This window comes from Cupressus sempervirens, chromosome 10, assembly GCF_028749045.1.
Source record: "Cupressus sempervirens isolate cs-2001-9-10 chromosome 10, ASM2874904v1, whole genome shotgun sequence".
Taxonomy (NCBI): domain Eukaryota; kingdom Viridiplantae; phylum Streptophyta; class Pinopsida; order Cupressales; family Cupressaceae; genus Cupressus; species Cupressus sempervirens.
In genome coordinates this window covers 494,572,809-494,830,110 of record NC_143127.1, presented here as the reverse complement: position 1 = coordinate 494,830,110, position 257,302 = coordinate 494,572,809, and the positions used below count along the sequence as shown (strand labels likewise).

Sequence of the window (257,302 nt, the reverse complement as noted above, 5' to 3'; positions counted from 1 at the left end):
CTGCAAAACAACTACAGAATAACAAGAGACAAAACACTACTAAAACAAACAAAAAACAACTTGAAATCAGGGTGGTTAAAAAAAATTGACACGGCTTAAAAATGATTTGAAACAAAGGATAAGTACAATAACACTTTTAGTTTTGATGGATCCAAAAAGTCACGACATGTTCACAGGTCCAAAAGGAGGACACCACCATCTCACTAGGTCTCACAACAGAGGAAGAAGCTGTAAATTTTGCCGTACACTATTTGGAAGGATTGAATCAGGACTGACAGCATCGTGACCCTACTGCCCAAGGCACCCAACATTTAACCACATTTGATGAATTCACTTAAAAACTTATCAAAAGGACACCTTGACTAGCTAACTCAAAGAAGATAACATTGTACTATAGAAGAGTATGCCATAGATTCCAAAAACTTTCAATTATAGTACTAGAAGTATCTCAAAGTAGACTTGTGTAGCTATTTGTTGAGGAATAAAAGAAACTATCCATAGCTTGGCGAGTGCCCTTGATCCTATTTCTCTTGAGGATGCAATATGAAAGACCCTAAAACTAGACATGACACCTACAAATGATAAATCCCATACGAAGAGTCAACCTCCTAATTCTCATACCAAATATTTTTTTTAATAAAAATGATGAAGGGCAACGACTCTTTCTATTGTACAATAAAAATAATAAATATTTGAAAAAGGGATTATATTTCAAATGCCATAAAGAATGGAGGCCAAGACATGGTGTGGAAAGGAAATAGAAGCATACCATATGGAAGCATTATTCTAAATTTTTATCACAGCCATCGCTAATGGAATCTACGATTCAATGCACCAAGCAAAACCTCCAACTAGATACCACCTCGGGAGAACATCCAATCAAGAGGATCTCTATTTAGAAAATCTAGATAGAGGATCTCTATTTAGAAAATCTAGATGTTGATCTGATCCTCAGTACCCCTTGAGAGGGTTACTTGATGGGTCTCCAGTAGTATAAGTCAAATAGATGGAGACAATCTTTAGCATGAACAAGGGGAGTGGGTTGCACAAAGTTTTTTTCTTGACAAAACTTTCCCCCAAGGTAAGGCAGTACATATTGATATTCAGCCAAATTTAAATAAACACAAGAAGGTATTTGGTGATATTCATTCGTGGCTACCTCCAAATAGAGGATTTGAACAAACCATTGAATTAGGACCAAAACTCGCGATCACTACTCCTTACAAACACACTCAAAATTTCAAAGAAGAGATTAGGAATACAATTATTTCTGAGTTCTTGCCTAAGTAGAAGGGGCCACTCATAAAAGATGCTATATGGGAAGGAAAATAAGTCTTTAATCATCTAAATTTGAGGTGGCTCGAGTGTGAGAAATCTCTCATGCAGGGCAACCAATCATGCCCCCACTATGAAAGCAATATGCATAACAAACAAAAAACATTATGAAAAGTTGTGCTGAATATAAATAGCGATTACATTGAGGGAAAACACGATTAGATTACTTCAATAGAGTGACTTTAACAATATACCAGTCTTCAGTTAAGTATAGAAATAAACCATGAGATGTGATAGTAAACAATTATGATTACTCACAATTAATAAAGTGACAAACTCGTCCCTCAGAAAGGAGAAACCTATTCCAAAAGTTGCATCTTGAGGAAGATAATAAGATATAAAACCAAATTGAAAAGACAAGGGGTGCTAAAATAGAGATGAAAAATATTTGATCAATGGGAAGAATCATAGTCTCACATTTAATGGAACTAAGACGACAAATATATGTATACTATTAAAGCATTTGGTATGATGCAAATACTCAAAAATGTGATTTTGAAGACTTGTTATCTTTTCTACCATTTGATATGAATTCGGCATTGATGCAAATAACATATAATATATTGCTTCATATACGTATGCATGTGTATGGATGTATGGAAGTACATATATAGATGTATGTATGCATGCATTAATGTATGAATGCATGCATGCACACACTCAAAATTAAGATTCAATTAAACTTTCATCTAATATGTCATCCCATTATGGAGGGGAAATGCAAATACTATTGGCATGGTGATTATATCCCCGATGAGATCCCTCTCCACCACTATGTGCTTTTGGTGTGGAGGTAAAATTTACATGATATTTGAGTACGTGCCATCGGTTTGATTCTCTTAAGCCCTTTGACCCTTCATTTACATAGGCTTAGATTATCAATATGGTATTTGGTGAGTACAAATCCCACATGATACATGGTTGTAACTAAATCCATTGTGTGGGGGGTGTTGGCGAAGCGACTATATCCTTGATGAGATCCCCCTCCACCACTAGCACATGGTCTTGATGTGATGGAAAAATTTACATGGTATTAGAGCTTAGAAAGCTAGAAGAAGAACCAATTTTTTTGTAGGAGTTTTCAACCTTTTCTATTCCTATGTCATGCGATTATTTCAAATGGAAGCCACCAATTCTACTTAGGCCCATGAGTAGAGGTTTGCATTGAAAAATCATGGCATTAGAGGTTGGACCCGATTCTACAATAGAGAAAGACAAAGGTCATGCTCTTGTTGTGACACCCTTGCCATCTTTTTCTCTCTAGTGATGCAACTTTTTTGTGTTAGCGTTTATAATTCCAACCGTCAGTTTAGTTTAGTCTTGGTGGTGAATTGTTGTTTAAATTTTAGTTTTGACAGCAATGTTGTTAATTAGATAGTTCCCTGTTAATTTCTCATTCATGATTGGTGATAATTGAAACTTTTTACCATAATTTGCTCTTGTTAATGGTGGTTTCAATTTGTATAACTCATGCATAATGTAATCATGATCAATAAATGAAACAAAGCACAATGTAATCAATAATTATTTATTTTGAGCAACTCTATTTTTTCTTGTTCAACTTTGCAAGTATTGTTTTTATTCAATAGCTAGAGCATACAACTATAGAAAATTTTACACATACAAGGGGCGCAAGTGGTTTAAGGTTCATTCAAGTAGAGTAACCTTGAGTGTGGATAGGAGGTCAAATGGTGGGTACCTTTTCATGCTCTTGGGTTTAATAGATAGGCTCGAGGTGCCTTGTATGATTTCCCAAGTTGCTCCATAATGTGGAATGTTCGTTGGGAAAAACCTTAAAGAGAATCCCACATGTATATTATGTAAATTATAATTGTGATTGTGTGAGCACACACACAAACATAATTAAGATTCCATTAAAGCTTGCATCCAATCCGTTGTCCCATTATGGAGGAGATAACATACATAGAAGTGATGCAAGTGTGCAAGGTTCCAATCATGTACAGTAACCTTGAGTGTAGCTATGAGGTTGAATGGCATAAGACATCATTTGTGCTCTTGCACTTAGTAGATAGGATTGAGGTGGCTTGTATGATTTCCCAAGATGCTCCATAATGTGTATGGGTCGTTGGGAAAAGCCTCAAGAGAATCCCACATGTATATTATACAAATTATAATTGTGATTACTATTTTACTTATAACAGTCTCGTTGGTTGAGTAGGGGTGGAACCCTGTTAATGTAAAATACCGTAAGAAATGCTCTCCTCATTTCAATATGGATCTTTGTTCCCAGAAGAAGGGAGGTAAAGAAAAATCCTAGTGTTTCCTTGTTTCATTTGGTTAAGGATTTTTCTCCCTTATGGATGATTAAGACTTATTTTCCCTTTTGTAGTTGGTTTGTCTTTGACCTATCTTTCTTGGCTGTTGTTGTCAATTTGTGGTGGACTGCTACACCTTTGTTTGCTTACTTGGTGGTAGAGATAAATGTTGGTGGGGCTCTAGATCCCTTTAAAATCTATTTGTATGGGGTTTTGGGTCCCCTCAAAACCTACTTTTACCCTAAATCAAAAACATCGATAGTTATATGTTTTAGATATTAAATAACATGAAAACAAGGGTGCCTACCCTTACAAAGAAAATCAAAAGGCCATTTCCATAAGGTCAAGAATACCATTAACACCACACTAGTGGAACTACTAACCCATATTAGGAGTTGGTACACAACTCACACACAATGTCAGAAAGAGAATTAAAAAAAATGAGAATGATTTTTCCTATATTGATGAACAATAGTGCAAGAATTATAGTCATTAGGATCTCCACCACAAGGGGAGCAAGAGGGAAATCCTCTTCATGAGATTGTCAACACAATGGATAAGTGCTAACAAGTATCCAAATCATCAATCAAATCTTGGAGCAAAGTGGGAGCAACAAACCAAGAAGGGTCCATGTGACTAGAGGTCACATTAATAGAAAGAGATGGAGTAGGAACCATAGGGACATGGGAGGCCAAATCATTAGTAAGAGCATCATCATGGGATGAGTCATTATCAAGAAATGTCAAATTCAAAACAATCAAGTGGTTGTGTGCATATTAAATCTTTGAATTGTATTTTGTAACCTTTATCAACAAGTTAAATTTATTTCTCTTTGAATGGTTGAATACTAAGAAAATACAATATTTGCTGGTGCTTTATAATCTATTGGGGCTTCACCATCTACTGGGCTTTAGCTAGGATTTTGTTTTCCATTGGTGCTTTTCCAACTGCTAGAGCTTTAACTAGGATTTTTTTGTCTATTGCAACTTCATTTTCTATTGGGTTGTTGTAGACTTCAATTGAGGTTTTGTCATCTGTTGATGGGGTTTTGTTGTTTGTTGGATCTTCCACTAGGGTTTTGTTGTCTGTTGAAGCTTCATCATTTTCTAGGACTCTGTTGCCTTTTGGTAGGATTTTGTTTCCTACAGATAGGGGTTTTTCCATCTACTGGAACTTTGGCTAAGGTTTTTCCATTTGCTAGGGCTTTTTTGTCAGCTAGGATAGTGCGGGCTTCGGCTGGGGTTCTGTTTGGAGTTTCACCATTCACTAGTGCTTTGTTGTTCACTAGGTAGTCATGACCTTTAACTAGAGTGTTGCAATTTGATGGGATGTTGACTGGGGTTTTTTTGGCTGTGAGATTTCTATCATCTATTGGATCCTTTTCATTTGTTTTTTGGGCTTTGGTTAGGGCTTCACTTGCTAGGGATTCACCATCTTTGGGTTCCATACCATTTGCTAGTGGTTCTCTGGCTACGAGGACCTTTTCGTATGTTAGGAAGGTCTTGACTAAGTCTTTGATCACTCATGTTGTTGGGACTAGGAATGTTGGTGGCTTAGGTTTGAAAGTGAAGGGACCCTTCCCTATTTCAAACCCTATCTAGATAAATTTGGATGAGGAAGTGATGGAAGATATTAAGTTTGCCTCCTCTTAGTTTTCTTGTCAGGGGTTGATATGTCATTTCTTAGGTTTGTGGCCGAGCCTTCTTGATTTACATGGGTGGATCTCTTCTCATTGAAAACCTATTATTTTTGGTACTGTTTACAACTTCCCTATAGGCAATGGATTTTTTATTGCTAAATTTGATAATGTTGATGATAGAATGTTGATATTGTACAATCATTCTTTCACTTGAGAATATTGTTTTGTGTTGGTGGTGAAATTGTGGTACCTTGATTTTACCCCTCTTTCGAAATCTTTAACAATGTTGTGATTTTGGTTTGGTTCCTCTATATTTCTCTTCATCTTTGGGTTGACTCCCTTTTGGAAGTGGTGGGAAAAGATCTTGGAGATTTCTTGATAGTGGATGATGTGTCAACTAACATTATACACTCTACTTATGCAAAAATCCTGGTAGAGATGGACATCTCTAAGGGGTTACCATAAATGATTAAACATGGGTCAACGAGTTTGACTCAAAATCACACAGTTAAATCCCGATAGCAATATCACAATTTGACTTGCTATGGAAATTATCTCCTACTTATCAATTGATGAGCTTATGGGGCTTTCTAATGAATGGTTCATAAGGCACAATACCTCGTGAAGGTTTTGCAAGTGGGGTTGCAAGCTTTGGGTTTAACCATGGATGAAACTCTGTAGTTAAGTGCGCTTAGGCTGTAGTAGTATTGGGATGGGTGACCTCTTGGGAAGTCCCGGTGCTTCACCCCTGTGAGCATCACCTAGATCCAATGAGTGCTAAGTGTTCCATTTATTCTCATGAGAGATGGATTCATGTTGAATCACTACTCATGAAACATGAGTCAATGAGTTTGACTCAAAATCACACAGTTAAATCCTGATAGCAATATCACAATTTGACTTGCTGTGGAAATTATCTCCTACTTATCAATAAATGATTAAGTTAGAGCATTTTAATAGTTTTTGGATGAAAAATCTGAACCACGAAGGGATCCCCTTCAGATGTAGGAAGTTCTTTAAAATGGATTTCTTGGTGGCCTGGTGTGGATTACAAAGGGCTAAGGTGAAAAAACTTTTCTTCTTGGTGGAAGGGAGCTCCTTCTGAACAGTATATCATTGTTAAGAAAAGTTCTTCCCAAAGCAAGACACAAGAGTTTGTTGGTGTTATGCCTATTGGTTTTTTAAATCTCTCCTATTGGTTTTGTTGCTGTCGAGTCTTGGTATTGCTTTTGGTATTTTTGATGCTAGAAAGTTTGTATGTGTCTCTTTTGTTGAATCTATTCTTGCTAGCTCCACTAGTAAAACTTATGGTAGTTCTACTGCTACTACTAGTTTAAATTCTAGCAGTGCACTAGTCAGAGCATCTTTTGATTCTTCTTTGTGGATGAAGGTTTTTTTCCTTGTTGGTCTCTGTATTGTAGATGGTAAATCTGGGTCTAATGTTTCTCCTTTGCTTGAGGAGGTAGGAATTATTTGTGCTAAGAAATCTACTAATGCTAGCATTGTCAAGTAAGATGCCACTGAATCTGCTATTACTGGTTCTGATTTCATTCCTCCAATGGAGTGTCCCATTGTTGTTTTTCCCATAACTCTCGTATTGGTTATGTTGCGGTTGGTTCTTGTCCTACTTCTATCTTGCAGTCTCAAGCTTTGGCTTCTTAGGATTAATAGGAGAAGGCTTCTATGGTGGAGGGTTGGATCTTAGTTGTTGGAAAACACCATAATAAGTCCCCTCCTCATTTTGGAATGACACTATACGTAAAGGAAAGTTATAGTTTTTCCTTGTTTTGTGTAGGTTATGGGTTCCTGGTTTCAATCCATTGGGCAGATTGGGCTTTTTAATTATTTATTCTATTCTTTTGGTTTCTTTTGGTCTTGATTAGTGTTGCCCTTTTCACTATTCCTTTGGTTTGTTTTGGGTTGCTACTTTGTGGTTGTTGGCAACATTTTAACTTGGGGTTGTCATTGAATAACTTTATGCTCCAAAAATTTTATAGGGTTTTGGGTCCTTTCAAAAATATTTTTAATTTGATAAAATATAATCAAGTGGTCACCATTAGCATCCTTCCACCAAATGCAAACATTTTCATGACGGGAGAGAGAACAATTTGTGGGTAAGTGACCAATAGAAAAGTATTAATGACATTGGAAGGGGAGACACTCTTAATACAATGATTGGGTCCATGACTTATCCCCAACCACTAGAATTGGATCCTCAAAAGAGGTATGGAGATGTTAATATCAACCAATATGTGTGAAAAGGTAGAGAAACCCATGAAGGTAGTGGTACCATCCACCTTCAAGAAGAGGCCAACAAAGTTACCAATGGAATCAAAACAAGAATTCTCCTAAAAATGAATAGGAAGATTGGCAAAACAAACCCATATAAGTTTCTCACTTAGTGGTTCTATGTGAGGGTTAAAGGAGACTACCTAGAGTTTGATTGAAAGAGAGTGAATCTCTAAGCCCATAAATTGTTCAACACCATATATTGGTCATTAGAGTAGACAAAATTAGCAATAAAAAATAAGAGGTCGATATTTTCGCTTAGGAGAAAGAACAATAGATCTAGCAACATGAGAAGAGGTTCACGTATCAAAAAATGAAAGAAGCTTATTAATCCTTTATAACAATAACCAACCTAGTCGTAGGCTTAACTCTTTTGATGATGCTCTCACTCTCTACCTCTACCCACCCACCATTTTAAAATTCCACCCCTGCTTCTAAGATTCCCTACATCAATTGCGAGGGCGGCATTGCTATGTTTTCTAGTCCTTTGCCCACCTCTTGTTGTTGGCGGAGGTAATGCCTCATCCTTTACAATCTTGTCTGGGAGACATTTCTAAGATGGCTTTCACCTTCTTTATATCCACTTCAATGCCTCTACGAGATAAAATGTAACCTAACAATTTGCCTAATTATATGCCAAAGACACATTTGTTGGGAATAGGCCAAACCGTGTACTTATTCAATCTCTTAAAGATTGTGGTAAGGATAGAAATGTGTGATTCACGTGCCTTATATTTTTCTAGAATATCATCCATAGTATTCCATGATAACATGTAGAAGATCATAGAAGATCATAGTTGTTGCATGTTGATATTATTAACCTGCTTTTTAAAGACAAAAGGAATGACTTGAAATGTATCCTAAGGGCTAGTAAATGCAGTTTTATGTTTATCTTCTACTACTAATCTAATTTAATTTTACTTAGAAAAGCCATCCATGAGGGACAACATTTCAGGTCCAACTCTTAAGTCCACTATGATGTCAATGTTTGGTACCATGTTGAAGACCCATTCAAGATAATCAAAGGGTTCGATGAATTGGGCATTGGGAATCTTTTTGAGTTCTTTTTTAATAGACATGGCAACTTGTGGATGCATCTTGCATAATTTTTTCTTAATGGATCTAATCTTTGGATTGACAATTGGATGGAGTATGAATAGATCTATATCAAATTTGGGAATATCTTTGTAGGTCTAGGAAAAAATGATTTGTGTTTTCTCGAGCAACTCAATCATAGGCTTTCTTTGTTGTTCATTGAGTGAGGGTACAATATATGTGATCTTTGGATTGTCTTATGTACCAAAGTTGACTGCTATTACATCTTCTATTAGGATAGAAGATTTTTTCGGTGGTAAAGATATAAATGGTATGTCAACTTATCCCTACTCTAGAGCCTCAATGAGGTTTTCACCATAGGAAACATCCTTTACTTTATTTTTTTCATCATGTGAAGGTGCTTAAGAGAGGTTTTCACTAGGGGATTTTTTTTCATTTTGATGATTAAGAGCATTGACTTGGCTAGGAAACTAGGCCTTCACATTATAGTGGATTTGATTCTCATAGTCTCAAAGACCCTTTAGTTCAAAGATTGCTGATACTACCTCATCCAAATCACATATGTCTACGGTAGGTGATGAATCTTGTTGGTCCCAATCTACTGGTTCAAGATTTTTAAGAGGAAGATTGGGAGATGAAAGAACAATTTCTATGATGGAATGGACATGGCTATAGTCATCAAGGCTATATTCAATGTACTAGAAAGATACTTTTAAGAATTTATCTTAAGCGATTGAATCAGATTTAGGAAAACAATAATTTTTAGTGAAGTTCATATTAGTCTCCAGGGAGCCCAATCCTTTTCCATAGGAATATCCCTTTGATTTGGTAAGGCTTTCCTTCCTTTTTCATTTTTCTAAGGCCAACACTATGCCATCCCATCCTTTTAACAATGGGATTGACATTCACATACTCATCTTGAGGGAAAGTCACTAGCTATTTTTCTTCCTTATCCTTCTAGAGCCTATATAAGATATTAGATTCCATGTGTGTTTATCTGCTAAGGATCCCCAATGTTCAAAAGCAGTCTTGTTACATCTTATGGTGTCTTTATACCTAAGGGATTCAATTATGAAGATTTTCCATAAGATCTTGGGTATAAGGGGAGTTGTCCAATATACACAACATTCTCAAATTTATATTACTCCTATTGACATTTATAGGATCATTTTCTACAAATGCAATAACATTGTCATTTATTTTTGTGTGTTCCAAGTGCAGATTTGAATTCCTATAAATATGAGAAGAGGAGACATGTCTCTATATGGTAAATAATAAGTTAAATCATCATTAAACAATATATTAACAATAATATATATAAACATAATTATATATAACTCACACACACACATTATATATAATATATAGATATATAAGTATATATAGGAGAGTTTGTCTAATTGATGATTAACCTATGGCCATAGAAGGATTATCTCCAGGTCCATTCAATCCGACTGAAGCTACAACATTAACACTCCCTCTTAGCTAGGGAGGATTTTTATAGAACACATTATACTCTTAGGCATATAGAGAGATATCATCTCAATATGATATTCTTAGAATGACATATTTAAGGAAATCAACATATATCCATCAACTTAGATGTTATATTTCGATATCATTTGAAGTATGATTCAACAAAAAAAATCAATCATACTTGTATTCTCTTCGTATGTGCATTGTCATCATGTTCATGATGCCTACCAGAATAATATGTTATATCCTTGAAGGATATGAATTATCCAATTTTTGGCACACTCTGAGACTCCAATTGAATGTAGTCTATTAGTTAATGAGTAATCAAAATGTCATGTTCTCCACATGACAAGTGTCACGATTTATGACACTGCGAGACAACAACTTAATGCAGTCTATCATGATACGTTCGTTATCATGATATTTGACAATCCAAGACAACAAGTTAATGAAGTCTATCATGATAATTGATCAAGAACTCGAGAACAACAAATGCAGTACCATGATCTCCAAAACATTTTCGGACAACAACTTAATCAATTCTATCATGATACATTTTTTATCATGATCTCTGGTACATTTTGAGACAACAACTTAGTGTAGCCCGTCATGATAATAGGTCAAGCCATTGTTAAGATCACCACCTTACAATAGGGACCTCACAAATACATCAATGAAAGATCTTCACTTTCATGACACAATCCACATATGCAAAATAGTAAAATCCACCATGAACCAAGTCAGAGGGTTGATCCACCATAGTTGCTCCTAGAGGGTGGAACAAATGATTTCACCTCAAACTTCTCTCTCATAGAGAAGAATGCATTACAAGGAATTTCACCTCAAACTTCTTCATTAAGAAAACCTCAATCTGTTGATTTTTATCTCCAAGGTTTCTTGTTAGACTCCCTCAAAAACAAAATGCCTAAGATCCTCTAGTGTTAACTGAAGTAGATCTTCTAGTTACTCACTCTTGAACTACTATCATAAGATCACCTGAACAACCAATCTTGATCATAGAACAAAATTTCATCGTTGTGTACTCCCTCTTAATGGGAGAGCTCCTTGTCTTCTCTTTATTTCATAGTCCCACATGTTATCAGCCAACAACATTCCTAATGCGTCATTCTTCTTTGTATCATCCTTTTTGTGGATAAATATTCCCGTAGACCAAAGAATGGAATGAGAGTACATCAAGGAAAATGACTCTTATCATTCATATAAGCAAGAGACTAATATAAGAAAGTAATTATGATACTAAAAAAAAGAAAACTACTTATCCACACATCAACATCCTTATTACAAGTTGCTCCAATGAAGGCCCATATGCATCAAATCAAAGAATGATTCAGATTTGAAACTCTGATGGTGTGCCTTCCCTTACATCTCCCTTCTAAAGATAGTTCAAGCAAGAATGAAACATTGGTATGTTTTATTCTTTGATGTCGCCTTAACTTTGGTGATGTTTGATATCATGTCTTGTATTTTTAGGGTCTTGTTATTTAGTAAAGTATGATCCATTTCTTATATTTTTTATCAGATTTATATTTGTAGCTTGGCTTTGATATCATATTGACATTTATAGGATTGTTTGCAGTAAATGTAATAACACTACCATTTATCTCTGTGTGTTCCACGTGTAGATTTGAATTCATATAAATAAGAGAAGAGGAGACATGTATCATGAAGAAACATGTCTTTATATGATAGATTAATGATAGATTGCAAGTCAATTATCATTAGACAATATATTAACAATATTATATATAAACATAATTATATGTAACACACACACACACACACACAATATATATATATATATATATATATATATATATATATATATATATTTTACCTTCTAATCTTTTGCTACATTGAAAGAGCCCAAGATCTCTAGCAATAGTTACTTCTCTATCATGATGTAGGAATTCTAAGAATTGATGGGATGTAGAGGGTACATGCCTCTAATATCATTTACCCATGGTCATCCCAAGAGGATGCTATATGGAAGGTCAAGACCAAGAATCTGACAAGTTATTTCAATTAAGGTCAAACCCACTTGTAGAGGGAGTGTTATCAAACATTTTCTCTCCCTTTCTCTATCATCATATGGTTTTATTGTGATTCTTTTATTTACATCAAGGTCTTTAAAATGACTAGTGTTTTAGATCATCTTCAAAGTATATAAGTTTAGACCAGATTCACCATCTATAAGGACCATTTTGATCTTATTGGAATGGATTTTGGCTTTGATGTAGATTGGTTTATTATGGAGAGGATCAAGACCATAAAAATATTTTTTCAGTAAAGACCAAATGTTGTTGTATGGTTAGATTCCCAATCAGAGCTTGAAACTGGGAAGTATTGATATTCTCAAAAATGCATGACCTATTAAGAGATATTTCAAGTACTTCTTTATGGATAGGGCATGTATGGAGATTCTATATATATATATATATATATATATATATATATATATATATATGAGTACGAGTCTTCCTTATTTGAGCCAATAAAGAATAGTGTTAGGCAGGCCATGTAGATATAGATGGTGTAGCTAGTCAATTTACATAGGCTTGGATGATGACTCAAGCACTTCTAGTGGTAACATTGTAATCAACACCCCTAAATATTAAAGTCTCTACATCCTTGAGTTTCATAGTATATACATGGTTTTCAAATTCTTTACTTCATTAACAAAGTGAGCCAAAACCACTTATATTGTTCTCTTCTAGACTTCTACATGTATGGTCCTAGCCTATGATGATGTTTGTCCAATAGTCGTATGGAATGACATTAGATATCGAGTTGTTGTTTTGATTGTTTTTGGATAGGGTTTTGGAAGGGGTTCAATATATACTTTCCATATTGTATTTAATGATGATAAGGTTTGATCCTCAACCTCAATCCTTCCATTATCTACAAGTTCTTGGATGAAATGTCTCAATCTCATACATTTCTTGTTATCATGCTCTTTGTTGTGATAATATTTGTAGTATTTCATATCCTTATACCAAGTGAGCTTAGGTTGATTTTCTTTAGATAATCGAGTGTTAGGATATACCATCATCCCTTGATCATCTTATCATTAAATGACAACATTAGGTGCTTCAATGAGGGAAATAAATTGTCAACATTGTTGTGGACCAGAGTTTTTGTTATTATTACTATTCTACTACATGCATGCAAATGAGAAACCTTGATTGCAGGGTTGGTGTTGTTGACAATTGTTCTGATTCTGTTGATTTTTGTTGTGATTTTGATTATTTTTGTTTTGATTATGGTTATTGTTGTTGCAATTTCCTTTGTTATTTTGAAATGCTTGGACTTTCTAGACATGTCTATCATTTTTTGCCCTATCATTTACCACCCCTTTATTCTTTTTCTAGAAGTTTTTCTTATCATTGTTAGAGGAAGGGGCATAGTATTTGATGGTAAAATTTTGCAAGATACCATCTTCAATATTTTCCCATATCTTTGTAATTGATTCAAAGTCTCTAGGACAACCATTTTAATGTAAAATGACATTTTAGAGATACGATAATCAATGCATATATGAATGAGATAACCATCTAGTATTTTCTAAGACATCCAATTGGAAAGATGTCTCCACCTTTGCAGAAGGTTTCCAATATTTCCCCCCTTCAATTCTCTCTCTAGAGTTTAGGCTTATCATTTTTAGAGGAACAAATGTAGTGTTTAATGGTGTAGTTTTGTAAGATACCATCTTCAATGTTTTCCCCTATATCTATATTTGATTCAAAGTCTATAGGGGAACCATTTTCATGTAAAAGGACAATTCAAGGATCAAATTCTTAATGAATATATCAATGAGATAACTATCTTGTATTTCTTAGAAGGCATTCAATTGGAAAAGTGCTTGCATCTTTGAAGAAAGTTTCCCCATTCATTTTATTTGTGTTACACAAACCACTAAGTGAGGTTTGATGTTTTATGTTATATGAATCTTGTGCAACAAAATTCTCTTTCAAATCAGGGAATGTAATTATAGGTCTAGGTGGGAGATGTATTAGACATTCATGGGCAGGGTTGCCAAGAATCTTAAGGACGAGTCTTTTTAGATAGTGATCATTGTAGGCAACCTCTTGACATGCTACATAAAACACATAAAAAGTGCCATATTTGCAGTGATCTTGATAGATCAACATGATATTAGAGCTAAGATACAAATATATGAAAGCAAGCAAAGGAAGAGATTATTGGGGGGGAAGAAATAGGGATTGGACAAACATAACATAAGAGAACCATCATATTGAGAAAAGTTTATATTGGTTACTAGGGAAGTTTCATTTTCCTTGATGGTCATTGGAAAGATTAGAAAAGTAACATAGTCTATTCAACATGTAACAAAGTTTTTAGTGAGTTTGCAGAGAAAAATATGGTTCCAAATGACCACAACAACAAGTTCTGCGAATACTAGAGTGGCAAAATGTCTATTGATTCATTCATTGTTTTTGAAGGAACTATTTGACATAATGATGAACTCAAGGAGCCATTGGATTGAAAGAGGAAACATCAACATAAATATATTGGGCATGTAATAAATCCATAACTTACTCTTAGATATGCAAGTAAATAACAATGGAAAATTCACTATCCTTGCAGGCCATTGTAGTTAAAGTAGAGACAATATTCATCAATCTTTGCATCATTATCTCTCACATGGGTGATGCATGTTACTTGTTTGATGGAAGGCCTCAAGGAATTACATTATCATGACATGATTTCAGTAATGCTATTCACCATGAGTGTAAGCCACCAATTTATTGTATATTGTGAGAGGGAAGCATGAACAATAGACTTGTGAGTTGTTTAATCAAACACCCCTTAGGGATTTTGTGTAGTGCCTCCTGTGTTTGCATTATGTACCTTCTTATATTTTGGATTCGAGAGATACTTTGATACTCATGTTGGATGACATTTGAGATGACCTGATGGTCAGATACTATATTTTGATTTCCAGTATTGTAGATGTTAGATGCTATGCTGTTCAGTTTGATAAGATATGCATGATGATGCTTATTGATGTGACATGATGCTTTCTGATGATACGTGGTTATTTTATATTTAGACATATATTATGTTTATGATTATATGATGGATTTATTAGATTCTAGATACTTTGATTTGATGCTACGGTTATTTACTTTATTATTACTTTGAGATGTTTTATGATGTAGTGAGTGGTTTAAATAGATTATTTTAATGTGATTAAATAAATGATCATTTATGCAATTTAATGCATTTATCACCTTGGCTATATTATTATATGCAATTACACTTGATCATGTTGTTTAGCGTGTAATATTTATATCCCCGGTAGTGGCACATGGAGTTAGTGATTCAACTATTTATACCTAGCAAATGTTGTTCCTATATGGGCAACGTATCTTGTTTAATTGTTAATTAAACCCTTCGATGATTTAATAAATATGGACTCATTTGCATTATGTGATTAAACCTATGAGCGTGTCTATGCATGTAAAGGTCCACATTTGTTGCAAAATTTATTAAGGAGTATTGTGATTTAATAGTTTATGGGAATTTTATATTTGATTTAATTATTTTAAGTCCTGACAACTTTGTCGTAGTTGAATTCTATTTAATTAGAATTACCCAATTTTGTTTGGGTTGAGAAAGGGATTCTTTTAGTGGGCCAGTTAATTTCCTAATATTATATTTCACTTTTAAAAATGGACATATATTCAAAAAGGGAATTATTTCATTCACTTCTCACTTGTGGAATAGAAATTTGGAGAGCGAATTCCAAAATCCTCTTAGAAGGATTTTTTTTTAATTCGTTGTAGGAGCTACGAGCGTGGGATCATCGTGAAGTTGAGCTCATTGGATCAGGCTTGGGGAGACTTTCATTTTTTGAGATTTTTGGCGGTGACCGCGAGGCGATTATTTTATCGTATGTGTTCCTATTTCAACCCTTTTTGCTATGAGGTAGGGCTCTCCTGTTTTATTGCTTTCCCTCCATTTTGGAGTCTATTTCTAGTAGTGAACTATTTGGAGGCTGAGAACTAGTGTTCCCCTTTGTTTCTGCATGCTAGCTCTACCCAGTTGGATAGGCACGAGCGTTTGAAGATATTTTGACTGGGGGTTTTGGGATTTGGGCCGTTATGCTGGCCATTTTTGCATACAGACTCCGAACCCAAATTTTATTTCATATTTGTGACTTTTGCGCCCAATGGCATAATGAGTTTTAATTTTGAGGTTTTTGGGCATTTTAGTTTTTGCCTTGATTTGCATGCTGCCCGACTTTCTCAAGTTTTCTTGGCATGATAGTTAGTTGTGGATCCAAATTATCTGTGGGAATATCTATCTGACTCTAGATGTATTTTATTGCATTGGGATTCATGCCAAATCTATTATCCCAGCTACGTGCTCAGTTTAGTGATTTGATACTTGGTATTTTATTTGTTTCTCATTCAGCCCTTGTTGTTTATGATTATCGTGTAGTTGGTGTACCCACACACAAGCATGTGAGCATGCACTTGTCAGCTTCTTACGAGACTTGAACTCCGGGTTGGTTTTGGTTGAGTTATGTTCATTGGGGTTGGGTTGGGAAACTGCATTGCCTATGGGCACTCATCATGTCATGAGAAAGGGTATGTAAGGGAGACAAGTGAAGGGGCTTCTCTCATAACCACAAGTCATGTTCTTGACAAGGTATACGTGAAGAGGTTTCTAATAATAGATAACTAAATGAATTTATGGTTAATTAACTAAGATAAGAAAATACTATATACCTACACAACTCACCCGAAGGCATGTGCTCATTGGTTTATCTGAGGGCCTAATGTATTCATGGTTAATCATTTGGAGACATAGTGATACAAGTGTACAAGGATTCACAAATCACACAATCACAACTTCATAACTTATCACGACAATATTGCACATTTTGCAAACTTATAACCAAACCAACAAACTAGGACAAAATTTTCCACTTGAGAAGAGATGATCTTAACTTTCACAAATTAAAAGATAAAACTAATTAATTTTATGAGAGAGTATAAATATCAGTTAAACATTTTTTTCCAATGTTATGGCTCAAAATGATAAATGGAATAAAAGTTATTACACTTCTCCCAAAACTACTCAAGTAAAAATCAGGTTCAGACCCATTTGCACTCAAATGCTCATAATTTCATCAAATCACAATGAAATTTGACCAAACCAAAAAAATTAAAATATAACTCAAATACCTTTCTGAAAATATAAGTTTCAGGTTTATATATTTTCATATGAATTTATAACAATAGAAACAACAATCAGATTTTTGAAAAATTACACAAAAAATTAACATAAAACTTGTGAAACAAAACTCCTTTCATTTCTATTCTTCTCAAAAAGATTTCCCACCATTCCAATCTATAAATCATGACCATTGCATGATATTTTAATGTCTTTTCAATTCCTCTAACTATTGGATACCTCTTATGACTCTTGACCTTCCTCTTTACATCAAGTTTACATATTGTCAAATTTTTTGTGACAATATTTTATTACATATTTGGGATCTTTTTCATTTTCTCATAAATGGCCTTTCAACTTTATAAAACCCCTACTAATATATCAAAATAGATTATATATGATATTTTACTCTTTCATGGGTTTATTTACACAATTTGACCATACTAGACAACTTTGACAATCTATTACAAATTGATTCCAAGGCTTAACTTGGTCTTACATGTTGACTTGAATATATTGAGAAACATTAACTTGACATTTTAGAACAAACATTAATGAGATATGTATTCTTTATATCCATTTTTCTAGGTGCTCCTACACCATATTCCTGACTTTTAAATCTTTTCGAGTCCCTTGGAAAGAGTTAAAAAGAAAGCTTATCTTCATCTTTACTTTTGGTCTCTCAATCCTCTTGCTTAAGAATAAGACCTTGTCATGAAAATATCTATGCCCTTTGCAATTTGATTTCTCTATTACCTGCATTGAAAAGAACACGATGTAAAATTCATGGCTAAAATCATTGGGATTAGTATCAAAGTCAATCATAAATATTGCATCTTTTCTCTCAAGTCTTCTTGGGAACTCTTCACATTTTTCTTCACTTTCAACATACATTTGATCACTCTCTACTCTTTGTTCATCCACAACCTTGATTTCTTCTTTTTCAATAGAAATCTCATCATGAGATTCATCAGCAATGTTACCATGTTTTTGATCTTCAACCACAGCCATATTATCTACACTAGTATTTTCTTGTGTAGGTTCCAAAATGAGTAATAAAGTTTGTTCATCTTCCTTCACAATTTGGACAATAAGTTCATGATTTATCTCTTCCTCTTGAGCTGCAATATTTTCTCCCAAGGCCTGAGTTTTCTCTTCCATATTTTTTAACTTTACTTTCAAGTTCATTAATTCTTCCTTTATCTCCTTCATCTCTTCCTCTTTTCTCTTCCTTCTCTCTTCATGTTTCCTCTTCTTTTCTTCTTCTTCTTTCCTTTTATTTCCATCATCTTTCTTCTCCTTTTGAAAATCCTTACTTTGTATATACTTCCTAAAAAATCCTAACCCTCCAAGCAAGATTATATCTTCTTGCCCCATCTTTTCTTGCCTCACCTAGGTTTTCCTCTCTTTTCTACTACCTAGTTTCTTGGCATCCAGGTTCTCTCTTCAACCTGCAAAATGCAAACACCAACCCCACATAATTTCCTTTGTCTAGACCTTTTGGGCTTTGATACCAATTTCATGCAAGTGTAAAAGGATTCATTAATCACATAATCATAGCTTCATAACTTATCATGATAATATTGCACATTTTGCAAACTTATAACCGAATCAACAAACTAGGAAAATTTTTTCCACTTGAGAAGAGATGATCATAACTTTGAAAAATTAAGAGATAAAACTAATTCCTTTTATGAGAGAGTATAAATATCAGTTAAACATGTTTTTCCAAGGTTATAGCTCAAAATGATAACTGGAATAAAATTTATTATACTTCTCTCAAAACTATTCACATAAAAATAAGGTTTAGACCCATTTGCACTCAAATGCTCATAATTTCCTCAAATCACAATGAAATTCAACCAAAAAAAACCAAAATAAATATAATTCAAATACCTTCCAAAAATATAAGTTGCAGGTCTATATATTTTCATATGAATTTATACCAATAGAAACAACATTTGGATTTCTAGAGAATTACACTGAAAATTAACATAAAACCCTCAAAATATAACTCATTTCATTTCTATTCTTCTCAAGAAGATTTCCCAAAATTCCAATATTTAAATCAAAACCATTATATATTTTAATTTCTTTTCAATTTCTCTAACTATTGGATACCTCCTACAATTCTTGACCTTCCTCTTTATGTCAACTTTACATATTGTCAATTTTTTTGTGACAATATTTTATTACATATTTGAAAACTTTTACATTTTCTTGTAAATGACCTTTTAACTTTGTAAAACCCCTACTAGCATACCAAAATAGTCTACATATGACATTATATGACACTTTACCCTTCCATGGGTTTATTTACATAATTTGACCAAACTAGACAACTTTGGCAATCTATTACAAATTGATTCCAAGGCTTAACTTAGCCTTACATGTTGACTTTAATATATTGACAAACATTAAATCGACATATTATAACAAAAATTAATGAGATATGTATTCTTTATGTCCATTTTTCTAAGTGCTCTTGTACCACATAACACTATGGACTCCTGAGGAGTGATTCCATTGGGTGTTTAGCTTGGGCTCCGTGATGCCAAGCGATCTACTCTCCACTAGACTCCCTACATACTAGATCCATAGAGTGTCTGACCAGGACTTGTTGTATTGTATTGTCTCATGATCTTGGTTTTAGTCCTCTGTACTATTTAACATGAATGTTAACCATGGATGACTGTATTGTGTGTGTTTGAGGCTGGATCACAATCTCCATCAACACGTTGGGAGTGGGCCTATGGGTTCCATGTGGTTGGGAGGCATAGTGACCTTTACCACTATTGTTCCTCCATGTTTAGTACTTGAGATGGATGCTCACACGGTTCTCCATATCTGTTGGAGTATGTTTCCATGTGATTTATGTTATTGTAGTTCATTAAGATAGTTGATTTATGCACATGTATGTTCACTGCGATGTTGCTTTTTGCATGCTTACATTAGATGCCATGGATTAGATGTTATAGTTAGATGTTATAATTATTGATCTCCTTATGCTTTTGAGTGTTTACTCCTCGTCTATTGTGGATCTGGTACTCCCTAGTGTGGAGGTTCTAACTCTTTTCCCCTTCTAATTGTTCGTCAGGCTATTTTCTTACAAACTTAGGTGACATAAGTTCAACATTGGACAATACTAGAAAAGTATCACATGACTATAGAGATAAATATGGTATGATACTAGAAAATATCGCATGACAATAGTAAGTTCTATTGTGCAACACTGGTAAAGTATCACACTATAATAGTAAAATATATCATGTGATACTGGAAAGTAACACACGAGTAGTTGTAAGAAGTATCGAGCGATACTAGAAAAGTATCACCCGGTAGTATTGAACAATGTCGTACAATACTGGGAAAGTATCACTTGGTCTATGTTTAAAAACCTACTCGAGAAAATAGCTAGTAATTTTAGATGTGTTAGTTGAGTTTTGAAGGATGTTTTGGATTCCCTATTGGGTTGCACCTCTTCCTAGGTCTTGAAAGATTAGAAATTAATGGTTTCTTGTTTGCTTAAACTTTCTTAGTCAATTTGAATGTGTTGGTAAGTAGTGAAGCTTGGAGATTTTTGGTTTCTTGGTGTGCTTGTTTAAGTCTTCTATTGTGAACTTGTGCTCAGTTGCATATTTTTGTTGAATCCATGCTTGTTCTAAAAAATAAAATTGGTTTTTATTTATCCTTGTTCCAAGAATCTCTTGGTGGGGCATTACATCTAGTATCAGAGCTCATGTTCCAACATTGGGATCTCTATGTTATGCTTCTACTATGATATTTTTTTGGTTACATATAGTAGTACTTATTTTGACTTATGTTATGATACTTATGTTTGTTGTGTATGACTCTAACTCTTATCTTATTGCTTTCTTAGAGATGCCTCCTACACGTAGACTTGATGGTTGGAGGAATAAATAATATAATGATGAAGAAGAACACCATGAGGAGGAATATTAAGAAGGAGGGGAAGGATGGGGTAATAACAATAAGTTTGTCATTGAGGCATTGGTTCCTTTATTATAAGATCTTATAGCTTGGTTGGGGCCTCGAGTCAAGAAAAACTAACAAGACCATGGCAAGGAAGAGGGATCTCACCATGGAGACTCCCACATGTTAGAGCATGGAGGTGGAGAAGAGCATGGGCATGAATGTGAGTGCTCTCGCACACCACCTAGTGGTGGAGATTACTATAGGAGAGGTCGTAGTTGGGATGATGGAGATTCCATCTAAATGTATATGATGAGAGATCTTCAAAGGTCTAAGCCACCATTGCTTGATGGTTTGGGAGGTCATCTTAAGGCTGAGACATGGTTACTAGATATGGGGTGTTGCTTCTCCTTGCATCCATATGAAAGAAACGTAAAGGCCCATTGTACTATTACATAGTTGAGAGACCATGGATCTATTTGGTGGCATATGAAGAGCAAGAAGCTCCAGATCAATATAATGGATCTCACCTGGGAGATTTTGAGGAGAGGTTTAGGGAGAAATTCCTATCTCTAGAGTATCAAGAGGCTTGTGCTGACAAGTTTCATGAGCCCAAATAAGGGAACATTTCATTGGATTAGTATGAGAGGTGGTTCTTTGGGATGAGACAATACTCCAACTATTGTCATGATGAGGTACTCCTCACAATTTTTTTTGTCAAGGGTCTTAAGAAATCTATCATCGATTATGTCCATCTTCACCAACCTAGAACACTTAGAATGACCACTGAGAGAAATATGGCTAGGGGGCTTAGTGTTAGATTAGGCTCTCAGAGCCACAATACATGATCTATAGGACATAGTGTACCACCCCCTTAGACACAGGTCATAGGACAAGGCTAAGCCCAATCAACACCCTTGCAAGGTGGTCGCAGTTGTCATGATCAAAGATGCCAACATTATCATTAGAAGGGAGGACATAATTTAGGTACCATAGGAGGAAAGGGGCATGACCAGAGTTAAGGTTAGTAGTTCCATCATAGTTGTCCATCTTAGGGTAATCAAAAAAACTCTAGGAAAGGGAGTGCACCATATTCTAGTGCTTCCTAGGGTGGATGTGGATCTGGTTCCAATTTTGGAGGAGCATATTTTTCATGTGGTTAGCTTGGCCAAAAATTAGTGGAGTGTCATATAAAGACATCTTCATGACCTAGTAGAGGTGTGGCTATGTCTAAACCTACCATGAATGATGCAGACAAATCCCACAAAGTTTTTATGGTAGTTGAAAATTGTCAAGATGAGCACCAGGGTACTATAGTTGAGTCTATAGGTTTGTCACATGATAATTATTTTATAGTATTAATGGATTTAGGTGCATCAAATTCTTTTATTTCACCATCCCTTGTTCAAGGATGTGAGCTAGTGGCAACATGATAGGTTGATAGGTGGCAATTTGAGTTAACTATAGGTTCCAAGGTGATTGTAGATTCCATAGTCAGTGGTTGTGTGTGGGAATTGGGCACCTTCACCACCATAGTTGATCTTTGCATCCTATCCTTAGGGTCTTATGACATCATGTTGGGTATGGATTGGTTAGCCACCCATCAAGAGAATATTGATTGCTGATGTAAGTTGGTATAATGTGAGGATGACACAGGTGAGTAGGTGGAACTTGTAGGGGTCTAGAGGCCTGTCTCACTTTAGATGATCTTAGCTAAGAAGTTGAAGCAGAGTGTGTGACATGGATGTCAAATGTTTGCGATCATTGTTAGTGACCTTGAAGAGGCTGAGAGCCATGTGGTGATACTTGATGGTCAACCACTCCTTCATAAGTATGCAAACATATTCCTTGACAAGATACCAAGTATGCTGCTAGAACACGACATTGATTTTCATATTGATCTCATCCCAGGAGTGGAACTCATTTCACAAACCCCTTACCATATGACTACTCAAGAGTTGAGTGAGCTCAAATTGAAGTTGGAGGAATTATTGGCCAAGGGCCATATTTGTCCTAGTGTATCCCAATGGGGTGCACCAATCATCTTTGTGAAGAAGACGAATGGGTCATTATGTTTATGCATTGATTATCGAAAAATGAATAAGGTGACGGTGAAGAATCAATACTCCTTTCTGAGGATTGATGACTTGTTTGATTAGATGAAGGGAGAAAGTGTTCTCAAAGATTGATCTTAAGTTAGGATACCATCACCTTCAGATTCATGAGGCTGCCATTCATTAGACATCTTTTCGTACACACTATGGGCATTATGAGTTTATGGTTGTACTCTTTGGGTTAACCAATGCACCATCGATGTTTATGATTTTGATGAATGGAGTATTTCACACATACCTCAATCAATGTGTCCTCATTTTCTTAGAGACATACTGATCTATTCTAAGATTGTTGAAGAGCATGAGGTCTATTTACGCTAGGTGTTGTAGTGCTTATGAGACCATCTATTGTATGGAAACTTGGGTTAAATGTAGATTCTTCCAGTCTGAGGTGAAGCATTTGGGCCATATCATCATAAGTGATGGTATTGTAGTGGACCCAGAGAAAATTTGAGCTATCATTAATTGGATAGCACCCACTAATGTCTTTGAGGTTCATAGTTTCATGGGATTGGTGGGCTACTACTATTAGTTCATGAAGGACTTCTCACAAGTGGCTCATCCTATCACTTCTCTTCAATAGAAGGGGAAGAAGTATATTTGGTCAGACTAGTGCAAGTTAGTGTTTGAGGCACTAAAGGAGAGATTGACTAGTGCACTAATCCTTACAATGCCTAATCCTATAGGTGACATTATGGGTTACATAGATGCATCGTTGGCAGGAGTGGGTACATTGGTGATGCAGGATGGTCATGTGATTGCATATGAGTCTACAAAACTCAAGGACCATGAGCTTAACTACCCCACTCACAATTTGAAACTTGTGAGTTGTGCATGCATTCGTGTGTTGGAGACATTTTCTTTTGGGACACAAGTTTGAGCAACATAGCGATCATCATAGCTTGTAGTATATCTTTGCTCAACCAAACTTGAATGAACGACAATGTCACTAGATGGAGTTTTTGTGTGAATATGATTTTGATGCAACGTATCATTTTTGTCATTGGGAGTGGATTTATAGGGTCGTATCTTGGAGGTCTTACCTAGTGTTGCATGTTATCAAGAGGTGAGGTTAGAGATAGAAACTGGACACACCCTTGAGGGTAGGTTTTCAAGTTATTCCTCAGAGTTTGATGAACTATTGTGATACTTAAGGCACATTTATGTGCAGGTGTTGGGTGATCTTCATACCCTAATTTTTTCAAAAGCACATTCAGCACCATATCCATACATCTTGGCATCAAGAAGATACATGTTGACCTTAGACAATTGTACTTTTGGGTAGGGATGAGGTGTAATGTTTCTAATTTTGTTGCTCGATGTCTTGAGTGCCAGAGAGTGAAGGTAGAGCATCAACATATGGTGGGTTTTTTGTAGCAACATACAATTCTAGAGTGGAAGTGGGATACCATATCTATTGATTTTATTATAAGAATTCCTAAGTCATTATAATGACATGATTGTACAATCATGGTGACAATGGACAAGTTGTCTAAGGTAGCACATTTTTTTCCCATGAGAGCATCCTACACAACTTCTTCTGTAGCACATGTTTTCTTGGAGGACATTATTTGATTACATGAAATCCCTTGTTGGATTATATCAGATAGAGATCCAATGTCTACTTCATCACTGTGGACATCTCTCCAACATGCTTTGGGTACACAACTAAATTTTAGTTTGACATACCACCCAGAAACTGATGGTCAGATAGAGAGAGTGAACTAGCTTCTGGAAGACATGCTTCACATGTATGTGATGGACATGCAAGTGAAGTGGGAGGACTATCTGTACCTTATTGATTTTTCCTATAACAATAGGTATCATAATTCTCTTGGCATGTCACCTTTTCAAGCCTTGTATGTTAGACCATGCCGTATCCTTTTGAGTTGGGATTGTTTAGAGGACCGAGTGATTTTAGGTCCAAAGATACTTTAGGATATGGAGCGACATGTTGTTCATATTAGAGAGCATTTGGTTATTGCTAAGGACATGTAGAAGAAATATGTAGATGCCCATAGGTTGGATCATCACTTTTCAGTTGGTGACATGGTGTTTTTGAGAGCACATTTGAGGAAGAGTCCTATCTATTATGGGAAAGGCTCTATGTTGGTGCTACATTTTTTTGGACCATTTGAGATCCTTGAGAGGGTTGCTCCTATTGTTTATCGACTAGTGTTGCCACCTAGCCTATTGCACATCCATGATGTTTTCCATGTTTTTGTTTTGAGGCAGTATATTCCCAATGTGACCCATGTTCATGAATATAATGATTTGTAGGTGGAGGACAAACAAATTTCTTTGGAGCCCATCCATATCCTTTAGCATCAGAGGCTGACCCTCAAAGGTCGGGACATAGAGCAGGTAAGGGTCTAGTGGGAGCCGAATGATGAGGCTTTTGCTACTTGGGAAGATGCTACATGATTGAGAGATTTGTACCCTTATCTTTTTGCAGGATTCCAAGAATACACCTATACCTAGTGGGGGAGGATGTAGTGCCTCCTATGTTTTTATTTTGTACCTTGTTATATTTTGGATTCGAGAGATACTTTGATACTCATGTTGGATGACATTCGAGATGACCTGATTGTTAGATACTATATTTTGGTTTTTAGTATCATAGGTGTTAGATGCTATGCTATTCAGTTTGATCATATCTACATGATTCTTAGTTTGAGATGTTTTATGATGTAGTGAGAGATTTAATAAATTATTTAAATGTGATTAAATAAATAATTATTTATGTAATTTAATGCATTTATTGCCTCAACTATATTATTATATGCAATTGCACTTGATCGTGTTGTTTAGTGTACATGATATGTATCCTCGACAATGACACATGGAGTTAGTGATTCAACTATTTATACCTAGCAAATGTTGTTCCTGTATGGGTGACGTATCTTATTTAATTGTTAATTAAACCCTGTGATGATTTACTAAATTCAAACTCATTTGCATTATGTGATTAGACTTGTGAGCTTGTCTGTGCATTTACAGGTTCACATTTATTGCAAAATTTTTTAAGGAATACTGTGATTTAATAGTTTATGGGAATTTTATATTTGATTTAATCATTTTAATTCCTGCCCGCTTTGTCGTAGTTGAATTCCATTTAATTAGAATTATATGATTTTGTCTGGGCTGAGAAGGGATTGTTTTAGTGGGTCAGTTAATTTCCTAATATTATATTTTACTTTTAAAAGTGGATATATATTCAAAAAGGGAAACATTTTAGTCACTTCTCATTTTTGAAATATAAATTTGGAGAGAAAATTCCAAAATCTTCTTAGAAGGATTTATTGTTTATTCACTGTAGGAGCTATGGGTGTGGGATCATCGCAAGGTTGAGCTCATGGGATCCATCTTGTGGAGACCTTCATTTGCCAAGATTTTCGTCAGTAATCGTGGGGTGATTATTTTATCACATGAGTTCTTGTTTCATCGCTTTTGGTTGCAAGGTAGGGCTCTCCTATTTTATTGCATTTGCTCCGTTTTGGAGTTTGTTTCTAGTAGTGAACTATTTGGGGGCTGAGAACTAGTGTTCTCCTTCATTTCTGCATGCTAGCTCTACTCGGTTGGATGGGTACGAGTGTTTGAAGCTTTTCAAACTTGGGATTTTGGGATTTTGAGCTGTTATGCTAGCCATTTTTTCAAATAGACTCTGAACCCAAATTTTATTTGATATTTATGACTTTTGTGCCCAATAGCATAATGGGTTTTAATTTTGAGGTTTTTGGGCATTTTGGTTTTTGCCTCTGTTTGCGTACCACGTGGCATTCTTAGCTTTTCTTGGTAGTGTTGTTGGTCATGGATCCAGATTATTCATGAGGATATTTATTTGACCCTAGATGTATTTTATTTCATTGGGATTCATGTCAAACTCATACTCCTAGCTACATACTCGATTGAGTGATTTGATACTTGGTATTTTATTTGTTTCTCATCCAACCCTTATTTTTTATGACCATCGCGTAGTTGATGTGCCCACACATGAGCATGTAAGTGTTCACTTTTCAAGTTCTTGCAAGATTTGAACTCTTGGATGGTTTCGGTTGAGTTATGTTCATTGGGGTTAAGTTGGGAAAGTACATAATTGCCTATGAAAACTCATCATGTGATGAGCATGGATATGTAGGGTAGACAAGTGGAGGGGATTCTCTCATAACCTCGAGTCATGTTCCCAACAAAGTATACATGAATAAGTTTCTAATAAGAGATAACTAAATTGATTTATGGGTAATTAAATAAGATACGAAAATACTACATACCTATACAACTCACCTGAAGGTATGTGCTCGTCATTTTATTCGAGGGCCTAATGTCTATGTGATTCATCTTGGGACATAACACTATGGCCTCCTAAGGGATTGATTCCATTGGGTGTTTAGCTTGGGCTTCATGATTCCAAGTGATCTATGCTCCAATAGAGTCCCTACATAGTAGATCCATAGAGTATATGACTAGGACCTTTTGCAATGCATTGTCTCATGATCTTACTTTTAGTCCTCTCTACTATTTGACATGAATGTTAACCATGGATGATTTAATTATGTGTGTTTGAGCTCAGTTCACTATCTCCATCAACATGACAGGAGTGAGCCTACAAGTTCCATGTGGTTGGGAGGCGTAGCTACCATTACCACTAGTGGGGATTGGCGTATAAAGTTGTCCTTCCTCCATTTTTAGTTTTGGAGCTTAATGCTCACATTTTTTTCCATATCTACCAGAGTATGTTTCCATGTGGTTTATGTTATTTTAATTCATTGAGATAGTTGATTGATGTGCATGTATGTTCATTGTGATGTTTCTTTTTGTATGCTTACTTTAGATGCAATGGATTAGATGTTAGAATTATTGATCTTCTTATGCTTTCAAGTGTTTACTCATCAACTATTGTAGATCCGATACTCCCTAGTGTGGAGATTCTAGCTCTTTTCCCATTTTGATTGTTCGTTGGGCTATTTCTTGCAAACCTGGGCGACATAAGTTCAACATTGCGCAATATTGGAAATGTATCACACATCTATAGAGAGAAATGTCATACGCTACTTGAAAGTATCAAACAATAGTAGTAAGTTCTATCATGTGACACTAGTAAAGTATCTCATGGTAATAGTAAAATATATCATGCAATATTGGAAACTATCACACAATAGTTGTAAGAAGTATATCACGCAATAGATGTATGAAGTATCACGCGATAGTATTGAAAAGTGTCATATGATATTGAAAAAATATAGCCTAGTCTATGTGCAAAAACTTGGTCGGGTAAACAACCAATAATTTTGGACGTGTTAGTTGAGTTTTGAAGGGTGTTTTGGATACCCTATTGGATTGCATCCCTTTCTAGGTCTTGATAGATCATAAATTAAGGGTTTCTTGTTTTCTTAAACTTTCTTAGTCAGTTTGAATGCATTGGTAAGTAGTGACACTTGGAGATTGTTGATTTCTTAGTTTTCTCAGATAAGTCTTTCATTGTCGGCTTGTGATTGGTTGCATATTGTTGTTTTTGAATCTAGGCTTGGTCTAAGAAAATTTATATATTGGATTTTATTTATCCTTGTTCCGAGAATATTTTGGCGGGGCATTATTTCAAATTGGTGATGATTGATAGAAATGTGGGACAAAAAAAATATTTCCATGTTACATCATAGCACTGGATTAGCAATTTATGAAGAGTGAATGCGAACTCAAAGGCAACACAACTAAAATATTTGTCAAAATGCCTCCAGAGTGCCAAAGTGCTGACATCCAAGGGGATTTTAGTATGGAAGTCCACCATGCATAAGAAGTGTTGATGATTTTGACAATAATATATCATGTCAAAAGAGAACTAAAATGAAAGAAAGTTATAAAATAAATAACCACAAAAGTTACCATGTAAGAAGAAGATGGAATGGTTCTACCACAATGTGCCATTTCACACCCATTTTAATATTGAAAAATTGAAGGAGACCAATTATTTTATGCTTGAATGAACTCGAAGGATACACACAATTATTAAAATAAAATTTAATGATCAATGATGAATTATGTGTGTTTATGATGAAAGTTTGATATATGCTTTGAAAAATTAAAGAGTTGGGAGCCACACAATTTCTGAGGGGCCTAAATAAAAAATATTAAAATCAAACAATTAAGTGTTCAAACCATTTTTTGTTAATATTATATGAGTTACAAGTGTCCAAACATGTTGATTTGATGATTAAAAGTTTATATTAAGACTATTTTTTTTGGTGGTTTAGTTGTTTTGATGGCAGTGTCCATGATAGAGATAGTTGGTAGTTACAATGAAACAAAAGCATCTCAGTTTGCAATTCATCAATTAATTACCTTTGTAAATTCATTCATATTTATTCTATGAGAGATTTTGATATAGATGATTTGAAAAGAAATTCTAGAAGATAATATTATATAAGTGAAGACTAGTGAAAATATGACAATATGTACTATTGTACAAGAATTTGAATGGATTGGATGGACATCATCAAGGGACTATATTTGATCCAAAAGGGTGTTATTCAGATGACTATAGTAGACTAAGTTGGTTGATTAATATTTTCTAGGACAACCAAATGTTATATTGGTTAATACTGGAAGCTGAAAATAATATACGAGGACTAGAGGATGCTTACTAGATTTTAGATTTGATGAAAATTTTGCATGACAATAAAAATTGATGATACATGAAACTTACTAGATGAGATGTTAGACAAAGGTCTTAAGGCAGATGTTTTTAAGAGGTTTTGAATGACATGAAGGACATAGGTTTTTATATGTTTAAGTCCATATACATTGAGATCACAAATGGATTATATTCTCACTCCTAAAGAAAATTGGAAGAACTCATCTAATTCTATAAAATGGAATGAGTGGGAATTTTACATTGTGTAGGGGATAATAATAACCAAAGTTCCATTCCCACTTGAACTATACGTAGAGGGGAGATATTAGGGAAGTGACATCATTAGAGTTTTAAATTGAATCATCCTTTGATTTGATGCATATGGGCCTTCATTAGAGAAACTTGTATGAATGATGTTGATGTGTAGAGGAATATTCTTCTAGAAAATAAGAATAATGCATTAGGAATTCTATTGAGGTATATTTGTGGGGGATAAGATACATGACTATGAATTAGAGACAAGGGGCTCTTCCATTAAGGGGGAGTTTGACACTTCTTGAAAGGAAATATTGGATGAGGAGATCATAAGATTGATATTCAAAGGGAGTCTAAAAATACATGTGTGTGAGTGCATGATTTTTATGGGCCTATCCTTGTGTACATCATAAGGAAGTGGCAAATTTTTACCAAAAAGTTAGAGGATTGATTCTAGAGGGAGTCCGATAATTTATCTCAGGCTTGCTTAGAGGAAGAGTTCTTTTGAAGGAGAAGCTAAAGGTTTTGACTTTCCTAGATCTTTGTTTAGAGAGAATTTTGAGGTCCAATTCCTTGTTAATGAGTTCTTCTCTATGAAAGAAAAGTTCAAGGTGAAAATCTGTCATGCCCTAAAAAATTGGGGTAAAAACACAACATAAAAAAAAAAGAAGGTTAATAGCCACTATGTTTATCACATACTATATTGAATATGTTATAGGAAGTTGACAGAGAATAAGTGGGTTTCAAATATCATTTAATTAAGATGTAGAGTCGACATCTCAAATGTATTGCACTATTAAAAAACCTTAGGTTCTGGTGCTATAGGAACACTTAGGTCAGGATACATAATTTAGTTTGATAAAATTCTAGTTAATGCATGACATCCTATATTCGAGGAAGAATTAGGGTTCCATATTTTCTTAAAATTGGATCAATATGTTTGACTAATTACATAAGACACATTAGGTTTGATATGACTCCATATGTACATTTTGTATATCAAGCAATCTCCTTACATGATCTAATTCTGCACCTCTTAGGAAGTGATCCAAAACTTTAATACTTGATCTCATTTAGATTCCTACTTTAATTTAATTAATTAATTAATTAATATTCATTATTTAATTACCTTTGACATTAATCTTATTTTAAAACATAATCCAATTTACTAAATCGAAATGTCTAGTCAACTTAACTTACAATACTTTCAAACATTATAGACCTAATAACTCTTCCTAACCCAAACATTAATAAACATTAAAATTAAAACTAATTAGATATTTAATAGAATACTAAAATGTTTTGACTCATTTGTTGCATTAAATCTATTTATACCAATACCCATACATGAAAAAAAATAATAGTTCACCCCACTAAGACACTATCCCAATTTAATTCTAACATTACGCCTAAAGATTTATATCCTCTAATCATTTTACAAACTCTAAATAAACACCTCCCCCCCCCACACACACACACCAAAAAAAAAAACATATTTAAACACAAACATACTTACATCTAAATCATCCACTCCTAAATTTCTCCTAAGCTCACTTATCTACTAACCACTAACACATCAACCTATAAATCAGTGGTCAAATTAACTTATTTACTAATAACTATTCTTATTAAAATAATAATAAATACAAATAGATAAGTACTAAATACCATTTATATAATACTAACCTACTAACTAACCACTAATCCTAATTATTAAGCCTAACTATCACCTACTCTACTTCCCACCTCACATGGAAACTTGCCTAATTCTTTCACCAAAGACTTTGCATTCTATTCTAAACCTACAATTTGCAGCCCAAGGTAAAACATTGCCCTCCCTTGGTAAACACATGAGCACAGGGGAAAGTATTAGTGAGTTTGAAAACAAAGTTTTTCATTAATATTTGAAGTTCCTTGCCAACTTTTCACCAAAATCTATGTCCAACATGGGGAGAGGAGAGATGAGGTGTAGGATGACCTCTGCCTATAGGTATGTGGGGATTCTCAAGCAAATAAAGTGAATTCAAAAAGAGAGGGGACATTAGAATTTAAGGTGCAGTTTTAAAGCTTTAAAATTTGAACAAACCCCTATAATTTATTGCCTATGTTGACTTGTATTCCCCCCCTTCACCCCCCAAATCCATGTTTGCATACTTCTCTTTTAAGAGGATGCGATGGGTCAAGTGGGGGTGACATCAACATTTGTGAACGCATGGGAGAAGGGGAAAGTTATGAATAAAAAGTTTGTAGGTGGTGTTTGAGAGAAAAAGGTAAGTGTAGGAAAAGGTAGTTTTATTTTTGTTTTTGGTTTTGTTTAATAGAATATATTTAATATTCGAAAAGTGTCCATTAATGGTTTTATGGGGAATCTCAAAGAGAATATTCTCTATTACCAAAGGGAATTTAAATATTCTCAAACATTTTTCAGAGAGCATTTTGGCTCTCTCAAATAGATGAAAATTGTAAGTTTGATGAAAATTGTAAGTTTTCCCTTACTCCTTCAAAGTACTAGTTTTCTCTTTAGAAATTTTATAGTGACATAGTGCATCAATGTTTTGTTCATTTTATTAAATGAATTGTGGATATAATGTTGATGTTTAATTTTGTGTTCAAGTTAGGAATTTTTTTTTTTGTAGTTTACAACAATGCAATAGAAGGTAAAATTCATTGTTTTAATAAAAATTATACAAGATAAGGTTTTAAGATGCAAGAAAGATCATCATATCTAAATCAAACATTGATTTTATCACATGATTTTAAGGATGAACTATTGCATCTATCAATTAAATAAATCATATATCTATATTCTATAATAAGAACTTTCAAATACAATAAATTAAATTGAAGATTTCATGGAGAAAGGTAGAGAGTTTCAACTCAATCTTTTTGCAAAGAAATATAATTGAAAGTAAGGTTTGATTTACAATTTAATAACACTTGATCACCTAAATTTCTTATTTCATACAATAAATAAATGTTTGATTTATCAATATTGAAGTTACACCATTAAATCCATTTCTTTTATGATCATTCTCAACATGGAGATATAATACAATAGGTGGTATTTCAATGGAGACACCTCCAATAACATGACACCAAGAACACCATTAGTTCCACAAGAAAAAAATAGGTTGCTCCATCATGAGAACCTATCTAGGCAATCTGAAAGACATAAAAATCAACCATGGAGAGCTCACCTCCCATCCCAGGCCTCGAAAGACCACCCACTGAGCTAGGAGAACTAGTAACCGACCGGATGACACTCAGAAACCAATCACAATGACATAACTCTACATATAATTCTCATCAAAGGTATGCACAATAGGTTTCACAATGAACCTATGACTAGGGAGAAGGTGGATTTTTCTAGGTAGGAGATGTCAATGAAGAGAAAATATCACATGCCTTTTCCAAGGCTACCAAATCACATAAACTTCCATTTCTTTCTCCCCTTGTTTCCCCCAAAAAAAAATCAGTTTTGCATTGACAAGAAAGGGCCCATAACAGCTTACTTTCTCCCTCTTCTCAACAATAGAAGGGACTCTTCACTGACCTGGAGTCCAAGTAAAGCCCTTCTCCCGTACATGGCCACTTCTACCCTATCCGAGGGTGAGTAATTCCAACACACCCTTCACAAATTACCAAACAAAACAAAGAGAAGAAACATTAAAAAAGCAAGTAAAATCCCACAATACCCATCCCTCACATGATACAAACACACACATACTACAATATGCAAGAATTTTATACATACAAGCAATGAACAAAAGGGCATAACCATGGAAATGAAGAACCTACCTTCACAAAGGTTATGGCAAAGAATTTTAGATGAGATAAATCCTCTCCTTCCTCCAGTTCCAAACATGACTTCTCTAAATGTAGAGAATGAGTGAATAACCTTCAACTCCTCCAAGGGACTCTAAATAGCCTCTAAACTTATCTACCCAAAATAGCAATAACTCCAAACTTGACTTTAAGCCTCCTATAGTCCACTTGCCCCTATTATCAAGAAAACCTTTTGAAATAGTGAAAAATTGGGTAACCTCATGGAGATGATCCATTTTTGAAATGAAGGGAAATTGGGATATTTTAGGGTTCATAAATGTTGCTAGGAAGTTCTAGAAGGGTGGAAAAGGTTCCCAACCCATACACATACCACTTGGGTACTTGAATTACATTAAATTTGGCTTCTAGGGTCAATTTATGTATTAAGTAATGAAATTAAATAGTCAATTTCATGCACTTGTAGCTTAGGTACATATCCTTTGAATTCATTTATGCACATGTTGCTACATATCATGGTACATCCATGTAGATATATATTCATTGTTGTATTCTACATGAACATTTACTTCTTGTTGATTGGGATGTTACAAATTTATCGTGTTATATGAAGTCTAATTATTATTTGTAGTTGCAATCAAATATATCCGTTCTATGTGTGTTCTAAAGTCATTTTATGTGCCCTAAACATAGTTCTATGACTAAAGAATGAGTCCAATGAGAATTCAACATGGATTGTAATGTCCAATTTTTAGAATTTCAGTACATTGATCTTGTTTCATCATATCTAGTTTATTAATGGTGGATTTTTGTTTCAGAACTAGAAGTATGTACTTATAACTGATTCAACGAAATAAATAGTTTCTCAACTAAAAAGGTCCAACTAAGGGTTAATGGTAAATAAATGTCCCAACTGACTGATATGGTATATCAATAATATGTATTTGTATATCTAGTAAGAAACTTAATATCTTGTGTGATAAAAGTATTTATAATATGTTGTTCAAAATTTTGTTCATATCATCTATATCTATTTAATAATCCATGTCTTGTGTTTTTCTTGAGTCTCCATCATTGTCCAAATCAATTAGCTTCATCCTCATGTCTCTAACTTGTAAGTAATGTTGAATATATTTTCTTTCGTTATGTATACCAAATTGCATATTACAGTCTCATATTCTTTCATATGATATGGACTTATATTTGTTTATTGTCTCATTTAGTTCATTACGATTCTTCATCTTAGAAGTAATGAATATCTTACATCCTATTACATTTTCCACTATACGATGTTCTAATGATTTGCTCTTCCTTTTTCCCAAACACTTAAGATTAGTTGATATTTTATAATACACCCAATTTAGTGTATTCAATACCTACCACAAGACGAACACTATTCTAATGAATTGAGAGATGTTCTCTTTTAGTTATAACTAGTGTGCATCCTTTCTACCACTTCCTGTATAACGTTGCTTGCCTATTAAAACAAGTCAATTGATTTTTCTCATACATCCATGGTCCGTGATGGTAAAAAAGGGATCCTTTTTCAAGCCAAAAACATATATATTTCCTCCTTATAGAGTATCATCTATTTTATTATCAGATCAGAACTGGTTATTACATGTATGGTACTTACAATAGTTCATTGCATTTCCCTTAAAGACAGTTCATTACCTTTTGCAAAATCCTCTATGTAAAGTAACCTCTACATATAATGTAGTAGCTAGCTTCTTATAAAAGAATCTCTCTCTAATTAGACACTTTTTTCTTATTGGTCTTTAGTCCTATAATAGATTGTCTCCACCCATAAGCATTGATATATTTACCACCAATTGTATTGAAAATTTGCAAGCTTTGATACGTTTCTAGTAGTTATAAGCTCCCCCAAAAAATAAGCAAGACTTTTTTCACTAGATCATATGATCCTTATGATTGGAAGAAGAAAAACTCATGCACGTATGTTATTTTTTAATTCATTCCTTTCCCAAAGTATCAAGTATTAGATTCTTCTACACATATTTTGTATTTGGAACCTTATAAACAAATTTGCACCTATAATATAAAAAAATATTAATTATGTCTATTGAAATGCACTTATGTTTATTTCACTAGCTAGGCTATTTAGTGCTTAATATAGCACCAATCTATATCTATGAAGTTATCCATGAAGTTAAAAAAAAATAAGGAGGCAATTGCTAGATTGTGGTCTCAATTCAAAAGAAAAAGTGATGGAAAATGTTATTGTCCTTGCAAAAATTATAAGGGCTTAAAGAATCAAATACTTCTAATCACAACTGTTGAGAGACATTGTAGGAAACATGGTCACATTGAAGGGGAGAATTCTTTTCATCCATTAGTGAATTTGGATTTCCAAATGGGGGAACATGAAGGTGTGAATATCAAAGCAGAAGATAATGCTCCCACAGAAGAAGATGATCCTTAGATAGAGAACACAATTGAAGATGTTGGTATTCACACAATTGACCATGTGCCAAAGAACATGATTGAAGAAGATGGTACTGACATAGTTGATCATGATGATGAAGATGATGATAGTAGCACATTTGATGATGACGATGAAGATAACCTTGATATACCTATACTTGAAAAGGCTTATGAGACCTATACCAAGGCTCCCAAACAACTCTTCTCTCCAATTTACTGTTGTTGGTGAACTTCAAGGTTTTGAATGGTATATCCAATGTAGCAATCTCATGTATGCTAAGGTATATTATCATTTTTGTCATCTTCTATATTAGCATACCATTAATGGTCCTTATATTTTTTTAAAAAAATCTATAGGTTGATAGGCAAGTGTTTGTTACTAGCATCAAATATTCTACCTTGCTCTTATTGAAAATTATCAGCCATAATGAAAGACATTGGAATGGAGTCTTAAACAATACATGCATGTACCAATGATCATATTATTTATCATAAATAACATGAATTTGCAACAAGATTCCCTAAAAGTAAAATTAGTAGATGTCAATAAGATCAAATAATAATAAAAAGGTGCCTCCAAAGGTTCTTCAATACATTCTTATTATTCCATGTCTGCAATGATTATTCAGGTGTACTAGCTTGGAACAATTTATGGATTACCATGCACGCAATAGAAACCAAGATGAAATAATGTGAATGCATGTGGATGGTTTTGCATTTAAGGACATAGAAGATACATGGCCACGCTTTAAAGAAGAATCCCATAATCTAAAGATTTGATTGGCAACATATGGTGTCAATCCATTTGGAGAGATGAGATCTATTTACTTGGTCTGGCCTATTTTTGTAATCAACAATAAGATTCCTCCTTGGATGTCCATAAGAGGGAGCACATAATTTTGGCAATGATTGTACTACATATTTTTTCATTTAATAGTCATCTAAATTAATGTATAAACACCACATCAATCATTCAACTAGGTAAGTACCAAGTGAAACATATGAATGTATATATTGAGCACCTTATTGATGAGTTGTTGGAGTTATGGAATGGAGTCACTATATATGACATATCTAGACCAATAGAATAAAGACAATTTCAATTCCATGCAATACTTGTATGGAGAATACATGATGCCCCTAGGCTAACACATTTTTTGTGGTATGTAAAACTGTTAACACATATTTTTGGTATGTAATAGTGCTAATGCATGTTCATTGTATGTTTATGTTGCACATGGTAATTGTAAATATCAAAATTAACACATGTCATCCAATTATAGATGATCCAACATAAATTTTTTTTAATGTGATTGTTATGAGTTTATGATTCTTTTTCTATAAATCTATATTTTTTAAATAAGTTTTAATTAAACAACATTATTATGGATTATAAATTTAATAGCTTATTGTTTTAACAATGATTGGGTGCATTTTGTTCAATAGTAAGGTGTGTAAAATCATTCAATCAATAGGTCCAGGGTGTTCATGTGTAGGATATGTGTTAATTTTAGGATCTCTACAAATGTAATAACATTGTTGTAATTCTATGTGTTTCAATTGCAGATTTCCAAGATATATAAATATATCTTCAAGAGGCATGTCTTGTGAAGAGACATGTCTCTATGGTTATATATATTAATTAATCATTAATTAAAACATTATTAAGGATTAACTCTATAATTTAACTCTATAAGGATTAATTAATCTATATAACAATAACCATAGAAAGGATTAACTCTAAGACAGTTCAATCCGATAGAAGCTACAATTTAACACTCCCTCTTAGCTCAGGAGGATTGTAATAGAATACATTATCACAATAATCTTAGAATGTCATATTAAAGACCTTAATATATATATCACACTAGATGCATTATCCTTTGATAATATAAGTCTCAACAAGAAGTCTATATCATAGGTGAGATCTTTTTATAGTAGGCACTGCTTCACGAAATGTGTCAGAACAAACATGTCAACAATATCTAATTCTAACAATGATATGTATATCAATTATTTTCTACCATAGCTATGACTTAGATACAATTGAAGCTATCTCAACACTCCCTCTTTATTTGGCAAGATTGATATATAACATACTATGTTCTTGAGTATAAGGATATATCATCTCACTATGATATCCCTAAAATGGCATATCAATATGAATTCATCAACACACATATGTAAATTAACATATGGAATTTACTTCAACACACTAAGAGGCTAGAATCCTCAATACTCCCTCTTAAGCAAAAGGAAATTGAAATAAGTTTAACTTACACAATAAGGTGTAATCATCATTATGTTTTAAACTAAGAGAGAGAGAGAGAAAACATAATGGATTTTCATTGTGTCTGGTTATCGCCCAAAAGACCCATGAAGGTTATCAATGTGTCTGGCAAAATTCGGCCCAAAGAACAAAGATAACCCAAACTTTCAAAACAATGGCTTTTCATGGTGTCCGGCTATTGCCCAAAAGACCCATGAAGGTTATCAATGTGTTCGAAAAATTTTGGCCTGAAAGATAACACCAAATTCAACCATTGTTTGAAAACAGATCAACTAAAATAAAGTCGTCACTTTATAATAGGATCAGAACACACGAAAGGTCATCACCTTTCACAAGAAAAGTCATCACTTTTCACAATACAAGCTTGCAAGAAAAAATAATTTTATATTCATGAATATATAGTTTAATAAATGCATTTACAACAAGGTCATATCAATTTTACCTCTGAAGTACATAATTTCAACTTTGCAAGAGGCTGGGTAAAAATATCAACACTTTGCTCATCTGTAATAATATAACTCATCCTTGTGATAAATGCACCAATATCAAAAGGTCACATGACATTAGGTCATGGAGCATTTTCAATTAGAGTAGATTAATCACTATATGCATATAATCATCAACCATATGATGTTAGTTAATAAGTGCATAAGAAACAATAACCATTAATCATGTCAAGTTTACCTCTAAAGTGATATGATCTACTCCCTCTAAATAAAAAAATTGACAGAATCATGTTCTTATTTGCTCCCTCTTAATCTGAAGCAATGTCAAATTTCCTCTTCATAATCTTAATCATAAAAGATGTTCACTTCCAGAGCCTGCACAATAATCCTAGTAGCAAACATACCAACTTTCTTTTTCTGCAAGAACATCTATAGATATAAAGGAAAAGATCAATGCAATTTAACTCATATAGTACGTATAAGTTTATAACCAAGAAAGAGAGAGACTATAGTAAGTAGATAACTGTAATACTCAAGAGTACGAATTACTTATCTTTTTATGACAATCCACTAAATGTCAAATCATTAAATCTCATCTCTAAAGATGGTTTCGAGTAGGAATTCGAACATTGTTTATTAAATTTACCCCCCACAATGTGAAATTCCAACTTTTATATCATCGAACAATTTTACGTACTTAGTACTTAGTGTATGATCATGCAAGTTATTTAAGGATCTTTTCATTTTCTTGTGATGTTCACAAGGTGTGGCCCATTAAAATCATTTTGTTACTCATAACAACTTTTGAACTCCCTTTGAATATCTTAATCTTTTCAACCTTCAGTTGATAAGTCAATACTTCCTTATTATGTACATGGAGGTAGGCCCATCAAAATCATGAAGTCACACCCATGTATTTCTAGACTTCCTCTAATTTTAAATAATTTGAGCTCCAATGTTGTGTTATTCAACTTGCTCATCACAATACTAATGAATTCTAGATCACAATTTCTTTGGAGCTACTTCATAAGATTTAGTCTGCACAATATGCCTAATGTACCATTCTTCTTTTCCTGTAAGATCATCTTCAGATACAAAAGAAAAAATCAAGGAAAAAATAGTTCATATAGTACATATACAAATAAGAGAGAGACTATAATGAGTAGATAAATGTAAAAAAAAAATACTTATCTGCACATCGACATAGGTCCATATGCATAAAATCAAAAGATGGTTCATTACTTCATATCTCTTCTCTCCTCTGAAGAAGGTTCAAGATGAGAATGAAACATTGTTTATTATTTACTCCCCCTTCAATGTAAACTTTCCACTCATTCTTATATTGTTTGAAATTTTTTGAATTAAATATGACAATTCCTTTCCAACTTTCTCTTTTGATTATTTAAGGCTCAAACATTCATTTAGCTTAACATTAGAATCAAGCATGTCCTTCCATTTTCTCAAGCTTGTCTACAATATACCAATATCTTGATTTAGTATGGTTGTGCCACACGAATGAATATCTTATAGTCTATGTATTCCTATCATTTGTGAATCCAACACAATGTGGTTTGCTCCCTCTCTTTCAAGGTTGTCTCAAATGAGATGTCAGGCTCCTAGTGAATCTAATCTCCCTCTTTCTCCTGCAAGAACATTCTTGGAGGAAAAGATCAAGGTATATAATTCATATGGAAATATAAGTAAGAAGGAGACTAATATATTACACACGGATAATAGTTCTACACAATAAGATCATTCAATAAGATATAGATCTCACTTTAAACTATATTTTCATCTTATTATTTTATTAATGCTACATACTAATATATAACAACCAATTTCACTTATATTCAAATTATTTAAAATATATGACTTCATGTATTATATATATATATATATATATATATATATATATATATATATATATATTGAAAATCATATAAATTCATATAATATTATTACGATATTCAAATATTCTTATTTCCTCATATTTAAATATTATATTCAAATGTTTAGATTCACATTCAAATAATCATAACCAAATATTTACTATAGAAAATAATGCTTTATTAAGATATAATCAATTATTTCATCTTACCATACTTTTACCCAAGGCGTGGAGTCCACACTTCCTCTCTATTTGCTTTAGTTGAATAAACCTTCTACCAAATGTATTATTGTTGATCGCCTTCCAATTTAATGGATTTACCACATTTTCTGTGATGCCCTTTCCACGTGGCTACTTTCACCTTTTAACGATGTTTTCAAATGCAAGGGATTCTCTTTTTATTTTATCGATGATTTTACACACACTGCATTTACCACCAGTATTACACAGGACAACCATGATCCTCAATTGATTTGTCTGATAATGAAAGATGTATAGTGGGAGGAAAAGAATATCCATTAAATATAGGCAATGAAACAACTCCTGTCGTTCCCAATCTAACTGGGCTTTTTCATATGTAGCCAACACAGATCAGATTGTAATGGAAGAGAACATGTATTTTTCGTATTTATTATCAGATCCCTTTTCATAAAATAGCTAGATCAAGCTCACAAGCTACTTAGTCTACTTCCTAGGGAGTTTCCTACTCGAAAAAGTTCATCTCAAATAATAAGCAATTACACACATAATTATTTACATAATTGAATATTTAATTAATCATCATAATGATAATATAATTTACACAATATTTCCTCTATCTTTGATATAACATAATTGTTCTATTAGTAATATTAAACATGACATCCTTAATTATCATTAACTCTATTTAACATTATATCCAAGTTCATATATTTTTAGAAATAATATAATGATGTTAATGATCCCAAATTAATTTAAATCAATAATCCTTATATATATATATGCACCTTGTCTACTTTATTATTTACCTGTCCGCTAATGTCAGTGACTATGAGCGACTGTCAGCATTACCTATCATTGATTGTCACTTACATGTTCACCAATATAGTCATCGTTACTCATTCGATGTTTGATTATCACAATATTCTGATATGTCTAGGGTCCATCTGTCTCTGACCGCATGTATCTCATGTTTTGTATGAACATCACATTTTTGTCAGGTTGGAGTTTGGATTCATCGCAAGTCCATGTGATTCTAAAATATTTAAAGTGGCCTCCAAACATCTGTAGGAGTCATTATCATGCTCTCAATGATTCTCTTCAGGCATCTCCATGGTGCCATAATAGATTTCTCGATAGGCTTGTCTTCATAATCATGCAACGTTATTTTGTTCTAGAATCACCATTCTACATAGTCATCCGATCAAGTAACCTCTTAGAAAAATAGAGGTATCACGTATGTAGAGAATGAGCCATTGAGACGCTTCAAAATATATATGAAGAATCTCCTTTGGACTACCAAATTCACGACTATAGGTTTTGATATGTTTATTTAAATTGGGGTTGACTATGCAGTTCTAAAACTGAACCACAAATCATCATTCATTTCTTCTTCTTCTTCTTTGTGTAGATGCTTGTTAATTCCTTTATATTCCATCCCTTACTTTATATGTGAATGTTTCTTTCTTTCCACGTAATATTTGATTTAGGATATCTTCATCGTATGCGGGATTGTACTCCGCATAGTCTACAACACTTCCATGGTGGTGGTACTTTAATATTCATTGCTCGAACCATGAGGTTGTTCATTATCCTTAGGTTTAGGTCACGTCTTATAATAGCTAATGCATGTCCTTTGATTGATGTTCCTATTGTAGCTATGAACCAGTGACAACCAATTTTGAATAAAAGAATGCTTATCGTAAACCTTTGAATGCTTATTTCAAATAAGACAAAATTCATATTTGTTGTGTTCCTCATGAGTTGTCAGATGACTCAGTACTAATGCCCATCGATATTGATTAGTCTAGTTTGAATAGGAATGAATGAACTACTTGTGTTCATTATTTTCATTTCCCAAATAAATGGGCAATGATGGATATTTACATTCATTTGTGTCAGATATTGTGGCACCTATTCGTTCCACTTTTTCATCATGTCCTATGTACGAATCGATTTACATTTTCTCTCATTCGATGTCCTTTCCTCATACCAGGTCATTTACATCGTGGATTCAATGTAGGATGTAGGTTTGACATCTTTTCTTCCCTTAACATCCTCTTTGCAACCATTTGATCAGTCTATTTCTGAAACTTTATTCCTTTGCAACATGTGGCTCTGATACCATGTTAATTTTAGGATCTCTGCAAATGTAATAACATTGTTGTAATTCTATGTGTTTCAGTTGCAGATTTCCAAGATATATAAATATATCTTCAAGAGGCATGTCTTGTGAAGAGACATGTCTCTATGGTTATATATATTAATTAATCATTAATTATAACATATCTATATTATATAGAAATATATAATATATAATATATAATATATAGCATACAATATATATTATATATATATATAGATCTATTAGAGTATGTATAATTAATGATTAACAATAACCATAGAAAGGATTAACTCTAAGATAGTTCAATCCGAAAGAAGCTACAATTTAACAATATGGATGGGGTGTGGTGGGATGTACTAGAGTAGCTGGGAATTGAATGAGAAAATTAATTGATGGCCCATTTTGAAAATTGAATGATAGAGTATGACGAGGGTATCGCCATAGACCAACTTAGGCTTCACTCAAGGGAAACCCTCAACTCTGGTTGTGTCAATTTCTTGAAGCCCAACACAAATGTCTTGGTTGGGCTTCAAGAAATCAACACAAGCATAGTCAAGGGTTTCCCTTGACTGGAGCTTGAGTTGGTCAATGGTGATATCCTCATCCTACTTTGTTGTCTAATTTTCAAAATGGGTCATCAACTTCCTCATTTAATTCCTAGCTACTCCACATCCAACCATGCCCCATCCACATATGCGTCCAAGTCAACCCCTATCATAGCATCTCATTTTGTTTCATAGAAACAACCGAAAGGACCTAACTACAAGCATAATAATGCACATGATATTTCACTGCAACCTTCAAATCCTGTTGCAAAACTTGCACATGATGAAGGTCATGATGTGCATCACAATGATAGAGGTATTGATGAAATACTTGTAATAGTAAAAAAAAAAATGTTTTGAATTTAACCCATTTACTTGTTATTGCAATAGACCCTCATTTGCCTTTGCACTCCTACCATCATTGTTACAAATGTGCCTTGTTCACATCGTTCATTGCAATCTACATTTCAGAACTACATTCATACATACTTCAAGGTAATGGCTCTATGCATTTATCTGCAATTTTTTTTTCGTCATTGTTTATATGCAAACTTTATCTATCACCAATCCAATCTACACTTTCATTTTAAGATTTTTGCAAACTATTTGCACTGTATCTAATTTTCTAATCTATTTTGACAATAATGCTAGTTGTGCTAACACATCCCTCAATATTTATTTAACAAAGATTGTATTTTACTATCTAGACCTCTTATTATGAGACTAAGTCACTTATAAGAATTTAATACCCAACTTCTTATCAATTATGAGTTCCACATTCTCATTCCATAGTATGTTAACTTCACCATGGGCATAGATGACATCTCTTTAAGACATCCTGTAAATATGTTCAAGGTGCTATAAATCAACACTCTAAGCTGTATAATTCATAGGCACCAAACAAACATGTTCTCAAGATGCTCAATAGCATTAATCTAAGTTCACGAAGTATTCACAACCTTCATCTTTAGAAAAACTATGCTAACTTAACCATAATAGGCTTTATAATTAATTGTAGACAAATTCAACCACTACTATCTTTTACAAAACCCATCTCAAATAAAACCACCTCACCTTTCTAACCACAATTCTGAGTCAAAATCAATGTCTCTCATTTTAATGAAGAGATTAGAGAATCAATTTTCTCTTAGTCCCACATAATGTCATGGAGACTTTGATGGCGATGGTGATGTTCTACCAATGAATCCATCAATAGCTAGATCTGACACACAAGTCTTAGAAGGAATTGCTCTAATATTATGTTAAAGGAGGATCAAATTTGGTACCATTATTTTTTCCTTTCAATATGTATGCACAATGTAGATACTTATGGTTGACAAAATTGAATGATGCTACCTTGCAAGTTGGTACAAATATCTTGAACAACTTGTAAGTATGTTTGAATTCTCCTTCAATGTAATTTGCAAGTATGATAGTGGCTACTATGAATAGAAGGTAATGTAATGGTACTATATTTCAAATCTATATTGGAAATTTTATCCGTATTTTGAGCCCATGTTTATCAATGCAACTATACTTAAAAGATTTTGGATTTTTTTTAATTTCCTCATGCTACTACATTTTCCTTCACCACTTTTTATAAGTTTTATTAGAGTACAAACTATAAGGAAAATGAATAGCAACATCCAAAACCTCTAACTTTACATGTTAAGAACCAATAGCATCAGGAAAAATTCAATGAAATATCAATTAGCAAAATATATGTGTATGTGTGTGCATGCATATCAGTTATGATCCACTCTGTTATAAAACTCTATGATTTTCCTTCAAATAATTCAGATTGAACCAAGATTGAATATTCGATTATCTTTCTCTTAGAATTAGGTTGCAAAATCCTTATTATTTTGATCTTGAATGTATCGAGCAAATGATGTTATTTTCTCATTAGATCGAGGGGCTTAATGTATGTTTCACATTAACATGCACGTTAAACATAGGGATTGATGGTTAATCACACCCAATCATAATTGAGTTCTTAATTAGTTAACTTCAAACATTGTGTCTCTTTAATGAGACTCTTCACCAAAGTGTCATGTTTGTTCATACATAAGCCCTTTGAGTTCTATATTTATATTGACCAATTGAATGAGGAAAGACATTGAAATCAAATAAATGTTCTTTGCTTGTAGATTAACAATAGCAAAGCAGTCAATCTCTCAGACACTTGGATTGGAATATTAAATATTATAATTCCTTCAATACTTGATAGGTAGATCTGCATAAACAAATTATAACAAGAGTCAATAATTATGTTCTTCATATTTGTTCATATCGGTTTCATAGTTTGATCATAAGTTTGCAAACATAAACATGGTATCAGAGCCGGGTTAAGAAGATCCATGAGTTGGATTAGTTGCCACATTCTTGAGAGAAGTGACCATCCATATAATATTCATGATCATTTATTGCATCGCATGAAACTCAACAACAAAGTCAAGTAATAACATTAATATGATGGAAGACAAGATAGTTGTGAACTAATATCGAGACTTGCAACTGCAAAATACATCATCTAAGGATTGAGGTTTGAGGTTGAACAAATGGAATAATCTACACAAGCTTGTGGAAGGTATTGATATCATGAGTACACCATGAGTGTGTTCCTATTTGGTTGGGAATTTTTATTGGGATACTTTTCTCTACATCACATAAGGTTTGTGTTGAGAGGGAATTCAAATGTTCAATCTACTAATTTGAAAGGGAATGATTATTCACAACCAATAATGCATGAAGGCTTAAATATTTTGAAGAGGACATTAGTAGCTTTCATTATCAAAAAAATCTCACGAGCATTAAGAAGAGACCACAATAGTAAAAGTGAAGTGTGAGCTTTTCGTAAATAGATGATGATGGTCAAATAAAATCAGATTGCCATTAACTATATTAAGATGGAGATATTGAGAAAAAACAATGATAGTGTCATATGAAACTATGAAGTTGATAGTTGCAGTCATATGGGATGAAAATTAGTAGTTGACAAAAGTTGATGTGACAACAAGTTCAAAATGTAATAATAACAACTTTAAAGCGAAATGAAGAAAATGTATAGCAATTGCCTTGGCAAATTTGGTTAACAATACAACTATACGTAAATGACCATTATGTATTTTGTGACATAAGGTTTTGATATTAATGGACTATAAGATCTATAGATATTATGTAAGAGGTGATCTATGAGATGATTCAAGTTGCTCAAAACAAAACAAAAAAAAAGGCCCAATCAGATTGATGATTTCATTATATAGTTGCAAGGTGGTCATAATACATTGTTGGTGCTTGGATTATGGTTTGTGCATGACTTTGGAAGGAGTACCATAGTCACTCAAAACTTGAAGTACTAGGAAAATACTTCAAAAATATATATTTCTTAGTTGAATAAAGCTTAAGTAGATTACCCAAGAAGTATGAACATGAACTGTGACATTGTTGCATATGCAAGGATTGGGTTTCCATGATAGTATGAGATAATCATGCTGACCAAATTTAATTTCTTGTTGATTTTTTTGAAATTATTTTTCATTGGTCAAAATTTTGACCAACATTTGATGATAGTTTTGACCAAACTAGCGTTGAATGTATGGCATCCTTGTCGTAACTTATTTTGCATTGGTTGAAATTTTGACCAACATTTGACAATAGTTTGGGTGAAATTGGTGTCAAATGTTTGGCATTCTCATCAAAACTTAGTTTTTATTGGTCAAAATTTTGACCAACATTTAGCATCAAATATATGGCATCCTCGTCAAGCTTAATTTTACATTGGTTGAAATTCAACCAATATTTGATGCATATAAGACTATTTTTTTGGCTTCATTTTCCACCAAATGTCTGTTGAAATTTTGACCAACTTGGTCGGTTGTTTAAATTTTGACCAAAATAATTTGATGAGAGTTTTGGTTGAAGTTTCGACCAATATTTGTGGAAAATTCGAGCAACTAGCATTGAAAAATGACAACAATTTTACTAGTGGTTGCAACAGGTTTCACTCAAATTAAATCTTGAGGTAGATACAAACATTTATTTCAAGGTGGGTCAAAACTTACCTAGGGTATTTAGAAACAAATAAAAATACATAAAATATAATTCCACTGATGAAAAATCCTAAATATTTGTGTAATGCTCTTCACAAATATTTTCTTCAATATGCCAAAGTTGCAAGAGCGGGTTAACTGATGCCCTGGGTTTGATATCATCATGTATCATGCTAAAAGCGTTAGTTGAGAAGGACTATTGTGTATTTCACTAAACCAAGAGTCGATTGGACCATTACAAGATGTTGAAGGGATCGTGAGAACCTTGAGTAAGTCAAAATGATGCTTGAACACCATTTTGGAATCATTTGAAAATTAAGTCCAAGTTACCCATAACCCTCAATTTTAAAATAGGCCTAGTTCCAACAAGAGCAATAAAAGTTTAACCCAATCATTACAAAGTAACCATACCTACCTCATTTTTAGATATGTATGTAAAAAATAAAAGGGTATTTGAAAATATTTTACATTCTAGTTATCAAGTCTTCTCTAGAATTTGTGAAGGAAGAAACCTATTTGAAAGGCTACAAGGAATATGGTTGAATATGAAGGAAGACCATTGGGTAATGAATTCTAGGTTCCCCCAATTAGTTTTTGGCATATTTCCATCTCTACTCGTGCTCTACATTAGTTACTATTTTTTTTCTTCTAATGGTCTATTCTTAACCCTATCACAATAACCTTTTGTGGCCTATCTTTGTAAGGGCCAACATTCTTGTTTTGTTGTTTAATATCAAAATCTAGGAGGGTGGTTTTATATGAGTTGAAACCTAATGAACTGACATTATATTTATGAATTTGGAGTACTTAAAAATATATTTTGAAAATGCAAGTGATTGTATGTTCTACTTGTGTAAGTTGAATGGATATTTATCTTGTAAAGTAAAAGAATTATATCCACTACTTTAAAATTGTTTAGTTTTTTATTATTATAGAAATTAGAAGTTTGAAGAAATAAAATAAAATAATAGCAAAAAGGAAAAATAGTATTTGATTTTTATGAGTTAGATATATTGGTCATTGATATCCATTAGTGGTCACCACCATCATCAACAAAACAAATCCTAGGTATTGGCAACATATTTTTGTAGCAATCACCCTAACACCACTCAACACTCCATTCATATCAAGTTACTTAGTCACGCTATCATCCTATCATCAGAAATCAACCACATCACCACCATTGCACCCTTTACTCAATTGACCTAGTATTGTCCAAAAATTACTTAATCTACCATCTTTGAATACCATTTTACCACTTGTTTGCCACCTCTTCTATTGAATTTACACTTTGTCACCTAAGAATTTTCAACCATTCACTTAGGTAGATATCTCCCTCCATCTACACATCAACGTGAGAGACAAATTTTGGAGGGCTATGTCTTAGCATTATAGCCCTATTAAATGGTGAGTTTATCAAAGAAAAATGGTCAAAGACCTGCAAGGAGAATGGGTAGTGTGAGTAATCTTATTATAAATGGGGTAGAATTTTCTTCTTTTCATTTTTAAATGGATGATTTATATATGTGATTTTAAAACACTTTGTAATATTTTTTTGTTGCTTATTTTTATTTTGAAACCTTTGAACACCTATAACTTTCTAAAAAATTATTTTTTGTTCTTATATTAGAATTTCATTTTTTCACACCCTTTCTTTTATTTAATATTTTTAAAACTTGAAAATAAAGATATCAAAATTGAGCTTCTTAGAATGTTATTAATACAAACACGCCCAACATACATAGTGCAATGGCATATGAACTAAGTTAAAACTATATTTTGAGAGCTCCATAAACATATTATTTTGGAAATTGTATTGTGCTCTTATATATTCATCTTCAATAAATAAAATTATTCATATTGATTTAATCAAGCATGAATAATCACTACCTTGAGCTAGATATACCTTGAATTAGATATAATGATCTATCTTTATGGTCTTGCTTGTAATCCAATTAAAAATGAATAAAAATATTATTGGTTAACCAATAATGACAGAGTATGGACTCATATTTTTTTAAGTTTTAAGCACACCACACATCACACAAAGTGCACTAATTTGTGTGTCACTACCATGACCATAATCAAGTGCAATTGTATTGATATCTTGAATCTCCCCAAAATATGATGTTTTCTCAAGAATCTTGCACATTTTGCTGAAAGGAAAACAACAAATCATCTTAATGCCATATATATATAATAATAATAATAATAAATAATTACTTTGAAAAAACTATACAAGTATGAGATATATATTAGTAAAATTCAACAATACATATAAAATATTAGTCTTCATGTAAGTGGCTAGGTGGAGATAAACCCCAATATAATGACGAGGTTAAAAAATTTGTTTTGAGGATTTCAAATTAAAATATAAAGGGTGAATGGATACCCCTTAGTCCTTGGTTCTTAACCAAAGAGGCTAGGCAAAAAAGCTGATCTCCATCAAAAAAAAAATATAAAGGGTAATATTGAGCTTGTTGTGCATGGTTGTGAACAAAATAAAGAATAAAACAATTATAGGGGAGTGATATATGGTAAGTGGAAAAAGGTTTATTGTAGAGTTTGTATAGAATATTACGTTGATATATTAGATATTTTGTTTTGTACAAATAAGAATTTAGGTGGTGTATTTTATATTGTATTAAATTATATGATGTTTTGCAAAGATTCAATTTTGTAATGTTGGGTTAAGTTCTAATAATTTATATTTTATGAATAGTGAATAGTAAGAATTTATTTATTAGAAGAATAAATATTTTATTTAGGTCATGGTTGAATCTCTATTTGGCTGGCTTTATTCAAAAACATAATTCACTTTCATTTTTCTTTTTCTCTTTTCAATTGTACACAATCTTTTCTAAATAATTTGAACTTTTCTATTAAACTATTGAAGAAGAATATTTAATAGCTTCTTAACTATAAAAAATCACATTATGGGGACAAACTTTATACATTAGAAAGACAAACTCTCCAATATAAGATGAAGAATTTAACATTTGAACATCTAACTTTAACTTTGTTAATAAGAATATTTACAACTAACAAATGTTAGAGAACACTAATAATAATATGCAAGATGAACGAAAAAGATAAAAGATAAATAAAACCTTACCTTGAAGAATGACTTATTGTACTCCTATGTTCGTACAATTCAATCAATAACATGTCTGAAAATGTTTCCAAGGTGTAAAACGAGCTCATGACTCTCAATAGTGGAAGTTCATATACATTTTTTGTCTCACAACTCGATAAATGTCTTGCTCTATAATATGCTCAATAAATATAAAAACAAATGAAGAATGATCCAAATTCAATTTTTTACAATACATTTTCAACTTATTTTTATATTCCTCACACTCTTATTTTCTAATAAACAACCTTAGAGAAAGAGGAAATGCCACTATTTGCAATCATCACGTTGTCTCCATGAGAGAATGATAAAGCTAATGATTCTTATAGATATCAATAGACACACAATTATCTCAATGAAACAAAACTATGAAAATAGTTCTATAATTAGGTTCTAAATAAAAGGATAATTGTAAAAACAATTAAAAATTTACAAAATCAGCCTAATTTTAATGACCAATTGGAAAAACCTCTTTTGACTTTTTCAAATTTGAACATTGTAAACCCACAATCATAATAGGGAACAAATAAATCTTAAAACAACATAGAAACTTTAATTAAAAGTGTCCAAACATTTTTTTGGGCTCATACAACTACTTCACTTTTGAGGTTCTTAACTTCTATAGTGACAACTTTCCACAAGACATGTATCCAATTGGATTTCCTTGAGGGAGGTGCATATGGTTGTCTCATCAGTAGTCTATGAAAAGTGTGTTGCATGGAGGACCTTCATAAACTACCAATATAACTTGAGACTTTTCTTGCCTTCCCTAAGCCACCTAGCCAATGCTTTTGTTCAGCTCCAAGTGTCTTGCTTGGTTTGTTGAGTGAGTTGTAAATATGGTACAAGTGCAGACAAAACCAAAACTTTTCTTTCCATATGACAGATCTACAAATATTTGGAGAAATCTATTTCCCCTTTAAAAAGATCATCAAGAGAAGCCAATGAAACTTGAAATGTCAGTTCATAACTAAAATGTAAAGCTGAACTCGTGCATTAACATATGTTAAAGTATACAAATATATATGGTATTGTGGGCATGGCGTCTTTTAAGAGCACTTTAAAAAAGAAGGAACCCTCCATCCGACAAATCTTCCCTCGATTAAGCCGACCAGATCGACCTCCCCTATGATTCATTTCTAGGGAAAGAAGTTTACTAGTTGTCCATTCTTTCAATCAACTCTTTTACAATAATCAAAATGTAAGAATTCAAAGTATAACAAAGCATTGTACATATATTGGATATTAATTATGGAAGGATCGAGAAGGAAGTTATAAGAGGGTATATGAAAGGAGAAAGCATAGGTGAATGTGATGGGGGCTGATCCGCCATACACACTTCTCTTCTTCTCCGTGGTGGTGATATTTTTGGTGGTGCCATCATTTATGGCAGAAGAGAGAGGCGGGGTGGAGATGAATCCTGTGATGTTAATGGTGGCGCCACTGTCGTTGGTATTGCTGATTAGATGGCTGTCATCAGCCGGTATGAATAAGATTGCACAAGCTCCTGTTTGGAATCCTCATCCTCCACACCCAGGAGGATCCCCTGTAGGTGTGGTCATCGTGCTTCTCACTGTTTTGATCCTCATCTGGTTCCAGTCTTCTGCAGACTATGAATCAAGTGAATAAATCAATGAAATTACTGCTGTGGTTGCTTAGATCTGTTTAAATGGTGCTCTCTGTTTCCTTTTAGTCAGGTTGTATGGTATTTCTTTTTTTTCTTTTCTTTTTAAATATCCAAATGTTTTTGATTGGGGAGTGCAATCATCTTGTTTTCAACATAAACGTTTTCTGATTATGATGGCAAGAATCAGAGGATCACAATTTATAAAGAGTGGTAAACATTCCGAATGAGGTTACAAATGGAGGACTCTGTTTTCAATGAGATTTGAATCTTCAATCTTTATGAATTTTATAAATATTGTAAATTATTATTACTTTTCGATAATTTGATTGTTGTTTATGTTCTACCTTTTTTTTGAAAAATGTGTATGTTGAAGAAAATTATATTTGATTTTCAAATAGCAACAAATCTATTGAATATGAAGTAATTATTATTATTTATTTGTTTAGTTTTTTAAAAAGGATAAAATGTTTGTGTTGAGGTCACAATTGAGGGAACTAATCTGTATCATTACTATCAACAATACTACTATAATGAAGTTTGTATCTTGATTGTAAGAACAACACCAAATATTAACCGCTACACTATACCAATAAATCTTTTATACTAATCCCGTGCATCAAAAATACTTTTCAACAAACATTGGGTTACCATTCCACTAGCAATTGTATACGCTATAACCATGGTAAAAAGTAGAGGAGAGCATTGAATATGTTTGTGTTGTTAGATATTCCTTTAGCTACAATAGGTTTATAGTGGTGCCAAGTGTTGGGTGGATATTTTACAATTGATAGTTTTGTATAAATTGTGTTGCAAAATAGGAGTATCATCTACGTGTGAGACAAAGTCTCCCCAATCTTAAAGAGAAGGTTCCTCCTTCTCATTGGTCCTTGGATTAACTCAAGGTAAGAAAAAAGTTCAAAGATACTTTCAAAGGGTGTTACCGATATTATTTCCTCTTGTTTCAAGAAAGAATCCACTTATTCATGGAGTGGAAATGGGCAAGATGGATCTCTTTGTTAATCTCATGTCAAGATATGTTGTCAAATAGTGTCAAAACACTTAGTCATAATAAAAGACAATAGTAACCAAGTTACCAATCTGTAGTATTAACTGAGCTCATAAAGGAACCAAGTTATCAATGTTAACCTTGCAGAAAGTTTGCAGTGTTTTGCCGTGTCAACCAAGTTGACAGTTCCCACAAAGTTGTAGTGTCAACTGAGTTGACAATATCCGTTGAGCTCTAGTGCGAACCTAGTTGAGCAGAGTATTTGTGTTCCAATATAATGATCAAGTTGGAAAAGCAGTGTGAACTCAGTCAATAGTGTCTACCAAGTGATCAGTAGGAACCGAGCATCCAATATCAACCGAGTGCCAAAGTTACCCAAGGTGACAGTGTTGCTCGAGTAACTTCAACATCACTTGAGTAAGCCATTAGACTCAAGTTACACCACTAAGCCGACTTGGTAATTATTTTTGGAATTGTTTACATTGTAGCCAACCTATGAAGGAATTATTTAGATGGATATAAGTATGAAGTACTTTGTTTATCCAAATATGACATGTAAGAATTATAATTGAAGAACATTACCGAATATGGAAGAGAAGATTGTTTGAAGGCTACAAGCATTCCAATGAAAGGAAGAGACTTATCTATCACAATCAGGTGATCAGTTTACTTCAAAGGGTCTTTATCAGCAATTAGAGTTGCACATCAAAGATTGTAAGAATTTGGTATAGCTCTGATACCATGTAAGAATTTTCCTTAGGAAAAGATTCAACCAAGATCATAGAACTCAAACACAAGCACAACTGTAGACCAAAAATGGATATGATCTATTACTCAGAGTATGTCCAAATACATTGCTTTGTTCAGAATATGATGTGCAAACACACTAGGAGTGCCTATACATAAAGGCCTCTCAGGAAGCACCTAGATTGTCTCTAGAAAGAACCAGGAGATAAGATAAGCATCATGACAACTAAGCACATGCCTTATCCATCATTCTAGATGAGTGGATAAGAATTAGAAGGTTGTAGACACCATGTGCTTAATTAGTGCGCTAACTCCTGTGTTGTAGACAACATGTGCATAAAAGAGGTGCAGACCCTTGTGATGTCAACATGACAACTCACAAGAGTGCATGTACTCCTAGGTGACTAGCAAATAAATATTAAAATATGCATTAACCTAAGTAAACTTAAGTAAGTGTAAATAGTAAATACTTATTTACACCAACAACCCCCCTTAAGTGCAACTTAGGGGAATGCCCTTAAGCTTATGGAAAACTAGGATGCAATGCATAATGGGTCCCGACTACTAGGCCATTTTAGGTACCCATGTACAAAATGCAGATGCAAATCTCCCAAAAGTAGGGAAAGAGGGAAAGCCTCATGGGAAAAACCCTCCCTCAAAAAGAGAGATGAAAAGGGATGCATGGATGGATGGAGTAATCAAGATCCCCCCATTATGATATACATCTAGTATATACAAGTGAGAAAAAAGGAGTAGGACAAAACCCCTTAAGAGGAAAAAGTCCCCCCCCCCAAAAAAAAAATAGAGAAGAAGGAGACAAGGTAGTCCCCCTCCCCTAAAGGTAGTGTGTTGATCAGTGAGAAATGCTCCGATGTAGAAGTTGATCCATGACCTCTATATGATGTTCCTCCCCTTTGGAAGAAACAAAAGCAGGGGTACCTGTGAGATGCATCCCCTGTATGGAGAAGGAATCTCTATGATGACTGGTGTCTTTGAAACCTATCCAAATGTCCTTGTGTCGATACTGATGATGGCTTCCTCCAAAGCTGCTAAAGAGAAGTGCAAATCAAACAAGGAATGGTGTAGAACCTACTTTAGGAAACCAACAATCTTCTCAAATGTGAAAGAGACCTCCTGCAGATGTTGTAAATGAGAATCCACAATCATGCCAACCTGGAAAGATTGATCATGTAGAGAATGTGCAATAACTATAGAAGAGTCATCCTTAGCAAAAAGAAGTGAGAAATCAACATAAAAGTCTCCCGTATCCGCTGTATGTGACTCCAAGAATAGAGCTGAGATGTTTGGCAAAAGGTCATCACTTGGAAGACCATGTGTACCCTGCAGTGTTGAAGTACACGAATCTATCACTGTGGCAAAAGAAGTATCCATCTCAAAAAGAAGATGAATGTCATCAAGAATGTCTCCCACATCTTCAATGTAAAACTCCATGAATAGGCCTGCAAGGGTGGGAAGGAATTCATCACATGAAGGTAGAGTAGGAAGACATAAAGGGTCCTGCTACACTGAATCTGAAGCATTTGTAGCTGTAATAGGATTAGTAGGAGCAACAGAAGTTGGAGGTGTATTCTTATCTGATGTCGAAGAAACCATAGTTGGAGTGATTGGATGTAGAATGTTCTCTGGAGATGGAGGATAACATGGATCTCCATATGCTTCCCAAATAGACATCCAAATATCACAAGGAAAATGTGCCAATCTAAGAGGACCAAAAGATTCCTTACTCATACTTTACACAGAAATTGATTAAGGTTGATAATATATGTCCAATTAAAATGTGGTGGCATTGTATAGAGATAAGGAAGCAATTATGGATGTTCTCTTAGATGAGCAACTATCAAAGTACTCCATTTGTGATAGTTCCTTGTTGTCAACAATGGTCTAATACTAGACTGACAAATCTGACAAGACTCAATGGATCAATCAATGAACCCCCAAAGAATCAAAGAACCCCCCCTAATGAATGATTTAGGCACTTGATAGCCACTTGCTAATTTAGGGCCTACTTCTTGAAGGTAGTATTTCTATCTATAGAACCTATAATCTAATTTTAGATCTGGAAAATAGACCAAAAAAATGTACTTTCAAAAACAACGGAACTAATTTGGAGTTTAGATGAGCCCATACTAAGCATTTTAAGTGGAAAAAATCAAGATTTTGAAGTTACAAAAAAATTCAAAAACATAGATCTCAAACCACCTGCACCAATGTGTAGATCATGAAATCCTACCCCGAAACAAAAAAAATTGCTCACAAAAAGGAGTTCGTATGAGGAAGATATGGCTATTTGAAATTCGCTGCTCTTGTTTTTTTTTTTGAATCGCTACTGCCCCTCCAAAAATCAAATGGCTCTAGATTTTGCCTCAAATGTTTGATTTGGATGAAACAAAATCCGATTTGGGGGGTTTTGGACCTTCTAAATGTGATGCAAATATCTGATTTGCACCAGTAACTTCCAATCTTCACCTGCAGAAAATCTCTCTATGGCCCGATGGCCAAAACATTCTGAAAAATAATGCAGATCCAAAAAAAAAATAGTAGAGATGCAGATGAAAAAAATGTAGATCTGAAAATTAAATGTACAAATATGAAACAATCATACCAATGCTGCAAATCGATCCTTTAGGTGCCGGTTTGCAAAAAAAAATTTCTTCACAATCGACTTTGGCCTAGGGTAGGCAACTTTATAGCCAATTTTCACCAAATCGACATTCTGGATGCAATGGCTAGGTTAGATCTGGCTCTAGACACTCCCAAGTTTTGTGATACTCCAGAGTCAGGCTGCGATGTTGAAGCAATAGTGGTCTCGAATGGCTATGTGATGAGAAAATCTCCAAGAGCTTTGATACCATGTAAGAATTTGCTATAGCTCTGATACCATGTAAGAATTTGCCTTAGGACAATATTCAACCAAGATCATAGAACTCAAACACAAGCACAACTGTAGACCAAAAATGGATATGATCTATTACTCAGAGTATGTCCGAATACATTTCTCTGTTCAGAATATGATGTGCAAACACACTAAGAGTGCCTATATATGAAGGCCTCTCAGGAAGCACCTAGAATGTCTCTAGAAAGAACCAAGAGATAAGATAAGCATCATGACAACTAAGCACATGCCTTATCCATCATTCTAGATGAGTGGATAAGAATGAGAAGGTTGTAGACACCATGTGTTTAATTAGTGTGCTAACTCCTATGTTGTAGACAACATGTGCATAAAAGAGGTGCAAACCCCTGTGATGTCAATATGACAACTCACAAGAGTGCACGTACTCCTAGGTGACTAGTAAATAAATATTAAAATATGCATTAACCTAAGTAAACTTAAGTAAGTGTAAATAGTAAATACTTATTCACACCAACAGAGATCAATCCACTTATTCATCTTAACATGTGCATCAGTCCTAAATCCTTTAACTGTGTGGACCTAATAGTCCTTTGCAGAAACTCCTAATAGAGTACATACTTGATTGTATTGTATAAATCCTTTCTCAAGGTGGACTTAACAGTCCTTATTAATCTTAATCGAGTAAGATCACCAAAAGTGATCATTTGTAAGCCTTAACAGGCCAACTTTATTATTGCAATAGTTAAGCATTGTGGGTGTCATCCCCACCCCAGTTTTACCTTCTACTTGGAGGGTTTCTAGGTTACCAAATATTGTGTTATGGTGTTGTTACTTTACTGCTTTATGTTTCTTGCATGCAAGTAGATTAGACAACTTAACAAAGTGGGTTAAGTAGAAGAAGTTTAAGTGGTTCCTGATTCACCCCCACCCCCATCTAAATCACCTATCTTGCATTACATTTCCAACAATTGGTATCAAAGTAGGGTGAAGTTTGGCAACTTGAGAGCAAAGACCAAAAGACAATGGAAGTATACAAGCTAGAGGAAGCCATTGAAAATGAAAAGTTGGATATACATGTGGCCATGGAACAAATCAAGAAACTGAAGGATCAACTCTCTCAATCTCTAAAGAGAAGAAAAGAATTGGAAGAAAAGATGAATGACAATCTATACATAGAAGAAAGAATTGAGGATATTTGTAAAGAGAGAAGTTTAGATGAATAAGATGCAGCTATAGAAGATCTACTTGGAAGAAACCTTATTCTATAAGAAGAAGTCTAGAAAATTGAAAAGAGAACAAGAGATTCATTTAGTCAAGATATGTGAAGTTATGGAATAAAATAACCAAGCTAAAAATTACAAAAATATGGCAGAAGAAGGCAAAAGATTACTCAACAGTAGGATAGAAGAAAAATACAATGAAATCCACCAGCTCTCACTACATCAGGCAGATATGGCAAATCAGTTGAATAATGCAAATCAAGAATTCATCAATCTAAGGACAAAAAATGAACGACTCGTGAATGATCTTAGAGCAGAAAGAGAAACCAATGAAAGCATTATGAGATCACAAAAAAACATGGATCAGTTAGCCAAACTATCTTAGCATAGACACAAAAGAAAAGTAAGATTGGGCTACACTAAACAAGGAGAATCATCATAGCAGGTAGCTCAAAACAATAAAAGACCTGCATACAATCATTGTGGAAAGGCAAAACATACATAAAACAAATGTTGGAGCAATGGAAAGTCAAAATTTAATAGAAAATGTTATAGTTGTAACAAACTTGGACATAGAGCAAGTGAATGCACAGAGAAAACCAAATTTCAAGAAAAATTTCATAAATCTTCAGGGTGCAAAACCAAGAATTGGAATCCTACTGAACAAGTTGCTAAAAAAATCTTTGGTAGGGACTACAACACTTGGTACAAATGTTATCTATGTGGATAGTTTGGACACATAGGAGCTAACTGCGTCACGACTCACCTTAGAAAGAGAAATCCTTCCAAAAGATGTTATGTGTGCAAAATTGACATAGAGTAGGATAAGATAACTAGGGCCAAAGGCACACCCAACTATTCAAACCACCTATGAGAGTAAAGACAACAAAAACACAACAGAAATACAAATAACTCAAGAGATAGAGGAACGTAATGCTTTCATGTATTCATCAGATAATCAGTTACATGCTCAGTTGTAAGGCCTTCTGGGTTACAACTACATTAAAATCAATTGGAACTTCAAAGAATAAATTTGTATCACAATTTACTTTTGTTCCTACTACACTTCTATCTTCTAAAATTCTATCTTAAATCTCTACTAAAGACCTCTTTAAATAAATGTGTAGCCACAAGTTGGCCTATTGCAAATATAACCAAAATAAACTCTTATATTAAATGCTAGGATAAGCCACAAGTTGGCTTATAGCAAATACCTATCACTAAATTAAATGAAAAGGGCGGCTCCAACAATAAACCGCACATAGAAAACTTAGCCAATTAAGACCAAGAAAAAATGTTGCAACTCGGTGAACTCGGCAATGCTTGGTAATCAAAGGAACTCAACACCCAAGAAAACTCAGTGACCAAAGGATAACTCCACAACAAGGGAGAGCTCGACAACCAAAGAAAACTTGGTGACCAAAGGAATAACTTGGTAGCAACTATGAACTCGACAACCACCATAGATTTGACACTAACTAAGAAACTCAACAATGCAAGACATTGCAACTTGGCAACAATAAGAATGAAGGAAAATATGCAGGATAGTAATACAACTTAGGATGCTCTTGCATCAGACAACCAAGGTTGAAAGAAATGATTCTCCTAAATCATTGAGATGTCACAACCTGAGCTAAATCGAATTCAGATTGGGAAATCCATGTAGCATCTTCCATTGGTTTGTTCTTCCATTTTACCAAATACTCATAGTAATATTTTCCTCTTGTGCTCTTACCAACTCTTTCATCTAATTTCTATTCAACTTCTTCAATCTGCTTCTTAGGATAATTGTTTGCTACAACTTCATCATTTGACTCATGATATTTGTACAAATCAACAACATTCAATATAGGAGATACATCCATGTCATCAGGTAACTCAACTTTGTAAGCATTATCACTGTCAAACTTTTTCAAGATCTTACAAGGTCCAAACTTCTTCATTTTCAACGTACTGTATGTTCCCACAAGAAATCTTCCTTTTTTCAAATGAACCATCACCTCATCACCAACTTCAAAAACATGATGTCTTCTAGACTTATCAGCATTCTCCTTGTACTTATGATTATTTTGTTCCAACTTTAGCTTCACTTCCTTATGCAAGGACTCCATAAAATCAGCAAACTCTTCTCCTGCATCACTTCTCTTTTCTTCATCAACAATATCCCTTAAATTTGATACTCCTCTAGGCTACATTCTAGTAACAATCTCAAAAGTGTCTTCCTTGTACTTCTATTCACATAATTATTATATGCAAACTCATCTTGTGCTAGTACCATCTCCCAGTTATGTGATTCATTTCCAACTAAGCATCTCGACAAATTACAAAAGCTTTTTTTCGCAACCTCTATTTGTGGATGGAAAATAGAACTAAACTTCAACTCAATACCCATCTTCTTCCACAAAGTCCTCCAAAAATAACCAACAAACTTACTGTCTCTGTCAGAAATAATACTTTTTGGTTATTTCTCAGCAACATGCTCAACATCTGATGTCTTCTCACAAGGTATAAAATGAGCCATCTTAGAGAATCTATCCACAACAATAAATATAGAATCATACCCCTTCATTTTTTTAGGCAATCCAAGAACAAAATCCATATAGATGTCACTCCAAGGTTTCTTAGGAACAATAATAGGTGTATATAAACTAGTAATATGACTTACTCTTTTTGCAACTTGATAAAATCCACAACTCATTACAAACTTCTAAACATCCTTATACATCTAAGGATTGATTCCAAAATTTCTATCCAATCCACCACTATGCTTTTCTTTAATCAAATTCAATCTCATAGAACTCTTAGGAATACACAACTGAATACCCTTAAACAATATACCTTCTTGAATAAAATACTCATCAAAGTTACTTGATTGTTCTGTCAAACTGGGTGCTCTACACTCTCTCCACATCTTATAAAATCCAGATCAGTATCATACAACTCTTTCATCTCATCAAAATCAAGAAATTCAACTTTCATCTTAGTTAGCACAGAACGTCTTCTACTCAATGCATCAGAAACTCTATTAGTGACTCCACTATTGTACTTAATCACAACTGTAAAACTCTAAAAATACTCAACCCACTTCGTATGTCTCAGATTCAACTTATGTTGACTTCTCAAGTAGTATAAAGCTTTATGATTAGTATACAACACAAACTCTTTAGGAATCAAATAATGTCCCCATTTCTTCAATGCTTGAACAATAGCATAAAACTCTTTATCATACACATAATACTTCCTTTTAGCATCATTCAACTTCTCACTAAAGAAAGAAACAGGTTTACCTTCTTGACTCAATACAACTCCTATTGCACTACTACTTGCATCACATTCAACTTGAAATACCTTACTGAAATCAGGCAAAGATAATATAGGTAACTTAGTAACCTTTTGTTTTAAAGTTTCAAAATTGTTATCAGCTCCATGTGTCTATTTGAATTCATTTTTATCTCCTCTCATTGTCTCAGTCATAGCATTACAAATAGAATTGAAATTCCTTATAAATTTTTTGCAAAAAATAGCCAAACCATGAAATGACCTTACCTCACCCACATTCTCATGTGTAGGCCTCTCCAAAATCACTTTAACCTTCTTAGGATCCATCTTCAAACCATCAACCAAAATCACAAATCCCAAATACAAAATCTCTTCTTGCATAAAAGAACACTTCTTCAAATTAAACATCAACTTCTCATCTTTCAATCTCTACAATACTTGTCTAACATGCTCAAGATATTCTTTCTTAGTCTTACTAAATATCAAAATATCGTCCAAATAACCAATCACAAACTTACCCAAGAGTCTTTTTCAGAACTTCATTCATCAATCTCATGAGAGTACTAGGTGCATTAGTCAAACCGAAAGGCATTACCAACCATTCATACAAACCATTTTTTGTCTTAAAAGCAGTCTTCCATTCATCACCTTCTATGATTTTGATCTGATTATAGCTACTCTTCAAATCAATCTTGGTAAAGTATTTTTCTCCACTCAAAAAATTCATTATATCATCCATCTTTGACATAGGAAACCTATATTTCACTGTGATATTATTAATAGCTCTAGAATCAGTACACATTCTCCATTCTCTTTTTTTCTTAGGTGCTAATACAATAGGTACAACACATGGACTCAAAATTTCTTTGATCAAACCATTCTCCAACAACTCATGCACTTGCCTGGTTCTTCATTCTTAGTAGGTGTCAATCTATATGGTGCTTTATTCGAAAAACTAGCTCTAGGAATTAGATCCATACAATGAATTATACTTCTAACTGGTGGTAAACCATCAAGTATATCCTTTCCAACAATTTCCTTATATTTATTCAAAAATTATGCAATTTCCATTGGCACTCGATCAACACTATTTTGTAATACTTGGTTGCTACTAGCACAACTTGGTCTCCTAGGGATTATAGCAAAACAGATTTGATTCTTCTTCATTTCCTTTTCAAATTGCTTTCCATTAACCATGAAATTCTCATAGTAGTACACTTAACTTCATCTAGACTTTCAATCAAAGGCATCAATATTTGCTTCTTCCCATTAACCCAAAGAGTATATTGATTAAACTTTGAAATGTTTTCATTTCAATGTTGCATGCGTTTTAAAACTTGATATTGAGATTTTGTCATATTTAATTGTAATGGGTTGTAGCGTCTTGGCTAGTCATGGTCTAATTTTTGGAAAATGGTTTCTATGGAAATTGTTTTTAGTTAATTTTTCTCTACTGATTTTCTTGAGTATATAGCAGAGCTGTTTGAAAACTAAGTGGATATTAGATTGGTCCAGTTCAGAAAGGTAGAAACCAAGTAAGAGTGTTTTAGAACAAGATAGTGATTATGAGGAGGAGCAAAGAAAGTGTTTTGAGAAGAGAGGAACTTTGGGGAAGGTTTCAGGAAATAGGAGAAAGAATGCTGAAAGAGATTATATCCCCTCTAATGATGAACTCTTAATTAAGAGGGTTGAAAGAAAAAGAAAAAAGGAGCTTTCTTAGGATGCGGGTGATGAGAATGATATCAACGAGGTAGACCTGGATAGAAACAAATAGGGGGAGCATCCAAACTACTTTGAGCATAACAAGGATGAGGATGATTAGCGGTTCCTAAAGGGAATCATGGGTAACCCAAGAACAATGATGAAGGATATTGGTACCCTAAAACAAAAAATGTAGGATATTTCAAGGGACTTTGATTAGTTTAGCAAGATGACAAGGGGGGAGAGAACACTGGGTCAACACATTGATAGATTGTCTTAGGTTATTGGCAATGTGGAAGAGGTAAAGAACTTAATGAAGTGTGTGCCAACAATTGAAACCAAGAATAGGAATTTAGATCAGTTAGGCTAAGATCTTCAAAAAAGGATGGATGGTTTGGATTCTAGAGTGAGTAACATGGAGAAAATAGTTAAGAAATTGGCAGATCAAAACTGCATTATTTTGAAGACTGTAACTGACAACTTCAACACCTTGTTGAGCAAGATGGAACAGAGTAAAGGCCAAGACTCCCATGCTGTGAATGAGGACCAAGGCCCAAGCAAGCACACAAGGTCTAATTCCAAGAAGAATAAAGGCGTGGAAGAAAAAAAGCTGGATGACATGAAAGCTTCTACGTAAAATATGAACATCCTGGCAGACCAAGCAATGGACTTGTTGAAGACTCTGTATTTGTCCGGGGGCTGTGCTTTTGCTTTTCTTTTGCTGTCTTTTAGTGCATAGTTATTTTCTGGCCTCTTGTTTTTTGGTTTGTTTTGTTTGTTCTCCTCTGGCTTGGAGGCCTTCTGTTCTCTAAACTTTTTTGCTCTTGTTTCTCTGTTACTTTGTTAAAGGTTTCGAGTCCTTTAAAACCTATTTTTATGTAATAAAAACAATTAACTTATAAGTTAATGGTTTGAATTCTTTATTGAATTCTTTATTAAATTCTAAGTAATGAGTAGACAATTTATAGCCAAGTAGAGCCTTATGTTTTTTTTTAAAACTATGAGATAAATTTTGTAATCAAACTGTATGAAAAGGGGAAGATATCATTTAGTCAATAAAAACTTATTTTTCTCTCAACACATTTCTAGGTGTTATTATAATTTTCTTTATAAAATTAGAGGTGTGATGAATGTAGGTTTAAAGAGGAGAGTAATAAATGAAAAATCTGCATTGTTATTCCTTAGAAATTACCTACCAGTCTTTTACAATTATGTTGGTTCATAAAGCTTGGCCAAGCTCGGTAAAACAATTATGCATATGTTTGAAATGTGAGGTTAATTTTTATTTTTTTCCCTCTTCCACATCTGTGTGTATGCTTCTACTAGACATATGTGTAAGTAGATTAAATCACATGGCTGCACTAGATCCTTTCGATCCAATTGTGCCAAGTTACTAGCCTTCTTGTGCTAGGGTCGGGTAGTTCTTCTTAACTAGAGAACCTCAGGGAGCTAACCACTCCATGGTTGGGTGGTAAAAGCACTTGGACCACTCTTCCATCTTACGAAAGTAGATGGATAGCGTTCTAATGGCTTGGAGATAGGACTACATGCAGATGGACTCATAGGTCCAATGACATGTCATTTTATGTGTTTTTATGTTATTGTATGTTTATCTCATTTAACGTACTCATAATTCTTATGTTCCATGTGCAGGTCAGCATACTTTTGACACCTATTTGATTTGTAGACTTTATGACATTATTTATTTTGAAATCGACATGTGGTCGACAATGTAATATCAATTAAATGGAAAAATTATGGTGCTTATGAAATGTTGAAAAGTGATACCATTTTCAATTCGACTAAATATCGTTGTGTAACTTCCAACTTTAATTTAAATGGAATAAACTTGCAATACATCATTTGTCTTGACTTTTCAAACTTTAGTTTTTTGCAATTTGTGGTTGTTTTGCATATGTGGCAATATTGGTGGATTTTGGTTCTTACATGTGCTCTTCCTTCTGAAAAACCAAACATTGATTCAAATAAAGTAGCTAGAAATGATTTTCTAATTGATCAGGCTTCTGATGAGGAAGATATGTCACTTGAGGGTGGAGTAGTGGCATAAAATAAAATAAAAAGGAAATCCCCTCTCTTTAGTATGGCCTTTGATGAGGAAAATGATGTTGAGGGTGAACCATCAACTAAAAATGAAACAAAAAGAAAATCCCCATCCTCTACGATTCATAAAGGAATAAGAAGAAGGGGAGGAGATTGGGATTTTGTTTTGCATAGATTTGGGGATTTTCTCATGGAGATGGAGAAAAATATGAAGTAGGATTTGAGAGATTTTGGTGGGTAGGGAAATGAAAATGAGAAGGTGAAGTTAAAGTACAACAACATATATTTCTTTAGATTTATCTGTTGTCATGGGAAAATGAGATTGAGAGGTTAATCCTCATAAAGTCCATGCAATGCCACTTGAGGATTGTTGTGGCCAAGATTCTTATGCTGAAGAAGCTTAAGCCTAAGATTTGTGGCAATGCATTCCTTGTGGTTTCTTGCAGTAACCAGAGCTTCAATCTTCAAATGACCCTCTTTGAGGCTCTAATAAGCCTGAGCCATTGAAGATTTACGTTTTGTTTTGTTGTTTCTTTTCCTTTGGGTTCTTCCTTTTTTAGGATTTATCTTCTCAGGGCCATCTCGGCCCAATAATCTACATAGTATAAATTCTTTCTTATGACATGTATATTTTGAGAATACAATAGATTTTGTTTTGCTTAAATTAGAAGTTATTTTTGTTTTAACTTTTTTCAAGTACTAGGTGTTTAAAGAACAAAAATGGTAAGGAATTTTTCATTAATGGAGGCTCAAGAAATATGGAGAGGATTGGAAAAATGCAAGGCTTATATTTTTCTTAGATTGGGAGTTTATTTTGTTTCTATATTGGGTGTTGTGTTTATTATGTGTGTTTGAAGGAAAATTGTACTAAGGAGTTTTTATGCATTAGAGAAAGGATTTTTGGTTTATTCTGCTTCGATCGCCATTAGAAATTTGACATGTCATGAATGTTTCAAGAATAGAAGGTCTGTTTGTGGCATTTGCTTATTTCTTCGGTTGGGAGTTTTTGGCTTACAGTCTTAGGTGGTTAGTTTAAAGAAATATAGTACAAAGGACATTTCTTTCATTAATGGAGACAAATAAAATACTAACTGGATTTCTAGTTTTCTTTTAGCTTTGATCATCATAAATGATTTGGGATATCTTCCTTATCAAAAGCCTTTTTGGGTTTGTTTCTAATAGATAGAGATAGATTTTAATAATGTCTAGTTTTCCATAGTTTAGTATTTGCAAGAATGTCCTTTAAGATTACATTTGCAATTTTTTTCATTTTCCTCCTTTATAGCCCTAAAATGAGGAATGAGGCCCTCAAGAAGATGGACAATTGATTTTTTACTTATGACTGGGATTAATGCTTCTTAAGAATTCTTTTTGTTAGAGAAATTTCTTTCATTTTTTATATCGACAAGATTTTGACTTTCACAAATTCTATTAAACAATCCCATACTTAATACTCAGCGCAACATATTTGAACACAATCGACGACCCCACAAGAGTAATTTTTTCAATAAGAAATATGTGAATTTAATTCAATATGGGCATAACAATAGTGCATCCAATCCCTTCTTGTGATTGGCAGACTAAAGCGGGGTCAAAAAATGCAGTGTTCTGAATTCACACCCTTATTTTCACATTGAGATATACAAGTTAACAACAAAGGACCATGATCAAATGGTCACATTGTGACATCATAAACCTCCATGGTTTACTAGCCAAGTTTGAGACTCACATGCATGGACTTGAGCAAGGCATACATGTCCATGTGTTGTGCTAGCACCTAGAAAATTCAAAAAAATCTATATTGCTTTCGACACATGTCCCTTCATTGGACTTGTAAGAAATGATTATTTACATTTTCTTACAATGAAAAAAATTCTTTTGCGACTCTTTATCTCTCTCTAGCTCTTACATTTCTCACTCTTTTGAACTCTCTAAGCAATCTCTTATATCCCTTTTCTCTCAATCTTTCACAATGAAGATTTACTAAATTTCACACTCAACTTGGGGGAGATCTACACTCGCATATATCTCTCATTTGCATTTGTATATTAAACTTGATCATGTCCTATTCTTATCTTGCATATATATTATTGTACCTTGAAAAATATCTTATTAGGTAGTAAGGGCTTTCCTTCCTCAAGTGAGGTTCATTCTTATTGTCCATCTTTGTGTAGTAGGGGTTTTCCTCCATTAATCGAGGAGCTATTTATATTGCTTGTCTCCATTTCAATTGATCATATCTATCTATTTGGATGTATGTGGATGTAGGAACACCAAAGTAGGGGTTCAATTGAAATAAACCTTTATATGACCCCAATGCTTTCTCCCATTTCTATGTATGCAGGTGACAAACATGTATTTAGATCCAAGGTCCTGGCCTAATTAATGCACCCTATGGCTTCTCTATTCTCTTCTAAACAACACTACATTGGTTATGTCCTATTTTTGAAATTAGAATATCCGTATGTACCATAGTTTATGATTTATTAGAATACTTTTTATTTTGTCTTTTACAGTCATAGAATATTTGTATTAGTTCGATCCATTTCATTCTTGTTCTAATCCATCTAAAGTCAATTTGTTTCATTTATGTCAACTTGTAGTTAATTTGATTATATTAAGACTCTTCCCTTAGTTTCACATACCATAATACGTGACGTAGTGCAAGTAAGATTTTCTCTCGTCGAAGGCGATGAATCCCATACTCTACAAGTATAAATGCTATATTGTATAAGTAATAAATATCTTGTCTCCATATATATCTTATATATTGAAATTTAAAATGACAACATTCAAGTATTAGGACCTATTAAACCATTTATTAAGGTGGCAATTGACTATGATGGGTGGGGGTTTAATAAAATGGCAATTTGAACACTTTTTACCACAATGTATAAAACCCATATCAAATGGTGACAAGACGAAACTTTAGTTTTCAGCACTTAAATCATACAAAAGGATGTCAAGGTTTTTAGCCATTTTTATCAATTATGATGGACTTTAAGAAGTTTGAAATTAGTTTGCACGACTAGTGAATCCTCTGCCTTAGAAGTTCATTTGTTCTTATAGGAGGAAAGTCGAAAGGCAATATAGACCCTTGAATTTCAAAGATGATAACCAACCTAGCTTATTACCCTAACATAAATAAACAATACTAAATTAAGGTTGATTTAGACTAATGATGCATTGCAATTGTTAAAGTTCAAAGTGATATAATCGACCTAACATACTACCCTAACAAAAATAAGCAAATTAAACAAGACTTAATTGAGATACATTGAAAGTATAGAATTTTTAAGTCTCACAAAACCAAATAATCACATGATTCACTATAGCTAGATTTGGTATTGGCAATTTGTAACTAAGCCGATAGGCTTATTGTGGGAGCTTTCGAAAATTATATTTTTACAAGAAATGCTGTAAGACCTCTCAGTTTTGGATTTTTTGATGTAAAAAAAACCAATTTTAGAAACTTGTAAAAATAACTTTATTCTACTTCAATAGTCATACTTTCCTTTTACATTGTGAATCCTACAGGCATCTTTCTAATCTTTGTATATGGCAAGTTTCTAATTTTCCCCAAATTTCTAGCTTCTAGAGCTGTTCAAAATTTGAGATGTTAATTGGTAAGATTGGTAAATAGTCTATACTAACCTTTTTTCCACGTATTTTATTTAGTTTGGGTACAAGTTTCCTTTTGCATTTTTCCCATATTATTGTTAGTTTCAGAGATATTAGGTGTTTATAGATTTCTGCAAATTTTCTTTTTGAATGACAACGTTGAATGAGTTTTGAGGTGGGTGAAGGACTCAGAGTTGATCAAAGTCTTCACTACTAGTTCATATTTTCCATTTTCCATTTTCATTAATTTTCACCTCAATTATTTTGTCATTCATGAATTTTGTGTCATTGGTGTTCTCCAATTAATCTAATTTGTAGTTTAACTATTTTTAGTTTTACCCGAGGCTATGCAAGATAGAGAATATTAGTTTATCGTTACATCTTTCTTTGTAATCACTTTGAAATTTTTGGTTTCTTCCTATTGTAAGTGTGATATTTTTAACCGAGTTGAAGAATTTTTAGCCCCTGCGATGGGATTTTGTGTTGACCTGTAAAACTATCCAGACATATTATTACTCTTATTCATGTGCCCTAGATAGCTTTATATGAGTTATCTAATACGTTACTATAATCACATCAACATTGCCATACCATTTACAAGGATTTCTCTTTTACCCACATTTGTAGATCAATGTTTTTTTCTAATTCAATATTCATTAAATGTTCAATCTCAGAGTCTCAAGGAAAATTCGAGAATAACAATTTTTTTATGTATAATTATATAAGTTATTATTTTTAAATTTTATTTCATGTATTTCTGAATAGTAATGTTTTTACATAAATTTTTATAAAATAATTCAATATTTGAGCATTTTCAATTTTACTATTATGAATTTCTTGGCTTCCTAGCTATTCTTTTTTGTTGTAGTGTATGTTAGATGTTTTCTTAGATTATTTTAAATAATAGCATTTAAAAAACAGTTTACATAACATTTTATAATTTTCAAGATAGCCATTCATGTAAAATTCTTTGATATTAATATATTGACTAGGAAAGGATATATATATCAATCGAAACACAAGCACATGTTGAATTGACTAATGAAAATTTTGAACCATTGTCTATGGAGCAAATACAATGATAATTGTAATTTAAAAAAAAATCATAACATATTATATTCTAATTTTAAAATTAAATAATTAATTAATATAAATTTATTATTTGACTTCTTCTATGTATAAAAATATTAATTAATTAATAAATAATATTTAAAGTCAATGGTACGTAGATAATTGTTTATTTTTGTTTGTTAATTAATTCAAATAATAAAAATGAGTTTCTTTAATATGAATTTGTTTTAAATCAAACAATGAACACATAGATATTGATTAAAGCCCCCAACCCCCATCCTATCAAAAGAGCTTAAGCTCTATTTTTAATTTTTCATACCATTACATTCTCATTGATTTTTGAGTCTATATTAATAATCTAAACTTATTTTTATTAGTTAGATAGTTTTATTATTTTCTTAATTTATTTTTTAGAGCAATAAATTATCTAATGATAATGATGGATGCATGCTTGTTAATAGATTGAAAATGGTACTTGATTATAAGAGTACGGAGAACAAATTACTAGAGGCCTTATTTATTTCTCTCATAATATTGGATCAATGGTAGAGATTAATTAAAAATATTAGTAAATGAGAAAATTTGAGAGGGGTAGGATCTATAATTAGCACTTAGATGGATGAGAGGAAATGACATAGAGGATGTAAATGTCTAGAGGGAATAAACAAAATATTAAGTTTGTATATTTCAGGTGAATCAAAAAATATTAATTTCATTTATTTTAAGTAGCAATCTTTTTTAACTCATATCAATGTGCAACTCTGCTAGTAATACAAATGGTTGAATTGCAACACAATGTGTAGAAACAAGCTAATTGCTATGCAGTCATTATTCTTTTGGGATGTTTTATTGACTTTCACTCTTAAAATTGTCAAAAAAATAAAAATAAATGAACAATTTAGATTAGTGCAACTGCTATTATCTATAAATTGAAAATAAATATGTTAAGTACATTTAATTTTTATTTTTATTTTTAATGGAGGGTGTGAGCCATTCAACTTCACCAATAGACCAAATTTGAATACTTAAATATTTCTAAGAAAATCTAAAATTATGAAAACAAGAATAATTTAGAATTTCTCACTATTTTAATAGGACAACTGCTATTTAGGAATTGAAAAGAAATCAAAAGTTAAAAATAAATAGTGACTATATATTGTTAATCATGACTAAGCTAGGTATTAACATGAAAGCATTATGTTTACCAAACAAATTTATTTCCTTTTAATTTATTATTATTATTATTACTATTTTATCTTCACTTTAAAAATTGCTAAAAATAAAAAACACTTCAGAGTGCTAAATATGATTTCACAAATTTATTTCCTTCCTTTTTTAACATTTTCTTTCTAATTTTTCCTTTAAAATTATAAATTATTATTTCTATTATTAATAGAAATTTAATATGCTGTATGAAAACTAACAGAAGCCGCCAGCTCTACAGGCAATAAATCGAATAGCAGCGGCATGAACCTGCCTTTAGTCTCACTCTAATTATCAAAATAAGCTAAACAACTCCAGAGGAGCACAATCACCGAGAGATTCAAACTTATTGACTGAGAGCCGAATAGATGATGTTCATCATGGTTCAAGAGGAGGACGAGAAAGAAAGAAGTTACGGAGCAGCTTCAACAGGGTATATCACAAGGTCTGCGTTTTTCCTCGACTTGATAATAAGTTCAGCATTTTTTCGGTCACTGTACTCTACCTGTCATGCTCATTCAATATGCAAGTTAGGGGATTTTAAAATATATATGACTGGAGACAGAAAACACAATATTGGGCCTATAATGCAGCATAAACACTGCCGAATTGGAAAATCGTGGCAATCTATCAAATATATGAAAAAGAATCAATAACTTACTCGCCATTTAGCCTCTTCGGGCGACCTTTCTGAAAAACAATGACTCAACAATTAGACTGGAAAATTGAGTACATACATGCCTCGCTGAATAATCTTCAATAACATCTTTTTTGCAATGCTGATCTTTATTCTCTTACAGATTCTTTTAGTTGTATTTCGTGCAATCTGTTATAGAAATAACTTACCAGAAAGCATATGTGCCATTTCTACGTCTCTCATTACTATGTAAGGGCTCCTCTTGATTCAAAGAAAAATTATTAAGAAAACTCTTGGAGGTTTCTCTGAGAAGGCCTAAAGAACTGGCCACTATTCTGATTATTTAGGGAAAAAATCAACAAAATGTGCAAGAAATTGTACATTCAACTAAATATAAGAAAACTTAGGTTAATTCAGTAACTTTACGGCGTCCATAAATTGAAGGAATACAGACATATATGAGATGACTTTCATAGGTTGCTTGATCAACACGCTCTACTTTTAGAAAATAGCGACAGATAGCTGCTACCAAAAATAGAACATCTGCTGAACCCCGACCATGTTGGATTCTTTACATAAAACCCGTTCTCAAACACTGGCTGCTATAATTATTTGACATGAAGAGAAATTTTTTTGATACAACTTTAACAGGGTGAGTATTGAATGCATGTGTTTTAAGTCCAATCCAATTTGCGAATAGGTTGTTAGAAGTTTATCAACATATGATGAGTGTTGATTCATGTCGTAGTAGAATTATAATCGAAAAACTCACGATTAGTCCTGAGTAATCATGTCTTGCCGCATTTGCTGTTCCGTTTCCCAATTTTTATTATATCTTTCTTGGTTTATTTTTAAGCTTACAGACGAAGATATTTATAGCAAAAGGCAGACTGAACGTTTTTCAATTAGGGCTGCATTTTAAATTTTTCAACTTTTAACTCTGAATAGTTTTTTTAGAAGTTAAAATTAGAATCAGAATGAAGGTTTTCCTTTTATTTATACACTACTGGGAGCTGTTAAAAAAGTTATATGCCCACCCTCTTTCTTAAAGAAATAATTTTTTGAAAAAAGTTCTAGACAATTTTTTATTATGTTAATTTTAATGTAAATCAAATAATCTTTTTTCTTTAGGAACAGCTCTATATTTTTTTTTTGCCTTTTAGCTCTCGCGCACATGCCTGCCTACATGCGTATACAACATCACATTGCAACTTAATGTGTTGTTTCTTTTAACCTACTCTAGCACCCTTAAAATAGTTAAACATGACATCCAGTTTTTTATCGTTGTTTATTTCTTCTCTGGTTTCTAATTATGCTTGCACAATAATCTCAATAATTTCTTCGTGATATGTTGATACATAAAATCATATATATATTACCATGGATTTTAAATAAGAAAAGAGAAGTCTTTGTGACCAGTTATAATTTTTCACCATGCGATGCATGAAAAATGGGTTTATCACTTACCAACTTAGCATACACTAGTGATCACTAGATTGGGCCCCTCTGCAAAGAATGAATGACACAGTAATACATCCATATGCCTATGAATATTATCTTGATCTGTCTGTGACTATATATATCTTGATCTCCTTACAGTATTGATCTGCTGTAATGATCGATTTGCTTGTAATATGAGTATCGATCTATATATGTTTTTCATATACAGTGAACTGTATATATTCTTTCATCACCTTATGTTCTTATTCTCAAACAATGAAGTGAAAATTTATTCTCATTGAAGAGGATGGTGCCTCTTCCTAAAGACGCATCTCAACCAATGAAAGGCCACCATTAGTTATGAAACAGTTTTAATAGACATTCGAATTGATACTATTGAACATTGTTAATTATTGCCTCAAGTGATGCGATGCATCAATTGAGACGATATACTAATAATTTCTGCTTCATCTTGTTGTGAGGGAATTAATTTCCCAACGCTAACATCAACATATGTTATCTATGTTGGCTTGAAGGAATCTGACCATTTCTACAATAACATTAACAAAAACCACCTGATTGGATGAACTCAGTTCTCAAGAGATACTATTATATTTCTTAGCGTTGTCACTTACACCTTTTGTTTGGTCAAAACTACAGCCTTGTGTGAACTGTAGTTCCAGCAAGTCAAGTCTGGCTATAATATATTTAAAGCCTAAGCTGCTTTGTAGTACAAACCAGTCAGCCTATTCTTGTCTTCCATTTCTTTGAGAGTGTCGAAGACTTTGTAATGTCCCTACGGCAGCCTTGGCCATACAACTCCCTTTGAAGTGCACTTACAACAGTTTGGCTGCACACCTTTTCTTTTACAACTCATTGCACAACCTCACAACTTGCACTCACATGTATGGCTCTCTCTTGCTCACGTATGACCCACGATATGTATTGAGTTTTGAGCCCAGAAAACAATGTTAAACAGCAATAAAGAATAGAACTAAAACAGATGCAAGATAGATACAAGAGACATGAATTATCCTAGGAAAACCCTTCTATAATGAAGTGAAAAACCAGCCACACAACAACAAATCACTTATTGATAATAAAATATTCAATACAATACCTATCACTTGATGCGATATATATAACATAAAGAGAGACTCTTCACATTCCAACCAAAGGCCTCTTCAATTTCCAAAACATAACTCTTTATTTTCAAATACAACTCTTTGTATTTCCATGCCTCAACACATGTTTTACGAAACGTCTTTATATTTAATATTAGAATTTATCATAAATGTCCTCTTCAGCTTGAAGTGACCATAATAGTAATAGCGCCCATATTTCTAGAGATAAAGATCTCTATCACAGCTACAATCTCCAACACTCAATCTTAGTGAGAGAGATCTTTAGCTGAATAGTCACACAAGGCTGCAACCAAAATGTCAATGATAAAAATATAATTACATAGATCTATAAATTTCATGGAACCAGTCAGCATGAAAACATAACCAACTTTCATCACAGACTCTCTCAGCCTGATGTTGTCATGGAATCTCTCAACATGACACTAAGAGAACAATATACTCATTATTAATAATCATGAAATCACTCAACATGATAGATGAAAATATTTATTCATAAGTAATAATCATAGAATCACTCAACATGAAACATTGAACTTTCATTACGGACTCACTCAACGTGATGCTGTCATGGAATCTCTCAATATGACAAACCTACAAGAATCACAATCACTTTTCATCACAAACTCAATCAATGTGATGCTATCATGAAATCTCTCAACATGACAAGTTAGTAAGGTTTACAACCAACATTTTATCATAGACTCTCTCAATGTGATACATTCATGGACTCTCTCAACATGACTTCCAATTCCCATCACAGAATCTCTCAATGTGATGACATCATGGACTCTCTCTACATGATGCTCACTATGAATCTCTCATAAGTGAAAGAGTTATCAGGTTGACCTTATAACTATCATCAATTTCACATGAATAAAGACTCATAACCAACAAGAAAGGAAATCACAGCTAAGACTCTTTTCCAACAAGAGCCTCAAATTATATGTTACCAGACATTAACATGTATAAGATTGACAAGGATTCCGTAAAAACTCCCTTTTAACTATCACAAGAAGATAGTTGATGAAGCCTCCTCCTGAGGCTAAAACATCTCCCTCTTATGTGTCATTGTTGTTACATCCCTCAATCAATAGAGATTAATTCAACATTAACTTATTATGTAGATCAAGAACTACTTTGATCAATGCAATAAGATCGTGATAGTATCCTCCCTCTGAACATCAAAGCAACGAACCCATTTCATAATTTGTTGCATCCTTTTTTCTATAACAAAGAGAGATATTAAAGGTTGATAAAATCAACTATAAAAGAAATCAATGTTATAACCATACACTATAATCAATACTCAAAATAAAATGCCTATCTCTTTGTAGTGTAGTCTTCTTTATCATAAGCTTGGCATCCAAAAGCCCAGAGTAATATTAAATGTCAAAATACTACAAAATCATGCAAAAACTAAAACTTATTTCCAGATTCTCGTGAATTCTTCTGCAGGTGTGTTTAAAGTTTAAACCAATCAAATGATCTCTGCTCTTTTGCCATTAGGAGAATTTCTTGTGAGAATTCACTAAAAGGCTAAGAAATCCCAAAGCCATCCATAGCCAATGAATATAAATCTTGGTGGGACGGGTATGAATTGCATCAGGCTGAGGGATATTCTGTAGACAATTTCCTTGATAGGATTGGGACCTTTCAAAACAACATGGTCAGAAGCCAGATTGTGGGTAGGGATTTTTCTTTTTATTTCTTCACAAACTTTTGCTTCTGTGAAAAACGCTTGAATGCCAATATAGAAGACAAAATCTATAACAACATCCGATAATGACTAGAGAATGCCTGCAATAATCATGCCCACAAGAACACTCTGCTAATGGAGTTCACAAAACATAAACTCCTGCCTTTCGATAGAAACAGGTTCTTACACAAATCATAGCATTAGACATAGTGAATGAAAATATTTCTCATGCTGCTACCAAACAATCAAGACTAGGCTTAAGCATACTCCTTTATTGTTGTTATCAAACTGGGCTCTCATACCATGTTGAGTGTTGAGTTTTGAGCCTAGAAAACAATGATAAACAACAATAAAGAATAGAACTAAAACAAATGCAAGATAGATACAAGAGACACACAAATTATCTTGGGAAAATCCTTCTAGAATGAAGGAAAAACCTAGCCACACAACAAAAAATCATTTTATTGATAATAAAATATTCAAGTATACAATGCCTATCACTTGATGTGATACATATAACATAAAGAGAGACTATTCACATTCCAACCGAAGGTCTTTTCAATTTTCAAAACATAACTCTTTATTTTCAAATACAACTCTTCGTATTTTCATGCCTTAATGCAAGTTGTATGACACATCTTTATATTTAATATTACATTTTATCATAAATGTCCTCGTCAGCTAGAGGTGATCATAACGATAATAATGCCCATATTTTTAGAGATAAAAATCTCTTTTGCAGCTACAGTATCCAACAATATGTGCCCTCCACATGATCCTTGATGTACGATTCACACTTGTTGTACAATCCTGACTATACAATCAAAACTTTCACTTGATTATCCTTTGCTCTCCTATACGGTCTTAGTTAGTGTCATACAAAGATTTTGTTCTTCTTTACGATCTACTCTAGTTTATCATCGCACACTCCAACTGTGCAGTGTATGACATTGTCGATTAGAGAGTGATGAAGTATTATCAATATTTGGATAATGCGAATGAGGCTAGAGGAAAGTACTCCAATAAGGGCAGGAATTCCCTGGAGTAAAGACATGTGTTCAACAGGAAATATCATAAATTTGGACCAACAACTAGTATAGGGCGAGGAGTAACTCTCACCAAAATTACGAATATAGAATTAGGAAGATCTTGGATCTCCAAAACTGCAACAGGCTAAACTCCAAGTGGAATTTGCAAATACAAAGAAAATATAAAATTCATCATACCTACAACTATGCCAAACTCATTCTTATAAATGGGATCCAAGAAACTTCTCCAAGGGTTACAAATGGGTTGACACGACATAAAATCTGACTAATAAAATAAATAGGCCAAAAAGATATTATTAAATTTAGGGCCATCCAAACAAATAATATTTAATTATATTATTTACTTATGTTAGGGACATTATAGTCCTCCCAACCCAAGAATTCCTTGCCCCCAAGCAATTGTTGACTCAATGCTCCAAGATTTGTTTGCTTTCCTAGGTGGCATCTCCAACCGATAGATCTATCTAATGAACTAGATAGTCCTTGATGATGTACAATCTCATCTTTTTCTCTCTGACATTGATGATCTTTGTGGGCTTCAGAATAAGTTTTCCTTCTTCGTCCATAGGTGGAAGTACCTCAAAAAGTGTGACAAGTTGTTTGACTACCTTTTTTAAAGCATGAAACAAGAAAGACATTGTGAAGCCAACTTCCCTCAGGAAGCTCCTATTTGTAGGAAAATTCACCCACCCTACAAACCACTTTGTAGGGTCCATAGAAGCATGACCTCGACTTCTCAACACCCCTTTTCTTTAGGGAAGATTGTTTGTATGGTTGTAGACAAAGGTGAGCCAAATCTCCTACCTCAAAACTCTGCTCTAAATTGTGTCGGTCGACATATATCTTCTATTGTTTTGAGCCCTCTATAGATTGTTCTTGAGAGCCATTAGGATATCCAAACTTTCTTGTAGCCAGTATTTGGCTCTCAATGCAAGACTGTCGCCTAATGCCAGAACCACAAATGATGAAGGCTCATAACCATAGAGTGCCTTGAAGGGCAATATACCTATTGACATGTAATAGGTAGTGTTGTTACAATATTCTGCTAAGTACAACCAAAGAACCCATGCCTTCTGTTGTACTCAAATGTAGTTCTCGAGGAACCCTTGGGCCATTTTTTCACAATCTCCATCTGACCATCTGTCTGTAGGTGGTAGCTTATACTTGGTGACAACTCCATTTTTACCAATCGAAACAACTCCATCCAAAAAGTATTGAGGAAATGATTGTCCCTGTCAATGACTATGTTTCGTAGAATGCCATGTAAGTGGAACACATCCCAGGAAAACAACTTGACCACTTGAGCTGCGTAGCATCCTATGGGAATGACAAAAAAATGGGCATATTTGGTCAAATGGTGCACCTTACAATAAATCTAATCTCTCCTTTGCACTCTCAAAAGCCCAATGGTAAAATCCATCAAAATGCTCTCCTATTTTTGGTCAGGTATTTGCAAGGGTTGTAATAACTCTGTAGGCAAGGTATTCTCGTAGTTATTCTATTGGCAAGTGGAGCACACCTGTATGTACTATAAGACATTGTCCTTCAATCCCTTCCAAGTGAACCTCTCTTGAACTTGCCTATATGTCTTTAAGGTTTTTTGGGTGTCCTGCGAGAGGTGAGTAATGAACTTCCCTTGGAATGTTCTCTATCATTAATTCAGGTTCCAAATAAATTTTGTGCTTGTAGTAGATAATGTTGTCAACCACCTTGTACCTCCCATCCTGTATTTGCCCATCCTTCAGTTTGAAAGAATCCTTGGAGTACTCAACAATTAGGCATGCCTTCCAATTTGCCAAGATTTGTGATAGTGAACATATGGTAGGTCTTCTTGACAGAGTGTTGACTAACACCTTATTCTTTCCCTTCATGTACTCAATATCAAAATTATATGCTTGGATTTCGCTCACCCATTTTTTGTTGTCCCTTGTTTGAAACCTTCTTCTCCAAGAAATATCTCAGATTGTTGTGGTTTGCCCACACTACAAAGTTTGCTCCAATGAGGTACTGCTGAAACCTTACAAGCACATGCATGATGGAGAGCATCTCCTTGTCATAAATGGAGTGCACCCATCTGCTCTCGAGAGCTTCCGACTCTCAAACCCGATGGGGTGACAGTCTTGCAGTAACACTGCTCCAAGATTTTACACTTCAGGGCAAAGGGCCGAGTGAAGTCTAGTAACACCAGTACTAGTCACATACTCATGACTTCCTTCAACTTGCCGCATATGTGCTACACCTTCTCATCCCAATGGAAGGATCCCTTCATCAAATCCATTAGTGGTGCACCCAGTTGTGAAAATCGCTTCACAAACCTTTTGTAATAATTGCAAAATCCAAAGAACACACACAACTTTGAGAGGATCTTGGTGCAAGATTTTCTAGAATTGCATGAATCTTCTCCTGGTGAACCTATATGCCTTGGGCACTGATGATGTGACCCAAGTACAATATCCTTGTCATCCCAAACTTGCATTTGGACCTATTGGCAAACAATTATTGTGACTCCATGATCCCTAATACTTCATCCAAAAGGTTTAGATGTTCCTCCCAAGTATAATTGTAAAAGTGTATGTCATCGAAGAACACCAACAAAAACTTGCACAATTGCATATTGAAGATGTGGTTCACGCAAGACTAGAAAGTGGTTGGAGCATTGGTCAACCCAAACAACATGAATAAGAACTTGCAGTGACTGTAGTGGCAACAAAAAGTTGTCTTCTTGACATCTTGCACCCTCATGTACTTTGGTGGTAGTTGGAGTGAAGATCAACTTTGGAGAAATAGACTACAACATGCAATTCATCGAACAACTTATCGATACTAGGAACAATATATCAATTTTGATAGTCATCTTGTTCAATGCATGGTAGTTTACACACATCTTGAGAGACTCGTCCTTCTTCACCAATACCAAAGAAGATGTCAAGGGGCTAGAGTTGGGCCTGATCCATCTGTTATCAAGGAATTCTTGGATCATCTTCTCTATCTTTTCTTTGAACTTATTCCTATTGCGATAGGGTGTCGTGATATGAAGTTTGTCTTTTTCCTGCAACTTGATGGTGTGCTCAAAGCCTCGATGTGGGGTTACTGGGTGAAGTATCAATGAAGAGCAAACTGCACTTATCCAATACCACATGAAGCTCTTCATACTGGTAGTAAGTTTGTTGCCCCCTCACAAATTTCGTTGAGACCAAGTAGTGTGCCACCCAAATGACGTCATCGTGTCTAAAAATTGCTTTGATCCGTTTTGCTGAAATTTCCCTTGAGCCCCATTTGACATTCCTCTCAAAACCACCTTCTTGCCATCCACCTCAATTGAGAATTCCATCCTTTAAAGCTTTGTGTGTACAGTCTGAGGGTCTCCATCATTGAATGCCTAATATGGCATCCATGTCATCTAGAGCTACCACAAAGAAATCATCTATCACTATGTATTTTCCCATAGTGATGCTTAGTGGTGGAACCAAGTGAGTGCATGACAAAAGATTTCCTTTTGCCACCTTGACTTTGAACCTTTCATGTTCTTCTATACACAAACCCCTTTAGGTAACAAGTGATGAGTTGATGAAGATGAGTGAGGCCCTATTGTTGGGATGCCACCTAGTGTTGCAATGACCCTCTCCTCAACAATTCTCTCTGCTTGATTTATTTCTTTGGTAGCCCCCTCTTTTTGTTGCTCAAAATCCACATTCTTCTTATCGTCAGATGCTACCTTAATGTAGTGGATCTTTCCCTTGCCTAAGCATTGGTGCCTTGGTTCCCACGGCTCCATTGAGGTGTAGCAGAGTTTCCTCCTACCAAGCTCTTGTTTAATGGCCTCATCCAATTACGGTTTCTTCGAATATGGTTTGTTGTCTTTCTCCTTCGAATCAAGGGAAGGTTTGGCATGCTAGTAATTCCTAGAAGAACAAAATGCGATTTCTATGTGATGTGCCTTCTTGATCGCTGTCATGAGTGTGTTGAGGTTGAAACCTTTGAACTAACCCTTCAAGGGTAATATCAATCCATCCATGAACAACATGAACAATCTACTCTCCGAAATGTCTATAGACAACAAAGTCTGGAATTTTGTGACAATTGTCCACTGGTCCCATTTGCCTTAGTTGTGTGAACTGCTTGAAGTTGAGCTCTAGATCCTTTCTATCAAAGTGGTCTATAAGCCTCTCTGTGAAGTTGGCATATGAAGTGACTCAATCATGACCGAGGGTGACTATCCCATGGTGCCACCATCATGAGAAACGCCTTCCAGGTGAAGTGCTACAAAGTTGATTGCCTCTCCTTCAGGCTTTGGGTTGAGATGGAAGTAAGTATCTGCTTTCTGTACACGCGCTTGTGCTGATTTTTGCCTAGACCCATCAAAGGATGATAAATTTATCTTGCCAATCTTTCGCTTGATATCATCGTTGTAATGGCCATGTCTCTTAGAATGCCTCATTCGTAAGTCCACCTAATCTTTGAAGGGTATTTCCACTCCAAATCTAACATCAAACCAAATTTAGCTTGAATTGATCTTGCATTTCCAAGTATGTAGGCTCTTACTCGTCATGTTGTTCAACTCCTTGACAAAAGGTCGACATCATAGGGCGTGTGTGGGAATGCTCTATTTGAGGCCTCTCATTGACAAAATTATGACTGTGCCCATTATGTCCTCCATTCGTTTTTTCTACTGAAAAATGTAGAAGGGTTTTGCCAATTTGTTGTCCCTTTGCCTAGGTCTCACCAAGTTGTTATCTATAAACCAAAGTTTCTCCACTAAGTTGTTTTCTTGTTAGCTACCGTAGCAGTGTCATCATCTCGATGCTTGATTCCCCCATTATGTTTGTTGATTGGGATCTTGCTCGTATCCAATGTTACCTAACAGGCTGGCAAGACCACCAACTCTAATAGCACTGTAATGGCCCTACAATAGCCTTGGTCATATGACTCCCACTGAACTACGTTGTTTGTAGTTTGGCAATACACATTTGTTGTCCAACTCATCATGTAACCTCGCAACATGACCCACACGTATGGCTCAAATATGATCCACGATATGTATCCTCCATCTTGTCCTTGATGTACAATTCACACTTGGCGTATGGTCTTAACCATACCGTCAAGACCTCTATATGGTTGTCCCTCTCTCTTCCATACAATCGTGGTTTCTGTCATAGAAAGATATTGTTCTTCCCAACGGACTTGTGTACGACCTACTCTAGTCTATTGGCCCACACTTTAGTCATATAACCTCGCAACTTGCACCCACACATATGGCTCATGTATGATCCATGATATGTATCCTCCCTCTTGTCCTTGATGTACAATTCACACTTGGCATATGGTCTTGACGATATGGTCAAAACTTCTGCATGGTTGTCCCTCTCTCTCCCTTATAGTCGTGGTTTGTTTCATAGAAAGATATTCTTCTTCCCTATAGGCTTGTGTATGATCTACTCTGGTTTATCGGCCCACACTCTAGTCATGTAGTCTACAGTATTGTCAACATAGGTAAAGACGAAGTATCATTAATGTTTGGAGAATGTGAATATGATGCTAGATGCAAGAGTACTCCAATAGAGGAAGGCATGACCCATGACAAAGAATTGCATTCATATTATGGAGATATTATTCAAATTTCAAAGATGTGTCTTGAACTGGAAATATCATAAATTTGGATTGACATACAGAATAGGGTGAGGAGTGACTCCCACTAAAATTGTGAATATAGAATAGGGAGGATCTTGCACCTCCAAAACTGCAAAAGGCTAAACTTCATGTGGAATTCATTGGCCTTATAAATGGGCTCAAGGATACTTCTAAAAGGGTTACAAATGGGCCGACACGACAAAACATCTAACTAATAAAATAAGGAATAAAATTGGGGCCATACAGACAAATAATATTTAATTATGTTAGGGACATTACAAACTCGAAAACTTCCATGATATAGTCGTGAGCTTTCATATTCCAGCTCTTATTAAAATTTCAATCATAATAATATTGTCACCGTAAGGGAAATGAACAAAATAACAATAATCACAGCTTTCTAGAAATCATGAGAACACAAAAGAATGTTATGGTACCACGGGAAATCGTAAGATGTTTTGAGATTCTACTCTGTAGGGTTATAGTGAATAACGATCCTTGTTCACATCCATGTTTTTATATTCACTCAAATATTTTTGGGAATTGACATTCGTTTGACAGCTTTTGTTATGACTTCTTTTTCAGATTAAGGAAATTATTTAATAATTTAATTTCAATTGCTGGAAAATTAACTTCAATTTTATTAAAAAATAATTTTTATTATATTATTAAGTACCTTAAAGTGCTCTTAAACGAGAGCCTAATTTGATGTCACTAGGACAACAGGAAAAATTGTAATTAAAATGTTTTAAAACTATGTTATTGGGTTCGAGGGTTTTGTGGTTAGGTCTGGATCTTGTTCAAACTAGGCCTTCACTTGCAAGTAAATAGTAGACCAAAATTTGTGGTAACATTTTCAATCGGGAATAAATACAAAAAACCATCTTTTCCATGGGAGAATGGTCGTTGTGATGTCCCCGTTTCTTGATTAGGTTCGAAAGCTATAACTTGCAACCATTTGTTAGTACAATATTGAAAATTGTATGTAAAACATATAAACAACATTAGATTTAAGTAAATATTGATCTAAATGCTACCCAGGCTACCCTTCCTAATCCTTTGGGAGAGATCCTTTCTTCAATCACCTAACCCTCTGGTGAGAACTACGTCTCAATTAGGTAATTGTCATAGAAATAGCTTCTCCCTTAGGCCTCTTCGGGATCTTTGGTAACATTACTTGGTAGAGATCCCACCTCTACCAAGTCTCTTATCTTTGACATATGCATATGTTTGACCACTACACTATATTTTGTCTCTAGAGATTCTCTACAAATCTCTCTCTGCGTTCCAACTTGGGATCCCGACATTCAACTAAGAATGCCCTCTAGACTCTCAGTTCTCTTTATGAGAAACTTGACATTCATAATTGGATGCCCTCTACCAAGATTAACTTGGTCTCTATAAGGACTATAACATTCTCTTATGTATAATTGGTATACATTCTCCACACTTGATTTGTTATATATATAAAATTACATACTTCTAATTCCCCTCAAAGTCTGCAACTATGTATGCCTGTTCACTGTATACAGTCCTCTCTCTTTAGATATTAATTATCCACTATGTGGCTTACTACAACATATCTTGTAGGTGTGAATTTGGTCGTTGTAGTCCTCTTCTCATATATCTTTTGTCACTTAGTCGAAGTATATGTTTGGCTACCATTCAGATCTTACTACTTCTTAGACACTGCCTTAGTCCTTATCAATGTTCCTTCCTTCCTAAATTGGTGCTTGCTCCTCCAAATACCATGCAATGTTTGGAATAATTCTGATGCCAGGTCTTTTGTTGTTGCTTAACTTTATTTCACTTGCTCCTTAACACACACACACGCACACCCACACACACACACATATCTGTTCTGTGATCACCATTCTGTTTTATCTGAGTATGCTTTAATGGTAATAGTTGTATCTTATCTGTATATCTATATAGTTGTGCTCCATATCCTTCCCTTCTTGTCTTTCCTTTCCATGATTTTTGCCGTCATTTGGATCTGTTAACTGTATCAAGATGCTGCTCACTTCCACATTCCCTCGTCATCTTTTATCATGTTCAACGATGAATTCACATATTCAGATATGCTTCCTGTACCATGCAGCCCTATTTGTGATTTTCCAGATGTGTTTCGAATGGCAATTTGCAGCTATATTTGTAAGTGTTAATGCAATCATAGTGCAGTTTCAAAGCCATACTTGATTGTATGCCCTTTCTTGCATTAATGGGTCTTACACCACAGTAGAGTGAGAATCTACGTCGTCACATATGATACCCTTCTCGATGTTTCTACTTACTGTACTTGTCTTTCATGTGAGATGAATTGAGGATTGATATGGCTCCTGTGGGGTATAACTCTGCCACTTATGAATTTGTATTTTGACTACTTTCTGTTCTCCATTCATGCCTTCTACATTGGGCTCTATTGTTTTCCACGTTGGCAGCTACGCATTCTTGTCTCTTCTATGCTTTTAATGTTTGATCCTTATGATATTTGGTTGTTTGCCTTAGGTTTCCATCAATATCTTTCTATTCTCCCCCACTCTCTCCTCTTTTACCATCCTTGTTATATACATGGCCTGAACTTGTTCGTGTCCCTTCATCGAGGGGATATGACTCTTTGATTGTTATATTATATACTAAATGTTAGTTAAATTATATTGAGTATCTATGAAATGTAATATTATTATTCAATAATTCAATATTATCCATTATGCTTATTTCATGTCATATATATATATATAAAGTATCTTATAATTATCATAGTCTCTTACAAATAACTTTGTTATATTATAATTATTGTCTCTTATGATTTTGAAGTGTTTATATATTTTTATTCTGACTATTATGATTAAATTCCATCATTAGGGGGATATTACAGCCGTTTAATTGGACAAATACAAATAGGTATTGGGCCACTCACTTATAAGGGTTTGGATCAGGTTTTTCATAACTGCTTTCATGGAATCAACATATAAAACTAGGGATAATGCGAGAACACATTGTAGTTCAAAAGGTTGATCTCTATCTTGACTCTGCAATACCATGATTTCCAAACTGTATACAAGGGTCTCTTGTGTCTGTCGTGAAAGTGCTAACTTCCGAGTTTCCAATAGACAATGAAGTTTATAATCAAAATGTTAGTGAGTAATTATTAAGTTGAGATGCATTTTACTTTATTGGCAATATACTACATAAGCTAATTTACTTTATCGATTAAAATATATGCCATCTCAGTTTTAATTTTATAAATATATATAAATTTGAAATTATATACTATATTTTTTTATTAATAATAAATAATATATTTGACTATTGTTTTTATTAATATAATGTATTTTCAAAGTTATTAGGGGACTATATATATATATATATATATATATATATATAGGATTTTTAACGTTTTTGCACTAAAGAACCCAAATGAACCTAAACTCCATTACAAAATTTTGTTGTATTCTAGAACTGATTTCTCCAACCCATATTTGAACCTGAACCGACAACTTAGTTTTTCGAAGTAAATAAATTCTAGAAATTTCTTCTTGGAGGCTAAAAATAGAAAACAAACAATTACAAGAGAACCCATCATGAAAATCAGTCCATCATGAACCCATCACTCCATCATTTATTAAAAACCCTTTTATTACAGATTGAGCATCAGTATTCATATTTTGGCCAGAGGACAAAATCCCTCCTGGTAATGAAAGCAAAGGGTGAAAGCCCTCTTGGTCTCAAGTTTGGATTTGGGGACAAAATCCATAGAGGTCATTTCATTCAAAGATTGCAATTGTGTGAAAAATCAGATTCAAAATCTTCTTGAAGATTTACAAAGTTTTCCCAGAAATGTATAGGACATTCAAATTTCAATTGGTTTGTGGAAGTTTCTTAAGTTTGTAGGCTTTTCAATATTTTAATGTGAAGATCGGTTTTGTTATTTTCTAACTTATCTATTTAAGCTATAGTGAAAATTTTATTAATATTGATGAATACAATTTGAAGAAATTTATTATTCTAACTTGGTTGTACGACTTACGGTGTGACCATTTCATTTTTATTTGAATTAAAGTGTCATGACTCATAGCATTTATCATTGTTGTACTATAAAAATATATGATTTCTTTGTTCAAATATTTGAGCATCTAGTGTGAAAAATGAAGGCTGGTCAAAAGCTTCGATATATCTAATTCCTTACTTTTGGTTCCTTATGGATGCTAGAATGGTTTTATTATATTTAACTGACCCTATCGTGGAATATGAGCCTTTGCGATGTGTTGCATGCAAGAAATATAGCTTACTAAATCCACCCAAACACTATTCTAAGCATAAAACTTGATTTTATATTCAAATATCAAAGCACTTTTTCATTGCTTGAATGCTAGTTACGTAGTTGATCACTTCAAAGTTCATACCTGGCTGATCATTAATACCACGAGAAATTGGAATAACCAAAAAAGACGTTGATAAGTTTGGAACTATATGGAATGGAAAAGTAGTACGTTTAACTTGAGTTTTACATGTCATCGGGAAAATAGATGCATAATGGAATTGAGAATGAGTCCTTGCTCCAAAAACTGGCCTTCCTTCCCATTCATTTTGTGTCTATCATATAGCCTTCCAAAATTTTGCTAAGACTTATATACAGAAAAAAAAGTGATGTACTCCTTTTGTTTCTTCAAGTCTACCATGTCTTGCTGGTACACTAGAGGAGATGAGTTACTCTCATATATACCATTTTTATTGTGAAAGTTGTGCTATCTAAGTTATTAAGACACATGAAATTTCCACAGTCCACTTAAGTGAACGAGAGTGCTTATGGCAATTATTATTTGAATGATTTTGCATCAAAAACACCCAGATAGTTATTATCAGAAGCACTTATATTCACAAGGTTATTTGAATAAAGAGAGCTTATGGTAATAAGTTAATAACTATTTGGATGATTTGCATAGAAAATAAATCCAGATAGTTAGTATCAGAAGCACTTTCATTCACAGGATTTTTTGAATTCTTAATATATACCATTCATAATTAATTCACATGATGAATTCAATTACTATTCAATCAAGAATTACTGTCTAGTATGAGTGTATCATTAAAATTTGTTTCAAAACTTAATTCCTTCTTTTACTATGTAGTGTTGAGAAGAAAGAGAGTTGAATAATACTTATTTCTAATATATGCCTCTTCTCAACCCTCCTCATAGCTAGATCAATATCGATATCCAAAAACCTGTATCCATAAAATATGCATCAATAGTTATAAGCATGAAAACCTAAAAGATTATGTATTAATTGCCCAATTATGATAAATTAAGAAATACCATCGCTCGTCAAAGATGGAAGCTACTTCTCTCCAACACCCATCTTCTAAAAGCAAGTAATTTCCTTCCACTATCACTAATTTATGTCTGGCAACAAGAAAGAGACAATATCAAATTTTGTTCATTAAAATATTATACGATTGAATGCAAACAAAAGAGTCTATAATTAAACCCTTCTAAACTTTATTTGATGGATACTATATTGGATGAAAAGAGCTAGATATGGACGAGATTAGTTGCTGAAAAGCTATTGCATGTTCATGCTGCTTGTATGGCAACAACAAAGAAAAAAAGTTTAAATAGATTTTGAACCAGGCATTTCTCGAAATGTAGAAAATCTGGCTAAGATTACAAATCACAAATAATAATATTAACAAGGATCTAACATTATGAACTAATTCAAAATAAAATAAAATTATGAACTAATCACAAGTAACACTATTGATGTCATGATAAAAATATATTCCTTTGCTTAATAATCCTACACCTAATAAGATATCTTGGGATTACGAAATACTCTGAGAGAAAACGATATATAAATAATAATGATCAAGATAGGCAAGATGTTCATTCTTCAAGGTAATCTGTCATAGGTAGGTCATCTAGTGCCATTGTTGCAAACTATTCTTGAAGCATCCTAGAATATAAATCATACTAAAAAATATTGTATGAAACTAATCACTAAAATTACAATGTATAAAAAAACTAATAGTTGAAGTTTAATTAGCAATTGTTGAGACAAAATGGTATAGGTGTGCCGTAAAAACACTTCTTGTTACATCCCAATTTTTGACCTAATTTAAAATATAGCCGTTGAGGTTCACATGAAGTCAATTGGCAATTTAATTTGTTATAATCTTGCAAAATGGTAAGATGGTTAGTTGTTATAATTTCAAATGAAGATAACAAGTTAGTTGATCAATTATCATGAATTCATGGAAATTGAGAAGATGGTTAATTGTTATGATTATTTATGATTAAATAATTTATTATGATAATAGAATTCAATTACGGAGAATTTCCTTGCAGGAAACACATCGAAGGGGTGGAAGCATTGTCAAAAAAGAATTAGGCATAGGAGCATCACCATCACTGGGTAGATGGGTTGAGAACCTAGTGACTTGAAACAAGAATACATCTGTGGGACCCACATGAGCTATTTAAATAAATAAATTGAGAAATGTAAAATAATTGAGTTAAAATATAAAACATACTTCAAAGGATTTTTGATCTTTCATCATATTATTTTAATAAATATTTGTATACATGCATATAAATATAAATAATGATTTGGCACTATCATATTTTACTAATTTAATAAAGTGATGTTTACATGTACATATATAAATATAAGATTATAATAATATTCAAAATATAACAACATTTGAATTATAATCTTTCCAACTTTATCTTCCAACCTTGTATTTATTTTTCCCTCTTTTTTTTTAATCGAATTAAACACTTGGGAATTCAAATGGCTTATAATCTTTGAAAAAAAAAGGAGGGAGCCAAGAGTTTTCTTTAAACCTTTTTATATTATGAGTTGAGAGGGAGGCAAGGATATATATTATTTTCTGACTTCTTTTATTCACCGGAGATATATCTTCATGCATACCCGACTTCATTTATTAGTCACGAAAATAATCTTTCAACTGGTGGAAGCCAAGAAGGCACAGTTCTTCATTGTAGCCGAAGCCGAGGTTGAAGTCCGACACCTTTTTATTAACTCGTCTGCCTTGCCATGGATATATATTATTTTTTCCAATATAGCATAGCGTGAACTTTTCAATCTTTACTGCGTTTCCTTAATCTTTTTGTCATCTCCGGCACTCGTTTTCATGCAATCCAATGAGTCGAAGTCCCATTTTCTCTTCTAGTCTAAGCAACCATGTTTCAATAGTAACTCGGCCTTATGAACTCAGCTTTTTGAAGCAGTTGCATAGATACGTCTGCAACGTCTCTTTCATATTGTGGAAACCAAAACTCTTGTGCAAATCATATATTTTATTCTGACTATAGCATTGTTATGATGGTAACTTTCCTTGGTTCAAGTATTCATTTTGGTAAATGCTTGATACCCAAATAGAATGTTTAGCTATAATATTGTTTTCACTCGATATTTCGAAAAAATGGAATCGAAGCAAGGTAAAGAAAGACTGATTTTCTGAATTCAATCATTATGCCAAATCACCATATATAGGAATAATCACATACCTCAACAAATGTAGTACAAGCCAAAGATACTTGTTGGGTAATGTTTGAATATTAATGAGCTCTTACATGACATGGTATATGTTGACCCAACCTTTTCAGATGTTCACAATATGTTTGTAGGTTTATCGCTTACATTTGATATCTTATTTGATATTACAGATTTGGTCCTCTTTTAATTTTGCTTGTCATGGCAAGTGGAAGCCAAGAAAAACTTGGTATGGATCCATAATCATTATGCCAATGGATATTATATTTAAACAATCAATTCTGAAATCTTAAAAAGAACATAATCATGTAATCATAGACTGTGAAATAATGGATGTATGTAATCTTCTTGAATAATTGACAAAGCTGTCTGCTCTAAGATTCCGAACACTTGAGACTCACCTGACTGTGTGGCCAAAGAAAAGGGTGGAGAGGTGAGAGAAAGGAATCTGCAATAACATGAAACAGTATCAGTTATGACATAACAATGTTTATCATTTTTTTTAAAGGGAAACATATAATAACTCATATGATCCTATTATTGTAATCTCCTACTGTCAAGTCAAGAGGTGTGGTCAGATACCAAGATGTTCAGTGGATGACAAGATGATCCCTGTCTATTCCGGGTAGGGAGGGCCTTTCTTGTTAGAGATTGTGTGGGGATAAAGTTAAGGTCCGAGGTTGGGTGGTTAAGCCCCTGACAATATTTCACCTCTCCCCAAGTTGTTGGACGTACAACAAATAAAGATAAGTTATACATTCAATTGGTTACCAGAAACAGGTATTTTACTTTTATGATGTATATGCAAGAGTAAGGTAAAGATTAATTGAGTTTTTTCATCATTACAGTTATTTTACATTTAGTTGCAAGAGAAAGATTTATCTAATGGAATGTTATATCAATCTTTCATTTATATGAATAATAAATATAAGCATATCTTCTAATCTTATGTTATTGCCACAAGGAAAGGAATGATAGGATGGTATCTGAAGCCCTAAGTGATACAATGGTATCTGGAGCCTTAATTGATTCAGTGGTATTTGAAGCCTGAATTGATACAGTGGTATCTAATGACCTAAATGATCTAGTGGTCACTGAAGCCCTAAGTGTTACAGTGGTATCTGAAGCCCTAAATGATCCAATGGTAATCGATGCCCTAATTGATATAGTGGTATGTGATGCCCTAATTTTATATAGTGGTATTTAATGGTATTTGTGGACTAATCTGGGTGATTGCAAAAACATCCCTACAATGATTTCTCGATTCCAATTCCTTGGTATGTGGATTTAAATTTCTATAGTAAATTCTTTGATGGTATTTTTAATTTCTTAGTTAAAATTTTTTGTTTAACTAATTTTAACTGTCAATCTCTTTCATATGAACAAAACTGATATAACTGTCTTTCTATGAAATTGAAGTAATAACTGTAGTTTTTTGAATATGTTAGTTGTTAATTAAGACTAGGGAAAACTGGTTGTTACACTTCCAAATATAGTTGAAGCTCACTGTTATAAAGACAATAACCTAAAACTCTAAACTAAAGAATATTACTTGCAATTTGAATTGTTTGTCTTTCTAGGGTGGTCCAAGCATAGCAAAAAAACCTAAAGGTGTTTCTTTAAGCAAGCCATAGTTTGAAAAATCTGCTGACTCTCCGCAGACTTGAACAGATTCGCGAGTCCTTCATTGGTCCAAGTAACTTGTCAAGAACTTGCGAATCAAGTTCAAGAGAGTTGGTGGATCGGAATTAGGAGGTTTTGTGGAAGACTCAGACATGTACTCGAGATTTTGTGATGTCCCTTTTATAGCTCACTGTGGTTGGTGGTTCAAATTAGCCTATCAGTGGCCCTCGTAGGCTAAGTTGGTTGGAGGGTCTCAATTGGAAGAGCCAGAGGCCAATTCCCACACCAGAGGTCACAAGTGTTCAAGATTTACATTTGTTTGGATCAATTTGGCAGACTTATTATTTATAGTTAGCATCTAATTCAAGAAAACCAGGGGTTCTATCTGTAGTGGGGCACCTTAACAACTTGTGGCAGTGCTGAGATTCAGTATCGACAACTGGAGCAATTATTCAAATATTTACTATTTATGGTAAGTCAATTACACTCAATTGCTATACTTGGAAGGGCACTTGGATGTCTGGCCTTGGCAGAATATATCCGGATTTGAATGTTGACCACTTGCTGATTCCATGATTATTGAATTATTAATTAAGTTCTACTTAATTAATAATAATATTAAAAGCTTATTATAAAGCAAGGTGTAGTGCATTAAATGCTTTTATTATAAAGTGACTTTAGCACCTAAGTTTTGGAGGGATTATAATTAAATATTATAATTTGAATTCAACAAAAGCAAATAACACAAAAGCTAAGTGTTTTTTCAAGTTAATGAAGAGTGTAATTGAAGACTTGTGATCAATTTCACTTTGAGAAATATAAAAGCCAATGTAAGGGAAAATTGATTCATTTTCGGGGCAAATGCTTTTGATAAATTGGGTGAAGAGAATTGAGCAAGGGTTTGAAGTTTTCTCATTTTTGAGAATTGGAAATTCTACTGAGTATTTATAGCACTTTGAATTAGTTAAATGTCCAATGAATTGTGCCAGGCATTGGTCTTATCCAGAGGCCAAGATTGATTTTATTGTCTGCAGAAATTGGTGTTTTGAAGCTCCATAATATTCCAGAACTGATTGCAAAGGGAAAAGGACTTCATTATTGCAGGCCACTGCTAATTAAGAGACTGCCGCATCAGCTGAGCATTTTAGAGGCCACAACATTCATAGGAAGAGTGGTGTCTGGGTTTATAGAGGCATGCCTAGTGAAGAGGCTACCTCAGTTTTGTGTTTGTATGTCTAGGTGTCAAGAATATACACATTCGCAATATACTGCATTTCATATTTGATGATCAGCAGTACATGCAATCAGTTCCAGGTTTTCATTGATTGCAAATTAAGTTATATTTCAATGCATTGCTTATCACTGTATAAAATTCAATTTCTTCAATTGACATAATAAGATGAGATATTTATGCAGATCTTGCACAATAATTTGAATTTCATGCATTGGTATAAACTTTGGAATTGCAAAATCTTTCGACTACAGACAAAGAAAACACATACACACTAAAATATCATAACTTAGGCATTGCATGCCAACTGTTTGATGAAATGTCAGAAGGTCAAAACTGAGCCTTCAGGGGTAGAATCACAAGGGGTTCTTACAGTGGTATTAGATTGATTTCCTGCCATCCTGTGGTGAAGCTTCTTACATTCAGAATAGAGGGTTAGTTGTGGATCATGGGTAAAACAAGGTCTACACTGGATCTCATGCAGACTTTTCAAATAATGATAAGAATTTATCAAGGCTTCTACAACATCCAGAGATTTTTGATGCCTTGTTTACAAAGAAAAAGAAGCAAACACCAGTACCGAGGAAATAATGGAAAGGGAGGTGGGTTTTGAGAAGAATGTTGACATTATTAGCACTCAAGAAGTTATCAATCACAATAAAATTTCTAATTTTTTCACAACAGTCCCTTGCTTGAGCATAATGATGGTGTTGATGTCATGGCAAGTACATAGCATGTTGTGAGTGTCCCCTTGACTATTGACATGCAAGATGGGAGCGTCAAACACAAAGATTTCTTGGAAGATACAAACTATGACAGTTCAGATTTTCATGACAGCAGTGAGTTATGTTTGCATCAGTATGAGATAACAGATATTTCACATGTGGATGCAATTTATAACGGAGATTTATGCAACAATGAGTCTGATTTTACATATCAGACCTTAGAGAATGGATTAGAAAATTCATTTATTGGCAATGAGTCCCAGGATTGTTTTAGGATGGGCATACAATTATTATGGAAGAAGTGTGCAAAGATACTGTCCAAACATCGGCTTCTACAATGTCTTCTGAACCATTGCATGAGATACATAGCAGTGGTACCTTTGATGATATTGTGTGCAAAGGCAATAGCAGACATGATGTTTCTTATCAAATAGTGAGTGGTGATGATTCAACTTCATATCAAAGTGTAGTTTTTTATTCAGAGAGCTTGTATGGGAGTCATGAATTTCAGAGACATCATCTGTTTGGGCAATTTAAGGTTAATGATAGAATGATTGCCACAATCATAGAGAACTTTGATATTGGTCATCAAATGTTGGCTACCTATGGTTGGAGTACTCCTATGTTAGTTGAGTATGGTGATAGCAGCCTTCCCTTATAGAGTTTCATACACTTCAAAAAGCCATTGAAATAATGAAACAAAATTATTTATAGTTATCGGCTGACAGAGACTATCTTCTTGAGTGGGATTGCACTTGCTATGATGCGCTAAGGGGAAGGAAGAGGAGGTAGATGAGATCGCCCATGAAGTTATAGTGACTATGGATTGTTTGGAGAGAGCATAGTTATCCCTTTTATGAGTCTCAATCATAGATTGAGGAGCTTTTTATGGATTTGAGGTTGGCACAATCTTCACTAGCTACAAATACTATACAGCCGTCCACTGTGGAAGTTGGTGATGCCCTTCTATCCATAGGTTATGGTTGTGAGTAGGTTGAGGATGTGACCACACTTATCATAGTTATAGGTGTAGTTGATACAGTTGGGATGACTGCATCTATTGAGAGCAACAAAGATCTACATGTTGCATCAAGTTCTATTGTTACATCCACTATAGGTGTTGTTGTGGATGTTTTAGATGACATTAGTTATATTTAGAACAATGACAGACAATGCTTGAATGAGGTGGATTTTACCATGATTTCTTTGGGAGGAGTACTCATCACTTCTTTTTTGATCCACACGTGGAGGATTTGGTGGTGCATCAGTGTGGAATGGCTCTGAAGCTATAACACCCTTTGCAGGATGGCTATTTGCCATCTGCTATAAATGGGATCAATAATTGTAAGTTGGATTACTTGCAGAGTCAACACATTCATCCTCTATCAATCTTGGATGGAGATAGTGGTGGTGTTACATATGCTTTTGGATCTTCTTATCTCCATATTAGGAATGGATGTGATTTTAGTGTGCCTTGGGACCCGAGTAATGTCAGGGTTAGCACTGTAGTTTGAGTGGGTCTAATTGATTGGCCTCACCACTTTGGGCACGGTAAAGTTGAGTTTAGCGTTGAGTAGCAAAAGTCTAAGGATGTTCTTGGTAGGCTTGTGTGCAAAGTTTGGGATCCTTCTAGTGCATTGTGATTTCAAAGAGAGCTCACTAAGGAGTTTACATGGGTCTATACTGTGAGGAGTGTTTTCAGGTATTATTTTGATCCTCTTGTGCATGACCCCTTTCTAGTGCATAGTTTAATTGTGCATGTGTTGGGCAATGTGTATGATAGTCACCTTATGTAGTCTTGGGATGCAAGCTTTGTCAGTTGTATAAGTTTCTTTCATATGAAATGCTCACTCTAACATCTATAGTTGAATTCATTTCAGTTTGGCAGGTTGGGTCAGTTAGATTGGTGATGATGTTATCATGGGCTAGTTGGTGATCATAGGGACATTACACAGTTCTACCATTGCAATCTAGGTACTTGGTGTTTCTTTTTTGTAAGGGGCAAACTATAATGTCCCCTTTTCAGCTCACCATGGTTGGTGCTTCAGATTAGCCTATTAGTGGCCCTCATAGGCTAAGTTGGTTAGGGAGTCTCAGTTGGCAGAGCTAGAGGCCAATTCCCACTCCAGAGGTCAGGGGTGTTCAAGGTTACTCTTTGTTTGGATTAGTTTGACACAATTACTATTTATAGGAAGTGTCTAATTCAAGAAAGTCAGGATTTCTATGTTTAGCAGGGAACCTAAACAACTTGGTGATAGTGTTGAGATTTAGTAACAATGATTGGAGTAGTTTTTCAGAGACTTGCTAGGCTTACCATTTATAGTAAGTCAATTATGCCCAATTGCTATTCTTGGCAACCCACTTGTATTTCCTGCCTTGGCATGATATATTTGGATTCACAGTTTACCACTTGGAGGGATTTAGTGAGCTAATTCCATGATTATTTGATTATTAATTAAGTTCTACTTAATTAATAATAATGTTAAAAGCTTATTATAATGCAATGCCCAATGCATTAAATGTTTTTATTATAAAGTGACTTTGGCACCTAAGTTTTTGGGGAAATATAATTATATATTATAATTCGGATTTAACAAAAGCTAAGTGCTTTTTCAAGTCATGTGATGAGTGTCACTGAAGACTTGTGATCAACTTGTCTTGAAGAAATATAAACACCAATGTAAGAGATATTGATAATTTGAGCGAAGAGAATTGAGCAAGGGTTTGAAGTTTTCAGACTTGGAGAATTGATAATTCTACTGATTTTCTACAGCACTTTTAACTGGTTAAATGTGCAATGAATTGTGCCAAGCGTTGTTCTTATCTAGAGGCCAAGACATAATTGGTGCTTTGAAGTTCTATATTATTCCACAACTGATTGCAAAGTGCAGAGGGCTTCATTATTACAGATTGCTGCTAATTAAGAGACCTGTGTTTCAGATTAAAGGCAGCGGCTGGGCATTTTAGAGGCCATGATATTCATAGGAAGGGTGGCATCTGGGTTTATAGAGGCACATCTATTGAAGAGGCTGCCTCAATTTTGTGTTTGCATGTCTAGGTGTCAATAATATATACAATCTTAGTGGGCTGCATTTCATATTTGATGATAAGCAGTAAATGGGATCAGTTCCAGGTTCTTTTATAGATTGTAAATTAAGTCATATTTCAATGCATTGTTTATCATTGTATAAAATTTAATTTCTTGAATTGAAATAAGATGAGATATTTGTGCGGAGCTTGCAAGTTAATTTGAATTTCATGCATTGGCATATGTTTTGAAATTGCAAAATCTTTCAAATATAAACAAAGCAAACACATACACTCAGAAATCAGAGCATTGGCATTGCATGCCAACCATTTGACAAAATATCAAAAGGTCAATACATCTTCAGAGGTAGAATTACATGGGGTTCTTACAGAGTCATTGAATAAGATTCTCAAAGTTTGATGAGAACACCCAGCCAAGGCACAAACACTAAAAAAGTCACTTTTTGTCACTTCTATGATTTTTTATTGCTCAAAACAGGTTTGTAGGGTTTGAAGAAGGTTAGGAAACATCAAAGCGGCAAAAGAGATCTAGGTAATATTGTAAACATTTATGAACTTTTGTTGTAGTTATACATTTCGAATTTTAAAATAATGAGTATGAATGATGAAATTTCAAATCTTGAGTGTTTGAAGATTATAGGACGCATAATTTTTCAACAATGGTTTTTTTATTGTCTAAATGCATCAATCTTTTTTTAGAAATACAGTTTTCTTCTTTTGTTTAGTCCTTTCTTGAGTTTTTTCTAACTCCAATTTTTTGGCTGCCAAGTCCAAGGTGAGTCTGAGTTTTCCAACTATTCAGCAAGCAATACAAACAAAATTTAAAATAAAAACCTAATCTTTTTTCTTGGGCAAGGGAAAAAGATTGATACACACTTCTACTCAAAATGAAAGGTGTTTATGCCTTTTGATTGAATGCAAACCCTATAGGGTAAAACAACTATTGAACTTACACTATTCAACTAAAGTCAAAGATTGGGCAGTGGATGTACACAAATAACTAGGATTGGTATAAACAACAATAAAGAATTAGTCAATTAGAGAGAGGACTAACAAAACTAAAAGACCAAATGCACTATGATCTACAATGCAAAGCTTGCAAATACAATAACATCACTTCTATTTACTTCATCTACACATACATTAGATTTTATGAACTAAACAATAATTGTATTTGAAGCTACAATCACTATAGTTCATAAATCAATAAAATGAGTTGTTTTGCAATTAAAAAGTGAATAAGCTGTTTTTAATTAAGAAGTTAGTTCTTGACAGTATTTGTCAATTGGTAGTTACTGGTAGTTAACCAATGTTGGCCTTGCTATATATTTCTTATTATACTTATAGCCGAGGATCACATGGGTGAGTTCTATCTATTGCACATGTGATGAATGAATGAAATGACATAACTTTCTAGAACATTGTTGCTACTAATTATTATATTGTTTTATTCTATTATTTTGTTTTCTGTCTATTAAGCATTCAAGGAGAATTACAGAGTAAACATTTGGTGTTGTGGTTGATTTGAACCTTGGCAAAGTATAACTCACAAATGGGAATCATGACAATGTAATTGAGCAACTTGTAGACGAACCTGTACAAGACAACGAGGAATAACAAGACTAACTTACACAGGACTTGGTAAATTTGTGGGACATCTCACTGAACATGCATTCAGAGGGAAGCTCTCAAGCCAGAGGTACCTTGACATGCCATCTTAACTTGATTGCCAACAAATAGGCTGTTCATTTGTTGCACAGACTGCCAAGGCATCTTGCATAGCAATATATCTTCGTATAAGATCTTTGGGTTGAGACTTGAGAGTGATCAGGAATAACAAAGGCAATAAATATTTCATAGCACAAAGAAGGGAATTGATAAAAAGAGGAAAGTGATAACAGCAGGAGACACACTCGTAAGAAGTAATCCCCAAGCAACCTAACAAAGACAAGGAACATGTTCCAAGAAGTCATGAAGAAACATAATGAGGTAGTGAGTAGTGCCCTTCAACTAAGATAATGAGGAAGGCGATTGTGAAGAATTATCAAAGATTTTGGAGGACTTCTAAGAAAAAATCCAAACCTGCCAAGAAACAAAAGTCGAAGTCAACCAAAGTATAAGGACCACCACACTTTTAAAATAATAAACTTAAAATATTTCATCAGAATACAAATAATCAAGTATTGATGTATTCCTCTGTTTAAATACATCAAATCAAAAACTTGAAATTACATCAAACAAATAGATCTAGTACATAAGCCATTAACTAGGCACAGATTAGCAAACATGTATCTTTACAATATACCACTGGGTTAAATACAATGAATACAGAATATAAAAAATATGAAGACCATTTTGACAGGAACTTGTGACATGTGTCTCCCTCAAGCACATCTTGGGCAAGAACATCACCAGAGAGCATCCTCACTCTACCACGAAGTAGTAACATTTGAAAGATGCCAACCATATATTTGGAACAATTGCTGATGTTTGTTTGACCAAAAAGACTATGTTAATAAGGTGGGGTAATTTTGTTTTGGTAGATTTAGCAAGTTTCTGATTGTTTTTTGTGTTTTGTGTTTTTGATTTCGCATTCCAAGGAAAATTAGTATATACTAAATGTTGCAGTTCTAAAGAGAAGAGTTGGTAATGCGTTGACAAGTAATGAAGTGCTTCAATAACAAATGTTAAGAGTGAAAATAGAGCAAAGATTTTAATCTTCGTTAACCTAGTTTGCCTAAACACCCTTCAGACTAGACTTGGGTTCGAACTAGTACCTGCTCAGGGTATAGTTTGCCCAGTGGTCTGGTCATGGTTCAAAAATCCGGTCCCCAATTCAAACTTTTTCCTCTGTTGTTTGAACCTGGGTGAGTTTGGCTTGCCTAGATCAATCCATGTTTAAACTTGGTCGAACTAGGCCCCACAAACGACCAAAAAGTGCATTTGCTTTTGGAAATTTTATAATGTTTTGACTTCCTTAACCCTAAAAAGCTCAAATACCGATTCGTGCCAGTAGGGCCTGGCTTCCACATCCAATGCGGACGGATGCGGGAAGCCTCCGGATGCCTGCGGGTGGCTTCCGGGCAGCATCCGCAGGGAATCCGGGAGCATCCGGACGCATCCGCGGGAGTTAGGCGGAAAATTAATAAAATAAAGTATATTTTAACTTAAAACTATGAAACAACATGTGACTAAAAGCATTTTTTAAAGCATTTTTTCACAATAAAACCCTAAAACGACCCTAGAAGACAACATAGAAGCATTCACAAGAGTCATTTTAGAGTTTTGTTTGCACCTACAGCCACTTCTTCATTGTGAAGCTAAGTTCAGCATTTTCGAAGAGGATCGATTGAAGAGGGAGAGATAGCTTTCTCAAAGAAGTTTAAACCATTCAAGGTAAGTGATCAATCCTTTTCTTGAGTATTTAGATGAATTTTTTTGAGTTTTGGATGATGTTTTGAAGTTCTTGAAGATTTTTTTAAAAAAAAATTTCAAATTTTTTTTTTTGAAAGATATGTAGAAGCAACTTTGGGTATCTATTTTAGTAGTTTTTCTCACTTCTTTCCATTGTATTCATGATCATTGATGTTCATCGTTGTTAGGAACTAATTAAAATTTATTTATTTTCTTATAAAATAGGTTGCAAAAAACTAGACAAGAATGGATACCGGTGGTAGTGCTAGTCAAAGTTCAGTGGGGGGCCAAGGAGGGGAAGGGACTGATAATTTTAAAATTGATGTAGGTTCTCCTTTGTGGAGACATACAACACGGATATCACAGGTTTCAGGAGGTGGCTCATACTATTGGAAGTGCAATTATTGTCAAAGTAACAAAGGAAAACTTTTCAATAGCTCATATTCTCGAGTGAAGCTTCATTTTATGGGCCCTGCTGGCAAAGGATTTGGAATGTGCAAAGGCAAAAATGGTACTGGGATGACTAGCGCGGAAATACTTTCATTTGTAAGAGAACAAGAAGCTGCTGATGCATTGATCAATAGATCAAAAAAAAGCTACTATCAAGGTCCTTCCTCAACGAGCAAGCCAAAGACACCCACTGAACCAATGGCATCCTCCCAACACCCATTCTTGCAGGTACCTGTGCCAGAAGAGGATGAGGAAGAAGTGGAAATTTCAACTCGTAAAAGAGGCCCATTGGACATCGCATTTAAAATGGGGGCAAGAGACCGCGCTGATGAAGCTATTGCACGTTGCCTCTACGCGAATGGGCTTTCTTTCAACTTGGTGAGATCACCATATTGGAAGGAAATGGTGGCAGCAATCAAAGAATCACCAGCTAACTACACAAGCCTGGGCTATGAAAAGGTGCATACAACTTTATTGCAACAAGAGAGGGCACATATAGAGAGAGACCTTCAACCAATCAAAAAATCTTGGAAAACTTCGGGTCTAACTATTGTGTCAGATGGTTGGAAGGATACAAGAAACCGGCCACTGATTAATGTGATTGCAATTTCCCCCAAAGGGGCAATGTTTTTGAAGGCCATTGATTGTGAAGGGCAAGTGAAGGATTCGGAATTCATTTATAGAATTCTCATTGAGGCCATTGAGATGGTGGGTAGTGAGAATGTGGTACAGGTGGTCACTGACAATGCCAAAAATTGTAGGGGTGCGGGTGCTTTAGTTGAGAGTCGGTATGACCATATTTTTTGGACTCCATGCACTGTTCACTCCCTTAACTTGATCATGCAGAGGATTGGCACTGAACTAGATTGGGTGAAGAAAATATATGAAGAGGGGGAGGAAAATTGTAGGGGTGCGGGTGCTTTAGTTGAGAGTCAGTATGACCATATTTTTTGGACTCCATGCACTGTTCACTCCCTTAACTTGATCATGTAGAGGATTGGCACTGAAGTAGATTGGGTGAAGAAAATATATGAAGAGGGCACATATAGAGAGAGACCTTCAACCAATCAAAAAATCTTGGAAAACTTCGGGTCTAACTATTGTGTCAGATGGTTGGAAGGATACAAGAAACCGGCCACTAATTAATGTGATTGCAATTTCCCCCAAAGGGGCAATGTTTTTGAAGGCCATTGATTGTGAAGGGCAAGTGAAGGATTCGGAATTCATTTCTAGAATTCTCATTGAGGCCATTGAGATGGTGGGTAGTGAGAATGTGGTACAGGTGGTCACTAACAATGCCAAAAATTGTAGGGGTGCGGGTGCTTTAGTTGAGAGTCGGTATGACCATATTTTTTGGACTCCATGCACTGTTCACTCCCTTAACTTGATCATGCAATCAGATATGGCATAGTGGGGTCTTTCAAAAGAAACATGCAATCAGAAGAGTCTGTCCAGTCAGAAATGAATGCTAGGTGTCTCAAGAGTGATGATAGACATATATATGAGTTTAAAATTTTAATGGCAAGAGATGATTAAATCGAAGATGTTTTGCATCAGGAGAAGAGTTCTCATCTATGGTAGGAAATAGTGAGACATCAAACTTTCAAACTCACCTTCTGGCTACTCCATGGCGAGCAAAGAGGCATGTAGGAAGAGAGATATTGCCAAAGGTATTATATATGCCTGAGCGATGAATTGTACACGGCATGAGCCTCTTGCATATACTTAAAATGTTTTTGCTGAAGAGTTTGGTATTCCACGCATTTTTGGGTTGTCTCTCATCTACGATGATGGAGAATTGAGTGGCTTTGTCTTGTAGAACCGCCAGAGCCAGGGACGTTTTTAATCATAGATATCTAATGTCTTGCCGTATTTGTTGCAGGTCTGAAGATGGACGCCGGAATTGATAGGATGCACCCTACTCCATGGAGAAAAAGGCTCAGGTCATGCAGGTCGCCAGGCATACACCCAAATAGGTGGACGTAGAGGCAAGGAGTTTATAAGGGAGGCACATTGTGGAAGTTTTTGCAGCAGCTTCCCAACTTCTATAATGTTCAGGAATGAATTGTTCAGGAGCCAAAGATAAAATATTGTGCCAAAAACATGACCTCCGCGAGAGTCCCCATACTTTATGAAAAAATCAATGGTTTGATTATTTATGTTTTAGTTTGTTATATTAATCATAATGTTATGGGATTATCGGGCAGTTGCATTATGAACGGGTGCGATTTTTTAAGAGGGAACTGATACCCCTTTGCCTTTTATAAATAGGAGATGTAAAATAGCAAGAGGGACAATTTCCATATTGATATATACTCTTTAATTTTTATAATGCACCCATGATGTATTATATTTTCCGATTGGTAAATAAATGAAGTTTTGAACTAAGCCTGTGGATTCTGGATTACCGAGCAAATTTGTATGCGATTCTGGAATTGAAATGCATTGGGTGGATCATCCCTAAGAAGTGTCTCTAATGCAATTTGTTTTTGGTATAATCTGTAAGCGTATTTATTTTTATTTTGCATTAAAGTTTTAAGTTATTATTACGTTGTGTCCTTTATAAGTGTTTTTTATTAATTTCTATAAATATTTTAATATTCAGATAAGTAGAGTGGGTCATTATTGCATTTTAAATCTGATAAACATATATATTGTGAAATATTTAATTGTTTCCGTATGTATGTCTAGTTTGTCTCCTTAGGAGTTATAGTGCATTCTAGACTAGTTTAAAATTGCATTTAAATAATTGATCCATCGCATCTGAATTGTTAAAATTGTTTATAGTTTAAATATATTGAACTTTATAAAGTTGTACGTTTCAACTTATAATATTGACTTTGATTGCCCATTTAATTAAGCACCGGTCTTTTACTCTTGATTCATAATCCATATGCTGGCAACTGTGTCATTTCTTTCCTTTGAAGAAATAATATATTCATTTGTTGCAACCATCTATGATAAGCATTTTTATTTAAAACATTCCTATATTCTTTTATTATTCTTAATTTGTAATTCACACATTTGAAGTTTTCTATAATTCTTGCCATTAGGAAAACTTTCATTGTATTTGTGTTCTAGCCAATCTGCTTTAAGCATCTTGGATTTAAGGTTGTTGTCTAGGATCAGGTACATCCGTCTTGGTTTTGTAGAGCCGGAAGCGTAGGGGATTTGGATCACATCGATCAATCCCGTAAAGTTGGCCTTAACCGGTTGGATATCCTAGCATCGAGCAAGCAATGCTTGTAGGATTTCAATTTGTGGTTTTGGGAACCAAAACCTTGGAAGAGGAGTCAATAAATGTCTTGGAAAAAAATTGCACCTGTGCTAAATTCAATAGTATTAAAATATATTCAAGAGCACGAGGAAGAAGAAGAGAGAGAGAAGAACATAAGCAAAATAACATTGATGGTAGTATGAATAAAACTAGAAAAAAGTAAAGGGAATGAAATCTGCCACAAATGATGTGATAGAAGATCACCCCTTCTATAGTATCTCAACTTTCCCTAATCCTCAAAATGAAGCATTCATTACAAAAGAAAGGGACCACAAGAAATTGCAGTTCAAAATCAGAGTGCGGAAATTGCTAACATTGATGTGGCAAAATGCTTGTTTGCAAATGGGTTGTCTTTTAATCTTGTTTTCTTCCATATTTCAAGAGGATGTTGAGAAGTGCTAATGAAGCTATTGCGCGGTATTCAGGTCCTAGTTTTGAGAGAGTATGAACCACCTTGTTGGATCAAGAGGTTAAGTTGATTGATGAGCAGTTGCAGTCCATAAAGGATTCATGGATTGAGACAAGGGTAACAATTGTTTCAGAAGGGTGGAAAGATGCTAGAAATTGCCCTTTGATCTATGTTTTGGCGGTGTCCCCTAAAGGGGCAATGTTTTTTAAATCAGTGGATTGTGAGGGGCAAGTAAAGATGGGTTGTTTATTGCTACTATTCTCATCTCTACCATTGAAGAAGTGGGTGCTAGAAATTTTATCCAAGTTGTAATAAAAAATGCAAAGAATTGTACAGCTGCTGGTTTGTTAGTTGAAGAGAGATATGATCATTCTTTTTGGACACATCATGTGACTCATTCACTCAATCTTATGCTACAAAAGATTGGAAAAAGTATTGAGTGGATCAAGGAGATGTATGCAGAAGCTAAGGACATCCAGATGTCATCAAAAACCACCACATGACTCAAGGGATATTCAAAATGTTTTCATGTTTGGAGTTACTAAAGGTAAGTGAACTTGAACTCAAGTTAGTAGTTTAATTTAAAAAATATATAATCTCACAATTTCTAATTCTTTGATTGTGTAATATTTATTCTTTTTTGATGTATCTAATAGTTGTAAATTTTTTGCTCTATTTTATGTTACAAGTTGTTGAGACACATTTTGCATCAAATGTGATCATCTTGAGACGACTTATGCAAGTGAAAGAGGCACTTTCCAATATGATAATCAGCAACAATTGGACTATATGGAGGCAAAGCAACAGTGAGAGGCATCCAAAATAAAGCTTAGGATATTGGATGACTTATGGTGGGAATGTGTGGAATATCTCATCAAGTTCACCGAGCCCATTATGATCATGCTTAGGTATGTTGAGATGGATAGGCCTTGTCTTCGAGAGATCTATGATGGCATAGACTCAATGCTTGAGAAGATCAAGAAAATTTTGTCAATGAAAAAGAGCAAGATCCTCAAGAGATCTTCCTCAACCAATTGCCAAGCTTATATTGCCACAAAATTATCCATTGTATTACATTGTGGCATTGGAATTATAGTTATATATACACATTTTCCTTTTCATTATAAATTCATTGTGCATTTGTACATCGCATTGTGCTACTACATTATAATTCATTAGTGCATTGCCATTTTCATAGCATTTGGAATTACTAGCTATGTTACCCCAAGTTTTTGGGACGAGGAGACGAGGGGACGGGGAAGCAGGTTTTCCTAACAATTTTTTCCCCTTGAAGTAGCGGATGATTGGGGATGGCAGTGGGAATAGTTATATAAAAAATAAGAAAAATTTAATAATATGTAAAGAAATTTTAAATAGTCATATAAAAACATGGATAAAGCATGCTTATAAATTATAGAACCTTAACATTTAATGTTTGTGTTAAATAATTTAAATTTAGAGTTATTATGAGAGTGGAGATCAATCAAATAATCAAAACTGAAACATTAATTTCATGGGACAGCCAAGGGAAAGAAGTTATCAAATTTTGAGGATGTCCAAGAAATGGGGATGGGTCAAATTTTGCCAAAAATGCGTCCCTGGCTAATACTGATGACCAATCATATATATTAATCCTTATCACTGTAATTCATTGTGTTGCATTCATATCCATTGCATTAAGTAGGTAATTGAGAATAAATTTACTAATTCCCATAGTATCCTAATAATCATAAATAGGGGACATTACAATGTTTGTTTCTTGTTTTTGTAAATCATTTTCAGTTTTGTATAGGCTTTTGTCTTTGAAGTTTGAGTGTATTGTTTTCAAAACAATATAAATTCTTCCCCAAAATGATGCAAATACTCCACAAAGCAAGAGCTTCAAAATGCATGTTCTTCCCTACTTGCAATCAGATTTAAAAAACCCAATTGTGAGTCTACTGCGCCAAGAAAAAGCAAAGTTCTTCCACTACTTGCAGTCGGACTTAAAAAACTCGACTGCAAGTGTTTCCCAAGCATAAATGAAGATTCTTTCCTACTCATAGTCAGAGTTTAAAAACTTGAATGCAAGTAAAATACCTTCCCAAATGTACTTGTAATTGGATTTCAAAACCCCAATTAGAAGTAGAAGAGACTCTCCCTGGATATAGTCGTTGCTATTCTATCATTTGGACAACAGGTGTATATGTTCTATCTACTTGCATTGCCCACCAAAAATACCCAAAATTCCTCATTAGTCCTATTTTCCAAAACGATACAAAGCAGGAACAACCACATGATAGAGCCTACAATGAGGTGAAAAAGTGTAAAAATGATTGAGAGTATAGAATGCTATCAAGACTAATCCCATGCAGGGTAGAGAACCAATAAAAGGGATTCTGAGTTTTTTTCCATTCATGGACGAGAACAAAAAATCAGTGATTTATTGATGCCACCAGATGTAGAGGTCAAAGTGTTATTTTTTGCAAATGTTCCAACTCATGTCTAAATTTGAAGATTTCGAATACTTGGCAATCTAGTGACAAGAAGACCTCTTTGATAGAGGATGATAAAATAGGAGTCGTGTCTTGTCAAACACTTTTTACTTTCATCACACACTTTGCAATTTTGTTATTGACAAATTACATATAATTGGAAAATAAGTTGTAATTGCGAGTGACCTTTTCACCTGCATGTAATCAAATTGCAGGTCAAGTACATTAGGACTTTTAATTTTAATAAGTCAAAAACAAGGAATTAGTCAAAGTTGTTAGGGTCCCCCCACCCTTTTCTCCCGACTCCACACCTATATAAAGCAAGGACTTGATTTGAAAAGTATCTTTTGTACTACAAGTAGACGATGCAGAAATTGTTTGTGAAAGTGAATAATAAAGAATAGGTTTTCGCAAACTATGTGTTTTCAGGCTTGTGAGTGACTTATGTTTTCTTCTGTTTCATAGGTTATTCAATCTTTGATTCACTTGCTTACTTTCATAACCTTTTGAGCATTTGATTTGTGTCTTTTGGAGACCTTTTGCTACAAAAGAAATAGGTTAATATTGTTTAGAGTTGCTTTAGATACTTAAGGCTGAAAGACTTTGCACTTTAGTTTCAAATACTCTTCATAGAACTTAGATAGTGTCTGGTAAAAGACTTTGAGCTTTATCGTGTATTCAAGGTGTTAATTTGTCATTCATGATAAGTGTAAATGACTTTGGGTTTTTGCAACTGTTCCACTCTAGAAAGAAGATTGGTATCTTCTATGTTGTTCTTATGCTATGTTACCAGGTTCAGACCCTACTGCCTGGATTCGGGTCTAGGTTCGCACAGTTCCAGATTCGTGCCTAAGTTCATGACAGGTCCAGGCAGGGTCCGGATTTGGGACTATGGGTCTGTCCCGGACCGCTCTGAGAGTAAAAAGGAGCAAAATATCCATTTGTTTTGTTTTTTAGTCCGAGGTACTTATAACAGAAGTAAGAAATGATTGTAGCAGCATTTTGAATACGTCAGATTAATTTCTGAACATTATCAGATATTGGCTGCCACATGTTTATGGCGATTCTATGTGAAGTGACAGTATACAGATAGCTACAGTGGTCATATTTTGATTTCTGAGTGACCACATATTTGTAAAATTACGTGATTGGAAGTATTTAGTTTTTAACAAATTTCTTGTAAACTTCCAATGCTATAAAATACAATACTTTTGATTTAAAATCTGTGAGTTGTCCTATTTGTGAAATTCTTATGGTTGGTGCGTCAAGGATGCTAGGTTGCTTCTCAGGTTCTAGAAAATAATTTGCATGCTATGTTAGGTCATTCTATGAAATGACTTAGTTTTGCAATCATGCACGTTTTTTTTTTTTTTTGTGTGTATATATATAATCACACACATTTCTCTTATTTCTTTGTGTGTGTGTGTGTGTGTATATACTCACCAACCCACCCACAAACCCAAATGGGATTTTTTTTTTTTGCCCAAACCACGAACTTGAACTTGAATTCTTCCCTGAACCCGAATTGGTAACTTAGTTCTTATGTCAACTTAGAAGCTATCAATTTTATTGTAACAAGTCCTTTTTGTTTAAAATTTAGTGTTGTTCAGAAAGTGTTGTGAAATCATCCCTGAAAAAAGAGGGATAGATTGTGAAAACCGCCTTTGTTATAATTACCAGTTAAGTCCTTGTTGTAGCCAACTACGGTAAGAAGGGAGCCTCCCCTAATGCTGAGAGAAGACAATAATCTCACGTGATGTTGTCTAAAGTTACAATTTTGTAAGTTGTGGTCACAATGGCTTACAAAATTTTTAGCCAACATAATATTCAATTCAATTATTCAATGAAAAACGCAACACAACTACTAAAATTAACAATCTCACTGACAATGCATATCTAAGATCTTGAATAAACGTTTGGCTTATGTAAACAATGAGGAAAATCACAGTTGCAACTTGCAATATCTATCTAAAATTTAAATACAACTTTGACTAGTCTTTACTTCATATGTTGCATTCATATGTGAAAATAGATAGAAAAAATAATATTCAGGCAGTGAGTGAATTTCAACAACTACCAAATAGCATGTTTTCCGATTTCAAGAAGTTGAAACAGTGAAAGCACTAAGAACAGCATTTTGTACAAGTACAAAAAATACAAACTGTAGATTTAGGCTAGCCAGCTTACAAAGGGCTCACAAAAATATCATCCTCCACTGGATCTCCTAGTGCATGATCAAATGATGGCATATATACATATCCCTGAGATAGAACCATTTTAAATCTCGTAAGTAATTCTATAGTAGCAAAACTGCACTGTCATGTATTAGATGGTTTACATGATTTTTCTGCGTACATTCAGCCGCATTAATATTTTCCAAACGAAAGCTTCAGGCATAATCTCTTTTTTGTAGGGATATACTTTTTACTTCGAATATTACTCAGAAAAGAAAAACGAGACAATCACATTCACCGTCAAGGCATATAAAATTAATATATGCAAAAGGATTTTTGAATAAAAAATACCTGTCTTCGCAGGGTAGCAAGGTGTGACAGAAGACGATCTGGGTCAAATGTCCATGGAGCTGGAAATATTTTAAAATATCAAAATATTATTCAATGTCAGGTTTGTTGGGGTCAAAAGATCATAGCCTCTAGGACATCCATGCCAATGTTTTCACACTGAGTCGTGCTCTAATTTCTCCCATTACAATTCAATAGATATTTATTGAAATTTCCTCACCTCCTCTTCTTAGATGTGCTTCCTTTGGATCCTGCAATAACAAAGAAAACAAAGGGTCAAGTAAAAATAACAATCTTAGACTAGCCACTACTTGCCTCAATCTAAACCTTGTTTCAATTGATCTGAAACCTCTACAAAAAATTATATTGCTTAAATTCAAGTCTATTTTTCCCTATCTTATTTGCAAACATGAAGGATATAACTCACTTAAAACATCTGAACAAAATCTCAATAGTTTCTATGCAGTTCCTCAGGATATAAAACTTCCCAGAATGAAGATATTATAATAACAGACCTTCATCATGTCAAGTTGGGAACGATATAGATGGAATCCATCCATTGGAACAACCACAGCAATATCAACAGGCTCTATCGGAGAAGTCATTCCATCTGCCTTTTCAAGCCAGAGTGTATTCAAACGACGAACCACTTCATTTGATACCGTGGACTTGCCTGCGCCAGGAGGTCCAGCTAACCCAATAATGTATCTGTAAATGACCAAAATGAATTCCAACTAACAATTTCCACTAAAAATACAAATAATAAAGAAGACAAACAGAATCATGGTCTGGGATGGTAACGTTTTCCTCTTTAGTTCTTTGAAAAGAAAATCAGAAAATAACTAGCTGATTGGCAAACATGTCCCATAAAGTTTATCCTCATGTAATCATGTCCATGAGATTATACAGTCAATCAAGGAGCCCGTGTATGTATTGTATGGAGAAAAATGTATTAAAAAGATCCTAGTAATGCCATTGTAATATATCAGCCAAGCTGCTAGCAACTTTTTTCGTACCCTCTTCCAGTCAAATGAAGATTTGTCTTTCGAGCAGTTTGTTTTGCATGAATGTATAAAGTTCTTGTTGTTTTCTCTGAGATGCAATGTTTATGAACTTTCTTGTTTTGAGTTGCCGAAACATTGAATGGCATTTACAAAGATAAACAAGTATTGTTTTACAAGAAATATGTGCTTCAACTGCTTAATGAGTCAAAATTACACGAACAGATGTCATACATTTAAATGCATTTAAAATCTAATCTCACACAGTAGCACAGCTCAAATGAGGCAACAAAGGAAGCAACAGAAACAATGAATTATCAACAATTGTTGTGCAATGACCAGAACCTGGAATCAAGGTCTGAGTTGGCAATAGCTCAAATTGATTGCAAAGGTCTGTGATACAGGTATTATTTACCACCATGAACTCCTCGAAGAAGGATAATCACTTGACTCCATGCCAAAATTAAGCTTCCCAAGACAGTGAAAAGCAACTGAGTTCTCCAGCTACAGGACAGGACTTCAATAATGTTTTCAGATTGCACAGAAAAATGGACAGCAGTCTAAAGGCAGTCTGAAAATCACTCTTAACACTTGGAATTCTCCTTAAACTCTGTGGCAGCAGCTTATTGCAAAGGATGACTTAATTCACAACATAGCAACTCAAAGCTTTTTTAATTCATTCCATTCTCTCATATATGAGGTTCTTGAAGTGAATAAGCTGCCCAACCTGATTTTAATAATTAAATAACTTGCACATATACACCATGTGCCTGAGCTCCAAAATGGATGCCTTAAACATCCAAAAAATAACACTCCAAATCTGTTTTGATCGACCAGCAAACTCAAATATAACAGTCTACATAATATGGGTTTTAATCTTCAAACTTGATGTGAATATAAGCTGCCAGCTGGTGTATATCTCGCATAAGACAAAGGATTGCTCTGATCCTTTCAAATATCCACAATCCTGAAAGTCCACATCACCGCTGAAAGGATTCAATATTTCTCTTTTTTCAGAGTTCCATGATTCGAACTTGCCTTTGACTCGGCAAGGTCAGCTTGACCCACGCCTATCAATGAATCGGCAACAGCTCAGCTATGACTCAACAAAATAAAGAAACAAGGATTTTCACGTTTTAAAACTTGTTTCATGCACCCACTATTGAATAAAGCTTAAAAACACTATAACATCATCAAATAAAAGCTAATATTAACATGCATCCATCATGTAAGTACAAACGTAGATTGTAGCTGAAGGAAAATAAAAAACATAGATATGCAGAATTATAAATATTGTCAAATGTGTATAAAATCCATGACATCAAATGTTCCCAAACATGTGTAAACTATAAACAAAAAGAAGTCTATGGCTCAGGCTTTACTTCAGCCTCAACCTCAGAATAGTATGTCTGCCTTCTTAAGTTTAACATATATTTCTACTTGGTTGCAATTTTGTCTGAGAGTCTTTGCACACCTTTTGTGAAAATCACCCTTTGTTCATGATTATATGCATCTATCTGTTGCGTTAGTTACTGATGTGGCCCCCTGGAGCCTGGAGGCAGAAGCGGATGCAGGATGCATTTGGAAGCACACTGGATGCTGGCAGAATGTGTTTATTAAGAGTTAACTTTTGTTCACTAACCAAATCACTATCCAGAACTCTATCACAGATTCAGTCACTGCTCAGAGCTCAGCTATAGGCCTAGTATGAGCCTCAATCATCTTGTATGATACCCTTAATGAAGTATTTCAGACTTAAATGGGAATGCTGTAGCAGTCCCTAACATAGACAGCTCCCTTTGTGGTAGTACGACCCTCCACCAGGTATGTACATAAAGCCTTTGAATGTGTAAAGTCCTACTCCAACCTTGATGGCTCTCACAAAACTCCCAACATTGCCTAGTTTGGTATGGTCAGCTGATAGACAATTTGTAACAGCAGTAAGCACTCAATGAACTCCCAACAGATAGACAATTATATATTGCCCTTTGTGAGCAATGTTGGGTGTTTTGTGAGAGACAACAAATAGACATTTATATATATAATATTTAGCAATATTACACACACACACACACACACACAAAGGCATCCATATGCATCTGCATCCCTTGCAAAAAAAAAAATCACACTTCCTGCATCTGTTTCCGAGTTTGCATCAGAATCGGTAACTTAGTCTTGCATTGTAGATGCGCTAGTCATCTTTTGCATCACTGTATGTAGACCACTAAGAACCTCCTCATCTACCTTGAAGTTATCAAGGAAACAAAATGATGGATTGAGGAAATACATTGCTACATGGATAGGCCCGTGAAGTTGGTTTTGCCATCTCCTATCAATGATCTCCCAAATGGGGCTATACTTAACGTCAACTCCTACATACTTGGATCTAATGGGTTCCTTGGCCCTATCCATGCCCTCATATATGTAGCCTATAGAGGGCTTCTCCCCATCAACTCCTCATAGGAGAACTACGAGGGGCATAGTGACTTGCATATAATGTAAAAAAACACTAAAGTCACAAGTGCACATTACAAATTTTAGCTAAGAAAAATTACAAAGTTGCAAACAAAACAAAATTATGTAGGGGTCCAAAAACCTTGCTCATCAAACATACAATCTATCACATCTGTCCCTATAATGGTCGTAGCATGGGATGAGGCAATCCACACCTCACCAAGAAAAATGTGTCTCAAAGCTGCTTTTGATTTCAACAAGGATTTTAATGTAAGGAAATTCGAGGCAAATCTTGTGACACCAGGACAAGCCAACTCTTTTTGCTTCGTGTGTTATCCTGCATTTTGTCACTACAAAATGTAGGTAACAGTACGAAACTTTTCAACTTAGTTTTGCATTTCTCAGAGTTTAGTTCATTATTTAATTGGTTAGTAGTGATCAACCAATCAGTTCCAATTGATATAATGAATCTTTTTACTGAAGGCTTTCGTCAAGTCTTTTTCGTTTTTCTGTTTGTTGAGCCTATGCTTGATTTTGAAGCCTTCAATATCAATTTTCTCATTTTTGATTGTGCATTTGTTGGCTTTTGGTCATTTGGTTTTGCTCAAGTCATTGCTTTTGGTTTTCCATTCGATTCAATCTAACTTGGGGCTTAATCGGAGTTGGCAATCAAAAGATATGATCATTTTAGTATCCAAAAAGTGGACCTTTTAGGTGCAATTGCACGAATTAAAAATATCATGTTATATTTTTAAGTTGACATTCACTTTTTGAAAAATATAAACATAAATTTACTTTATGTTATGTTTTTAAGTTACTTCATCCTTTTAATTTTTACTTGAAGTAACTACAGTGCACTTTATGTTATATTTTTAAGTTGAGTTGCTTTTTATTTTTTCACTTAAGTGACTATATCAACTATATAGTCTAAATTAATTTTTGAGTTTTAAATTAAAACATCTTGATAAATATTATTTTTAAGATAATATTTGCACATATATATTAACTATAAATATTATTTATGAGTGTCATTTGAGTAACATTTCTTCAAAAATTAAATTGACATGTGCTTAATTCATCACTTAAATTGTGCAAACATGTCTACAAACATATTTTCATAAAAAATATGCAATTGCACCTAAAACGTGTGATTTTGAATGAAAATGTCATGTAAAAACACAAAAAACATATTATTACATGTGTTTTAAAATGTGCAATGACTCACAAAAGGTGAGACATGCATATTACATGTGTTTTTCAAAATATGCAACAGCACCCAAAAGGTGTGTTTTTGCCTAAAGGAGATTTTTGTGCAAAACTTAAAACATGCATACGCACCTAAAAGGTGTGTGTTTGCTTGTGACTTCAATTTAAAACATGCAATAGCACCCAAAAGGTGTGTTTTTGCCTATTGAGCCATTTTTGAAGATTTTAAAACATGTAATGGCATCCAAAAGGTACATTTTGTTTTCAAGAGCATGCATATGCCCTCCTAGAACCCGAGATTGAAGATTCAAGGGCAAAAAACTTGATGTTTTCCTCCTCCAAGAACACATTTTTCATAAAAAATACTTAGATTTGCCCATATAATGACTTGAAATCCATCACAAGAGAGGTGTATTTGAGTTCATGATTTTGCATATTCAAGAGCAAAATGACTAATATTTTTGCATTTTTGAGCCACGTTTTTGTTAAAAATGCCCAAATTTGGAGCAGTTTTGATCACTTTTTGGCTCAAAAAGAAGTCATTTTGAGGTTTCAATTCATATATATATTTTTGAAGAACACAGTTTTGCCTTTAGATGTCAAAAAAACTTCATTTCATGCCTTTTATGAATCATGTTTTTCCTAAAAATGCCCAGAAAATTTGGGTTTTTATCCATTTTTATGCATTTTGAAGTCACGTTTTTGGATTTGGATGCATATATATGCATTTGGGGAAGATGTTTTTGCATTCCCAAATAGAAAATAACTCAAAAACATGTATTTTTTGGCCACGTTTTTGCAAGAACGACCCAGATTTTAGCATGAAAAGGGCACGTTTTTGTTTAAAAAATTCAAAAAATGGCATTTCCAGCCCATACATTTGGATCAATAGAGGTCATTTGTGAGTTTTAATGCATGCTATTGCCTTTGGAGACCATGTATTTGACATTTTCATGTCAAATTCAATGCTTCATTGCTCGTTAATACTTGTTGAATGCAAGTACGAAAGAAGTCAAATTATTGTTTGAGAATCCGGATTTGGTGAAGAATTGGTCTTCAAAGTCTATGATTCTTGCTATTTGGGCTCTTTGATCTCCAAGTAAGTGGACATTTTCAAACTTGCTCATCAATTCATGCTTATCTTTCTGTTTCCATGCATATTATGGCTTGTTATTGCACATTTGTCCAAATGTATGCCATGTAACGTGCAAATTCTCTTTAAATAGGATGAAAACATTCATTTTTAAGTGTTTGGAATTTCCTCAAATTCCAATTTCAAATTTGCACATGAAAGCAACTTGCTTCTTGACATATTTGAGTCTGAAACCAAACGTATGTGAGTCTTTTGTGCTTGTTTTCATTGTTTGTTTGCTTGTTTTTTCATTTTTCTTCATTTGGAAGAAGTTGCAAGTTCTTTCCCAAGAATTTGAGCATGTTTCACTTCACTCCACCTTCCACCTCTTCATGCAAGCGCATTGTTTCATTCCATATTCGCCATTACATGCCAAGGCACATTGCATCCATTCCTTTCATATGCAATTACACTTCTACATGCGATTACTTGTAATCTCACCCTCCATCCGCGCTTACATGTAATCTCATTCTTCATCTACGATTACATGTAATCTCATCTTCCATCCACAATTATATGTGATTCCATCCTATTTTCCAAATCCGCTTACACACTTTTCCATCCTCCCAACCTAATTGCATGTTCGCATCAAGTCACAATTACATGTAATCTACTTTACGTGTAATGACATCTAGAGAACCCGTTTTTGACTAAAGGTCACACTTTTAAAGTCAAAAGTTATCATTTGCACACATTCCCATGCACCAAGCCTTTATTCCTCAAAATATCTTTATAAGAACTCATCCTTTTCCCATACGCATTTATATGCCATCCATTTTCCTAAGTCCCATTTTAGCCCTAAACATATACTGTTCCTTCGAGATCCATTTTGCCAATATTCTCATGGACTTAGAATCCATATCTTCCAATGATGGATTCAATCCCATTGAAACTTTCGTGTCGCAGCAAGTCGAGATATGCCAGGATTTCTATAAAGAATGAAGACATCTAGTAAAGAAGGCATGTTTCAAACCAAAGAAGTGGTAATTCATTTGGTCTCCATTTTCGCAATGGTTGTTCGAGAACCTGAGTTCGTGTGAGAATGCACCAAGCACTTTGCTTCAAAAAAACAAAAAAAATGTTAAAGGTGTTAATGAAAAGTTGTTCCTAAGACACCGTCAAGAAGGATTTCAAAGTGTCAATGATTCCAGAATGTGCCAATCTACAAAGGAGAATTTATGACAACTTGAGCGAGAAAAGCTTGATCACATCAAGTTTTCAAATGACAATAGAAAATTCATAAAAAATTGGCCCATGTTACATTGAACCAAAGCGGAGGATTTTTCTAAGGGTGTCAGGAGAGAAGGGAAGATACACATGGCATCCCTTTAATAGATACTCAGAACCGATATTTATTATCTTGGATAGTGGCTTCTTTTCAAACGGGTTTATTTCAAGCATTGGCAATATTGGCTCTAGATATCTACCAGAGATAGTGCCATTGTCACAAGGACAGAACAATCAGATAAGACACCACATATCATGAGCTCTATTAAAATTTGAAGACCAGTAGCAATTATGAGAAGAGTACAATCCATGTAGCGTTACATGGCTAATCAATAAGAGCTCGGTATTGTTACACCCCAAGTTTTGACTTGGTTTGAAATATAGTTGTTGAGGTTCACATGAAGTCAGTTGGCAGTTTAATTTGTTATAATATGGTGAAATGGTAAGATAGTTGTAATGTTCCGGTCATAAAATAGATGTATTTAATTAAACTTTTGTAACGGGCCGATTGATTTAATGTATCTCGGACCCATTTTCATTTTTATTTCAGTAGTTTGTGTCACTGTCGGCTATCTTTGTACACCCTTGGAAAGTTTCCCGATGGGTATTTAAGCACGGCTTGTAGGTAGTCTATATATATGCTTTGGATTATTTTTCTCTGTACTGCGAACTCCTATTTAGGGTTCTCTGTAATTTGCCATTTTGGAAGTGAAAGACCTTCTTTATTTGGCTCGTGCGGTCTCGGTGGGATTCAACTCACCCTATTCCATTGTTGCATTGTACTTCTTTGCTTAGATTTGGAAAGCCGAAGCACCATCATATTGCGAATAACTATTGGTTCGATCTATTCTTTGTTCTGTGCACTTCCATTTTAGTGTCTATTATTTTGTGGATTCCATCAGCATTCTGTGTATGAGCAACATTGTGTTTCCATCACCAACTATGTAATTCCGCACTGCTCATTCCTCACCCCATCCATCCTTCTGTGCCGTCCTTCACCTCCTTGTACGACTTGGGCAAGCCACCGTACAACCTATTATTCTCACTATACGGCCTGCTACAAACACCATACAGCTAACTTTCCTCCACCGTACAGCTTCACAACCTCCACCATATGGATTGATAGACTCCTACGTACGGCTAGCAATCTCCATGCTGTACGACTTTGCATTTTGCCCTCCAAATTTGGCTCGTACAACCTCTTAGTCTGTGCATTCATATTTTCGTATGGCTATTCTGGTTTCAGAGTTGGTCGGAACATTACAGTGGTATCAGAGCAAAAATCATTGGGAGCATCTCTGAAACCGTTCGAGAAAGTGGTCGCGCAACACGGGTAGTAGCCGCGTAGCATGGGCAATGGCCGCACAACACGGACAACTGAGGACGTGCAACACAGGTTGAGGTCACGCAGCACGGGAGCATGTCCGAAACTATTCGGGAAAGTGGCCATGCAGCATGGGCAGTAGCTGCGTAGCACAAGCAATTGAGGCCGCGCAACACGAGCTGTGACCGCGCAACACAGGAACCTCTCTGAAACCATTTGGGAACATTACAGTGGTATCAGAGCTTTTGATCTTGCCTGCCTGTGGAAGTGAATGCAAGTTTATTCTCGGAGGAGAAGACGAAATAACCCTATTGATAGAATGGCAAATCATCAGGATCCTACGACAGAACTCACGAATCTTTTGAGAGAGTTGAACAGAAATCAAATGCAAATCAACGAAACCCAAAGGCTTATGTAGGAAACTCTACAAAAATTGGCCGAGGGATAAACAACAGGAGAACAAAATGGACATAGCGATGATTCTGTTTTCGGAAAAACAAACTTTCAACCGTCTCCCTCTCGACCCTCGATACCCATCTTCCTTCCAAGGATGGAAGCACCACACAAAGGAAGAGAGCCTACTTTTGAGGAAATGCAAGAAAAACTTCGAGAAGATTGGCAAAATGCAAATATGGAAGGAGATATATCTTACAGAGACTATGTTGATCTAAGAATGAGATATTCTGGCGGAGGAAATGGCAGTTATTTTAATGACGATCTCAAGAGAAAGATCGAAAAGGTAAACTTATCGCCATTTGATGGATCTGGAGTCATTACCGCACAGTCGTGGGTCCTAAAGGTAGATACCTATGTCCAACTCAATCCAATGCCCAAAGAGGAAGCAATCAAGTTCATAGCACTTCATCTGGAAGGAGTGGCGCATGAGTGGTGGCATCATGGACTGGTCACTCTCGGACATGACCAAGTGACCTATTATGTTGAGTTTACTGAGAGACTCATTGATCGTTTCGATGGGAAGGATCCTGAGCTAAACTTCAAAGATCTAGCTCAGCTAAAGCAAACGGGCACGGTAGACAACTATGTCACCAAGTTCCAAAGGCTGTTTGTATTAGTCACAAACATCTCTGAAAGACGTTGAATTGTGTTATTCATGGATCGGTTGAGGGAGCCTTTCAAAGAGTTCAACCCGGGCACACTCAATGAAGCTATTAAGGAGGTGCATGACATGGCGGCATCTTACTCCAAAACTCACGCAGTTACACCAATACCCTCCCCACAAGAAGAGAAAGACAAGGAGCCAAGTCAAAAAAACCTCAGTTTGATGAAGATTCTTGGCAAAAACTCCAAAGGAAAAAGCTTTGTTTCATGTGCAAAGAACCATGGGGTCCTGGTCATCGTTGCCTCGGGAAGGGAAAGATTCATTACATTGAGGTGATGCCTAATGACGACGAAGAACAAATACCTGCAGCGATTGATGAAGAAATTACCCAACTAGAAAGAATAAATGCCTTGATACAAAAAGGGGATTCCATTGCTACCCTCACTACACCGACTGGAGGTGGTATCTTCAGAGTTTGCGGCACACTTCACGGAAAACGAGTCCCAATCATGATTGATAGTGGCACCACACTCAATTTCATCAATTCATTTTTGGTCACTAGTAAAGGCCTGCGCGCAGTTGAGCGCAGAGGATTTGAGGTTAAGGTTGCAGGAGGAACCTTGTTACCTTCCACTCATGTGACCCCACGGCTACAAATTTCCATGGGAAACTATACCCTGGCAGATGATTTCTTTGTCATAGATTTGGTTGATACGGATATCATTTTGGCCATCCAATGGTTGGAAACTCTTGACCAGTACACTCAAAGTTTCAAAAGGATGGACTTTTCATTCGAGACGGATGGCAAGGTGTTGGTAAGAGGAATGTCAAATAAAGGATCGAGGGAAGTCACAATGAAGAAGATGGAGGCAATTTTTAAACAGGATTTGTGCCAGACACTGCAAGTAAAAACAAGATAGTCAACACCTCACCGCATTCCTTGGATAATTGGCAGGCCCATCTATTGGCTGAGTATTCCAAGAACACTTTTGCCTGTGAGTTGATGGATGGTTATGTACGTGATGAAAGATACAAGGTTATTAACGACATCATTTACTTCGATAGGAAGATCTACTTAGTGCCTGACTTGAAACTGAAGGAGCTGATTACAGAAGGTTTCCTAGAACCGGATTTGCATTTTCTTGAGGACAAGCAAATTTTGGGACGGGAGGACTGTAATGTCCCCGTCATAAAATAAAGGTATTTAATTAAACTTTTGTAATGGGCCGATTGATTTAATGTATCTCGGACCCATTTTTATTTTTGTTTCCGTAGTTTGTGTCGTTGTCGGCTATCTTTGTACACCCTTGGAAAGTTTCTTGATGGGTATTTAAGCACGGCTTGTAAGTAGTTTGTAGGTATGCTTTGGATTATTTTTCTTTGTATTGCGAACTCTTGTTTAGGGTTCTCTGTAATTCGCCATTTCGGAAGTAAAAGACCTTCCCTATTTGGCTTGTGCGGTTTCGGTGGGATTCAACCCTCACCCTATTCCGTTGTTGCATTGTACTTCTTCGCTCGGATCTGGAAAGCCGAAGCACCATCATATTGCGAATAACTATTGGTTCGATCTATTCTTTGTTCTGTGCACTTCCATTTTGGTGTCTCTATTATTTTGTGGATTCTATTAGCATTCTATGTATGAGCAACATTGTGTTTCCATCGCCAACTGTGTGATTCCGCACTACTCATTCCTCACCCCATCCATCCTTCTATGCCGTCCTTCACCTCCTTGTACGACTTGGGCCTTCGAGTCATCCATTTGAGCCACTGTACAACCTATTATTCTCATTGTACGGCCTACTACAAACACCGTACGACTAACTATCCTCCACCGTACGACTTCACAACCTCCACCATATGGATTGATAGACTCCTGTGTACGGCTAGCAATCTCCACATCGTACGGCTCTACACTTTGCCCTCCAAATTTGGCTCGTACAACCTCTCAATTTGTGCATTCATATTTCCGTACGGCTATTTTGGTTTCAGAGTTAGTTGGAACATTACAATGGTATTAGAGCAGAAATCATTGGGAGCATCTTTGAAACTGTTTGGGAAAGTGGTCGCGCAGCATGGGCAACTAAAGCCGTGCAGGACGGGAGCATCTTCGAAACCGTTCAGGAAAGTGGTCGTGTAGCATGGGTAGTAGCCACGCAGCACAGGTAGTAGCCGCGTAGCATGGGCAATTGATGCCGCGCAACATGGGCAACTGAGGACGCACAACATGGGCTGAGGTCGCGTAGCACGAGTTGAGGTCGCACAGCACGAGAGCATCTCCAAAACTATCCGGGAAAGTGGCCGCGTAGCATGGGCAACTAAGGCCGCGCAGCACGGGAACATCTCCGAAACTGTTCGGGAACATTACAATAGTTAGTCGTTATGATTTCAAGTGAAGATAACATGCTAGTTGATCGTTAATCACAAATTCATGGAACTGAGATGATGGTTAACCATTGTGATTATTTATAATTAAATAATTTATTATGATAATATAATGTATTTGTGGAGAATTTCCTTGTAGGAAGCATGTCGAAGGGGTGGAAGCATTGTCAAAAAAGAATTAGGCAAGAGCATCACCATCATTGAGAAAATGAGTTGAGGACCTAGCAACTCGAAAACAGGATACATTTGTGGGACCCGCATGAGCTATTTAAATAAATAATTTAATCAAAATAATTGAATTATAAAACATACCTCAAAAGAAGTTAAATAATCATTCATCATATTATAATAGATATAATTATATACGTGCATATAAGTATAAAAATGAAATGGCATCATTTATTATAATAATTTAGTAAAGCGATGTCACCCTATTAATATATTTACATGTACATTTATAAATATAAGATTATAATAATATTTGAAATATAATAGCATTTGAATTATAATATTCGAATTACTATCTTCCAACACTATTCTTTCCATTCTATTATTCCTTGGTTTTTGCCAATTAACATTTGGTTTGGAATCAATTTAATATTTGACATTTCGAATGGTCTTTTAATCTTTCCAACTTCTCTTCCAACGTTTTTATTTTCTTTTCCCTCTCTTTTCCCAATCAATTTAATACTTAGAATTTGAATGGGCATATAATCTTTTGTAACCGAAGGGAGCCAAGAATGCACGTCTTTCTTTTTAATTTAGTTGTGCGAAGAGTCGGAGTGGGGAGTGGAGGCCAGTCACTCTGTCTTCTTCTGGCAAAAGTGCCAAGATCCTCAGAAAATATACGTCCATAGCTTTCATATTTCAAACCTTCTAAATTAATTTCTCGTAATTCGATTGGGTTGGGTTGGGCAATTCTACAATCGGACAAATGTCTAAATTGTATGGATTTAGCAAATTGGGCAAACCAGATCTAGAGAGTGGAGGAACTCTTTATCTAGGTCTCTCTCTAGATGATAATGAATTGTGATGGAGTTTCATAAGGAAAGTTTATTCAATCTTGAGCATGCAATTAATGCTTACTGTGGCAGATGCTGCAACTATGGTTCTCTATTCATTGCTCACTCTTTACATCACTGCAACTCCGAGACTTTTGATTGGCATTTCAATACTACCCTTAATTTGCGAATGCTAGACTTTATACCTGGTACACAAGAAATCTGCTGCATATGGAATAATAATCAGAGTTACATTATTTCGTGCAGTGTATATTTGGAGGTGCATGGAGACTATGTCATTGATAGGAACCGGTATTTCCTTTTCGAGTCTCTGTATGTTGAGAAGAGGCTAATATTTTGCTTAGAGGTCAATAATCTCACATTTCCCCTCTTTGATATATACTTGTGAATCTGGAATATCTATTTCTAATCTTGCAGTGATTTTGTGGTCAGCAATTATAAGATTTTGGTGGACTCTTTTATAGATGTATGTTAATCTGAATGCAGTCGGTACATAATGATAGGACTGTGAGGTGAACAAAATATGTTTTCAAACTCCTTTCTAATCTATATTGAATATCCATCCATAGCCATCTATGCATTGTTAGACTGAGATCAATTTATAATACTTTGTTATTGGTCCCCTGCATTACATAGAGATCATTGAAGATCTTCAATGAGTATCCTTGTGATTTACATCATATTTGAATTCAAAAGGTAGCTATAGAAAACCTAATTGATTGTGTGAATCAACATTAATGCCCATGCTATCATAATTTTCCGAACAAGACCAAAATACTATAGATTTTCTAACACCTAGGATTCACTGGCAAATATGCCATGAAATGGTGAAGTGGTGTAAACAATAACTCAATAATCATAATCTTACAGACTGAGGAATTCACCGGCAAAGAAGCCATGAAATGGTGAAGAGGTGTATTGAATCTACAAGAACGCAGAGGAGAAATCAAATATGATTAAATTAATTAATTAAACAATAAATTCTAAAATCTTCAAGAATATCCTTTTCAAATCACAAATTGTGAAAAGTTTGAACATATATGTTGGGAATCAACCAAAAGAGCAAGTTGTTCTGAGAATTCCAAACACTTGGGACTCACTTGGCTGTGTAGCCAAGGAAATGGGTGATGAGGTGAGATAAAAAAATCTGCAATAATATGAATCAATATCAATTATGACATAACAAGATTTAATATTTTTTAAAAGGAAACATTTAATAGTTCATGCAAGATCCTATTTAATATACCTCTTGCTGTCAAGTCAAGAGGTGTGGTTAATACCAGGATGCTTAGAGGAACTAGATGATCCCTATATATTCTGGGTAGGGAGGGCCTTTCTCGTTAGAAATCGTGTGGAGATAAAGTTATGGTCTGAGGTTGGGTGGATAAGCCCCTGACAATGTTTCACCTCTCCCCAATTTGTTAGACATACAATAGTCAAAAATAAGAAATGCATTCAATTGTTTGTCAGAAACAGGTATTATCACTTTTACGATGTACAAGCAAGAAGGAAAGATTAAGTGAGTTATTTCATCATTACAGTTATTTTACACTTAGAAATTATGGATTGTCTTTCATTTATATAAATATCATATATGAGCATATCTTTTAATTTTATGTTAATACCACAGTTAAGAAATCAGAAGGAAAGAAATGATACAATGATATTTGAAGCCCTAATTGATCCAAAGATAATTGATGCCCTAATGGAAACAGAGGTATTTGATGCCCTAAGTGAACTACTCATAATTGAAGCCCTAGGTGATATAGTGGTATTTGAATCCCTAAACGATCCAATGGTAATTGATGTCCTAATTAATATAGTGGTAAGTGATGCCCTAATTTTACTTAGTGGTATTTAAGGATAATCGTCACTTTGATTTTTGATATAGTGGTATTGGATGATAATCGTTATATGATATTGTTAAAATGGTTTTTGTGGACTAACCTGGATGGTTGTAGAAGCATCCCCAATTTGGTTTCGATCTCAAAATTTCATGGTATGTGGATTTCAATTTCTATAGTAAATTCACTGATGGGATTTTTAACTTCTTAGTTAAGAAATTTTGTTTAGCTATTTTTAATGGTAAATCTCTTTCACATGAACATGACTGATATAACTGTCTTCCTATGAAATGAAGAAATAACTGTATTTTCTTGAGTATGTTAGTTATTAATTGAGACTCGGGAAATTGGGATGTTATAGGTATCAATAAGAAGGGAAGAAGTTGAACTCAAAAGCACCACAACAAGCTGGCATGATAGTTAATAAGCAATCAACATTCAATTGAGATCCAACATCGTCAGGATAGATAAGAAAGGAGACAAATCCTATGTAGTGAGTACATGCAGATCAAAAACAATTTAGAGAATATATATCAGAATACTATCACACTTAGACTATCAATTAAGAAATTCAATAATTAAAAAATATTTAAATTCAATGAATCTGAGACCAACCACCAATGAATGGTCAATCAATTGCTAAAGACCAAGTCAATAGTTATGAACTTAATCAGTACACAATTCAAATCCAGTCAGCGGTGACTTACCAATAAGAGAGCTTTACACATCTTGGAATGTAAAGATCAGTATACATATATATATACAACATAGATTTATAAATCAATAAGGAATCCTACTATATAGTAGTGAACAAGTCAAAAGTGAAGATAAAGGAATAGATTTAAGATTAACATAACTAGATTAACATTTATATATCCATTCAGTAATAAGGGAGAAGGAAGAATTAAATTGTATGGAGAGAAAACCAAATAATGATATATCTAGTTTTGAACACAAGTTATCACTTATTCATTATGAAGGAGATAGGGTATTAATTACATATAATTTGTATAGAAACAAGGGGTTAACAAAATGGATAAAAAGAAAAAAAAGATTATTAGTTATTCATATTAGAAAGATTTATCTTGTTAAAAAGAAAAATCAATGTATTCAATTATATTTTGATCCATCTTACAATCCCTAGTCAATGGAATTTGTTATTCAAAGACAAAATTAAGGCAAATACACCAAGGGACATTACACAAAATGACACTCTTTCATAGAATGTGCAACATATGAGGATATTCATGCTTGGTATGAAATCATCTTCAAGGCTAACAACATACACCATTTATTTGATGAAGATAGATCAACCAAATTGCTAGGTTCCTAGTCAAGTTTCGTCGCAGAAGATTAAACATTGAAGGAACATGATGATAGTTTGAGGTTGTGATCTCTTGGTCCGTTAGATTGATCAATGTCATGGACACCATTAGAATCATTCACTCATTCATTCTCATTCATTTAGCTAGTATTCTTTGAGAGATATTTTGTCGTCATAAAGGTTGAAATGAACCAACTCCAAAAGCACAAAGGTTTTCTTCTCATGAGAAAAAATATCATAAATAATTATCTTCAACATCTTCCAAATGAGAGCCAAAACTCTATGATATGTAGTCTCAACTACAAACTAGGGCAACACCAGATTAGGGAAGCTCATAAAATAAAATAAAAATCTTTCCCCTTTAACTCATTAAATATCAGTTAAATTTGTTTATCTTTTTCTCCAATATCCACTTCATTTAACTTAAACGATAAAGTCACTTTATAAATTGTTTAAGTGAGATAATTGAACATATTTCTAGTATTAAGAAGTACAAAAAATCCTAAAATTGAAAACTCTACACTTTGAAGCTAAGGAGAGTCTTTTTGATGGGTGTTTTATGACCACATCAACATAGAAAAGTGTTAATAGACACTCTATCGTCTCTTGAAGATAGACACCTTGTATGCTAAGATTGCGAAGATTATGGAGGTGACTTCAGAGTTCCTACTATGGACATGCAACATTGTAATGTCCCCAATTTTGAGTTGCGACAATGTTGATGGATTCAATCCATCACTGGGTCGTTGTAGGCTGATACTGGTGTCTAGAGGACCTTGTTGTGGAGTTATTAGGTTCTGCAATGGCTAATGGTGTAATGTCCCCATTTTGGGACATTAAAAATATTAAAGGCATATTATACATAATATTAAAATTGACTTGGAGAGCGTGGACTCAAACTATAAAAGGTCAATTTAATATTATAAAGTGGGCAAAAAGGACATGGAGAGATAAGACGAAAAGCCAAGGGAAGTCAAAGAGTCATAGCTGTGAGGATAAAAGGAGAAGAGACTCTTACATTTGGGGAGGCTTTTGATTAATTATACAGATTTTAGTTTATCTTTGGTGAGGGTAATTAGGAAAGCTTCATCTTTCAGCTAGTATGAGGATGTAGCCCCTTGTGCCGGCAGACAATGGACGCAAACCCATTGTCTTCGGAGGTGTTACATCAGGTGCCTTGCATGTGCTTACAAGTTCTTTAATTCTAGTTTTCCAATCTAACTGTAAAGCTGTTTTTAGGATTGGATAATGGATGTTGGTTATTGTACTACTGTTGTATAATGCAATAACGTGTTTCTTTGAGGAGTTTAATGAGACTTTGATGGTTTCATTATGTTGATTTGTAATGCCTTTCCACATGTTTGAATACTGAATCTTATTTTGAGAAAGTATGGGTTTATATAAATTGGCAACTCTTCTGTTTTCTATGGTGTTTTGGGATACAAGAACCTATGTTAAGTTCTAAATATATTGTCGGAAAGGAAATTTAATAAATACCCCATTAAGGATACTTTAGTTGTATCAAAGCTGGTTTTCTTGCCAGCCTATGAAGTTATAACAGCGATAAGTTTCTATAAGGATATTGTTATCTCCAAAATCTGCACCCTAATTTGCTTTAATTTTTAAAACCCTCAGCGATTTTGGAAAAACATTGGATCAACCAGAAGTTGTGGGTAACCTATGACTTGGTTGAACCTCCAGATTCTAGGCCGGTTCCTATCTGATATATTCAATACCTTACTTATGCTAATGGAGACATGAAAACTTGCATGGAAAAGGGTAAAAAGACAAACTTGAACATGAAAAGCTAATATATAAAATAAGGTGATACACCAAAATTGATAACACAAAATGCTGTTATACTTGAAACACAATGAAAGTTTTGACAGATAATCACAAAACCTTAGCTTGGAAGAACTGCTATTTCATCTCGATAATTTAAGAGAAGGTTAGGATTTGAAAATATACGAAAGGAAACTAATCACAATCGAATATATCGATAATGAAAACACAACTCAAAACCTATTCAAACAGATACCAAATAAGGAAGATGCAAGACAAGACATAATTCTGAAGGTCTACCAACAAAACACAATTGAATAACGTCAAACACCTCAAAGCATACAACCAAATCCCTTCCTCCAAAGCTGGTTCCAATTAAAACTTTATTCCAATCAAAGACTAAAATAACAATATATTTGCATAATAGCTTAGAATAATGAAGAAAAAGATCCCAAGGACAAAATCACATAAGCATCCCTCTTCCCTCAAAATCTCAAACCTTTCTTGAAAAACAAGAGGGGTATATAACAATCTCCAAAAACAATACCACTTTCCATCAAATCAGGAAATCTAGGTCGAAATAATGAGTTAACTCCTTATCAAGAACCCCTAACAGCTCCAAAAATATGTCTCATATATCTCAAACTGAGCCTTGACCACTCATGCATATAAAGAGTCTAAAAAGACCCCAAAATTGCCACAAATAATTCCATAATGGACTCCAAACTCTTGAGTCTGAACTAGGCCTCCAAAAATAGCAACTGAAACTCCCCCTTGAAATTTGGCATTAAAAGCGTTTAACTCTCCTTCAACTATTTGATACTTCTAGTTGAACTTTAACATCACAATGCAAACTTCCTTTTAAAATCAAACTCTCTCCCTTTTTTTTTTTACTTTTATTAAATTGCAATTAAATTATTATTATCTAGTAGTTGATTTATAATTTATCAACTAAAAAAAAATAATAACATTTACAATTTGCATGAAATGCAATGCAATAATAATAAATTATTAAAATAATAACATAGACATTTAAGAGATAAAGTCTATATTACTATTTTAATAAAAAGTATAAAAAAAAACAATTCCTTACATCTTGCATGGACCCGAAATCCTCATGAAATGCAATTTAGGAATTAATAAAAGGAAGGGAGTTGAGAGTTTGATTTGTCATTTTATGGTTAAGAGCAAGCAAAGGCAAAAACTCGGCAAGGTTATTTTGAAACCCTAGCCGCCATGAATATCTCAAACCTGTGATTTTCTTTGCTGGAAGATGTCATTTTTGGTGTTGTATTGCTGTTTTATAACGCCTGGAGGATTCTCAAATTCGTAGCATGAAATATGGAATTTTTTTGAGGCTGCCGATTAGTTATTTGTTGTTGTTTGAAGCCAAATCTGCCCTTTTTTGTGGGTTTTCTCTTGCATTGCTGGGCTTTGCTATCTGTGAGCGCCATTTTGTTTTCTCTTTGGTTGCGGACTTGTGATAGCAAGCTGGAGTTTAAACGCGTAGAAATCTTGATTTTTTGGCTGAAAGATGTCATATCCTGGGTGCCATATTTATCTTTTATCATTTGCTACGGGTTCATGCTGTTTAAATCCCACCTCTGCCATATTTGGATGCTTGACACTCCAGATTTGTCTCATTTCATGGCATAAAATATATACAATGGTAAGTATTGCCTTTTTGACATAAATTGTTGTTATAATGCAAATGCCGAATTTTTTCCATGCTGAGTTCTGCTTGTTTGAATGCCATATCTCTTCTTGTCCTTAACCGCAGATTTATGATGTGTAAAAAAAAAAAATCATTCATACCATGTTTTATCATGAGGGTTTCTGCTTGTTACTCTTAAGTAAATTGACCAATCTGTGCAAGGACCTTCATAGGTAGGAATGTCTGATTGCAGGTGCATACTATTTGCGATGATTTGTTGGTTTGCCCATTAGGAAGCTCCTTAAATATTATCTCCCTGCCTTGAGAATAAAATGTATTCCAGATTGAATGTTTATAATGATTTTGCTAAGAGAGCACAACCATTGAATACCCAAAACCAAGTTAGTTTATCCAAACCAACGATATATAAGTCATTACACCTTATACTGCTCTCTGGATACACTAAGATGCATTGTAATCTGCCAGAAATTGTCACATCAAGTCCTTCAAAGTTGTCAGTTTGAAATCCTCTCTCAACTACCAAATTATTATCAATGTAGTTATGAATAATTTCTTTGCCAAGGAGTTCTGAAGTTCTGCTTCCACATAGAGTCTTCTGATATATGAAAGGATGGTATCTTGGGGCTTCTAAAAGAGAAGCAAGTGTTCCTCTATTATTTGAATGTGGCTTCGGTTCCCTTATTTCTTCCTCCTAATCAAAGGTGAACTCAATGTAATTAATTTTTTCCTTGCCCATAATTGCTGACTAGTTTCTCAAGGTTCTCTATAATTAAAACACAAGCTCTTCCTCCGCAGATAAATCTTGATCTCATCTTTTGTCCATGTTTCTGGTAGAATCTCTTCTGTAGATTTAATACCTCAACATTGGGGTACATCTAATATTACAGTATTCTAAACAGTTGTTTCACTTGTTTTTCTTAGTTTTCTTCTAAGTAAATTGAAGAAAACTACTTTTGGTAGAGGCTCTGCAACTTCAAGAAAAGAGAGAAGCGGAAGTAAACACTTGTATCTGTTATCTCTGGAATTGGGATTTTTCTTATTTCAAGAAATTTTTTAACAGTAAGCTGTAATAAAATTAAAGATTTCCTTGTATCAGCTTCGTACTGTTGTGATTTTATTGGTATATAATATCCTTTTGCTATCTCGAACTTGCTGCTCCATCTTTGCATATTCAGGAATCAATCTTGAAGCTCCATATAATGCTGTATTTTTTTAAATTTTTCCTGATACTGATGAGCATTATTTTGCTTCTGTCATTGCTGTGATTGGTACGTATTGCATCATAAAACATATTTGTTACTGGTTCTGGAAGGTTCATGAGTGATTTGCAGGCTGAAAATGATTATTTTTTGTGATAATCACTCCACCTTAGCTTTTCTTCTTACATATGCGAAACAAAAGGTTTCAAAACTTAAAGTTTGTCCCTTTGATATTTCATTTGTTGTTATTGCCATATTATTTGCCTCATTCTGCATATAGCCTACTCATTCAGTTCTGATGCTTTGTCATAAAACCAATTTGTTGCTCTGAAAGTTTTATTTGACTTTTTTCCTGATAAATATTGCTGAATCTGTCTTCTCACGCTGCATTATTCTGCCATTCTTTCACTGTAGCATTCATTATTTTTTGCATATGTGAAACAAAAAGTTCCAAAACTTTAAAGTTCGTCCCTTTGATGTTTCATTTTCCTGATCCTGGTATGCATACCAATCACACTTGCTAGGCTTATCCTGTTTTCTCCAGTTATTATAAGTAAAAGGTTTCAAATCAAAATGACTTGTCCCTTTAATGCTTTTATTTTCTGTGATTGGCTTCTCTATTTGTTGATGTATGTCTTTATTTTGCTGAGATGAATAGCGTGTAGGATGATGAATTTGAGATGAAGTGAGTTATCAGCATTGCTTAGATCCATTGGATCTAACCTATTCTCTTTTGTGGATGCAGGAATTGGAAGCATGGAAAATGCAAGATCCAGAACAGCAAAAAGATGGATGCGGATGGATGCCATTTCACCAGTCATTACAGGCAATGACTGGTGCCCATGACCTTTTTCTCCTTTTACTCCTCTTTCATGTTACTGATTTTAGTAGAGTACGGACGTATATCAGCACATAGGGACTACTCTCACAGTCAAATGTGTGAGAGAAATTTACTTTCAGCATCTTCTTTCCATCATGATTTGTTCCATCATACAAACATTGCATATTATTTCAAAATGAATAAAATGCTTTCCTTTAATGCATTTCTAAGTATTACTTGAAAGTGATAAGCATGTATGTTTTCCTCCATTTGAACATGTGTGAAAATTGAGTAACATTTTTGGCGACCTTTGCTGATTGTTTGCTTTCTAGACACTTGATTAGTTGCTTTTGACATCCATTGGGCATAGTTGTCTGAAAATTATGCATTCCTTGGACCTAGACCAGACCTAACACAACTTCTAAAGTTGTTGGTTGGGTTTAGGATGTATGCAAATGAGTCTAATTAGATCTAACAGGTTATTATTAGACTGATTTTCATGCATGATCAAACCTTGGTATCAACTTAGAAGTTGAAATTTAATAGTTATCCATCTTGAACATACATGAAAATGTATGAATTGGATGGATGCAGGTGGTTAGTAGATGTATGTGTATGCATATGGTTAGGGTTGACAGCTATGTATGAGAATGTGAAACTGATAGTGCAACATGAAAGACTACAATCCTAGGTGTATGCATATGCATGTGTGTACTAACCTATATGTATGCATTTAATCCATGCATTGATGTGTATGAGTGAGGTGGGTAGGTATGAAATGAAATTAAACAACTCAAACCAGCAACTTGACACAACTAAAACCTAAGGAACAAAAATAGGAAACTATTCTAGGAAAGAAAACGAAAACCTACATGTGCTTGGACAGAACTTAGGAAAAACTTAAACTATTATGCAGATGCATTTATTGAAAACATGAAACCTAACCTAGAAAAACAAGTAAAGAAAGATCATATCTCAAAGCAAGCCTTGAGGTGAATCCCGTTAACAGGGATCGGTAGAACATCTCTTTGACGAGTGGCAAGCTGAAATGTGTTGTGATCTTTGCATTCAATGATCTGAAAAGGGCCTTCCCAAAAATGATCAAATTTAGCATGCTGCCCTAGTCTTCTTTTAAGGACATCCCACTTCAGCACCATATCTCCTTCTTTAAAATGCCGATCCTTTGCTTTTTTATCAAATGTCTTTTTCATCTGTAGTTGCTGATATTCCATTTTCCATAATGCTTCTCTCCTTTCTTCTTCTAACTCCAGCAATTTAGCAAACCTTAACTTGAGAGGATCCTGTTCTACAAATAGTATCAGCTGATCAGCAAGCTGTAGGGAAGGAAATTTAGTAGTAATAGGTAATTTAGCCTCTTTCCCATATACTAAAACATAAGGAGAAGTTCCAACGATTCGTTTAGGGGTAATCCTATCCAACCATAAGGCAGATTTTAACTTTGAATGCCAATCTCTCTTGTTCTCCTCTAATGTTCTTTTGATGATCCTTAAAAGGTTTTTATTTGTGCTTTCCGCCAAACCATTACCTTGAGGGTAATAATTTGATGAGACATTCAGATATATACCTTTGTTTAATGCCCATTCAGTCACTCTAGCTCCCACAAAGGCTAATGCATTATCAGAAATGATTGAATCATGAACCCCGAACCTTGTAGTTAAATCATCATAGAAATTAAGTACAACTGATTCATTTGCCTCTCTTAGCACTACTGCTTTAATCCATCTTGTAAAGTAATCAGTAGCTGTAAGAATCCATTTGTGACCTGCAATAGAACTTGGATTGATGGGGCCTACAACATCAATTCCCCATTTCATGAATGGCTGCTCAACCAAGACTGGTTTCAAAGGTAAGGCTGCCAGCCTTTCCTTGCCAGCAAACAACGCACATTTTCTACATTTCCTTGACCAAGTATGGACATCTTTAAACAGATCAGGCCAATAGAATCCTGCCCTCAATACTTTATAAGCTGTTGTTTTTGGGGAAAAGTGACCCCCTTCATTGTGGAATTGTTCCAGGACCTTGCTGGTTTGATCAACACTTATACAACACAATAACATGCCACTATGATCTTTTCTGAACAAAACATCATTAACTAAAACATAAAGAATTGACTGAAGCCTGAAATACCTGCGTTTTGCTCTATCCAACCTCAAAGGACACTCTCCTATTTACAGATAATGATTCATTTCAGTCAACCAGCATGCTGGTTGATCATTTCTAGCTTGATTATTATTAACCAATAGTAAATTTTGACTGTTTTCCACCTCTTGAATGTTGTCATTTGCCAACTGTTCACATAATCCTTTACCTCTAACAAGTTTGGTGATATGGATATCAACGTCATATTCCATGACACGAGTTATCCAGCCTGCCCTTTTTTCATTTAAATCTTTGCTTAATAAAAACTCTTTCACACTTGGATGGGATACCATTAGATGAATCTTGCTATTAGAAACCAGGTGTTTGAACTTTTTTAGACTTTTAATGACAGCAAAAACATGCTTCTCAACAAAGTTGTACCTTTGTTCGTAATCTTGCAGACCTTTGCTAAAAAATGCAACAGGTTGCTCAAATCCTTCATCTTTTTGCACCAGCATTGTTGAAATGGTATCAAAACTACCATAAGCATACAATATAAAATCTTTGGTAAAATCTGGGTTAACCAAAGTAGGGGCAGCGCACAAGGCTTCTTTAATTGCTTCAAAACAACGCTTCCCCTCTTTGGTCCAACTGAAAACAATATTTTTCTTTAACATTGTTGTTAAAGGCTTTAAAAGATTTGCAATATTAGGTATGAAACGCCTCACAAAATTGATCCTAACAAGAAAACTTTGTAGACCCTTTTTATGGCTGGGCAATGGTAACTCTAGAATTGCTTGTACTCTCTCGGGATCTATAGTAGTACCATGTTTTGAAACAATATATCCGAGAAGTCTTCCTTCATGAATAGCAAATACATATTTTTTTTTGGATTAAGGGAAATACTGAATTCTCTGCATCTTTCTAGTACTTGAAAAATATGGTCTTTAGCCTCTTTGCTGAAAACAGTAATGTCATCTAAATATACCAGCACCATTTTATACATTAAATTTCCAAATGCTATATCCATAGCTTTTTGAAACGTAGCTCCAGCATTAGCGAATCTGAAAGGCATCCTTCTGTAGGCCATAGTTCCCCATTTTGTAGTGAATGTTGTTTTGAATTGATCCTCATCCTTTAACAAAACCTGATTATAACCAGAATATCCATCTAACAAAAAAAACCTTTTAGAACTTGAAACATACTGTAAAATTTGTTCCATGGATAGTAAGGGATGCCTATCTTTTAGTGAAGCTCTGTTTAAGTCTCTAAAATTGATACACAAGCGTATCTCTCCATTTTTCTTTCTTATAGGTACTAGGTTAGAGACCTAAGAAGTATGTTTCATAGGAAAAACAATCCCTCCTTTCAAAAACTTATTCAACTCTTTCAGCATTAAAGGTTTTAGCTTAGGATTCACAGGTCTCTATTTTTGTCTTATAGGCTTAGCGTTAGGCTCAAGCTCAATAGTGTGTTGGGCTAACTTAGGATCAAAACCTTTCAGATCAGAATAATCCCATGCAAAAACATCAATCAACTCTTGAAATAATTCAATAAAAGATTGTTTTTCTTGTGGTGAGTTTATATCTTTAGTCATTTTCCTTCAAAGATTTTGAGCTCTTCATAATATTCTTCCTTCACTAGCAAACTGATTTTATCTTTCTTCACCTGATCATCCAGATCAAAGATAGTCTCTAAAGTAACCAAACCTTTTGGTAACTTGTTTGTTTTCAGCTGTATAACCTAATCACCATACTACTGATTGGATATATCCTGATTAGCAACTGAAAACACATCTTCTTCTAATAAGAAGTTTAAAATCTGCTCATTTGAATCAAAAACTTGCCAATTTATGTTGTTATCTAGTATTGAAGGTCTAACTACCACCTTCACATGATGTTGTTCATTCTTTTTTGTGACATTTTCAATAATATCAAACTCTGCACCTACTGCTGCAAGTCTATCAACAAACTAGTTTTTTGCTCTAGGTATGAATATTATATTAAAAGCTTTGAATTCTTCAATAATATCCCATACCTTGTTTTTGTACAGCCTTAGAGTGTCATTCTTGAAAGAAATCAGACCTATAACTTGGTTCACAATAAGCTCGCTGTCCCCAAAAACCTGTAAGCACGTTATTTTCCTCTTTCTCACCCATTCCAAACCTTGTACCAGCCCTTCATACTCAGCCACATTATTATAACATGCAAACGAAAAATGAAAAGCAACAAAATATTTATCCTCCTAAGGTGATACTAGCATCACACCCCCACTAGCGCCATTCTTACTTCGTGACCCATCAAAATACATCTTCCACACCTATTTTTCCTGTTCGTTGATTTGATTTGTATCTTTGACTAGATTTGGAATTCCAGAACTTTGATCTAGCATCATATAATTACCAAAACCAACATCATGGATAACGCTGTTTGACTATTAAAAGCATTTTCAGCAGCCCATTCGTCAAGTAAAATATTCGAAATAACATTGAGAGATGTTTTAGAATCTATTGCATCAGATTCATAACTATCAAATGACATCAGATTTGCATTAATGGCAGCAAGGACATAAGGTTCTATATGGTCTTTAGCAAACTTTTCAGACTTAATCATGATTTTTGTACCATATCTTGACTTAAAGAGCATATGAGACCAATTTGATGAAAAATAGCCACCAATCTTTGCTATGAAATTTCTAGAGAAACATAAGGCAAAATATGGCAGAAGATCTATGACATAAACATCCTGAGGTATTGAGAAATTTGGACATGCATACAAGCTTAGACTAACATCTTTAATGACACCTATTGTGTTGATAGATAACCCATCCAATTGTACTACACCTTTCTTCAAAGGTTGATATTTCAGCCCTAGCTGGTTTGCTACTTTTTTAGGCATAACTGAGTTTGTAACTCCATTATCAATCATTCAATTTTGAACCAAATTATTACCTATAATGAATGACAAATAAAAAGGTGGAGGTTTGATAGTTGGAACTGCTGGTTTGCTGTTATTTTCTTCATTATTTGTGAAAACAGCACTTGGTATATTCTCACCAGCACTACCCCTTTTTGATAGTTTAGATTGCAACATGCCAACTTGACCAATAATTGTCAAAGAATTGATGTATGTACCTTAGGCTGCAATCTTGTAACAACAGGTTGTGCTTGTTGTTGTTATTCCCTGTTGGTATGTGGAAGAGTTGCTGATGGAACTTGCTGATTAGTTGGCTTAGATTGTCCGATAGTGGCTGTATTACTTGTATTGCTGTTATTATTGACATTTTGGTTGTCTAAAGCTCTCTTTTTGTTGCTGGAATAAACAGCAAGACCACAAAACTCATCCCCTTGCCAATTTAGGAATGAAGTGTCTACGGGAGGTATATCTTGTTGTTGCTCTATTTCAGCTTCAGGTGCATGCTGCATACTTGTAGCATTTTGTACCATCAAAGCTTGATTAATCACACCATTTGAACATGTAGCTTGACTATGAGGTTGATTGCATGGAAAACGCCAGTCGTATTCAATAGCCATATTATATTGCATTGGTATGGGTACTATATCTTTTACCGGATTTGCAACATTTAGGGGTGTTGGATTGTAAGACCTATATGGTCTCTGATTTATACTTTGTTTATTTCCAGCATTATACCCTTGAAAATTTTGCCTATTCTGAGATTGCCCTTGATTATGCTGCTAATAACCTTGATTATGTTGCTGGTAACCTTGATTTGCAGCAAAATTTTGTGTTGGTAAAGGTTGCCTTGGCTGAAACTATTGTTTCTTGAGATTAACCAATTCATTTCCGAATATTTGCATTAAATTTTCGATCTTTTGCTGACTTTGTTTAATCTCTTGCAGCTCCTGAGAAGGTCCAGCAACCACTATTTCTTGGTTTGAAACAGCTGGCAATGAATTGAATGATGGCATTTGTAAAGGCATATAAAGCTGTATATTCGGAGAAATGGGCATAGGAGGCCTAGGAGCGATTTTACCTACTTGTATGAGGCTATTTTTTGCCCTTACTGATATGGCAAATGATTGTGGCAGCGTAGTACCTCCCATAGACTGAATCATGACAGAAATATCATTGTTCAAGCTCTTAAGATAATACAAAAATGCGTGATCAGCACTTGGTCTAACAGCAACAAGTATCTTATCCCACGTCTTCTGAAAATGTGTATTAAAATCAGTCATCTATTTTTATGGAGCCCTTTTTATAGTTGTCAGTTGTTCCACCAGTGACAAGTGATCAGACTTATTTTCAAAAAACTTGGTGAATGCATCACCCAATTCATCGCCACCAGTAAACTTCTGAACCATTCCAACGCTTTCTCTTTGAATGAAGCTGCCAATAATCTAATTGCTACATTTTCTTGCATCGCATGATGAACATTGCATAGGGTTGCTACGTCTCTAACATGCTCAAAAGCTGTGGTTTAGCCTTCTCCAGTGAAGTACGACACTTCTTTCAAGGCTGCTGATTATAGATCATTGTAGTCATTGTAATCAACAAGTGCATACATGAATTAAGTACCTATTCTGAATTGAATCGTGTTATACATGTGTTGAACTTCTTACCCTGTACGGTAAATAGCTGCCAAAGGAATATCGTTGTGTTGTTGGAGATTTAAAGGACTCCCCTGATTAAAGGGAACAAAAGTAAAAGCTCTTGGTTGTGCTATTACTGGTGCCTGATAACTGATCTGCGGTTGATGTATTGAAACTACAGCTGGTTCTGAAAACAAATTTGCTGTTGAACTTGAGCTTGCTATTGTATTTGTAAAAGATGCAGAAATTTTTGATTCAAAAGGCATAGTTCTCCAATTGGGACTTGCTAAAAGTGTGTCACGACTTTTCCTTTGATAAACTCGAGTACTTTGTGCCGATTTCTGATTTCTCTTTGCCGGTTTTGTCCTAGCAAGAGTTCTCCCACGTCTTTTAGATGTTTCGAGCTGCAAGTATTCAAATTTATTTGAGCTTCTAGTTTGTACCTTTCTCATTAACAACACTGATCTGCACTTTTCTTTTCCACAGAGTTGCCAGATATGCAGAATTTCTTAAGAAAACACTAATTAAACCTTGTCGTTCACATATCAAAAACAACAGTAGCTTCCTTAAAATAGAAGGCAAGTGTCCCACTGGGTGTACCAAAAACTATTATCTCCAAAATCTGCACCCTAATTTGCTTTAAGTCTTAAAACCCTCATCGATTTTGGAAAAACATTGGATCAACCAGAAGTTGTGGGTAACCTATGACCTGGTTGAACCTCCAGATTCTAGGTTGGTTCCTATCTGATATATTTGATACCTTACTTATGCTAATGGAGACATGAAAACTTGCATGGAAAAGGGTAAAAAGACAAACTTGAACATGAAAAGCTAATATATAAAATAAGGTGATACACCAGAATTGATAACGCAAAATCTTGTTATACTTGAAACACAATGAAAATTTTGACAGATAATCACAAAGCCTTAGCTTGGAAGAACTGCTATTTCATATCAATAATTTAAGAGAAGGTTAGGATTTGAAAATATATGAAAGGAAACTAATCACAATCGAATATATCAATAATGAAAACGCAACTCAAAACCTATGAAAACAGATACCAAATAAGGAAGAGGCAAGACAAGACATAATTCAGAAGGTCTACCAACAAAACACAATTGAATAACGTCAATCACCTCAAAGCACACAACCAAATCCTTTGATCCAAAGTTAGTTTCAATGAAAACTTTATTCCAGTCAAAGGCCCAAATAACAATGTATTTGCATAGTAGCTCAGAATAATGAAGAAAAAGATCCCAAGGACAAAATCACATAAGCATCCTTCTTCCCTCAAAATCTCAACCCTTGAAAAACACGAGGGGTATATAACAATCTTCAAAAACAATACCTCTTTCCATCAAATCAGGAAGTTTGGGTCTAAATAATGAGTTAACTCCTTATCAAAAACCCCTAACAGCTCCAAAAATATCTCATATATCTCAAACTGAGCCTTGATCACCCATGCATATAAAAAGTCTAAAAAAGACCCCATAACTGCCACAAATAATTCCATAATGGACTCCAAACTCCTGAGTCTAAACTAGGCCTCCAAAAATAGCAACTGAAACTCCCCCTTGAAATTTGGCATTAAAAGCGTTAACTCTCCTTCAACTGTTTGATACTTCTAGTTGAACTTTAACATCACAATGCAAACTTCCTTTTAAAATCAAACTCTCCCCCTCTTTTTACTTATTATTAAATTGCATTTAAAATTATTATTATATAGTAGTTGATTTATAATTTATCAACTAAAGAAAAATAATGACATTTACAATTTGCATGAAATGCAATGCAATAATAATAAATTATTAAAATAATAACATAGACATTTAAGAGATAAAGTCTATATTACTATTTTAATAAAAAGTATAAAAAAAACAATTCCTTACATCTTGCATGGACCCGAAATCCTCATGAAATGCAATTAAGGAATTAATAAAAGGAAGGAGTTGAGAGTTTGATTTGTTATTTTATTTTTAAGAGCAAGCAAAGGCAAAAACTTGGCAAGGTTATTTTGAAACCCTAGCCGCCATGAATATCTCAGACCTGTGATTTTCTTTGCTGGAAGACGTCATTTTTGGTGTTGTATTGCTGTTTTATAACACCTGAAGGATTCTCATATTCGTAGCATGAAATATGGAAGGTTTTTTGAGGCTGCTGATTGGTTATTTGTTGCTGTTTGAAGCCAGATCTACCCTTTTTTGTGGGTTTTCTCTTGCATTGCATGGCTTTGCTATCTATGAGCGCCATTTTGTTTTCTCTTTGGTTGCGGACATGTGACAGCAGGCTGGAGTTTAAATGCATAGAGATCTTGTTTTTTTGGCTGAAAGATGTCATAACCTGGGAGCCATATTTATCTTTTATCATTTGCTACGGGTTCATGCTGTTTAAATCCCACCTCTGACATTTTGGACGCCTCACACTCCAGATTTGTCTTATTTTGTGGCATGAAATATATACTATGGTAAGTATTGCTTTTTTGACATAAATTGTTGTTATAATGCAGATGCCGAATTTTTTCCATGCTAGGTTCTGCTTGTTTGGATGGCATATCTCTTCTTGTCCTTAACCACAAATTTATGATGTGTAAAAAAAAAAATCATTCATACCATGTTTTATCATGAGGGTTTCTGCTTGTTACTCTTAAGTAAATTGACCAATCTGTGCAAGGACCTATCATAGGTAGGAATGTCTGATTGCAGGTGCATACTATTTGCAATGATTTGTTGGTTTGCCCATTAGGAAGCTCCTTAAAAATTATCTCCCTGCCTTGAGAATAAAATGTATTCCAGATTGAATGTTTATAACGATTTTGCTAAGGGAGCACAGCCATTGAATATCCAAAACCAAGTCAGTTTATCCAAACCAACGATATATAAGTCATTACACCTTATACTGCTCTCCGGATACACTAAGATGCGTTGTAATCTGCCATAAATTGTCACATCAAGTCCTTCAAAGTTGTTAGTTTGAAATCCTCTCTCAACCACCAAATTATCATCAATGTAGTTATGAATAATTTCTTTGCCAAGGAGTTCTGAAGTTCTACTTCCACATAGAGTCTTCTGATATATGAAAGGATGGTATCTTGGGGCTTCTGAAAGAGAAGCAAGTGTCCCTTTGTTATTTGAATGTGGCTCCGGTTCCCTTATTTCTTCCTCCTAATCAAAGGTGAACTCACTGTAATTAATTTTTTCCTTGCCCATAATTGCTGACTAGTTTCTCAAAGTTCTCTATAATTAAAACACAACCTCTTCGTCCGCAGATAAATCTTGATCTCATATTTTGTCCATGCTTCTGGTAGAATCTCTTTTGTAGATTTAATACCTCAACATTGGGGTACATCTAATATTACAGTATTCTAAATAGCTGTTTCACTTGTCTTTCTTAGTTTCCTTCTAAGTAAATTGAAGAAAACTACTTTTGGTAGAGGCTCTGCAACTTCAAGAAAAGAGAGAAGCGGAAGAAAACACTTGTAACTGTTATCTCTAGAATTGGGATTTTTCTTATTTCAAGAAATTTTTTAACAGTAAGCTGTCATAAAATTAAAGATTTTCTTGTATCAGCTTCATACTGTTGTGATCTTACTGATATTAAATATCCTTTTGCTATCTAGAACTTGCTGCTCCATCTTTGCATATTCAGGAATCAATCTTGAAGCTCCATATAATGCTGTATTTTAAAAAAAAATTCTGATACTGATGAGCATTATTTTGCTTGTCATTGCTATGATTGGTACTTGCTGCATCATAAAACATATTTTTTATTGGTTCTAGAAGGTTCATGAGTCATTTGCACGCTGAAAATGATTATTTTATGTGATAAATCACTCCATCTGTAGCTTTTCTTCTTACATATGCGGAACAAAAGGTTTCAAAACTTAAAGTTTGTCCCTTTGATGTTTCATTTGCTGTTATAGCTATATTATTTTCCTCATTCTGCATATAGCGTACTCATTCAGTTCTGATGCTTTGTCATAGAACCAGTCTGTTGCTCTGAAAGTTTTATTTGACTTTTTTCCTGATAACTATAGCTGAATCTGTCTTCTCGCGCTGCATTATTCTGCCATTCTTTCTGTAGCATTCATTATTTTTTGCATATGTGAAACAAAAGGTTTCAAAACTTTAAAGTTCGTCCCTTTGATGTTTCATTTTCTTGATCCTGGTATGCATACCAATCACACTTGCTACGCTTATCTTGTTTTCTCTAGTTATCATAAGTAAAAGGTTTCAAATCAAAATGACTTGTCCCTTTAATACTTTTATTTTTTGTGATTGGCTTCTCTATCTGTTGATGTATGTCTTTTTTTTGTTGAGATGAATAGCGTGTAAGATGATGAATGTGAGATGAAGTGAGTTATCAGCATTGCTTAGATCCATTCGATCTAACCTATTCTCTTTTGTGGATGCAGGAATTGGAAGCATGGAAAGGGCGAGATCCACAACAACAAAAAGATGGATGCGGATGGATGCCACTCCACCAATCATTACAGGCAATGACTGGTGCCCATGACCTTTTTCTCCTTTTACTCCTCTTTCATGTTATTGATTTCAGTAGAGTACGGATGTATATCAACACATAGGGACTACTCTCACAGTCAAATGTGTGGGAGAAATTTACTTTCGGCATCTTCTTTCCATCATGATTTGTTCCATCATACAAACATTGTATATTATTTCAAAATGAATAAAATGCTTTCCTTTAATGCATTTCTAAGTATTACTTGAAAGTGATAAGCATGAATGTTTTCCTCCATTTGAACATGTGTGAAAATTGAGTAACAGATATATCATAAACATTTTAAGCTGAGAGGAAATATTTGGAGTACAAGATTGAAATTTTGGGCATAGTTTTGGTTGGGTCTGTCTACTTAGAATATTGGAGAACCATTGCAAATGGTGCAGACGGAGATTTGTCATCAAGGTTGAAGGATTAGAATCTCAATGAAGTTGTTGGTTGCTACAGTTTGAAGATCCATCAATATTATAAAGAAGAGTTAGCCATCGCTTAATCTTAGGAGTGACTCGAATGAGTTTTGGGAACAGGACCAATCTTCCTTCAGACTATGGACAGGCGACTACAAGTCTTCTCTTTGCGTGAGTAGTTCTGGGCAGATGTTACACTTTGCTAACATTATTCTTTGTGCAGTTGCATGGAATCAATTACCATTTGGCACGATGGCAATTGTTACATGTTAGTAAGTTACATGGTGGTAACCTTGTGTTTTGTCATTACCGTGAGATGTTTCTGGTCTGAAGTGAGAAACACTCAAACCATTTGTCATTTCCGATAGTATAGACAAGGTGTGTGGGTTACTACAAATTGCGAACAATGGTGAAGGGAGGGCAATAATCTATCAAATCACTCATACTCCTAAGGTTTGCCGAAAACTCCTTGCAGCAGTCCGATATCCAATGACAATGAAATCTCACTTGTATGTACATCACGACAGTAGACATCAGTTGTGAGTCAAGGTTGGCACTTCCAAGTGTGAAGATCTTCAACGGCCGTAAGGGAGTGAGGAGATCACAGTTTTAGCTCAACCAACCATGATAACAATTAGCAGTGATCACGGGATAGCAAGAGTTTGGAGTCGGGTCGGGTAGCATTTCGGGTCACTCATACGAGCCCAGTTGGTAGTCGACAAATCATCTCCTCAATTTTAGTGTTCCAGAAGCAAGTAAGGGATTCCATGGCACAATTTAGCAAAAAAAGAAATTGTATTCACATTCGCATACCCCAAGCTATAAACCTAGAGAAGAATCATCATCTAATGCTACAATAAACTGTTTTGCTTTGAATTCCCTTGAAACAAAAAGCCACGTCTTTGAGTTGAAACAGAAAGGCTAATAACAACTTTCTTCTGCCTTAGATTCCGCACCACGATGGCTCCACTGAATAATAGAAAGTCGAAGATAATACAAACGCTTTCTTTTAGATAATAATGATGAATTTTAGTGGAAGATGAAACGTCGATTCTGGAGGTTATAATCTTAAAATTTTGTGCCGTTACATATCGGGAAGGGAATAGACAAATATAGACGCGTTGCTTGTAATGGAAGGACTGAAGAGGACACCTAGATGGTTGTCGTGGAGTTCACAATATCTGTAACACTGACACATGAAGAGCTCTAGAAGTTGTTATAAGGATGAATTTACACCTGGATTTATGATTTCATTACATATTTGTCGCAAATGGACTTCGAGCCAGTTTAGTTGTTGGATTTTGTTTTGTGTTTTTTTGCCAAGTGTCGTTACAAGGGCGACTCTTTATTTGGTATATAGGAACAAAGATTGGAGATATCATTAAGTTGGTTCCTTTAAAGTGGTAATGCAACATGTCGTACATGCATTAAGACATGGTTGATTAGAGGTTTTTTAGAATATTCAGTGCAGAAAATTACACGACTCGACACAAAAGGAGCTGTTTGTAATGTTTGAATCTATAGTAACCATGCGCCTCAGAATTGTAATGCCCCCATTTGTTGCCAACATCACAATTTCAAGGACTAGCCTAATATTGGATCCTCGTAGGCTAATAAGGATGGTTAGAGAGTCTTCTGAGGATTGATTTGTCTCCAACATTCAGGGATTTATGGATTTGCCCTTCGTTCGATATCTTTTTGACTCCATTTGCCATACTATGTATAGTAAATCAGGAGTAATAGAGATGGACCCTTTCTATTTTTAGAAAGTTATTTAGTCAAATGGGGAACTATGAGGAGAGATTCCTATTTGAGAAGGCATGGCAGACAAGTATTTCAAAAGATATTAAAGTTAAAGTGACTTAAGTGATTTATTTAAATATTTTAATGTTATTATAAAGTTATAAAGTCACTATATGACAAAATGACTTAAGTGACTAAAAAACGAAATAGTCTTTTTCCCACATTGCTAAGTTGTTCGTACCTCTCCTCTTTTCGAAGTTATAAAGCAAGGCATTTGCATTGGGATGGTTACAACGAATATATGTCATTTTACAAAAATCATAATGGTTGCTTAAATGTGACTGGATATTTTCTAAGGATAAAACCCCTTAAGGAACAATAGTGAGGTTGGACGCAAACTTGGCACTCACATTGCACTTTTAGAATTGGGAGTGGAAGTGATTCTTTTGATTTACAGGAAGACTATAGTCCCCATAATAGATAGACGTATCAGAGTTTCAAGAGTGCTTCTAGTTAGTAGTAACCTACAAGCAGCAAGTGCAGGCAGATTGGAAGGATAATAAGTCTATACTGCCGAGTGCAGGGATATCTCAGCACCAGCATTCAGAGGCCAATCGTTTTGGATGATTAGCAGACCACAATGTGATCAATTCAGCATCAAATCCAGTGGCAAGTTGGGAGTGAAAGTGAATGCAAAGGGAGGAAGTGAGTGTGTGATTTATAAGGTAGCATTGAGTTCTTCTCACAAAAATAGTGCAGACGTAGTATCCTCCAGCAATGAGCCCGTCCCACCACATAGCTTGCGTCCTTTCTAGTATAGCCAGTATCGAGGGTTTGAGAGTAATATGGTAGCCATCTGAAGAAGTGGCAACGGTGGTTGGGTGAATAGCAGGAAGTAAGGGTCTTTTGCAAATTGCAGTATTAGCATTTCAGGTCTGCATACACCTCTCCAGGCTTCTTCTGTTGTAACTCATTCAACATTCTAGAACTGTCATTTTATGATAAGTTAAGAAGTATCTCAGTAAAACTTGTATTTCAGTTGGATTTGCTATTAGCATTTTATGTAAGAAGTATACATTTCAATAAAATAGTATTGTTCCCCTTGTGCTGCCATTTGCATAAACTATCTTGGACATTTGCATACTATCTGTTTGTTTGCATATATCATCGGTTTTAATAACAATCCCAGCTGAAAAATCACAGTGAAAACATAATTCTCATTTGAGAGTTTACATGCAAACTGTTTGTAAAAATGTCACTAGATGAGTTCTAAATTTTCCGCTAGTTCTGAGGGTTGGGATATTACAGTGGTATTAGAACTGTGCATCTTGCCAGCCTATGAAACAAACTTTCTGCCAGTGAAACATATTTTCAAGGAATTTTAATGAGAACACCAAAACTACCACCCGATTGGGTTTGTCTTGCATTTGTGAACAAATCAGAAATCGTATAGTTTTTAGGAGTATATTATTGTTGTTATTGCAAAGGTGTTTTGGCAAAGTTGTAGACGACATTCAAATGAGTCAATTATAATAGTTAGTGAATTTTGTGGTTATTGGTGGTAGCATAGACACTCAATAAGATTCAATTGGCAGCCAATCTATTATTCATTAGAGTAGTGTATTCTACTAGCCTGTGTGGTTATCCAATATTGTTTATCAGAAATTCTAATCAGAGATTTCATTAGAAACATTTTACAAAAGGTTTAATCTGAATGGTTTTATTTTTTGCTAAATGTTTTGAAAATTGTATTCTATTGGAGGTTTGGAAGAGTATTTCTATGTGAGAAATAAGTGAATCTATTGGCAGAGTTATAACTCCTGTTATCCTATGGAGTAGGAAAGTTATTTTATTTTCAGATTTGCTATTACTTTTGGAGTAACCAACACTCTAGCTTTCTTTTTCTATGGATAGACATAGGAGGAATGGTAGTTCTAGAAGTCGGTGGAGTAATGAGGAAGTTAGCACAAAAATGAATGCTTTGCAGGAGAGTATGGAAAGACTTAAGCTTCATCAACAGAGGTTGGCAGAGAGCTTGTCGGATCCAAAGATAGTTGAGAGGAGAGCGAAGTATATAGTTTCTGCCTTTAGAAAGCCGACTTCAAGGTTGTAGGGAAGGAAGCTTCAGTTTTCTTCGACAGGTCTCCATGATGCAGATGTACTTGTATTTAGTACAAGACCTACTAGTCCTATCTGCAATGTTGATGATGGACCCATTTCATAGAGATTAGAAGATGTGTCAGTACCCTTGGTGGATAGCAGCACTAAGCTTTAACACGTTGAGGCCCCTAGAGTTGTTGCAGTTAGTGCAGAGACAGTTGATGCAGTTGTTACTACTGATACTTCAAGCTCTCTTGAGGAGGAAATTATTATTGGAGATTTGTATGTGAGTTGTCATAGTGTTGCTCCAGTGCAAGAGGCAGTTGCTTCCTCAGGTGGGACTGATGCATGTATATAGTCACCTAGCTATGATGTCGGTGATTTGGGTGTTACAATGGAGTCAGTAGATGTGGGTGTTTATAGACTGGCATAGAGTCATGTGTTCAGAGTCAGGTGACAACAGTTGAGGCTCTATTAGGTGATGGGGATCCAAACAGTGTGGACACCTCTGATGATTTGTTGGATGATGCTATGAGTTGCATCGGGTATGATACCCCTTGTCAAATATTGGGTGATGACTCTGAGAAAGTCTTGGATGAGTCTCAAGATCGATGTTTATAGGATCTTACTATTCAGGTGGAAGTTGAGTTATGTGGTGAGATTGATATTGCAAGGGCTTCTATTTCTTCGGAGGAGTTGTTTGAGGTACATGGTAGTTGTATCTTAGATGCAAAGTTGTGCAAGGATGATAGCACATGTATGAATGATATTGTGGTGGACAGTTCTGATTCAATTTCCTATCACAGTGCAATTAGTGAGGGGTTACAAAGGCGTCATGTGACTTATTAGCTGAAGGTGAGTGATAGTGACATTTCTTCATCTCTTGATCATTATGATGTTATTCGTCATATGCTAGCTACATCTGGTTGGGCTGTTCTTGTGTCAAATGAGTACTGTAGTAGTAGTCTTTCCCTAGTAGAGTTGCATGTGTTTCAAGAGGCTGTTAGGATCTTAAAGCATAGTTACTCTCAGCTAGTTGATGACAGAGATTCCCTTCTGGAGTGGGGTAGCACCGGCTATGAGACGTCGTTAGGGAAAGAGGAGGTGGTTGAACTCACTTGGGAGCTTGAGGTGATGGTGGACTCTCTTCGGTATACTCAGTTGGCTCTTCAGGAGTCATAGTCACAATTGAATGAGGTTATTGGGGAGTTAGAATGGGTATAGTCAACACCATATCCAAACCCTATTCAGTTACATATTGTGGTTGGTGGTGAGTTTGCTTCTACAGTTGAGGATGAGGGACATGATGATGTGGCAAACACATTCATCTAGGATATGAGTGTAGTATGTATAGAGGAGATGAGAGCATCAGTGGTGATGGGCTCTCATGGTGATGTGCTTCTTTCTAGTGGAAGTGAATTTATTTCTCCTTTTCATACAACTGGTAGCATTTGACAATTGGCATTGTCACATTTTCAGAGAGATCAGCTGTGGATTGCAGGGGAACAGATTGATGCTTCCACATATAATTTCTACTATACTGTGTCATTCATGGAGTATTTTCTTGAGAGCTCAAATTTGTCAGAGGTTTCATACAGTATATCTGAGGGTGTCCTCATTTGGGACTCTTGCACTATTCGACGATTGGTGAGGAAGATTGTAGAGACCTCAGCTACAATGCTTCCCAAAGGGATTTTGTGGTTGGGCTTGCTAAGAAGGTTCCCCAGGATCTTGCCCAACCAATAGTTCAGAGCCAGAGATTTTGATTTCCAGTTTGATGATGATGAGCCCTTGACAGAGATTGAGAGTTTTCATTGACATTACACTGTGAGGAGTGCTCCTCACGTTCCTTTTGACCCACAGGTAGAGGACTTGATTTTCAGCGTTATGGATGGTTACAGAAGTGTTGGTATTCATTACACCCGTAGAGGGCGTACTTCTCCACCGATGGAGGGAGATTATGAGATACAGGATATTGTGAAACAGTTGGATGTGCTAGTGAATGAGATGAATCAAAATCACAAACAGATGACCCAACTGATTTCAAAGTGGAGATTTGAGCAGAGAATGATATCACTTTTTCTAAGAGCGAAATGTGATGATACAGTTGCGACTTCAGATTTGCGGAACATTTCTTATGAGATATTGCATGAGTTGGGCACAATTGAGGTCGAATAAGATGAGGATTTATGTTAGGTTAAGTCAGATGATGCAGTTGTTGGTATGAGTTCCCTGGATCATGTATTTGATGGTGATGCAGCGATAGTAGGAGTAGGACAATGCGAGGATACTGCCATATCAGCAGCCACTTCTGTGTCAGTTGAGCCATCCAATGAGGAGTTTAGCAGTATGCAAGCATTTGCATTTGTGCACTCTGATGATGGTACACTTGTTACTATTGATGAGGTGAGCGATGTAATGATAGAGTCATGTTACACTATCAATCAACGAAGTGTTGATGTTCACTTCATGGATAATCCTACGTTTGACATGGATGCAACATTGTCTTATGATAATCTGTGTTTGAGTTTGAGGTTGATCACTCACTTGAGTGGAGTTAGGCTCAGTTTTCACCACTTGTAAAGATTCAGTTTTGTGTTGTGGTAGTTGGTCCCATAGATTTTGATGTGGCTACAACTATGGTTGATACAGTTGGCATGAGTGCATATGGTTCTCCTGTAGCTACATCTCTTCAAGGGATTGTTAACCAGGATTCCTGTCCAGTTTATGTTATATGGGTGGGGACCAAGATGAAGATATTTCTAGTGGGGTATTCTTCTGGTGATCTTCTAACTGCTACATCATTAGCACAAGTTTTGAGTGCTATACTGCAGGTTATGCTGTTGGTCCTGATAATGTTAGTGGTGTGTAGTTGGTTCAATGTTAACAGGAGTGTCACATACTACTTCATTTGGGATCCAGGTGGAGGTTCGAGTTCACTATGATTGTTGGATTGCTCGAGGGCAAACAATCTTGGGAAGGGAGGACTGTAATGTCCCCATTTGTTACCAGCATCAAAATTTCATGGATTAGCCTAATATTGGATCCTGGTAGGCTAATAAGGATGGTTAGAGGGTCTTCTGAGGATTGATTTGTCTCCAACATTCAGGGATTTATGGATTTGGCCTTTGTTCGATATCTTTTGGACTCCATTTACCATACTTACTATGTGTAGTAAGTCAAGAGTTGTTTACCGCATAGGTTAATTAAGAATTGCACACAGATAATGGACACGAACACGAACAACAAAACTCTTCTTATTATTATTCGCATATGCCAGGACATTACATTATGCTTGAATGATAAGATGAATACAATGCTTCCCGAAGGGTTTATAAATACTTTCCGAAGAACTTTTCCAAAGGAGTCCATCGGCCACATACAACATGTCGCTACATAACAAAAATCTTCCCGAAGGGACCCGTCAGCTACATAACAGGAACCTTTCCGAAGGGACCCTTCGGCTGATACACAATTTCCTTTCCGAAGGGACCCATCGGCTGATACACAATTTCTACCGACGACATCATCCCCCCCAAAAAGAAAAGTCGTCTCCTGGCGACTACAGAACAAAACTCAAACAACTAATACAACAATATTGATCTGCCACATCACTTTCACATTCATCCCGTTGGATCTATAGCCTTTGCTAACACAATACTGACTCCTCAAGCTGACCTTGATAGCCACCTGTGCTGCTTTCTCTGCTTCCAACTCCTCGGTACCTTGAGCCAAGTGTCGCTGCATTGCCTCCAACTGGATGATCAGCTCCTCTCGAGCTCTCTACGCATCCACCAAGACAGCCTCACGACCAACACCTACTCTCAGTGCGTCTAGTAGACAGACACTCTTGCGCTGCCAATGCACATCTACACCATGATGTTGTACTGTGTTTGCTAAACCACCATCCGGAAGATCGTACGCTGAAAGTAGAAGAAAATCCGCATGAAATAGGTTCTCCAGATCAATGTTTTCACAACTTCGTATCGTGCACATTGCATCAATCTCAAAAACTCCGTATGCTAATCTTCAGAATCTAGAATCCATACGATACAGCCTCCAAAATCCGTATGCTGGAACCTTAAGAAAATCCGTACTTTTTGATATGTGGAAAATCCGTACAGTGACCTGGCTCCAAAAATCCATATTGTAATTACAGGAAAGAATCCGTACACTCTTGCTAAAACCTGTGTGCTGACTACTTTTAAAATCTGTACAATGCATCCAATATTGAAATTTTCATATGCTATCTTCACTGTGCATCCAAACGCCCTCCAAAAATCCGTACGTCGTACAGTAATTAGATTTTATAAAACTTGTGATGAATTTAGAAAACCGTACGGTGGCTGGAACCTGGAATCTGTACGCTGTTAAATCATTAAAAATCCATACGCTGTCTCCACAAATCCGTACAACTCTGTGAAAATATCCGTACGGGAACTGTCTTAAAAGTCCGTACGACAACCTTGCTGCTAAGAACCGTACGGTATCTGCCAGTTAAAAAAACCATACTCCACTTTCTTATTATAAAATCTGTACGGTGAACCAATAAATTCCATACACTGACTTTGGAAAAGCTGTACGATGACTTATTTCATCATTTTTAAATTTTTTTTTTAATTTTTACATATATACAGTACTTACAATCTTCTCTCAGTTGTTCATCCACGGAGGGGCGTTATCATGGTAGACATTCAACTTCGATCTCTTCACTACATCGGCGACTTCCTTTCCGTCTAGCATCCATAGTTTTATTGCTCCATTATCACCCACTTCTCGAAGCTGATACGGCTCGACCCATTTCATTTGAAACTTGCCTGTTGCCTGGGTTGATCTTGTTCCGTCCATCATACCTCAACGCCCACTGTCCCGGTTGGAACTTGTTCAATTTCAAGTGTTTATCGTGCCATGGTTTGCGCCTGTTTTGTGTCACCTCCATGACCCTTGGTGCCTGTAATTGTCGCTCCTCAAGTTTATTTAAGGTACCCAATCTCTCCACCCGATTTTCTATGTCGCCCAATTTGTTCCCGAAGCTCGGTACCATGTACTCCGTCAACTGGCCCTTCAGGTCATCAATAACACCTACAACTTTTATTGAACCCTTCCTCTTTGTTGCCTATGCAGACTGTATCGTGTCTTCCTTGCTGCCGGTACCTTTTTGCTATATCTATGGTTCGACGTAATACTTTCTTTTTGCGCAGTCGTACAGTAGAATCTTTCCTTCTTTCGGGTTCGTACTATATGTTCTTTCCTTCAGCTTCAGTCATACCCGCGTTTCCTTCTTCGGCTTCGCTGTGTTGCTTCGAACATTCATTTCCTCCTTCGGCTTCTCCATGTTCCTTCAGACATTCATTTCCTCTGTCGGCTTCTCTGTGTTCCTTCGGACATTCATTTCCTCCTTTGGCTTCTCTGTGTTCCTTTGGACATTCATTTCCGTCTTCTTTTTTACCTTCGTCGATCCTTAGCATATTACAACTTGGAAAGAGCTCGTAATCCTCTATCTGCCAGTGGTAAAGACGATTTATTGAATCCAGATTGTCATCTCCTTCCAATCGTAGGACTCCCTCTTGATCGGGTTCCATACTCTGCCTCCTCTCATCGTCTTCTCCTTTAGAATCCGACAATAGAGCTTCTTCTCCAACCATCTGAGTGTGTAGATCGATGACATACTTCCGGCCTTTGTTTTCAAGTGATAAAGTATTTTTCTTCCAATCGTGTTTTTCCTTGGCTTGTATCAGCCACCCTCGACCCAGAATAGCATCGTACCCTTTCCGCCTCAGTGGGATCATGACAAAGTCCAACAGGAACAGTTGTGTTCCAATCGTCACTGGTTGTGCTGTGAGTACTCCCAATGGCTTGATTCCATGTTGATCGGCAGTTAACAACTGGAAGGTAGGTGGCCATAATGTCAGCTGTCCCAACTTTTCCCAAGTATCCTTTGGTAGCACATTGACACCGGATCCTCCGTCCACGATCATGTCCGTTAGCACAATCCCGAGAATGCCCATTTCAACAACTGCCGGATAGCGTCCGGATGAAAGAGCTAACAGCATCGGGTCTTCTGCACTTGCACCCCCCTGTTTCTCCTTTTCCTGCTCTACTGGTTGCTTAGCAATCGGGACTATATTTGTGAGGGCCGTACGGAGTTGAGGCATAGTGAGCAACAGATCATTTATCCTGACGGGTATCTTAGCTTGCAATATTTGCCATACAATGTTCTGTTTTGCGCATTTTCGTACAGAGGTACTCGCCGTTTCCTTCAGGTGTGCCGTTTCTATCTGCGTTACTTTCTAGATTTTTGCCCGTGCTTCCTCCAGTCTCTTCTTTTCCTCGGTCGAATTGGGGTATAGCCTTGCTTGCTTCCGAGTGATTGCCAGAATTTCTTCCTTGTCCGTCCCGACAGTAATCAAGTTTACTCCAGACTTTGGGCACTTAGCATCGTCATGATTGCCGGGTCCACACCATCGGCATAGCAACTTCGGTGTGTTTTCCGTTGTGCACTCTCGGGCGAAGTGACCCCACAAATTGCATGCGTGACATTGAACTATTGGCCGACCATTGGCATCATATTGAATTAGACTCCTTCCACCATTATTGTTGTTGCCGGTATTGTTATTGTTGTTGTTGCGCCGGTTGTTTTTGTATCTGCCCGATGTGGCACCTTCCGTACTGGTGTTCCCGTTCCCTCCTGATGGGGATGCCTCTTGTGCGAGGAACACTTGCTGTGGTGTTTTTGATTTTAGGTTGAAAGGACATTCCTTTACCTAGTGTCCCAGAATCTGGCAGATCTCACAAAATTGCTCTTTCGGGCAGGATCCCTTCGTATGGCCTTCTTTCTTGTACTCCGTGCACCATAGGTCATTGCCCTTAGTCTCCTTGTTCATGTTCTTGAGCTCCTTCATCATCCGAATCATGTCCTTCTGGAGGGCACGAACCTTCTTGTTGCTTCCCTCGTCATCACTGCTGTCTTCTCCTGAGGATGCATCATCATCTGAATCGGACGAGCTATTCTTCTTCTTCTTCTTTGTCTTCTAGTCACTTTTGAGGTTCATTGTCCGATTGTACGCTTCAATGTATGTTGATGGTGGCACGATCTTCATCTTCTTTCGCAGCTTCGGGTGAAGGCCTTCCATGAACCATCTTTTCTGGAGCCCATCTGCCGGCTTATTCTCCATTTTACTGATTAAGTCCTTCAACCTCTTGGCGAAGACCCGTACTGTTTCATTCTTCTTTTGTTTGGTATTGAATATCTCCGCTACAATTTCATCATCGTCGCGCAGGAGTTGAAATTCTGTGATGAACTCCTTCTTAATGTTATCCCAACTATTTAACTTTTGTGGATCAGTATCAGTAAACCAATCAATCGCAACACCCCGTAGGGTAGCGGGAAATTGTCGGATCCATTCGTTTGTATTTGTTATGCCATTTGCCCTCCAGATTGTTTCACATGTTTTACAATGTCGAATGGGATCAGTTGCTTCATCACCATCAAATTTAGGCAACTTTTCCTTCAGACCTACCATTATCACTGTATGTTGAGGGTTTTGTTGTGTACCTGCGTTGTTTTGGACACTCGCGTTGTTCTGAGCACCCGTGCTCTTCTGAGCTCCCGCGCTATTTTGAACACCCGCGCTGTTCTACACACCCGCGCTGTTCTGGACACCCGCGTTGTTCTGCACACCCGCGTTGTTTCACACACCCGCGTTGTTTCACACACCCGCGCTGTTTGGTGAAGAAGAGGGTTCGTCAACCGAAGCTGTTCGTTCCGGAAGTATATCTCGAACGAAGAGGTCACTCCATGCTCGTGCTCCTTCGGCACTTCGAGCCGTGCGAGTCGATCTCCTTCCATTAGGGTTCTCTTCCCGTGGCGTATGCAGGTTCAGAAACTCCTCCCTTGCTTCTTCCACCAAATCGAGCCGCTGTCGAGTCTCTTCCAACAATTTTTTAGTGCTTTTGTGTCCGTCGGTAACTTGCTGAAATCTCCGTCTACGTTCAGCTTGTTGTGCCAAAATTAAATTTTCCTGTGCTACGTGTAATTCATCCTTTTCCTTCAACTTATTCTTATTCTTGTTCAACTGATTCGGCATTTAATCTTCATTTGTCTGTCACTGTACCAGGTCCATTGGGCAACGACGCCAAATGTTTACCACATAGGTTAATTAAGAATTGCACACAGATAATGGACACGAACACGAACAGTAGAACTCTTCTTATTATTATTCGCAAATGCCAGAACATTATATTATGCTTGAATGATAAGATGAATACAATGCTTCCCAAAGGGGTTATAAATACTTTCCGAAGAACTTTCCCGAAGGAGTCCGTCAGCCACATACATGTCTCTACATAACAAAAATCTTTCCGAAGGGACCCATCGGCTACATAACAAGAACCTTTCCGAAGGGACCCGTCAGCTGATACACAATTTCCTTTCCGAAGGGACCCGTCGGCTGATACACAATTTCTACCGACGACAAGAGTAATAGAGATGGACTCTTTCTATTTTTAGAAGGTGTATTTGGTCACATGGGGAATTATGAGAGAGATTCCTATTTCAGACGGCATGGCAATCAAACAAGTATTTCAAGAGATATTAAAGTTCAAGTGACTTAAGTGATTTATTTAAATATTTTAATGTTATTATAAAGTTATAAAGTCACTTTAAGACAAAATGACTTAAGTGACTGAAAGACGAAATAGTCTTTTATCCCACATTGCTAAGTTGTTCGTACCTCTCCTCATTTCAAAGTTATAAAGGAAGGCATTTGCATTGGGATGGTTATAACGAATATGTCATTTTACAAAAGTCATAATGGTTGCTTAAATGTAACTGAATATTTTCTAAGGACGAAATCCATTAAGGAACAATAGTGAGGCTGGATGCAAACCTGGCACTCACGTTGCATTTTCAGAATTGGGAGTGGAAGTGATTCTTTTGATTTACAGGAAGACTGTAGTCCCCATAATAGATAGACGTATCAGAGTTTCAAGAGTGCTTCCAGTTAGTGGTAACATACAGGCAGCAAGTGCAGGCAGATTGGAAGGTAAACGACAAAAGGATAATAAGTCTATACTGACGAGTGCAGCGATATCTCAGCATCAGCATTCAAAGGCCAGTCGTTTTGGTTGATTAGCAAACCACAACATGATCAATTCAGCATCAAATCAGATGGCAAGTTGGGAGTGAAAGTGAACTCAAATAAGGAGGAAATGAGTGTGTGATTTATAAGGTAGCATTGAGTTCTTCTCACAGCAACAGTGCAGACATAGTATCCTCCAGCAGTGAGCCCGTCCCACCACATAGCCTGTGTCCTCTTTGGTATAGCCAGTATTGGGGGTTTGAGAGTAATATGGTAGCCATTTGAAGAAGTGGCACCAGTGGTTGGGTGAACAATAGGAAGCAAGGGTCTTTTGCAAACTGCAGTATCAGCATTCCGGGTCTGCATACATCTTTCCAGCTTTCTTCTATTGTAACTCATTCAACATTCTAGAACTGTCATTTTATGATAAGAAGTATCTCAGTAAAACTTGTATTTCAGTTGGATTTGCTATCAGCATTTTATGTAAGAAGTATACATTTCAATAAAATAGTATTATTCCCCTTATGCCGCCATTTGGATAAACTATCTTGGATGTTTGCATACTATCTGTTTGTTTGCATATATCATCAGTTTTAATAACAATCCCAGCTGAAAAATCACAGTGGAAGTAGAATTCTCATTCGAGGGTTTACAAGCAAACTGTTTGTAAAAATATCACTAGATGAGTTCTGAATTTTCCGGCAGTTCTGAGGTTTGGGATATTACAAGAATTAACATTTCCGATAGAAGCTAAATTATTGGGAAGTGTTGAGTTATTAGTCAGGACTATTATCAAGTCTTCATTGACAGGAGCGCGATTCACATATCATCAGGGGATCGAAGTAACAACACTTACAATGTAAAAGAAACATTATCTGCCACTACTGTATGATAGGGTATGGCATCTAGAAAAGATTGGAAAAGTGGGTGCTTTTCATAAGCATTTGAGGATTCATACTATACAAGATTTTTGAAGGCGTAGTCCTTGCTATGTGAATGCCTCTAACACAGAGCACAAGGAAGTCACCATATTCTAGATTTTTTGCTAACGCGAGGTAGAGATGAAATATTTCGGGAGCCCTATGGAGCAAAGACAACAGGTTTGAAATAAATCATCCTAAACCATATGCAGGGAGTGTGCAACATTGAACAAGCTGTATTGCAAATTGAAAGCACCCCTGACATGAATGCCTGAGGAAGAAAATATAGCAATTTATGCAGGAATTTCTTAGAATATGAAGACTATGTGATGTTATTATTCATGGTGTCTACTCTTGCTCAAGTCTTTTAATGTCTGTCGGCAGTGACAAAATGAGAGATTCATGTGTTTAATTCCATATGCTGAGGTAAAAAGATCTTCATTCACATAAAAGCTTTTGCACTATACATTGTTTGCATTGCACATTGTCATTCAGGCAAAACCAGTAGTCAGCTTGCAAGCAAACTGTCTAACAGAATTATGGTGATTGCCAAAGTCATAAAATATCAAATCAAAGGGGCAGCTTACAATTAAAGAGAGCAACAAGTTACAAGTACAGTATCAAGAAATTCTACTGAAGTACTACCCACTTCAGGCAGCATGCTAAATTATCAACATAATGAAGGTGCAAATAGAACATTCGAGAAGCATGATTTTTTGTAGTAGCAACCTTTTCTACTATTTTTGTATGACCTAAAACAAGAGAAGCCAATAATAGAGATAGCAATCCAACTATCCATGGAACCACATTGGAAGACAGTCTAAGGATATGATGAAATCAAAACTAAATCCATTACAGAGCAGCCTGTGATTTACAACCAAAGCATCTATTGATTTTTTTAACACTGAGACACTTATTGAACATATAGTTTTGGAGAAGTACATCTAATGTTGATGAGGGAACAAAGGTCTTGCAACAACAGGAGTTGGCATCCACCCAAATTAAGTCTGGTTCTTGAAACAATGGAATCCGCTCTTCTGTCTCTATGAGTAATTACAAAAGGGATGAAATACGAGTCAATAAGCAACCCTTCATGGGTTATAGCAATCTTGAGGAAAGAGTTAAAAATTCCAGACCGTGGGTATTCCAATCAGCAGATATAAGAACTGAAATACTCAACATTTACGAGTATCAAAGACTTCCTACCCGAATTCAGAATGATTTATCATTCAGTGAATACGTGGATTTTTATCTAGAGCAGCAAAATAAGACTGATGTGGTAAAAAGAAAGTATTTGGATTCGTTCTAGGATCTCCTTGCAAAAGACCAGCACAATGGTGATTATGAAGAATTTCCGGCAGACCAAAATCATTGAATAGAAGGTATTGAAGAAGAAGAATAGTTAACTATCTTTGATTTGCAGCCTTCTCGTGATCATGTAGAAGATGTTATACAGGGTGCAAGTTTCTTTGTTGGTGATTTGGAGGTTAGCTTTGACAAGTAGGTTGATGAGGTCTGTTGCACACAAGGTTATAGCAAGATGGAATCTTGGTATGATGAACCATATCTCTCTGATGCCCATGACATGAATGTAGAGGAACAATCAAAGATAACACTGCAAGATGATGAACTGCTTCAACAGGATAATAATGAAATGCATACCTTAAAGAATCAATTGAAGGTTAGTAATGACACAGTTGTGGCTTTGTTGGTTCGTTATGACAGTACTCACAAAATGGTGGAAGATCTCTATAGGAAGGTTCAAAAGGGAGTGGAAGCAGATTGGCTTATTTTTGATTTGCAAGTGATCAAAACAGTTGCTGAAATACATGTTGATCAGCTGAAAAAAGAAATGAATGAGATTATGGAACTCAATAGGGAGCTTAAGTCTACTCAGGATGCATTGGACGAAACTCGATTTTCTCTTCAGGTAGCAAAAAATCAGATTAGGATAACAAATCACTCTCAAGAACATGAGGGTAAGGTGAGGCAAGAGTTTTTCAAAGAAGTCATTGTTGAGCTTGATAGCATTTAGCAAACTTATGACTTGGAGAGTAGTCCAAAAAGACCCAGTACCAAAGTTTCAGATTACATTCAACTAGTCGACAACCCCGTGTTTGAAGTAGATGCTGATCGGGTTTTCGATAATCCCCTTTTTTAGATAAACAAGGACTCTCCTTTTGATTATCATGAAGAAGATGATTCTGATTTTAGGATATGGAACCCTATGTGATTCCTAGCAATGAATATGGGTCATAGGATGGAAGTGGCGAATTGACTACGGTTGATCGTCATTGGATTAGTTCTAGTAGGGTTTTCGATTTGACATCATACAGGAGTTGGTTAGATTACATATACCAGCCTTTGGATAGATTTTGGTATAGTATTGGTGGAAGTTATGTTCCAATATCAAAGAACATGTTTTTAGCTTCATTCTTATTCATAGTACCTATGTATCCGGAGTTTCTCTAGTTTGATGATGACAGTATGGTAATTGATGCACCCAAGGTGTTATTTTCAATTTTTGAGAGCTTGTTTATTACGTCATCTATTTAGGTCGGGTTGTCACCATCTACTGGGTTATGCATAGTGCATTGATACATTTCTACCTTATCATATCGGTTGTTTATGACAACAGGGTTTGGGATCTAGGTGTTGATCATATGTATTTATGGTTTGTTGAGGACCTTGTAATTATATTTAGTTGGAGGTTGGATGCAATGATGATCAGAGTTGTATAGTTTATAGGTGCAACATTGTTTCATAGTGTTATATGGGATCCAGGGATCCCATTGATGGATGGATTGCAGAGTGACACATTGCTTCACAGGTGGGTCGGATTTGTTTTCAGTTTGGGTTGTAGAGCTACTTGTAGATTTGTATGGGATCTTGGTACTAATTGCTTGAGGACAAGCAATTTCAAGGAGGGGAGATAGAAATATTAAAGGCATATTATACAAAATATTAAAATTGACTTGGAGAGCATGGACTAAAAATATAAAAGGTCAATTTAATATTATAAAGTGGGCAAAACAGACACAAAGAGATAAAACAAAAAGTCAGGAGGGAAGTCAAAGAGTCACAACTGTGAGGATAAAAGGAGAAGAGACTCTTACATTTGGGGAGGGTTTTGATTAATTATTCAGATTTCAGTTTCTCTCTGGTGAGGATAATCGGAAAAGCTTTAGCTTTCAACCAGTATGAGGACGTAGCCCCTCGTGTTGGTAGACAGTGGACGCAAACCCTTTGTCCTTGGAGGTATCATATCAGATGCCTTGCATGTGCTTACAAGTTCTTTAATTATAGTTTTCCAATCTAACTGTAAAGCTGTTTTTAGGATTGGATTATGGATGTTGGTTATTGTATTGATGTTGTATAATGCAATAATGTGTTTCTTTGAGGAGTTTAATGAGACTTTGATGGTTTCATTGTGTTGATTTGTAATGCCTTTCCACATGTTTGAATACTGATTCTTATTTTGAGAAAGTACGGGTTTATATAAATTGGTAACTCTTTTGTTTTCTATGGTGTTTCGGGATACAAGAACATATGTTAAGTTCTAAATATATTGTCAGAAAGGAAATTTAGTAAATACCGGGTTAGGGATATTTCAAATGGTGAGTTTTCGCTCCTTTTTGAGGGACTTACCATAAATAGTAAGTCAACAGATGGTTCAGATGAGCTTAGATGAGTTAGAGGAATTGATTGATGCTCTTAGTTTTTATTTATGGCCTCTAGTTTGGGTTCCAAGAATCTTGGAAGGAGTATCTAATTTTAGTAAGTCACCCCGTTAGGTTCATTCATTGTCTTTCTTCATCAGGATCACTCATGTGTTGTCATATTTCAATTTTGCTACTTCTTCAATCATTCTTGCAAGATGGATGAATTATAATTATTATTTAACTAAATATGTAGAGGTTGTTAGTATTGTCAGTATCGTACATTGGCCACCTCAATGCCATAGCTCATTGGAACTGGGTTGAAAAGTTTTAAATCTTGGGCACAAGAAACAATGACCTTGTGTGTAATAATATCATAATATGGTTGAAAAGTTCATTTTTGGAGCCAAAGAAATTAATAAATAGTATTATTCAATTATGTGCCCAAGTATAAAGCAAAGAGACTTTTAGGTGAAAGGTGTCTTGAAGAAGTCATCTTTATTTATTATAAAAGCAATGCTTTGTGAGAAAGGAAATCTTTCTCTTGCTTGCTGACTTTTTTATTTCGTGAATTTGCTGAAAGGGTTTAAACAAGGGTTTTGAGGATTGATCTCTCTCTGTCGGCACTTTAAATCACTGAAATATTGTGGTGAATTGTGCTCTGATTATTTGGTGATTAATTCTGATTGTATTGATGGTAATTTTGGTGCTGTTGGATGCCAAAATTACTATGTTTTGCTGAAGATTAATTTGGGGTTTGTACGCCAACCATTTCTTCTTCTTGTGTGAGTTTGTAGCTGATTGGGAATGCCATTGCTAGAGATTTTTTGGTGACTAAGATGAGCTACGATTCATATCATATTTGGCGTGCTTTTGGCTTGCCTTCATTACTGTTTCATGCTGTGACTTTGAAGGTGATTTGCTCCTGCATATTGGTGTTTCAGCCTGCAAACACAGACATTATAAGTGCCCAGAATTTAGGGAATGGTTAAGGCGATTGGCTGCTGCTATTAGACACCACTGTTAGGTGTTCTTGAGGTTGTGGTTATCTGATTTATATAGCAACGTTTGGATGTAAGAAGTTGCATTGGAAATTGTGGTATTTATTGACTTGTAAGGTGGCCAAATAGTGCTGAAAAATAATGTCACCTCCTTAATCTTTTCTACACCAAGTTTTGCATTGCAACTCCTTGGGTATTCGGCAACTAATTTGGATGCCATTCATATCCAGGTTCCTATTTTATTGCATGAATTATAAGAGGATTATTTGAAATAACATTACTATTAATAAGATTGCAATTTCCTAGTATGCTGTTGGCATTATAGGTAGTTGTCTCTAATTGTTTATTTCAGCATCTTATATGTATTTGAAATTACCAAAAATTTGTACATTTCAAAAAAACAAAACAAATTGCAATAACCAAAATACTCTGTCCAACATTGTAGAAGTTAGGGCCCTTTTGGATATGAGCTTGTTTTGCTTGATGTTAGGGCCCTTTTGGCTACGGGAATAGGAATAGCTATTCTGGAATAGAAAATGGGGGTACGTATTCCTATTGTCTGTTTGGTTCAGCCAGAATCTGATGGGGAATTTGCAGACCCAAAAATTTATGTTTCCTAAAATAAATAAAACTGGAATAGGAAGACGTATTCCAATTCCATTTATTTGGGTGGAATTGCAAAACTCCATTTTTGGGCCAAAATTGGAATACGTATTCCTATTTTACTTCATATTCCAATTCCGATTTGCTGCATTCAAACGAAGAATTCAAAATTTTAAGAATTTACATATGCCTATTCTGCTTATATTCCCATTGCCAAACGGGCCCTTAATGGTAATCCAATGGGGACTTATGTGATTCTTTCAAGAATACTTTGATGGTTTTAGCTTTAAGAACTAGAATGATTTGTCAATGGAAAGTACTTTGACATGTTTCAACAAAATTCGTTGAAAGTAAAATGGCTAAGGGTTAAGATATTCTATTTTACTCACAAGAACTTGAAAGACAATGGTTTTTTAGGTTAAACCTACCACACTTTGCTTCAACAAAGCAGCTACACAAAGGAGGTACAATCTTCAAAGATTGTGCTAAGAATTTCCACAGCACAAATAAACATCTTAAGAACAAGGCATATTCTATGATTGAAGTTAAAAGTGTCCACATAAAAGGCTCAGACTAATCTTACATTGTGCATAGAAATTGTCTAACGTAAGATTTAACTATATTATCAATCGTATTCATCTACTAACTTGAAAGAAATTCTAAAATACTTGAGGAACAAGAAATCATGCAAGCTCCGAAAACAATGCAAGTAATCACCAAACTAAGTTACTCTTTAATTTTGGTAGCTTTTAGCAACAATTTCTCAAAGTTCACTCTTGTTACAAATGAGAGGTGTGAGCCCATTTTACAATGGATGGGCAAGATCAACAAAGATCAAGGGCCAAGATTTTGAAACATTAGCCTTAATTAGGGTTTAGGCATTGAGAGATTTCATGTCATAAAGTAGTGGGGCCCATGTGGACCTAGTGGATGAATTGTCCACTATCAAGAGAATGGATCAAATCAACTATTAATGAGACAAGATTCCCACTAAGCATTTAATGGCTCATTGCCCATAATAGGCTATTCTTGATTCCTTTCCTTTAATATAGAGAATTTGGATGTTACTCTTTCTAACTCATTCACACAATTACTTGGCCCAGTCTAATGCTTGACTCCTTAATAACTATTCCTTTTCACAGTTCTTGAAGTTCCCTCATTCTATCACTAATTCTTGAATTGTGTGCATAATGTTTGAGAATATGGAAATATTCTCTAAGTCATCTTCTAAGAAGGAATTTACGCCAAAGAATTCCTCTAGCCTATTCCTCAAGCCATCTATTGTCATCTCTTCATGAGTCAACCTCTTTATGAATAGTGCTTCAACTATGTTGAGGACTCCTTGGATGATCCCAATCATTTTCCTCGACTGAGTTGACTCTTCATTTGATTTACTAAATGTTCCTTCCCTGTGACTACTGTACCATACCACCAAAGAAAGTCCTATGCCTCAATTTCTTTATCACTCTACTATCAAGGCCTATCTGGGAATGAATAGTTTTGTTTTTGCTAATACGTGTATCATCCCATTCCTAATCTACTCATTGTATCTGGGAAAGGATAGGTAGAGTTCAACCATAAATTTGACCTCAATCTCCAGCAAACTTACACGCAATATTGTAAATATTCTCCACTCAATTTCTAGAGCCCTGGGCAATTTTTCTCATTTTCACATCACAAAAAGACTGCACTAAGAATTTTCACATCACAAATGAACAACATCATAAGAACAAGGCACATTCTATGGTTGAAGTTAAAGAGTCCACATAAAAGGCTCAAACTAATCTTACATTGTGCATAGAAATCATCTAACAAAAGATTAAACAATACTATCAATCGTATTCATCTAATAACTTGAAATAAAATCTAAAATACTTGAGGAACAAGAAATCGTGCAAACTTGGAAAACAATGCAAGTAATCACCAAACTTAGTTACTCTTTTACTTTGGTAGCTTATAGCAACAATTTCCCAAAGTTCACTCTTGTTACAAATGAGAGATGTGAGAATCAAGGGCCAAGATTTTGCCACATCAACCATAATTAGGGTTCAAGCATTGAGAGATTCCATGTCATAAAGTAGTGGGGCCCACGTGGACCAATGAGAGGATCAATTGTCCACTATCAAGAGAGTGGGTCAAATCAACTATTAATGAGACAAGATTCCCACTAAGCATTTAATGGCTCATTGCCTAGAATAGGCTATTCTTGATTCCTTTCCTTCAATGTAGAGAATCTAGATGTTACTACCTCTGACTCATTCACACAATTACTTGGCACAGTCTAATTATTGAACTCCTTAATGACTATTTCTTTTCACAATTCTTGAAGTTCCCTTATTCTAGCAATAATTCTTGAATTGTGTGCATAATGTTTGAGAATATGGAAATATTTTTAAGTCATCTTCTGAGAAGGAATTTACACCAAAGAATTCCTCTAGCCTATTCCTCAAGCCTTCTTTTATGTCATCTCTTCATGAGTCAACCTCTTCATGAATAGTGTTTCAACTGTGTCGAGGATTCCTTCCTGGATGATCCCAATCATTTTGCTCAATCGAGTTGACTCTTCATTTGATTTACTAAACCCTTCCTTCCCTGTGACCACTGTACCATACCACCAAAGAAATTCCTATGCCTCAACTTCTCTATCACTCTACCATCAAGGCCTACCTGGGAATGAATAGTTTTGCATTTGCTAATATGTTTATCATCCCATTACTAATCTACTCATTGTATCTGGGAAAGGATAGCTAGAGTTCAACCATAAATTTGAGCTAAATCTCCAACAAACTTATGCGCAATATTGTAAATATTCTCCACTCCATTTCTAGAGCCTTGGGCAATTTTCCTTATTTTTCCAATGCCATTCACTGATTCCTTTGGAAGAAAATGCTTGATCTATCTGCCCAATTAGATTTATTAGGCACTATAGATATCTACATAAAGCCTTGTTTCTCACTTTTCAATTTTTTATACTTCTCTTCCATCTTTATCTATTCTTTTACTGCCTAGGTGGAAGCAACAAATTCTTCCATCACTTGTGCCTTGGTTGCATGTCCCAAGTTATCTATTGTCACATTATACTCTTCTGGAGTAATCTTATCTTTGGCCTTATCAATCCTTGGCACTGCTACATGTAACTATTTGGATCCTACTCATTCCTAGTGATTTTGGAGATTTACTTTGCCTTTCCTTTCTCTTCTAGCTCGTTTATTTTTCTTAGAAATTTTTTAGCACAAGGTTAATTTCTTCCACAGGATCCTTCCTCATTCTTTCTTTCAACCATTCTAGAGTGGTCAAGTGTTGATCATAAACTTGTAATTGTTCCCAGTCTTGCATTATTTCCTTGTGTACTTCATCAAGAATGGGAGCTTCTGGATTTCCCAAATCTTCAAGTAGCATTGTGTCAAGGCACTTTTGGATATGAAGATTTTGTTGGCAATGGGCTAACATCCCTCGCAGGGTTTGCAACATGGTTAACTGACTACTATGGTTCTATAAGACTATTGGTTGTATCAGGCATTGATAGGTCGATCTTTTGGTGCAACAACTCTAAACATTCTAACAAGTGGTATCAGAGCTTGGTCACAGGTTCAAATCCACGTAGGCCATGATGAGTGACGCTAGGAGGGGGATTGTTGGCAGTGGGTTAGCATCCCTCATAAGGTTTGCGAATGGTTTAACTGCTTTCTATAGTTCTATAATACTATTGGTTGTATCAGTTGATGAGTCTTAATTGTGTCTTATTTTCATTAGCCTTTTTCCCTTATTTGTTTTTCATCTTTATATCATGAGGTCCCTTTTTGCTAGTTTATTGATAGTGAAATAAGATATTTAGTACTTCTTTAAAAGATACGAGAATAATTCTCAAGGTGATCAATTGTTCTAAAAATGATTTGAACTTGAATTTGCTAAAGGAACTGCATAATGAATGAGAAGGCTCATAGCGCAAATGGATTGGGTATTGAAGAACCGCAGCCTTGTTTTGATTACTATCAGTTAGCTAGATTATTTTGAGTTCATAGATTGAAGTTACAAATGAATCGCAAAAAAACTTTGGGATTATCTATTTTATGGTTTAAAACTAATGGCCAGTGACCAAAATAGAATGTGTTTAATTTAGATTATGCCCTACGGCCATAGTCTCTTGAACAAACTCTATTTTAGTATTTTTGTGAGTATATAAACTCATGTCTATTTAGAAGACCTTAAGTTTTTGGTATAAATATAAAAGCTTTATTATAAACTATTATGTGGATGATATATTGATTGAAAGTTGGATCAAGTACCGTACTTGCATGATTAATTCTTCTACTCACGTCGAGAACCAGAGGCAGGCCTCCTCTCAGGAATCTTGGTGAGTCTATGTATTATATGTACAATTTAGCTGTGTGATCTCATTTGTTTTCTGTTTTCATAAAGGTGTGATTTGTGTGGTTCCATTTATTTGATTCAATTTCTCTGGTTCAAACAATGATTTCATTTCAATGCATAGGAGAATAAAGGATGGATATTAAGAATACAATCAATATCATGTTTGTGAAAGGAAGGAAATATGTTTGTGATATAGTTAGTTGAATTCTAACCTTTGAATTCCGATCAAGCCTGATCATTTCATTATATTGCTGCTGCCACATGCCATTCCTCTTTGACTGCATTCTGAACTTCCTGTCGCTCATACTACCTTATTCACCAGTTGTCACCAAAGACTTCCCGTCACAGCTAACCTTCCTATCGCTAATAGAGTCTATCCTAGTTCTCATTGTTGATAAACATATCAGAGTATTTAATGTATGATTTTTCAGTATTTATATTCAACTGATTGAATGTGATTATCAATGATGATTTTTAGCATTAATACTCAATTGAGTTGGTGTGATCATTGATTGTAAGTTTCATTATTACTATTTGATAAATTGGTGTAATGATATTATTAATATAATTAGATTGGATATAAGGTACATTTCATTTTGCAAGTTTGAGTTCTTTTAAGAGAGTTTTATTCCTTTGAGTGTGCATTTTGATTCATTAGTTAAAAAGCTCTTTGATTTGATTCCTTAGTGTGTGAATTAGATTGCATCCATAGCCACTCGACTTATTATCTTCATCCCTTGAAAAAATAGCCACTATATCTCTCATCAAATTACAAGTCCCGGATCATCAAATTACAAGTCCCGGATTGACACTCTTAGGGTATTCCAATCCAAATTATATTCCAAAATAACTCAATGAAATAGATTTCAACTTTACTCTACATGTTTGGCTACAAAGAGATATTAAAGGTGTGAAATCATAGTAAGTCAAGTTAGGAACAATGCGTCTTTGGGAGTGTCTAATCAAGTGTCGACCTTGCCCAGGCTGATACCTTAGGTTTGTGCTGCATAAATCATTTAGGTGTATGAATAGACCTAGAGATAGTCAAGGAAGGTTTGTTAAGGAGTTAGGAGGTAGTTCAAAACTCTGAAAACACAAAAAGAAAAAAGACTACTGAACACAGAGATGCAAACCAAGACAAAAACCGGTAGTCCAAGCCCAACTCAGCTAGCTTCAATTACTATTTCTCTTGAGATATCTCAACAATTTAAAGAATCTTTGAAACTAGGTGTAGTAAATCTTCAAACCCTCCAGAAAGACCATTTAAAACTTATGATACATCTTAGGAAACAAAAATCTTGGAGAAAATCACAGCTGGTAACAAAGGAAATGAAGGAGAAGGTAATAACGGTGGAAACAATGGCAATGCATTGGCCGAACACAATAATAATCTTACGACCTTTGAGTCTCCTATCCAACCTCCCGAGGATAATGCCCCTATGAAGAATATACCTCATTCAACACTCCCCATATTTAAAGGGTCATTTACTAAAGACTATGAGATGTTCCTAGTTGAGTTTGATGTCCTATGTAATAGCTATGATTATCAAAGTGATGCACAAAAACTGAAACTATTCCTAGCTACATTAAAAGATGTCGCATTACGATGGTTCATGAGCTTTAGGGACACTAGGACATGGGATCAAATGAAAGAAGCTCTTTTTGGCGAAATATCAAGAATATTACAAAACCAAGGAAGTATTGGATGAAATCTTTCACATGACTCAACAAGAAGAAGAGTATGTAGAAGATTTCCTAGAACTATTCGCCTTCAAATTGCAACGTTTGAGATGCCTAGATTTAACCATTGATACTATAAAAATGCTCTTCCTTAGGGGAATTCTAGATGAGACCATGGATGCCTTGAACCTAATTGGAAAAGGAGACATTTCTAAATTACCTTTTGATGGCATTTGTGATATTTGCAAGAACTATTCTAGATCCCAGTGGTTAGTACAAGGATATCCAAGTAAGTATACTTCTTTGGGCAATGCATTAGGTATAACAAAAAGAGAAATTGGTAATTTATTAGATGATCTTAAAACTGATCTTTTAAATCATATGCGCAAACAAATTGATACACTTTATTCTTGCAGGAAACAAGAAGAGGCAGAGTGTTCTTTGGCAGTATTTTGTCCCACATGTAGAAAGAAGCATGGTAGAGAGGAATGTCCCTATATTGGACCAACATCTCCTTTAAGGAAGCTAGTAAAAACTCTAGCCTAAAAGCTTTTTCTATAGGGACCCCGGATACTAAGTATTCTGAAGAACTTGTGTACTTCATGGCACTGAGACATCCTTTTTCTCGACCTTCACATCCCAATATGAAAAATGACTACTCCATGGGACAACAACAATCAATGCCATTTTTCAACCAATTTGGGGGATATGGGGGTTGGCAACAATCCTCACAACCAGCACAATGGCAGTCATTCCCTCAATAAGCCACAAACCCCAGTTGCACAACAACCATGGCAATGGGCATGGAGGCCACAACTGCCACAATCATTTTATCCACCTCAACAACCATATTCATTTCCATAATGCCAGTTAGCTCTAGTGATAACCCCGTATTATCCACCACAACAACTACTACCATCAATTCCGCCACATCCCAATCAACAATCTAGTTCTTCTCAACCACCTAAATTGACACCTATGCCGGCACAACTAGCACCAAATCCTAATAATAAGGTAAACCAACCTGTATACAATAATAAGGTGGCTGGTTATCCAACATATCCAATAAATTCCCTTGCAATCGATGGAGTTCAACTTTGGTCTAGTAAGGCCCTTCAAGGCCCAACTGTTATAGAGATTGAAGATTCGCCTAATGATATTGTTGAACCCGACAATCATAAACAAGAACCTAAAGAACCACCTTTTCCCAAAAGACTGAAAGAACCACAAAAGCCTTCAAAGCCAATGTCTGCATTTGATTTCATGTAAGAATTAAAGAATATTAATATTTACATTCCTTTGTTGCAGACAATTCAGGATGTACCAATCTATGTGAAAGCTATCAAAGAACTATGTGGGAAGAAACAAATGAAGAAAGAGGACCCTAAACCTTTCCAAGTCACAGGACAACTCGTAGATCTAATGTTAGGGAAGTTTTCTATTCCAAAATATGTAGATTCAGGGAGTCCAATGATTAAGGTACATATTGCTGATTTGATTATTCATAATACGCTTGTGGATCTTGGGGCAGCAATAAATGTAATGACTAATGAAACCAAGGAGAAATTAGATTTACAAGGTCTGCGACTTACTCCCATAGTCTTGCAAATGGCTGATTGTTCTTTGGTAAAACCAAAAGGTATGATTAAAGATGTCATTTCTATTGAATCTTGGGAGTATCCAACGGATTTCATGATATTACATCCTAAAATTAAGTTGGGGGGATACCCCCTCATTTTAGGAAGACCTTGGTTAGCTGCTGCTAATGCTTTTATTAATTGCAGGTCTTGAAACATGGTAATCTCAAATAGAGAACACACAAAGGAGCTAATCTTTATCCTCCAACACAACATCTCGCAGCAACAGAAGAACCCTTGAGGGTTGACATTTATTTGGAAGATTCCTTGCCTATTTTGACCATCGAACAAAGTAGGGAGTTGGAAGGTACTTTCTAAGGATACTATCATTAACCATATATTGCAAAATTGCTATGAGGTTGATGATGTTTTTGAGTCAATGCTTTTTATTAATAATGCCAATAATACTTGCCCATTTGGGGACTTTCCATTGGTAGGTGATTCATCATCAATTCAACATTTTATTACTCTACATCAGTTGTTACCACATACTTGTCAATATAGTCCATTCTTGATGTCCAGCCCTAGAATGCAACTTCATGCTATAAAATCCCCTACAAAGTCTTGTCCTACCAAAGTTCTTCTTGGGAAGACACTTAACCTTGACCCAAATCTAAGTGAATCCCAAACTAAGGAGTTAACTGAAAGGTTATGCAAATATAAAGAAGCCTTTGTGTGGGATTATCAAGACATGCGTGGTATATATCCTTCCACCTGCACTCATCATATCTATATCGATGAAGTAGACTAGTAAGACAACCACAAAGAAGATTAAATCCAGTTCTTTGGGAAATTGTAAAAGAAGAACTGCAAAAACTCTACAATGTTGGATTCATTTATCCAAATCTGATAGTCAATGGGTATCTCCTCTTGTAATTGTACCTAAGAAGATTGTTAAATGGCGAATATGTGTCAATTATAGAGCCCTTAATAAAGCAACTAAAAAGGATCATTTTCCACTACCTTTTATAGATAAAGTTTTGGATACTTTAGCTGGTAAAAAGTTCTGTTATTTTCTTGATGTCTTTAGTGGATATAAAGAGATTCAAATTGCCACTAAAGACCAAGACAAAACTACTTTCACATGTCCTTGGGTTACATTCGCCCATAATGTTTTACCATTTGGTTTGTGTAATGCCCCAACAACCTTTCAAAGAGTGGTATTGACTATTTTTTATGATATGATTCATAATTGTGTAGAAGTATATATGGATGATTTTACTGTGTATGGTGACACTGATGAGGAAGCTAAGATAAATCTTGAAAAGGTGCTTAAATGATGTATTCACACTAACCTTTCTCTCTAAGTCACAAAAAATGCCATATGTTAATGATTGAAGGTATTCTTTTGGGTCACCATATCTCTTCTCGAGGAATTGAAGTGGACCCTAAAAAGATTCAAATCATTCAAAATCTTCCTATGCCTACTTGTCAAAAAGATGTATGTAGTTTCTTAGGGCATACTGGTTATTAGCGACGGTTTATTCAAAACTTTAGTAAGATAGCCTCACCACTCTTTAAGTAATTAGGTAAAGATGTGAATTTTTCATGGACACCCAAATGCCAGCAAGCTTTTGAAGAAATTAAAGGTACGCTCATCTCTACCCTTGTAATGTGAGGACCAAATTGGGAATTACCTTTTCATATTCATATAGATGCATCTAACACTTTAATGGGAGTTGTCCTTGGACAAAAAGAAGATAATCTCTTATATTCCATTTATTACATCAGTAAGAATTTTACTGGAGCTGAGGTAAATTACACAGTTATTGAAAAGGAATTCTTGGCTGTTGTATACACAATTAATAAGTTTCATCATTATATCAGTGGTTATAAAAAATTTGTACATATTGATCATTTTGCTATTTGATTTTTAATGAATAAACTAGTGGTTAGTAGGCAAGTAATTCAATGGCTACTGCTTTTGCATGAATTTGACATCACCATATAAAAATTTGACATCAGCATACTTGATAAACTAGGATGTGAAAATGTGGTGGTTGACTTCCTATCATGATTACAAAATGCAGATGAACCTTACCCAATTGATGATATTTTTACAGATGAACACCTGTTTGCGATTTCAATTAAAGTTTCATGGTTATATTGCCAATTATCTAGTAGCTTGTAAATTTCCATCTCATTTTTCCCCACGAGAAAGACAAAAACTCATTGGGCTTAGTAATCAATATACTTGGATTAATGGTTTACTTTTTCCTATAGGCATTGATAATGTTATACGTTATTGTGTTGTAGATGTTTTTGATATTCTCCATGCTTGTCACTCCAAACCTTTTGGTCACTTTGCAGCCCAACGTACCGCTAACAAAGTTTTGACTGCAGGATATTATTGGCCTACATTGCATAAGGATTGTAAGAAGTTTGTTAAACATTGTGACAAATGTCAATGGATGGGTCGCCCTACTCATTCTGATGAAATGCCTTTACATCCTCAATTGTTTATTGAACCATTCAAAAAATGGGGGTTAGATTCTGTAGGACCTATTAATCCTCCTCAAAATAAAGAATATATCTTAGCATGCATAGATTATGTTACAAAATGGGTCGAAGTAGTGGCTTTAAAACATGCTAGAGACACAAAAGTTGCTAACTTCTTGTACTCAAATTTTTGTACTAGGTATGGTGTTCCATGCGAGATTGTCACTGATCAAGGGGCACAGTTCACTTCCAATTTCTTCAATGCCTTGGTCCATGAATATGAACTCAAGCATTGCAAGTCCTCTCCTTACCATACACAACCCAATGGGCAAGTGGAAGTGACCAATAGAGAGTTGGAGAATATTTTGACAAAGACATTGCCTTGCATAAAAAAGCCTAGGTTAATCGTCTTCCTGAAGTTGTCTGGGCCTACCGTACCACTTGGAAGACTACAACAGGGCTCACTCCATATGAGCTTGTTTATGGCAAGAAACCTGTTCTACCTATCGAATTTGAGATCAAGACTCTTTGTACTGCTCTTGAACTTGGGATGAGTCTTAGTGAAGCACAAAAAGACCAAATGGCTCAACTTCATTCCCTAGATGAATTATGTCAAGAAGCTTTTCGCCATGCAGAATTGGTTTAGCAACAACGGAAGCAATGGCATGATTGTTTCATCCGGCCTCGCACTTTCCAACTGGTTGATTGGGCATTTCTCTGACTCCCAATTCTAGAATTTCCGAGGAAGTTCCACACCCGATGGTTTGGTCCCTATTAGATTGAGACAATCTTTGATAATAGTCATTCACCTTTGTACAGTGGACTCTAAACATTGAGCTCTTCTTGTGAATGGCCATCGTTTGAAGCAATATAGGCGTCCTCTTTCTAAAGAGACCTTTGTTGATATAGCTCGGGAACTCACTATTGTTCCTTTTGGCCTACTACGTAATTAAGAGCTCAAAAATAAATAAATAAACTGTAAGAATTTGTCTTAGGGCAAAATTCACCCAAGATCAAGGAACTCAAACACAAGCACAACAGTAGACTAACAAGATATGATCAGAATAACAATATCCACAATTGACTTATTGCTATTCAATTCAATGTGAAAGTACACTAGGAGTGCCTGTATATAAAGTCCTCTAGAATGCTTCTAGAATGCATAAGAATCAACAACATGATAAATCATACAACCAAGCACATGTCCACTAGGTGTGGATTATCCTCCATTAAGTACAGGAGTAAGTGCGATGATGAGAGGATAAGCCTACAAAGGTGTAGCATGCAAATTTATGTTGTAGACACCATGTGCTAAATTAGGAGTGCAAATAATTGTGTTGTCTACATGACAACTTAGTTAATTATGCAAACTCCTGTGCTGTAGACACCATGTGCTGAATTAGAGTTGCTTACTTCTATTTTGTCAACATGACAACTCATAAAAGTACGTAAACTCCTAAGTGTCAACCTAATAAATAATAAAATAATGCAATATAATAAAATAATGCATTAACCTAAGTAAACTTAAGTAAAGTGTAATAAGTAAATACTTATTTACACCAACATAAATGATCCAATAATGAAAACCATATTTCTCGCATTATTGGCCTAACTATGAGTTGAAAATTGGTTTGCCAATGGCTCTTCATTGCAATAAATCCTGATTGTGAAAACTGGTCCCAGCGCAATCAGGGGATACTTGACACAATTTAGCAGGTATTTGAATTTCCTTTCATGTTTCATTCAAGTTCAGCTAGATATGTATTTACTTATGTTTGTAGTTGTATTTATTCCTTTTGGTTATATGATAAATAAATGTATCAGTTAGTTAATAATCTCTCTCTTCCATGCAATTTAATCTTTATTGTAATTAGATAAAGGGAATAAATTTCCATTTATTAGTTAACACAATTCATGAGAATAAGTTAATCTATTATAACAATTAATCCCATGCTCATGAATATGTAGTTAGCCTATTTTGTTTATTAAAATATAATGAAGACTAGGGGTAGGAAATTTGGTTGTTACAAATGTACCTTACTCTTGAGCAACCATTTGTGACCGCTCTTCATACTCAACATTAGTGGAACAATATTTGCTGAGTCAATTGATAAAATTCAAAGAAACTTCTTATGGTCTGGCTCAAAGGATAAAAGGAGAATGCCTTTAATTGCTTGGGATCAAGTTTGTAAACCTCGCAGTGAAGGGGGATTAGGAATTCGGAAAACCAGTAGTTTGAATAAAGCCCTTCTTGCCAAACAGGGGTGGAGAGTGTACCATGACAATAAAGAGTGGAGTTCCATTTGGAAACATAAGTATCTCTTCAATGCTTACTCCCTTCCTGATTTCCTTGAATCTCCTGATGGTATTCACTCTTCCTCCATATGGGCAGCTGTTCAGGGGACCAAGTATTCTTTAAAAAAAGGATGTGCCTAGAAAGTTGGTAATGGATTTAACGTGAATTTTTAGGAAGATATTTGGCTTATGGATCACTCTTTGACTGAAGATTTTAATGACAAGGCCTTAATTGAACGATGCAAGCAGAGATTTGGCCTTCTTGTTTGTCATTATTGGCAGAATGATTCATGGGTGAATTTAACTGATGTAAGTCATGGATTCAGTAATATCCAATTATCCCTTAATGTTGTTTCTCTTTACCCTTGTCTAGAGGATGAGATTATATGGTTTGCTAACCCTAGTGGGAAATTCAAAGTCTCTTCTATCTTTGCTCCTAAGGATAAGAATAATCAACCTCTTTGGACTCAAGCTTGGATTAAGGGTCTCACTCCCAAAATTAACATTTTCTTTTGAACTCTGCTCCAAGACAAAATTCTGACTCTTGATAACTTGCAAAAAAGAGGTATAAATTTAGTTAACAGGTGTTCTTTAGGCAGAAAGGGATATGAAGATAGAGATCATATGTTTTCGAGTTGTTCTTTTACCCAGGTAGTCTGGACTGAGATTTTGAATTTTTGGGGCATGACATGGGTACATCAAAACAATGTGGATCTTGCTTTCAAGAGTTGGAGATGCCCCTCAAAGGATCCTGATGCTCGATTTCTTTGGAAACTAACCCTCCCCCATCTCTGGTGGGGCATATGGAAAGAAAGAAATAACAGGATATTTAGAAATAAAGATCTTCCAAGTTGGGTGCTTGGTCAGAATATTATCAGAGCCTTCAAGGAGAATTTTTTGTCCCTGAGGGAGCCTGCTCAGACCTTCCAACTTGATCACCCTTTAAGATCTCAAGGATCTAAGTTGAAAATTGATAACCCTAGATCGATTATAAAATGGCTTGTTCCTCCTAATGGATGGATCAAAGGAAATTTTGACGGAGCAGCCAAGGGTAACTCGGGAAGAGCAGGATGTGGAGGTGTTCTTAGAGATCATATGGGAAATGTTATTGATGCTATTGCTATCCCTATTGGTCACTCGAATAGTCATATTGCTGAAGCTACTGCTACCCTTTATACTACTATTTTAGCTGTTGATTTGGGGTACTCCAAATTATGGTTGGAAGGTGATTCTCTGAATATTATAAATATTCTTAATAATAAAAATACTACCTCTTGGTCTATAGAGGCAATGGTTATGAAAATCAAAACCCTATTTCAAAATTTTGAGAAGGTGGTCATTTCCCATACTTATAGAGAAGCCAACGGGGTTGCTGATTGGATTGCTAATCACGCAGTACAAATGGGGCAAAAGATGAGGTGGCTCAATGACTTACACAATCATGTGGATCTTAAAGCGATTATTAATTATGATGTTATTCATTCCAGAATGGGAAAGATTTGCTCGGATTAGAAATTTAATGATTTGCGGGAGTGGCCTTACGATTGTCAGTTTAGCATTCCCAAGGAGGTACATTCATGTGAAGGCTATGTGCTCTTTGCACGTATCCTCAAAAAGGCATCCTCGATATCGTGTCACAAAAAACTGGTCTCACTTCTACCTCTCTGCTATTGATAACTGGGTGTCTCTGGTTTTTTGTTTGCTTTGCAATATGGGAGGTGAACCGAGGACGCAGGAACCCAAAAAATGTGATGATTGGAAGGCTAGGTAGGACGTTTGGAAGATTCTCCAGAAAGGGAAGGTGGTCAGCTACCTGAAGCAGTTGCATGGATTCAAACCCATGTCACCACTGCCTTCTTCAAAAACTGGGTGGACGACAAAGTTACTCTACATGGTGTGTCCGTTAAGCTAACTGAGGAATTCATTGCTGAAGTCACTGGTCTTCCCATGAAAGGTATCAAGTTTTCGAAGCAGACCAATATTTACAATGCAGCCTACAAAAAATTTCCGAAGATGGAAGAAGAGGAGCTGCAATTGGAAAAGAATGGCGACTTCTTTAATGTGCAACAGATAAAAGGTATTTGGCATGATGTGCTTGGTTGTATTTACGAATATTTCATCCTTGATGGAAGAAATAAAAGGGTGCACAAATTCCACTTTGTCTTCCTTAACCATTTCAGGTACAAAGACAGAATTTCCTTCCCTTTTTATTTGCAGTTTTCTTTGCTCCAAAGTTTGACTGCCCATAAAAAGAAACAGTCTTGACCCATATTACATGAAGGTCTGATTTTACTCATTGAGGGTTTTTGTAAAAATAAGTCCATTGCTTCGTCCCCGTCCACTAGCAAGCATAAGAGTCCTAATCCTGTTAAAGGAAAAACGGATGAGAGTGTTAAAAAGAAAATAAAGGCTAAACTGAATCCCTCCAGTTCTCGAAGACAAATTGAGGAAGAGGAAACTGAGGTGGAGAGCACTGATGGCTCAGATAAGGATGCCCTTGAGGAAGAGGAGGAGACAGATGCTGGGGAGTTTAGCTCTAACCTAGATGGTTACCCAGATTCGAAAGACAATAATGAGGATGGGAGAGAGGAAGATACTACGAAGGTGAATTCGGAACAGAGCAAGTCTAAAAATGAGGACACTCATATTGTGTTTGGGGGAGGTGATAAAGAGAAAGAAAATGATGATTTAGCCCTTTTGAGTGAGGAGGAAAACATGGGGAAAGCTTCCACTCCTCTTAAGGAGACTAAGGGACATGATAAGGAGGGCCAGAGCCACCATATTCATGCGGAGCCTGGTGAGGTGGAGCCGTTGGATGGGGGGATTCATATTGATAAAGATGGCCCTGTTCCACACACCACTGTTGATGATGCGGGTGACTCCCCGGTGAGGGAAACCAAACTCTCCTTCGTTCACTCTGCTAAAAAAAAAGCTCACTCCTTCCTTCAGGTCAATTCCTGGTTATATAATGAAATAATGGAGCTGAAGAAGAAAAAGGATACCTTGCAACATAACTAGGAGGCTGACCAGGCTACTATTCAACACATGGAGGTGCAAATGGGAGATATCCCAAAAAAACTAAAGGATTATGAGCTGAATCTTAGACTGCTCATCAAGGAAAGTGGAACAAAAATGGAGCAAGTTACCTCTAGCATCTGTGCAGCTGCGGCGACTTTGGGTAAAAGAGTTAATGAAGGAACCATATCTTCGGAGGGCCCAAGCAAGAGGACAAGACAGAGTTCGAGGAAAAAAGCTTTGATTGCTGCTGCTTCTTCGGCTACTAACTCCATCCAGGACACGGCTAAGATTGGTAAGGAGGTTGTGAAGATGATTAGGGAATTGCAATAGTTTCCTGGGTCTTCTTCTCTGGTCGGGTTCCTGTGCGGGTCCTGTTTGCTGGCTGGTTCTTCTAGTTCTTGTGTTTGGTCCTGTTTTCTAGATTTTAGTTTTTAACTTGTACTGTCAGTTCCAGGTCCTTATAAAACCTGGGTATTTTATCTGGACTTTTTTAGTGGTTTCAGGTCCCTGCAAAACCTGATTTTGATGCTACTTTTCAGTAGGTTTTTGGGCTCTTTCTTGTTGGATGGCTCGTTTTTTCCTTTTTTGAGGATGTGAAAGGGTTTCTGGGTCCCTTCAAAACCTGTTTTTACCGTAATCTAAAACATTAGTGGACCAATCAAAATCCATCACTTCATCAAATTTCCTTCTGTATGGGATGCACTTGACAGCACATTGATTTACTTCTTTTTCAAAATTATCGAAAAACAACCCCATAGTGATGATCTTATCCATACCATCTTTGAATGTACCTTTGTCCAAATCATCACAAATTTCCTCCACCATAGCCTCAAGGTTTTCTTTAGCTTCATCTTTCCATACCTGTAAAGACTTCACCTTACCTTCTTTGTCCATGACACTAGGTAGGAGAGTTTCCTTAATATCATTGAAATTCTTCATTAATTCCCTCATTCTACCTTCTATATGCTTTGGAAGCATCTAAAAATCTTGTAGGGTTTTGACAAAGAGGTAAGAAGGTTGAATCTCCTATGGCCTCTCCTTGTGGTGTTTGGATCCCAAATTAATCAATCTCAAGGTCTTTGTACAATGGCTTGGCAACTTGTTTGTCCTTATCAAAATTGCTTACTACTTCAAGAAACAATAAATAACAAGAATGAACACTTACTCGTTTCTCCTCAACTTTGTCATTCAAATGGTAAATCACTAACTATACAAGGTTTCCTTTCTTCTTCTCAATGGTCTCTTGATCTTTGATTGATGCCTCCTCCAGTTCTTTAATCCTCTGATGTAATTCAGCTTTTGTGGCATCAACAGAGTATTCGACTTCTGAAAACTTAGGCACAGGAGAGGAAGCAAAAATAACCCCTTCAACTATAAGTAGCACAATTTCAAGTTGTCTTGGTGGCATTGGTCCAATAGAGGAAGATGGAACTAAAAACCCTGTAGGAAGAACTGCCTCCAAATCTTTGATTCTTTGTTGCAATAATGCAATTTGGGCCTCTAGTTCTATACATCTTTTAAAAAGCTTTATCATACTTTCTAAAAAGATTTTGGTTCCACAATCCTAACTCCTCGAGCTTCCTCTTTTCCTTGTGAGCAACATTGTGAGCCCATCTATTTAACTCCATGGCAAGCTTAGTGACATCTACTCCTTCAGTAACCCCTATCCTCTGCAAAATCACACTACCTCACATCTTTTTAATGCAAATCTTTTGTGTTGCAAGAGATAATTACCATATGGCTAGGGTGGCATGATCCTTACTATAATAAGCCCCTTTCATAACCATGTTAACTTGCTTTGCCTCTGTACCATGGATGCTCGTGCTCTTCCTTGCCGCGTCAAAATCTATTACATCTACAATGTCCCATTCAAGCAATATCAATACAACTTCATGTGTGATCCTTCCTCCCTCATCAAATGTAATTGCTTCAAACTCCTTGTGTATTTCCAATTGCACCTCATTGACAATTTCTCGCTCAGTCATCTTAGGATTTTTTGCCTTTCTTCTTATCTCTACTGGTACTCCTCATTTTGCTTCCATATATATTTCTGGGAGGACGAGGACATTATGAAACTTTCATCGTATAGAAATTCTGAGCAGGCCTCCTTCCTTAAATCTCTATGGACCCTTCCCTACACCTTCAAGGATGTAAAATCTGGTGATGGGGCAATTCGAAATGGAGGAATCCTGACTTGCAAGTCTTTCTCAAGGATGACAATGGCATCCTCCTCATCTATATCATTGGTATCACCCTCATCTAATGAAGCAGCAATACGGTGAGATTTATCTGATTTTCTCTTTCCTTTTCATTTTTCTAACTTTAATTTTAACCATTTTCGTTGTTACCTTTTCACTAGGAGGAGTTAGGGTGTTGGTAAGTTGGCAGATATGAATGCATGGATGTTGTCACTCATGGCAACGCTATCATGTAGGTATGGTCACATGAACTTAAGAACAATTTTGTTTTCTGTTGAATGAGAAAATTGCCTAAGTATAATATAGGATTATTGACAACAAAGGTACATTTTTAGTTAGCGAGCTTCACAGAGTTAATATAAATAGCCAAACTTTTGTATTACGATAGAATGGAGTATGTATATGATATACTTATGTTCGCTAGCGTTGATATATTAGTTGGCATATGTTTTGGATTGAAAATATAAAGACGGGTCATTGCAGAGTAGAGTATAAGGCAGAGATTGGGCATTTTTGGCCTAAGGAATTAAATTTCCTAGTCAATTCAATTACTTGGCAATGTAGGAACACCATCCTAGACATTAACCCTCAGCTAGTGAGTTTTGATAATAAATTTTGGATAAGTGTTTACACGTTTTATCTTCAAGACCGACTAAACAGGATAATCAAAAAGGTATAAAAGAAGGGTATTTTGGTAATGTGAATAACAACTATGAATGGCTTTGTTATGCACACGATATGGAAGCTTTATGTATGATGGTATATTGATGTTTTGATGGTTAGACGTGATCAGTTGTTGCATGGGCACAATCATATGCGAGATACACAAAGGACTAATTAGATATTGAAGATACTAGTACAATCAGTTCTGGTATAGTATCTATAACTCATTGTATAGATTATATATCATTGTATGAGGTGTGAGCTCCATTGTAATACAACTCCTAACATGGTTGAGACCTCTAACAAGGTCTAATCCTCTAACAAGGACTAATGTACTAAATGTATGTAATAAACTCCTAACATTGTCAACACTCCTAATTGAGTATTTTCAGATTAGTGCATATCTTATGGAAACCATCGCCACTAAAGTTTTTCCTTGGTGAGGATTTCCCTAGTTAACAAATCATTGTGTTATGAGTTTCATCGTGTTGTGTACTTTACTTTTCAGTTTATTCATGTGTGCATCTATATGGTTAAGTACTGAAATATTTAATTGGGCAAAAAGTGTTGGAATATTGATTCACCTCCCCTTCTCAGTACTCTCTATTTCTAACAAGGGGCCTATGTGATGGTGGAGAAGGCTCTCTCCTTGGTGGGTCCTCAGGGTCAATTATACAAATACCTTTCAGAGGCCTAGGAGGGGGCATCACCAGCTTACTACTAATCATGATTTTCTTTCCCTTCCTCTTCTCTTCTTCATCATCAATATCACTGACCTACTCCCCTCTTGCCCTATTTGCAACCTTCTCATAAAGTGGTGACATTAGACAAGGTATTTCTTCTACTCTCCCACTTGCACTCAGTTTAACTGGAGCCTGCACTTATGATGGTGTTGTAACAATTACCTTCAACCAATTATGCTTTTGACTTAACGTGGTAAAGACATCCTCAAAGAAATTGAAAAGAATACTCATCTTGGTAGAAAAGGGAGTGAGGGTATGCAATGGATCATAAGAAGGAACCATCATTCTGACCTTATCCAAGTCTTTCTTGAATGCAAGCCACTTCTTATTTTCGTCCTGTATTTCCTCATCATAAATATTTCTTATGCAATCCTCTAGGTACTTGCATTCATGAGACATCTCCTCCATTTTAATTCTCTTCAAAAAAAGGTTGTAAAAATCTTTTGGGTCACCATGTTTGGGGACACTAACCCTCTATTATGTTGTTTCAATACTTTTAGGAGGTGTACCCATCCTCCTTTGTAGACAGAGAAATGTGGAAAGAATGTCTAATCAAGAAACAAAGTGCCCTTACCCCTTCTTGTCAAAGTTCCTTCTCTTGGATCCAACCAATTTGCCTGATAACTACCACACAACCAAACCTCAAAGTTATGTGGTGAGGGAACACAAATGGCCGACCACCATATTCGTAAACTTTGATAATAGTGTTGGCCTAATATGTGATGACATCTCCCCAATTATTGTCTACGTCCAACTCTTGTACTCTTTCCTTCGATCTCAAAAACATAGCTCGATCCCTCCCAATCCTTTGAGATAATAGTAGACCAAGTTTGGATTGACATTAGTTCACCATCCAACTCCCTCTCCAAAGGCATGAACTGGGAAAAGTAGTTTTCCTTCTTGAATAAGAACATGTGGATCAGGAAGGAATACCAAGAAAGATTCTTAGTTCCTCCCTTCTTCAAGTCCGCCATCCCCTCATGATTTTTTTTTGCAGCAAATGGGGCAAAGTCATAAATTGTAGTGAAGCCTAGGTGTTGGATCTAGATAGCCATGTACATATACTCAATAGGAAAGGTGGATCCTAGAGGCCCACCCAATAATTAAAACAACGGATAGTATGTATCCTTTGAATGCCTGGAAAAAGATTCAAGCGAAATAGGCTCCTTAGTGACAAAGTACCCTGTCCTAGCCAAATGTGCAGGTAGAAGTCTTCCCCTAATCATTTCCTTGGTCTTTGTATATCAAGCTGCAAAACCCTCAAGATCAACCTCTTCAATAAAATTTGCCGGCTTGTAGGTATCAAATACCTCTTGAATTTCTTCTTTGTTGATTCTTAGCAACACCTCACCATTATTGTCCCTTACAATCTTTGCAACTAGATAACATCTTTTAGCAACATATATCAACAATTCTACATCCAAAAACACAACCGACACCACTAATTTACCCAAATTGTATTGTCACGCATTAAACTCTTGGTTTGCAAGGTTAGCCCGCCTATACCATTGTCTGAACAATCCAAACCCTTTACTAATATTAGTAAACAGATTTGTCCTTTCAAAATTAAATACAAAGAATGACTCAAAATGCCTGAATAGAAGAATAACTGCCACTAACAATTGGAAATACTGTCATGAGATTGATAGCTTTCCTCTGAATTGAGAGGTACAACTCCCTCTTAGAAAGATATTCAAAGAATTTAAATAGCTGGTTATGTCTTTTACCAGAAGACACAAAGGCTTTCTAACATTTACCCACCACTATGGGAGAAATGTGATTACAATATTTATAAACTGGACAATGAGGAAAGAAAAAAAACAAACAGCCACATGACCATTTATCCAGTCTTTCATATCACAGGGGAAGTGCATAGAAACATTATTTTATTCTGCTGACTATGATGATAATGCAAAACTACACCTAAAACATGAAAGAAATGACTATAACCATTTTCAATCCAAGAAAATTGTATTCAGACTTTAGAATCTAATATATGAAACTATTTATATTTCAGATGCATAACAAAATAATAACAATATTATTTTATCTCTATCATTATAGTCAAGTTGTAGAAAAATAAAAATAAAACTTTTATTCCTCCTCTCTGTTACAATCATTTGCCCATAAAAATGTATTCTCTCACTCCTTGTAGCTGCAAAACTCGTGGTGAAGAGAAGAACCCTCATTGTGTAGAAATCTTCACAATATATAACAGCTTTCACTTGCATTTTGGTTCTGGTAACCATTTCTTGAAAAACATTTTAATCATTTTCATGAATAATCTTCTTCTAAAAACTTTAGAATATTTAATAGTTGAGCCATTTGAAAGTTTCATAGATTATAACAAATATATTTACCAAATTTAAAATGAATCCCATATGCATTCTTGGACAAGTGGCATATGCTAGTAACAAATTGTTGTCATGATCTTCATAAGAACTTAACACTCGCAAAGGTAGAAAGGGCCATTAAACACCAAGCACTTTTATCATCTAGTTAAAACATCGTCGTCGATTTCCGCCATGTGGTCAAAGATTAGGCAATTAGTTGCTCAAAATTTACCCTTAATACAAATTGGCAGTGGCAAAGTGAAGAAAATCAAATCCAATTATCATATTGCACTTGAAACCCTCCTCGGTCCCATTTCATAGTGGCCTGTTGGCCCAGGATATGTAGCAATGTCTCATGATCCTATGTAAAACAAAGCTCGATCACTTTGGATTGCAAGAGTTGTCAACTCCTTCATACATTTAATTATTGGGAAACGCTGAGATGAAGTAACTATCGAGCATCTTTATTGACATATTAAAAGATCTCCTTTCATTTTTGCTTAGTGTCGAAAGATGGGGGCTTTAGCAAACTGATCTTTAACTATGAATAATGAAGAATATAACATAAGGTTTTATTGACAATGTCGACCAACAAGGAGATGATGGATGGTAGGACCTTGCTATTTTGCGACCATAATGGGCCATAGGGTGACATCATCCTAGGATCACTACTTGAATAGGAGAACAACATGTAGCCCATTGCTGGAAAAGGTAATGAGGCCCCACTTTACCATTTGGAACAAAGGCAAGACTTTTATAAAATAAAATGATGCTGCAGTCGGGAAATAAAATAAGGTGTGGGATGAAATATTAAATGGGTCTCGGCCTAGAATATGTAAACCATCAGTATTTTAAAAGGGGCGGCCCCATTCGACAATTGAGAGACCTATCGCTTAAGTGGATTATGGTAATGCGGAATTGGAACACACTAGGGTTTAATAAGGCTTTGCTAAAATTTGAAACAAAAACCCTAGTAACTTGGACACAAAGAACCCTAAAGAACAAGTAAATGTAATGTTCCCGTTATAAAATAAATAATTAATCAAACCATTGTTTATGGGCAGATTGATTTAGTATATCTTAAACATATTTTTATGTAATTGTTCCCATAGGTGTGGCCATCGTCTATCTTTGTAAACTCTCGGGAAGTTCCTCTAAAGGGTATTTTAGCACGGGATGTAGGTAGTAGTTGGTATGTGATTTGGATTATTTCTTTGTACTGCAAATTCCTGTTGGAGTTCAATATTGTTCGCCATTTTGGAAGTGAAAAATCTTCCCTACTTGGCTATACCGGTTTCGGTGGGATTTAACCCTTTTATCTGTATGGTTTGGTTCAGATCTGGCAAATTGGAGCACTATCATTATTTGCAACTATAATAGTCTTGGTTCCAAATTGATGTTTGTGTGTATTCAATCTTATTGTGTCTCTTACATGGTAGACCGAAGGCTATTAACATCCCTACATCCATTTGTACATGCTCTGCTCACCATTCGCAATTCCACCATCCACCACCGTACATCCCCTTGATTGCACTCCGTAGGGTTGCCTCCTGCACCGTACAACCATCCTCCCCAATCGTACGATCTTCCAACTGCACTGTACAACCATCCTCCCCAACTGTACACTCCTCCCCATTATATTGTACAACCTTCCTTTTCTAGTCGCACGGCTTCACACTCCTGCACCGTAGGACATCCAAAGGACCATACAGACATCTGGAACAGCATATGACTCCCCACCTTTTGCACCATATGGCATCTGAAGCAGCCTACCACCCTCCATACAACCACCTGCTACATTGACAGTAAGATCATAGCAAAGTAAGACAAGAACATTAGAGTGGTATCAATGTTGTAGATTATGCTAGCCTGTGGACAATGAATGAATGTTTACAACCAAAAAAGGAGATCCCATTCACTTGATAGAATGGTAGATCAGGAACCCACTCTTGTCGAACTCATGACACTACTAAGGGATCTTTCAAGGAATCAAGCTCAAATCAATGATACTCAGTGACTTATGGAAGAAACTCTTTGGCAGACAATAAGATATCTGGTGAACAAAATGGTCACAGTGCGGACTCGGTGTCTGGTAAGGAAAACCTTCATCCAACACGCTCTCGACCTTCCATGTCGACTTTCCCTCAACAGACGGGGTTGCCACAAAGAGAAAGGGAACCAACTTTCGTGCAAATACAAGAAAACTAAGAGAAGACTGGAGGAATGCAAATTCAGAAGGAGACATTTCATATAAAGATTATGCAGAATTAAGAATGTGTTATTCTAGAACTAGAAATAGAGGATATTTTAATGATGAACTCAAAAGGAAGTTGAGTAAAGTGAACCTATTGTCATTTGATGGATTGGGATTTATGAGTGCACAAGCTTGGGTAATGAAAGCAAACACTTACTTCCAACTCAATCCGATGCCAAAAGAAAAAGCAATTAAATTTGTCACTCTTCATTTAGAAGGAATAGCGCACGAATGGCGGCAACATAGTAGAATCACACTCGGACATGACCAGAGCAACATGTTTGTGGAATTTACTGAAAGATTAATAGAGAGGTTCAATAACCAAGATCCGGAACTCAAATTCAAGGAGTTGGTACAGTTGAGGCAAACAGGATCGGTGAATCTTGATACATCACTGAATAACAGAAACTTTTTGTAGTGGTCATTGATATTTCGGAATGGCATCAAGTAGTAGTATTCATGGATGGATTGATGGAACCATTAAAGGGAGGGGTTAAAGGGTTGAATCCACCCACCCTCTTGGAAGCAAAAAAATGCTCAAAGCATGGCACTTTTGTCATCTTCTGTCCAAAGCAACTTTCACTCCAAGCCTCCATTAGCACCAAAAGAAAACTGACCTCCGCCAAGGAAGCCCCCGATGGATGAAACCACCAAGTAGGATTTACGAAGGAAAAAAATTATGTTTTAGTTGCAAAGAACCGTGGGAGCCAAGACACGGATGCCTTGGAAAGGAGAAGGTACATTGCACTGAGGTTATGTCGGATGACGAGCAAGTGGACTCTTCCACCGAAGATGAACACCAACAGGAGTTCCTTGAAGACATCCATCTCAACAGTACGGAGTGAGTAGCAGCTTTGGTGAAATGTAGAGCAACCATCACCCTTGCTAGCAACCCAAGATATACAATTTTTAAGGTATGAGGAACTCCACAAGGTCAAATGGTGATTGTAATGCTGGACAGTGGAGCTACCTTGAATTTCATAAACTCATCACTCGTGAAGTGAAGGGGATTGTCCATAGAAGCTCAAACAAGGTTCCAAATCAAAGTTGTTGGAGGGTTAATGTTACCATGCACACACCTTGTTCCCCAGTTAAACATCATCAAGAGTAATCACACAATAACAAAAGACTTCTTTGTAGTAGACCTAACAAATATATAAGTCATTTTAGGCATACACTGGATGGAATCTTTGGATGAGTACACACAAAGTTTCAAGCGGATGGATTTCACTTTTGTTGTTGATTGAAAAAAGGTGGTCTTGAGAGGGATGACGAATGAAGGTCCGAGGGAAGTATCCACACGGAAAATGGAAGCTATTTTCCGACATGATGACATTGTGCGGACTGCACAATGCTTCGTGTCTACAGAGCCAATCAAAGGTCAACACACATACTATCCAGATAATCAACTTCAAACCATTTTGGATAGGTACGAGTGAGTTTTTTCTAACATTCTGTCAAGTATACCTCCCCATTGAGGTTTTGAGCATACCATCGAACTAGACACAGGAACAAAGCTAGTTATCACCACTCCATACTACTATCCAAAAAAATTCAAAGATGAGATTGAGAAGACAATTCAAGAACTACTCGAGAAGGGATGGATCCGTCCTAGCTCTAGCCCTTTTGCATCATTAGTAGTATTGGTTAAAAAAGGACAGAACGATGTGCATGTGTGCGGACTACCATGTGTTAAATAAGAAACAATAAAAAACAAATACCCTATTCCCGAGATTGATGAATATTTGGATGAATTGCATGGTGCAGTATATTTTTCTAAAATAGATCTTTGTTCCAGATGCCATCAAATCCACATGAGGGAAGAAGACGTGGAGAAGACAGCTTTTCGCTGTCACAGTGGGCATTACGAGTTCCTGGTCATGTTGTTCAGATTAATGAATGCACTAGCTACCTTCTAGTCTTGCATGAATCACATCTTCAACAAACAATTGCGTAAGTACTTTCTGATATTATTTGATGATATCCTTATTTACAACAAAACTTGGGAAGAACACTTGAGGCATCTAGATGACGTCCTAGGGATCATGAAGGCTTAGTCCTTGTTCGCCAAGCAATCCAAGTGTGAATTCGAGATGAAAAAAATATTGTACCTAGGGCACATTGTCAATAAATTTGGGGTGCAGGTTCATCAAGAGAAGATTTAAGCTATCCTTGATTGCCCCCCACCAAAATCGCTCTCTGAGTTGCAAGGGTTCTTTGGACTGTGCAGTTATTACCGGAGGTTTGTAAAAGGATTCTCTTAGCTCAGTGCACCATTAATGGATCTAACAAAGAAAGGCTCCTTCCAGTGGAATGAAAAAGCGTAACACAATTTTGATAAGTTCAAAGAAACAATGACCACTTGCCCGATTCTCACCTTACTTGACTTCACTCAACCCTTCATTCTAGAGTGTGACGCATCTGGAGTGGGCATTGGCGTGGTATTAATGCAAGATAGACACCCTATAGCATACCAGAGTCAAAAGCTTACACAAACGGAGTGTCTATACTCCATTTATGACAAGAAGATGTTGGTCATCGTGCATGCACTTACCAAGTTTCGGCAATATCTGGTGGGTGCCAAGTTCATTGTTCATACCGATCATAATAGCTTAAGATATTTTTTAGAACAACGTAATCTGAAAGAGAGGCAACAAAAATGGGTGAGCAATGTCCAAGCTTTTGATTTTGACATTGAATATGTGATGGAAAAGAACAATGTGGTTGCAAATGCCTAGTCAAGAAAACCCGTCATCTGCTTACTGTCTCAAATTTCAGCTGACTGGAAAGCACACTTATCGGTGGAATATTCCCAAAACACATTTGCATGTAAGCTAATGTACGACGACACTCAAGATGACCAATACAAGGTGGTGGATGACATCATTTGCTATAAGGATTTGATATACTTAGTGCCTGAATCCAAACTAAAGCAGAAAATCCTGAAGGAAATACATGCCTCACCCTTGGCCGGACACCCAGGTTTTCTCAAGACCTATATACAACTCAAGGAGAGGTTTTCATGGAAGGGACTTAAAGGAGATGTATTGCGATATGTATGGGAATGTGCAGTTTGTTAGCAAAACAAATCCAAACACACTTTACTTGCCTAGTTACTGCAACCCTTGCCTATACTAGAACAAAAGTGGGAAAGTATCTCTATGGACTTCATCACCAAACTCCCTAAGGTAAACGGGAAGGATTGTATCTTTGTGGTGGTTGACATACTAATGAAGTATGCACACTTCTTCGCCATTTGCTCAGATTTCTAGGCCATAGAAGTAACGAACTTATTTTTTAGAGAAGTTTTTCATCTGCATGGATTACTTCGAAATATTGTTAGTGATAGGGATGGTCAATTTCTCAGTATTTTCTGGACATAATTGTTTCGGTTGGTCGAAACAGAATTGGCACCAAGTACTAGCTACCACCCTTAGATAGAGGGACAAACAAAGATTGTGAACAAATGGCTAGAAGGTTACCTCTGGAACTACATTTTGGCACAATAACAGACATGGGTCAAATGGATGCATCTAGGTTTGTAATGACCTTGCTCAAATCTAACTTTAAAATGCTGCTTGAAGGCTCAAAGAATTTCGTCAAACACTTCACATACAAGGGTCATATGACTAATATAACATTTCAGTTTGCTTTAATGACTCTTTTCTTCAATTAGCATCAATGAGAATGTTTACAAATGACTCTAAATTGACTAAACAATGACCTAACATGATATGCAACTTATTTTGACAATATTCAATGCATATATGTGACTAAAACTACTTGCAATATGCAGCTACAGCCACTAGTAATTATGACAAACACTTTGGATGCAACCTAAGATGACATTTATGTATTTACAACCAAGTGGTATTTTAACAAACATTTGGTATGCATAATTATAACATTATTTATGCCAAAAAAGAGAACCTACAGCCAACTGACATTTTGACAAACAATTGGCATGCAAATTAATAAGTTGATCATGAATGGCAATAACATATTCAATTACAATAGTAGTTGACCAACAACTTATTTCTCCTTCTTTGCAATAAAATGTCTACTACAATGATACTATGAATTGGTCAAGACTCTTGGCTTACAATTGTTTGATAATAGTGCCAAATTTGATTTTCTCGGTATTCACTTATAGCAGCAATTAAAATGCCTATGATGACCATGCAAACTACTTAGTGAATGCAAGAAGAACCTGGTAATGATGATGCCCAATGTTGTTGATAAAAAAACAATAAAAATCCAATGTGATAGGCACCTTCCAAGTTCAAATCGAAATACTCAAGCTGCTGCCCCTATTCTTGCCTGGCAAAAGTTTAGATAATTAATTGCAGCACCAAATGCCTTCCAATTTGCCCTTAAAATGATTGTCTCAACGATAGGAATTGAATGCAACAATACCCAAAATGATTGGCCTCCTCAATCGAAAGGTATGAGGAAAAACATGAGACTCACATAGGCTGATCAACCTCCATGATAGCAGATTATGAAGGTCTGTAATGATCCTGCTCAATAACATAATCAATCTCAACAATACATCAGCTGCTGAAGTAACTTCTCCATCAAATGCAACAATACATCAGCTGTTGCAAATACAATAATACATCAACTATTGTACTCAAATAATCTCCACCGTGAAGCACAAGATTGGACTTCTGAAGTAAAGCCCACAATCATCAATAATTCAGCTGGTATCTCACAGCCTCAAAATTGCGTAACCAATGAGGGTTTTCGTCCCCAAAGATCCTCTAATGGCTGAAACCCTAGCTGGCTTCTCCACCAAATAATCACATCAAACAATCATCAATTCCTGGATGATGAGAATGAGGCCCATGATGTCTATTTATACTTTTTCCTCAAGAGGTTGGCCCAAAATCTAGAAGCTTCTAGAAATTATTTTATTTTTATTAAGTGACTTTATGATATATTATTTTATTTGAGTCACTTTATTAAATTAATTAAATATAAAGTTACTTTTTAATATTTATTTATTTGATAACTTTATAAATAATTAACTTAATACCACTTATTTATTTAATTAAAATAATTAATTAGTCATCCTCATAAAATATTCATTATTTTGGACAACTTAATTAATAAAATTAATTAAATCAAATTACCTCCAAAATGAAGACATTACAAGGTTAATACTGGTACAATACCGCTTATCACATGTCCATTGGGATGCAATCCTTCAAAGCACTATACAGGTATGAACCCCTTTCATTTATTGACATGGTATTGAGTGATAGCCATGCACCAAAGGCGAGGGAATGGCTTTAGGAAGGGCAAGATATCCTAAGATTCTTGAAGGAGAACTTACAAAGGGCACAAAATCAACAAAATATCTACGCCAATAGACACCGAATCGAAAGAAGTTTTGAAGTGGGAGACTTGGTCCACCTCAGCCTCCAGCCATATAGGCAGTCCTCATTGAAGGTAAAAGGGAAAGAAAAATTAAAGACACATTTTTTTGGTCCTTACTGTGTAGCTCCTTGCATCAGTGAAGTCGCCTATGAACTGGAACTTCCAGTAGGGAGCCGCATCCATAACGTCTTTCATGTCTTGCTTGAAGAAAGTCTTAGGACAGAACATTGCAGTAACCATAGACCTTCCACTGCTCAATGAAGGATGGAAGCTCATGTTAGAACTGGTCGAGATCATTGATGTATGGGAGAAGACTCTGCGAAACTATACCTTGCAAGAATACTTGATACGTTGGAAACACTTGCCGTTGGACGATGCGACTTGGGAAGGTGAACACTTTGAAGCATCCGACATTGCATTTGTTTGAGGACAAGCAAATTTTGGGGCGGAAGGACTGTAATGTTCCCGTTATAAAATCAATAATTAATCAAACCATTGTTTATGAGCTGATTGATTTAGTATATCTCAGACTCATTTTTATTTAATTGTTCTTGTAGGTGTGGCTGTCAGTTATCTTTGTAAACTCTAGTGAAGTTCCTTCAAAGGGTATTTTAGCATGACATGTACGTAGTAGTTGGAATGCGATTTGGATTATTTCTTTGTACTACAAATTCTTGTTAGAGTTCAATATAAGATCTTCCCTACTTGGCTATAACGGTTTCGGTGGGATTTAACCCTCACCCTATTCCATCTGTATGGTTTGGCTCGGATCTAGCAAATTGGAGCGCTATCATTATTTTTAACTATAATATAGTCTTGGTTCCAAATTGATGTTTGTGCGTATTCAATCTTATTGTCTATCTTACTTGATAGACCAAAGGCTATTAACATCCCTACATCTATTCATACATGTTCTGGTCACTGTCCGTGATTCCATTGTACACCACCCTACATCCCCTCGTTTGCACTCCGTAGGGTTTCCTTCTACATCGTACGACCATCCTCCCCAACCATACGGTCTTCCAACTGCACCGTACAACCATCCTCCTCAACCGTACAACCTTCCCTTTCCAGTTGTATGGCTTCATAGTCTTGCACCGTACAAACACCCTGAGCAGCATACAGTTCCCCACATTTGCATCGTACGACATCTGAAGCAGCCTCCCACCCTCTATATGGCCACCTACTGCATTGACAGTAAGATCGTAGGGAAGTAACACAGGAACATTACAGTAAACCCTAAAACAAGACATTACAAAGACTAAGTTAAAATGTCACTCCAACATGCAATCCAAATCCTAGTTGGGAATTGTAGCAAATTAAGGTCTTAAATAGGGGACATTACATCCTTCCATTGAAAAATTGTGTGCCTTATTCTAATATGGAGTAAATGTTCTCATTTCCTAGTAGTTTTGTGGTAGCCTCCATGTGTGTAAAATTCATATGCATAGAGTATTGCTGCTACTCTCAGCAATGCCAAAGTTATATACAAACTTGTCTAGTACTACTTTTGCAGGTTTTGTCTTTGCACGTATTTAGTATGCAATAGTGATGAAGAAATATGAGATCCAACCACTTTGAGGAAATGCTCTGCTAGCACAACTAAAATCATAAAGGATCTACATTAATCATCTTTGCAATTAATCAGAGGTAGATCCACCAAATATTATTAGAGATGCACATGTAAGAACTTCACAATGCTTTTGTACAAGACTCACTTTGCATCTGATTGAGTCTCAATTGCTGCTGGAAGAAGCCGTTGAACCAGTGAATCATAAATTTCATCCATGGAGCTGGATAAGAGGGAGAAATTAGCATGGTATTTTTCCATTCACAAGAAGCAGTTGAAAGGGAAGTCTATTCCATAATTACTTTGTCACTAACAATTTACACTATATAGACCATACCTTCCTTCCAATATGAAGGGCCCATTAGAAGGCTGCGTGAAATCCTGTCATAGCATATTATCAACATTAAGTTTTTACTTAAGAAATTTCAAAGATGGAAAATCTTACTGGATAACATAACTGATTCAAACTTTCAGGTAGAGTACACTTGCATTTCAGTTAGCCTCATACTTACTTTCCGATGATCAGATCTACCATTGCAATTGATAGATGTCAAAGCTGAGGTACAAAGACCTCTTTCTCTGATATGGCATCTGCCATGAAATGGTTCTGGAAAAACTGAAGTAGCTTCTAGTCAAATTCATAACAAGAAATTATGATTATTCGATGAGCTCTACACAAATATTAATTAATGAATATTTATTATTATTTAGATGAAGAAAAATGAGACCTGCAAAAGTTTAAAAATTCAATCTTCGTTGTTTGATACATGAGATGTCATTAATTGTACCAGTATTTCCGTCTGTCTCAGATAATATATTACCATCTCCAATTAAGGAAAACACCCAATCAAATATCCACAGCAGATTCTTTTCTGCTTGCTAAAAGAATAAAACATATAACTTCCAAATGGTCCAAAACCCTGTTTAGGCATGAAAAGTGCCTGTAACCAGAGAAAAGCAATAGCAATATAGGAAGGATACTACAAAAAGCTATTGCAAACCAAAGTGCTAGGAGCTAAGATAACATCCATCAAGGCTTAAGTCATTGACATACAGAATCCAAAAAGAATTATAGCTTCCGAATTATATTTGCAACATTTATAAGATAGTCTCCATGCATAGAAAGGCAGCCTTTTAAAGGTTTGAACTTTGAAAACTTAAGAATCCAAGGCACCGTGAAAGCCAAAATTTTCCCCTCTTGTTTTCTTTAGCATAGAATATTTGAATCTATTGATTGGGGTTCCTAGAAATATTTTGTGAATTTTCAAGGTATCTGCATTAAATGACATATTTTAAAAGATCGATGAGAATGTGTAAGGTTTTGTTTTGTTGCATCCTGATGGTGATTTGAGAGGCCAGATTTATCAGATGAAATGGACACTTAAGATGCTTGGATAAAAACAGATTGAGTGACTAAGAGTAAACTAAGAAGAGAGAAATATCATTAATATTTATTTGATTAGGCTTATCACTTTATATGCAGAAGAATCATTAGCCCTGATCAGTCTATCTAGAGACTCTGAGGGCATTTTTAGGTAGTAATTGTTCTCTTGAACTACCAGCATGGAATTTTTTAATATGAAAATCTATCATCAACAGGAGTGCACACAGCTTCAATCCCTTATTTTTATTGAAAATTGTTATTTGCTATACTTCTAATCTATCATGGATCCCTCCTAGATAGAAAAATCAATGTTTCTTGTGTGAGCATATCTGAAAAAGAATGAGCATGCTCTCCATATTTATCATGCAGCAAGTAATATCCCCAAAAACAATAAGGTGTTTACATTCCCATTCTTCTGCAAGACAGAATAGACACTATGTAAGAAAATGTGGGCCCTCTTCCAGCATAGTGATAAGCAAACTCAGCAATCTATTTCTGCTAGAAAAAAAGCACTCAAGTGCCACAAATACCGGAAAGGCGTATTACGTAAGGGTTGCAAAACAGGCGGTACACAACTTGGTTTTGGAAAATATGGCATCCTATGCCTTTAATTTACACTTGTTTTACATTTTATCAGATTGGTGTACGACTATCACAATCAAGTTATCAAGGCCTATGTTAATTGATTATGTCATTGGCATTAGGATAAAAGAAATAGATTGATAGGGAATTAATAAGCAGGAGTGACATGGATATGAATCAGAGAAGTATCAGTAGCAATAAATGCTACACAAACATGAATAGAGCAAAAAAGGGATATCAAGAAGATGCAAATCCCGAAGGCAATGGTAAAGTATGGTGGGTGACTGGAATGTTGTGATGGAATGAAAATGGTTAGATGAGGCTTGAGAGCTTAAATAGACTATGACTGTAGGATCTAGAAGGAAAAGTGAATAAGAAAATGAGATATTAATAAATGCTGATCACTAGGTGAATGTTTGTAAGAGGCTGCTCTTATTGTCAATTGTATTTGGTGGACTTCTGACTCTTTTTCTATCCTTGCAGAAGCGTAATGAGTATGACCAATCACTTAATAGAAACACACAATGTATGTAGCAATGCAACTTCAGTGGATTTTAAATAAGCACAATGTATTTAACAAAGTAGATTCATCGCATTCTATTGCTGTTTACGGGAAATATTTACAGAAATAGTGAAACCCAGATTGCATTTAGTGGAGGCCATGTAAATCGATACTCAGTGGAAATTTAGAAGATTCAGAGATGTAGTGCAGACCTAAGGAAAGTAACTGTGTTCATTGCAGCAGTAACATTTCATGTTAATGACTCGGGAAGTTTCCTGTAGATGAAGTTTGATAATTCTTGTGGGGCATAGAAAGGAAGACAGGCTAATGCAATGCCAGATTATTTTATTAAGCCAAACTGATGTATAAATTGCTGGGTATTGTATATGTGTATCTAGTTGACTTTTTATTTGCTGGCAGTGATCCTCCTCCAGTAATTCAATGTTTAGAAGGAAATTATGAGTTCTGCAATGTTACTATAGGGTTGACATTATAAGCATGTGATGTTGCTGAATAAAATTAAGCCATAGAGTTGCAAACCATTACAAAATTGAAAGCATTCTCTATGTCACAAATCAAGCACATACTAGGCAACTGAGAGCTCATAGCTGTTAAAGTTCCAGTCTGTTGCAGCTATTTGTTAGTACCCGATATGATCACAATTTTAAAACTTGTAATTCTTGTTTTTGAACCACTTTGAACCTCAGTTCAAAGTAGTTCGATGGTTCAATTGACCCGTCCTGCAGGTTCAAAACAAGTGAAGTTCAGATTCTGGGCTTGAAATGCAGATTTAGAGACAGGATTCAGATTCAATGTCTTCAAGATTGATGATTTAGAGCAAAGGCATAAGGACCATTTAATTCAGGATCAAATGACTTCACAAAGAGTTTCAAAGGTTCAAGTTTGCAAAATCCAGCTCCAAGTTCCAATTTCAGAACCAATTTTTAAAGTTCAAAAGCCCAGCGGTTTAGAGGCCAAAGTTTCAAAGTTTAAAGTCCTGTGTTGCAAACTCAAGATTGAATACAGTGCAGTGATCCAAAATTCAGATTTTATGAAATTTCAAGGATGATGCTTTAAATTGGAGATGACTTATTCTTATGAGTCCAGTTATAGCTTTTTAAAAAAAAGAGAGAAGACACTGAGATGTGTAATCGGGACTATCCTCAACAAAATTTCTGAGAATGATAGTCAAAGTTGAGTCTCTAAAGGATGACAAAACAATGCAATATTATTATGTCTTTGTTAAAAGAATTCATGAAGATGTCTAAAACTTGTGTGGGTTCCAATTGTTTAAATGAATTATCGATAGCATATGATGAAAGGAAAAAGTTACAAAGTGGCTTTGGTATTGGGTAAGCATTCTGTCCCTAAAATGGCAGTATGGAAGCACGTGGGTCCATGGTATTTCAATAAATATGATACAAAGTCTAAACCCGCAAAGCATAAATTGAAAGCTAGCCATAGCAATTCAAGCATGTAGCGTGGCATTGTAGCTTGAACCCAAAATATGAAGGCTCTGCATATATAGAGACTGAACTTTATTTTAAATAGTTGGTGACATCGAATGCTTCTTAAAATGTCATGGTGATACAAGCGATGTTATAGAGATCAAGGGTGACGTTAAAAGTTATGGTTGCCACTGACTACAACTTGCAAAACTTGCTAAGCTAAAATATGGTTTCTATGTATATCAATCTTCTACAAGTCTTCCTAAGGTTAGACATCCAACAGTAAATGTACTGCCATCTTCTTTGTGGTCTTAGAGTAGCTGAAGTCATCGACAACATCAACACCTGCAATGAGTTTGAGAATGTCTTTGCTATTCTCAAGGAAGGAATGTCAAGGGACCCAATGTGCATGGTTGTCCTAATTGTGGAGTGTTACCACAGTATAGCTGTAGAGAAGCTCGAAGTTCCTCGAAGAGTGAAAGATGTAGTTTCAAGAATGAAGAAACAGAGAGAGCTCATCGAATGAAAGGAGGCAATAGAGCTGGTTTGGAAGTCTCGTGTTTGAGTCACAAATATGGCAAGTGTTTGACCCTAATGCTCCCGCATTCACACCTCCTTCAATCTTCTATTCACAGCCACCCTCGTGATAGCAGGAAATAAAGATCGATATAAAAATAATATTACCCACAGCATCATGTTTCATGTGTTCCAAGTGGCAGTTCTCGAGCATGATCCTGGAGTTGGAAATCAGCAGATATATTTGGCAGATAAAAGCAAGGATATCTTCTACGTCCTCATAGACATGAAGACCGCTGGATAATATCAATGATAAAAATGCTTCGAAATTCTGGATGTATGACCTTCCTAATTACAAACAGCTTGTGGGATCATACACATATAGTCATGAATTATCTTTGTGGAAATTATGGAGTGAATGGAACTACACCCCGTGATGATGAGTGACTAGACTATTTTGATGTAGTCATTACTGGAAGTGCAGAGCCGCAGCCTTCAAATAGTAAGCAACAGTATTTCATCATGAAGCCACATAACAGTAGCAGAAGCTGACACTTGGGTCATAACCAGCCAAAAACTGACCTTTAATTTTGTGTGTGGAGGCATGTGATAAAAAAAGCCGATGATAATCTGATAGCAAAAAGGGGGAATTTCAAGAATCAGTTGTGATAACTGAAGATGATTTAATCTTACAAAAATAAACTTGAGGAATCATCGGAATGGTGGGAAAACATAAACTTTGATAAAGTCTATCAAGGAAAATGAATGTGGGAAAAATTGAAAGATTTCCACGGGAATGATTATAATAATAAAGATTTCCAAGAAACAGTTACTGGAAGGGGAATCAAAACTGACAGAGAAAAGATAAATAGGCAACAGCAAGTGAGTTAGGAGGTTCCAATTTTTGGCGGCTTCCTTCCAGACAGGAGACTTGGAGCTTCAGGGAAGGAAGGAGAATAGTTTCATCTTCTTGAGGGGCCGAGGGAAGCAGAGTATGGGCATAGTTCCTTTCTTTTCAGAACTGTGTCTAAGACAGGGTTAAATTTTTTGATGTCTGATGTAATATGGTGGAAAGAATTTCTATTTTCTTTGAATAATGGTTAGATTGTAATGTGTGAAAGAGGCTTTGTAACCTTTACAGTCAGGGAAGGGAGGCTGGAGGTTAAATACATTTAACTTTGGCTATAATGTGTTTTTCCTTACACTGAATTCAAACTTTGAGTCAATTTCAGTTTTCTCTGAAAAATTACAGTCCGATGTCATTGTTCCTTTATTATGTTGTCATTTCTAAATATCTTACGAGGCTCTCATTTTAATTCTCCCAAGAAGATGAAAGACACAGTTTTATCCTTGTTACATAATGCAGCATTCAGCAAATGAACTTTGCATCATTTGCTGTTCTTTATTCTCTTTTTATGTAGTAGTGTAGGTTTTCGCATCTACATTGTATTTAAGGGTAGATGTCTGATCTCCTTTCGTGCTTTTTGGTAAAAGCACCCACATTTAATTCATTGAATATCTTGTGCGGGGAGCTGTACCCGATAAAAATTCAGAGGAAGGTTATCAATCCCATGATAACCTATCTAACTGTTGGTGTTAGTTTGTCCTTTCACTTGGGCATTCAGGGTCAGATCTACATACATTCCTTCAAAGGACAATCTGTTCACTAACACTATTGTAACAGGTCAGAAAACAATCAGTACTATATCTCTGCTATTAATCACAAGTTTCAGTGTATTAAGGATATCAGTTAATCATGTACATGTAACTGAAGCATTATGATTCAATAACAAAAGGCCTGATAATTTCTGCTTTCTCAATCCATGAGTTCTATGTTTACATGTAAATGCAAGTTGTTCATATCTGTTGCTCACTCAAAGATTTCTAGTAGAAATATATTGTGATCATATTTTTGTTCAATGAAAAAGGAATCAATGTACCAAACTTACATATATGTTATCCATGAATGAAAATATCAAGAAGCTTCCATCTCAGTGGCATTACACCTAACCTCATAAATGTATCAATTATATTTGCTTGCAATTGTTCGTTAAAATGCTTATCTAGCTGAAGTGGCAAAGGTAGTAGAAAAATATACAGAACAGGGGTAGCATCTTACAGTGGTCTGGTTAAAAGCTAAAGAACATAGCAGATGAGAAAAGTGTTCCCTTCTCAAAACTAAAAGAATTAATGACAAATTTAATGGTGAACAGCTAAGAGACTTGCGGCGAGAATAGAAACTAGGAAATTGGCTTTACATAATTGGATTACAATTAAAGTATGTGAAATTTTCTTATAATGTTTTCTCTAAGTTGGACGAACTAGACTCGTATTTATCTAAGGTAGACCAGTCAGATTGGAGGCTTCTAAATTGGGCTTTGCAGCCCTCAATTCTTGCTCTAGTCCAGCACAAGTTCATGAAACATCCATGTAAAGATGTTAGACTTGCAATTGCTTCATTTCTTAGTGAGAATACATGAATAACAACTCTTCTAGAACCTTAAAATGATGATGTACTGAGGACGGTTGTGCTGCTGATTGTGAAGAGCTTTCATGGGCTACATGACGCCAAAGGTCTTACCCTTGTTAAGAGGGCTAAGATAATGGAAATTATGTCCTGCCCTCTCCTACAACTCAGCATGCTTTGTCCTCTATCCCTTCCTGATTGGGGGGCTCAAGGAAAGCATGTGCTTCATGGGAAGCCTCCTCACCCGCCTTAAGCTTCGCAACCATTGCTAGTGCCTTTTGTTTCTCCATCTCTACCTAGTATAGTTAAAGGAAACGCACCAACATTTCCTAAGCATAAGATGCACCCACCTTTTACCACCCCAATCGTTGTGGATATATGTCACCCTAGTATCCATGGAAAGGGTAAGAGATTGCCTAGGACTGCACCTCCTCTCACACTTGCTCCTCAATCTCTAAGGGCATCCTAAGTTCCTCCTATTGCCCACAAGGGGCAAAGGCACTTGAAATTGAGCCTACAGTTGATGTATCTGTCACACCTCCTACTTTATTGATAGGGCCTTCTTTGTCGATGACCACCACTATGGAGCAAGATGTCATTGGGCCCTAGTAAGCTTCTCAACCCAGCTCATAATTGTGTTGGTACCAACTTATGGAGGAGTGTAAACATCATCAACACAAAAGGGCATGCCATTGCGAAGGCAGAAAGTGAGGCTTTAGTACCTGTGTTTGCTACTTCTACTCTCACTCCCAACCTTGCTCCCATCCAACTACCTCAACCTTTTGCCCAACAACATCTTATGTCTCGCTTCCCCCTGTGTCGGGAGTGGCTGTTGGATGTCACACCATGTGGGTCCAAGTCCTTATCTCTTTATCATAGGAGTTGACACTTATCACCTCGTTTCTTGGCATCCCACATTTTTTATGCAAGTGAATATGTTGCATACATAGGTGGTGCCAATACAAGTGATGTCCAACTAGTGTGTGCCATCTCCATGCCCTAATCCTCATCCTAGCTTTCTTTAAGTCTTGGAAGCTTTTATATTGGAGTTAGGGGGCTCCCCTTTATCCTTCAAATGAAAGTTCAAAAGGGGCAATCTATCTAAGTTTAATCTCAGTAAGTCCACTTCAACAGATCTCTCAGTTTCGGTTTTTACATTGGAGCAAGCTCCAACTTCTCCCAAGTTCACCTCTTCTTCTTCCACAAAGCTCTGCGAGGTGTCTTCTTCATCTGAACCTCGCCATGGGTTTCCTACAAGCTATGAGGTTTGTTTGGTTTGCTCTCTTGAGGAGATTTTGACATTGAAAACAATCTTTACAAGATCTCTCTACTCACCTCAGTTGATCTCTTGGATGAAAATGTTGAGGCAGCTTCATCCTTGGCTTTGGTTGTTGGTGAAGCACCTGGGGCTGCTACAGGTTTGTACCACGCAATGTTGACCTCCCCACCCTTATGATCAGTATTGGGAGGAGAACAATCTAAAATCAATATGCATTTCTACATCTTTAGATTAGAGCGTGTTTGTATGTGTTTCCTAGTGCTTGTCTTTTAAACTTGTCCCCCTTTGAAGGACCTTTGTACTTTGTTGGTGCCTGGCTACAAAAGGTTATCTTTGGTACAAGTTCTTCTATTTGTTATCTTATTCTTCTATTTTTCATGATTTGATTTTTGACATTTAGGCTTCATTCCTTTGTCCCAAAATTTTATTTTTTTTTGTCTTCATTTGCTATTCTTCAAATCCAATCCATGCCGGCCTTGATGAAATTCCCTAAGAGGATTTATATCATAGATTTATATCCCTCTTATAGGTTATAACACTAACTCATTAGATCCCCTTGTCCCAATCTTGATGTTGAGAAAATCACGTGTCACCTGTTGTGAGGTGACATTCCATGAAAATATCTCATATATTAACATGCCACAATAACTTTATCTCTCCTTAGAATGTCTTTGATTCCCCCCTATACAGCATGATTCAATTTGGGGGGTTGTTATCTCTATTATATATGTTGATCTATTTGTACCTTTGTGGGGGGCAATCCACTATCCGTTACTAACTAGCTTGTCTCACAGCATCTCCAATAACTAACTGAAGATGCCAAACTGAATCAAATTTGACTACAGACATCATAGGAGTGAACATCTCAAAGTGAAGCAAGTTGGTAAGATGACAACGATTGCTTCCCCAAATTGCGCAAAGTGAGCTACCATACGTACTATCTAGCACATGCGCAACTGAACTATGCACTTGAAAAAGATTGTGCATGAGAGTCAAAAGTAAACCATATGTACTCGACATCATGTACACATCCCAAAACTCCTCTACAAGCCTTATCTGAGATCTTGGTGCACTAGAAGGATCCCAAACATTGAATAGAAGCCTTCTAAGAAGAATAACCTTTGAAATTCGATGCTCAAACTCAACTTCACCAAGCCCCAAGTGGTGAAGCCACTCAACGAGACCCAACCAAACTTCAGTTCTAGCCATGTTAGCACTAGGGACCCAAAGCACATTGAACTTACAGCCATTCCTATTATGAAGATAAAAACATTTGGAGGTGTCTATAGTGTGACGACTATCTCCATTCTCTACTGGGCTCCCAAGGATGTGTTGTCTTTGCATGAAATCCATCTTGCAACCACTAATACCATCTACTACACATGGCAAATATGCATCCCACAAAGGATGGTAAAACCTCAAAACCAGTCCACACTGATGCCTCACCAAAACCTCTATGTGTGGATCAAAGTAGTGGTGATGAGTACTCCCTATGCAGTCCCGATAAAAGGCTCCCACCTCAGTTAAACATTGACTGCCACAGTACTGAATATAACCTCTATTATCTGACCTGTCACCAACAACACTTGCAAAAAACATACCTATAGGAGAACCTTGTGCAACATGTGGTTCTCTGTTGCTCTCAATAGATGCACTCACCCCAATTGTATCAACAATGTTTGTAATTGCAATGGATGTAGCCACATCCTCATCATAATCTGTAATGTCTCCATTTTTGGCGAGTCACTACGGTTGACTGAGTCAGTTCATCATAGCGACCCTCATGAGCTGACAATGAGATTTGAGGGTCTCAGTTGTGTACTTGCTATTTTGAGAAGTCTATTTTGGGTAGTTTCCATATTTGACAGTATAGTTGGTGGTGCTGATAGTTGTTCATCATCTGCATCGGATGGGGCTATTTATTGCAGGGGTTCATATTAATTAATTATTAAGGCTTTATCATTATAATGGCACTTTCTAATATTTAATGTTATAAAATGGTGTTGCGTTGATGAAGCTTCTTAAGTGAAAGATGTAATGAAGAAGCTGAGTGCCATTTGGTGTTATAAATATGAGCCCATTGTGAGAGAAAAGCATCCAATTATCTATTTTCTTTTTATTGTCTTTGAGGGTTTCCGAATTTAGTGATCACAATTCCCTTGCTGAAGTATAAGGGTTGGATCTGAGGAGTGCTTTTAATCTACTATTAAGGTATAGTAGATCAATTCTAAGTTTGGCAATTTGAATCTGCTGTGGCTAGGAACATGTTATTGTTGTTGAGGAATTCATTGCAATCTTTATTGCAAACTGAATTGGGGGTTTATGTGCATATTGAACATCTGTTATAATTGCAAAGATGGAGCTGTTTAATTCATGCATTGTGAAGTGATTTATTGACTGTAACAAGAGCCTAAATTTTCCACTGCTATGCATCTTTATTTACTGCATTTTGGTGAACATCTAGTCTACCTTTCATAGCATCTGGTTTCTAATTTTAATGCCACAAGTTTGTGCAAATTCTGGTGATCGTTTTCCTTCATAGCTGGACGATTATTTCTAGGGGTTCGACTTGTATTTTGTGAGGCTGTCATCCACTAAAAACAAGGTAGCCTTGGGAATTTTGGGGAAGTCGCAAGTTATTGGCAGACCTGCAATTATTTTGTGAGACCTGTGGTCACATTTTGAGGCATGTCTTCTCTGCTGCAGATCTACGTTTTATTGTTGGAGGCCATTGTTTCAATATTTGGGGCCTGCATTAGATTCTCTAAGGCCTATATTGTCTTTTGCAAGCTCACGTGGGGTTGGGACAAGGCTGTGATTTTGTGGAGGAGCTTGATACTTATTGTACAACTCATTGTCAGCTTCATTGTTACATTTTACCAAAGAACCAAAACTCAGAATCGGCAAGGCCTACTCAAATCGTGAATTGCCTATGAATCGACAAAGTGAAAAAAGTAAAAACCTTCAAATTTAAAGATTTTAATGATTTAAAACTTATTTCATGCACCCTTTATTGAATATAACTTAAAACACACTATAACATCATCAAATAGAAGCTAAAGTCTAACATACATAAACAAGGAACATAAACAATAAATTCATCACATACGAAAAAAAATTGGTGATTTTTGGTTTTTTTTTTACCAACTTGATGATTTTTTAGGCCGATTTTGCCAATTTTTGGCAATTTTTTACTACAATCCCCAAGTTAGGCATATCAAGCGATTTTTGCCTCAAAAATCGGCGATCTGGTTTAACAAGTCAGCAAAAATTAACTAGGCTTCCTTAGATCGCTAAATTGCCAAAATCGCCTGAATCGCAGCGATTCTCGTTACTCTTCATTTTACACATATTTGTATGGTGCACAATAAAAGTAATTTATGTTGAGGCAATGAATAAAGTAGAATTGTTCATTTAATTTTCTATCACCATTCTAATATCGATTTCAGTTAAAGTTGTGTATGTGAAGTTTATTCTTGAATAAGTTGGATAATTGGCATTACACCTAGTTATTTGCATTTATCTATTAGAAGATCTGAAGATTCATAAATTTCCAAGCTAACATCTTAAGCAAAAACTATCATCCAACATTTCAGTGCTATCAATATTGTTTGCCAAGTGTTCGAGGAAATGTCAAACAACTACTTAGCATAGAAAATTTGCACATTTGAGCAATAACCAACTGGGGTTATTACATAATCTGTGCATACAAGATCACCAACTAGTGCCTTAAGAAACTGAATTGTGTGTGTAAATGGTGTAAACTATGCCCAACTCCACTCAAGTGAGTGATCAACATCAACCTTATAAAGTGGATTGTCATAAGACAATGTTGCATCCAACTTGAATAGAGGGTTGCCCACGAAGTAAACCTCAACACCGTGTTGATATATAATATAATATGAAGTTGTCTCTACATCACTCACCTCATAATCAACAACATCATGTGTGCTATCATCAATGCACACATCAACAACCACATGCATACTACTAAACACCTCAATAGATGGCTCAATTGGTATGGAAGTAGTTGTTGATCTAATAGTACCATCACATGCTCTCACTCCCACTATCACTACATCACCATCAAATGCACGATCTTGGGAACTCATGCCAAGAACTACATCATCCGATTCAATCTAACATGAATTTTTATCACACCCCACATCCAATGTGTCCAACACCTGAGCATTAAAATGCGGTAACTCAAAAAGAATGTGTTGCACATCTGTAGCTAACACAGTATCATCATGATGCCAAAATCCCTCGCTGTTGTCATGCAAATTAGAACTAATGTATCTATCAGTATCCATGTTATCTTCATCAATATAATCAACAACATGCACACTATCATCCATTTTTCAATCAACAATATTTTTGGACTTTCCTATGACACCAGGTGCAACTGTCATCTCTCATGGCCCATTGTTGATATAAAAATTAGACTTAAAGTTATGACTAAATCTTGCTCTATTCTGTGTCAAGTATCTATCAAAATTCAGGTTTTGCTTATTTGCTCGTGGTAAAGCATCCCGCTCTACATAATGGGCCACCACATTATCAACAAATAATGTAGCCTCAGTCTTAGTACTCACCACATCCAACTTGGGCCTTAGAAAAGGTCATCGTGTCCTTTCATATGTACCTGTATGGTTCATCCCATCATCAACTCTAGACCTATGAGAGCTAACTAAAACATTCCCAGTACCTCTACCTCTATTCTATCCTCTAGGGAGAGAATTCGCTGCATAGTCTCAAATAGATGATGCATTACATCGACAACATGGTGCTAACCATGCGCAAGGTCTCCCAGTGTCTCCCTATCCTCTTTGTCAATCTCAAAACCTGTACCAACATGCCTGTAACCTGTACCACTTCAACCACTAGCACCCCTGTCACCTATGGTGCCAAACTGTATCCCCTACTCTCCCTCACTTGGTGGTGAAGTCCTTCCCTTGCAAGTATAATGCATGTTAGGTATGAACCTTTGTGCCATAATGAACCCAAATTCCTTGCAAGATGGCAGGAAGCCTCTCTAATACCACTATAAGAGCCTTGTTGGCTCCCTCAAGGAAAGTCTTGAAGAATTTTCTTTTTCTTTTTTGTTTTAGAAGTTTTTGGATTTTAATGTGTATTTTTTTTTCAAAATATAGATAGACCGCTTACACAGTAATATGGAATTCAAACTACTGTGATGTTCCCGTTGTAGAATAAATTTTAATTAAGCTATTGTACTTGGGCTAATTGATTTAATTTATCTTGGACTCATTTTTACTTTTGTTTCGGTAGTTTGCATTGCCATTGGCTATCTTTGTACACCCTCGGAAAGTTTTCCCCAACGAATATTTAGGTAGCCATTAGGTATGCAATTTGGATTATTTTCTTTGTACTGTGAATTGCTATCGGAGTTCTCTGTTGTTTAAGTGAAAGACCTTCCCTATTTGGTTTATCCAATTTCAGTGAGACTTAACCCTCACCCTATTCCATTGCCTGTAACACTTCGCTCGAATCTGGCAAATTGAAGCATAATTTTTCGGCATATATTAATTCAAAGTTATTTGTGTTCAAATCTCCTTGTTTGGTATCATTGGATGAATTCATGGTTAACAGTTTAAAGTATAGGACTAAACCATTTCCCCTTCGTACCACTCAGTACAATTTTTGTCTGCAACATTACTCCTTGTGCAGCCTCCAAGATAAGCCATACTACCCTCAAACCTACCATATGGTCCTCCCCCACCACTATACGACCCTTCCTATTCCCACCATACGGCCTCACTACAGACACCGGACGGCCTTCCTTGTGGCAACCATACCTTCCTATAACGTCACCATAAGACAACCTTGGCTCCCCTGTACGGCCATTCTCACTACCATCCTACCACCCTGTACATCATCCCATATCCTGTCGTTATACGGCCTCCACCTTGCATCGTACGGACTCATCCATACTTCCCTTGCACACCTCTCCCCTCTCCACCGTATGACCTGTTTCCACCATAGCCTCCTCCACCGTATGGACCCCATTCAAGAACACACAGACTGCCATTCATACCTAACAATTTGCTCATCGTGTTTTAGACACTACACTGCTAGCTCAGAACATTACAGTGGTATCATCGCTTTCATCTTGTGAAAAGTGAATGAGAGTTTATAGCTGGACGAGAAGGAGAATCCATACAGTTGATAGAATAGTGGCAGAACCGGAACCCACAGCGGCCAAACTCATGGCACTACTAAGAGAACTTGCGAGGAATCAGGCACAGATCAATGATACTCAGCGTCTCACGAAAGAAACTCTCAAGAAATTGGCAGACAATAAAGTATCCTGTAAATAGAATAGTCACAGCGCGGACTCTGCGTCAGGTAAAGCAACCCTCATTCTGCACGTTCACAACCTTCCATGCCATCTTTTCCCCCATGGACAGAGGCACCATAGAGATGGAAGCAACCAACCTTTGAGAAGGTTCAAGAACAACTAAGAGAGGAATGGAAGAATGCAAATTTTGCAGAAGATATATCTTACAAAGACTATGCAGATTTGAGAATGAGATATCCCAGAGGCAAAAACCGAGGATATTTTAATGATAATCTCAGGAGGAAGTTGAGTAAAGTAAATTTGTCTCCATTTGATGGATCCGGATCCATATCTACGCAAGCATGGGTAATGAAGGCCAATACTTCCAACTGAATCCTATGCCAGAAGAAGAAATTAAATTTGCGGCATTACACTTGGAGGGAGTTGCGAATGAATGGTGGCATCACGGCACCATCACACTGTGGCATGATCAAATAAATACCTACGCAAAATTTACTGAGAGATTGATAGATCGATTTGATGGTAAAGATTCGGAACTCAATTTCAAAGATTGGACACAGCTAAGGCAAACTAGATCGATTGACCAGTATATTGCGGAATTTCAAAAACTCTCTGTTTTGGTCACAGACATTTCTAAAAGAAGACGGATAGTGCTCTTTATGGACGGGCTAACATGACCACTGAAGGGTTGGGTAAAGGGATTCAATCCTGTCACCCTATCAAAGGCCATTAAGAAAGCTCAAAGTATGGCATTATCGTTGGCATCATCCTTTGAGGGTTACACATTCCAAACCACCAATGTTTCCGAGGGACAAAGATAACAAACCTCCGTTGAGGAAGCTGTCGTTGGACAAAGCTATGAGACAAGAGCTCCGAAGGAAGAAACTATGTTTCAACTGCAAAGGACCATGGGAACCTAGACACAGATGCCTCAGGAAAGGGAAGATCCACTACATTGAAGTGGTTCGATGATGAGGACGAACAGGAAGATATACCCACCGAAGACAACCAACCCCACAAGGACACCAAAATGGTTAGTTTGAACCGTATGGAAAGGATTGTAGCATTGGTATGGCACAAAGGAACTATTGCCCTAGCCGGTAGCCTGAGGTGCACAGTCTTTTGTGTACGAGGAACCCTTCAAGGACAAAAGGTTATGGTGATGCTCAATAATGGAGCTACTCTAAATTTCATAAACTCCTCTCTGCTGAAACGAAGAAGTCTACCTATGGAGACGTAGGCAGGATTTCAGGTCAAGGTTGCCGGAGGGACTCTCTTGCCTTGTAAACACTTTGTTCCTCAACTAAGTATCACAATGGCAAATCACACAGTGACCAAAGATTTCTTCATCGTGGACCTTGATGATATGGAGGTTATTCTAGGCATATAGTGGATGGAGACACTTGATGAATACACTTAGAGCTTCAAACGGGTGGATTTCACTTTTGTGGTCAATGGAAAGAAGGTTGTTCTCTGCGAAATGGCAAATGAAGGTCCGAAGGAAGTTTCTGCAAATCGGATGGAGGCGATTTTTCAATGTGATGACGTTGCTTGGGCTACACATCGTTTTGTCTCAATGGAACCTATAAAAGGGCAACAGACACCTCTCTAGGATGATGATCTCTAGAACATTTTGAGTGAACATGATAAAGTTTATTGACATTCCTCCTAGCGTACTGCCTCATCAAGGGTTTGAACATACTATCAAGTTGGAAGTTGGAGCCAAACTGGTCATAACCACACTCTACTGCCATCACAAGAAATTCAAAGATGAGATCAAAAAGACTATTCAGGAACTGCTAGAGAAAGGATGGATCTGTGCCAGTTCTAGCCCCTTTGCGTCATCAATGGTATTAGTCAAAAAGAACGGGATGATGCGCATGCGTGTGGACTACCGTGCATTGAACAAAAAATAAATAAAGAATAGATATCCCATTCCAAAGATAGATGAGTTGTTGGATGAATTACAAGGCGCAGTCTATTTTTCGAAAATGGATCTCCATTCCGGATACCATTAGATCCGCATGAGGGAGGAAGATGTGAAAAAAATGGTCTTTCATTGTCACTCCGTGCATTATGAGTTCTTGGTGATGTCGTTCGGATTAATAAATGCACTTGCTACATTCCAATCATGCATGAATCACATTTTCAACAACAATTGCTTAAGTACTTACTAGTTTTTTTGATGATATTTTTATTTATAGTAGGACATGGGAAGGGCACCTAAAGCATCTGGACTAAGTCCTATGAGTCATGAAGAATCAATCCGTGTTTGCCAAGCGATCCAAGTGTGAATTCGGTATGACGAAAATATTGTACCTAGGGCATGTTAGTAAATATGGAGTATAAGTTCATCAGAAGAAGATTTAGGCTATCCTTGATTGGCCTCCCCCGAAATCACTCACGGAGTTGCGAAGATTTTTTTAGACTGTGTAGTAATTAGTGGAGGTTTGTAAAAGGATTCTCTCAACTCAATGCCCCATTAACAGATCTGACAAGAAAGGGTTCCTTCTAGTGGAATGAAAAAGCACAACTCACTTTTGATAAGCTGAAAGAAGCAATGAGCACTTGTCCTGTACTTCCAGTGCCTGATTTCGCTCGACCTTTCATTGTGGAGTGCAAAGCATCTAAAGAAGGCATTAACCTGGTACTGATGCAAGATAGACACCTCATAGCCTATGAGAGTAGGAAGCTTACACAAATAGAACGCTTATATTACATTTATGACAAAGAGATGTTGGCTATCGTACATGCACTAACCAAGTTTCGGCAGTATCTAGTGGGTGCCAAGTTTGTTGTTCATACGGATCACAATAGTATGAGATTTTTTCTAGAGCAACAACGAGGCTTGAACGAGTGGCAACAAAAATGGGTAAGCAAGGTTCAGGCTTTTGATTTTGGCATTGAATATGTGAAATGAAAGAACAATGTGTTTGCAAATGCTTTGTCTAGAAAACCCGTTATCTGCTGACTAACCCAAATTTCAACCGACTAGCAAGCACATTTGTTGGCAGAATATTCCAAAAACACATTTGTTTGTGAGCTAATGGATGGAAACACCTAGGATGATCGGTACAGAGTGGTGGATGGCATCATTTACTATAAGAATCGGATATTTCTAGTGTTAGAATCCAAAATGAAGCAGAAAATCTTGAAGGAAGTCCATGACTCACCCTTGGCAGGACACCCGGGCTTCCTCAAAACTTATAGATGTCTTAAGGAGAGGTTTTCATGGAAGGGTCTTAAAGGTGACGTATTGTAGCATGTAAGAGAGTGTACGGTCTTCTAGCAAAACAAATCCGAACATACTCTACCCGTTAGGTTACTACAACCTCTATCTATTCCAAAACAAAAGTGGGAAAGTATCTCGATGGATTTCATTATTGGACTCCCTAAGGTGAACGGAAAGGATTGTATTTATGTGGTGGTTGACAGACTGACGAAGTACACACATTTCTTCACCATCTCTTCGGACTTTCAGACCGCACAGGCAACGGATCTATTTTTTAGAGAAGTTTTTTATCTGTAGTGGTTACCCCAAAACATTGTCAGTGATCAAGATGGACGATTTATCAGTATCTTCTGGACAAAACTGTTTCAACTAGCAGGAACAGAATTGTCGCCAAGCACTAGTTATCACCCTCAAACAGACGAACAAATGGCGATTGTGAACAAGTGGCTTGAGGGTTAACTTCAGAATTACGTTTCGACATAGCAACGGGGGGGTCAAATGGATCCACCTAGGGGAATATTGTTACAATACCACTTACCATATGTACATTGGGATGGCATCGTTTAAAGCACTATACAGGTATGAACCCCTTTCTTTCATCAACACAATTCTGGGTGACAGTCACGCACCAAGGGCAAGGGACTAGCTTCAGGAGGGATAAGACATACTGAGATGCTTGAAGGAAAACTTACAACGGGCACAGAATCAATAGAAAATCTATGCCGACAGGCATTGAATCGAGAGAACTTTTGAAGTGGGAGACTTGGTCTATCTCAGAATTCAACCATATCGGCAGTCCTCACTGAAGGAAAAGGGGAAAGAAAAATTGAAGCCACAATTTTATGGTTCTTATAGGGTAGTTTGCTACATCGTTGAAGTTGTCTATGAATTGGACCTTCCAAAGGGGAGTCGTATTCATAACGTTTTTCATGTCTCCTGCCTTAAGAAAGCTATGGGACAAAACGTCACGGTAGTGGCAGACCTTCCACCGCTTAATGAAGAAGGAAAGCTCGTATTTGAACTAGCCGAGGTCATCGAAGTACGTGAGAAGACCTTGCGGAACCGCACTGTGAAAGAATATTTGATACGTTGGAAACACTTGCCATTGGACGATGCGACGTGGGAGGGCGAGTACATTCTACAACATCCAACATTGCATTTGCTTGAGAACAAGGAAAATTTGGGACTCGAGGACTATAATTATCTTGGACCCATTTTTATTTTTGTTTCTGTAGTTTGTGTTGTCGTCGGCTATCTTTATACACCCTCGAAAAGTTTTCCCCGATGGGTATTTAAGCATAGCTTGTAGGTAGTCATTAGGTATGCAATTTGGATTATTTTCACTATACTGCGAATTCCTATCAAAGTTCTCTATTGTTTACCATTTCAGAAGTGATCCGTACAAACCGAAATGCACACTCCATTATCAGTTCTAGACAAGACAAGGTAGGAGGGAAAGCCATTGCATGTACAATTCCACTGTTGTAGATCTTTGCCATGGGGGATTGTCCTTCCTTCTTTCAATCCTTTAATTGTATCATATTCACTTTACCGATATTGGTATCACTTATTCGCCTCACTTTTGAGAAAAAGGTGGTCTTAGGCATCATGTCTTCCTTGTCTCTTTTGGTATTCATTGCCTTTGGGTTCTTGCTTGCATTAACATCTACCATCCTAAACACTTATTTTTGCCCCTTCGTTCTAAATGATATGGACTACACTTATCGATCTCCAACCTTCTTTCTATTGATGGAATCTAGCTTATTTCTGCCTTGCCAAGTCCTATCTCTACACTTATCAATCTCCAACCTTCCACCTAGGGGTGAGAATACCACTTATTTCTACCTCTTTCTTACCTTAGGATGGACTACACTTATATCTCCCAACTTCAACCAAGGGTGGTCTAGCTTATTTCTGCCTCACCAAGTGTCCTATCATGAAATCTACAGTTATCTCTCGAAACTTCAAGCTATCAATGGGATGATGAAGTTGTGGATGATGAATGCAAGAAGAATATAGGAGAAACGAAACCAAGCAAGAACAAGGAATAGAATCCGCCTTTAACAATCTTCACCTCTAAAATGAATAGTATTGCAACTTAATTTTGTCTTTACCAATAACCTGGCCCTCTATACCACTAACCGAACATATATTAATTCGAGGTTATTTGTGTTCAAATCTCCATTCTTGTTTGGTATCATCTGATGAATTCAGGGTTAACAATTTAAGGTATAGGACTAAACCATTTCCCCTCCGTACCACTCAATACAATTTCCGTCTGCAACATTACTCCCCGAACGGCCTCCAAGATAAGCCATACCACCCTCAAACCTACCGTACGGTCCTTCCACACCACCGTATGGCCTCCCTATTCCCACCATACAGCCCTTCCTATTCCCACTGTACAGCCTCCCTATAGATACCGTACGACCTTCCTTGTGGCAACCGTACCTTCCTATAACCTCACTATATGGCAACCTTGGCTTCCCCATATGACCATTCTCACCACCATCCTACCACCCCATACGTCATCCCACATCTTGCCATTGTACGGCCTCCACCTTGCACCGTATGGATTCATGCGCACTTTCCTTGCATATCTCTCCCCTCTCCACCGTACGACTTGTTTCCACCATAGCCTCCTCCACCGTATGGACCCCATTCAGGAACACATAGATTGTCATTCGTACCTAACAATTCGCTCATCGTGTTTTAGATGCTGCACTGCTAGTTCGGAACATTACAACTACTCAATGATATGCAATTCAGTTTACCATAGATGTTTATTATTTCAATTGCAATGACATGCAATTATTACAATCATAGACTATGGATGAACAACAATTTTTCAGAACCGGTATTTGGCATTGAGAATGTTGCAGCAAAGATAGATAAATTCTTACACCCAAACCAGCAGATGGCAGCCTTAGATATGAAACGCAGCTAGTCCAGAATTGATGCTGCTATGAATCTCTACGTTAAACCCCAAGTAGATCGCTACAGCAGTGATCTCAAAAGCTGCCCAATGGTGATGATCACAGCCCACAAATCTGCCCTCCAACAGCTATAATAATAACTATGTATCAAAAATATTGGTGTGCCTAGCAGTATAGAAAATACCTTCCAATAATCTTCAACTCCAACAGTGAGTTTCTGATAGAAAACCCTTCTTTTGGACGCCAATTTCAGACCAGATGGAGTATCAAATTGATATTCAACGGCATCAATTTGATAACAAATATAATCAGAATTCAATCACAATTCACTAGCTCTCTTACCAGCTCAAAGTGCAAATTGGAAATGGAGGAATCAAACTTATCCAAATGCCAATGCTGTAATGTCCCTTTTTGGGACGTTAGAAATAATAAAGGACCCATTTATATGATATTAAAATTGACTAGGAAAACATGGACTCTTATTATAAAAGGTCAATGTGATATTCAAAGGGGGCTAAAGATGACAAGGAGAGATAAGACAAAAAGCCAAGAGAGAAGTCGAAGAGTCATAGCTATGAGGATAAAAGGAGAAGAGACTCTTGCATTTGGGCATGCTTGATTTATGCTTTAGTTTCTGTTTTCTCTCTTGTGAAAGTTATTCAGAAAGGTTCAGCTTTCAGCTAGTATGAGGATGTAGCCCCTTGTGCCGGCAGACAGTGGACGCAAACCCATTGTCCTTGGAGGTGTCACATCAGGTGTCTCGCATGTGCTTACAGGTTCTTTTCTTAAATTTTCCAATTTGATTGTAAAGCTGTATTTAGGATTGGATTTTTAATGCTAGTTATTGTATTGCTATCGTATAATGCAATAACATGTTTTAAGGAGATTGTATGAGAGTTTACTGGTTTAATACTATTGGTTTGTAACACATTTTATATGCTTGAATCTTGAATAGTATTATGAGAAAAAGTGGGTTATTATCTATTGTTGAATCTACGGTTTTTATTGTTGTGTTGTAATCACAGTTACGGGACTCAGACTCGCCTTTGACTCGGAAAGTCAAAATCCGACTCCAATTCGGACTTGGCCAGGACTTGGCAAAGACTCGAAAAATTGAAAAATCTATGAAATTCAAAGATTTAAGGATTTAAAGATTTTTTCATGCATCATTTAGTCATTTAACATTAAATACACAATAATTAAGATAAATAGAAGTTACTTAACACATACACAATTTTGCATAGATCACATAACTATAACAACAAATTTCTTAAGGATAAAAACTGAAAAACATAAGATAAAGTTAAACATAGTGTCACTATCAAATGTCCACAATATATGATATCCATGGAATCAAAAGTTGAAAAGATATATCAAAATATCAGCTAGAGTGTAGAAGACTAAGGTTTGTAGTAGCCTATGCCCTCTTACGAATATGCCTAAGATAAGTCATGGAATACTCAGATATTGAGAAATATGTTTGTTACGGCTTATGTGCGCATTGTAGACAACAACAGGGCTCTCAAGTATGTCTATCAATTTCCTTGGTGAAACACAACCTTTAACAGTAAGTCTTTTAATAACAGTTGTAGTTGGCTTACAAATTTTTGTCAAGAAAATGATCAAGGACATAACTAGCAACACATATACATGTAAGTCTGAAAGTTTATGACTTTATGTACAACACTAGAGAGTTCTAACATTCATGAACATGTAATTCTAAAAAAAAAACAAAAAAATCATATACATCATCATAGAATTCTAACACAAATAATGTAAATCTAAAAATATTTCTATAACATTACTGAACTTTGCTGAAAGTGACTACGTCATAATGAAACCCAGATAGTAACCAACATTGGCAGTGAGCCTCACAACATCATTTTCATAACTAATATACATTGAAAAAAAACACCTTTCAGAAATCTCTATCTTTTTAAAAAAAATATAGAAAAAAAATTTAAAGAAAAATAAATAAATTTTGAGAGTCCTGGGCCCAAGACTCAGCGAGTCCCTGGACTCTGCCAGGACTCGGCCGAGTCCAAGTCTAGAGGCCATTTGCCTCGGAAAGGTCACCTCTGCCTTAGACTCGCAGAGTCCCGGAACTATGGTTGTAATACATTTGCCTATCTTTAAGTTTGAATATATTGACTGAAAAGGAAATTGAGTAAATATCCGGTTTGGGATATTTTAGTGGTATTAGAGCTTAAGGGTCCTGTCATCCTGTGGAATTTAGTTAAGAAAATGTTTATGAGAGATTTTTTAAATCTGAAATGTAGTTTTAAAAAGGGTTGATTAAAGACAAATCTACACTAAAAGATTTTAATTAGCCCAAAGGGAAATATTTAGAGTACAACGTCCTGGAATGCCATTTTGCAATAAGGTTGGTGACTGTATTAGTTGTGGAATTATAGTATAAAGTCTGGAGACTATTTTCAATATCCTGTGATAGCGGTTACAGATGCAAGACTAAGGTTGGATGACAGAAGAGCAAATTCGGAGCCTCTGGTGAACAAAAGTGGAAAGTAACCTAGCTTATTGCAATAAGAAATTTTGTGCAGCCTCTAGACAGGGTCTACATTATTAGAACTCAGCCAGTTTTGATTAGGTAAATGTTGCAAAAGTAGAACCATCTCTTGAAAATCACGCCGTTGCAATTGGTCAGACCTCATTAGCAAGAAGCTAGCACTCAAATATATAGGAATTCTTTTGTTATCAGAAGACTTCAGTAAATGAAAGACAGGTTGGATGTTTGAATCTTGAATGTTTAAATCATTCTTGGATTTGGAACCGATTGACAAATTCTAGGTGGAAGATCTAGACTACAGGTTGTAGATTATTAGATAGACTGTAGACTGAAGATGACTGTAGGAATCTCCAGAGGGTCTAACGGTGACCTCTAGCAGCAACGACAAGGTTAAGCTCTTCTTCCACTGTCGGCATTCTCTAGGTGGAAATCGGCTAGCTTGCACTACAGTGATTCTATTAATCTACAGCATGAGGAAGTTCTATAGGTCTGCGGGTGTATATCAGGTGAGCGGTCTGACTGGCAATAGCAAGGGCTACGTGAATATTGGAGGCAGGTCTAGTTGGCAACCCAATAGCCATGGGAGCATTGGAAATTGATACCAAAAGAAATTTATACAAGAACGGAAGCCATCTGGAGAGAGTCCAAAATTTTGCAAGACACATACGACAATGATATGTTCAATTGCCAACATCCGACTCTAGAGTTGCGTTAGAATCCTGAAGGTAGAAGGTTTGGGAATTGTTGGATTCATTTTATAAACCATTCGTCCGTTTCGTGTTTTGAAGGAATAAATATTTGTCGACGACTATTATGGGTGTTGCGACTCTTCATTTTGATATGTCGTGAACAACAAATTTGGTCTAGTGTTACGTGGGAGGAACGGTTAAATATGTGGAAGTAATCACACCTACACAAAAGCCCTATTTCTGCATGCCGGGAGTGGTCAAATATAGACATGTTCCATAACTCTTGAAATAAGTGGTTGGTAATTGCATGAAGTTAAATAATGCCCCTACAATAACATTAGAGTCATAGAGGATAAGGGAGTAACTAGTGTCAAGTAGACAACTTCTTGAATATTTTGTCAGTGTTTGGTGGTTGTTATGTTTTCTACTAAAATAGATGGCCAAGCATTAGACTATGTGACAGATGGAAAAGAATATTGGAAACGAATAGCATGTTTTCAAGGAGTGGAAGTGTTACCTGCTAAAAGAGACAAGATATGAGTGAAAATGAAACAGGTCGAGAGTTCTTGAATATGAGACTAATTTTCTTACCACTAGAAGTGTAAGAAAAAGAGGTTTGGAAGGCTACTGATACTTATTATTATTGTGAGCATCGCTTCTTTATGAGCAAAATGCGTGTGCTAATACTTCACCAAAGAAGCTTCTTGCCTCAGACTCTCATCTTCGACCTGACCGTTATGCAATAGAAAAAGGAGATTGAAGATTTGCGTGCAAAGTTGCAAGGATCTCATTCAGAGCATATGCTAGAAGAAATATTGCACTTGTGTAACACATTGTTGCAAAGTGAATTAGAGAGGGAGCGCATTGCTTTAAAGTTACAGGATGCTAAAGAAAAGAGGTTTAAAAGTCATAGAAAAATTGAAATAAACAAAGATAATGTGGATAAAAGGTTTGTAGCTACTCACTCTAAGCATTTGGATAAAGGTAACAAGTCATAAGGATGTCAAATGGGCAAGATATTCAAAAAGGAAGCTTATACAATGAACAAGGTTGGAATGAGCTCAAAATATATGAAGCACAATATGAGGCAAACTTGAAAAAAGAACAAGGTCTAAATAAGACAGGCTATGAAGGTGGGTTAGTCAATGCAGAAAATGGCGATAATATTGTAGAAGATACTGTGCGAAAATTGTCTTCAATTGGTGGAAGAGATGGGCATTCTTCACAGATACAAAATTCAAAGCAATCTTCCATGGAGAAGGATTAGTATCCTCATCATGTGCCAGGGATGGAGAAGGATCATCATCAAGATTATAATGGAGAAAACATCCTCAAAACTTTAAAAAGTTCATATAATTCGGAAGTTGGTAATAACAACTTTTCTGTGGCTAAAAACATGTTTTTAAAAAAATTAGATGATGGAAATTACGAAGAGAGGCTGGAGAACAATTTTGACAAAGATTTAGAGTTCAAACCAGCTAGGCACGCTAGCCCAAGCAAGTCCCAAAAAACTAAGCTGATGCAGACTTCATCTGATTGCTATGGGGAAAAGCAAGAATTTCAGAATTACTCCAAGAGACATATAAATACAAGAAGTTTGTCACCAAGAAGTAATACTAATGTAAAGAAAGTTGGAGATGGCAGCATAGAAGTTGATGAACATAGATGGTGTAGTCCGAAACACAAAGACACAAAAAGAGATATAGAAAGAGTTGACTACTCTGGACTGTGGGTGCCACAATCAACAAATATAAGAACAGAAATACTCAACGTTTACAAGGAGTGTCAAAAACTTCCTACCCGAATTCAGAATGATTTATCATTCAGTGATTACTTGGATCTTCATCTAGAGCAGCAAAATAAGACAAATATGGCAAAAAGAAAGTACTTTGAATTGGTTCACGATCTCCTTGAAAAAGACCAGTGCAAAAATTTGTATGAAGAATTTCTAGCAAGTCAAAATCTTCTAATAAAGGGTCTTGAAAAAGAAGAATAGTCAACTACCATTGATTTGTAACCTTCTCGCCATCACGTAGAAAATGTTACACAAGGTGTAACTTTCTACATTGGTGATTTGGAGGTTAGCTTTGAGAAGCAGGTTGATGATGTCAATTGCACACAAAGTAATAGCAGATTAGAATCCTTGTATGATGAAACATGTATTTCTTATGCCCATGACATAAAATTAGACAAACATACCGAGATGACACTGCAAAACGATGAACTACTTCAAAATGACAATCATGAAATGCATACCTTACAAAACTAGTTGAAGGTTAATGAAGATAGAGTTGTGGAATCTATAGTACATTATGACAGCACTCACAAGATGGTTGAGGATCTCTACAGGAAGGCACAAAGGGAAGAAAAAAGAGATTGGCCTGTTGCTGATCTGTAGGTGGTCACAATAGCCTTTGAATCTATGAAGTCAGATTACTTAGGTTTGCTTTCCAACAGGGATTATACTCTTAAGGTTGTTGGATCCTATATCGACCAATTGAATAAAGAAAGGAATGAGATTAAGGAGCTCAACAAAGAGCTTAAGTATGTTTGTGAGGCATTGGTTGACACTCAGTTTTCTCTTCAGGAAGCCGAAAATCAAATTCGGAGCACAAATCATTTTAGGGAACATGAGGATAAAGAGAGGCAAGAATTTTTCCTAGAGGTAATTGATGAACTTGATAGTATTCAGCAGACGTACGATTTGGATAGTTGCCCCAAGTGACCAAGTTCCCAAACATTAGATCACATTTAGCTTATAGACAACCCCTTGTTTGAGGTAGCTGTTTGGATTTCCGATAACCCACTTTTTGAGGTAGAGGATAGAGTTCCTCTTGATTTCTAGGAAGAGGATGACCTTGACTTCAGAGATTTGGATCAAGCTACAGTTCTTAACAACGAACCTTGGTCACAGGATTCGTGTGGTGAAGTGACTACTGCTGCCCCTCTTTCATACACCCTTTACTATTACAATAATAGATAAGACGTTTATTATTAGTTAATGGTTATCTTGTAAATATCTTTAGCTTTAGTTTGCTTTCGTTTTTTGCTTTCTCTGGAATAGAATGTTTCTATTATTTACGATCGTTTCCTAAGGAAACATCGTCTCTTCCTTTTGTATAAATTGACCTTTCGGTCTCTGTTATTAATAAGCAAGTATTTACCAATTACCTCGTAATATGGTATCAGAGCTAAATACTTAAAAATTTTCGGAAAAATTTATAATTTCTTCTTGAAATTATTTGTTTAAATTTTTCCAAAATTATTTCAGCTAATTTCTCCAAAACCCACCTAGGGTTTTTCTGCTTGGAGAAATTCTCGAATTACAGGTCTGCAAATCGCATGGAAATCGTGGCCATTTTTTGGAGACTCGCGTTTTTGGGGTGAAAATCTGCATGTTTCTATATCAAATCTTCATGCTCTTAGCCGTCTCAGTCTGTCATCGTGCTCTGGGAAGCAGATTCAACCATTTTTCATCAAGAAATCTGAAGTTTTTTCAAGTTTTTTTCAACTAGGGCCTTTTTTTTTTCGAAACCCTAATTTTTGGGGTCGAAATTTTTTTTTGTTTGCAGATTTTTGAGGGGTTTTTCGAGAGCTCAACTGGGTTGTCGTCCGTTTTTTTTGGGTGCCTCGATTTTTGTGCCTCGATTTTCGAGCTAGTGGATTCAAAAAATGACAGCAAATTCCTTCTGGGTTTTTCGAGCTCTCTTCTGGGTCATTTTCTGATTCTTCTGGGTCTTCCGTATTTTTGCCTCGAAGAACATGCCTTCACAGATTTTCACAGTTTTTCATTGAAAAACGTGGCATGGCATCTCTGACAAATATTCTGCTCGAGCATAATTCCAAATTCAATGGTCACAATTATGGAACCTGGAAGCAACGCATAATTGCAATCTTCGAATATCGAAACACTGATCAACTTGTTCTGGGTGTTACGCAGCGTCCGACTTCTCCAGGTCCGGATCAAGATACATGGGATCTGAATAATCGAGAGGCAGTAATGCTTCTCAACCTATCCGTAGCTGATGACCAGCTTTCTCAGATTCCATCCGGCAAGACAGCGGCCGAAATCTGGACACATCTAAAAGGTCTTCATGAGACTTCCGACGAGAGCAGAGCCTTCTTTCTGAAAAACACTCTGTTTTCTATTGTCATGGATGAGCGCACCTCGCTCCAGGCACACCTGAATCGGATTCAGGAAATCCGTGATCAATTACTTGCCATCGGTCGCAAGATGGAGGAAGAGGATATTGTGGTAATCTCTCTTCGGAGTTTACCAAATTCCTATGAGCATTTTATCAAGACTCTCAACATCACATCTACTGGTGTTGATCTAAAGTTCACTAATCTCTGCACCCTGCTACTTCAGCAAGATCGGTGGAAACAACAGTTCGGTAGCAGCTCCAGTTCCACCTCCACTGAGCAAGCCTTTGCTGCGAAATCCTTTCAGAAGGATAAGGGCAAGTTTCAACAACCATCTCAGCAGAAGTCTTCTGCTCCAGCATCCGATGGTACCAAAAAGAAGAACATTCAATGCAACTATTGCCACAAGTATGGTCACATGAAAGTTGCATGTCGAAAACGCTTAGCTGCCCAGTCTAAGCAATCAGGTTCGCAACCCAAAGCGAACAGTGCAGAGCACACTGAGCAGGCGGAATCTGCCTTTTATGCCTTCATGGCTAAAAGACCCGCAGATCATGTACAGTCATCTGCCTGGTACATTGATTCAGGTGCCTCTTGACATTTCACTCACCGCAGAGACTGGTTTACTGACTACCAGCCTTATTCAGATTTTGTTATCTTTGGTGGTGGAGAAGAGTACACGGTTGTTGGTAAAGGCAACATTCAAATTCAGTCTGTTGGGAGGAAGCTCATATTCCTTGATGTGTACTACGTTCCAGGGATGGAACTAAATCTACTCTCGGTCAGTCAGTTGCTGCGACATTCTCCACACTTGGCAGTCACCTTCAGTTCACATCAGTGCACCATCACTGATCGGGCGACTAAGTCTATTGTTGCAGTTGGTCTTGAGGATCATGGTCTTTTCAGACTTACTGATTCTAGTGATTCTTAGGACTTAGCTATGGCTGCTCGGCGATCTTCCATCAGCACACTTTGGCATCAGCGATATGAGCACTTAAATATGCATTATCTCTCACAACTTGCTCGAGATGAGCTTGTTCTTGGTTTGCCAGAGGTTCAAACCCAACACCTTGGAGTTTGTGACGCATGTCAGGCTGGGAAGCAACATCGCACACCTTTCCCCAGTGGCGATTCTTGGCGAGCTTCTCAAGTACTTCAGCTTGTTCATGCTGATATCTGCGGCCCTATGGCCACTCCTTCTGTTCTTGGATACAGGTATTTTCTGTTGTTTGTAGATAATTTCAGTAGAAAAATGTGGGTGTATTTCCTTAAAAAGAAATCCGATGCATTTATTGTATTTCAGAAGTTTAAACCCTTAGTTGAAAAAGAGTCTGGGAAATCTATTATTACTCTTAGATCAGACAATGGGGGGGAATTTTGTTCTAATGTTTTCTCCAGCTTCTTGAATACACATGGCATCCAACGCCAGTTCACCACACCCCACACGCCACAACAGAACAGTGTAGTTGAACGTCGGAACAGGACAATCACCGAGATGGCTCGTTCCATGCTCGAACACAAACATGTTCCGAAGCGTTTTTGGGCAGAAGCAATTAACACTGCAGTTTATCTATTGAACCGGTCACCCACAGTGGCGGTCAAAGGTAAAACTTCGGAAGAGGCCTGGTCAAGTCGCAAGCCCAGAATCAGTCACCTGAAGGTTTTTGGCTCTCTTGCTTTTGTTTGGATCCCTGATGCTTCACGCACCAAGTTGGATGCCAAGAGTCAGAAACTGATGCTTGCTGGATATAGCAGTCTTCACAAAGCCTACCGCCTTATTGATGTTGAGACATCTCGTCTCATATACAGCCACGATGTAGTCTTTGATGAGCAGCGAGGACCATTCATGCCTGTTTCTCCTGTTCCTGATCCAGCAGTCTAGCCTATGCAGGTTCATGATTTGGGAGTTCGGCTTCCATTAGGTCCACCTGATGGGAGGGCTCCAGTAGCTCCTACAGCTCCAGTCCTGCCAGTGATACCTGTACAGCCACCTCCGGCTTCTCCTGCAGGATCATCTCGTTTTGAAGATGCTTCACCTGAGTTTGATCCAGATTCTTCTGATCAGGATCTTGCTGATCAAGCATCTCCTAGTACTACTGTTGGTCATTCTCCTCTCCGGCCTAAGTGGTGGGCTAAGACGCTGATCTTCATGATGATGAGCTCATTGATGGGAGAACTACTCGAAAAAAGAGCAAAACTATAGATTCTGTTAACTTTGCTCTTATGGCCAACATTCACAGTGTGTTTGAACCTCAAACATATTCCAAGGCTAAAGGAATTCCAGAGTGAGAACAGGCCATGCAATCTTAACACCAGAGCCTGCTGAAGAACAACACTTGGGTCCTTTTTGATCTTCCCCCAGGGAAGAAACCCATTAGCTGCAAATGGGTCTACAAAATCAAATACAAATCAGATGGTACTTTGGATAAGTACAAAGCTCGTTTAGTGGCAAAGGGCTTTTCTCAGCGTCAGGGCATTGATTATGAGGAGACCTTTGCTCCTACTACAAAGATGAGCACCATCAGATTAGTCTTAGCCATGGCAGCACAGTTTGGCTGGAAGGTCCATCAGATGGACGTAAAGAGTGCTTTCCTGAATGGTGATCTCCATGAAGAGGTCTACATGACGCAGCCTCCTGGTTTCAAGGTTGCTGGTAAAGACCATCAGGTTCTCAGATTGGTAAAAGCTCTCTATGGTTTGAAGCAAGCCCCTCGGGCATGGTACATCAAGATTGATACGTACCTCAGTGATCAAAGCTTCAAGAGGAGTTCTTCAGACTCAAATCTGTACATCAAGACTACTGACAGTGACATCATCCTTCTGGTTATCTATGTGGATGATCTGATCATCACTGGCAGTTCGACATCTTTGATTCAGGGAATCAAACAACACTTATGCCAGTCTTTTGATATGACTGACCTTGGGCTCATGCATTATTGCTTAGGTGTTGAAGTTTGGCAACAGTCTTCTAGTATATTCATCTCTCAGTCCAAATATGCCAGAGCCTTGTTAGACAAATTCCGAATGCAGGATTGCAAACCTGCATCTACACCTATGGAGAAAGGTCTCAAGTTATCAGCCAAGTCTGATTCTCCTTCCGTTGATGATACTACGTATAGGCAACTAGTAGGCAGCCTCATCTACCTATCTGCTACTAGGCCTGATATCAGCTTCGCAGTAAGCTATATTTCACGCTTTATGACAGCTCCTAAGGCTGATCACTGGATGGCAACAAAGCGTGTGCTTCGTTATGTGAAGGGCACTTCTGATTATGGACTTCTATATTCTCGGAGTTCTAATCCTAAACTCAGTGGGTTCACAGATTCAGATTGGGCAGACTCTGTTGATGATAAAAAGTCAACATCTGGATATGTGTTCGGTTTGGGATCCGGTGCAGTCACATGGACCAGCAAGAAGCAGCAGGCAGTTTCTCTCTCTTCTACAGAGGCTGAATACAGAGGGACTGTTAAGGCAGGATGTGAAGCTGTCTGACTTCGTCGGATGCTTGGGGATATGCAGATGTCACCAGCAGGACCGACTACTCTGTTTGTTGATAACGAAGGCGTTATCAAGTTAGCACGGAATCCAGTCTTCCATGAACGAACCAAGCATGTGGATGTTCATTGTCATTACATACGACAGCTGGTTGAAGACGGGACTATAGATCTGCAATATGTTCCTACCTCAGATCAGACTGCAAACATTTTCACCAAGCCTCTTGGTCCTGATAAATTTGTCAAATTCAGAGGACAGCTTGGTGTGTTAGATAGATTAACCATTAAGGGAGGGTATTACAATAATAGATAAGACGTCTATTATTAGTTAATGGTTATCTTGTAAATATCTTTAGCTTTAGTTTGCTTTCGTTTTTTGCTTTCTCTGGAATAGAATGTTTCTATTCTTTACGATCGTTTCCTAAGGAAACATCGTCTCTTCCTTTTGTATAAATTGACCTTTCGGTCTCTGTTATTAATAAGCAAGTATTTACCAATTACCTCGTAATATTTACATGGTTTTGAATTCTAACTTACATATAGGTTGTATGGATTTCTTACTTCAGTAGTTAAACAAGTCCTGGTGGAGCATTGAGGAGAGTTATGTGTTGATCATAGGGAATGCTTTTCCAACTTCATTCTTTTTCATGACTCCTATGTATTTAGGGATTCTTCTGAGTGATGATGGCAGTATTATCTTTTATGCGCCCTTGGTGTGGATTTCAGCTTTTGGGCAGCTCGTTTCCTACATCATCTATTTAGGACGGGTCGTCAAAACCTACTAGGGTATACATAGCTTTTAAATACATTTTTATCTCATCATATCAGCTGGTTATACCATTAGTGTTTGGGATCCAGGTGTTGGCCGTATGTATCTATGGCTTGTTAAGAGTTGGATCACAGTTCCACTCAGTTTGAGGTTGGATACGATAACATTTAGAGTTTTATAGCACTTAGGTGTAGTGACATTACTTGGATTAACATGGGATCCAAGGATCTGGTTGATGGATGGATTGCAGTTTGACACTTTGCTTCACAGTATGACAGCACTTGTTCTCAGATTGGGCTACAGAGCTACCTATAGATTTATATGGGATCCTGGTATTAATTGCTTGAGTACAAGCAATTTTGAGGAGTGAAGATTTGTAATGTCCCTTTCTGGGACATTAGAAATAACAAAGGACCCATTCATATGATATTAAAATTGACTAGGAAAACATAGACTCTTATTATAAAAGGTCAATTTAATATTCAAAGGGGGGCTAAAGATGACAAGGCGAGATAAGATGAAAAGTTGGGAAAGAAGTCGAAGAGTCACAACTGTGAGGATAAAAGGAGAAGAGACTCTTGCATTTGGGCATGCTTGATTTATGATTCAGTTTCAGTTTCCTCTCTTGTTAGAGTTATTCAGAAAGCTTCAGCTTTCAGCTAGTATGAGAACGTAACCCCTCGTGTCAGCAGACAGTAGATGCAAATCCATTGTCCTTGGAGGCATCACATCAGGTGTCTCACATGTGCTTACAGGTTCTTTTCTTAAGTTTTCCAATCTAACTGTAAAGTTGTATTTAGGATTGGATTTTTAATGTTGGTTATTGTATTGCTGTTGTATAATGCAATAACATAATTTAAGGAGATTGTATGAGAGTTTATTATTTTAATATTGTTGGTTTGTAACACATTTTATATGCTTGAATCTTGAATACTATTATGAGAAGAAATGGTTTATTATCTATTGTAGAATCTATGGTTTCTATTGTTGTGTTGTGATACATCTCCCTATCTTTAAGTCTGAATATATTGACTGAAAAGAAAATAGAGTAAATATCCGGTTTGGGATATTTCAAATGCTGAAACCCTTCAGAAGTTCACAAAGCCATAAAATGCAAATGTCAAGAGATATAGATGATAGACGCTGCTACAACAATATAAATTGCAGCATTTATATTAGTTTCAAATGGCACTATTCCTTGTGAAATTTCACAAAGAATTCCAACATCAATGATGAGCCATCCAACTTCTAATTGCACCAGTATAAAATGACTAAATCACAGCAAAAAACTACCTCCAGTTTCAGATGGAATCACAGATCGGTAAAATGCACAATTCATTGGCAACGAATTCCAACTCAAAGTGCAGAAAATAATGAGGGGAATTCACAATCCTATCACAGCTCTAAACTCTCACATAAACTTCATCAAAATTAACAAATGCATAAAGATAACACAATGAATGAATTCATCTCAAGAGCCTTGCTTTTATAAACTTTCAATCCAAAAAGCTTCTCTTTCACACATTTTACTTAAAAGGCTTCATGCATACACTTTTCACTTAAAGGATTCATGCTCACACTTTTCACTTAAACTATGATTTTGCATTTGGAAGCATATTCAACTTTTAAATATAATAACTCCTTTATAATTCAATGGCTAGAGTCTTCTTGTGCACAGTTTTCACTAAAGAGTCTTCTTGTGCACAGTTTTCACTAAAGAGCCTTCTTCAACACACCATTCAATTAGAACAATAAACCTATAAAATTATTTAGTGCAGTCAAACTTAATTAATAACCTTCGTTATGCTCTTACTGTCAAAGCTCTATAAACAAATTGAGATAGTCTGACCCAAGACATTACCACTGTGCACTGCTATAAATAGTAACCAACTCTCATGACTTACTATAAATAGTAAGTCACACCAAAAGAGAACCTCAAATCCAAGTGTTGGCTCACACAGGTCATGATGATGAATCGACATACACACACTCCTAGGCCCTGCTAAATGGGGGGGCTTACATTTTTCGCTGACATTGCAAATTACAAATACATTTTTCCTTTTAAAATAAATTGTTTCTACACTAGACAGGCTTTATAACTGATGTTGCAAGTTGTTATGATGAAAGCTTATGATGAAAATGTGTCTACAAATCATAGACATCATTAATCAAGTCATGATGGGTTTTTAAACAACGTTTGCAAGCATAAAAAGGCTTTATAATAGTCATGATGGGCTTTGGATGCGATATCCCAATTCTGACATAAGATATAATAAATAATAATAAAATTAAAATATAAAAAAATAATAAATATAAATGGGTAAGATAATAATCAACCAACATTGATTATCAGTCTATCGTTACAAACATTGATTAATGCATACTAGTTAATATCTATTAGGAGCTAATATGATGGCCTTAATTCTAACAATTGTTACCCCTGTTGGTTCCCAAAACCACAAATTGGAAATTGAAGAGCTTGCCAATTCTCTAATAGAATTCCACAATCAGTTCTGGCCAACGAACAAGAATTACTTCAATTCCCCTGCACTTTAGGCTTCGCTACATCTAGGTGGGTAAACCTGATCACTTGATCCGAAGCTTTTCTATAGCAAATCTAGGTTTTGTGAGTTCTTTGGTTGGCAAGGTCTTCAAACTCGATCGAAATGAAATTGAATGTTGAGTGTTTGAATTGAATGAATGTTTTGTATAATATTTGTCAATAATAGATTTGATGCTTGTAAAAGGAAGATATAGATTTTCCGACTTCAAATATAAATTCAATAATACTTCAATGATTCAAAGGACCAATGCCTTTGTTTATTTAGGCAACAAAGTCAACTACAAGGATTATTACGTACAACTTTATAAAGTTCTATGCACTATCAACAATTTAACGATCAAGATGTGATAGATCAAATATATATGCAATCTAAAATGAGTCCACATTGAACTTTAACTCCTATAGTAGGGAGACAAATCAGAGACAAATACGAAAACAATTCGATATTTCACTATATCTATGATGATCACATTTAAGATGCCAAATGACCGTGTCCATTTTTCTGGCATTTAAATTGTTTACAGAAATTAAAAATGATTATAAAGGACGAATCCAAATGCAATTTAATTCTCTATGCCTTAAATATAAACAAAAGGCTTTTTATTTATCATTAAAATATTATATTTGAATTTTGTACTACAAAGCCATATTTTTGCTCCTTATTCCTCCTTACAAGTGAAAGTAAAATACTTTCTCTTCCAATGCTTTTTTCGAATATATCTTTTGAGAAATAAAGTATCTCTCATTTATACCTTTCATTTTGTATAGGCGTGACTTTTCAAGTTAAAATTTATAGATTAATCACATCTCTTCTTTTAATCAAACTTCTTCCCAACCTAATTGTATCTTCAAACACTAAAATATTTTGAATAAATGTTTTCTCTTTCATTTATTACTTTCCTCTTTAGCGTCAAATCTGAATCTTTAATTTGTAATGTTAAGTTAAATTTACAATTCTATGTCATTGGGCAAATACCTTGCCATATAAGATTTGCTCCTCTACTCCAATTTCTCCTCTGCATTCAGAAATTCTAATTACTCAATTGCAGGCAAAGTTGTCAAGTCTACCACATGTTTCATGACTCCCCGATACAACAAAAACACTAGCAGGAGTAAGGCACAAGAATTTTATAGAAGTCATTTTCTTGTCTGGCTCATCATATCGCACACTCACAGGTTTTAATCTCTCTACATATATCGTGACGACATATAGTAGTTGACTCACTGAGCAATCTCTGTAGCATTCTACCATGTCACTCTGTATACCCTCAATCACTGAAAACTTATCGCTGCTTTGGAAAGTTTCATGTTATGCAATACATGTTTATATTGATCGTTGTCTAAGATCTTCGAACACAGTTGCATTTCTCCCAAACAGCTGCCACAGAGATTATCATTGTTGTTTTTCTTTCTTCTTCCATAAGATACAATAAACGCTTCATCCTCCAGTCAAGTGGAATCTGCTCATGTTAGGAATGCGCAACTGGAGAAAAATGACCTTGAGCACCAAAGACTTTGTCTCTATCCACCAGTGATGATGCTCGTCTATGGGTCCACCTCTAATCTTCATATCCAGGAAGCCAAATGAAAGCAAGGCGGAGACTATAAATTAGTGGGCATTGGAGCAATTCCAATCCACCGTAGAAGTCTAGTAAGAACAAAAATTCCTTTCAGTATGGCCTGATAAGAATTTGAACAATCCATCATATTGTATGTTGCAGAATAGATGCTCAAAAGCAATATGTAATTTCCAGAATTTTCAGCTTCCAGCTTGAAAAGATAATCTTCCATTAGTTCTCCAGTCTCCACGTTGCAATGAGTTTTTACAAGAAGCAAAATACTGGTCAATCCTCTCCAGAATTACTTTGTATAGACTCAGAGAATGTAAGATTGCCTATATCTGTGCATATCTCAATGCAATTTTCACCAGACTCCTTTCCACCTGCCAAGGATTTCCTTTGTAGCTGCAGTGAACAATTCTGGGGATGAGTCTTTGTCTATGTTTTGTATTTTTACCAATGACTGGCCCAGCAACTGAATGTTGCTTATGCATTTGTACTCTATAAATCACCAGAATTTATCATCAAACTATATTTGCTCCTTGTGGCGGCAAGCTTTATTGTCTTCAAGCTATTCTTTGCTGAAGGTATTGTCTGACTTTAGGTGCAAACCACCAAAGAGTTTCCAGCTTCAGTACACTCCTGTATGGTTCTGATTTCTTGAGACTTCTGATATCATTTTCAGATTTCACAGATATGGTGCAGATCCTGACAACAAACTGCCCCTAGAACATACAGTGTTTCTGTATTGGATACTCATTGTCCTCTGTTTCTGTTCACTTTCAGATGATCTCCCAATTCATGTGCAGTGGGGTCACAAATTTCTTCATATGCAGCAAGATCAGTTTGAGCAACCGATATATAGCTCTTCAATATTATAGAGCTACTATAAATATGCGAAGTAGAAATATTATATTAATCATTTGGTGAGAAGATCATATAAGGTGTTAAAATGGAAGCCTCAAATTTGCAAATATTGTCAACCCCTATGTAGATCATCGACAAAGGTAGCGAATTCATGTGTCTCCATTCTCTTCAGTGAAGTATCAACTCAACCAAAATGCCACTGATATATAATGTGTTAAAAATATCCACTAAGTGATAGAGCCAACTATAGCTGACAGTAATGACACGTGAGCTTGGCATTCAACAATACATCTAGTTGTTATTCGAAATTTCAAACTATATATCCAACCTAATGCCAACCCGTAAGGATGAGCCCGAGTAAATTATGGGCTCCAAAGATATTATATCTTGATATAAGTATTGTTACAATGACGATGATTAGCGACCACAGGGAAGGAGTGATTTGTAGCTGAAGAAATTAATATAGAACTATCAAATTAATTCAACTATTCACCATTGCAAACCAGTAGCCGAACAAATAAGTCTAAATCGATATCCTTGAAGAACAGACATGATACAATAGCAATTGTAGAAAGATATTAAATGGGTGACTATCTCGGAAACCCTGACACCCTATGGTTAGGACTGAACATCAGTGATAAAGATAAAACGGGGGTGAGATGACCAGTTGACATAAGGAAATCAAATATCAACACCTCTTAACTATATTATAAACATTAAAGAAGAAGATCAATTAGTCTAATTGCAAAAGTTGATTGGGCATCACTTATGATAAGAAGATATTGTCGTTTCTAATGTAATGAGTCACAAGTTAGAAGGCATTGAATCATTATTAGCTCTCGACTGAAATTGGCAGCAATTACTGAGGATGTTATTGGTATTTAACCTTAAAGTCATGAGTAAGGAAGTTTGGACTTATCAAGGAGGCGTGAACTTTAAGAAATAGAAATATAAAATGAAGTCTCAAACACATTCAATAGGTCATGATTTAGAGGATCCAAAATTAATGAGTTACAACACTGAATAGAAAGAAACAAAATGATCATTATGAAAAGAAAATGAATTATCTGCAATGTTGGCAAGCATTGTTTAACAGCAGTTAATGTTGTAACATACCAACGAGTAATATTGGTCGACAAAATACTAATCAGAATTATATATATTCATCTGTATAAAATAAATATATTCATAAGAAATTGATAAACTTATATGTATCCAAATCCCATTACTATCAACTTAATGATAAGAAGTTGTAATGTTACCAAGGAGGGGCTTGTATAAATCCAAGCAATGGATTTTTGTCCCAAGATATGGTGGGGATCAGTGACCTTGAGTGCCTTGAGGGCATCATACCAAGAAAGACTTAAGGGCTTAGATTTGTAAAATTTGAGGAAATCCATTGCGAAGTTAGTGTCTAGGCAACTTGGATAACATCTACTCCTTCCCTCTTTAAGTTGAAGTAGTAATAAGGTAGGTATCAATAATAAGAATTTATACAGATAAGTTAAATCTAATAAGATTAATGACTAATCCTATTAGGGAACATTACAATCTAGACCCTAGTTGAGAAATTTAGGTTAAATCAAGTAAAGTCCCAATAGGGGACACTACAAGTGCTATCAGAGCTATGATCCCTCCATCCTACAGGGTAAGAGACTAAACAAGGAATCTTTATGATAAAATAAAAAATGAATTTAACAATGCGTAATATGTGTATACTATGTGCCTTCATGCATCAATCTATATGCTTCGTATCTTCACGCAAAATGTGTTTGCTTTGTGTCTTCACATATTCATGCATATATCTTCAAGAATGTACTTCCAGTGTGATTCTACTTGGTTTATTTGGAATAATAGAATAATTTGAGAGGAGTGTAAATCCTCACAAGATAGATGAATTCCAAGACAGGTAAGGATATGTATTTCCAATGCCTTGAGGAAAAATCCTGAGATGGGTAAGAATATGCAGTCCTAGTGCCTTGAGGAAGCGTACTTGTAGATTGGTGCCAAATGCCCCGTGACATGAAAATTGCCCTCCTCCTCAAGGTTGGCATGTTTAAGAGAGAAGGAATTGGGCTTAAATGTGTTAACAATTAAATTTACTATGAATTATTCATGGTTTCTTAAAATAAATTCAATATAGATGTAATGAGTGATAAACAATGGAAAATTGGCAGCCTCTGAGTAGGGGACATTGTAAATGGTATTTGAGAGAGATAAATCTAAGACATACTATCATACAACTAGGATTTTGGAAAAATTCAATTGACAATAAGATGGCCTAAGATCATCTCTAGAAAATAAGAGAAAACTTGTCTTATGTTAACAAATGTCACAATCAAATAATGAGGAAACATGTAATTGCTTGAGGACAAGCACTTTTAGGGTGGGCAGGAAGTGATATCCCCATTCTAACATAAGACTTAATAAATAGTAATAAAATTAAAAGATAAAAATAATAGTGATAATAAAAAATATAAATGGGTGAAATAATAATCAACCAACGTCAATTATCAGTCTATGGTTACAAATGGTTATTTATACATAATGCCTAATATCTTTTAAGAGTTTATACAATCTCCTTAATTCTGACAGCAGGTACCCCTACGTGGATCATCAACAAGGGTAGGGAATTCATGTCTCCATCCTCTTCATCAAGATATCAACTCAACTAAAATGCAACTGATACATAATGTGTTACAAATATTGACTATACAATAGAGCCAACTATAGCCGACAATAATGAAATGTGGGCTTGGCGTTCAATGACACATCTAGTTGTTATTCGTACTATATATCCAACCTAATGACAACCCGTAAGGATGAGCTTGAGTAAATTATGGGCTCCAAAGATATTATATCTGCATATAAGTATTGCTGCTAGTTATTACAATGATGATGATTAGCAACTATGGAGAAGCAGCACCTGGCAGCAGATTGGTCAACGTTTAGATGAAGAAATTAATATAGAACTATCAACTTAATTCAACTATAGCCAACTGCAATCCGGTAGTCGAAGAAATAAGTCAAAATTGATACCCTTGAAGAAGAGACGATATAATAGAACTTGTAGGAAGATACTAAAAGGGTGATTATCTTGGAAAACCCGATACTCTACGGCTAGGACTCAAAATCAGTAATTAAGATAAAATAGGGGTGAAATGGTCGATTGACATGAGGACTGTTATTAAGGAAATCAATTATTGACATCTATTAACTATATTATAAACAGTAAAGAAGAAGATCCATTAGAATGACCGCAAGAGTTAATTAAGCTTCAATTATGATAAGCAGATATCGCCATTTCTAATATAATGAGGCACGAGTTAGAAGGCTTTGAATGATTATTAGCTCTTGACTAAAATTGCCAGTGATCACTAAGGGTATTACTGGTATTTAACCTTGAAGGGTCATGATTGAGAAAGGCTATCAAGGAGGTGTAACCCCAAGAAATAGAAATATAAAACAAAGTCTCAAAGACATTCAATAGGCCTTGATTTAGAAGATCCAAAAAGAAAAAGGAGTTACATCACTAAATAGAAAGAAACAAAATGATCATTGTCAAAAGGAAATGAAGTATATGCAATGCTGGGAAGCACTATTTAACAACAGTTTATGTTGTAATGAACCAACGAGTAATACTAGTCAATAAAATACTAAATCAGAATTGTATATATTCATCTGTATAAAATAAATATATTCATAACAAATTGATAAACTCATGTATCCAAATCCCATTACTATTGACTTATGAATGGGAAGTTGTAATGTTACCAAGGAAAGGCTTGTATAAATCCAAGCAATGGATCATTGTCTCGAGATAAGGTGGGATTCAATGACCTTGAGCACCTTGTGGGTATCATCCCAAGAAAGGCTTAAGGGCTTGGATCTGTAAACTTTGAGGGAATCCATTGTGAAGTTAGTGACTAGGAAACTTGGATAACATCTACTCCCTCATTAAGTTGAAGTAGTAATAAGGTAGTTATGGATGATAACAATTTGTACAGATAACTTAAATCTAACAATATTGATGACTAATCCTATCAAGGAACACTATAATCCAAACCCTAATTGAAAAATTTCGGTTAAATTAAGTCTCAACAAGGGACATTATACTATAATTGACATTACAAGCTTGGAAATGCTTCTAAACGGCAATGACGGGTTCTTGAACCATGTTTGCAAGCATGGAGATGTTTTAAAATGCAACATCAATTTAATTTAATAATAAAAACAGGGTTTTTAAATGCTATTGCAAGTCAACCTCTCATTACGAACGGGCTTTCACCATGACATTACAAGCATTGGAAGTTATAAATATGCATTAGAAGGAAACACACTTTTTAAATGACATTGCAAGTCTTTTAAACCTTTAAAATAATATACATATTCTGTAGATGGGCTTTTGGTTTCAAAATGCAAGCTTACTTATGTTTGTGAAGTTATAATGAGTTGCAAACAGGCTTTGAAAGCCCACTTACATCATTCAAACTTTTTTTTTAATGAAGACTTGTAATGCCTTAGAAAAATAACGTCTTTATGCAAAGGTGGGTTTTAATTTGTCCTTTACATGCATTTCAAGTTAAGGAGAAGACATGTCATCAAGGTTAAAAAGCCCACTTAAATGTTTAAAAATTCCACTAGGTTTATATGTTTCCTTTCAAAAATGTAATAGTGGACTTTATTTTCCTTAATGCAAGTGATTGATACCCAAGACAAGTTACAATAACTCACAAAAGCCTGTATTTCATGACTTAAAAGGCATTGGTAGACTTTTGATTCCATATCATAAGCTTTTAAACAAAGAACAAGAACCTGCAGTCAGGCTTAAAAACCCCACTTGCAGGCACCTTAATTCAAAAACAGCAAATCTAGAACAAAAAAAATCGAAAACAAAAAACAACCAAGAAAAATCAATCGAAGACTAGAAGGTTACCGAAAATCGAGTACCTACAGTCAGGAAATAAAAACCCATTTTTGCAAGAAAAACAAAGGAAAACTTGACGGAAACCTTCAAAAATAGCATTTGTAGGATGAAAAATATATTCCAATTCAAGGTACAATTGATTGCCTTCGAAAAGCATCTTAAGAATGCCAAACTTTAAGAATTTAGCTACAAATTCATGGAAAATTGTGTAGGGTTGTCCAATTTCACAAATATAAAATTGAGGATAACAATTAGTGTACTCTTATTATTCCAGTTAGTTTTCAGTTTCCTGACATAATCTTTATACTCTGCCTGTACAAGATGAAAGTGTGTTGCACTTACATCCTAACCCCACGTTGATGTCTAAGGCAATGAGCTTAAGAAGTTAGATAGTCAATTGTGATAAGTAGCTCTTTCATTTCTGATAGTAAAAAAATTGTTATCTGTTGTTTCCAACTTAGTTAATTCTTGTATTTCATATCTTAGTTTCGTTCTTTCGTTTTCCACATCATATCACTTAGGTCTTAAACTTTCACTCATCATATTAGTTGTCTTGATATCCTAGTTCAACAAAAGTGCTAGTTGAAGTGTGGTCACACAAGGGTTAGTTCATCCCTTGAGATCTTAATCAGTCTTGAGGTCACTGAATTTTTCCTTCTCCACAAATGTATCAAGGATTCAGAGTCTAAACCAGAGATTATTATGAAAAATATTTAGAAACCTTAATTATGAACAATATTTGGAAAGCTTAAAGGCTCTCTCTACTTACATAACATATTTGTTTTTCTGTCATTTTTGTTATTATACTAGTGTAGTCTTATTATTCTAGTTTGTTTTCAGTTTCCTATTGTAATATTTTTAATCTACCAATACTAGACAAATGTGACTGTGCATATGCCCTAAACCCAAGCTGACGTCCTTGACCCGCATTGGGGTTTGAGGTAATGACCTTGTGGAGTTAGGTTGTTGACTATGACAGTTAGCTCTTTCATTTCTTATAGTTGAAATACTTTTATCCCTTATTGCTACTTGGTTAATTCTTGTATTTTATATCTTACTTAGTTTCATTCTTTTGTTTTCTGCATCATGTCACTTAGTCTTAAACTTTCGTTCATCATATTTGCTATTTTGATCCCCTAGCTCACCAGAATGCTAGTTGAAGTCAGGTGGCACAAGGAGCAGTTCATCCCTTTAGAATATAACTGGTCTTGAGGTTGGTGAATTTCCCCTTTTCATTCTTTTGTTTTCTGCATCACGTCACTTAGTCTTAAACTTTCATTCATCATATTTATTATCTTGATCCCCTAGCTCACCAGAGCTAGTTGAAGTCAGGTGGCACAAGGAGCAGTTCATCCCTTTAGAATATCATCATATTTGTTATCTTGATCCCCTAGCTCACCAGAATGCTAGTTGAAGTCAGGTGGCACAAGGAGCAGTTCATCCCTTTAGAATATAACTGATCCTGAGGTCAGTGAATTTCCCCTTCTCCACAGATGTATTATTGATTCAGAGTCTAAACAAGGGATTATTATAAAAAAATTCAAATACCATAAATAGAAACTCATTTTGAGCACTTGCATTCAAATGCTCAGATTCAAGGATGATAACCCACAGATTTGTATTGATCGAAGGACAAAAACCCTTTTGATCCTGTGCACAAGAGGATGAAACCCCTTTGGCTAGAGGATAAACTCGCCTTGAGATCCTATTAGAGTTTTCGTGGTGGTAGATTTTAGCTAGGTTGAGCTTGGCTATATTGCAAAGGGCCAATAACTATGGGTATGGAGTCCACAATCAATAAAATATTTTTTGCTAATGTCTAATATTTTTATGGTTGTGAGAATGATGAAAGGTCCTTTAATTTCATTGTGTTGGCAAGTTGATTTGAGACGAGCATGAATGAATGTAAGTCAATATCTACAAGCTTGGGTTTATCAGATATGGTGGATGTTTAAATCTGCAGTTTATTTTTGTTTATTAACCCAAAGTAAATTGGGATTAGAGTTATGATGGGAATGAAAAAGTAAATTTGAGGCTTGTAAGGTCATTAAAATATTGAAACTCTAAGAGAATTTGTCTCAAGTATAAGGTATGTTGAAGGTTCTTTGGTTAATTTTTGCTACATAATCAATCATGAGGCAAAACAATCCCACCATGCAAAAGACCTAATCGATAGGTTTTCATACCAATTGATATAACCCTACCGAAATCCTAGATTGGAAAAGCCATATGCAAAAGAGAAGATAAAAGTTAGGAATGATAATACACTCTTCATTAGCACAAGTAACATTTATTCACAAAATTGAGGATGAGTCTTGGCTGGATAACACCAAACAAATGCAAACTGCCCAAAATTTTGACAACCAAGTACACCTTTGTTTTTCTGAGTTATATGCTATTAGAAATAATGCACTGAAGTAAGCCAAGTTCACATGTCGGAATATTTACAATTGTGTACATAATTTCAAGAAAGGAAATTTGTACAAATGTGATTCTAATCGAAATTATACTGCTTCTATGAGATGCAAACTAGCTACTACTAGTCTACATGAAAGGCTGAACTTTGTAAATTACTTGTCATTCTCCTTTTCTTTGAGTACGAATACAAGCATTTTTATTTTTTTAGCTGAATGAATACAAACATTTGATTATTGATAAACTATTCCTCTATAATTAGTAAGCTCTCATTATTTTACAGTGTGAATGTGTGAGGATTTAACATCTTAGATGAGTTTTGTATGAGCAAACCTATGCTATCCTTTTTTTTTTGAGGAGATTTATGAGTGATATGAAGAGGGTGACAAGATTGATTAGGTTGCATGAAGAAATTCCTTGTTGAGGCCAGAATAGAAGCCCCTAAAGTAGTTTGGTGTTACTGTTTACTCCCCCTCCTACATTAGTGGTAGCAGAATTCTATATTGAACCATATCTAATGTAGGGCTTACATATACTATTGCACCTGTGTATTTTACGTGTTTTCTATTTTAATAGTTGCTAGGAGTTACATAAGAGTTGGTAGTGGTCAAACCTTGCTAGAGGTGGCAGGGCCAAGCCCCCATAGTAGTGTCAAGTTGTTAGTGAACGTCTAAGGAAATCTGTTCAAGGTAAGAAATCTGAACCAATTAACTTCTAAAGAATTCTTTGGTCAAGAAAAATCTATATTTGTTTTCCGTTTAATGTTTTTAAAGATACCTCACTTCTAGGGAAAAGTTCATAGGCCTCAAATTTGGTGCAGGCAACGATGAAAAAGATGGAAAATCTCTCACATTTGGAACATCAAGATTAAAAAGCATTGGTATATACAGAAAATCAAGAATTTTTTACTGCAGACACCGGACCAAAAATAGAACTCATGGGTTGCATTTGATGCATTTCATTTGATGGTACCCTTCAACTTACCAATAACACTATTTGAGATGCACTAGTTTGAGGAAAAAGAAGCTCGATAGGTTTCTCCTGTTGATTTATTGTTAGAAATCACCAAATATTGTAAGATGTTAGACCACCAGTCAACCATTTGCAGATTGTCATAACACACCCTATGTATGGAATCTAGTTTTGACAAGAATCAAAAGTATAGCGTAGGAAGATTAATTACAATGTAAGCAATGTAACTAGATCTGCCTTGAACACTTCACCTCTACTGAACCTAGTTCCAGATTGGGTGAAAAGTAAGCATTTCAGGATCAACATCCAATCAACTCTCCCCTGATGCCAAGTTAATTTAGTGTGTCTCCTATATGGCAAAGTCTAATCGAGAGGTGTTTGCTGGACGGTGAATGCATCCCACAATTCTACACAAAAAGCAGAAAAAAGAGGCAGGAAAGCGCAAAAGACCTCCAACCGCTTGCAACATGATGAGTTCGTACCACATTAGTTGGAGTTCTATCTTGAGTTAACGGTCTTCAATAGCACAGAGAAAGCAGAGCACTCGCAGGTTCCGTCATTCTATAACCAGGTACAGATCGATATCAGCAAAGACAGAAAATCCAGCATGCATTCTTAGAAATCATTGCCTTCCCTCTCACTTACAAGAGGAATCCAAAGAACAACCTTGAATATCGTATTCTTTCCCGGTTTCATAATTGTTACTAGGATCCTCCTAGTTCATAGTATTTGTTGCGGAAGATGATGAGTTAATTATGCGAAGTCCTTTGTTTTGGGGGACAGTCTTACCTCTTGTAATGACTCGCATTATCAATTTGGATTCAAATCACATGATCTTGTGCGGCATGATGTAGAGGTGTTGATTATGATGAGCTTTGCGGAAAATAGAAATATTCCAGAGATTAAATCTTGTTCTTTTAACATCTTGGTTTATAGTTATTGTCGTGATGAACAGTATAATTCCACAAATACTCTGTTTTAAAAAGGTGATAATGTAGATATAAACACACAAATTTCTGAACTTTACACGTTAGCAGAGTAATGCGCACCTTGATTACGCTTGGAGCTTCTTATGTATTGTTGATTGAAGGAGGCGAATTGCAAGTTTCCACATCTGCAAAAAAACACTGGCATTCGCTTGAGTTCACCTGGGGCACTCTGACCTGTATAAAAATTTACATTTTTAATCAAAATTTAGATAGGCTCACCCTAAAGATAATCTGTCAAAAGACAAGATGGAGATGGACATGTTTCGAGGTTCTTTATTCTATTCTCAAAGCCAGAAGCGTGCCCTACTCTTCAAATGCCTTCAAAGCTCGCACACATCCTCAATTTGGGACTCGTCTGTAGATCGACAACTGCGTCTGGCAGGCAGTTCCTACGCCACCATTTTATTATTTACAAAAACAAAAAATTGACTACTAATTTGGAGAGATCATAACCTCAACATAATATAATGCAATGTAGTTAGTGCCTAACACATAACGCATAATGGTGGTAGAGGTGTAGATGAGTGAGAATAAGGTTAAATAGTGCTAAATTAACATTGTGAATGCATTAATTTTTGCTTAGGAATACACTTGTGATTTGATAGAATGGCTTATATTTTGTGGTTAAATTCTCGTCTTAGAAATGTACTTGTGATCTGATCGGATGGCTCATATTTTTTTGTTAAGTTCTCATGTTAGATTATTATATCTTTGGGCATTTAAGCCCAAGAATAAGAGGCCAAAGTCCTCAATATGGCACTAAGTACTTAATATCATACTACGATCAATACATATGCTTTAGACAAATTTGCACCTTCTTCATTGATAGCTTAAAATATGTGCAATGAGGAAAGATATCCATACCAATATTTGAATTATAGAACTTGGAGAAGTGATGAACCATTTGGAACATCACATTATATGTTTAAGCATGTTATGCATGCTACTAGAGACCCATAAGTAGTTGGAAAAACTCCCCCAACTATGTATTATTCTCATCTTGATTATCAAATGGAAGTCAGACTATTTTTAATGATTAGATAGAGATAAATAGTAGTATAGAACAATAACAACATAAACATATATGTAGAGGAAAAAATGATAAATAATATAGAGGAGGAAGAGGAAGAGAGATAAAATAGTAAAATAGAGTGATACCAACATAAGTTTTGTGTGTGTGTGAGAGAGAATTAAATATAATTATTTTTCTTAATAAAACAAATAGTCAAAATAAAATGATGGTTATAATAAAAAATTAAAATATATTATATTTTAATATATTTTAATTAATGAAATTAGGAATTTAATTTTTATATTAAAATTCACATTTGTATAAGAAAAACAGAAATGTATTGAACTATAAAAATATTTTATAAGTAAAACTAATTGTTTAATTTTACACAATTAGAGAAGGTTTACTATTTAATGTTTTGTATTTCCAAAATTTTCATAAAATTAAGTAATTTTTAATTATGAAATAATATCTATATAATTTAATATGTACATTTGTAAATAATATATAGATGTAATACATATGAATTTGATGATGAATAAATATGATGTAATAAATAAGAAATAGAATATAACTATTTAATTCTAATACATAGTTTATAAAAACTTAATAATAATTTATATATCTTTTAGAATTGAATTATTTCTTTTTTGTGGTTATTTCCTTTAGTATTTTTTTTTATGTAAAATATAAATATTAATTTAATATTAAAATATATATTTAAGTTTTAAATAGATTTAAACTAAATGATAAATTGTTTAAGTAAAAAATATTAATAATAATAAATGATATAATTTATAAATTGTAACACTTATCAATTATACATATTACAAACACTATTATAAAACATAATTAAAAATAATAATATTGTTTAATTTATTTTTATAAAAGTAAAATAATAGTAATAATTTAACTACTTTTATTAAAAAATCAAAGTTTAAAAAAAAATAGAAATTCAAAAACAAAGATATAACATATTGAAATTATATTACTATTGAGAATTAATATTGATTAGACATGTTGTGTGAGGTGGAAGATAAAATGATTGAAAAAATAATCTTATCAACTTGTCACAAATGTGAAAAAGATAAAGTTGTAATTAATGCATGATGAAGTTGTTAAAAAATATTTGTATTTTTGTTGAAGAAAATTAATTTTGTCCCCCACCAAAAATAGTACGGACCAATACAATGAATGAAAATGCGATTTATAAAATAATAAAAAATTAGAAAAAGATATAAAAAATTTGAAGTTTCATATAATCTTTTAAATTTTTTGATTTGATTGGTCAGTGTTAATGTCCTATTAGCACTGACATGAATGCATAAGTATTCTTGCATATGGCAGGAACTAATAATCAACACAATCAATCAATTAATCATGACCTGGCTATGTTGTTCAAAAAGTGCCACATAGTGAGTACTTGCATGAATAGTTATGAATTATATTGTAGAGGAAAAGTATATTTGTTGTAAATGAGAATATTGTAATTCTATTTTGAATACTAAATTACATTGTTGATTGGTTTACAGTAAAATAGGCTTCGATTTTTTATGGCGTGCATGCGCAGTCTGCAATCCACTAGGGCCCTCGTGCCCTAGCCCCCACTTCCTCTGGTTTGCACTTGCATTTTGGCAGATTGCAGAACAATCTGCACTACTGTCTATCGTTTGAACCAATGTTGGGGTTTGGGTGGTCGAGTTTTTCCAGCCCGTGGGAGAACGCTCAAAAATTCTTAGTTTGCTATGTCTTGTCGTTGGTGGGGGTTGTGGTGGGTGGAGATCAGTGGGGCCTTGCCCCATTCCCTCCACATTTTTGTTGAACCAAGCTCTGATTTGGAATGAAGGATCGAGGTATGCCCTCCTCCCAGCTTCCTATTGATGATGCAGTGATGGGGGAGTCTTCGGCTTCATTGCATGCTAATGTCAAGGATTTGAATGGCAAGCCGCCATCGAGGGATTGCGAATCTTCTCCAAATGGGGGGTTTTGACTAAAGAAAGTGAATGGATGCTTGCAGAGAGTCGAGGACTGGCCAATTCTGGTTTTACAACTTGAACAAGTCTTAGAAGATGTTGAATACTGGAGCAATCATGCCTTGATTTGTAAGTTTTTGGGACTTCGCCTTTCCTTGCCTGTACTAGAATCCTGGGCTCGCTGGATGTGGAACCCAGAAGGAGATATGGAGATTTTATTAGCAACCAATAACTACTTTATGGTCATCTTTTCAAGCATGTTAGATAGGAATAAGGCATTTGAAGGCAGCCCGTATTTCTTTAACCAGGTGGGGCTTTTTATTAAGCCCTGGCATATGGGTTTTAACTCGGCTGAGGAAATCCCCTCACAAGTTCCAATGTGGATCCGCTTATCGAGGTTGCCTCTAGAATTCTGGAGAGAAGATATTCTACACTCAATCTCACTGCTTCTTGGGAAACCTGTGGGATCAACTACACAAATGCAAGATCGTAAGGTAAATTCTTTTGCCTGTATTTGTGTAGAAGTTGATTTAAATAATCTACTGCCAAATTCTATGGAAATTTGCATGGGATCATCATCTTGGATCCAACAGCTGGACTATGAGACCATACCATTCAGATGCAAAATTTGCCATGAATATGGACATTTATATCGTAATTATCCCAAGAACAAGTCCTCTTCCTTGGCTGCTTCGAGACCCCCTGGGGAGGACAAGGGGAAGGCTAATTTCTTTATGGGACCTGTTGATAATGAAGGTTTTACTCAGGTCAAGTCTCGTAACAAAGGTAAAGGCAAAAAGAGAACCTAGAGGGACAAACAGATTGATGACACCTTTAACATGTTTGAGGCTCTTGAAGATTTGGCCCAAGACGAAGGTACCGCTTCTTTCGATGGCCAAAGGGTAGTAGGAGACTCAAGTTGGGGATATGCTGAATGAGGAGTAGATTCTATCCACAAGGGATCAACAAGTTGGACAGTTGGATACTGATCTACCTCCTGTTGTGCAGGATATTGGAGAGATTGGTGAATCACAGGGCTTAATGGGTCCTGTCATTGCGGCTCCTATTTCCAATAGGCCCAAGGGGACCCCAGATTCTGCAAAGGCTAATAAGGCTTCTCTTGTCTTAGGCATACAACAGAAATCCTTCAAAAAGGGGTCTTTGGATAAACCATTAAAGAGTGGCAGGAAGACTGATTAGGAGAAGGTGAAGATAATGGGTGAAAATTTGGTTGAGTCTGGGTCTGTAAAACCCATTGATTCTCATTTCTCTCACCCCCATAAATGATTGTGTTATCTTGGAATGTAAGGGGGTTGAACAACATCCCCAGACAAAAGGTTGTTCGTAGATTAATTGAGTCTCAGTCTCTGAATGTTATCTATATTCAAGAAACTAAGCTTTCAATGGAAGGATTGGCTAACTATGCCTTGCGGATTTGGCCTCAAGGCTCTTGGCAGGGAGTTGGTGCTTTGAATAGTTCGGGTGGGGTGGCTTGTTTCTAGGACCCTAGGAAAGTTTCCCCCTTATGGTGGATCTCCAGTCGGTTCTCCATCTCTTTGGTTGCTTCAAATTTTGAAACTGGAGAAAGGTTCCTTTTATCCAATATATATGCTCCTACTGATTTTTCAGGTAAATCATATTTATGGGCTCATATCAATTTCATATGATCCCTGGACCCCTTTCTCTCATGGATTATGACTGAAGACTTTAATGCTATCACTAGTTTGGAGGAAAAATGAGGTGGACTAGCCAGGCTGGACTCGTCTTCAAAATTGCTCAAAGATATGATTGGCTCTTTGAATCTCATTGACGTGAAGACATCCAATGGCATCTTTACATGGAATAATCAAAGATGTGGGGGTGAGGCTATCTCAAAAAGGTTGGACTAATTTTTGGTTTCCTGCTATTGGATGAATAACAGGTGGATCACCAATTTTGAAATTTTGGACTAGAGGGGCTCTGACCACTAACCCATTAAGCTTTCCATCACCTCTTATAGTGTCACCAAATGGCCCTCCTTCAAATTTCAGTTGATGTGGCTCAAAGACTTGTCTTTACCTGATCTTATGGTGGATTGGTGGTATGAGGGGAAGCCTACCCATGGAACGACGATGTACACTTTTAGTAAGAGGCTTCAACATGTGAAGTTTAGGCTTAAGAGATGGAATAAACATCATTTTGGGAATCTCTAGGCTCAAAAGGTAGCTGCACAGACCAAGCTAGATATTATTACCCGTCAAATTAGAGATTAGGGGATGACATCTGATTTGAGCAAAGCTGAAATCTCGACTCTTAAGAAATTGGAAGAGTGAGAGCTTTGGGAGGAGATTTTTTGGAAGCAAAAATCTCATGTTGATTGGTTACAGGAAGGGGATAAGAACACTTCTTTCTTCCACAACTCAGCGAAGGCTCAGAGATAGGGTAATTCTATCTCCTCTCTTGTTTCATTTGATGGTGTCAGGATCTCATCTTGTAGAGAAATCTCTAGGGAAGCCATCAATTATTTTTCTAATCTTTTTACTAAGGATGATCTTCCTGCTAAAGCTGAGGAGCATGCCATTTTGGACTGTATTCCCCTCCTAGTGTCTGCTGAGATGAATGAGGCCCTCTTAAGCCCTATCCAGTTACTAGAGCTTGAGAGAGTTGTTTTTAATATGAAAAAAGGCAAGGCCCCTGGTCCAGATGGATTCTCGATTGAATTTTTCTAGGAGTTCTGGGAAATAATAAAGTTTGATCTCCTTGAAGTGGTTTAGGAATCTCATAGAAATAAACAGATGCTGAAATCTTTGAATTCTACTTTCTTGGCTCTTTTACCTAAGAAAGAAGAGGCTAATAGGTTGGACCAATTCAGGCCTATAACATTATGTAATGTTGGCTATAAGATCATTACCAAACTAATCGCTAAGAGGCTCAAACCACTCCTTGGTTCTCTAATCTCTGTTGAACAGGGTGGTTTTGTTGAACAAATTTTGGATGGGATTGTGATAGTGATGGAGGCGATCCACTCTATGTCGACATCCAAGAAGAAAGCTATGTTTATTAAACTTGATATGGCTAAAGCTTATGACAGGGTGAGCTGGGAGTTCTTACAGAAAATTATTTTGGCCTTTGGTTTTGATGAGGAGTGGGTGAGTTGGGTTCTAAGTTGTGTGACTTCTTCCTCCGTTTCAATTCTCATTAATGGGGAACCATCTGATTTGTTTGGGGCCTCTTGGGGACATCGGCAAGGGGATCCTTTATCTCCCTATTTATTCATCATAATGGCAGAGGGTCTTGGCAGATTTTTAAAATCATAGGTGAGGCAGGGTATTATCCAAGGTTGGAGCTAGAATAATAATCTTCCCTCTTACTCTCATGTACAATTCGTGGATGACACTGGGTTAATGGGAATGGCTAGAATCAGTGAGGCAGTGAATTTTAGGCAAGCTTTGGATATCTATTTAAAAGCTTCAAGGCAGTGTATTAATGAGGACAAGTCATCTATTTATTTCTTTAATACTCCTAATCTTATTTAGAATAGGATTGCAAGGATTTTTAGATTTTAAATCGGATCTCTTCCTTTGATGTACCTTGGGGTTCCTTTAGTCTTGGGTTCTCAGCAAAGAGATTACTGGCAAGGGATTTTGGATAAATTTTGGAATAAGGGTAGTCATTGGACTTACAGATGGTTATCTTCAATTGGAAGAGTGGTTCTCCTTCAGACTGTGGTGTAGTCTCTCCCAATTTATAGATGTTGTGTTCAGGTTCCCCCTTCCAACATTGTGATGGATTTTGATGCTTTATCTAGGCAATTCCTTTGGTCCGACAGCCTTATTTCTTCAAAATGGAGCCTTCTTTGTGTGTAGGCCGAAGCATGCCAGAGGACTTGGTCTTAGGTCAATGGCTCTTGTTGTCACAACTTTGGCTACCAAGTTGTATTGGAGATGGTGTAAATGTCAGGATTAGGATTGGGCCAAGATTCTTGTCCACAAGTATTTTTCAGGTGTTGATTATCTTGATATACAAAGACTTACGCTAGTGGGTAAAGGTTCTTGTATTTGGGGCACTCTTAAGAAGGGTGCTCAACTTATCAAGGAGGGCCTCTTCTAGATTTGTAATAGTGGTTTTGATGCCCTATTTTGGCAGGACTCTTGGGATGGCCATCCTCCCATTCTTTCTAGCTTTCCCCAGCTTCAGACTCTTTGCCACATTTTTACTAATGTTTGATGGGTCACAATAGAGCACTTCAAGACGGTCAAACGAGTGGGTTAGTTGGAGGTGACTTGTTGGAAAGACACCATGCTTTTCTCGCTAAAACTTTGGAAAGTAGGCTTTGTAGCTCTATTCGTGAGCGGGATGTCTTGGCCTGGAGTCGTAGCCCAAAAGGAAAGTTTACTATGGCTCAAGGTTATGCTATGCTTGATAGGAACCGACATGGTCCTAATGTGGTGAACTGGTGGAAGAAGGTTTGGTGTAACCTTTCTTGGCCGAAATGTAATTTTTTCCTTTGGTTACTGGTTTAGAACAAATGCCTCACTTGGGAGAATCTTCACAAATGAGGTTTTTTAGGGACCTTCTATCTGCTTCCTTTGTTCAAACTATGAGGAATGTACTTCTCACCTATTTTTCTATTGCCCTTATTTGGGAGAGATATGGCATAGATGGTGGGAGGCTTGGAGACAGGATTGTATACACATGTCCTCTTTAGTTGACTTTTGGAAGAGTCTGGGCAGACCTCTAGCAAAGACTTCTTGTTTGCGGGTTGCTTAGATGGTTGGGCTGCCTCTCATTTTATGGAACCTTTGGCTTGAGCAGAACTGCATAATTTTCTGTGACTCTAAGTTAGAAAGTCAACATCTATGGAGAATTATTCTTAGTAGGCTTTAGGAGACCATCTCGGCAAAGTGTGATATGTCTAAAAGTATAGATCATGAGGACCTTGTTATTGTGCAAAATTTGAATTTGGGAGAGAGCAGATGTGGTGACACCTTGAGAACTAGACCTCGTTAGTGCAAGCAAAGGGTTTGTTGAGATGGGAGGTGGAAACCCCCCCCTGCTGGGGCTTTGAAGATTAATACGGATGGTTCATCTCATGGGAATCCTGGTCATGCTGGTATCAGGGGCATAGGTAGAGATAAATGATGGGAGTATGGTGTTTCTCTTCTCTACTTATAAAGGTCAGTACTCTAATAATCTGATGGAGGCCCTTGCTATTAGGACTATTGTTGAGAGAGGTTGTTCCTTAGGCTGGAAGAGGATTATTTGTGAGTCTGATTCTCAGATTGTTCTGGACATATTGAATAGTCAAAATTTGGAGAATGTTACTTGGCAATTAGCTGCTTTGGCTAGACAGACTTTATGTCTTTGTAATTCCTTAGACTCTGTTTCCTTTTATCATATCCCTAGGGAATGGAATAGAGTGGTCAATTATTTGGTGAAGTGGGCTTCAGAGAATGGGGATGGATGAGATATTAGTGGAAGGGAGGAGTTACCTGATGAGTTTAGTGGGACTATTGAGCAGTTGATATTGGATGACATGAACACGCAGGATTTTTGTGGGTTGTGTGTCTTTGCTTTGTACTTTGATTTTGGTTGAATAAATTTTTACCCCCTCTTTTTCAAATTACATTGTTGATATGAGATCAATTGATATAAGCATTTTGTTCTAAAATCTAGAACAACAGTCATGTCACCTAGATCATCTAATATATTTAAATAAGTAGTTCATCTAAATACAAATAATAAAAAGTGTGTAAAGAAAATATGTTGCTGCCAAACTATTGGTAAGCTTGCTTAAAATTTGCTCATAAATAAATGAGTTCTAAATTTAATAGTCTATTTTATCCAACATAAATAAAACTTATAAATTACATAAATTTATATTTATGGTAAACAATTTTCGATATATCAATATTTTTAAGAATGAAAGTGATGACTTGAATTATAATATTAATGTAGCATTTTTTTCTAATTAATTTTAATAATATTATTTTATTCATAGTTAAATTATATATAAGGAACAAATTATAAATCTTAGTAGACGTTTTATGTTTATTACAACACAAACAATAGCTTGTGAGCCTATCATATGAGACGTTAACAAATAAAAATAATTAATTGCAAAATAATAATAATTAATATTAATATTAAAAATAGATGTATATCTTTTTTAATAAATATTTTAACAATTTTTGTTCAACTATTTTTTTGTGTGTAAAAATCATTAAAAATGTTAATAGATATGCTAAAATTAATGTTTAAAATACATTTTTGTTTAAAAATAAGTATATTTATTTTAGTTAAGACAAATATCTAGAATAGTTCTATAGCATAATGTGTTCATCTAAACACAAATAATAAATATAAATAATTAAATGACATATTAAAATAACTTATCTAAGTGAAATTAAATAATTGTCAATACAATTCCACAATTAAATTCAAGAAGGAAATTAATTGAAATTTAATTTATTTTTTAATTAAATAAAATATATAGATAGCACAATATTATCTAAGACATTATTAACTAGATAACATAGTAAAATTGAATGATTTTAGAATATAATACAATAGCAACAAAATAATGATAATAACAACACAACTATTCTATATATTAGTTGAAATTTTAATATTTCTTCACTTGTAAATGTACATGTATAAGAAACTCAAAGATCTTACTTCACCATAATTGATCTTACTAATAGTAAGAAGAATATGACTTCTACAATAAATCTATAAATATTATATTTTTTTTTCCAAATTACTTAATTTTGTAAATTTAAATATTAATTGAAATAATTTATTACAAACTATAAGATTATTTCTTTTAATATTTTTAAATTCGCATTTGAAGATAAACATTAAAATTATGTTAAAAAAACTAAATGGAAAAAGTGACCAATTTTCTCAATGTGCAAATATACATTGGTAAACCCATTGTAGATTATTCATGTCTTAGATGTTGATCAAGTAAACTATATTAAAAAACGTGTTAATTTTCTCAAAGTGCAAATACACATTTGTAAACCAATTGTATATTATTAATTTTCCTTAGATGTTGACAAGATAAACATTGTTTTCACTTCCTTTAACAATGGGTATCAAGATTTTTATAGTAGTACTAAAATTGATCCAACAACCATAGTCAAACCTTCTCCAAAAACAAGTTTGAAACAACAATTTGTAAATGATTTAAAAATCATAAGTAAATTTTATCACAAGAATATTTAATGACTTTCAATTGAAATATTTTTATAGAATAATGAATTGTTTAGTATAAATACTTGTAAATCAAATGATAGTAGAAGATTTATAGATAGTTAGGCAATAGATTTAGAAATAACTTAGAAGAAGATTTATAAGAAAATTTTGATTGAAAGAATTAGAAAGATTTAAAATAATTGAAAGTATGATTTATAGTTCACATGTAATCAAAAGATTTTTAAGTAATTTCTAGAAATAATAAAAGTAGAGCAAAAGTTAAAAATTTAGAAATCTCTATTAAAATAAAAAAACTTATAAGTTTCTATGAATTTTGAAAGAAGTTTTTGAAAAAATTGAAATGTTGGAAATTTCTATTAAAAGATAAAACTTTCTATTCCTTAAAAAGTGGTCATATAAGACACAGTTGTTAGAACCAATGAAATTAGAAATAAATCATAATTTTAAAATAAATAAATATAAAGTTATGAACATTAACTTTTGCTAGAGATAGTTTATTTTACAATGGTTATTTAATAAACTATTTTGATTGGCAGAAATTCATTAATTGATTGACTACTAGTCAATACAATAGTATTGCCTTACGACAAGTACTTATAACTATTGTGTGTATTTCCCTGTTTTGAGTCTCTCTTAGGCAAATGGTTGAATATTAGAATTTATTAATTATTTTGAATTTACAAAATAGTTAATTTATAATTTTAATTAAATATTAAATAATAAATTAATATATGTTAGTATTCATTATGTCCACTAGGTAGATGCTTCCCTCTCTTAGATAATAGGGATTACATGTTTATATCATTCGTCCTTTTAAATACAATTTTTTATTGGAGTGCTCTTCATGACCACCTAATTTCTTTTTTTTTACAAAATATTTATGGCATCAAGTAGCAAATAATAAATGGGATTCATAGTAACAATTCTTTTTTGTATAAATAATGTAATGATGAAATTTGTCTATAATGCAGAAGCATTTTTGGGCTATTGGCAATCTTGCATCACCCAAATATATAGTTATTGTTTTTTGTCTTACATGTATGTATCTGATGGTTTGTATTGGCAAACTCTTGTTTGCTATATCTAGAATCTACAGGCTTAGCTTTGAATGGTGGCCATATCATGATCTTTACACTAAGTGTGCATAATCCTACATAACATCTAGCAGATGTTATGCTTCATCTTCTTGGGTGTTGTTTTCTTATGTTGTTCTTCATGTGATGCCTAATATTTAAATTTGTGTGGTTCTATATTTAAGAGTCAGCTTACGTGCTTTTGGATCTAGACAGTTGGTTAATGTGTGGACCTATACCTAAGGCCACATAATGTTATCTCTTGTATTATGTATTTGGTCATTAATTACGTGAGGTCAATCCTATAATGTAATATACATTTCCTATTATTGGAGATTGCAAACTCAAGTTGACTTGTGTGTCCTAATGGTTATATATGTGTCATGAAGTCTTGGTAAGCATCATGGAGGAAGCATGAGGTAGTATCATTCAAGAAGATGCTTAGAGAAAGCTTGAATAGTGAATTTTGGTATGTAATTGTGGAATACATTAGTCATAACCATGAAGGCCTTAAAGCCTAGCATATAGTATATTGTATCATGCGAGTTGTCTTATGAATTAGTGGAATGTATGTGGATCTTTGATGTAATTGAAGATTAGTTGATAATAAAGTGTTTCTTGCACTTATATCTTGTGTACTTGTGTTGTATTTGTTGGGAGCTTGGTCTTCTCTTTAAGGGATTCACCTACCTTGTACTGCATCATAAGGGTATTAGAGTGAGGTTTGATCTAATTGGAATTATCAGGGTTGGTTGATGATCTAGTTGTTTGATCTAGAAGTTGATCTTGTTAGTGACTTGTCAAAGGTGTTGAATCTTCTTGTTCCTTATTTGATCTTGGTTAAGCTTGGAGAGCTTGCAAAGACTTGAATCCTTGATTGTGAGGCGACAGATTAAAGTTATCGCTCATAATTGCAAAGGATCTATTCAAGTTTTGTGTGGAATCCTATTACAGACTTGGTGATCCTTGTTGGTGTACAAACTACTAAAGTTTGAGGTAGTAGCACCTTGGTGTAGTCAATATATCGCCTAGAAGAATAAACCCTAGGAGGCTAGAGAATATGTTTGAAGAATTCAAGGTTGAATTGAGGAATGAGATTTGAAATGTCTTGAATGGCTTGAGAATAAACCCTAAAGCAGAAGAAGAATATGTTGAAGTTGTTGAAGATCTTGAAGTTCTTAAAGTAGAGATCCCTGTAGAAGAAGAAAGATCATCGAAGGCTATATCACAAGTTGGTAAGAGTCATAGAATGAAAGTCTCAAATTATTCTGGTTCTTTAGATCCCAAGGAACTGATAGATTGGATTAATGAACTTGAGGATTATTTTGAGCTTGAAAATAAATGTAGATCTATAAAGAGTTAGGTTAGCACAAACTAAATTGAAAGGTCATATTGTCTTATGGTGGAAAAAATTGTAGAAGGATAAAAAAGATAATGATTAGCCTAATATTACTAGATGGAAACCCATGGTTTCTAGATTGAAGGTTAAATTCATTCCTAAAGACTATGAAGTGGAATGATATGTTTGTAAAGGTTTATACCAAATAATGTTTATGAAAAGAAGTTTGTTTTCAAAGGTACTTATTTCAAATGTGGTGAAGATGGACACTGAACTTTTGAATGTCTATTAGGATTAACCTTGGACAAGAAATATCAATTACATGCAAATATAACCAATATCAAAAAATAATATATCACACAGAAGTGAACATAAGAAACAAAGACTTAATGTGGTTCACCCAATCCTTGGGCTACGTCCACCAAACAACAAGTCCAATATTATTATTATCCAATTACAGGTAACCTAACTCTATTTATTATCCATAAAAAATTTATTCAGAAAGGAGTCCATTTCTTCTATCATCTTAGACTTCCACTAAATTTTAGTATCCACCTGCAAAGCTTCATCATAACATTCAGGCTCACCAACATCAGTTAGTAAAATATAGTACAAAGAGGGAGAAAATCTTTCTAGAGGTCTACTTATCTATGTTGATCATCTAACATTCACTGGGGTGTGTGGTATTTATCAATGTGATTGTCGCAAAGCATGATGGATTGTAGAACCATCATCCTTTTGAGTATCATCCAACACTACATAATCATTTTCTTTCTTCTCATGTTGCTGCAACATATCTTTATACAACACTTTCTCATTGAATATGACATCCTTGCTTTTTACAAATTTGTGATTTTCAAAATCTCAAAGCCTATAACCAAATTCATCAATGCCATATCTAACAAATATAGATATTTCTTTGACTTAGCTTCCATCTCGGTTCTATTTTTAGAACCTATATGTGTAAATGCTTCACAATCGAAGCTTTTGAGAAAAAAAAACTCACCTTCTTACCAATCCATACTTCCTTTGGAATACCACTGCCCAAAGGAGTAGAGGGACCTCCATTAATCAAATATATAGAAGTATTAACAACTTCTTTTCACATGTTTAAAGGCAGCCCAACATGCAACCTTATGCTCCTTACACGCTCCATTATTTTCTTGTTCATGTGTTTAACCACTCCATTTTCCTCTAGAGTCCTTGGAACAATTTTATGTTTGCGACTACCATTAGTGGAGCAATAATCTTCAAATTCATAACTCCAATACTCAACACCATTATCAAATCTGAGACATTTTAATCTTTACCAATCTCATTTTCAACCAATAATTTCCATTTCTTAAAAGTTTGAAATATATCAAATTTTTGTCTAAGGAAATAAACCCATACTTTACTAGTTGCATCATCAATAAATGTAACATAATAATGAGAACCACCAAGGGAAGATACCTGAGCTATTCCCCATATATTTGTATGCACAAGCTCTAATTTCTCATTTTTCTTTTCCATCCCACTCCACAAAATTCACTCTCTTTTGTTTTTCATACACACAACTTTCACAAAAATCCATATTGACACATTTCAAACATGGTATGTAATTTCATATCTTTCTCACTCGTGTGTCTAAGTCTGTTGTACCATAGAGCTATATCAGAATCTACAACAATTGTTTGTTCTCCCTACTCAACTACAACAAATGTTTTTGAACAATCATTTTTCTTTGAAATAATTAAAGTAGGAGGAACAATATGACCTATACAAAGATATAAGGTGCCTACTTTCACACATTTTGCTACTACAAGGGAACCTTTTGAAACCTTCCAATTTTCATTATTAAAAGTAACTATGCAACCCTCATCACCGAGTTGCCCTACTGAAATTAAATTCCTACTCAACCTTGGAACATGTTTTATCTCATGTAGTAGTCAATGATTCCTATTCTGCAACTTAATATTAACTTTTCCCTTTCCAACAATCTGACAAGATTCATTATCCCCCAAATAAACAAGTCCAAAATCCCCTTGGACATAATCAATAAAATAACCTCTATGGGGTGTAGCATGAGATGAAGCCCCAGAATTTAAAACCCAAGAATCATCAACAATTTCTAAAGAAAGAAACAAAGCATCCTCTTTGGAATTTTTACTTACCATATTTTCCTCCTTGTTCCCTTCTAGTTTATCCCCTTCATTGGTCTTTCAAGTACAACAATCTTTCTTCTTCTGCCTTGGTTTCCCATAATACCAACAATCTCTTGGTCATCTGGATTGAGACCTCTGCCCCTTTGATTTTCCTCTTGATTTTCCATGATTTCCAAAATTACTTCCTCTCTTAGTCATTTTGAGTTTTCTTTGTGCGTTCAATGCACTTTCTAATGCAAATCTACCTGAGGTTTTCTTACGAGTTTCCTCACTCATAATAACACCAATCATATCATCAAATTTTAGAGTATTAGATCTAGAAACAAAATTACTCACAGTCATTACCAAGTCATTCCAACTTTCAAGCAAAGAACACAAAATCAAGAAAGCCCTAATTTCATCATCGAAATTAATATTTACAGAAGATAATTGAGTAGTAACTATATTAAAATTATTTAAATGATTTGCAACAGACCCACCTTCTGCCATCTTCATATTAAATAAATGCTTCATGAGAAATACCTTATTTGACACAAAGGGTTTTCATACAATTTCACCATAGTTTGCATCAATTCTTTTGTCATCTTTTCTTTTGTAATATTAAATGTCACCAATTATGCTAGGCATAATCAAATACTTCCAAGTGCCTTTCTATCCAAAATTTCCCACTTCTCATCTGTCAAAGGTCCTTGTTTCTTGGTTTTTCCTTCCAATGGCTGCCATAAATCCTTCTCATAAAGATAGTCCTCCATTTGCATTTTCCATAATTGAAAGTTCTGCCCAATAAACTTCTCAACCTTCAGCTTACCCTCATTTTCCATTGCTCTCACTCAACTGTGAGACTCCCACTCAACCATGAGACTTTCCTGTAGAGAATAACTGAAAAAAAAAGCCTCACTCTGACACCACTTGTTAGGATTAACCTTGGACAAGAAATAAAAATTACATGCAAATATAACTGATATCAGAAACTAATAAATCACACAGAAGAGAACACAAGACACAAAGATTTAACGTGGTTCACTGAATCCCTAGACTACCTCCACCAAACAATGAGTCCATTATTATTATTATCTAGTGATTACAACCTTATTACAATTTGTAAGCCCTTACACCTCAATATCGTCACATAAATCAATTATCACATCACATCTTATGAAATCCCTAAGCCATTTTATACAAAGTATTTTTGCCTCTTTAGAGTGAAAATTAGTTACAACATGTCAGTTCAGAAAATGCCGATAAAATAGGCCCAAATATTTTTTTCTCCACTGAGGAATTATGGAGTATGTATAGTACTTCCCTAATTAGTCACCACAAACTAACAATGTCCTGTTGTGAAAGTTGACAAACAAAACTTGGTAGTATAGGAAGAACCAAAAGTGGAATCTTCTGATGTTGATTTGGCTTCAACAAAAGTTGGAGAAACTCTTTTGATGAGGGGGATCATGTTGGCTAAGCATGACATTGAACAAGTGCAAACAAGGAACTTATTCCAAACTATTTGTAAGTCTAGAGGTAAATGTTGTAAAGTTATTATGGATTGTGATTGTACTAATAATCTTATTTGTAAAGAAATGGTTATGAAACTTGGTTGGCAAAGATTGAAACATCCTACTCCTTATGGTATCAATTGGTTTCAAGATGATCATTAGGTGCAAGTTAGAGTACAATGTCTTGTTTTAAAGATGAAGTCTTATGTGATATAGTAGACATGAGTGGCTATCATATTTTTTTTGGAAGACCTTAGCAATTTGACATGGGAGCTATACATGATTGCAAAAAGAATAGTGTTATAGTTGAAAAGGATGGTAAGAGATTTGTTTTGATTCCTTTAAAGGATGAAGAGGTTATCAAAGAAAATAACTTTTGTTTTTAGGACTTTTAGTTTGAAGACAATAAAACCTATAGTTGAGATTCCTACTATTAATAGAAAGTTATCTGATCTTGAGATTAAGAACAAAGGTAAAAGAAAGAAAATTTCTAATCAAATGAAGGGATGCAATAGGTATGATTCATTTGATCCTGGTAATTGTAGTAACAATAGTAGATCTGAGATTTTTGATGATATAGTTGGTTGTAGTAGAAAGTCTAGACAAACTTCTGTACTGATTGATGAAGAATATTTATGTTCAAAATGGGCATGGGATTTATGTTCAGAATTCTTTTAGTTGTTTGTAAGTACTTATGAAACATATTTTTTTTGTCACCTTGAGTGTCTAATGCAGGAGAAACCTGGGGTTGTTGGCAATCTCACATCACCCAAAAATATATTTGTTGTTTTCTATTTTAAAGTTATGTGTCTAACAAGTTGTATTGGCAAACTCTTATTTATTATTTCCAAATTATATAGGCTTAGCTTTGTATGGTAGACATATCATGGATCATTACCCTAAGTGTGCATAATCCTATGTGACATCTAGTGGAATTTATGCTTCATCTTCTCGGGTGTTATTTTCCTACGCTGTTCTTCATGCGATGCCTAGTATTTAATTTAGCATAGTTCCATATTTAGGATTTAGCTTACACACTCTTGGATCTAGATAGTTGGTTAAATTGTGAACCTATACCTAAGGCTACATAATGTTATCTCTTGTGTTATGTATTTGATCATTAATTATTTGAGGGTCAGTCCTTTAATGTAATACACATTTCCTATTATTGGAGATTGTGAACTCAAGTTGACTTGTATGTCTCGATGGCTATATATGTAATGTCATGGTGTCTTGCTAAGTAGTATGGAGGAAGCATGAGGCATTAATATTCAAGAATATACTTAGAGGAATCTTGGATAGAGGACTTTGGTCTATAGTTGTGGAATACATTGGTTGTAACTAAAAAGGCCTTAAAGTTGGGTATATAGTATATTTTATCATGTGAGTTGTCTTGTGAATCAGTGGAATGTATGTGGAGATTTTATGTAAAAGATCAATTGATAATAAATTGTTTCTTTCAATTATATCTTGTGTACTTCTATTGTGTTGTATTTGTTGGGAGCTTGATCATCTCTTTTAGGGATTCACCTACCTTATACTACATTAGTCACTAGTACATTTTGACTCATTTTTTGTTGAAAATTGGTCAAATTTTTGACTCTTGTTGGTCTAATTTTCAACCAATTGATTTATGGCTTTTTTTTCAATCAAAAATTTGACCAAAGCTTGTAGGTGTCAAAATTACAACGATTTATTTGGTTGAAATTGACCTCTCTTGTTGATAAGACCATTGGTTGAAATTGCAACTTAGTTTGATCAAAATGTCAACCAAAGCATCAACCTTGATGCCAAACCCATGACATTATCCTGGTCTATGCTTTGGTCAAAATTTTCACCAATGTTGGCCCTTGATTGACTAGGATGCCAACACACAACAACATCTTGGTTGATGCATTGGTTGAAATGTCAAAAAATCTTTGGTGGAAATGTCGACCAAGATTGGTC

The 257,302-nt window shown here is 35.6% G+C and overlaps 2 protein-coding genes across 8 annotated transcripts; one reads left to right on the top strand and one right to left on the bottom strand.

The window, feature by feature from the left end:
* Positions 1-71,647: 71,647 nt before the first annotated feature.
* On the bottom strand, positions 71,648-239,498 carry LOC149534828 (P-loop containing nucleoside triphosphate hydrolases superfamily protein). 7 transcript variants are annotated; one of them, XR_016356738.1, is made up of 14 exons: positions 239,341-239,498; positions 239,182-239,246; positions 193,055-193,158; positions 192,880-192,923; positions 192,691-192,765; positions 110,342-110,534; positions 110,047-110,077; positions 109,830-109,888; positions 109,492-109,565; positions 91,055-91,101; positions 88,454-88,540; positions 88,298-88,362; positions 72,203-72,231; positions 71,648-72,046 (listed from the first exon to the last, which is right to left on the bottom strand). XR_016356738.1 is itself a non-coding variant. In XM_089803359.1 (13 exons), exons 1-13 carry the CDS (start codon positions 239,379-239,381, stop codon positions 71,954-71,956), a joined length of 972 nt encoding a protein of 323 aa, XP_089659485.1. In that variant the 5' UTR covers positions 239,382-239,498; the 3' UTR covers positions 71,648-71,953. The 7 variants fall into 7 exon arrangements, 4 of the variants coding, with proteins under 4 accessions (XP_089659485.1, XP_089659486.1, XP_089659487.1 ...); XR_016356739.1 differs by having other exon boundaries at positions 193,055-193,149; XM_089803359.1 differs by lacking the exon at positions 91,055-91,101 and having other exon boundaries at positions 193,055-193,170.
* Positions 239,499-241,988: 2,490 nt separating this feature from the next.
* LOC149534827 (uncharacterized) lies at positions 241,989-243,306 on the top strand. Its single transcript, XM_089806076.1, has 3 exons — positions 241,989-242,057; positions 242,151-242,873; positions 243,115-243,306. The coding sequence occupies exons 1-3, from the start codon at positions 241,989-241,991 to the stop codon at positions 243,304-243,306; spliced, it is 984 nt and encodes a 327-aa protein (XP_089662202.1).
* Positions 243,307-257,302: the final 13,996 nt, after the last annotated feature.

Coding starts and splice junctions, on each gene's coding strand:
- LOC149534828 (XM_089803359.1), bottom strand. CDS start 239,381: ATGTCCATCTCCATCTTGTCTTTTGACAGATTATCTTTAGG. Junction 110,535..192,690: donor GAGACTCAATCAGATGCAAA/GTGAGTCTTGTA, acceptor GGTCATTTACAG/ATACATTATTGGGTTAGCTG. Junction 109,889..110,046: donor AGCACATCTAAGAAGAGGAG/GTGAGGAAATTT, acceptor AAATATTTCCAG/CTCCATGGACATTTGACCCA.
- LOC149534827 (XM_089806076.1), top strand. CDS start 241,989: ATGCCCTCCTCCCAGCTTCCTATTGATGATGCAGTGATGGGGGAGTCT. Junction 242,058..242,150: donor CGGCTTCATTGCATGCTAAT/GTCAAGGATTTG, acceptor GGATGCTTGCAG/AGAGTCGAGGACTGGCCAAT. Junction 242,874..243,114: donor ATAATGAAGGTTTTACTCAG/GTCAAGTCTCGT, acceptor CCTGTTGTGCAG/GATATTGGAGAGATTGGTGA.